Source organism: Sus scrofa, chromosome 16, assembly GCF_054392235.1.
Source record: "Sus scrofa isolate SSC_HxYL_T2T_F1_AM1 chromosome 16, Sscrofa_HxYL_maternal_Yorkshire_Landrace_v2.0, whole genome shotgun sequence".
NCBI classification, from domain to species: Eukaryota; Metazoa; Chordata; class Mammalia; order Artiodactyla; family Suidae; genus Sus; species Sus scrofa.
In genome coordinates, this window is record NC_139398.1 from 39,687,955 (window position 1) to 39,976,312 (window position 288,358).

At 42.2% G+C, this 288,358-nt stretch overlaps 7 protein-coding genes, 2 long non-coding RNA genes and 1 pseudogene across 49 annotated transcripts in view; 6 read left to right on the forward strand and 4 right to left on the reverse strand.

The window, feature by feature from the left end:
- The first annotated feature begins 807 nt into the window (after positions 1–807).
- On the forward strand, positions 808–1,368 carry LOC110257338 (annexin-2 receptor-like). The gene has a single exon (XM_021077106.2). It carries the CDS (start codon positions 808–810, stop codon positions 1,366–1,368), a length of 561 nt encoding a protein of 186 aa, XP_020932765.2.
- A 17,534-nt stretch (positions 1,369–18,902) lies between these two features.
- LOC110257240 (uncharacterized) lies at positions 18,903–25,141 on the forward strand. 5 transcript variants are annotated; one of them, XR_014831253.1, is made up of 4 exons: positions 18,903–19,913; positions 20,013–20,182; positions 20,793–21,033; positions 24,573–25,141. It is a non-coding gene; the product is annotated as an uncharacterized LOC110257240 (long non-coding RNA). The 5 variants fall into 5 exon arrangements; XR_014831254.1 differs by having other exon boundaries at positions 19,796–19,913; positions 20,013–20,208; XR_014831255.1 differs by having other exon boundaries at positions 19,796–19,913; positions 20,013–20,208; positions 20,917–21,033.
- A 2,987-nt stretch (positions 25,142–28,128) lies between these two features.
- Positions 28,129–41,185, reverse strand: LOC100523870 (annexin-2 receptor). 3 transcript variants are annotated; one of them, XR_014831246.1, is made up of 4 exons: positions 41,024–41,185; positions 40,654–40,785; positions 39,615–39,819; positions 28,129–29,703 (listed from the first exon to the last, which is right to left on the reverse strand). It is a non-coding gene; the product is annotated as an annexin-2 receptor (long non-coding RNA). The 3 variants fall into 3 exon arrangements; XR_014831247.1 differs by lacking the exon at positions 28,129–29,703 and adding an exon at positions 37,762–39,075 and having other exon boundaries at positions 39,243–39,819; XR_014831248.1 differs by lacking the exons at positions 28,129–29,703; positions 39,615–39,819 and adding an exon at positions 40,198–40,425.
- On the reverse strand, positions 33,025–35,740 carry LOC110257339 (annexin-2 receptor). The gene has a single exon (XM_085002215.1). The coding sequence runs from the start codon at positions 33,665–33,667 to the stop codon at positions 33,113–33,115; it is 555 nt and encodes a 184-aa protein (XP_084858341.1). The 5' UTR covers positions 33,668–35,740; the 3' UTR covers positions 33,025–33,112.
- Positions 41,186–61,189: 20,004 nt separating the features above from the next.
- On the forward strand, positions 61,190–86,353 carry LOC106508151 (uncharacterized). 6 transcript variants are annotated; one of them, XR_014831245.1, is made up of 4 exons: positions 61,190–61,618; positions 62,015–62,205; positions 66,015–66,101; positions 82,924–86,353. XR_014831245.1 is itself a non-coding variant. In XM_085002213.1 (3 exons), exons 1-3 carry the CDS (start codon positions 61,239–61,241, stop codon positions 83,003–83,005), a joined length of 549 nt encoding a protein of 182 aa, XP_084858339.1. In that variant the 5' UTR covers positions 61,190–61,238; the 3' UTR covers positions 83,006–86,353. The 6 variants fall into 6 exon arrangements, 2 of the variants coding, with proteins under 2 accessions (XP_084858339.1, XP_084858337.1); XR_014831242.1 differs by having other exon boundaries at positions 62,031–62,205; XR_014831244.1 differs by having other exon boundaries at positions 62,038–62,205.
- LOC146395526 (centrosomal protein of 57 kDa pseudogene) lies at positions 83,734–85,390 on the forward strand (annotated as a pseudogene).
- Positions 86,354–94,425: 8,072 nt separating the features above from the next.
- ZBTB35 (zinc finger and BTB domain containing 35) lies at positions 94,426–127,383 on the forward strand. 26 transcript variants are annotated; one of them, XR_014831217.1, is made up of 10 exons: positions 94,426–94,530; positions 94,857–95,008; positions 95,532–95,670; positions 96,836–96,937; positions 105,502–105,646; positions 116,138–116,495; positions 116,598–116,820; positions 117,691–117,767; positions 124,196–124,326; positions 125,518–127,383. XR_014831217.1 is itself a non-coding variant. In XM_021076677.2 (9 exons), exons 3-9 carry the CDS (start codon positions 95,547–95,549, stop codon positions 126,202–126,204), a joined length of 1,770 nt encoding a protein of 589 aa, XP_020932336.1. In that variant the 5' UTR covers positions 94,426–94,628; positions 94,857–95,048; positions 95,532–95,546; the 3' UTR covers positions 126,205–127,383. The 26 variants fall into 26 exon arrangements, 18 of the variants coding, with proteins under 18 accessions (XP_020932336.1, XP_084858306.1, XP_084858307.1 ...); XR_014831216.1 differs by having other exon boundaries at positions 94,426–94,628; positions 94,857–95,048; positions 125,518–126,606; XR_014831214.1 differs by lacking the exon at positions 94,857–95,008 and having other exon boundaries at positions 94,426–94,628.
- Positions 127,384–138,576: 11,193 nt separating this feature from the next.
- On the forward strand, positions 138,577–210,832 carry NIM1K (NIM1 serine/threonine protein kinase). Of its 4 annotated transcripts, none has more exons than XM_021077039.2 (5): positions 138,577–138,727; positions 157,594–157,719; positions 193,343–194,347; positions 207,735–208,003; positions 209,969–210,832. In XM_021077039.2, exons 3-5 carry the CDS (start codon positions 194,053–194,055, stop codon positions 210,716–210,718), a joined length of 1,314 nt encoding a protein of 437 aa, XP_020932698.1. In that variant the 5' UTR covers positions 138,577–138,727; positions 157,594–157,719; positions 193,343–194,052; the 3' UTR covers positions 210,719–210,832. The 4 variants fall into 4 exon arrangements, with proteins under 4 accessions (XP_020932698.1, XP_084858323.1, XP_084858322.1 ...); XM_085002197.1 differs by having other exon boundaries at positions 207,740–208,003; XM_085002196.1 differs by lacking the exon at positions 157,594–157,719.
- Positions 210,833–218,374: 7,542 nt separating this feature from the next.
- On the reverse strand, positions 218,375–237,696 carry HMGCS1 (3-hydroxy-3-methylglutaryl-CoA synthase 1). Of its 2 annotated transcripts, none has more exons than XM_005657612.4 (11): positions 237,553–237,696; positions 231,769–231,829; positions 227,150–227,607; positions 226,697–226,822; positions 225,842–226,006; positions 224,564–224,729; positions 223,295–223,465; positions 222,723–222,829; positions 221,701–221,826; positions 221,034–221,197; positions 218,375–220,131 (listed from the first exon to the last, which is right to left on the reverse strand). In XM_005657612.4, the coding sequence occupies exons 3-11, from the start codon at positions 227,595–227,597 to the stop codon at positions 220,042–220,044; spliced, it is 1,563 nt and encodes a 520-aa protein (XP_005657669.2). In that variant the 5' UTR covers positions 227,598–227,607; positions 231,769–231,829; positions 237,553–237,696; the 3' UTR covers positions 218,375–220,041.
- A 32,828-nt stretch (positions 237,697–270,524) lies between these two features.
- CCL28 (C-C motif chemokine ligand 28) overlaps positions 270,525–288,358 on the reverse strand; it is a 20,876-nt gene continuing 3,042 nt past the window's right edge. The window contains 2 exon segments of the mRNA NM_001024695.1: positions 270,525–271,217; positions 274,183–274,309. Coding sequence (NP_001019866.1) covers positions 271,025–271,217; positions 274,183–274,309 — 320 coding nt within the window. The 3' untranslated portion in view covers positions 270,525–271,024.

Below are 288,358 nucleotides of genomic sequence, written 5' to 3' on the forward strand. Positions count from 1 at the left end.
CACAAAGACACATGTAGTCGGATGTTCATTGCAGCACTATTTGCAATAGCCAAGACATGGAAACAACCTAAATGTCCATCAACAGATGAATGGATCAAGAAGATGTAGTACATATACACAATGGAATATTACTCAGCCATTAAAAGGAACAAAACAACGGCATTTTTAGCAACATGGATGGACCTAGAAATTATCATGCTGAGCAACATGGATGGACCTAGAAATTATCATGCTGAGCGAAGTCAGTCAGACAATGAGGCAGCAACATCAAATGCTATCACTTCCATGTGGAATCTGAAAAAAGGACACAATGAACTTCTTTGCAGAACAGATACTGACTCAGACTTTGAAAAATTTATGGTTTCCAAAGGAGACAGGTTGAGGGGTGGGGGAACGTGCTGGGGTGGAGTGAGATGGAAGTACTATAAAACTGGATTGTGATGATCATTGTACAGCTATAAATGTAATAAATTCGTTGAGTAATAAAAACAGCATTTCAGCTATTAGAAGATGGGGACATTTTTTAAAATTTTTTAAATAAAACAATCAAACAGGCAAACAACAACAACAACAACAATTAACCCTATCAAGTCGACAAAACTGATTCACCTTCAGCCAACTCCACCCAAGAAGATTGGATTTGCCCAGAACCTCCTCACGTCCCCGCTTCCTAAAGCTATTTGCAACCTGAGAAAATGGCACCGCCCACCCTCACACCCTCTGATTGGATCCCCAAGGGCCAGGCAAAGTATAAATTCGCCAGGAAGGGACCCCGGAAAACATTTCCTCCTCTCTCTGCGCAAAGCCATGGAGCAGACGGTTCCCCGCTGCGTGCGCGACGCCTGGGATTCGGCAGAGGACTCCCAGGAACCAGAGGCGCTGCAAATCTTGAGCTCCGGGGACCCCGGAGGCTGGCAGCTCCCTCTGTATCCCAGTCTGGGCCAGCTCTCCTGGGACGACCAGGACGTCAGTCGGGAACTCCTCTCGACCCCCTGCGGGCTGCTGCGCCCATTCTGCCCGAAGCACGGACCCCGAGCTCCGAGCGCCTGCAGGCCGAGCGCCGAGCCGCTGGCCCCGCACACGCCCACGACGCCCGGGACCCGCCGCCAGCCACAGGCGCCCCGGGGAGAAGCGGCCGCCGCCCGCCCCCAGCGCTTCCCTGGGCGAGTCTTCTGGCGCTCAGGGGCCAACAGCTGGGAGCCGAGACCTCTGACCTCGGGGACCCGATCGGAGCATCGCCCTCCTCTTGGCCTGGGAAGGCACCACCTGATGTCCCAACACTGGTGGCTGCAGATCTACCTGCAGTGGCTGGGAAGCCCCCGGGCTGCCAAGCCAGCAGCCTTTGGGCCCAGGAGCCATCATCGCTGAGACCCTTCATCAGATAAATCCCTGCGACTGCTGTTATTACAAAGACACTTCTCCATTTAGCAATCATGTAACATTTCATCTTCATAGACATTTGTGGATTTTTCTGTCACTTATCTAATAAATGGTACAAAATTCCAACATCTTTCTGGTGTGTTCTTGCTTTGACTTTGAGGAAGGACTAGGCGCAGGGACAGGTTGGCCTGTGCCAGCTGGGACCCTCTATTCCCTGGTTTGGTGGGTACAGGGAGATTGGAGGGGTCTCTGGGGCATGGCAGGCAGCCAGGGATCCAGAAAAGCCATGGTCAACCTGGCCCACACATACCGGGCTCCAAGAGACCCCTCAAAGAGAGGCCATGAGAACTCCACTTCGCTGGAGAACCACTCCTGCTCCCTGGCTCTGGCCCTTTCCCCTTCCAGTTGGACCTCCAGTCATCCTCACATGGCTCTGTGGCTCTATGGCCTCCAGTGCAACCATTGGCCTTCAGTAACACAGAGCTTCTGTGTCCCTCAGGCACTTTCTTGTATGAGTTCTTTTTCCCTCTGATTGGCCCGTAGACTTGATTTTCAGCTCACACCACTTCTGAGCTGACCTGGAGCCAGTGCACTGGGGCCGAGAGGGAAAGCCTTGGTGCCTTGGATAAGAGAAAACTAGGAATTGTGTTTTGTGGTGGGGTTTCTGCAGCCAGATTCTGGAGCAGGCAGGCTGGCTTCACATCCTAACTGTAACTTAGCGACTTTCCTAGGTGCCTAACATCTTATTACATACAGAGTTGATCTAGTGAATCCACCAAATCTGGAATTGAAACAGGGCACTTAGGGAACAAAGTCAGGGAAAGTATAAACGATTCATAAGTACTAATACAGTTATTTTGAAAATCTCTCAACTGCCGTGATTTCTCTAGGGGTAAAATCCTTCACTGGCATTAAGCTCACCACATGTGTGTGGAAGTGGAAACTTGCTCTCCAGGGAGCAGAACTATTTCCAGTAATCCCTTCACCTCACCTCTACTTTCTGGCATCCCACCCAACCCCACCTTTTCTCCCCTTCCCCATGCCAGGATTCCACGTGCCATCTTTGCAGACTGAATGCTGTGTCTCAACCAGTATGTAACACTAGCCTGTACCCAGGGAATTGCCAAAGTATTCTTTTCACCACTGTAGGACCACAAGGTAATATTTTAGTCTTTCAAACTCAAATGGATTTTTTTCCAGTGAGGCCTAAGCATGGGAAATACAACACATTAACCAGAGGATGTGAGCACATGGATGTGTGTTATAGACCCAGCTATGTCTTTATTAACTTACTTTAATTTCCTACTATGTCTTTTGTTAAAGAATGTATATGAAAAATGAAATCAGTAAGAACTGGAAATAAATAACTTTAAATTTTTATCCTCAGTTTTTCAGTAGTAATTTCAAATCCTGAATCTCTTAGCCAAATAAATGAAATAGTCCTTGGATCCATGGAAAGACTGACAGTTCTCTATAAATTCACTTGTCAGGAATCACTAGCAGGATTTGGAGTGCAGTTCTTCCAGCAAGACTAAAATCCAACATTTTGTGTAACCTACTCTTTTGTGTGTATAAGTTTCAGTACAAAACCCATTTGACAAAAAATATATATGTATGGCAGGTGTACTCCATCCAAAGTAGCATAAGTAGTCATAGAAGTGATTGATTATTGGGACTGTCCTAGACCATGCAGACAGGGTTACACTATCAGACAAACCCTTGCTCTGACTTTACAACTTCCTACATTTTGTCTTTTTTTTTTCCCCAACTTCCTACATTTTAAATCATAACATATGTTAGACACTAGTATTTTATTAAATGTTATAGAATAATTTTAATATAAGTAGTATATTTACCAATATGTAAAATTAAAAATTTAGGTTGTTTTTGTTATGAAACTGACTAGCAATGCTGAATACGGTAGAAATGTCCTTTGCTGGTGGAAAGCTGGGGTCCTTGCAATATGTGAGCATCTATTTCATTGTTAGAGAAAATTCCTTTCTGGTATAGTTGACTGCTGCCTTTACCTATAACTATTTCTAGTCATGGGCTCTGTGTACTCCATCTAAATTTTTATTTTTTTCTTTTCTTTCTTTTTTTTAACTGTCTTGAACCTGAATGGCACCCTTGCCTGGGCTCCTTGTCCTTCCACAACAGCCAAAGCACAAACCCATGTGATAAAGAAAGATGTTGGAATTTTTATACAATTTACTAGGCAAGCAAAAGGAATTTTCACGAATGTCTATGATGACAAAATTTCTTACATGATTGTGATTCATGTAATTCAGTGTCAGGAATATGAAACAGTAAGGTATTTACTAGGTAGCTATTTTCTCAAATCTAGAAATGGTATAATTTCAAGATGGGAACGGAATTAGGGAAAACAAAAATAATCTAGCAGGAAAGGACCTCAATAGACACGTGAAAGATGCTCAACATCACTAATTATTAAGGAAAGGCAAATCAAAACCACAATGAGATACCACCTCATACCTATTAGAATGGCTAGTCTCGGAGTTCCTGTCGTGGCGCAGTGTTTAATGAATCCGACTAGGAACCATGAGGTTGCGGGTTTGATCCCTGGCCTTGCTCAGTGGGTTGACAATCCCGCGTTGCCATGAGCTGTGGTGTAGGTTGCAGACGAGGCTCGGATCCCGCGTTGCTGTGGCTCTGGCGTAGGCTGGTGGCTACAGCTCCAATTAGACCCCTAGCCTGGGAACCTCCATATGCCGCGCAGGAGCGGCCCAAGAAAAGGCAAAAAGACCAAAAAAAAAAAAAAAAAAAAAAAAAAAGAATGGCTAGTCTCAAAAAGACAAAAAATAATGGGTGAGGATGTAAAGAAAAGGGTACTCTCATACACTGTTGGTGGGAAAACAGTACGGAGATTCTTCTAGAAATTAAGAATAGAACTACCAGACAATTCAGCTATTCCACTTCTGGGACTTATCTGAAGAATATAAGAACACTAATTTGAAAAGAAAAATGCACCTCAGTGTTCATAATGGCATTATTCACAATAGTCAAGACATGGAAGTAACTTAAGTGTCCATTGATGGATGAGTGTATAACAAAGATATAGCATATATACACAATGGAATACAATTCAACCACAAAAAGTATGAAATCTTGCCCTTGATAACAACATGTTTGGAACTTGAGGATATTATGCTAAGAGGAGTAATTCAGAAAGTAAAAGATTAAAAAAAAATGACTTCCCTCATATGTAGACTCTTTCAAAAAAAACAAAACAAAACAAAAAAAAAAAACAAACAAACAAACCCGAACAAACAAAACAAAACCAAAACTCATAGACACAGAGAACATACTGATGGTTACCAGAGGGGAAAGGAGTTGAGGGAAGTTGAAATGATAAAAAGAGTCAAGAATAAGGTGGTGGGTGGTAATTAGAATTTGGTGGATGATCACTTTGTAATGAACATAGAGGGTAAATTATAATGTTGTATACCTAAAATTTACATTCCAATTTTTTCCTCAATAAAGAAGGAAAGGGAGAAAGAATATTTTCTAGATTTCACAAATGAACATAGAAATTGATATGAGGTAAACATAGATGCATTTTAGAATGAAATAAGCTCAATTTCTTTATCCACTCATCCCATGTATAGAGAGATATCCAAATTTAGATAGCTAATGAGTGCCCACACAATCTTCTCCATTTACTTTTTCCTGTAAAGAATGATAAAAACCGTATACATTTCTTGTAAGATATGGAGAAAATAATGTGGCTTCAAAAGAATCCCCATCCAGGAGTTCCTGTCGTGACTCAGTGGTTAATGAATCTGACTAGCATCCAGGTTTGATCCCTGGCCTTGCTCAGTGGGTTGAGGATCTGGTGTTGCTGTGGCTGTGGTGTAGGCCAGCAGCTACTGTTCTGATTGAACCCCTAGCCTGGAACCTCCATATGCTGCAAGTGCGGCCCTAAAAGTTTTAGACCAAAAAAAAAAAAAAAAGAATCCCCATCCAGTGAAAAACCCAGAAAAATGAGCCTCCGCACTGCACTGCAGTATCCAATCTAGAGAACTGATAAGGAAAAGAAAAGAAAAGAAAAGAAAGAAAGAAAGAAAGAAACAAAGAAAGAAAGAAAGAAACAAAGAAAGAAAGAAAGAAACAAAGAAAGAAAGAAAGAAACAAAGAAAGAAAGAAAGAAACAAAGAAAGAAAGAAAGAAACAAAGAAAGAAAGAAAGAAAGAAAGAAAGAAAGAAAGAAAGAAAGAAAGAAAGAAAGAAAGAAAAAGAAGGAAGGAAGGAAGGAAAGAAAGAAAGAAGGAAAGAGAGAAAGAATGATCAGGGACATTATTAAGTTGGGTACACAAAAACCACAATAGCAGAAAAATACAAAATTCTTATTGACCCAGACACCAAATAAGTTCAACAAGGTGAATTGATTTATTAGGGCTTGTCAGTTAGCCAAGGATCCAATAACAAATATTTACACTGACGGTCATTCTACCTTTTATAAGTGGTTTCTTATTTTGGAATGCTATAAAACAGAAAGGATTATCACCACTTCTGGCCAGCCCGTAAAAAATGGACACTAGTCTCCAAAGCTATTAGATTCCATTCCATTGCCCGAACAGCTGACTGTTATTAAAATACCTGGATTTTAATAATACCTGGATACTCCAAATCTGATTCAATGGAGGCCACAGGGAATCAGTTGCCTTATGCTACACTAAACAAACGGCCATGAGCCTTCCAACTAAATTTGAGAATTCTCTCTGCTCCAACATGATTCTGCAATTTATTCTGCAAGTTCAACAACTGGCTTCAGAAAGTGAAAGGAAGGTACCAAAGGAAAAAGAAGAATATTTCATTCACCTCTCACAAAAATGTTTCAGACCAAATAAGAGGCCTGTAGCACCTATAAGTGCTCAATTCTACTACAACATGTGCATTCCTTGACATGACATTCCATCACTTTTCTTCCCACTGGGCACCTGAAAAAAAATGATGTTATGGTAAAGCATTATATCCGGAAACTTTCTCCCACTATGGCTCATAGGGTTTATGGCCAACGTTCTCTCTGCCATAAATATAATCCTAGCAAACCCCTACATGGTTCTCAAGGCCATTTTCCCCTCCCTAATGGGCCCTTTGAAGTTAGAATTTATCCAGGTGCCCCTCCCTTCAAGATTGCAAATACATCTTAGTAATGCATGTATTTTATTACACCAGATGGAGTGTGAAGAGCAATGGCAAATTACAGTCGGCAAATTACATTTGAAAGAATAATTTCAGTTTGTGGAATTCTTTCTGAGTTACATAGAGACTAAAGAACCCATTTTACTGAACAAATTATTAACTTCGTTTGTAAGATTTGACCTACAATGCAGAATTTTCACTGTACACATTACTCTTAATCCTCAGGATTGGTAGAAAGGACCAATAGTTCTATTAAAACACAGTTGTCTGGAGTTCCCGTTGTGGCACAACGGAAAGGAATCTGACGAGGGACCATGAGGTTGTGGGTTCGACCCCTGGCCTCAGTGGGTTAAAAGATCCAGTGTTGACGTGAGCTGTGGTGTAAGCTGCAAACTTGGCTCAGATTGGATCTGGCATGGCTGTGGTGTATGCCGGAGGCTACAGCTCCAATTAGACCCCTAGCCTGGGAACCTCCATATGCCACTGGTGCAGCCCTAAAAAGACAAAAAAAAAAAAAAAAAAAGACAAGAACCTTGGATTTTCTACTGGCCAAAAAGGAGGGATTGTGCTATTGTTTACACTATTAGTTGCTCTTATGTCAAACACCTCTGGAGAAATTGAGATGCACATAGAAAAAATTTTCCAAAAGGTAAAATGGTTGAAAGATGTAAGAAAGACTGACCCTCTAAATGATCTGTTTAGGTGGCTCCCTCAGGACTAGGGAATTTTTTCCACTCTGCTTCATAGGTGGTTATTATTTTCATAATAGGTATTACTATCCTTTTCCTAGCTATCAAGTTACTCACAGCATGTAGCACTGCTTGCTTTAAGTCTACTGCCAAAAGCACAAGGACAATGATTGTACAAGTTAAGATGATTGGTCAAATGTGTAATCTATGAAATGCTTCCCCAGCAACATATACTTCTATGCTTGCTTTCTATATTTGATTAATTTACTCAATTCTAAAGTTCTGTGGTGGGGAAAACAATGTAAAAATATCCACTGACTCACGTTTAAAACTGCTTTGCCAGGGGGAACTTATGCTATAATCCAAACTGAATGTTGCATTTTCATATGAGATGAGCCCTCTAAATACAGCTCATCTAATGACACATGAAAAATCAAATTTATATGTTGAAAGATCCCCTTCCTATTCTAAATGAAACCTTAGGTAACATTTTCAGCCCAGGATTCATAGTTTAAACTCTGCTTATGACTTTGTTCTAACTGTTGGCTATATTGATGATAATCCCTATCATTTATAGAGTAATAATGCCTTACGCCTTTTTTTTTTTTTTTTTTTGGTGTTTTTCAGGCCATACTCATTGCATATGAAGGTTCCCATATCAGAGCTACAGGTGCAAGCCTATGCCACAGCCACAGCAACGCAGGATCTGAGCAACGACTGTGACCTATACCACAGCTCACGACAACGCCAGATCCTTAACCCACGGCCAGAGGCCAGGGATCCAACCTGCGTCCTCATTGATCCTAATCAGATTCGTTTCCACTGAGCCACTACAGGAACTCCCCCTTATGCCTTTTAATGTATATTCAAAACTCCAATTAAAATAATAATGCTTAGGAATCCCTGCCAGTAAAACAGTATTGATAGCACTTCTGCAGCTCTAGAACACAGGTTTGACCCCCTAGGCAGCACAGTGGGTTAAAGAATCCTGTGTTGCCACAGCTACAGTGCAGAAACTGCGGCTCCAATCTGATCCCTGGCCCCAGAACTCCATATACCCACAGAGCAGCCAAAACAAAAAACAAAAAAGAATAATGCTTAAATGACTTTAAGATAAGATAATGGACATGTACAACACACATATAGGCTAAAATTGGCATAAGTCCATTAGACATCCTCAAATTAACTATTATCCTTACCAAGCATTCTACTAGTATAACCCTCAGAAAGGAAATATTTACTGGCTTGTTAAGACCTAGCATCAAGGGACATCATGATCTTGGGCAGGGAACCAACCACTGCGGCCTAGAGAGGCCACATGTTGGATCACCTAATGCTTCCTATCAAGGGAAACGTATGATCAAAGGGGGTGGGGGGATGATGCATAAGTCATACGTTTCCCCATGGCAGGGCCATCAGAATAAGTCAGAAACAAAACAGACATAACGTGTCCCCACCGGTCATGGCCCTTTCCCGAGGGGCCATGTGCCTCTGCACGATACATTAAGGAGACCTCCTCAAGGCAGGAGGAGGCAATCAGCCTTTAAGGAAGATGGCCCCTTTCTTCTGACACTAGCATTGTCCTTTTTAAGGTTAGTAGTTCTTTCTCATCCCCTACGGGAGGGGGGTGTCACCCTGACCTAAAGGCTCGCTCTGAACATGCACAGCCCAACCAAAACACCTCTGATGAACTTTATGTGTAAGGTGAACTTGTCAATATGATGCATGATTCTTTGTCCCCAAAATGTGTAAGACTACATCGCTAGCTCCTGACAGGTGGAACCGTCCTCAGAGCTTCTGAGAGTCTGCCTGTCTCCTGGGTTATAATCCTCAGTTGGACTCAACGAAAACAATCTCCTTTTTCTCCCTAGCTTGAGTATGACATGACTTTTCATCCGCAGAACCAAGAGGGAAATACATTTACCTTAGGAAATGTAGACCCTTATTTAGAAACCACAATGGGCACGCTCTGGAGACCAGAAATGTCAAGCCCCTCTGTAAGTGGGCTCTAAGTCTGTAGATGATGGATCCTGTGAGCAGGAACAGCTCGCTGGCAAGTGATGTGGGGGGCGCACTTCAGTGGTGGCCCCCAAGAGCTGGCTGCAGCACTGCTGTGCCAAGGAGCAGAGATAGGTCTGCGCAGGTGTGAACAAAGTGGACATCTGCCTTGTAAAGAGAAGAAGGTGCCCGCCTGGCTATAGTGTACAGAGAAGAGATGGGTCCCAGTGGGGAGCCCCATGCTCCAGGCAAAGACCTACTGATCAGCGCCCCAAATGACACGCCTGGCCCTCCAAACTGTGAAAATTGTGCCATTAGCTCCATTCACTTTCCCTAGGCAGAAGCTGCTAAAATGGGGGATGATGTATTTAGAGGATCTTCAATTTACACACTCCAAATTACAGTTGTTTTAAAATCAAAATGGGGGGGGCAGTGGCTGGGAGTAGGAATGATACGGACTCAGACTTTCTCTGTACCATGGGTAGTTTGGACTTTTCCCAGACTGGACTGCCTGGGAGTTGACCCTTGGGTTCCTGTCTGGTCCAACTTCAGCCTCAGGGAAGCCAAATACTACAGATCAGGTGGTTGCCTGGGACCCAGAAAACCTACAAACACCACCGTAGGGGGTCCTGGGGCATCCACATGGGCAAGGATCTTCAATTCTGCTTTAAGACTACCTCAGTGGTGGCTACCTCAGTGTTTTTCCCTCCCACTTGGTTGGAACCACCCCCTTGAATTCAAGCTCTGTTGCCACAGTCACCAAATATTTGGCCTCTGGGATGTCATTTCAAAATCAGGCCTTCTGCTTTATTTCTAGTGACATGTAGTTTGGGATTATGCAGATGTAACTATATATTTTTATCATTGAAAATGATAAGCCTGATGTTTCTTGCTGGCTGGCATCATCTGTTGTCACTTGCCGGGGAAGCCTGCTCCCTCCCAGTACTTTTACATTTCTTTTTAATTAACGATTTTTTTCCATTATAGGTGGTTTAGAGTGTTCTGTCGATTTCTACCCTACAGCAAAGTGACCCAGTCATACATATTTATACATTCTTTTTCTCATATTATCCTCCATCATGCTCCATCACAAGTGACTAAATACAGTTCCCTGTGCTATACAGCAGAATCTCATTATTTATCCACTCCAAATGCAATAGTTTGCATCTATTAACCCCAGAATCCCAGTCCGGCCCACTCCCTCCCCCTTGGCAAACACAAGTCTGTTCTCCAAGTCCATGAGTTTTTTTTTTCCTGTGGAAAGGTTCATTTGTGCCAGATATTAGATTCCAGGTATAAGTGATATCATATGGTATTTGTCTTTCTCTTTCTGACTTACTTTACTTGGTATGAGAGTTTCTAGTTCATCCATGTTGCTGCAAATGGCATTACTTTGTTCTTTTTTATGGCTGAATAGTATTCCATTGTGTTTATATACCACATCTTCTTAATCCATTCATCTGCGGATGGACATATGGGTTGTTTCCATGTCTTGGCTATTGTGAATAGTGCTGCAATAGACATACCAGTACATGTATCTTTTTCAATCTAAGTTTTGCCCCTACTTTTAAAGGTCCGTGGAGGCAGTTTTCAGGGTTGAGCCTCTGATTGGCGCACGGCCAGCCAAGGGCGGTCTTTCCATCCATAAGGACGTTTTTTCCACATGAACGCAGCAAACACTGTCCTAGTTCTGAGATGAGAGCTACTTGGCGCTTTCTCATCTACTTCATTGCTACACAAGCAGCTTTGGGGTTTCCTGGGCCATAGCTGCACCAAAACTGCCCATTTCTCTGCCCCGGTAGGAGGAGAGTGTGGGGCAGCAAAGGTCTCAGAAGTAGAACCCCCAAATACTCCCAGGACCTAACCGGGTTCTAGCACCGTTGCATCCAACCACCCCCATGCGGTCTTACAGCCGCGGTCCCAAAGCTTGCACCAAGCCTGTTCCCCTTGCACTTTCCCGGGCTGTGCTGAGCCTGAGGCATATCTGTCACAGAACACGTTTATATTGAGTTGTTTTCTCCGTGGCCACACCGTTTCTTTCTTCCAAACTAGCTCTTTCTCGGTACTCTTCCTAGGTGGGTGCACCGTTCTGTGCTCCGTTGTCGGCATTGCTTGTAGCTGGCACTATTTCAGGTGCTCCCAGTCGGCTTTCCTGAGTCTCAGCTTGGATAAAGCATTGGGTCAGAGTGATTTCTAAACTGAGCAAGTCCCGCTGGAGCCATTCCTTAGGGTACAAGTCGGGGTTTATTCCAGCCTACAATTTTTCAGTCATAGCAAATTCCAGTTTTGGAAGAGCAAGTCCCAGTGGCTCTGGAGTTGCAGCATTGGTCGTCGCTCCAAAGCTAAAGTATGCCTTTGGCGGGGCCCACCTCTCCCTGAGCCATGGCTTTCTGTGCCCTCACACAGCTAGTGTCTGCCTAACACTCTTTGACAGTGGTGGGACGATGAGATTAGCCCTGAGCCCCTGTACCCTTTTTCGATGCCCTTAGTAGTATTTGATGGGGCTTTTTCTGTCACAGCACATTTGCCCCAGGTCTACTGGGAAGCTCAAAGGCATGATGTTATGCGATTGCTCTAAAGCTGCAGAGATTGTTGTTAACCTTAGCAAAGATTGGTAGCTGTGGTTGGGAGTGTCCAGATGGCACGGTATTATAAAAAGGGGTAACCTTATACCATTTTTGTAAGATGACATTTCTTTTATGGAGTTCAGAGGCATGTATAAGAAATACACTAAGTTAAGGTATTTCTTGAAATAAGATGGACTTAGTTTTGCCTAGGGACTTAAATGCTGTAGCCTGGGGGACATTCAAGCATGGCCTATTTTGTCATATTTTATTTAAGATTTTTTAACTTTAAAATTTTATGTCCAACTTTATGATTATTAATTTTAATTTATTATTTTTATTTAAATTTATTTTTTGCTTTTTTTTCTTTACGGCCACACCAGAGGCAGCACATACAAGTTCCCAGGCTAGGGGCCCAATCAGAGCTACAGCTTCCAATGCTATAGACACAGCAATGCAGGATCCGAGCCATGTCTGTGACCTACACCACAGCTCACGGCAATGCCAGATCCTTAACCCATTGAGGGAGGCCAGGGATCAAGCCTGTGTCCTCACTGATACTCGTCAGATTCATTTCCGCTGAGCCACAATGAAATTTCCAAATTGCAAAGATTTCTACTTGATATAGATATTTCATTGAGCCAGAAACAAACTGTCCATAAACTGGGATATTTCAAAGCCAAGTCTAGTATGAAGCTCAAAGACACAATGTTACAATTACAGGCTGGCTTATAAAGTAAAAATAGGGAAGTTGTTTAACCTCTGCAACAATTGTTAATTACAGTGGGTGTTTCCAGACTGTATAGGATTGGTTAAAAGTGGTTTTCTTTTTTATTTTTTTTTTTTTTTGGTCTTTTGTCTTTTTGTTGTTGTTGTTGTTGTTGCTATTTCTTGGGCCGCTCCCGCGGCATATGGAGGTTCCCAGGCTAGGGGTCGAATCGGAGCTGTAGCCACCGGCCTACGCCAGAGCCACAGCAACGTGGGATCCGAGCCGTGTCTGCAACCTTCACCACAGCTCACGGCAACGCCGGATCCTTAACCCACTGAGCAAGGGCAGGGACCGAACCCGCAACCTCATGGTTCCTAGTCGGATTCGTTAACCAAAAGTGGTTTTCTTATACAAATTTAGAAGGATAGCTTAACTTTCTTTTATCATTTTTCAGAGGCATTTACAAGAATAACTACTACACATGAAAAGTTGCACTTATATTCATGAAACAAGCTCTGTTTAGTTTTGCTTACCTGGATTAAATGATTTTGTCTGTTTGGGGAATTCTCAAGCCTTGTCTCATTTTATTTTCTTTTAATTCCCCCCTCCATGTTTTGGTCACTCTCTTACCAAGCCAAGAGTGTGAAAATCAGTAGAGCTTTACTCTGTCTGGGATCTAGTCATTGGCACTCAGAGTCATGCAGTCTCCACTGTTTAAACATTTGAAATGGTAGTGGCAAAGTGCCTATTATCAATAGCTGCACACCCATCACCCAGTTCTGGGAGTTGTCCAGGTTCTGATGGATAGGACTTATTGTGTGAGTGACTGCCCAAAGGCAATTAAACCCTTGAGAGGATACTATAAACTAGAGAGATTAACATGGTGGTCATAAAAAAAATAATAGACAAAAGCTGAAAAACACTGAGAAGGAAAGATTCCAAGGAGCCAAGATTTAACCAAAAAAAAATCTGATTATATCAGATTCCAGTTTTACCTTTCTAAGTCAACCTGTAATTTTTGTCTGATAATGTGTAATTGGATTACAATTTTTTGCTGAATTATTTACATTGGTGCAACATAATGTATTATCAGTAAGATATACTCATGATTATTTCAGAGAGGATAGACATGAGGATGTTTTATTTCAGAAGGCAGTGTGGTAGGTGAGCTTTCATCTGAGTCGGCTTTCATTGGATGTGTGCAGTCAAGTATTTAATCAAAGGCATTTCTACGAAAACAAAACTTAATGCTTGGAGCAAATTATCAACTCAGTTTCTGAATCTGGACAGCAACCAGTTGAGAAGATTTGAGTTTCAAGCAGCCTCACATGGTGGAATGAGGATGACAGTTTTAACCAGATAGATTTTCCTGGTTTGCAGTTTGACTGACTGTGATGATGTTTCTGGGTGTTCGGATGAACTCTCTGAATGCCCCACATAGTAAAAGGCATGAAGGCTGTCCACACATGATTTGTTTTGGTAATTTCTATAAAGTTTACAGATAAACAACAAAACCTCAACGACAATGAAGAGAACTACAATCTGATAGTGGGTATATTTTGGTTTTCTATGAAAACATTCTACTCAGCCAATTTTCATCAAAGGTAATTACAATGAAATTAATATGTTTGTAAAATTAATCTAGTATCACTTCACTTGGCTTGGTTATTTACATAAATATATCAAGACTCATGATTCTATGCGTCTTCTCAAATAGGACATTTCAGTCAAAATGTTGGTAATAACCAAGGGGCTTTATTGACTCTATAAAGTCAACCTTGACTCTTCAAAATTGTCTGATATTAAGGCATCTCAGAACAGACCTTTAAAAGTCTCTATAGTCTAAGAAGTAAAGCTAAGGGCCTGTCCAGTAGTGTCCTGTTACAAGGAGTTCAGATTCCTGTCAAATTTATGTACTTACCTATATTGTCATGAAAAATAAGAATATTTAATAAGAGGTACTGAATTCTGGAGGGATTGGATAGGGATGGAAAAGATCAATGTTCCAACTTTTGTTCACAATAGTATATTTTACCAAATGTCTAGAGTTCTAGATAGCCATGTGAGAAAAAGAATGTTGGAGTTCCCATGGCTCAGTGGTTAACGAATCCGACTAGGAGCAATGAGGTTACGGGTTTGATCCCTGGCCTTGCTCAGTGGGTTAAGGATCCAGTGTTGCATGAGCTGTGGTGTAGGTCACACACTCAGCTTGGATCCTGAGTTGCTGTGGCTCTGGCATAGGCCAGAGGCTACAGCTCCAATTTGACCCCCAGCCTGGGAACCTCCATGTGCCACGGGTGTGGCCCTAGAAAAGACAAAAAAAAAAAAAAAAAAAAAAAAAAGGAACGTATATAAAGATCTAGATAGCCTTTTTAAAACAGAGAAAATACGTAGAGTCTAGAAAAACAAAACATTAAAGAACCAACAATTTTGCAAATAAAGTCATAAAAATTATAATCATCTTCCTCAGTTTATTCAGTCTCATTTAATTAATTTTTGTTTTGCTTGATCTTGGGGTACCAGTTTTAGCATTACAGTTTATCAGTATCATTCATTAGTTTGGGAAATTCTTACCCAGTTTGCTGTGATGATCTTCAAGTTATCATGAACTTAAATTCTAGAGTCTTTTCCATGAATTTCTTGAAGATGAAGCATTTCTGCATGCTGGTAATTGTAAATGATTTCTGAGAAGAATCAAGAATAAAGCAATAATTGGCACAAGACTGTAAATCAACTATACTTTAATTAAAAAAGAAAGCAATAACTATCCATGAATGACAAGAAACAAAAAATAGCCATAGTTAAATATCTAGTGACAGTTCACTAAGAAATGATGCAAATCACAAGTAAATTTGGTCATTCTTGTGATTTACAATATTTTAAGATAATAACTGACATTATGACTGATACCAATATTTAGGACATATAAGATTTCATATAATTTCTGATCTTATATTTATAATATAGACACATAAAATATAACCTATCACTTTTTCCTCAATAATGTTTCTTACGCAATTTAACATATCCCATGAGCCTAATCAGTTTAATATCTTGTCTTTTTATAGGAGGAGAGAACAAATCTTTTTGAGATTTTCCAGGGACTCTCTGGAAAATTCCAAAGTTAGTTCAAGTTCAAAAATAACTTCATTCAGGTTTGATTTTGGATAGTTTGTCAAAAATGCCAAAAGGTGTATAATACTTGACCAAATAGGACCACAGGTCACAGTAAAACAATATTTAGTTAACCATTCTAATAAACATAATTAGAAGATTTCAGAGACAAACACAGAAAGTTACAAAGTAGTAAAAAAAAAAAGGTGGCAAAAACAATCCTTAGTTCTTTTAATATTGAAAAATCTTTGTTATGTAAGTAATCAAAAACCTGATAAAGACTATAAAATAAAGCACAGGAAATATTTTGATAAAGCACAGAAGGTTTGTTTTTAAGATTACATAGAAAATATATCAAAACCTTTCTAATCTTATAAAGAGCAGGCAAATCATCTAAACTATTTTGTGGTTTTAACAGAAAATTAAAGAAAGAAAATTAAATTTTAGTTTTCTGTCAGTGCATTATTTATCTCATTTTTTAAAAAACCCTCATGGATAAATCTATTCATGCTAGCTTTAACACAACAAAATAATTACACCCACAAATTAATATATCCACTTAGATTTTTTCTTGCCTTTTTTTGAAATAATCATTTTATTTTAGAACAAAATTACTCTTTTTTTCTTTAACTAAAACATATAATATATGGCTCTCATGCTCTGTGTATTAAAACATGTCCCATTTTCCTCTCAAGTTATACAGTTTTTTCTCATCTGTCTTATTGTTTCTAGCAGTTTTACTTTCACATATTGATTATATAGTTAACCATTAGTAAGCTTTACTTTCCAGTGAAAACTAGGAAGCTGACATTTGTAAACTTTCATATATTAGCATGCTATGAATATTTATATAATACATATATTAGCAAACATGATATAAGTCGTAACAAGTTGTAATTCTTACAGAGATATGTCTTTCCCTACATAATTTTGATATAGGGGAAAATGTTTACTACTAGACCCAAATATCTTTCGTCTCCTTGTAAAAAATTAAGAAGGCAAAAGTAGATCAACTTCAACTTAGGTTTAGCAATTAATATTTCAATATATTAGCGTCTCTGGAAATGACTTAGATAGTCAATGAATATCCATCATTTAATTTTAACTTAATATAAACTTTTATCTGACTTATACCTATTTAAATGACTTGTGTTTTACAGTTTTTTGTTTTCATTAACATACGCAGCTAACCATCACCTTATTTTTCTTGTTGACAAATTTCAAAAGACAGAGATAACATGAATTTATTAGACTAGTAAACCCAGGTAGAAAAAGTTGTATCTTTGCATTATATACAACCTTGATAACTCTGAAGACATGTTTGTTTTAATGAAACCTGAAAACTTAAACTACCTTTTAATTAACCGAAGATTATTCCAGATCATGTGAACCTGAAAAACATGTGGGTTACTTTCTACATTTCTGAGAGTTCAAGACATAATTTATATAATTGCTTAGTTTTCTTTAAGCCAATTAAGTAGAAATCTTTTAAATACTACATACATATAACATACATACATATATTAGATGGATCTACATAAGCATACAGATATACATAAATAAATATACACACAGAGAAACGTTGCAGCTTTCATTTAAAATTCTTAGCCATGTGTCAGGTTTAATAACACAAAACTCAAAAGTTTAGCTACATCCAAACTGTGCTGCTAGGAGATGGAATAAGCTAAGGTTACCTGCTGATGCCTAAAGCTTTCTACTAAAGACTTATCTCCTGCTCTGTAAAAGTTCTTTTAGCGAAGCTATTTCTGGAGTCATTTTAGTACATTCTGCACCTTCTGCATACCAATTAAAGAATGTGTTGTATGGCTACCCATAGTTTTTAGGATCCTCTCTTTTTAAGAGCACCCCTAAGAAGAACTACCTTGTGTAAGCCAAAGATTCCTCAATGGCCACTATAATTCCAAATTATCCAAAGGTTCACCTATTTTCCTAAAAGGCTCAAGATCCTAATTTCAGTTTTGGACCAAGTGGAACCCATCTTTGACTTGAGATTCCCTAAAGCGTTTGTTTTGTTTTGTTTTTGTCTTTTCAGGGCCACACCTGGGTCATATGCAAGTTTCCCCAGACTAAGGTTGAATCAGAGCTGCAGCTGCCAGGCACAGCCACATAGCCACAAGGGATCCAAGCCACCTCTGCATGGATACTAGTCCAGTCTCCTAAGGCATCTTTAAAAAATCTGACGGCCTGGTTTTTCAACAGCTGTTCCAAAACAAGGAATCATTAAGTGCTCTTCTTTGAGCAAATTAAGGTGATTTACTACGAAGCTTCCACAAAGACCCTTCAACAAAACCTGAGATTTCAACACAAAGGGAGTGGAACTCTACTCTTACCTGAGATTTACCCTCAAACTCCCAGAGCCACCAGAAGGCAGTTAACACAGCAGGCTCCTTGGCTATCCGTACCTTATCTGCCTCTGGGTGCTTAAGGGGTATTCTTCCCATTCTACCTGACGACAACACGGTTAAAATTCAGAAAAGTTTTCTGGATAGAAATATTTTACTGAGGGAGAGACAAACTGTTCACAAACCGGTACATTTCAAACGGAAAACAAGTATAAAGCTCAGAGGATTGACCTTGCAGGACCGCTGACAAAGCAAACAGGAAGCTGTTTGACCTTCACAGTGATTGGTTATTACAATGGGGGTTTCCAGCGGGAAGGAGATTGGCTAACCGATGGTTATCGCATCCCGGTTTTGGACCGTTACTTGAGGGTTGTTTTTAAAAACAGTTTTCAAAGGCATGTGTAAGAAATAGCCTACATTAAATTTCCGTAAGTTTTGAAATAAACTCGATTTAGTTTTGCCTTAAACGGCTCACACTGTTTTGTCTGCTGGGGGCATTTTCAAGCTGGTCTGTATTTTATTTTGAAATTTTAATCCCACTCCATTCATTTTATCACCTGCAAGTCCGGTCTTTCTCCCTGTTAGCAGCACTCAATTCTCGGTGTCCGCAGTTTCTAGGTGGCAGCACCCTTAAAAGTGCCAAGACGGATGTTTTGGCCACAACACTGCCACTTGCATGGCGTCCGCCTGGCTGGTCGCGGTGCCGTTAGTTCCTTTGTCCGCGTTTTGTCCGTCGCGACCTCGGCAAGAGCACTGGCCCGGCGTTTTCTCGGAAGTATTTTCCACTGGAGCGGAGCTGGTGTTTCTCAGGGGTCGCAGCCCGGAGGCCTTGCCATTTCATTCCCTCCCCCCACCCCCCAGCCCCGGAGTGGGTGGTGGCCCCAGCCGCTGAGCATTTGCTTAGAGCCGGTTTCGATTTGGCAGATTCCGCGTCAGCTTGTCACGGATTCCCCAGGCATACAAGTCGGGGTGTGCCCGCGAATTCGATTTTCAGGCCAGCCACCCACCGCAGGGTCGCGGGGGGTGGGGGGGCAAGGGGGGGACGGGCTCCGGGTTTCAACCCCTGAGAAAGCACCAGCTCGGCCCTAGTGGGAACTACTCCTGAGAAAACGCCAACCCAGTGTTCTTGCCGAGGCCGCGACGCGCAAAACGCGGACAGAGCACCTAATGGCGTGGCGACCAGCAAGGCAGGCGGCAGTGCAGATGGCCATGTTGTGGCCAAAGTCAAAAATCCCTCTTGGAGTTCCCGTGGCGGCACAGTGGTTAACGAATCCGCTAGGAATCATGAGGTTGCCGGTTCGATCCCTGGCCTTGCTCAGTGGGTTAGGGATCCGGCGTTGCCGTGAGCTGTGGTGTACGTTGCAGAAGCGGCTCGGATCTTGTGTTGCTGTGGCTCTGGCGTAGGCGGGTGGCTACGGCTCCGACTGGACCCCTAGCCTGGAAATCTACACGTGCCTGGGGAGTGGCCCCAGAAAAGGCAAAAAGACAAAAAAAAAAATCCCTCTTGGCTCTTTTAAAGGTTCTGCTGCCTAGAAACTGCGGAGAGTGAGAATTGAGCTGTACCAACACCGAGAAAGATCTGAGTTGAAGGTGATAAAATGAAATGAATGGAGTGAGATTAAAATTTCATAATAAAATATAGACCAGGTTTGAAAAATCTCCCTAGCAGACAAAACAGAATGAGCCACCTAAGCAAAACTAAATCGAGATTATTTGAGAACTTACGGGAAATTTAGATTAGGCTATTTCTTGTAAATGACTTTGAAAACTATTAAAAAAAAAAAAAAGGTACAAAACCACATACTGTGGTGATCTGCTCCCCTGGAAACCCTTATCATAAAAAGCAATCACTGTAAAGGTCAAACAACTTCCTCCTGTTCCCTTTATAAGCTGTTCTGAAACATCAAACCTCTGAGCTTCATACTTGTTCTAGGTATGAAACCGTACTCTTTTCGAACAGTTTGTTTCTCCCTCAATAAAACATTGCTATCCAGTAAAGCCTTCTGAATTTTCTTGTAATCATTGTTGTCAGAAGTAGGAAGGAAAGAGCGATGAAGAACATCAACGCTGGTTGAGTAAGTGGTGCTTGCACTGGCGGATCCCATTCTGCTCAATGATTTCTGATGGATCTGGAATCCCAGCTCTGTTCCCTTTGTGTTCTGCTCTCCGATTTCATCAAGGGACCTTTATGGAAGCTTCTTGGTAAGTCACCCTACTCAACTCAAAAGGTAAGAAGCTTCTAAGTAGTTCCTTTTGTTTTGAAACTGCTGTGGGAAACTTGGCTGACAGAATTAAGATGTCTTAGGGAATTCAAAGGCAAATATGGGTGCCACACGGTCCAAAAGTGGAACCAGGATCTTGTGCCTTTTGGGGGAATGGGTTAACTGTTGGACTATTTGTGATGAAATAAAGTCTATATTTTCAACCAGCACAAGAAAATGTGAACTTAAAATTCTCTCTCTCCTTAGCACCCCCCATTCAGCCTCCTCCCTGCCTCCCTAATGTGCAGTATGCCTGTGCATCACATGTCAACCAGACCTCCTCAGAAATGGGAATCCCTGCTCTCTTGCAAAGATTATTTTTCTCCTTTACCTGCCCCAAAGCCAGCAATGTAACTTCTTCAAGATTGGCACTTTCCCAACTCGGAGGGGGGTGCGCGCGGGCGGGGGGGGGGGTCCACAGTGACATACAGCTTGCTTTGTGTGTGTTTACCTGGACATTGTATCTTTAGTGAACTTTATGTAACATGTCAGCATGTTATTTTGATGTAAGATCCTTTGGAAAATGTATATGACTGTGCCTTTGATTACAGGAGGAACAGTTCTCAGAGCTTCTAAGAATCATCTCCTGGATTACAATCTTCACTTTGGCTTGAATAAAATTCCCTTTTGCTTCTTAACTTGATCCATTAAATTTCCATCATTTGCTTGGCATAGTGGGCAGGATATCAGAGACACGCACCAGTGAACACCTGGAGTCTGCTCTGAACCTGTACTTGGTACCAGCTGGGCCCTTTGAGCCCCACCAGCTTCTTGGTATTCCTCCTTCCTTCGGTGAGTTCTCTTGATATCTTGGGACATCATTGCCTTAGATGACATCCTACATTTTACTCAAGCTGTTTTACTTGGGACTTGGAGTCCCAGGGGGCTATTGACATTTCCTAAGCAGGGACCTAGGGGGAATTTTGGAGTGAACTGGATTGACTGGCTTTTTAAATTTTTGACTTAAATTGGAAAGGTTGTGTATATATGATGTGAAGAAACTGTTTGCTAGTGAAATGAGAGAGGCTCAGCTCCTAAGAAAAGGGACACTTGTTCTTTCTGGCCACAAGGCTTTCTCAGGTGACTGAGAACCTAGGGGAAGTGTCAGAGATTCAATCCTTGTGACAGTGATGGCGCACATAGGACTTACAGGGGATCCCACTACTACCATGAAGTAAATTCTGCTCACAGAGAATCCATAATATAGGGGCTGATCACCTTGTGCTCTGAGCACCCAGGGCAATTTTAGAGTGTTGGAGGGAGAAACTGAGATGTGGAAGAGAGTTGAACCTGCTCAAGGGTGATTCCTTGGGGAGCTAGACTCAGAAGCAGCACACACTCGGTCCATCACACTGCCCTCAGAAATGTGTTCAGATCATATCTGAATGAGGCTTACCAAATAATAATGGGAAACCATGCCTCAAAGCCTGTGCAGCTCCCTGATGGACAGCCACCCACTGGAACTCCAGCTGGTCTCTTCACTGAAATGAAGCCAACACTTGCAACAAGTACATTTCTTCTCTTTTCTTTCTTTTCTTTTCTTTTTCTTTCTTTTTTTTCTTTTTTCTTTTTTTTTTTTTTTTTTTTTTTTTTTTGTCTTTTTAGAGCCTCACCCAAGACATATGGAAGCTCCCAGGCTAGGGGTCCAGTCAAAGCTGTGGCTGCCAGCCAATGCCACAGCCACACCAGATCCAAGCTATGTCTGTGAACTACACTGCAGCTCATGGTAATGCCAGATCCTTAACCCCTGCCTCCATCCACTGAGTCCTCAAGTATCCTAGTTGGGTTCCTTACTACTGAGCCGCAAGGGAATTCCACTTTTCTTAAGTCTTAAATTGGGCTCTTTTCACATTCCAAATCTGTTTTTTTCATAAGGGGTTAGAGAAAGTCATCTTCATAAAATGTGTTTTCAAAATTTCAGGTTCGATCCCTGGCCTCTTTCAGTGGGTTAAGGATCTGGTGTTGCCACAAGCTGTGGTGCAGGTCATAGATGCAGCTTGGATCCCACGTTGCTGTGGCTGGGTGGTGTAGGCCAGTGGCTGCAGGTCCTACTGGACCTCTAGACTGGGTACCTGCATATGCTGCAGGTGCAGCCCTAAATAGCAAAAAAAAAAAAAAAAGGAAAAAAAAGTATTTCTGGGAGAAAGTTTGAAGTTATAACTCTTCTCCATTAAACACAGTCCACATTGCCTGAGACTACAGTTTGACCCAATTAGTAGAGCTTAAAACTCAGAGGAAAAAGGGAAAAGAAGACTTTTTAAACTCAAGCTGGAAAACTATGAGATTTCTGCCTGTGTACTTCTGTATCTACATATGTCTGTGTGCATGTTATATATATTCTATGTCTCTACCTTTGGATGGTGTTATCAAAATTATAAAAGAGCTCTGTTTACTTGACTTAAAAATAAGCACTTACAAATCAATTATTTGTTAATATAACATAAACTAGCCCCAAAGTTTTAAAGTATCCTGGGCTGGGATGAATTTTAAATGAATAAAAACAAGATTAAGTTGATAGTTTAATTAATATGGACATATCTTTAGAGTCATTGACATTATAATACTTTTATTGCACCTCAGTTTAATGAAAGTCATAAGCTCATGTTATCTTTGTTATAAAATTTATCAACAAGAAAATTAACTTCGTATGACAATGTCCTCATAAGCAATGAAGCAGAGATAAATGAGATAAAAAGTATTGGGGTGAACTCTTTAAAAATAATTATGTTTTATGTTATGTCTGCCTAAAAACAGTTTCTCTAGATTTTTGGTTATTTGAAGCTGTAGAGTTCTGTTAAATTAAGTGATGGAAATCCATTGATTTTCTAGATTATTTTTAATAAGATAAAATACTGAAACATTAATTGCTGAAGTCTGTTTACCAACTTTTGACCTCTTATAACCAAGAGACAAAAAATGTTTCAGACTATTAGTATATGTATTTTCTGCTTGGTTGGAAGATTGTGTTATGAAGTGTCATATGTTTCTAGAAATTAATGTAAATCTAAAAAAGGGAACCCTGGAGTTCCCATCATGGCTCAGCGGTTAACGAATCTGACTAGCATCCATGAGGATGCAGGTTCAATCTCTGGTCTTGCTCAGTGGGTTAAGGGTCTGGGTTGCTGTGAACAGTGGTGCAGGTCGCAGATGAGGATCTGGCGTCACTGTGGCTGTGGTGTAGGCCAGCGGTAACAGCTCCAATTAGACCCCTAGCTGGAAACCTCCATATGCTGCAGGTGCAGCCCTAAAAAGCAAAAAAATTAAAAAAATAAATTAAAAAAAGGGAACCCTGAAAAAAAGTCTTATGCATACTTGGAACTAAGAATAGATTGAATTTAATCAAGGGAATAAATGTTAATCTTAAAGGTAAAGTCATTCAAAACTAGAATGTGTATTTTTCTCTAAGAGGATGGTGTTTCCTTATAATACTGATCTGCTTTTAATAAACAGATTATAAAGTCTCCTTACTAACTCTGAAATAATCTGATGTAACTCTGTGTTTGCCTTTGAAATCTATTCTGGTCACTTGGGTTAAATGACTTATTTCACAGTGACTTATGATCCTACTTAGCCAAATGTTTAAAACCTTTGATATCTTTGACAAACTTCCTCAAACCAAAATGTAAATGAAGTTCTTTTGCCCTCTAGCTAACTTTGGAATGCTTCAGAGGACCCCTGAACATCTCAGAGAGAGATATCAAACTAATTAGGCTTATCTGGTTTGTAAAATTACATGGGACATATTGTCAAATAAGTAATGATAAACCTTAGGTTATAAATGGTCTAGAAATGATATGAACTTCCTAAAATTTGAAATGTCCTGGTATGTTCTAAGTCACAATTCTAGTTATTGCCTTAAAATGTTGAATGTCACAGAAATAGCCATGTTTCCTTGACAGCTGCATTGTAATCATGCCTTTAGCTATCTTTTAAAGTGTTTTTAAAGTCTTTTGTCATTTATAGAATTATCATCTTACTCTGATGCTTTTACGAAAAAGTTTGTAGTTGACTTGCTTTTACACTTTAAAACTAAATTGGATGGAGTAGCAAATGGATTTCCAACTTGCATAGGGGCTATTTCAGCAAGGACAGCCTTATGTAAGGCTGCTGAAGAAATAGTAATGAGGGTTTCCTTTATTTATGTCCCAGACTCAGTTGAGTCTCTTCTGAACACTCACCACATGCAGCACTATTCTGTAAGTGGGCTAATTTCTTATGAAGTATTGTTGCTTTCTGCACCTAGCATTACTTTGTTTTGATGAAATAACCTTAACCCTGCAACTTCTGTTCCAGAACTGCCTTTTGTTAACAGATTATCTTCTTGTTCACAGGAATGACCAACAAGAAGCTCCTATTGACAAAGCTGATCTAATTTGATTTACTGATGGTTCCTACTTAAAGGATGAGCAGAGGCATTATAGAGCTGGGTATGAAATAACATCCACAGTGAACATAAATGAGAGTTCTTATTTACCAGAAACAAAGTCCACACAACAAGCCAAATCAATTGCCTTAACCTGAGCTTTTTAACTGGCTAAAGACCAGCTAGTGAATATTTATACTGACAGCTGCAATGTCTCACACAAAAAGAAATATTCTGCTCTAATGAAAATTTATAAATGGGAGGGAGAGGAATGGTGCAAATCAACATGTATCATTCTGATGAACAATTGTAAATGTGAAAAAAGCAGTGCAGATCAAAATGGAAATATACTGTTATGATGAGAAACTGTACTGGGAGGAAAACAAACTTTCAAAAAAAGAACCAAAAAAAATCATTCCAATGAAATATTGTAAATGATGGGAATGTGGTGCAAATCAGAATATATACCTCCGATGAAAAAAAAAGTACTGGAAAGAAAATACACCCCAAAAGAAAAAAAAAAGACACAAAAAACAAGTATATCGTTATAATGAAAATTTCTTAAGGAGGGGAACAATACAAATAGAAATATATGATTCGATCTCTTTTTAAAAATATATTGTTATGATGAAAAAATATAATGGGAGGAAAACAAACCAAAACCAGAAAAAAAAATTAACTGAGATAAATCATTCTAATGAAAAATTGTAAATGGAAAAAAGGTACAGGAAGTTAGGAAACGAATCTGACTACCGTCCTTGAGGACAAAGGTTCTATCCCCTGCTTAGATCAGCGCTTTAAGGATCCTCCGTTGCCATGAGCTGTGGTGTACATTGCAGATGCAGCACTGATCCCGAGTCGCTGTGACTGTAGTATAGGCCAGCAGCTACAGCACAGTTTCCACCCCTAGCCTAGGCACCTCCATATTCCATGGGTATGGCCCTATAAGACCGGTGTGTGTGCGTGTGTGTGTGTGTGTGTGTGCAAGCGCGCGCGCATATATAAACATATCCTTCTGATGAAAAACTATAATGGGGGGGAAAGAAACCCCAGAAAAAGGCACGACAAAGTGAAATACATCGATATGATGAAAACTTGTAAATGGGGTGTGTGGTGAGGGAATGATGAAATCGAAATACCGTGGTGGTGGAAAAAAACCGAGATACACCCGAGAAGAATCCTTGCAGTGAGATATTGTAAACAGCGGGGAAAAGCGGTGCAAATCAGAACAGAAATATATCGTTCTGATGATAAGCATTACTGGGGGGAAAAGAAACCCCAGAAAAGGGCACGACAAAGTGAAATACATCGATATGATGAAAACTTGTAAATGGGGTGTGTGGTGAGGGAATGATGAAATCGAAATACCGTGGTGGTGGAAAAAAACCGAGATACACCCGAGAAGAATCCTTGCAGTGAGATATTGTAAACAGCGGGGAAAAGCGGTGCAAATCAGAACAGAAATATATCGTTCTGATGATAAGCATTACTGGGGGGAAAAGAAACCCCAGAAAAGGGCACGACAAAGTGAAATACATCGATATGATGAAAACTTGTAAATGGGGTGTGTGGTGAGGGAATGATGAAATCGAAATACCGTGGTGGTGGAAAAAAACCGAGATACACCCGAGAAGAATCCTTGCAGTGAGATATTGTAAACAGCGGGGAAAAGCGGTGCAAATCAGAACAGAAATATATCGTTCTGATGATAAGCATTACTGGGGGGAAAAGAAACCCCAGAAAAGGGCACGACAAAGTGAAATACATCGATATGATGAAAACTTGTAAATGGGGTGTGTGGTGAGGGAATGATGAAATCGAAATACCGTGGTGGTGGAAAAAAACCGAGATACACCCGAGAAGAATCCTTGCAGTGAGATATTGTAAACAGCGGGGAAAAGCGGTGCAAATCAGAACAGAAATATATCGTTCTGATGATAAGCATTACTGGGGGGAAAAGAAACCCCAGAAAAGGGCACGACAAAGTGAAATACATCGATATGATGAAAACTTGTAAATGGGGTGTGTGGTGAGGGAATGATGAAATCGAAATACCGTGGTGGTGGAAAAAAACCGAGATACACCCGAGAAGAATCCTTGCAGTGAGATATTGTAAACAGCGGGGAAAAGCGGTGCAAATCAGAACAGAAATATATCGTTCTGATGATAAGCATTACTGGGGGGAAAAGAAACCCCAGAAAAGGGCACGACAAAGTGAAATACATCGATATGATGAAAACTTGTAAATGGGGTGTGTGGTGAGGGAATGATGAAATCGAAATACCGTGGTGGTGGAAAAAAACCGAGATACACCCGAGAAGAATCCTTGCAGTGAGATATTGTAAACAGCGGGGAAAAGCGGTGCAAATCAGAACAGAAATATATCGTTCTGATGATAAGCATTACTGGGGGGAAAAGAAACCCCAGAAAAGGGCACGACAAAGTGAAATACATCGATATGATGAAAACTTGTAAATGGGGTGTGTGGTGAGGGAATGATGAAATCGAAATACCGTGGTGGTGGAAAAAAACCGAGATACACCCGAGAAGAATCCTTGCAGTGAGATATTGTAAACAGCGGGGAAAAGCGGTGCAAATCAGAACAGAAATATATCGTTCTGATGATAAGCATTACTGGGGGGAAAAGAAACAAAAAAAGTCAACAAACCTAAGTAAATCGATCTATGAAGAATCATAACAGGAGGGAAATAATTTCCCCCCCCCCAAGTCACAAAGAACTAAAATAAACCATTCTAATGAAAATTTGTAAAAGGAGGGTAAGGGCCCAAATAGAAATAAGTCGTTTTGATGAAAAAACGTAATGGGGAAGACACTGAAAATAAATAGTTTTAATGAAAGATTGTAAAGGAGAGGAGGCGGTGCAAATGGAAATATATCGTTCTACTGGAACAACGTAGTTGTGGGGAAAGGCAGTGAACGGAGTTAAACCGTTTTAATAAAAATTGTAAGCCGGAGCTTTGGGAAGCACTGCAAATCGAAATATATCTTTCTGGCCATAAACCGTACTGGGAGGAGGAAAAAAAGACAATGAATCAAAATCAATTGTTCTAATGAAAATTTGTGAACGGGGGTGAGGGGGAAAGCGGTGCAAATCGAAATATATCCTTGTGATATAAAAGATACTGGAAAGAAACATCCCTCCCAAAAAGGACAAGATTTGAAGCACTCCTTCTGAAACACTTCCGGTTGGACAAGAAACAGTTCTTGGCCGTGCACCAATCAGAGGCTCAGCCAGGAAAACTGTGCTTCAAAGTACTGGGAGGGAGGAAGCGCTCCCGGAAGAGACCGCCACTGCTGCCGGCCAGCCAGAACGTCCGGCTCATCAAAGCCAGAGGCACTGCCACGGACAGTTGGGCCATGGACTGCTGGGCGAAAATAGCAGAAATAGTGGTTGCAGTTTTGTTCCCTGAGCTCACTGTGCAACAAGGAAGGTGCAAGTGCCAAGCGACCAGACTGCATCGAGAAGCTCAAGGGGAAAGAGACCACGCTTTGACAACCATCTCTGAACTGAGGTCTTAATGCGTTTTTATTCCATGTAAGGGGTAGGTTTTGTAGCCGAGGATCTTTGCCTGGGGCAAGAGCCCAACAGGCTCAGGCTGCAATCAAGGGCTCCTTGGCGCCAAAGACGGACCAGCAGCGGCCACAGCAGCTCAAGGCGCGCAGGGTGCGACCGATCCACTCGAAGCAGCCAGAGACGAGCCCGTCGCGGCTCCACCGAGAGGGGGCAGGAGGAGACCGGTCCTCTGAAGGGGGCCCGCTGTCAGGGGTCTCGACGTCCTGCTGTCTGTCGCGGGGCCCAGTCGGTCTGGCCAACGCCAGCTGCTGAAGCAGGCGCCCGTCGGGTTCCGGTGCCGGGTCCCTCTCTCCTCCCGGTGCCAGTTGGGCTGGGCTTGGTTCCAAGGTGCTCGGGGCTCTGGGACCGAGTCGGTCTCCCACGAAGGGAAAATGTAGGCGCCAGCAAGGACTGGAAAGCAATTTGCAACCGAAATCATCGTGGTCGCCTGAGAACTCATCCAGTACCGGGTAGAAAGGGAGCGGCCACGGCCCAGACTCTGCTAAGCACTCGCTGGGTGGAGGCTGGACCTCTGGCGCCACGTCTGCGGAGTTCCAGTCCTCCTTCACGCGGCCGAGAAAACGCTGCTCCATCGCAGGGGACCTCGGGCCAGCAGCAGGCTGAGGGAGCTTTTGGACTGATTGAGGAATCAGCCTGCTGCAGGGCCAGGGGCCTGGGTATTTATGCACTCCTCGGCTTGTGGGCGGAGGCAAGCCAGACCTCAGGAAAACCGGGTTGTAGGAAACTCAAAAATAACGACAACATACACAGAAAGGAATAGAAGTAAATCGTAAGGCGCATAGTAACCCGAGATAAATGGTTACGGTGAAAAATAGTAACTTAGGTTTTTCTAAAAAAGAAAGGAAACCAAGAAATCTATAGCAAACAGGACCGAATAAAATAATAACATCCTATAGCAAACCGAAATAAATCGTTCTCATAATAATAATAAGAAGAAACGTGATGGGGAAAACAAGACAGTGAACCAAAACATTCATCTGATTGAAAAATACAATGGGAGGGGAAAAACTGTAAATCGAAAGAAATCATTCTAATGAAAATTTAAAAACGGGTAGAAAATAAGAGTGCAAATCGGTTCAAATCGAAATACAGCATTCTGATGAAAAGTTGTAATGGGAGGAAAACAAAGACAGTGAACCAAAATAAGTGGTTCTGATGAAAAATTGTAAACTGAGCAGAAAAAGAAAAAAGACGAAAGCACGGCAAATTGGATTAAATCGTTCTAATGAAAAACTGTAAATGGAGAGGGGAAGCAGAGCAAATGGAAATAAATCGTTTTGATGAAAAGTCGTAATAAGGAGTTCCCGTCGTCGTAGCGCAGCGGAAAAGAATCTTGACTAGAAACCACGAGGTTTCAGTTCAATCCCTGGCCTCATTCAGTGGGTTAAGGATCTGGCATTGCCATGAGCTGTGGTGTAGGTCTCAGACGCGGCTGGGATCGCATAGGCCGGCAGCTCCGATTCGACCCCTAGCCTTGGAACCTCCATATGAGGACGGTGAGGCCCTAAAAAGCAAAAAACAAAAACAAAAACAAATTGTGAAAGTGGGAAAGCGGTGTAAATGGAACTATACATGGTTCTGATGATAAAAATTACTGGGAAAAAACAAACATTAGAAAAGACTGTGAACCAAAACAAAAAGTTCTATTGAAAAATTGTAAATAGGAAAAAGAGAAAATAGAAATAAATTGTACTGATGAAAAATCATAAAGACAGGGAAAGAAACAAAAAAGGGGCACACAGACATGAAATTAATCTTTCTAATGAGAAATGTTAACATGGGGGGAAACTGGCCCAAATTCAAATGTAGCCTTCTGGTGAAACAACATACTGGGAATGAAACAAACTAAAAAAAGGCACAAAAAACCTGAAATATATTGTTCTAATAAAAATTTGTTAATGGGGGAAATGGTGCAAATCAAAATATATCATTGTGATGAAAAAACATGAGAGAAAAACAGAACAAAAAATGTAAAAAGACTAAATTAAAAAATCATTCTAATGAAAAATTGTAAATGGGAAAAAAGCAGTACAATTCAAAATATATTGTTGTAATGAAAAAATGTAATGAGAGAAAAACAAACCAAAGAAATGAAAGTTAACCAAAACAAATCATTCTAATAAAAAAATTGTGCTAATGAAAAATTGTAAGGGGGGGCGAAGCAGACCAAGGTGGAAAAAAAAATCACTCTGTTGAAAATTCATAACCAGAAGACAACAAACCAAAGAAAAGGGAATTATAAGGAAACTGGGCTGAAAACTAGCCCTATAAATCATTGGGAACTGTTGCACCCCTGCTGAGACCCCACCCCCCACCCCTCAATCCCCTGGAAAGTAACTAAGCAGCCACTGGCCCTTTGGGCTCTGTGCTGCCAGCCACATGGACCATGAGAAACTCGGAAATGAGCAGTGATTGCAGGCAGCACAGTGGCTCCATAGCCAAATACAAAATATCTGTTTGGGAGCGACTCATGGTGCTGCCAGGAGAAAATGATGGCTTTCAGAAAGGGTCTGCAACAAAAACCATCTCCCTGAGGAGCAATAGCCCCTGATACCTTAGAGCAAAACACTGTCTTGGTGTGAAAATAATTTATTTTCTATTTTCGTTTTTTTATTTTCTAATTTAAAATTGTTAAATTTCATTATTTTTCCATTTTATTTATTGTACTCTTATATTTTACCTGCCTTGATACGCAATGAATTTGTCATTCAATACGCTTTCCTTATGTAACTTTAGGGGTTGAAATTTTAACTTTATTAAAATAATGAAAATCCCTTGGAATCACATTATCCAGCGTGTGGAGATCCCATCATGGCTCAGTGGAAATGAATCTGACAAGTATCCAGGAGGATGCAGGTTCGATCCCTGGCCTAGCTCAGTGGGTTAAAGGATCTGGCTGTGGTGTAGGTCACAGACCAGGCTCAGGTCCCACGTCGCTGTGGCTGTGGTGTAGGCCATTGGCTACAGCTGTGATTCGATCCCTAGTCTGGGAAGTTCCATATGCCATGGGTACAGCCCTAAAAAGACAAAACAAAAACAAAAACAAAAACCAGACTTACTGGAGTTCCCACTGTGGCACAGCGGAAACGAATCCAACTAGTAACCATGAGGTTTCAGGTTCAATCCCTTGCCAAACTCAGTGGGTTAAGGATCTGACGTTGCCGGGAGCTGTCGCCGCAGGGGTGGCTCAGATCCCCTCATTGCTGTGGCTGTGGTGTAGGCTGACAGCTGTAGTTCCTATTCGACCCCTAGCCTAGGAACCTCCATAAGCCGCGGGTGAGGCCCTAAAAAGCAAAAAATAAAAAACAAAAAACTCTCCAGTGTGCACACGCCCACGGTAATTACCAATTGTTTCTATGGTTAAAAACGTCCTTAATTTCACTTTAAACCCACTGTGTATCATGATGCTTCTAACTAGATTTGAGATTGACCAGTTTCAACAGAAAAAGCCCCCATCTAATGCTACTACCGGCGTTGCGAAGGGAAATAGAGGCTCAGAGATAATTTCATTGTCCTAATCTAAGGGTGTCAGGCACACACCATCTGAGCGAGAGATTCCAGAGAGCTACGGCTAAGGGGAGAGGTCGGGTCCGCCAAGGGATGACTGGCTCTGGAGCTTCGACCCGCGCCAAAACCCGCTTGGACTTGCTGTTCTGAAAACGGAATTGACTACGACTTAAAAATCGCAGGGTAGACTAAATCCCGTCTTGCCACCCTAAAATATCGCTCCAGCGGGCCTTGCTCTGACTAAGAAATCTCCCACTCCATAGGACTGAGAATCACCGAGAAACGGCCTGTTTGGGGAGACTGAAAAAGATGCGGCCGTCGAGAAAACCACTCCAAGCAAATGCAGTCTGAGACAAAAATACCTCGGCCTCAGCACAGCCAGAGAAAGTGCAAAAGCGAACAGGCTCCGTGCCAGCCCTGGGGCTGCGGCTAGAGATTATACGGGTGGAGGATGAGACGGTGCTGGGACCCAGGTAGACCCTGGGAGAATTTAGGGGTTCCACTGTGGAGAGCTTTGCCCCCCCGCCCCGCACTCCTATCCGACTGGGGCACAAGAAACCCGCAGTTTCGGTGCCACACCTCTGTTGCCCAGGAAAACACCCGCGCGGCAGCTCAAGTAGCAGCGCTGCTGGCCAGAAAACCCTAACTAAGCCACGTGCGGCGCAGAAACCGCTCAGGATTTGGCGGGCTCCGTCGGAAACAATTCTGGGTGAGCGGCGAAATCGCCCTCTCGGTGCACCAATCAGAGCACCGACCCAGGAGTTCCTTTTGTTTCCCCGCCCCCGCCAAAGAATCCGACTAGGAACCAAGAGGTTGCTGGTTCGACCCCTGACCTCGCTCGATGGGTTGAGGGTCCGGCATTGCCATGAGCTGTGGTGTACGTCACAGATGCAGCTCGAATCTGGCTGTGCTGTGGCTGGGGCGTAGGCAGGCAGCTGTAGCTTTGATTCGACCCCTAGCCTGGGAACCTCCATATGCCCCGGGTGCGGCCCTAAAAAGAAAAAGAAAAAAGAAAAGAAAAAAGAAAAAAAGCCAGACCCGCAAAACAGCGCCCCTAACGCTTAAAAGTACTGGGAGGGAGGAAGCGCTCCCGGAAGAGACCGCCACTGCTGCCGGCCAGCCAGAACGTCCGGCTCATCAAAGCCAGAGGCACTGCCACGGACAGTTGGGCCATGGACTGCTGGGCGAAAATAGCAGAAATAGTGGTTGCAGTTTTGTTCCCTGAGCTCACTGTGCAACAAGGAAGGTGCAAGTGCCAAGCGACCAGACTGCATCGAGAAGCTCAAGGGGAAAGAGACCACGCTTTGACAACCATCTCTGAACTGAGGTCTTAATGCGTTTTTATTCCATGTAAGGGGTAGGTTTTGTAGCCGAGGATCTTTGCCTGGGGCAAGAGCCCAACAGGCTCAGGCTGCAATCAAGGGCTCCTTGGCGCCAAAGACGGACCAGCAGCGGCCACAGCAGCTCAAGGCGCGCAGGGTGCGACCGATCCACTCGAAGCAGCCAGAGACGAGCCCGTCGCGGCTCCACCGAGAGGGGGCAGGAGGAGACCGGTCCTCTGAAGGGGGCCCGCTGTCAGGGGTCTCGACGTCCTGCTGTCTGTCGCGGGGCCCGGTCGGTCTGGCCAACGCCAGCTGCTGAAGCAGGCGCCCGTCGGGTTCCGGTGCCGGGTCCCTCTCTCCTCCCGGTGCCAGTTGGGCTGGGCTTGGTTCCAAGGTGCTCGGGGCTCTGGGACCGAGTCGGTCTCCCACGAAGGGAAAATGTAGGCGCCAGCAAGGACTGGAAAGCAATTTGCAACCGAAATCATCGTGGTCGCCTGAGAACTCATCCAGTACCGGGTAGAAAGGGAGCGGCCACGGCCCAGACTCTGCTAAGCACTCGCTGGGTGGAGGCTGGACCTCTGGCGCCACGTCTGCGGAGTTCCAGTCCTCCTTCACGCGGCCGAGAAAACGCTGCTCCATCGCAGGGGACCTCGGGCCAGCAGCAGGCTGAGGGAGCTTTTGGACTGATTGAGGAATCAGCCTGCTGCAGGGCCAGGGGCCTGGGTATTTATGCACTCCTCGGCTTGTGGGCGGAGGCAAGCCAGACCTCAGGAAAACCGGGTTGTAGGAAACTCAAAAATAACGACAACATACACAGAAAGGAATAGAAGTAAATCGTAAGGCGCATAGTAACCCAAGATAAATGGTTCTGGTGAGGACCATTCTGGGAGACAGATTCGGTCCCAGAGCCCTGAGCACAGACCCTATTTCAGAGATCCTTGTCAAAGCGTGGTCTTGAGCGGTCGCGGGTGTTTTCCTGGGCAACAGAGGTGTGGCACTGAAACTGCGGGTTTCTCGTGCTCCAGTCTGATCAGAGTGCGGGGGGGGGGGTGCAAAGCTCTCCCCAGTAGAACCCCTAAATTCTCCCAGGGCCTAACTGGGTCCTAGCACTGCTGTATCTCCCCAGCTCCCACCCCGGAGCTGTTCATCTTCGCAATGCCCATTGTAGCATTAGATGGAGGCTTTTTCCGTCAAAGCTGGTTAATCTCCAGTCTAGCTAGAAGGAAGACGATACCCGGTGGGTTTAAAGTGAAAACGGAAATAGTTTTTTGGCCAAAGAAACGATTGGTAATAATGGTGGGGTTGTCCAAACTGTAGAGCTTGATTCCATGGGATTAATGAGTGTCCATGAGGATTCAGGTTCCATTCTTGGCCTCGCTCAGTGGGTTAAGAATCCAGCTTTACCGCAAGCTGCGGGGAAGGTCGAAGATGAGGCTGGGATCTGGAGTTGCTGAGGCTGCGGCGTAGGCCGGCCTAGGCGTCGACCCCCAGCCTGGGAACTTCTATATACCTCAGGTGAGACCCTAAAAAGAACAGAACACAAAAACAAAACAAAAAAAAAATAGAAATTATCTTCACACCAAGACGGTGTTTTGCTCTAAGACAGCGCGGCTCATCGCTCCGTGTGGTATGGTTTTTGTCGCAGACCCCTCCATTCTGAAAGCAAGGTGCTTCTCTTGGGTAGCACAGTGGGTCCCTTCCAAAGGGCATTTTGTCTTTGGCCACAGAACCAATGTGCTGCCAGCCAGCGCCGCTAGTTTCCCGACTTGCTAGAGGACAACGTCGCTCGGCAGTGTAGAGCCTAGAGGCCTTCCGGAAGCCTGGCTCCTTTCTAGGAGTGCGACGGGTGTGTGGTCTCAGCAGGAGGGCTAACTGCTCCCAGGAACTGGCTGGCATAGTTTTCAGCCCTTTTTGCTGACCTTTGCGTTTCCTTTTGGTTAGTTTTCTCCTGCTTAAGATTTCTCATCAGAGCTATTTATTTCAAGTGGCTGTGCTTTTTTTTTTTTTTCCTCCTTCTGTTTATGATTTTCCATTAGAATGATGTATTTCCGTTCGCTGTTTTTCTTTTTTGGTTTGTTTTCCTCTCATTATGTTTTTCAATCAGAAGGATATGTTGCTATTCTCTGTCTCTTTTTGTTGTTCCAAGGACTTTTTTCATCAGAGCGATTATTTAGATTCGCATCGCTTCACCCCTTTACAATTTTTCATTAGAACGGTTTATTTGGGTTCCTCTCTTTTTTAAAACATTGGTTTTTCATCAGAATGATTTATTTCAGTTTACTTATTATTTGTTTATGATTTTTCACTGGAACGATTTATTTTGTTTTGTTGTCTTTGGTTTGTTTTCCCTCCATTACGTTTTTCAATCAGAAAGACGTATTTTTTTTTTTTTTTTTTTTTTTTTTTTTGCCATTTCTTGGGCCGCTTCCACGGCATATGGAGGTTCCCAGGCTAGGGGTCTCAGCAGAGCTGCAGCCGCCGGCCTACGCCAGAGTCACAGCAACATGGGATCGGAGCCGCGTCTGCAACCTACACCACAGCTAATGGAAATGCTGGATCCTTAACCCACTGAGCAAGGCCAGGGATCGAACCCGCAACCTCATGGTTCTTAGTCGGATTCGTTAACCGCTGAGCCACGACGGGAACTCCCAGAAAGATGTATTTCAGTTGTCTTTTATCTATTTATTTATTTATGGTTTGTTTTCTTCCCAGTGCGTTTTCTCATCAGGATGACATATTTCAATTTGCACCAATTTCCCCATTTACAATTTTTCATTAGAAGCATTTATTTCACTGCCTTTTATTTGTTGGTTTGTTTTCCTCCCATTACGTTTTTTCATCAGAACGTATTTGCTTTGCTTTGTTTTTGATTATTATAATTATTTATGATTTCTCATTTGAATGATTTATTTTGCTTTACTATCTGTTTGTTTGTTTGTTTTGGTTTGTTTTCCTTCCATTACTTTTTTCAATCAGAAAGATGAGTTTCAGATGACTGTTTATTTATTTATTTATTATTGGTTTGTATTCCTCCCATTGTTTTTCAACCAAAAGGATATATTTTATTTGTGTCTTTTATTTATTTATTTCTGGTTTGTTTTCTTCCCACTAGGTTTTTACATCAGAATGGTATATTCTAATTTGCACCAATTTTCCTCCCATTTACAGTTTTTCATTAGAACCATTTATTTTGGTTTGGTCTTTTTTGTTTGGTTGGTTGGTTGGTTTTCCTCTCATTATGTTTTTTCATCAGAATGATTTATTTGTTTGATTTTTATTATTATAATTACTTGTGTATGATTTTTCATTGGAATGACTTATTTTGGTTCACTGTCTTTTTTGTTGTTTTGTTTTCATCCCATTACATTTTTCAATCAGAAGGATATATTTTGATTCACTGTCTTTTGTTTGATTATGGTTTGTTTTCCTCTCATTATGTTTTTCAGCTGGAAGAATGTATTTTGGTTCAGTGCCTTTTTTTGTTTTCCTCCCAGTAAAAATTTTTTTTCAGAAAGATTTATTTTGCTTTGCAATTATTATTGTTTGCTTTTCTCACATTACAGTTTTTCATCAGAATGATTTATTTTGATTTGATCTCCTTTGGTCTTCCTCCCTTTTAAAATTTTTCATTAGAACGCTTTATTCCAATAGATTGTGTGGTTTTTTTTTTCTTTTCCTTTTACCCCTCTGTTTATGAATTTTCATTGGAATGATTTATTTCTGTTCACTGTCTTTTATTACTATTACTTTTGGGGTTTGTTTTCTTCCTACTATTTTATCGAAATGATATATTTCCATTTGCCCACTTTCCCCCATTTACACGTTTTCATTAGAATGATTTGTTTCTTTCTTTTTTTTTTTTGGGAGGGGTTTCTGTTCCTCCAGTACGTTTTTTCATTGGAATGGTATATTTCGATTTGTATGGCTTCCCCCACTTATGATTTTTGAACAGAACGATTTATTCCAGTTAAGACTTTCTTTCATTTTTCATATGCTTATGATTTTTCATTGCAATAATTTATTTCGGCTGTCTTTTATTATGATCATTACCTATTATTTATTACTTTTTTCCCTCCAGATATGTTTTTTCATCAGAACGACATTTTCGATTTGCACCATTTCTCCCATTACAATTTTTCTTTAGAATGATTTCTTTCTATTTGCTCTCTCTTCCTTTTTTGTTTTCTTCCCATTATGTTTCTCAATGAAAAGGATATGTTTTGGTCACTGCTTTATTTATCTTTGGTTTTCTTTCCGGTAAAGATTTTTATCAGAATGCTATATTTCCATTTGCACCAATTATTCCCCAATTACACTTTTTCATATGAACCATTTATTTCACTACGTTTTGTTTCTTCCAATTATGTTTTTTCTTAAGAACAACTTATTTCAGTTTTCTTTTTATTATAAAATTATTTATGATTTTTCATTGTAATGATTTATTTAGGCTTGCTATCTATTTTTGTTTCTGCTTTGTTTTCCTCCCATTGTGTTTTTCAATCACAATGATATATTTTTGTTCACTGTCTTTTACAGAGTTTTATTATTTTTCATTGCAACGATTTATTTCGGTTCTCGCTCTTTTACTATTACTTTTGGGGTTTCTTTTCCTCACAGTCCGTTTTGTTACTGTTTTCTGTTTGTTTTATCAGAATGATACATTTCAATATGCACACTTCTCTCCCCACCCCCACCCCCCGCTTACAATTTTTCATTAGAACGATTTCTTCCTATTTTCTCCCTTCTTTTTTTTTTTTTTTTTTTTTTTTTGTTTTCCTCCCACTATGTTTTTCAATCAAAAGGATACATTTTGGTGCACTTTAACTTAGTTTTGGTTTTCTTCCCAGTTTTTCATCAGAACAGTGTATTTCCACTTATTCCATTCCAATACAGTAAAACTGTTTCATGCCAGCATAGCTGACTTACAATGCTGTGTTAGCTTCCGGTGTACAGCAAAGCGAATCAGTCATACACATACATATATCCATTCTTTTTCAGATTCTCGTCCCACATAGGCCATCGCAGAGTATTGACTAGGTTTCTCCATGCTATACAGTAGGTCATTGTTCCTTATTAATATTGTATATAGTCATTTTCTTCCTTTGCTCATCAATCCTTAGGTAGACAGCATTAGGTGATCAAATATTTGACCGCTCCCCATGACAAGGTTGCTACTTACCTGCCCTCCATCCACCATATCTCTCCGTCTTCTCACCACCACCCCCAACAAACCAATCACAATTTACCTTAGAACTGCATTAGTACAGACTTCATAAAACAAAGTTTTATCCTAAACTTTTGTAACAGACCTTTTCTCCCCAGGTTCCAAGTTGATCTTAGCAGGCCCATCAGTGGCCCTCACAGTACTCACAAAGGATGTACAAATTGCATCATTTGGTTGCGTTATCAAGTCTGAACATGACAACCTTTCCATTCTCTATGCTTCAGAACAATTATTAAAACGCAACTGTTATATTCCCAGCCCATAACTGTTCAATTACATTTTTCTTCTAAAAATAACTTAGGGCAAGAGAATCGTTTACTTTATACATACGGAATCCCAAAACGCACCCATTCTCTTGGGTGTTACAGAGCCAAAGGAAACAAACCAACCAACCAACAAACAAAAAAAACCGGTCCAACCGAATGGATGTCACAAAAAGTGTTTCTTATGTTGGCATCTCTGTGTCAAGGACCAGAGAAAATCCTTTCTTGTTTTCAGCATAGCAACATCAATATCCCTTTCTTTTACATTCAAACAATGAGTATTTCAAAACTTTGCAGTTTCCTTCCTTCAGACACTGCTGAAAAATTGGTTACGTATAAGGATCACCGCTGTGTTGCCTCGAGCTGTGGTGTGGGTCGGAGACCCGGCTCAGATCCCGGGTTTCCATCAAAAAAGAATGAATTCCAATTCACACTGCTTTTTTCTCTTTCATTTTCGCCTCTGTTTATGATTTTTCATTGCAACGATTTATTTCGGTTCTCGCTCTTTTACTATTACTTTTGGGGTTTCTTTTCCTCACAGTCCGTTTTGTTACTGTTTTCTGTTTGTTTTATCAGAATGATACATTTCAATATGCACACTTCTCTCCCCACCCCCACCCCCCGCTTACAATTTTTCATTAGAACGATTTCTTCCTATTTTCTCCCTTCTTTTTTTTTTTTTTTTTTTTTGTTTTCCTCCCACTATGTTTTTCAATCAAAAGGATACATTTTGGTGCACTTTAACTTAGTTTTGGTTTTCTTCCCAGTTTTTCATCAGAACAGTGTATTTCCACTTATTCCATTCCAATACAGTAAAACTGTTTCATTCCAGCATAGCTGACTTACAATGCTGTGTTAGCTTCCGGTGTACAGCAAAGCGAATCAGTCATACACATACATATATCCATTCTTTTTCAGATTCTCGTCCCACATAGGCCATCGCAGAGTATTGACTAGGTTTCTCCATGCTATACAGTAGGTCATTGTTCCTTATTAATATTGTATATAGTCATTTTCTTCCTTTGCTCATCAATCCTTAGGTAGACAGCATTAGGTGATCAAATATTTGACCGCTCCCCATGACAAGGTTGCTACTTACCTGCCGTAGATCCATCATCCATCCGACTAGGAACCATGAGGTTTCAGGTTCGATCCTTGGTCTCTCTCAGTGGGTTAAGATCAAGCACTGCCATGAACTGTGATGTAATTTCACAGATCTGGTTCTGATCTGGCATTTCTTTGACTGCAGTACAGCTCTGAATAGATTCCCATTCTGGGAATCTCCATATGCCGTGGGTGAGGCCCTAAAAGTGACAAAAAATAAAATAAAATAAAATAAAAAGGCTTATTTCCCTTTTTTGCTCTGAGTTTTAAGTTCTACTAATGGGGTGATAACTGTAGGTTCAGAGCAGACTCCAGGTGTTCACTGGTGGGTGTCTGATATCCTACCAACTATGTGAAGCAAACGTTGTTGGAAATTCAATGGATCAAGTTACGAAGCAAAAGGTAATTTTGTAAAAGCCAAAGTGAAGATTATAACCCAGCTTAGAAGCTCTGAGAACTGTTCCTCCTGTTACCTGTTAAAGGCACAGTCATATACATTTTCCAGACAAAAGATCCTACATCAAAATAACACGATGACATATTACATAAAGTCCATTAAATATACAATGTCCAAGTAAACACACACAAATCAAGCTGTATGTCCCTGTGACACCCCCGCCATAGACTTGGGAAAGTGCAATTTTGAAGAAGTTACATTGCTGGCTTTGGTAAGGGGTGGGGAGGTAAAAAAGAATCATTGCAGTGGAGCAGGTATTCCCATTTCTGAGGAGGTATGGTTGATGTGTTATGCACAAGCAGGCTGCACATTAGGGAGGCAGGGAGGAAGATGAAAGGGGTGAGGAGTACTAGGGAGAGAGAGAGAAAGAATTTTATGTTTACATTTTCTTGTGCTGCCTGAAAATGTAAATTTTATTTCACCACAAATCATCTGATAGTTCACCCATTTCCCCAAAAGGCACAAGATCCTGGTTCCAATTTTGGACCAAGTGGAACCCGTACTTGCCTTTGAATTCCCTAAGGCATTTTAACACAGCCAGGTTTCCAACAGCACTTCCAAAACACGAGTTTCTTACCTTTTGAAGCTTCCATAAAGGTGCCTTAACGAAATCCGAGAGCAGAAGACAAAGGCAACAGAGCTGGGATACCAGATCGACCAGAAATCTCTGAGCGTAGGAGTTCCCGTGGCGCCGCAGCGGAAAGAAATCCTAGCGGTATCCGGAGGAAAAGCGTTAGAGCCCTGGCCTCGCTCCGTGGGACCAGGATCTGGCTTTGCAATGAGCTACGGCTGTAAGTCGCAGATGTGGCTAGGATCCCCGGTTGCTGTGGCACAGGCCGGTAGTTGGAGCTCCATTCTACCCCTAGCCTGAGTACCTCCATATGCCCATCCCCAAAAGAAATCACTGAGTGCAATGGATTCCCTGGGTACTAGCACCACTTACTCACCAGCTTTGGGGTTTTCTTCAGGGCTCTTCTTCCCATTCTACTTCTGACAACAACGGTTAAAAGAAAATTTAGAGAGCTTTACCGGATAGAAATGTTTTACTGAGGGAGAAACAAACTGTTCACAAACAGGAAGATTCCAAACCTAAAACTAGTATGAAGCTCAGAGGACTGAGCTTTCAGGGCAGTTTAAAAAGCAAACGGGGAGGAAGTCGTTTGACCTTTACGGTGATTGGTTATTACAATGGGTATTTCCAGAGGGCAGGGGATTGGCTAACGGGTGGTTAGTTTATTCCATTTTAGGAAGGTTACTTGAGGGTTTTTGTTCTTTTTTTTTTTTTTTTTTTAATAGTTTTCAAAGGCATTTACGAGAAAGAGCTTGAGTTAAATTTCCCGTAAGTTCTCAAATAAGCTCGACTTATTTTTGCTTACGTGGCTCATTCTGTTTGGTGTGCTAAAGGGATTTTTCAAGCCTGGTCTATGTTTTATTTTGAAATTTTCATCCCATTCCATTCATTTCATTTCATCGCATGCAACTCCGATCTTTCTCGGTGTCGGCACCGCTCACCTCTCGGTGTCCGCAGTTTCTAGGTGGCAGCACCCTTAAAGGCGCCAGGAGGCATTTTTGCCTTTGGCCACAGCACAGCCATCTGCACTTCGCCTGCCTTGCTGGTCGGGCACCCTCAGGCGCTCTATCCCCGGGTTGTCTGTTGCGGCCTCGGCAAGTGTACTGGGCCGGCGTTTTCTCAGAAATAGTTTCCACTAGAGCCCAGCCAGCGCTTTCTCTGGGATCGCAACCCGGAGGCCTTCGTTTCTCCCCCGGGATGGCTGACCGCAACCGCTAACCATTTGCTTAGAGCTGGTTTCGATTTGCCAGGTTCCTTGTCCCCCATGCTCCCCCTTCACTGGCGTACAAGTCAGGCTGTGCCTGGGAATGAGATTTTCCGCGCGGCCAACACCAATTTAGCGAGGCTAAATCCTTGCAAAGCTAAGGATCCCTGCACCTTGAAAGGATGTTTGCTGTTTGTTCTTTGTAGGATTAGGTTGCCTGAATGGTGAGCTTTTAAAAATTCTTTATCGGTGTGTTTTGCTCTGCTAGCGATGTGATTGGGTTGTTTCATTTTCACGGATATTTGCGTTTTAGGACTTATTACTCACTTATATCATTTTAACAGAAGTGCAGTTTCTCCCGATTTCGTGCGCGTGTCCGCGCTCAGCCGCAGCTCTCCGCGCCGCGCGTGTGCCCTGGAGAGGAGGCGCAAAGCCCGGTATCCGTCTCTCCGACCACATTGCAGCGGCGGGCGGGGTGCTAATCACCGCTCCTCTCGCTCAGCCTGCGGTTTCGCATCCGCACTTTCGCCTGCAAAGCCAAGCCCCCGCTTTCCCTGCTACCTCCACCTTGGCTCTCTGTGCCAAAGAGAGTTTTTCTTACTCGCCTGGAACTTAGGTGCTCTGTGAGTCAGTTCCAATTTCCCATATGAAGACCAAACCTAGGGAGCGTAAGGGATTCCTCCCAGAGGATCTCATTGCTCTCATTGATAGCTTCATCAGTTGGGAGTTTTGTTGGCACAGTATTAAACTATAGGTCACCTCTTTTACAGGCCTTCCAAAAGCCATCTGTATGATGTCTGATGTGGCGGAGTTGCTGGCACACATGACTTGCATCTTTCCCTTATTTGTTAATCCAGTAGGGGACACAACGAGGGGGTCCTAGGGTAAGGACCCAGGATAGGGTCCGCATGCCTGGTGTCTAAGGACCCAGGATCGTGTTAGACCAGAGATGGACCTAGTAATACATTGGAGAACTTGAACCTGAAATGGTGGGCCAGAAGGAGGTCCCTGTAACTAAGTGGGAACCTTAGGGATATCGGAAAAGTCAGTGATGGGAAGTACCAGGGGTCTAAATCAGCTTGGTGTTGACCTGGAACTTTGGTGATACACTCAACAATCAGTTAAATTGCCCCTGGTAGTAATTCTTTCTGATAACTTCCCTCAGGCGTTTCTTTCCATCTTGACCACTGGGCCAAAAGCATAGCTAGAAAGGAAGCAATGACTTTCACCTTTGATAGACAGACACCTGGTACATTAAGAGAGTTTGAGCTAGTACCATGCATCTTACAGGCCAGGTCCAGACTCTTGGGCTAGCTGTCTACCACTGTTCTCTTGTCTTCTTCTCAACCTCTGGTGCCTGTGTTAGTCAGTTGAAGCCAGGTGTCAGAAACTAGACTTGTGGTCCTTTTGAGAGAGGAGGCCTTTTTTGAGCTGAGAAATGTGACCCCAAGAGCTTACTGCCTGTTGGTAATACCTGATTTGATCTCTTCCAACGTGGCTGTGAAGAATGCTTTATTTGGTGTCTTTTCCAGTGGACAAAGCCTCAGGTTGTAACCCATGGTTCCGAAGGTCTTCCTCTGGGAGGAATCAGCTTTCTTTAAGTGCTTGGATGGGTCCCTGACAATAATGTAAACTACTTATTGCCTTTGAGAATCCCTGCTTCATACACAGCTTCGGCTACATGCATGGGCTGCCCAGGCATTATTTCAAAAGGGAGTTATTGATGTTTATCAAAAGTGATACCCCACCTAAGGTTGAGGAGTTCCAAGAGAAGAGCTTTTGGCCCCACAGAGGGACTGGAAGGGGAAAGGGCCAGTGCCAGGGAGCGGGAGCTTTTCTCCAGGGAAGTGGAATTCCCAGGGCTGCTTTTTGCTGAATTTCTAGCACCCAGCACATGTGACCCAGGTTGACCCTGGCTTTGCTAGATCCCCGGCCACCCCGCTGTGCCCAGGAGATCAAGGCACTGAGGGTCCCAACTGGCACTGGCCATCTGATCCCTGTCCCCAGATCCCTCCCCCAAATCCAAAGCAGGAACACAGGGAAAGAGAGAGTTGTTGGGATTTCGTGTCATTTATTAGGTGAGGGACAGAAAAATCCACAAAGGTCTAATGAAGACGAACTGTTACATGCTTGGGAAACCGGAGAGGTGTCTTTGTAATAACATCAGTCCTAGGAGATCTTCCGATGAAGGGATGAAGGGTCTCCAGGACCTAGAGGCAGTGGGCGAGGCAGCCCAGGGGGTTTGCCAGCCACTTCAGGGAGATCCGCCGCCACCAGCGTTGCGACGTCGGGTGGTGCCTTCCCAGGCCAGGAGGAGGGCGATGCTCTGGTCGGGTCCCCGCGGTCAGAGGTCTTGGCTTCCAGCTGCTGGGCCCTGGGCGCCAGAAGACTCGCCCAGGGAAGCGCTGGGGGCGGGCGGCGGCCGCTTCTCCCCGGGGCGCCTGTGGCTGGCGGCGGGTCCCGGGCGTCGTGGGCGTGTGCGGGGCGAGCGGCTCGGCGCTCGGCCTGCAGGCGCTCTGAGCTCGGGGTCCGTGCTTCGGGCAGAATGGGCGCAGCAGCCCGCAGGGGGTCGAGAGGAGTTCCCGACTGACGTCCTGGTCGTCCCAGGAGAGCTGGCCCAGACTAGGATACAGAGGGAGCCGCCAGCCTCCGGGGTCCCCCGAGCTCAAGATTTGCAGCGCCTCTGGTTCCTGGGAGTCCTCGGCGGAATCCCAGGGCTCGCGCACGCAGCGGGGAACCGTCTGCTCCATGGCTTTGCGCAGAGAGAGGAGGAAATGTTTAAGGGGTCCTTACCTGGCGAATTTATACTTTGCCTGGCCCTTGGGGATCCAATCAGAGGGTGTGAGGGTGGGCGGTGCCATTTTCTCAGGTTGCAAATAGCTTTAGGAAGCGGGGACGTGAGGAGGTTCTGGGCAAATCCAATCTTCTTGGGTGGAGTTGGCTGAAGGTGAATCAGTTTTGCCGCCTTGATAGGGTTAATTGTTGTTGTTGTTTGCCTGTTTGATTGATTTTTTAGGAGTTGATGAATTTTATTCCGTTTATAGGTGTACAGCAATCTTGCGTGTTTGTTTTAAAGAACGATAGGTACAGAGGCTCTGACAAGACAAGCTATTTGGAAAGTTACCCTTTTGTGAAAAGTTTCCTAAGTGCCTGACACTTTCTGTGTGTGTGTGTGTTTGTTTTTGCGTTGTCTTTTTAGGGCCGCACCCGCGGCGTATGGAGGTTCCCAGGCTAGGGGTCGAATCGGAGCTGTAGCCGCTGGCCCACATCACAGCCACAGCAACACCGGATCCGAGCTGCCTCAGACCTACTGCACCACAGTTCATGGCAACGCTGGATCCTTAACCCACGGAGGGAGGACAGGGATTGAACCTGCATCCTCATGGATACCAGTTGGATTCGTTTCTACTGCACCACAACGGGAACTCCCAAGCACATTTCTTTTCATTTTTCACTTTATTTTATTTATGTATTTATTGATTTTTGTCTTTTTAGGCCTGCACCCGTTGCACATGGAGCTTCCCAGGCTAGGGGGTCAAATCAGAACTGTAGCCTCTGGCCTATGCCACAGGCCTATGCCAACACCAGATCAGAGCCACATCTGTGACATACAGCACAGCTCACAGCAATGCTGGATCTTGACTCTGAGTGAAGCCATTAAGTGAACCAGCTTCCTCCTGGATGCTTGTCAGATTCATATCCACTGAGCCACACGTTTCTATTTAAACTGCCATTTCTGGCTTGTAGAAGTGGAATTCTGGGTCAAGAGAATTCACACTGAAACATTTCATGCATAGGGCCATATTATTGCCTTTCCAAAGATCCTTTCGAATTCATTCCCAAGCTGTGCTGGGGAGTTACTACTCTAGCAACATGAAAACAAACGAAGAGTTTAATACAGGTCACCAAGTTAGTCAAAGTTCTATCTCCTTGTTCCCCTTTGATTGCTTTGATGTTATGGAGCCCTGACCTGGGCCCCAGCTCCCCTTTCAGCCACAGAAGCCCACCTCCACACCCCCCCCCTCAAATACCGCTTGTAACCCTGACTCCACCCACCCAAATCAATTGCACAGGCAGAGAATAAGGCAACTGGTTTTAATCACATTGGAATTGACAGAGAAGCATGACAGTTCTGAATCCAGCTGCAAGAAAGTTCCTTAAGAGAGTATGGATTCCTGAAGAGAGATTTGCTCCTTGGAAAACCTGTCAGGAATCCAGGAGAGGAAGGACCTATGAGGCGTGTTCTGCACCCCAGAGACCTGGAGGCTCTTCCCCCAGCAAGGGAGCAAGGCGGGCCTAGGGGAGCAGTCCAGCCAGGCAAACGAGGGTCACCGCTGAGTTGACTTAGGCTCCAGCCCAGGACGTGGGTCGAAGGCGAAGTGTGGGCCGGGTGGCAGGCTGTGGTCCTTGCCTTGCCAAGTTCCCCTGGGTTTTCTGCAGCTTGGTTGGGGTGTGGGGTGGCTGTCGGCCTGGGTTCCTGGAGGCGATCTGGCTGCGTGTCTAATCTGCCTGGGCTGCTGCTGGCATCTCCTGGCTGTTCAGGCCCAGCAGTGCCTTGAGGTCTGTGGCTTCGGCCTCTTCTTGAGGGGACTGCTGCTCCATCCCGGATTAGGGGTAGCCACTGGCTCTCGGACGCGTGGGTCTCGGCAGCGTTTTGGGCAGACCTCCACTGGAGGATGGTCCGTGTGTCTGGCGCAAGCGTGTTGCAGCCTCCCACAGGCACAGTAGAGCGGGTCCTCGCAGAACTGGGGGCGCTGGCAGGAGGGGCGGCTCAGCGCAGGGAAGTTATCCAGAGCCCAGGCCCAGGCCTGTTCTCGGTTCAGGCCCGGGGGGCATGTGGGGCTCTGGATGTGCCCATCTCCAGGGAGGCTCTTCCAGGGTGGGTGCGTGGCCTTCCATGGCTTCAGCCTCCTCACCAGGCAGAGACCAGGAGCCTTTCTAAGCCAAGAGGTGAAAGATTCAGCCTGGTTCTGAGAGCGCCTTTTATACTGTCTGTCTGCTGTGGGGGTGGGAGAGCTGCTTGTGCTGGTAGGTGGGGACAGAGTCTCATTTGCCTTGCAAATTGCCTCGGAGGCTCATGGGATTGAGGAGAAAACTACCTCTTTCTGGGAGGAGCTCTGGACATTGGGACTGGTTTTGGTGATTGGGTTAAAGGAGGGGGATGGGAGGAGAGGAAGGTCCCTGGGGAGAGAAGCCCTGTGCTAGTCTGTCATTTCCATTGGCTGGGGCGCGGTGGGGGTGGGGGAAAGAAGGCCTCTTCTCACCTGGAAAGGCTGACAATTTACACTCCATAAGTCGAATAATTTAGCACACCAGAGAAGACTGCCTGGTTTTAGATAGGAGATTCCCCAGTGATAGATCCTTGCCAGAATATGAAGCTACCCTGGGCAGGAACTGGATTGAAATTCCAGGTCTTCATGCCAGCACATCAGGAAGGGAAACAAATAAAAGAGTGAATAGGTAGGGGTGGGGGAAAGGAGAGTCCCATGCCTACTTAGAATTGTAATATTTCTATTTTTTTCTACACTAGATGATCTGAATCAGAGAGAAACTTCACATATCCTATGCTTTTCCTACCTAATGGGCAAATGCATTGAGAGTGCCATATTTTCATTGGTTTTTTCCTTTTTTCTTTCTTTTCTTTTTGTTATTTGCAGAACTCATATCCTTTTCAATGTAATTACCTGCATTCTATTATTGGAATAGAATAATTCTTCTATTGCAATTCTTCCCATTAGAAACTATTTTATTTTTCATGTGTGTTTTGCATCAGCCAGGTTTATAATATTCTTCTGTGTCCATATGTCTTCAATTGCTGTAATGTTCTCAGGTTATATATCTAATTTAGCTTATTTTTAATTCATTTGTATGTTTCTAAGATTGTCAACAGTACATTTCATCTGTTGCTTCCAATGTTGGCATATTAACCTCTGGTGAGCCCCTGACACATTGCACCTGCCTACTATCCCACAGCAGACTCTCACATTGCCAGTTATCCACCTTCACCACATATAATACAACCCAGATTTAAAGGCTGACTTTGCTTGAGACCTCGCAATAGAGCTCCTTTGCCATTGGCCTTCTGGAAACACCTCACCCTGCACACTGCCCACCAGAGGGAGGGAAGGTTTTTCTCTAAGTCCATGCTAGTCTGACCTAAGGGTCACTAAGGAGGAAAAGATTTTCCTGCTCATTCTCCAGCCCAATTATTGGAAACAACTCATCAAACAGCAGGGCACATGCAGTAGTGTTCACGGAGGAAATGAAGATGTCACGTAGGCTATCAAATGTCCTGGAGTGTCACTTTCAAGAGGAGGTTTTAAGCACAATGACTGAGTCTGGCACTCCCTGTCTGGCTCTTTTCTCCTTCTTGCTTGGCCAAAGAAGGAAACTTTGCGGCCATTTGCCCCCTGCAGAGGCCCAGTTGGCAAGGAACACAGAGTAGCTCCTAGGCTACCTCAGTAAGGAACTTAAACTTCATCGGAAACAAGTAAAATTTACTTATACAATTTTGTTGAAAGCAAAATACCATTCATACTGCTTAAATTTCTTTTTTTAAAAAAAGTTTATTAAATGAGGTTGTTGCTCCTAAAAACTAAAAAATGCAGAAATGAAAACAAGGGCCTGTTTCTTTCATTTTTCTTTACAAATTCATTGGACATTGTGGGAGTTCCTGTCGTGGTACAGTGGTTAAGAAATCCAACTAGGAACCGTGAGGTTGCGGGTTCGATCCCTGGCCTTGCTCAGTGAGTTAAGGACCCGGCGTTGCCGTGAGCTGTGGTGTAGGTCACAGACGCGGCTTGGATCCCGCGTTGCTGTGGCTGTGGCTGAGGCCGGCAGCTACAGCTCCGATTCCACCCCTAGCCTGGGAACCTCCATATGCCATGGGAGTGGCCCTAGGAAAGGCAAAAAGACAAAAAGACAAAAAGACAAAAAAAAAAAAAAATTCATGCATATGGCCATATTGCCTTTCCAAAGATCCCTTCGAATTCATTCCCAAGCTGTGCTGGGGAGTTACTACTTTAGCAACATGAAAACAAATGAAGAGTTTAATACAGGTCACTAAGCTAGTCAAAGTTCTATCTCCTTGTTCCCCTTTGATTGCTTTGATGTTATGGAGCCCTGACCTGGGCCCCAGCTCCCCTTTCAGCCACAGAAGCCCACCTAGACCTCCCCCACCAATACTGCTTTGAATCCTGACTCCACCCACCCAAATCAATTGCACAGGCTGAGAATAAGGAAACTGGCTTTAATCACATTGGAATCAACAGAGAAGCAAGACGATTCTGAGTACACCTATTCAGTAAAGGATACTTGCTGGGATTTGGTTAGAGCCTGAGGGAGCTAGAACATCTGAGCCTGAGAAATACTGAACTTCTGGGTGAGTTGGGGGAGGGTGAGGAGAATGCCGCGGAGGCGGTGGCAGAGGTGGTGACAGAGTCGCGTGCAGATGCCAAGAGGGCCCCTCAGACGGACTTGGGGCCAAAAGGGGCCCTGTGACCCCCCCCCCCAGTGGGGTTTATGGCTGTGCTGGGTCCCAGGCAGCCACCTGATCTGCAGTATTCGGCTTCCCTGGGGCTGAAGTTGGAGTAGACAGGAACCTACAGGTCAATTCCCAGGCAGACCAGTCTGGGGAAAGTCCAAACACTCATGGCACAGAGAAAGCCTCTCAGTCTGTACATTTCCTACCCCCAACCACCACCAACCACACACACACACACACACACACACACACACACACACACACACAGAGTTGTCCCATCTTAGAGGACGGGAAGCATTCCCCTGGGCCTCTGCTCAGTCCCTGCAGAGCCCTGGGTCCAGACCCAGTCTCTCCACAGTACAAGGAGGGCAGCGACCAGGCTCCCTCCTCTTGCTTGCCAACAGGCAAACTTGCAGCAAGACAGGTGACTGTCCAAACTGTCACTCTCCTGCGTGGCGAAACAGGCGTCTGGGTGAGGAGAGAGAGGAGCATAAAGCAGTCCTCTGGTCCAGGACCTCTAGGGCCTCAGAAACAAGGTGCTGCAGGGAACCGTCAGTGCACGTTGCACGTTGCTTCAGAAAGCCAGGTCTGGGGAGAAGAAACACCTGCATATGCCCCTCTTGAATGACATCCAGTAAACCCAAGTGGAGTGTGGTCTTGGCCAGGTCTGATTGTTTGGGTTGTTGCTAGCATTAGATGGTTCCAGCAAGTTTAGTTGCATTTTAATGACGTCTGCCCTTTCTCTGTTCAGCCTGTGGCTGGAGCATATGTTCTGTGGCTTCACTCCTTCTCCACTCCACAGACTTACTAAGCACCAAAATTATGCTCAAGCACCAATATGTGTACATGGCCCTGGATCAACCAGCAGACATGGGTTCTGCCATAAAGTGCCTGACACTTTCGTGGGTGGAACAGACAATGAACACGTCAACTAATAAGTTTTATAAGGCTGTTTTTATTATCAGTACTCTCGAGAGAGGTTATAATTTTGGTGGTGGTGGTGGTGGCGGTGACATGGGGTGGTGGGCACATTCGAGAATACAGAAGTTTCCACACCAGGGATGGAATCCCATCTCAGCTGCGACTTACACCACAGCTGTGGCAATGCCAGATACTTCACCCGCTGTGCCACAGTGGGAACTCCAAAAATGATGCTATGTTAACTCGAAAGGAGGTAACTGGGACAGCGCCCCTCCTGTACTGAAGAGTCAAAATTCAATTGCCAGAGCTATGGGGCTGTCCTTTCAACTGAGAGCTGAATCGTGTGGTGGGAAATCATAACACTTTAGAGGAGGAGTCATCAGCAAGAGAGAACATCCAATTTAAGAGCTCATCCTAGAACAAGGTGAACGCAGTCATGGACAGAGAAGGCAAATGCTGGCTTTCTGTGGCCCAAGTATCTGGACCACAGCAATCTCCGAGTCCTGTGTTCAAGAGCACCTGCCGGCGTCAGACTACCCTTGACAGATAATTTGGATGAAAGACTGAAGTTTTGAGTTAGTTCTGATGGAATGGTTTGATTCCAGACTCTAGGATTGCTCAAATACAGGATACTGACCTAACAAATGATGAGCTTGACCAAATCCGTAGCCAAGGGAGCCACAGGAGATACCCAAGTGATTAATTTGAAAGTGTGTTTACATTTCTTCCTCACTCTGTCAGCCTCTCTGACCCCACACATCTGTGGAGTTATTTAGTTTTTAGGTTATGACACTATCTTTTTTCTCCCAAAACAGAGTGTAAGAGAAAAATACTATAAGTGATCTTTCCAGCTTTTCCAAGACACTAGAGACCCATGGAATTTTGATTTCAACACAACTGTAATTTGGAGGTCCTCTCCAAATTTAAAATGAATGTAAAAGAGCTGTAAACAGAAGATCCTCTAAAACATCATCTCCCATCTTAGTGGCTTCTGTCTACGGAAGTTGAGAGGAACAGATGCCACAATTTTCACAGTTTGGAGGGCCAGCCGTGTCATTTGGGGCGCTGATCAGTAGGTCTTTGCCTGGAGCATGGGGCTCCCCACTGGGACCCATCTCTCCTCTGTACACTATAGCCAGGCGGGCACCTTCTTCTCTTTACAAGGCAGATGTCCACTTTGTTCACACCTGCGCAGACCTATCTCTGCTCCTTGGCACAGCAGTGCTGCAGCCAGCTCTTGGGGGCCACCACTGAAGTGCGCCCCCCACATCACTTGCCAGCGAGCTGTTCCTGCTCACAGGATCCATCATCTACAGACTTAGAGCCCACTTACAGAGGGGCTTGACATTTCTGGTCTCCAGAGCGTGCCCATTGTGGTTTCTAAATAAGGGTCTACATTTCCTAAGGTAAATGTATTTCCCTCTTGGTTCTGCGGATGAAAAGTCATGTCATACTCAAGCTAGGGAGAAAAAGGAGATTGTTTTCGTTGAGTCCAACTGAGGATTATAACCCAGGAGACAGGCAGACTCTCAGAAGCTCTGAGGACGGTTCCACCTGTCAGGAGCTAGCGATGTAGTCTTACACATTTTGGGGACAAAGAATCATGCATCATATTGACAAGTTCACCTTACACATAAAGTTCATCAGAGGTGTTTTGGTTGGGCTGTGCATGTTCAGAGCGAGCCTTTAGGTCAGGGTGACACCCCCCTCCCGTAGGGGATGAGAAAGAACTACTAACCTTAAAAAGGACTATGCTAGTGTCAGAAGAAAGGGACCATCTTCCTTAAAGGCTGATTGCCTCCTCCTGCCTTGAGGAGGTCTCCTTAATGTATCGTGCAGAGGCACATGGCCCCTCGGGAAAGGCCCATGACCGGTGGGGACACGTTATGTCTGTTTTGTTTCTGACTTATTCTGATGGCCCTGCCATGGGGAAACGTATGACTTATGCATCATCCCCCCACCCCCTTTGATCATACGTTTCCCTTGATAGGAAGCATTAGGTGATCCAACATGTGGCCTCTCTAGGCCGCAGTGGTTGGTTCCCTGCCCAAGATCATGATGTCCCTTGATGCTAGGTCTTAACAAGCCAGTAAATATTTCCCTTCTGAGAGTTATGCTAGTAGAATGCTTGGCAAGGATGAGAGTCAATTCGAGGATGTCTAATAGGACTTTTGCCAATTTTAGCCTGTATGTGCACATTGTGCACGTCCATTGCCTTACGTGCAACTATAGCTATGGTCACTTTTCAAGTCGCTGAAACATGATTATTTAAATTGGAGTTTTGAATATACAGGATGAGAAAGGCACAGGGGATCATTACACTCTAAGTGATAGAAAACACAATCAATATGGCCAACAGCTATACCAAAGTTACAAGAAGAGATTAAACCAGGAATCCTTGAGCTGAACTTTCGACCTCAGATTTCATTTAGCTTAGGGAGGAGATCCTTCAACATAGACATCTGACTTTTCATGTGAGTCATTAGATGAGCCATAGTAGAGGGCTCATCTGATGTGAAAATGCAACACGTGGTTTGATTTATAGCATAAGATCCCCCTGGCAAAGCAGGTAAGGGTCATTGGATTGTTGTACATTGTCTCCCCCACCATAGAACTTGAGAATTGAGGAAACTAATCAAATATAGAAAACAAGCGTAGAAGTATCTGTTGATGGGAAAGATTTTTATAGAGTATTCATTTGACCAATCGCCTTGCCTTGAACGATCATTGTCCTTGTGCCTCTGGCAGTAGACTTAAAGCAAGCATCGCTGCATGCCACGAGTCATTTGATCGCCAGGAAAAGGAGAGTAATACGTGCGACGAAAATAATAACCGTCTAAAAAGCGGAGTGGGAGGAGTTGCCGCGTCCTGAGGGGAGCCAGCGGAACAGGTCGTTTAGAGGATCAGGCTTTCTTTACATCTTGCAACCACATTGCCTTTTGAAAATTATTTTCTGGGTGTAGCTCACCTTCTCCAAGGTGCTGACGCAAGTGCAACAAATGGTGTGAGCAATAGCACAAACACCTCCTTGTGTGGCCAGTAGAGAATCCAAGGTGATTGTACTCTCCAGTACTACCTGAGCTAAGGAATTTAGAGATGTCTGTCATGCTGCAATGTGTTTTGCAGTTTCTTCGGCCATTTGCCCGAGGTTGGCTGACGGATTTCCGAGCGTATCCCTGTTTATGTATACTCCTGCACCAGGAGCCAAGATCCCCAAAGATTTTGCCATCAGGTGTCTCGGTATCCTGCTGGATTGGACCTCTTTACTCTGTGATGGGGAGAGGAAGAAGGCCCGCCTGTCTCTTTGTAAATGGACAGTGGGGCCACATACCATCCCAACAAGCATAAAACTGCCAGGCATTAAGACATGTGCATGCCCACCTTTGGGAAGGTGAGTCCCTTCCAATTCCCCACATGAAGACCAAACCTAGGGAGCGTAAGGGATTCCTCCCAGAGGATCTCATTGCTCTCATTGATAGCTTCATCAGTTGGGAGTTTTGTTGGCACAGTATTAAACTATAGGTCACCTCTTTTACAGGCTTTCCAAAAGCCATCTGTATGATGTCTGATGTGGCGGAGTTGCTGGCACACATGACTTGCATCTTTCCCTTATTTGTTAATCCAGTAGGGGACACAACGAGGGGGTCCTAGGGTAAGGACCCAGGATAGGGTCCGCATGCCTGGTGTCTAAGGACCCAGAATCGTGTTAGACCAGAGATGGACCTAGTAATACATTGGAGAACTTGAACCTGAAATGGTGGGCCAGAAGGAGGTCCCTGTAACTAAGTGGGAACCTTAGGGATATCGGAAAAGTCAGTGATGGGAAGTACCAGGGGTCTAAATCAGCTTGGTGTTGACCTGGAACTTTGGTGATACACTCAACAATCAGTTAAATTGCCCCTGGTAGTAATTCTTTCTGATAACTTCCCTCAGGCGTTTCTTTCCATCTTGACCACTGGGCCAAAAGCATAGCTAGAAAGGAAGCAATGACTTTCACCTTTGATAGACAGACACCTGGTACATTAAGAGAGTTTGAGCTAGTACCATGCATCTTACAGGCCAGGTCCAGACTCTTGGGCTAGCTGTCTACCACTGTTCTCTTGTCTTCTTCTCAACCTCTGGTGCCTGTGTTAGTCAGTTGAAGCCAGGTGTCAGAAACTAGACTTGTGGTCCTTTTGAGAGAGGAGGCCTTTTTTGAGCTGAGAAATGTGACCCCAAGAGCTTACTGCCTGTTGGTAATACCTGATTTGATCTCTTCCAACGTGGCTGTGAAGAATGCTTTATTTGGTGTCTTTTCCAGTGGACAAAGCCTCAGGTTGTAACCCATGGTTCCGAAGGTCTTCCTCTGGGAGGAATCAGCTTTCTTTAAGTGCTTGGATGGGTCCCTGACAATAATGTAAACTACTTATTGCCTTTGAGAATCCCTGCTTCATACACAGCTTCGGCTACATGCATGGGCTGCCCAGGCATTATTTCAAAAGGGAGTTATTGATGTTTATCAAAAGTGATACCCCACCTAAGGTTGAGGAGTTCCAAGAGAAGAGCTTTTGGCCCCGCAGAGGGACTGGAAGGGGAAAGGGCCAGTGCCAGGGAGCGGGAGCTTTTCTCCAGGGAAGTGGAATTCCCAGGGCTGCTTTTTGCTGAATTTCTAGCACCCAGCACATGTGACCCAGGTTGACCCTGGCTTTGCTAGATCCCCGGCCACCCCGCTGTGCCCAGGAGATCAAGGCACTGAGGGTCCCAACTGGCACTGGCCATCTGATCCCTGTCCCCAGATCCCTCCCCCAAATCCAAAGCAGGAACACAGGGAAAGAGAGAGTTGTTGGGATTTCGTGTCATTTATTAGGTGAGGGACAGAAAAATCCACAAAGGTCTAATGAAGACGAACTGTTACATGCTTGGGAAACCGGAGAGGTGTCTTTGTAATAACATCAGTCCTAGGAGATCTTCCGATGAAGGGATGAAGGGTCTCCAGGACCTAGAGGCAGTGGGCGAGACAGCCCAGGGGGTTTGCCAGCCACTTCAGGGAGATCCGCCGCCACCAGCGTTGCGACGTCGGGTGGTGCCTTCCCAGGCCAGGAGGAGGGCGATGCTCTGGTCGGGTCCCCGCGGTCAGAGGTCTCGGCTTCCAGCTGCTGGGCCCTGGGCGCCAGAAGACTCGCCCAGGGAAGCGCTGGGGGCGGGCGGCGGCCGCTTCTCCCCGGGGCGCCTGTGGCTGGCGGCGGGTCCCGGGCGTCGTGGGCGTGTGCGGGGCGAGCGGCTCGGCGCTCGGCCTGCAGGCGCTCTGAGCTCGGGGTCCGTGCTTCGGGCAGAATGGGCGCAGCAGCCCGCAGGGGGTCGAGAGGAGTTCCCGACTGACGTCCTGGTCGTCCCAGGAGAGCTGGCCCAGACTAGGATACAGAGGGAGCCGCCAGCCTCCGGGGTCCCCCGAGCTCAAGATTTGCAGCGCCTCTGGTTCCTGGGAGTCCTCGGCGGAATCCCAGGGCTCGCGCACGCAGCGGGGAACCGTCTGCTCCATGGCTTTGCGCAGAGAGAGGAGGAAATGTTTAAGGGGTCCTTACCTGGCGAATTTATACTTTGCCTGGCCCTTGGGGATCCAATCAGAGGGTGTGAGGGTGGGCGGTGCCATTTTCTCAGGTTGCAAATAGCTTTAGGAAGCGGGGACGTGAGGAGGTTCTGGGCAAATCCAATCTTCTTGGGTGGAGTTGGCTGAAGGTGAATCAGTTTTGCCGCCTTGATAGGGTTAATTGTTGTTGTTGTTGTTTGCCTGTTTGATTGATTTTTTAGGAGTTGATGAATTTTATTCCGTTTATAGGTGTACAGCAATCTTGCGTGTTTGTTTTAAAGAACGATAGGTACAGAGGCTCTGACAAGACAAGCTATTTGGAAAGTTACCCTTTTGTGAAAAGTTTCCTAAGTGCCTGACACTTTCTGTGTGTGTGTGTGTTTGTTTTTGCGTTGTCTTTTTAGGGCCGCACCCGCGGCGTATGGAGGTTCCCAGGCTAGGGGTCGAATCGGAGCTGTAGCCGCTGGCCCACATCACAGCCACAGCAACACCGGATCCGAGCTGCCTCAGACCTACTGCACCACAGTTCATGGCAACGCTGGATCCTTAACCCACGGAGGGAGGACAGGGATTGAACCTGCATCCTCATGGATACCAGTTGGATTCGTTTCTACTGCACCACAACGGGAACTCCCAAGCACATTTCTTTTCATTTTTCACTTTATTTTATTTATGTATTTATTGATTTTTGTCTTTTTAGGCCTGCACCCGTTGCACATGGAGCTTCCCAGGCTAGGGGGTCAAATCAGAACTGTAGCCTCTGGCCTATGCCACAGGCCTATGCCAACACCAGATCAGAGCCACATCTGTGACATACAGCACAGCTCACAGCAATGCTGGATCTTGACTCTGAGTGAAGCCATTAAGTGAACCAGCTTCCTCCTGGATGCTTGTCAGATTCATATCCACTGAGCCACACGTTTCTATTTAAACTGCCATTTCTGGCTTGTAGAAGTGGAATTCTGGGTCAAGAGAATTCACACTGAAACATTTCATGCATAGGGCCATATTATTGCCTTTCCAAAGATCCTTTCGAATTCATTCCCAAGCTGTGCTGGGGAGTTACTACTCTAGCAACATGAAAACAAATGAAGAGTTTAATACAGGTCACCAAGTTAGTCAAAGTTCTATCTCCTTGTTCCCCTTTGATTGCTTTGATGTTATGGAGCCCTGACCTGGGCCCCAGCTCCCCTTTCAGCCACAGAAGCCCACCTCCACACCCCCCCCCCCAAATACCGCTTGTAACCCTGACTCCACCCACCCAAATCAATTGCACAGGCAGAGAATAAGGCAACTGGTTTTAATCACATTGGAATTGACAGAGAAGCATGACAGTTCTGAATCCAGCTGCAAGAAAGTTCCTTAAGAGAGTATGGATTCCTGAAGAGAGATTTGCTCCTTGGAAAACCTGTCAGGAATCCAGGAGAGGAAGGACCTATGAGGCGTGTTCTGCACCCCAGAGACCTGGAGGCTCTTCCCCCAGCAAGGGAGCAAGGCGGGCCTAGGGGAGCAGTCCAGCCAGGCAAACGAGGGTCACCGCTGAGTTGACTTAGGCTCCAGCCCAGGACGTGGGTCGAAGGCGAAGTGTGGGCCGGGTGGCAGGCTGTGGTCCTTGCCTTGCCAAGTTCCCCTGGGTTTTCTGCAGCTTGGTTGGGGTGTGGGGTGGCTGTCGGCCTGGGTTCCTGGAGGCGATCTGGCTGCGTGTCTAATCTGCCTGGGCTGCTGCTGGCATCTCCTGGCTGTTCAGGCCCAGCAGTGCCTTGAGGTCTGTGGCTTCGGCCTCTTCTTGAGGGGACTGCTGCTCCATCCCGGATTAGGGGTAGCCACTGGCTCTCGGACGCGTGGGTCTCGGCAGCGTTTTGGGCAGACCTCCACTGGAGGATGGTCCGTGTGTCTGGCGCAAGCGTGTTGCAGCCTCCCACAGGCACAGTAGAGCGGGTCCTCGCAGAACTGGGGGCGCTGGCAGGAGGGGCGGCTCAGCGCAGGGAAGTTATCCAGAGCCCAGGCCCAGGCCTGTTCTCGGTTCAGGCCCGGGGGCATGTGGGGCTCTGGATGTGCCCATCTCCAGGGAGGCTCTTCCAGGGTGGGTGCGTGGCCTTCCATGGCTTCAGCCTCCTCACCAGGCAGAGACCAGGAGCCTTTCTAAGCCAAGAGGTGAAAGATTCAGCCTGGTTCTGAGAGCGCCTTTTATACTGTCTGTCTGCTGTGGGGGTGGGAGAGCTGCTTGTGCTGGTAGGTGGGGACAGAGTCTCATTTGCCTTGCAAATTGCCTCGGAGGCTCATGGGATTGAGGAGAAAACTACCTCTTTCTGGGAGGAGCTCTGGACATTGGGACTGGTTTTGGTGATTGGGTTAAAGGAGGGGGATGGGAGGAGAGGAAGGTCCCTGGGGAGAGAAGCCCTGTGCTAGTCTGTCATTTCCATTGGCTGGGGCGCGGTGGGGGTGGGGGAAAGAAGGCCTCTTCTCACCTGGAAAGGCTGACAATTTACACTCCATAAGTCGAATAATTTAGCACACCAGAGAAGACTGCCTGGTTTTAGATAGGAGATTCCCCAGTGATAGATCCTTGCCAGAATATGAAGCTACCCTGGGCAGGAACTGGATTGAAATTCCAGGTCTTCATGCCAGCACATCAGGAAGGGAAACAAATAAAAGAGTGAATAGGTAGGGGTGGGGGAAAGGAGAGTCCCATGCCTACTTAGAATTGTAATATTTCTATTTTTTTCTACACTAGATGATCTGAATCAGAGAGAAACTTCACATATCCTATGCTTTTCCTACCTAATGGGCAAATGCATTGAGAGTGCCATATTTTCATTGGTTTTTTCCTTTTTTCTTTCTTTTCTTTTTGTTATTTGCAGAACTCATATCCTTTTCAATGTAATTACCTGCATTCTATTATTGGAATAGAATAATTCTTCTATTGCAATTCTTCCCATTAGAAACTATTTTATTTTTCATGTGTGTTTTGCATCAGCCAGGTTTATAATATTCTTCTGTGTCCATATGTCTTCAATTGCTGTAATGTTCTCAGGTTATATATCTAATTTAGCTTATTTTTAATTCATTTGTATGTTTCTAAGATTGTCAACAGTACATTTCATCTGTTGCTTCCAATGTTGGCATATTAACCTCTGGTGAGCCCCTGACACATTGCACCTGCCTACTATCCCACAGCAGACTCTCACATTGCCAGTTATCCACCTTCACCACATATAATACAACCCAGATTTAAAGGCTGACTTTGCTTGAGACCTCGCAATAGAGCTCCTTTGCCATTGGCCTTCTGGAAACACCTCACCCTGCACACTGCCCACCAGAGGGAGGGAAGGTTTTTCTCTAAGTCCATGCTAGTCTGACCTAAGGGTCACTAAGGAGGAAAAGATTTTCCTGCTCATTCTCCAGCCCAATTATTGGAAACAACTCATCAAACAGCAGGGCACATGCAGTAGTGTTCACAGAGGAAATGAAGATGTCACGTAGGCTATCAAATGTCCTGGAGTGTCACTTTCAAGAGAAGGGTTTTTTTTTGGTATTTTTTTTTTGTTTTTATCTTTTTGCCTTTTCTAGGGCCGCTCCCACAGCATGTGGAGGTTAACCAGGCTAGGGGTCTAATGCGATCTGTAGCCACCCGCTTATGCCAGAGCCACAGCAATGTGGGATCCGAGCCATGTCTGAGACCTACACAACAGCTCATGGCAATGCTGGATCCTTAACCCACTGAGCAAGGCCAGGGATCGAACCCTCAACCTCATGGTTCCTAGCTGGATTCATTAACCACTGTGCCACGATGGGAACTCCTCAAGAGGAGGTTTTAAGCACAATGACTGAGTCTTTCTGGCACTCTCTCTGTCTGGCTCTTTTCTCCTTCTTGCTTTGCCAAAGAAGGAAACTTTGTAGCTACTTGCCCCCTAGAGGCCCACTTGGCAAGGAACACAGGGTTAGCTCCCAGGCTCTGTCAGTAAGGAACTTAAACTTCATCTGAAACAAGTAAAATGTACTTACAGGATTTTATTGAAAGCAAAATACATTCATACTGCCTAAATTAAAAAAAAAGTTTATTAAATGAGGTTCATGTTCCTAAAAATTAAAAAATGCAGAAATGAAAACAAGGGCCTGTTTCTTTCATTTTTCTTTACAAATTCAAAAGATACTGTGCATTGATTTCACCAATGATCTTCACATTGCAGGGTAATACACAGTTCCTAAACTGCAAATGGGACTGTATTCAGTACATTGATACAGTAAAATAAAGACATAATTAAATTTATAACGCACATATTCTTAAAAAACAAAACTACAAATGACACACAGCACACACACACCAAGGACAAGTCCTCCACTCTCCCCTAAATATCCACCATTTCAGCATGCTTAAAACCAAAACTAAGAACTGGGAATAGTGTAGCGATAGAAAATTTGAAATAAAGAATTTAAAATTCCAACAGGAATGTATCCAGTGGCTAAATGACATTAAGACATTTCATTCTGTGGAATGAAAAAAGCTAGCTACATAAGGGTATGTTTGTTATTATTCCATTTCTGTGTTACTTGCATATAACTGGAAATTTGACAGGTTCACAGTAGCTTCTCAGAAACACTGGGAGTCAAAATGTACTGGGATTCATCTAGTTTGGGGGAATTCTAAAGTGCTTTCCCTTGGAGCTCCCATGCGGCACAAGGAAATGAATCCGACTAGGAACCATGAGGTTCCGGGTTTGATCCCTGGCCTCGCATGCACAGTGGGTTGAGGAGCCGCCATTACCGTGACTGTGCTGTAGTTTGCAGATGTGGCTCAGATCTGGAGTGGCTGTGGTGTAGACCAGAAGTTGTTGCTCTGATTGGACCCCTAGCCTGGGAACCTCCATATGCTAGAGGTGCGGCCCTAAAAAAGGCAAAAAAAAAAAAAAAAAATGTGCTTTCCATTACTGAGCCTGATACAGTGATTACCAGCTTGCAAGCCCCTGTCCTCAAGAGAGAGCTCGCTTTCACCCCCAGGAAGGGGTGAATACCCTGGTTCAAATCCCTTTCCAGTGGGAAGTCTGGCACCTTGGAAAAGACACTCAGCAGATGACAACTAGCACAACTCTCACACCCACTCTGTCATGCTCCCTCTGGGATCAGAGGGCTCTCAGTCAATCCACTCAGGGCAGGGTGGCTGGATTCCTGGGCCACTAGTTCAAGGTCATTATCCTTTTGGCTACCACTCCAGCCATCTCGCAGCAGGTCAGCTTGCCTGGTCGCTGGCAGGCATTGGCAAAGGAGTTACAGAGAATCCGAAGGGAAGGGAATCTTGCTGGGATCTGGTTAGAGCCTGAGGGAGCCAGAACAGCTGGGCCTGAGGAATCCGGAACTTCTGGGTGAGTTCGGGGAGGGTGAGGAGAACGCGGTGGAGGCTGCGGCAGAGCTGCGTGCAGATGCCAAGAGGGCCCCTCAGGTGGACTCGGGGCCAAAAAGGGCCAGAGCCCCAGAGCAGCGGCGCTTGCCCGGAGAGTGGCGTCCTCTGGGCTGCGGGCGGCCTGTCTGCTGTTCTTGGCGGCCCACTCGGAGTCTGGGAGTCGGAGGAGAGGCCGCGCTTGAACCCAAGCCCCACCCCCGTGTGCGCCGGAGACCAAAGCGTCCCTCCTGCGCCCAACAAAACCCAGAGACTGGGGGTCCCGCCGCCCGTACGCCTCGTCTTCCAACCCACGCCTCACGGAAGGAATGACGGACTGCGACATCTCGTTTCTCGTCATCTTTATCGAGTAGGCAAAGGAAAATTATCTGAGGACTCCGAAGACAAAGGATTTCAGTCGTGGTAAAGCAAACACAGAGCTGTTGCTGCGTTTCTCCGCGGAGCTGAGGGGCTCAGAGCAGATCTCTGGGCTCCTGGCAGCCCCGGGTCTTCAGGGCCACGGGGCTGCCACCAGCCTTGGGACGAGCGATGGCTCCGGGGGGGGGGGGGAGGTGGTGTCAGGCGACCCTCTGAGGGGTTCCCAAGGTCTGTGTTCTGGACTGCACTTGTCGGTTCCAGAAGTGGTGCCACCCGCCCAGGGAGGCTTCGGGAGGGGCGGGGCGGGGTGGGGTGGGGAGGCCCGCCCTGGGTCCCGTTGGGTGTTGGGTCGTCGGAGTCGGGTCTGGGGCAGGTGGCTCTGCGTCTCTGCGTCTCGCTGCGAGAGGCTCAGTCCTCTAGCAAAGTGTCCATTTCGCGAAGAGTCCCAACGCAAAAGCCCACAGGGACTGGAAAGCATTTCCCAGTTGAAGTCTGGGCGCCCCCAGGAGAGACCTACAGGACGGGGCAGAAAGGGAGCCGCTTGGGCGCAGAGCCCGCTGAGGTCAAGGCTGGTGGCTTCCGGAGACCCCCGCGCCTCGCATGGGGGATCCCATGCCCGAGCTCACAGCCAGGTAAGGGCTGCACCCATCCGTGGGTCTCATACCAGGAGATACAAGTACCTGTGATGGGTTTTTATGCTCTTCTGGTCTAGTGGCCGTCCTATCAGGTAGGAGGAGGTTGGATCGTAACATTAATCCTAGAAGATAATTGCATCAGAAGACCTGATACTGTTTGCACCAAAGTCAATAATCTTGGATAAAATACTCCAGGGTCAAATCTCTTCATAGATTTGGATAGATTGAATTAGGGGTGAAAACGAAAAGTGCTAGGACACCTGAAGGGAAAAAAAAAAAAAAGACTATTTGGGAGGACACTGGGTTGTAGAAAGCCCCAAATCACACTGCTAATGCTGGAACAGAGGCTGAAACCCAGGTTTCCAAGCATGGAATGCTTGTGTGGGGGAGCGGGGGCAGGGGAAGAATGCCAAAGATGTGTAATGTAAAGAAGGAACAAGGGGAGTTCCCATCGTGGCGCAGTGGTTAACGAATCTGACTAGGAACCATAAGGTTGCAGGTTCCATCCTTGGCGTTGCTCAGTGGGTTAAGGACCTGGCGTTGCCATGAACTGTGGTGTAGGTCGAAGACCCGGCTCGAATCCCCATGTTGCTGTGGCTTTGGCATAGGCCAGCGGCTAGAGCTCTGATTAGACCCCCAGCCTGGGAACCTCCATATGTCTTGAATCGGCCCTAGAAAAGACAAAAAAAAAAAAAAAAAAAAAAGAAAAAGGAGGACCGAGGCTGGTGACCTAATTCTCAAATTGGACTTTAAGAATTTCCCAGTTATGTCCTCTCCTGGTGAATTGTTCAATTCAATGAACTTCAGACTGTGTTTGCACCAGTGTCACAGCAAGAAGCTTCAGAAACTGAACTGCTTGGTTGCAGGGGGGTTCACCTCTCTCTGGATGAATGACCCACAGCAGATTATCTCCTCTCTCTAGGCCCCCTTTTCTCATCTCTGAAATGGAAGGCAAATTAAATCTCATTACAAGGCAGCTTTTGTGAATGTATTCAATAGTAAAAGTGATTATTTAGGATTATCTGAAAGAAAATTATTTGCTCAATTTTTATCATCTCCATCATTATCATCATCTTATTATTATCACCACTATCATCATGGATAGGACTATAATTTAATGAGAACTAATGTTAAAAACAGCCTTTTGAGGGGAGGTTTTTTTTCCCCCATAAATGGATTTTTTCCTTAGCATATCATATCCATAGTATATTGCATTATAATACACCTTCTTCATCTGTTTTAACCTGTTGACAAAAGCATCAGTGGCAACATTATTGATTTCTGTACCAGATATTTACCTTAGTGTGATAAATAACAGTCATTCCCAACACTCAGGAAGCATATTTTTATGTCCTTCCATGTTCCAGGTGCTGTAATGAAAATCTGGTTAAAACTTTCAGTCCTTACATCTTAGTGAGAGAGCAAATAAGCAGTCAAGAGACCTTTCAGAATACAGCCAACTCCATGAGTATTGCTGTAGCTGATTTGATAACCAGAAAAAAATGTTCTTAATGTGATGCCTCCCTTCAAAGCCAGATTTTTATTGTTCGCTTAACTCCAGGCTGGGTGTGGGGGGATGGGCGGAGAGCTTGGTAAAATAATAAATGCTAAATAACAAAATAGAAAAATCAAACAATGGACATTAGAGATGGTAGATGATTAAAAGCTCTATCTAGTTGAAAGGCTTATGGGGCAATTTAGCTGAGGTGAAAATTTAGCCAAAGATAGAATAGAAGAGCTTTGCCTGGGTGGTGGGAGGATGAGGCCATCTCAGAATTGTTTGAACAAAGACACAGCTGAAATCCAAGGAGTAGTGGCGGCACAGCAAGCTTGTGTTGTGGGAGCACCAGGAAGAAGTCATTACAGTGAGATCCAACAATGGGATTCATCTGCAGCATCAATCACCAACAAGGTGCAAAACACATGACAATACCAGGGCAAGAACAAAGAGGTATTTTGGCCCCCATAGTTGGGTGTTCAATATCTCCCTTTAGATTATCTAAAGCTCCAAAATTCAAAGAATCCTGATGCATAATAGTACCAGGACGTTCACATTAGAATTAGTCTACCCCTTTGCCTGGCAGAAATGGTCAGATCTGCATAAGCGATCTGATAGCTTCCGCGGCTTCTTTTTTCATTTCACAGGTACTACTCTTCAATAAACATTCACATGCTTGATTCCATCCCTGATCCTCTAGAACCTGACCAGAGAGAGTGTTTAAATTAATTGTACTTATTATTTTTATTTGATATTCAAGTTTTGTTTTCCTTGATCAAAGACAGCCCTTCAATCTCATACTTTTTTTTTTGTGGCATATGCTCCCAGAGTCTTTTACAGTTGCCTTGTTTTCTGGTTCAATAAACTGTCCTAGGTGCCTTTTTACTTTTCTTGCCCAGACCTGTAATCAGCCTTTTCTCCAAGGAAACTTGGTTCCTTTTACTGGGGAATGGTGTGTGAAAACCACTTTTTTTTTTTTTTTTTTTTTTTTTTAAATGGCTGTACCACAGCATATGGAAGTTTCTTGGCCAGGGATTGAATCCAAGCCACAGCTGCAACCTACATCACAGCTGTGACAAAGCTGGATCCTTTACCCCAGTGCACCAGGCTGGGGATTGAAGCCTGGCCTCCATAGTGACTTGAGTCACTGCAGTTGGATTCTTAACCTACAGAACCGCAGTTGGGAACTCCAAAACCACAAATTTTCGTTTGTTTGTTTTCTTTCTCCTTCTCTTTTTTTTTCTTTCCTTTTTTTGCTTTTTAGGACTGCATCTGTGGCATATGGAAGTTTCCAGTCTCAGGGTTGAAATGGAGCAGCAGCTGCTGGCCACAGCCATAGCCACAGTAACGTGGGATCTGAGCCTCTTCTGCAACCTACACCACAGTTCTTGGCAATGCAGAATCCTTAACCCACTGAGCGGGACCAGGAATCAAACTCTGATCCTCATGGATAGCAGTTGGGTTCGTAACCCAATAAGCCACAATGGGAACTCCTCCAAACCACAATTTTTAAATCCATGTGCACAATACTATTTTATTGATAATTGCATCTAGTCCTTTAAAGTAGACAAATTTAAGAGAGGCAAATTTTTAGAAAAATAAATCATGAATTTTTATTGGCCTTCAAGTTTAAAGCTACAGATTGTTTTGAGCATAGAGGAACTCAAGGGAAAGGCAATATAGAAATTACTAGAGATGCTTCTATGTAACAACCATGCTACAGTATAAGCTTCCATTTAAAAATTATGTAGAAAGTAGTTCCCTGGTGGCTCAGCAGGTGAAGAATCCAGCATTTTCACTGCTGTGGCTATAGTTTCTGCCTCAGTAACTCACATTCAGTCCCTGGTCTGAAAACTTCCACATTCCATGGGCATGGCCACACCCCCAAAAAAGAATCATGTAGAAAAATTAAACAATGGGAAGCAGTTGCCAAATTACATCATTGCTGTATACCCTGGAAATAATGACATAATACACTCTCAAAAATGGGATGAGGAAAATAGTATATAGAAAGAAGTATTTTTGTATCTTGAAGGACAAGTGGAGAAAACTAATAGAGGACAACTAGGAAAAGAAATTTATTATAGATAAATAAATATTAATTAAAACTATCAAACTGTCAAAAGGGCAAAAAGGTGGAGAATTCAAAGGGTTGATGAGGATTTAAGAACAGACCTCTCATCAGGACTGGTATTAATGGTGATTCTGAAAAGGAATATGGCAGTCTTGGTGGAAGTTATGTAGGCTTTTGTCCTTTGTCCCTGTGAACCACACTGCTGCTCCTGTCTCACAGAAAACATCCATTCAGGTCCACAGGGCATGTATGTAATGAAGTTCATCACGGCATTGCTTGTCATATAGGAGAGTTGGAAGCAACCATGGTATCCATCATTAGGTAAGTATTTGTATAAAATGTGGTCTTACTATAAGATCTAGTGCAACTGTTATATAAAACACATTGTACGTATAGAATTATTGACCTTAAAATCATAATGCTGAATGAATAATGAAAACAAAGAGATATAAACTTGAGTAGCATGTATATACATCAAAAACACATTCACACACCAAAGTTCTACAAATTATGATAAGTGTAGACATAATTTTTTTAATTATGAAAAATTAGAGTTGGGCAGGAGTAGAAGAGGTGATCAGAGATGAGAGAATAGAATGAAATAAAATAAATAAAACAGAAGCATGTTTTTACAAGGATGAATAATGATATTTACTAAGAACTCTATATCTTTAGTATGGACATTAAAAGGGGGGGGAGTCACTTATGAACTAGTTTCAAAAACATCATCTTGGAGTTCCCGTCGTGGTGCAGTGGTTAATGAATCCGACTAGGAACCCTGAGGTTGCAGGTTGGTCCCTGCCCTTGCTCAGTGGGTTAACAATCCAGCATTGCCGTGAGCTGTGGTGTAGGTTGCAGACGCTGCTCGGATTGGAGTGCTAGCCTGGGAACCTCCATATGCCGCGGGAGTGGCCCAAGAAATGGCAAAAAGACAAAAAACAGAAAAAACACATCATCTTGGAGTTCCCTTATGGAACAACAGGTTAAGGATCCAGCATTGTCACTGAAGTAGTTCAGGCCACTGACATGGCATGGGTTCAATCCCTGGCCCAGGAACTTCCATATGCCAAGGACGCAGCCCAAAAAAAATCTTATAATTATTCCTGGTGTGTTTACTCTTCCATATTTTCATTTCAATATTTCTTTCATAAATATTTTATTGACCTAAAATTTATGTATTTATTTATTTGCTTTTCAGGGTCACACTTGTGGCATATGGAGGTTCCCAGGTTAGGGGTCAAATCTGGGAGCTGAAGCTACAGGCCTATGCCACAGTCACAGCAATGCTGGATCCTTAACCCACTGAGCAAGACCAGGGATCAAACCTGCATCCCCATGGATACTAGCTGGGTTCGTTACCACTGAGCCACAACTGGGAATTCCACCTGAAATTTATTTTGGGTAGAGTAAGCTAGGGAGCCCCCTTTCTTTATACCTAGCAATAGATAGTTGAACTTTCCATGACTTTGACTAAATGATTTTTTCCCATTAATTTGAAAAGCTATCTCAGCATATACTAAATTCTAATATACACTTGAAATTATTTCAACAGATGCCACATTAAAATCATTAACAAAATTAGAAATATTAACAAAAAATTGCTGCAGTATGCCAAGTATTTGAAAATAAAACAGCAATACATATTTAAATATCTATGAGTTAAATAAGAACCTACCATAGAAATTATAAAATATTTTAATTGCATTATAATGAATATTCAACATAAAGCTTGGGGAATATACCTAAAATTATGCTTAGAAATATATATATTTTTTGTCTTTTTAGGGCTGCACCTGCTGCATATGGAAGTTTGCAGGCTAGGGGTCAAATTGGAGCTGTAGCTGCTGCCCTGCACCACAGCCACAGCAATGCCAGATCCAAGCCGCATCTGTGACCTATACCACAGTTCATGGTAATGCTGGACTCTTAACCCACTGAGCGAGGCCAGGGATTGAATCTGCATCCTCATGGACACTAGTCAGATTCCACTGAGCCACAATGGGAACTCCCTGCTTAGAAATATTTATCTTTGAATTAACTATTTTGAAAAAAATAATACCTTTAATATCTAATTAAGCATTTATTTCAAGAGATTAGAAAAATAAAGGAAACTAAGTCCAAAGAATATATAAGTAAAATTATAAGAATATTAATGAAGTAGAAATCAAACAGGTGTTAAAAATGATCAACATGGCCAAAATAGATAATTCCTAATAAGGCTGATCAAAAAAGTAATGGGAATTCCCTGAAAGCCTAGTAATTCAGGATTCAGTGTTGTCACTGCGGTACCTAAGGTTTGATCCTTGGTCTGGGAACTTCCATATGCCTCAGGTGTGGTCAGAAAAACAAAAGAAATGATGCAGAACAAATCAGCAATATCACAAGATCAGGAATAAAAAAGAGAACATCACTACAGATTCTATAGACAATACAGAGATCATCATATGATGGTATAAATAAGTTTATGTCAATACATTTGAAAATTTAAATAAAATAGAGGTATTCCTAGAAAAACATGATTTATCAAACAGCTGCTGATCTGGATTCTAAGAGATATTGTAAATTCTCCAGAAATTTAGGGCATGCCACTTTGATAAAGTTTTTAGGGTTCCAGCGGCCTAAGGCATGCCACAAAAGGGAAAATTATCATTTTCTTAATCTCATAGATACAAATAGGCAGAGCACTTGTGGCCCCTTTTGATTCTGAAGACAGCATAGGTCACTCTTGACAAGAGTGTGCTAAACCCTGTAGCCAGTGACTCAGAAGCCTCTGACTGTTGAACAGAAGAGAGAGCTCATGGGCAAAGGAGCTCAAGGCAGCAGGAAAAGCTAACATGCCACTTAGGCCTTTGGACCCAATATATCCAATCTGGGGCACCAAGTGACCATACAACTACAAATGCCTCTCCTAATTAGGCTTATCTTCCCACTAAGTCATAAAGTTGAGCAGCATCCATTACATGCTGCATTCAAAACTGACCTTCTACCACTTTAAATTCTGGCTGGCAGTTTACAGCACTAGATTAGTTCCCTGTGGCTTCTGTAATAAATTACCACTAACTGAGTCACTTAAAACTATAGACATTTATTCTGTCTTCATTCCGGAGGCCAGAAGTCTGAAATCGAGCTTTCAGCAGTGCTCACTCCCTCTGAAAGCTCTAGGGGAGAGACTGTTCTTTGTCTCTTGCACCTTCCGGGGCTGTCAGCATTCCTTGGCTTGTGGCTACATCACTCCAGTTTCTGACACCACGGTCTATTGCCTACTCTTTTGTCTGTGTCAAAATCTCTGCCTTTCTCCTCCGAGGGCTTTAGTCATTGGATTGGAGACACACCTGGATAGTCCAGGGCAATCTCCTCATCTCGAGACTCTTAATTTCATTATATTTGCAAAGGTTTTTATCCATATGAGGCTAATTTCACAGGTTCTGGGGATGAGGACCCAGGCTATCTTGTCTCTCTCTTTTTTTAAAATGGTCGTACCTGCAGCATATGGAAGTTCCCAGGCCAGGGACTAAATCCGAGCTGCAGCTGTGACCTACGCCACAGCTGTGGCAATGCCAGATCCTTTAACCCACTGCTCTGGGCTGGTGATTGAACACACACCTCCTCAGCAACCCGAGCCACTGCAGTCAAATTCTTTTTTTTTTTTTTTTTTCTTTTTTAGGGGCACACCTGCAGCATATGGAAGTTCCTGGGCTAAGGGTCGAATCACAACTATAGCTGCAGGTTTGCGCCATAGCCACAGCAACGGGGGATCTGAGCAGCATCTGCAACCTATGCTGCTCAAGTCAACACCAGGTCATTAACCCAGGGATCGAGGCCATGAATACTAATCAGATTCTTAACCCACTGTGCCAGAGCCAGAACTCCACGAATGTATCTTTTAGGAGGCCATCATCCAACCCACTACAGACACTATGTCATTGCTTTGTGTAAACAATTCCTTCTATGTATTTTCTTTAAAAGGAATATCAAATAACCTCAGGCAGGAAATTTTCTTTTTCTTTTTTTTCTTTTTTTGTATTTTGAGGGCCACACTCATGGCATGTAGAGATTCCCAGGCTAGGGGTCTAATTGGATCTGTTGCCTCCAGCCTATGCCAGAGCCGCAGCAACGCCTGATCCGAGCCGTGTCTGTGACCTGCATCACAGCTCATGGCAACACCAGGTCCTTAACTCACTGAGCAAGGCCAGGGATTGAACCTGCAACTTCATGGTTCCTAGTTGGATTCATTTCTGCTGCACCACGATGGGAACTCCTCAGGCAGAAAATTTTTTTTAAAGGTGACAAACACTTCTGTCTATTCCTCTAATATTCAGAATCCGGGTAGGTGACAGAAAGCACACCAGTTATTTAAATAGATAGAGTTTAAAATACTGAACTGGAAACTAGGTAGAAAGCACTCACTTACGTAATTGAAAGAGGAAATCTAACATCGCAGAGATAGCAACTGCAGGAGGAAGAGCTGGATTATTAGACTTTGAAGTGTAAAGCAGCAGGATCACTGAGCTGAAACCCAGACTGGGAAGGCAGGGGCAGTACCAGACTGGCACATTTTCTCTGAGCTCAGAGGGACTCTGGGGCTGGGACCCTGATCTTTGATGAGAGGGCAGACTGATGCTGATGTTTCGGGGGTGGGGTGGGGAGAGACAACCTAAAGCTGATTCTAAACATGTTAGGAAAAAAACCCCAGCAAACTGCATTCACCTGCTGCTATGAAAAGACTAGCTACCTCTCTAGAGGTAAAAATGCTGCTTCAGGGGAAACCAACAAGAGATCCTTAGGAAGCAGCCAGAAGAAGCCAAGTGCTTGGTCTCTCCTCCAGCCTGTCAGTCTCCCTCCAGCTTCTGCTAATGGAGAACCTACTTTGGTGCTAGTTGGCAAAGCAGAAGTGTGACTTGCAGAGACCCAGCCTCAACATCAAAATACAAGAGCACAGAAAAGTGGGTTTGGGAGTCCAGAGAAAAATATCCTAATAACAAACATATTTCCATACATCAATTTCAATAATTCCCCAGAAGGCTACTCCATATTTTCCCACAAATTGCTCTTGGCGGGAAAAAGTAGATGAGGAACTGTGCAAAAAGTAGATATCTTTATTTTACAACCTATAAACTTTTAAAACATCATTTTAATACAAATCTAGAAAATTCAAACTAATCTATATGGACAGAAAGCAGGTAGCCTGAGAGAGGGTGTACAGTGATTGTGGAGGGGGTACAAAATGGCATAAGAAAACTTGGTTGTTGATAATTGCACAAATTGTGCACCTTAAGTTATATGCTGTAAACTACACACTTTAAATGTGTGCATTAAGATATCAATCACACCCCCATGAAGCTTGGAAAAAAAATCCATGCAGTTTTCTACCTCATCTGGACTTCAAAAGCAGGAGTCAGGGCTTAAAGGGGCAGGGAGGGCAGTAGAGCTCCTAAAAACAGAAGGAGGAGGCAGAAAGGAGAATAGGAGATAGTGAGAGAAAGAAAATCAAAAAGTATCATCCAGGAGTTCCCATCATGGCTTAGTGGTAACGAACCCATCTAGTATCCATGATGATGCAGGTTCAATCCCTGGCCCCACTCAGTGGGTTAAGGATCTGGCATTGCTGTGGCTGTGGTGTAGGTCAGCAGCTGCAGCTCTGATTCGAACCCTAGCCTGGTAACTTTCATATGCCACTGGTGTGGCCCTGAAAAGACAAAAAAAAAAAAAAAAAAAGTATCATCCAGCTCCTAGAAACTTTAGATGCCTCAGATCATGGAATTTCCCCCAAAGGTGTTAAGCCAACCCTTCCCCCTTTCCACTCCCTCCACAAATATCCTCTGTCCTTCTGCACAGGGGCTTCTGCAGGCACTTCACATAAAACGACCACTCTGGAGCACAAACCCTTGAGCCTCAGTTCTTCGAAAGAGGCACCCTAACGTCCAGCTCAACAGGAACACAGAGAATCTAGAAATTCCAAGGAATCACTTTTCTATATCTGTAAGGATCACCCGGTCTAGCCCATAGGGGAGAGGAGATTACAGGACACCCAGGGACACCAAAACTAGGAGATGGGGGTCATTGGGAGCATTGTAAAGGTTAACTTCCCACTGGGTGAGGTTCTGAGCCCAGTCATTCTGAGATGAGCCTCCTGGGGAAAAATAGGCATTAAAGTCCAGGTGCTTGGGAGACAGTGAGAGTGCCAGAGAAGACTGGAGATTGGTTACACGCAGAGGGACTTTAAGGGTTCTTTTTAACATATGGAGAATAAGGGTCTGTCTCACAAATGGTAATGCTTATATTCTGTGAGATACAGAGGCTTCCATATTGTGCAAAGTTGTTTTAAGTCTCAGTACTTTGTTCCGTTTGTCTGTTAGTCTGTCCCTTCTAAGGCATTTTTATCACTGAATCTATCTTCTGTGACAGTGGACTTGAGTGTATCTGTGAGATGCAGAGACAAATGATGAGGAGAATAAGGGAGAACTGGGGCTCATTTTAAACCCATCTACCTTAATGCCATACCCCTCAAAGGCTGCAAGAGTCTTGATTTTAGGCTTGGAAAAGATGACAATGGTGCAGAGGCTCGGAGCTTTCAGGGCAGGGAATCCAGGGAGAAAAATTAGTTGGAAGAAAGAAAAAAGTGAGAGAGAAGGGTCCAAAAAATCTTGTAGAAGTACGAGGAGAACCAACTGTGATGGACATGTAAACTTGTTTGCTAGAGACATCCCCTCCAAAACGGACGGTCACCAAAATTGATTTGCAAAAGCAAAAAAGCAAAAACAAACAAAGAAAAAGCCCAGACAGTTTAGACCCGGGTCCCAGTCAGAAGATCCCCTCTGTCCACTCTCCGCAGTGTGTTCTTTACATTCCTGCAAGCAGAGGAATGGTTCTAACTAGGAAGGGACTCAGATCCTGCACCTCAGTTGCGCGACGACATCTCAGCCCCAGTGTTGGGCCTGCCTGACTCAAGTATTTGGGGAGGATTGAGAAAAGGAGAGGGACTATGACTGGTTTCAATAGGCCAACCAGTTTCAGTCTTGTTAACCTCCAGGCTGGAGGTTTAGGGCTCCATTAAGGCTGGGAAAAAAAGCGGGATAAGGAGGGGTGTCCTGCGCGGCGCCCTACCCACCACTAGGGGGCGGCAGCAGCCACGCTCTAGCGGTTTAGAGGCATTGCAGTTCAGAGGCAAACCTGGAACTTGCAGGGGCCTAAATCTATACATTTGGTCCTGAGGGGTTTGATAACGTTACCATTTTAAGTTCGGCCACCGGGAGGCGGTGCTGCTTTTCCCAAAGAAGGGAAAGTGATGGGATTCCCTCGTTGCCCAGTGGCTAAAGGACCAAGCTTTATCACTGTTGTAGTTGGGGTCACTGCTGTGGGTGGGGTCACTGCTTTGGCGGGGGTTTGATCCCGGGCGCAGGAACTTCCAAATGCCAAGGGCACCGGCAACCAAAAAAATTTTGGTTTTGTTGTGTCACCGCCCCTCCCAATCAAGATGTAATTGACATACAACATTGTGTAAGTTTACAGTGTACAATGTGTTGATTTAATACACATATATTGTGAAATGATTACCACAATAGCATTAACTAATACCTTCATCACCTCACATAATAACCGTTTGTTTGTTTGTTTTATGGGGAGAGCATTTAAGATCTGTAAGCTCTACTCTCTTCAGTTTTCAAGTTTACAATGCAATAGTGTTAACCGTAGTCACCATGCTGTACATTAGATTCCCCAGAATTTATTCATCTAACTGGAAGTTTGTGCCCTTTGATTTTTCTCCATTTCCTCCACACCCTCCCTGGCAACCTTAAATCCACTCTCTGTTTCTGAGTTCGGCTTTTTTATATCCCACATGTAAATGAGACCATATGGTATTTACCTTTTTCTGTATGACTTATTTCAGTTAGCCTAATGCCCTCAAGTTCCACCTATGTTGTTGCAAACGGCAAAGTTTCCTTCTTTCTCACGGCTGAGTGGTTTTCCATTGTCTCTGTTTGTGTGTGTGTATGTTTGTGTGTGTGTGTGTGTGTGTGTGTGCACCAAATCTTTATCTATTCATTAGTTGACTGACACTTAGATTGTCTCCATATCTTGGCTATAGGAAACAGTGCTTCAATGAATATTGGAATGCAAATATCTCGTCAAGATCCCAATTTCATTTCCTTTGGATATATATCCAGAAATGGGATCGGTGGGCCATAAGATTATTCCATTTTTAATTTTTAAGGACTCATTACATCACAATATTTTCCGTAGTGGCTGCACCAATTTACATTCCCATTAAAACTGCACATCCACATCCTCACCAACAGTTGTTATCTTTCTGATGATAACCATTTTAACAGCTGTGAAGTTATTTTGGTTTTGGTTTGCCTTTCCCTCATGATTAATGATGTTTGTACTCTTCATGTACCTGTTGGCCATTTGTATGTCTTCTTTAGGAAAACATATCTATTCAGTTCCTCTGACCGTTTTTTAATTAGATTGGGTTTGTTTTTGTTATTGTGTTATATGAGTTCTTTATGTATTTGGAAATTAATCCCTTATAAGATATATGATTTGCAAATATTTTCTTACATTTTATAGGTTACCCGTTCCTTTATTTTTATTTTTATTTTTTTTTAGGGCCACACCCTCAGCATATGGAAGTTCCCAGGCTAGGGGCTGAATTAGAGCTATAGCTGCCGGCCTAGGCCACAGCAACGCCACAGCAACACCAGATCCTAGACGCAACCTACACCACAGCTCATGGCAACGCCAGGTCCTTAACCCACTGAGCAAGGCCAGGGATCAAACCTGCATCCTCATGTATCTTAGTCAGGTTCATTACTGCTAAGCCACAATGGGAACCTCTTTGAGTTAATTTTTTTTTTTTTTTTTTTTTTGTCTTTTTTCATTACATGGGCCACTCCTGCAACACATGGAGGTTCCCAGGCTAGGGGTCGAATAGGAGCTGTAGCCGCTGGCCTACGCCAGAGCCACAGCAACTCGGGATCTGAGCCGCATCTGTGACTTACATCACAGCTCAGGGCAACGCCAGGTCCTTAACCCAATGAGCAAGGCCAGGGATCGAATCTGCAACCTCACAGTTCCTAGTCAGATTCGTTAACCACTGAGCCACGATGGGAACTCCTCGAGTTAATTTTTGAGAGTGTAAGACAAGGTCCAATTTCACTTCTCTGAATGTGGTTATCCAGTTTTCCCAACATCATTTATTGAAGAGACTATCCTTTCCTCACTGAGTATTTTTGGTTCCCTTGTCAAATATTAGTTGACCGTACATACTTGAGTTTCTTTCTGGGCTCTCAAGTCTCTTCCACTGGTCTATTTTTATGCCAGTACCATACTGTTTTGATTAGTATATCTTTGTAGTATAGTTTGAAATCAGAAAGTATTATGCCTCCAGCTTTGTTCTTCTTTCTCATGATTGCTTTGGCTATTTGAGCCTTTTATGATTTCATAAAAATTTTAGGATTTTTTTTTTGTTTCTTTGAAAAATGTCACTGAATTTGATAGGGATTGCGCTGAATCTATAGCAGGCTTTGGATAGTGTGGACACTTTAACTACATTAATTTTTCTGATCCCCATATACCAAATTTGTTGAGTTTTTCTATTCCAAAAAGATATTGTATTTTCTATTCCAAAAAGGTATTGTATTTGTATTACTTTTCTGAATCTATTGAATTACTTAATAATTTTTAATCTTTTATTCTATTAATGCAGTGTATCAAATTTTTGATTCATGTGTATTGAACTACCCTGTGTCCCAGGGATAAAACCTACTTGATCATGGTGTAAGATCATTTTAATGTGCTGTTGAATTCAGTTTGCTAGAATTTTGTTCAGAATTTTTTGCATTTGTATTCATCAGGAATACTGGCCAGTAATTTTCTTTTCTTGTAGTGTCTTCATCTGGCTTTGGTATCAGGATAATATTGACCTTGAAAAATGAGTTCAGGAATGTTCCCTTCTCTTCAATTTTTGGAAGAATTACAAAGGAGTTACATTAATTCTTTTTAAAATGCTTGGTAGAACTCTCTAGTGAAATCATTTGGTCCTGGGTTTTTCTTTGGGGGCAAGTTTTTGTTACTGATTTAATCTCCTTATTCATTAACAGACTGTCCAGATTCTATTTCTTCGTGATTCAGTTTTGAATGGATATATGTTTCTAGGAATTTTCCATTTCTTCTAGGTTATCCAGTTTGTTGGTGTTCATAGTAGATTCTCATGATCCTTTGTATTTCTGTGGTATCAGTTGCAATGTCTCTTCTTTCATTTCTGATTTTTAAAATTTGACTCTTCTCTCTTTTTTCTTAGTTTGGTTAAAAGTTTGTCAATTTTGTTTATTTATTTATTTATTTATTTAAAAAAGAACAGCTCCCAATTTCCTTGATCTTTTATATTGTTTTTCTGGTCTCTGCATTCTTTCTGCTCTGTTCTTTATTTCCTTTCTTTGCTAAATTTGGGCTTAGTTACTTCTTTTTCTAGTTCTTTAAGATGTAAAGTTGAGGATGAAGTTTCAATCCCTGGCCTCACTCGGTGGGTTAAGGATTCGGCATTGCCGTGAGCTGTGGTGTCAGTTGCAGACGTGGCTTGGATTCCGTGTTGCTGTGGCTGTGGCATAGGCCAGCAGCTACAGCTCTGATTTGACCCTTAGCCTGGGAACCTCCTTATACCACGGGCATGGCCCTAAAGACAAAAAGGAAGAAGAAGAAGAAGAGGAAGAAGAAGAGGAGGAAGAAGAAGAGGAGGAAGAAGAAGAGGAGGTGTTGGATAGAGTGTTCCATGTATATCCATTAGGTTTATTTGGTACAAAGTATAGCTCAAGTCTAATGTTTCCTCATGGATTTTTCTGTCTAGAGGATCTCTCCATGGTTGAAAGTGGAAAGGTGAAGTCCCCTACTATTACTGAATTGTAGTCTATTTCTCCCTTCACATCTGTTAGTATTTGAATTATATGTTTAGATATGTATATGTTGATTGTTTTCTCTTTCTCATGAATTGACCCCTTTATGATTATATAATAACCCTTGTTGTCTCTTGTTACCATTTTTGGCTTAATGTCTATTTTGTCTGATACAAGTATAGCTAACCTTGCTCTCTTGTTTTCCACTTGTGTGGAATATCTTTTCCCATCCTTCACTTTAACCTTCAGTATGTCCTTTAAGCTGAAGTGAGTCTCTTGTAGGCAGCCTATAGTTAGTTCTTGGTTTTGTTTTGTTTTTTAAATCCATCCAGCCACTCTATGCCTTTTAATTGAAGATTTTAATCTATTTACAAATAGAGAATTATTACTAGGTAATAGATTACTAACGCTTTTTTTTTTTTTGCTTTTTGGGGCTGCGAGTATGGTATATGAATGTTCCCTGGCTAGAGGTCAAATTAGAGCTACAGCTGCCAGAGGCATCAACATCAGATCTAAGCCAAGTCTGTGACCTACACCACAGCTCACAGCAGTGCCAGATCCTTAACCCACTGATCGAGGTGAGGGATCAAACCCAAGTCTTCATGGATACTAGTCGGGCTCATTATCATTGAGCCACAATGGGAACTTCTACTAATGCAATCTTACTGTTTTCTGGCTGTTTTGTAGTTCTCTTGTTCTTCTCTTGCTATTTTCCTTTGTGAATTGGTGATTTTCTGTAGTGGTATGCTTTGATTCACTTCTCCTTATCTTTTGTGAATCTACTGTATGTTTTTGCTTTGTGGTTACCAGGAGGCTTACATAAAACATCTTATAGATAAAACAGTATTTTTTGTGATAACCAAATAACTGATTGCATACGAAAACTAGTTTTACTACCTCTTTTAATGTTTTTGTTGTCAAAATTTACCTTTTTTTTGGGGGGGGGTCTTTTGCCTTTTCTAGGGCCACTCCTGCGGCATATGGAGGTTCCCAGGCTAGGGGTCGAATTGGAGCTGTAGCTGCCAGCCTATGCCAGAGCCACAGCAACGTGGGATCCGAGCCACGTCTGCAACCTACACCACAACTCATGGCAACGCTGGATCCTTAACCCACTGAGCAAGGCCAGGGATTAAACCCGCAACTTCATGGTTCCTAGTCAGATTCGTTAACCACTGAGCCACGATGGGAATTCCAAAATTTACCTCTTTTAATACTGTGTATTCATTAACAAACTACTGTAGCTGTAGTTTTTGTTTTGTTTTGTTTTTAATGGCCACACCCATGGCATATGGAAGTTCTTGGGCCAGGAACTGAATCCCATGCCAGCTAGGGCAACACTGAATCCTTTAATCCGCTGACCCAGGCTGGGGATGGAATCTGTGCCTCTGCAGCAACTGGAGCTGCTGCAGTCAGATTCTTAACCCACTGGGCCATGGCAAGAACTCCAAGCTATAGTTATTTTTAACATTCTTATCCTTTAACCTTTATGTTAGAGTTAAGTGATTTACACACCATCATATTACAGTATTAGAGCATTCTGGATTTGACTATATACTTACCTTTACATATGTTTTCGTGTTACTCCTTGATTTTTCACGTTTCTAGAAGTTTGGGGTCCTTGTCTTCTTTTGGGAGAGAAATGTCATGTCAGCCCTCCTAGAAATTCAAAGACCATCTCAGACTGGCTATGGACACATCTATTTCACTCTTCTTGCTCCCTCTTGTGGCGGAATTCTTAAGCTTCTCTGGATTCTGCAATAAACCTAGCCTAGGGCTGACTGATTCTCTTTTGTCTTCCCAAAGGTGGCACTCAAGATCAAGTTTGGGAGCTCGCTCTGGCTTGCAGATTGGGCAGGCATCTGCCAAAGTTTGCTCCTCTGGTCACTGCAAGACAGCGCCTCTTTGTCAGCATCTCACACAGCCTGGGAAATGATGTTCACTCACATGCTTCCACTCCCCCATCCCCCACCCCAAGAAAGATCGCAGACCAAGAGAAGATCTCTCTTGGCTTTACTGTATTGCATTGAGGGAGGGGCAATGCAGGTAAAGTCAAGCTGTTTCTTACCCCTTTGATGCATCTAGATTCATATATATATATATATATATAAGTTTAGATATATATATAATATATATATATACACGTATAGATACAGACATAGGATTAATTAATTTATTTTGCTCCAGCGCTGTGCTAGAACTTCTCTGTAAACCTGGACTTTCACAAAGGCTCTTGTCATCCAAGAGTGATTATCTAAGACAGTGTTTTCCAGGGGCTCCCAGACCACAGGCAGGAGGGGTTACAGCTGGACCATGGGCCACTGCAGGGTCCACAGCCAGGATCAAGATCCATATATATATATTACCTGATGCACAGGTGGGCAAAACTTCTCCTTGGTATATGATGCTGGATCCCACAGCTCCCATAAAGCTTTGTCTGTGAATAGATGCTGAACTAATATTGTTGACATGACAGACATACACAACAGATACCTTACTACACCATGACGCTGGTGTCACTTTTATGAAAACTCATTTTGTACCAGTCATCCTAGCAATGTCTGCTCGGAGAGATGAAACGAAAGAATAGACGGAAAAAATCTTGGTAAAGTTGAGCAGAAAAAAACAAGAGCCAGGAATGACTTCTGCAGGTATGGCCACTGCTGACCATTTTAGCTAAAGGTGACCTAAAGGAAGGGATGAAAATAATATTGAAATAAGACCTAATCAGAGTTCCCCTGTAGTGCAGCAGGTTAAGGATCTGGCATTGTCACTGCTGTGACTCAGGTTGCTGCTATGGCCCTGACCTAGGAACTTCCACATACTGCAGGTGTGGCCAAATAAATAAATTTAATGTAATCTAGGAAGAGCAAGAAATGAAATTTTAATACATTTATTCCTTGTATTATTTTTTACATTATAAAGATTCATTCATTCAAAAATATTTATTAATCATCTACTATATGCAAGACACTATTCTGGGCACTTCAAATACGTAAGTGAACAAAAAGTGTATCTGTCTTCATGGAGCTTATATTTAATGATAGCACATGCTTGGTGTAAAACATTTAGAAAACATTGAACCTTGTAAGGAGGAAAAGATAAACAACCTGTTACTTCACCATCAAAAAACAGTAAGTTTTAATATTGTGATGCCTTTTTTTTTTTTCCTGGCTTTTTTTAGGGCCACACCCACAGCATACAGAAGTTTCTGGGTTAGAGGTTGAAGCGGAGCTACAGCTACCAGCCTATGCCACAGCCATAGCAACACAGGATCCAAGCCAGGTCTGTGACCTACACCACAGCTCACACCAATGCCAGATCCTTAACCCACTGAGCGAGGCCAGGGATCGAACCTGTGTCCACATGGAGACTAGTCTGGTTCGTGACCACTGAGCCACAATGGGAACTCCTGACACATTCTTTAATTCATTTTTTTTGTTTTGCCTATACTCACACATTTACAAAGTTTTAAATTTGGGGATTTTATTGTACTCTTGATTTACATAATGCTATACAATTTTTGAAAGGATATGAAACTGTCAAGCCCCCTTCATGAAAGTTGCTAAATGGCTTTCCAGAAATTCTGTTAGCCATCAGTCTGAGAGTTAGTATAGGCTTAAAGTCAATAGGACTTCATAATACATTGATTAAATATATGTGTGTGAGAGAAAAGTGGGAGAAAAAAGAAAAGGAACACTTCTCAGATTTATGACTTTTTCTACTAATGAACAGATGTAGGTCTCAATAGTCAAGAATAAAATTTCTTTCTTTTTTTTTTTTTTTTTTTTGGTCTTTTGTCTTTTGTCTTTTTAGGGCCACATCTACAACATATGGAGGTTTCCAGGCTAGGGGTCTAATCAGAGCTGTAGCTGCCAGCCTATGCCAGAGCCATAGCAATGCCAGATCTGAGCCACATCTTCGACCTACACCACAGCTCACGGCAATGTCGGATCCTTAACCTACTGATGGAGGCCAGGGATCGAACCCACAACCTCATGGTTCCTAGTTGGATTTGTTTCCGCTGTGCCACAACGGGAGCTCCAAGAATAAAATTTCAAGAAAAGGAATACATTTGATGTACAGAAGATGTGGTTTTGAGACACTCTATGGGCATCCTAACAGAGCAGCCAGCCTAGAGCTGAACGGTGATGTTCTGATGTTTGAGCTAGAGATGTAGGTCTGGATTATATATTAAGCAAGGCCAAGGGTGAGCTCACCTAGCTGGGATGAGTGGAATAAGAAGATAGAAGTTGAGCTCCAGGGAACTTGTACCATCAAATGACTTGGCCTTGGACTTCCTAGTCTGGGGGAACCTGGGATGGTTGGGATGTTTCTGGGATAGTCTAGAGTTTTCATCTACTCTGTCATTCACTTAAGATGGCTCTAGAATTCCCTGATTGGGTTATCCCTTGGGTTCATCCATAATCAAATTGGTTTATGGTATCAGAAGTAAAGCATACATTTTCTGTTTACTTCTTCCCCCCTCCTCCTTCCCCACTCACTCATATATTCATTGAATTTAGCTTGGATTTTTTTCCATATAAGAATTTTGAATCATGCTAGGAAAGCATGAGGGAAAACTATGCCCTGGAAGTTTAGTAACAGCACTGCAAAGTCTCAAAATGATGTGTAAAATAAAACTTTAGGAGTCCTAGCTATGGAATAGAAAACTCATATTTTGGTATCCTGACTTTCAGAAGTCAAATGAGTCATTCTTTAAAAAGAGTTTAATTTAAAAACACATTTCAAGAAACATTTGTTGAATGTCTGCTGTGAACCAACCACTATGCTAGGCTCATGATGCAAAGATGAATAAGACCAAGACAAGAGCTGGAGCCAGAGGAGGCAGGAGGCCCATCTGAATTAAGACTTCATATACTTGGAGTTCCCACTGTGGCTCAGCAATAATGAACCCCATTAGTATCCATGAGGATGTGGGGTTCAATCCCTGTCCTTCATCAGTGGGTTAAGGATCTGTGTTGTAGTTGCAGATATGGCTTGGATCCTGCATTTCTGTGGCTGTGCTGTGGCTGTGCTGTGGCTGTGACTAGCAGCTACAGCTCCGATTCAACCTCTAGACTGGGATGCTGCACCTGTGGCCTGAAAAAGACCAAAAAAAACCAAAAAAAAACCTGCATATACTTGAAAGGCCTCAGACACAGAGCTACAGAGCTGCAGTGACAGGAATGAAAGATGGTAATTCTACAGCTTTAACTTTTTGTCCTTGTTTAGCACTATTTCTTTTTAAAAATTCTGTCATTTTTTTTTGAAAAGCATAACTATATTACATTATAATTTAATTTGTAAAAAGCAGAAATTTGTTAATTCAAAATTTTTAAATAGGCTACAATTTTTGGAAATTTATTTCAGGTTTTCTTGATGTTTTAATGTACCAAGAACCTCCAAAAATGAATGTGGCTGTGCCCTGTTGACCTCTGAGAGACCACAGATGAGACGTAGTTTCAGGCCTCAAGAAACTTCCAATCTAAGGGGAGAGAGAGAGACACATTAACAGGCTTTTGGAGTTCCCATTGTGGCGCAGCGGAAATGAATCTGACTAGTATCCATGGGGACGGAGGTTCCATCCCTGGCCTTGCTCAATGGGTTAAGTAAGGATCTGGCGTTGCCATGAGCTGTGGTGTAGGTCAAAGGCACGGCTCGAACCCCAAGTTGCTGTGTCTGTGGAGTAGGCCAGGAGCTGTAGCTCCGATTCGACCCCTAGCCTGGGAACTTCCATATGCCTCAGGTGCAGCCCTGAAAAAAAAAAAAAGGTTATTTTCAGTATTATGTGAACCTGAACCTCCATGCATGAATCTTTCAAGACTAACCAGTAGCAATAACAAACAACATCTGGCCAGAAACAGATACTAAATTGAAGTACTTAGTACTGAGGGGGGAAATGCCAAATTTTACCACTCCGTTTACTTTTCAATTTTCAATTAATCACATGTCCCTATCATTTTCTTTCAATAAAGTTCCAAAATCTGCTGAAAGTTATTTTGCCTCTTCTAACTAACGTCATCTTATGAAATGAGATCATGAGTTTTTTTTATATTTCAGGGAAAGACAAAATTATTTGGTTGGAAGTCTAACCAAATGAAGGGTCTGCACTAAGACCATCCCAGGTCTCCTCCCTGCTACAGGTTACAAATATACTGTTCACGTAACACAATCCTCAGTGTCTCTTTACACCTACTATAATGGTTTTGTTTGTTTGTTTTTCTATCTTTTTTTACTGACATCAACTTCAGGACTCATTTGCCTGATCTTCAGAGGAAAAAACAAGCAAACAGAGCAGTCTGCATCCTAGAAGAGCATGCTCACAGAATTTAACCATGCCGACCCCCAAGCTATAGAACTGTGAAAAATAATTATCTATTGTGCTTATTAAAAAAAAAAAAAGCAAGTAGGAGTTTAAAAGATTCCGAAGAACCCAGTGAACAAACAAGAAAATGCTATCTTTGTCAATAAAAAGAAGACTCTGTGCTCTAAAATTTACACAAAAGGGAGTACCTCTCGGTGATGCAAGACAGAGTTTCACACTAAACCCACCTGCCCTCACGCTAGCTCAGTGATTTTTCACTTAGACTTGAAAACTCTTATTTATCATTATCACAGTCACCCAGCCTGGGCATGGGCACTACTTCCTCTTTAACTCTGCCCGGCTCAAGTAAGGACAAAATAGTGATGGCCAACATAGACATCTGTGGAATACTTAAAGAATCTTCTGTGATAACACCTCAGAAATGAACGCGTGTAATCCAAACAGTATTACCAAAGAAGGGATCCCAATGTGGATTAAGAACTTAGAGCCTAGGATTAAAGGAGAACAGGAAGTAGATTTGTTCTCAAAGGGAAAGAAGTCAATCTTTGGATCATCTCTATTTCTGACATTGGATACAGTTACTCCGGTTACCAGCGTCCCTAGCTGCCTGCCAAAAGCAAAAGTCAGTCCTTTATGGAGGAAGATAAAATCATCCTAGGCTTCAAATTATTTCTAAAAAATGTTACACGTGAGCGCGGGCGTCCCAGTGGGGGTGTGTGGCAGGGGGTTCTGCGCCGGGCACCAGCACCCCAGCCCCTTCCATCAGGGGTTTGGCTTAGGGTCACCCCTGGCGGGCCATTCTGGAAGCTTGAAGAACAGCGCGCGCCCGGACCGCCCCGGGACTGCAGAGGTCCGCTAGGCAGGCACGAAGATGGCAGCAGCGTCGGTCTCCGAGACTTCGGCTTCTCAATTCTCGAACATCTTAGCAGAACCATCAAAGTCTAGCGGAAGTATGGTTCGCCATTCCTCATCTCCGTATGTAGTATATATCCACCGGATAAACCTTTCCTTAATAGTGATCTACGACGCTCCCCAAATAAGCCTACATTTGCCTATTCGGAAAGCAACAGCAGAGTATAAATGTTTGTATTTGGCAGCTATATTTTCGGCTTTGAAGAATATTCAAGATAAAATTCGATGTTTAGAACTTGAGAGGATTCAGGCAGAAGAAAGTGTGAAAACTTTGTCTAAAGAAACAATCGAATATAAGAAAGTACTGGATGAACAAATACAAGAAAGGGAGAATTCAAAGAATGAGGAATCGAAGCACAATCAAGAACTGACATCTCAGTTGTTAGCTGCAGAAAATAAATGTAATCTTTTAGAAAAACAATTGGAATACATGCGTAATATGGTAAAGCATGCAGAAATGGAGAGGACGTCTGTATTAGAGAAACAGGTTTCCCTAGAAAGAGAACGGCAACATGATCAAACACATGTTCAAAACCAGCTTGAAAAATTGGATCTTCTTGAACAGGAGTATAACAAGCTTACCACAATGCAAGCCCTTGCAGAAAAAAAAATGCAAGAGTTGGAAGCCAAACTCCATGAAGAAGAACAGGAAAAGAAACGTATGCAGGCTAAGGCAGCCCAGTTGCAGACTGGCCTAGAAACGAATGGACTTATCTTTGAAAATAAGGCAACTTCATGTGTCCCCAATGCAAAAAGAATTTTAAAAAAGTCAAAACCGCCAGAAAAGAAAGGTGCTAGGAACTGTTTTGCTGCACAACCACATTATAGATTATGCTTGGGTAATATGCCATTTGTAGCCGGGAAGTTCACCAGCCCCAGCCATGCTGTGGCAGCCAATGTTCAGCATGTCTTGCATCTAATGAAGCAACACAGTAAAGTCTTGTGCAATGATCGAGTAAACAACAGCGTTCCTTTGGCAAAGCAAGTGCCTTCAAGAGGTGGGAAAAGCAAGAAGTCAGCAATGCCTCCCTCCTCCAGCAGCATTAATGAAGAACTCTCAGAAGTCTTACAGACCTTACAAGATGAATTTGGGCAGATGAGCTTTGACCACCAGCAGCTTGCAAAACTTATCCAAGAATCACCAACTGTTGAACTGAAAGCAACCTAGAGTGCGAACTGGAGGCATTAGTGGGAAGGATGGAGGCAAAAGCCAATCAGATAACTAAAGTTCGCAAATCTCAAGTCCAGCTGGAGAAACAGAAGATAAAGAAGCAAAAGAGGGAGTTAAGAACCACCAAAAAGACTCTTGATGAAGAAGGAAATAGCAGCAGCCGTTCTTCTGCAACCACTGGGACCACAAATAAGAAGGACTTTGCCAACCGAGACCTGGAGAAAAAAGCAGGAAAAATCTTCAGTTATTGAAGGACGTGAAAACTATACAGAATTCATTACAAAACAGTAATTTGTGTTGGGATTACTGAGTGGTATCAGGTCATTTTTTATTCACATAATCTGTACCCCATCAATCAAATGCTGACAGTTTACTTTCCAGGTCTCATACCCTCTTTTGTCAGAATTAATTAATAGCAGTTGTTAAGGGGCCAATGCTTCATTACATGGGCTTCTTGTGTTAGGTATCACAATTAAATGTTAAACCATCTAGGAAACCAGGGGAGTTTTAAAGGCTGAGAAGCCACACATACTCTGTTTCTTTGAGATGAATTTGCTGTACTCAAATGTTGCACTTTGTAAACAAATTAGCAATTTTTTAATTTGCGGGTGCGATCTTTTTTAAATAGTTCTATATATCTAAGTAAAATTAGGTTTAAATTATCAAAACATGAGGCTGTCCCATAGGCAGTGTTTGAAAAGTCTCATTTCTAAATCTTCTGGCATGAATCGCCCATTTCCCCTTTTCAATACAACCATTAAAATACACCTTGCTTCAACTATTGATGGAAGTTTTCTATATTTAAATATTTATACATATTTAAGAGGATTGTTTTGTTTTGCTTTGTGAAATTTCAGACATTGATCAATATTAAATACACTTGTAATGATGTTAATCCTTTTTTTTTAAAAAGCAAAGAATTCATTTTAAGTCAGTTAACTGAAAAGACAGCATTTTTAAAGCTAAACAGATTGTTAATGAAATAAGTGAGGTTTTGGAATGAAAAGAATAGGGGTATTGTAAACATTTGTATTTTTAAATAATACCTGTGTAATCATGCTATTCGCTTCAAGGCATTATGGTTTTTAATCTTAAAACTTGGAAGAATTCCTTGGATATTTACTTTTATTGGTGTACAGTGTGAGTGCAGTATTAATTGTACACATGCAGTTGTCATTGTTAATAATGTAAATCATAATTTTGAATAGATCAAGACTTTAACTTTTATAAATCTACCGCTGAAATCAATAAAGCAGCTTTTTGAAGGAAAAAATGTTACATGTAATATCCAGTATTCTGTAAAAATAATTAAGAAATACAGAGATAAAACGACATGATGAAAATTCAAGAGAAGCAACAAAGAAACACAGAGTCTCAGATAAGGAGACAAAGGCTATAAAATCAGCACTCAAGAAGTTCCCATAGTGGCGTAGTGGTTAATGAATTCGGCTAGGAACCATGAGGTTGTGGGTTTGTTCCTTGGCCTTGCTCAGAGGGTTAAGGATCTGGTGTTGCCGTGAGCCGTGGTGTAGGTTGCAGATGCGGCTCGGATCCCACATTGCTGTGGCTCTGGCATAGGCTGGTGGCTACAGCTCCGATTGGACCCCTAGCCTGGGAACCTCCATATGCCGGGGGAGTGGCCCTAGAAAAGGCAAAAAGACAAAAAAAAAAAAAAAAAAAAAAAAAATCGGCACTCAATATGTACAAGAAAATTGAAGACAAGATTGAGAAACTCACTAGAGAATTTGAAATAACAAAAAGGTAAAAAGAACTAAAATATATAGTAGCCAAATTAAGAACTCAGTAAATAATTTAACAGAAGATTAGACAGAGCTGAAGAATCAGTGAACTGCAAGATTAGAAAATGCCCATATGAAAGCATGTAGAAAAGGCAAGATATGGAAAATATAGAAGAAATAAAAAAGACATAGAGAATTCAGCTAGACTTTGCCTGTGCTCCTGGGCACCTCTGAGTTGCTGGTTTCTCTGCCCACAAATCTGGGATATATAAGCCAAAATAAAACCCAAGGAACGTATCATTAAGTTGTTCCTCAGTTTCTGAGGTTCTTAGTCTTTCTTTCTTTCAGATTCTCTCTACATTTGTTTTTATTTATTGCATTTTTTTTTAAAGGGCTGTACCTGAGGAATATGGAGTTTCCCTGGATAGGGGCTGTATGTATGTGTCAGCATACAGCCACAGCCACAGCAACACAGGATCCAAGCAGCATCTGAAACCTACACCACAGTTCACGGCAACGCTGGATCCTTAACCTACTGAGCAACACCAGGGATCCTCATGGATGCTAGTCAGGGGCTTCATAACCCACTGAGCCATGAGGGGAACTCCCTATTTTTTTTTTAATACTGATTTTTATTTTTTCCATTGTAGCTGGTTTACAATGTTCTGTCAATTTTCTACTGTATAGCAAGGTGACCCAGTCACACATACATGTATACATTCTTGTTTCTCATATTATCATGCTCCGTCATAAGTGACTAGATATAGTTCCCAGTGCTACACAGCAGGATCTCATTGCTTATCCATTCCTAAAGCAACCTATGTTTTTTGTTTGTTTGTTTGTTTGTTTGTTTTTTGCTTTTTAGGGCCACGCCCACAGTATATGGTGGTTCCCAGGCTAGGGATCTGTTTGTTTATGGACCAAATTTAGTTGTGCTTAGCAAGAGAAATAGTGAAAAATATATCTACTGTATCTTTCTGGACATGGAAGTCTTGATTCATTCTAAAAACACTGTATAAGAATGTTACATATTTATTTGGAGTTGCTGCTGTGGCAGAATGGGATCGGCGATGGTATATATAGAGCACTGGGATGCAGGTTTGATGCCCTGCCCAGCATAGTGGGTTAAAGGGTCCAGCATTGCTGGGGCTGCAGTGTGGGCTACAGCTCTGGCTCACTTGGATCTGATCCCTGGCCCGAGAACTCCCCTCGCCCACCCAAAAAAACTATCTTGATTTCTGAATTTAAATCCAGTCTTACATCTGGCACCCCAGGTAAGTGCTTCTCTCACCTCACTCTAATGCTAGCTCTGTTTAGAAGTCATCTTAGAAGCTGGAATTACAGAAAAAAAAAAAAACCTATCCAAAATAAGATAATTAAAGTGTGAGAATGGTAAAACAAAGAGAAAACAAATGTTAACATAATAGAGTTAATCCCAAATACATTAGAATGACAATAAAAGTAATAGAGAGCAGTACTCCAGTATTAAGAAGCGAAGGAAAAGAGGAAGATTCACAGAGAGCCCAAGGAGGCTCCGATGAGTTTCATGTTTGTGATACAAATTTTAAAAAAAAGTTTTATTATAGTTGATTTACAACGTTCTGTCAATTTCTGCTGTACTGAAAAGTGACCCAAAGAATATATATATATACTTTTTCCTATATTATCTTCTATCACAAAATTTTAAAATTTAAATTTTTACATTCAAATTTAAAAATAAAAGCAGCAGCATATGGATCCTAAAGGACCCTTTAACAATAGCAACATTCAGGAGTTTCCCCCACCTCTACACCTGGATGTTCTTACATTTCATATCGTTGTTATGCCAAGATGGGACCAGAGCTGAAACAGAACACTCAAGACTTAGAAGCCAGAGTTCCTATTGCGGTGCAGTGGAAAGGAATTTGACTAGTAACCATGAGGTTGTGGGTGCGATTCCTGGCCTTCGCTCAGTGGGTTAAGGATCTGGTGTTGCCGTGCGCTGTGGTGTTGCAGACATGGCTCAGATCCTGCATTGCTGTGGCATAGGCTGGCAGGTGTAGCTCCGATTTGACCCTAGCCTGGGAACTTTCATATACCATGGCAAAAAAAAAAAAAAAAGACTTAGCAGCCACTTGAGATAACAAAGCTGAAAAGAAACATCTAGGTCTGGTGTGTCATTCATGCCCTGTTTAGCCTAGTGTCTTCTAGGGTTTTTGCTACCTGGCCATTGCCCTGCCTTCTTCTTCTCCTTTTTTTTTTTTTTTTAAGGGCTGCACCCAAGGCATATGGAGATTCCCAGGCTAGGGGTCTTAAACGGAGCTGTACCTGCCCGCCTACACCGCAGCTCACAGCAACGCAGGATCCGAGCTGCATCTGTGACCTACACCACAGCTCATGGCAACACAGGATGCTTAATCCACTGAGCAAGGTCAAGGATGGAACCTGCGTCCTCATGGATGCTAGTAAGATTCATTAACCCGCTGAGCCATGACAGGAACTCCTGCCCTGCCCTCTTTCTCAACTCCATGGGAACGGTTGAGAACTCTCCTAATTTGGAGTTTCCAAGCCAACATTAGAGTTTAACTACTATATGAATAAAGATCACCATCTACAAACTGGGAAGCAACTGAGTAACTGAGTAACTGCCTACATTCTAGGATTCTGAGTTCAACATGTTGCCTGAAGGAAGAACAAGAGGAAATAGCCCTAATAATTTTGTCAGTTTCTTATTTTTGGCATCTGTAAAATATTATGTGCCCCTCCAAAAGAATCTGGATTTGTCAAAATCCCTTTATCAGCTTGCTGTATCTGTGGGCACATTGGAGATATCCTGGATTTTTAGTTCTTTAGAGTTGAAAGTCCTCCGTTTTTTGATCCATAAATAGCTTTTTAAAAATTCTACCAGGCAGCAAATAGAATGTAAACCTTATACTGGGGCACAGCAAGAAGACTATTTAATTAAAACTTACTAAGTACCTTGTACCAATGTTAAGTGTTTTCTATTTTTATCTCATTTGCTTCCCACAATGACATGATTTTATTCTATTTTTAATATATTTTCATATACTTTTTGTTTTTCTTTTTTGGCCACCCTCTGGCATATGGAGTTCCTTGACCAGGGATCAGATCCAAGCCGTGCTTGTGACCTGGGTGGCAGCTGCAGCAATGCCAGACCCTTTAACCCACTGTGCCAGGCTGGAATTGAACCTGCGTCTCAGTGCTCCAGAGAGGCTGCTGATTCCATTGCCTCACAGTGGGAACTCTTATAGCACTATTTTTTATTTTAATTTTATTTTACATTTTGTTTGTTTGTTTGTTTAGGTCTACACCTGTGGCATACAGAAGTTCCCAGGCTAGGGGTCAAATTGGAGCTGCAGCTGCTGGCCTACACAACAACCACAGCAATGCATGATCCAAGCCGCATCTGCAACCTACACCACAGCTCACAGCAATGCCAGACCCTTAACCCCCTGAATAAGGCCAGGGATAGAACCCACATCCTCACGGATACTAGTCAGGTTCATTACCGCTGAACCACAATGGGAAGAACATTAGTTTAAAGATGAGGAAATGGAAGTTTAATGAAGTTAAACAATTTGCCCACAGTCACTCAGCTGTTAGGTTGAACCAAGATTTCAACTGAGACTATTTTTCAAACCAAACTTAAAAACAATACTTTCCCAATGTTGCCCTGAAACATACACAGGGATACAGTAGCTAGTACTACCCTTAGTTTGTCAATTCTCCTTAAGTTTGAAAACCCATTCTAACTCCAGTGAACATCTATAAACCTGGTTGTTATTAACTGACACAAAGCCTGCATCATGGAAAATTGCATTTTAACACTAATTTCATTCTTATGTCACCTATCCTCATAGTCCTTAATTACTAAATGCTTCTGGAGGAAATCAATGATGTCTAACAGACCATTATGATACAAAATTGTGGTCATCAACTTCTACCAAATTCTGTTGATGCTACTCTGATATCACTATGTCCAGGATCAATTTCAAATTTTTTCATTCTGCAGCAGGCAGCTTCTAAGATTGCTCCCAATAATCATGCCTTCTGGGATAGGCATGTCCTGTTTTACTGTGCTTTGATTTATTACACTCTGCAGATACTGTTTTGGTTTTGGTCTTTTTTTTTTTTTTTTTTTTTTTTTTTTTAGGCATATGGAGGTTCCCAGGCTAGGGGTTGAATTGGAGCTATAGCCACTGGATCCTTAACTCACTGAGCGAGGCCAGGGATCAAAACTGCATTCTCATGGATGCTAGTCAGATTCGAGTCCACTGAGGCATGATGGGAACTCCTCAGGTTCTTAACCTACTGAGCCCTAATGGGAACTCCTGGCTTCTGTCTTGCCTGCTCTCTCTTACTTTTGTTGATGGAATCTAGCTGTCAGCCTCTATGGTGAGCCTCAAATGGAGAGAGGTGGTGTAAAGAAAACTGAAGTCCTCAGGCTAATAACCCAGGGGATAGTGAATTCTATCAACAACCACTTAAGTGATCTTAGAATCAGTTCCTGCTCCAGCTGGGCCTTGAGATGACAGCAGCCCCGGCTGATGTCTTGATTCGAAACTTGTGAGAAACCCTGAAAACCTAGCTAAGGAACATTCACATTTCTGACCCAAAAAACTGAAATGACAAGACTGTTTTAAGCCACTACATTTTGGGGCAATTTGTTACACAGCCTTAAATAACGAATACATCTCCCAATCTCAAGTTTTTCCTCCCCAACACACACATACACACACACGCACCCTTCTTCTCCTAATCTTGTCTTTTAGTAGACAACCTAGCCATCTATTTCATGGAGAAAATAGTGGTTTTCAGTTAGATGGGAATTTTCTCAACCTCTTGAAAGCAAATCTACACTCCTAAGAGCGCCCTACCTATTAGTTATTTCATTTCAATGCTAATAGAAAGATGTCCTTCTTCTTTTTTTTCTCTTTTGGCCACACCCAAGGCATGTAGAAGTCTCCTGGGCCAAGAATTAAATCTGAGCTGCAGCTGCAATGATGCAGCAGCTACGGCAACACTGGCTCCTTAACACACTGTGCCATGCCAGAGATCAAACCTGAGCTGCTGCAGAGACATCCTAAACTTGCTGCACTACAGCAGGAATTCCAAGATGTCCTTCTTCTTATCTAAGGCTGATTTGTTCACCTATTCTCTCAACTTCATCTTCTCCAGTCTCTTCCCCTTTTGCACAATTAGCCCCTTTTCCTCCTGTATTTTTATCATCTTCCTCTGCTGGATTTTCCTCTATCAGCATTTAAGTTAGTTAGGTCTCTCCCATCTCAAAACACAAAAACTAAAACTGACTTGATCCATCACTCTCTACAGGTACTCCTTTCTCTATTCTCTCACTTTCTAATGAGTTCTATCATTAAGAATCATCTCAATTTCTTTTCTTAATTATTCCTTAACCTACTTGGATATGGGTTTCCCCCACCCCGACCCGGACCATTTCTAATCATTATTTAGCTTGAGCACTTGTAGTACTACTGATTATACCCCCTCTTTTGAAACACTGACCTCATTGATGTCATGCTCCTCCAGTTTTCCCTTTCTCCAGCTACCATACTGTCCTTCCAGAGTCTTTCTTTCCCACTAAGCCCACAAACTTGATACTTCTCAGGGATAAAGTACTATACCCTCTTTCATTATGACCCTATAGGCCAAGAGTCCAAATTCAAATGCTTTAGGAAAAAGACAAGTAAAAACTGAATGATATGCACTGGGTCGAAGACACTAGAAAGTGATTGGGGGCTGTGGTGAACTGGATAGTTCAAATCCTACACAGAGATGGTAGTCTCTATCTGGCTTAATCCTATTGTTGTTCTACAGGAAAGCAGCCCTATATACTGGAATTTCCCAAATGCCTATTTATAAGTGTGATTTCCTCAGCTATGAATAATGATGATGATGATATTAAAACACCAGCAGTCCAATTAGACCTATAAGCTACCAGTCTATCATCTCTGCAGATTCTCCTAAAACAATCTCATCCATTTTCGTGGCCTCAATATCCTCTTTATGCTAAAATTTTCCAAATCTCTAAGGTTAGCTCTCTTTTCTAAGCTCCATAGATTCTTATATGAATTACTTAGACGACATCGTCTCCATTTAGCTGTCTCCTTAAAATTATCCTTCCCTGCCTCATCTCTCCCCAGTCAGTTCCTCCAGTTGTACTCCCTATTTTGGTAAATGGTACCAACAACCTACCAGCTCAAGCCAAAAATCTTGAAGCCATCCTTGACTGTTCTCTCTTATATATATAGCCATGAGGTACTTTCCAGACAATGTTGATTCTGTCTCTAGATTCTATCTAGTTTTTTCTTTATATACATGTACTTTTTTCATATTCCATCTAGTTTTCTAATCCCATTTGCCACCATGGTTTCATCTAGATTACTAACACCTTCTCAATAAGTCTTTACTCTTTGTATTTTGTCCCATTTAATCTATTTTCCATATTAGAGCTATAATTCTCTTTTTTTTTTTTGCCCCCCTTGGGGCCACACCCGCAGCATATGGAGGTTCCCAGGCTAGGGGTTGAATCGGAGCTACAGCTGCCAGCCTACACCAGAGCCTCAGCAACACAGGAACCTTGCAGCGTCTGCGACCTACACCACAGCTCAGGACAACACCAGATCCTTAACCCACTGAAAAAGGCCAGGGATGGAACCGGCAACCTCATGGTTCCTAGTCATATTCATTTCCGCTGTGTTACAACGGGAACTCCCTATAATTCTCTTCTTAAACAGAGTTCCCTTGTGGTGCAGCAGATTAAGGATCCAGTGTGGTCACTGCAGCAGCCCTGACCTAGGAATTTCCACAATACATTGAGCCAGGACAAAAAAAAGTAAAATTTACCATGTCGCTTTCCTGCTCAACCTTCAAGACTTTCCATTGTGACTATAAGAAAATCTTAACATCTTCAGCACTTTTTACAAGGCCCCTGTGGGTCTGTCTAGTAACATTCTTTCAGCTCCTGGAATGCTGTAGCCTTGGTGCCTCTTGGCTAAGAACACTCAACTTCATATTGCTTCTTATAGGTCACCAGTTTTCCTTGACTCCCAGATTATCTTGTTCTTCACATCTCATAACACTCGGTAGTCAGCACTCATGCAATTAAATGTTCAAAATGTCTCCTCCATAAACTAAGATTGGGAAGGCAGAAACTACATATGAGTTATTCACTGTTGGATTTCCCAGTCCCTTAAACAGTGCCTTAGCACAACGCCGGCTCTCAATAAATGACTAATGAAATAGTTACATTTACCCTTAATCAATACTAAATTCTTCCCTAATCCCAATCTTCCTTTTGAGAGAAAAGACTAAGCCTTGATCATATCATCTTCAAAAAGTCATTTTTTCAGAGGAATGAATGAATGACTTCAGTTACGTGAGCTGATTATGGGTCAACGGCCTCTTCAAGCGCGCAGATTGGGAAACAGAGAGCTGCAGTAATAGTACTAGGTGTAAAAATCAGAGCAGATGCAGGTCCTGAGCCTAGCAAACATGTGCTACTCGCCGAGCACTGAGAGGGCGGGCACCCGGGAGGAAGATCCTAGGCGGCCGGAACGTGCTCGCGCCCGTGGCCGCCGCAGCCGGCGCGGCGGCCACCCGGGTCTCGGAGCGAGCGCACGTGCGCCGGCCGGACCCAAGCGGAGAGAGCTCCGACACTCGCAGGAAATGGCGGGCGAGGCGTCGTTTAGGGGTAGGGAAAAGCGTGGGGCGAGTCACACCCCAAGAGGGGAGAGCAGAGAAGGAAAGGCTTTCGGGGACGGAAAGGAGAGAGGGAGGATCGTGAGCTAGGTAAGGCGGCCGGACCTAGGCCTTGGGAGGGAAGGGGGCGGGGCGGGACTGGGGGCGGTTAAGCAAAAGCACACTGGGAACCGGTTGCGAGTTTATTCTGAGGTCCGGGTTGGAAGTGTTCACACCTGGAATCAGACGTGGGCGTGGGTGGAAGGTGGGGCTCCACTCAGGACAAAGCCAGGCCCTATACCGGCTCAACCCAACCACACCCGCACTTCCTCCTTCCAGAGCTGGCGCCCTCGGCTCCGCGAGCGCCAAATCCTCTCCGTTAGCTCCGCCCTGCCACTACAAGAGGGCGGGTGGGGGCGTAGCTCAGTGGGTCGGCGCTCAGTAGGCGTCCGCGTCAGCCGGAGCACGACGCGGTGACGCAGCACGTCGACGTAAGTGACGCGCAAGCCCGGGCCGCTCCTCCTTCCCTGAGTGAGTGCCGGCCCGGTCGGGGCGGGGGAGAAGAGGGAGGGCGGGGGAGGGAGAGGCGACCCGGGAGTCGTTGTGGGCCGCGGGCCGGACCGGGTCCCGGGGCGGTGGAAGCCAGGGCCGGGCCGAAGGGCTTGGCGGGCCGTTAGAGGGCCGCGGCGGCTGTCGGGTCCCCTCCCCTGCCGGACTTGCGCGCCCCAGCGCCCGGAGCCTCCGGCGCTGTGCCCACCCCGCTCCAGCTCGCGTCTCCCGACTCCAATTAGGTCAGGCTCGGAGTCCCGCGGCCGCGGCTCCGGCGCCCTACGCGCGGCGGCCGCCCGGCTCGCCTTTCTTTCTTCACTCGTTTTCCTCTCCTCTTGCCTCACCCTCCCCCCTTCTTTTCACGTTGCTGGGTTTTGTTTTTTTGTTGTTGTTGTTTTATGCTTTAGGGGTTTTGTTCCTCAGCCCGAGCTCATGAGTGTACATTATCATGCTCCTCTTTTGTAGAGCAACCCGACGGCCATGGAGGCCGAAGAGACGATGGAATGCCTTCAGGAGTTCCCTGAACATCATAAAATGATCCTGGACCGATTGAATGAACAGCGAGAGCAGGACCGGTTTACTGACATCACCTTGATTGTCGACGGTGGGTACGGTGGTGGGCTGAGGAGCGAATTGTGGCTTCAGTTCTCATCTCCCTTTCCTCCACCCGCCTTTTTTACCCACCTTCTAAGGACTCTGTATCTAAAGTCTGCGGGGGGTGTGCACTTAAATGTCCCCTCACGGTAGACCATGCTGCAGAAGGCTGGTCACGCTTTCAACATAAACATGGCATTTTAACAACTTGCAGCCTTTTGAAGTGTTTCCCATTGCACACATTAGTGCACCATGATGGTATTGGGATAGGGAGGATGTCTCCAAATGTTCGGTTAGTGGAGTTCTGATGATAAACTGCTTTGAGAAGTCTCACAGGAGTCATTTGGGGAGTGTTGATTCTAGTTTCCCACATAGTCTTAGAGGGAAAATGTGAGAGATGACTTTGTAACACTGGTACAACGTTTTTTAACCCCCCCAAATAAAATAGTTTTTTACCAGTCTTGGGAGTTGTTGTTATAATGGAGGAATACTTAGAGTATTTTTCCTATTTACTGAAAATAGACTAAGGCAAACTTTTTTATAATAGGTTTGCTGTAGATTGAGTTTCCAAATATTAGGCATATTAAAATGTTTTCCATAGTAAACACATCCAGCTTGGTGCTTATTCTGTGGCTTTTTCTTTTCTTTTCCAGTGATGTATATAACCTTTTGGGTTGTATTGATATTAGCAATTTCAATTGAATTGCTTGAGGCTTTGACTTAAGCAGTAGGAGGTTCCTTTATTTTCTGAAATATTGTGAGGTGGCCTATGAAAAACTGACTTAAGGCCTTTGAGGTAAAGATCTGGCTTCATGTCTAATTGAGATTAAAATTTGTCAAGATAGCTGCCAGAGTATAGTTTTATAATTACATTAAGAAAGATCTATTTTAGGAGTTCCCCCTGTGGCGCAGAGGGTCAAGGATCTGGTGGTGTCTCTGTGGCAGTGCCTGTTCAAATCCCCAGCCTGGCACAGTGGGTTAAGGATCCTGCATTGCCACAGCTGTGGCATGTGTCACAGCTGCTGCTCAGATTCAGTCCCTGGCCCAGGAACTTCCATATTCCGCGGGTACGGCTGATAAAGAAAGATCTGTTTTACTTTAATTTTATATTATGTTTTCTATTTGGTTTTTGTGACAATGGATGATTTTATTTTGTTTTTCTTTTTTTCCTCTAGGACACCATTTTAAGGCCCACAAGGCTGTTTTGGCTGCTTGCAGCAAGTTCTTCTACAAATTCTTTCAGGAGTTTACTCAGGAACCTTTGGTGGAGATAGAAGGTAGATGCTTATTTTATTTTAAATATAGTATTTAGCAAACATAATTTGATGTTTTATGCAGTTAATTTAGCAAGATACCTTGGGAAACAGCCATCAGTTGTTTCCATTAGGTGACTGGACAAATTGTTCTTTTGACACCTGAGAATTCTTACTTTTAGTAACATGCTTGGTAAAATAATTTCAGGAAAAAATTATTATGTTAAATGGTATTTGTTTTCTTAAAGGAGTCTTTTTTTTTTTTTTTTTAGGGCCGCACCCACAGCGTATGGAGGTTCCCAGGCGAAGGGTCGAATCAGAGTTTTAGCCACCAGCCTACACCAGAGCCACAGCTACACGGAATCCAGCCACATCTGCAACCTATACCACAGCTCATGGCAACACCAGATCCTTAACCCACTGCACGAGGCCAGGGATTCAACTTGAGTCCTCATGGATACTAGCCAGGTTCGTTAACCACTGAGCCACGATGGGAACTCCTTAAAGGAGTCTTTTTCATTGCTGAAAACCAGTAGCCATTGTCTTTTGAAAACATGTGTTAAACGTGAGTTTCCATCTTATTTCATGGGTTTGTTTCAGACTAGTGGAGATGCTGCTGCAGGCCTCTCCTTGCAACATTGCAGATGATATACACAGTGTGAAGTGGGCTGCCATAATATGGAAAAAGCTAGGAAAGATGACTTGAAGTAGCATTCAGAAGTTCTAGTGGATATAGGAGTTCCCGTCATGGCTCAGGGGATGATGTATCTGACTAGGGTCCATGAGGATGCAGGTTTGATCCCTGGCCTTGCTCAGTGGGTTAAGGGTCTGGCATTGCCGTGAGCTGTGGTATAGGTCGCAGATGCAGCTCGGATCCTGTGTTGCTGTGGCTGTGGCATAGGCCAGCAGCTACAGCTCCAATTTAACTCCTAGCCTAGGAATGTCCATATGCAGCCCTAAAAAGCAAAAAAAAAAAGTTCTAGTGGCTATAGAGGGTCTGGGATGGAAAGGGTCATCCACTAGATATTATCTTGAAATAGAAATTTTTATACCTCACTTTTTGTAATAATAGACCACCAAGTGTCAGGTGTCATACTATGTAGTTTGTGTGCATTTCCTGAGGTTCACAGCAGTCTTTTGAAGTAAGTGGTTTTATTTCCAATTTATACAACAGGGAACATGCTCCAAAAGGTTACTTGCCTAAGGTTGCCCAGCTAGCAAAGGATTCAGTTTGTGCTGTTAATTCCCATGCTTTAATTTACTGCTGCTACAGTAATTGGCCACCCCTCTCCCCCCAATCTAAAATTGTAGGAAATAAATGAGCTTTCCTACATAAATACAGAATTTTAGCTTCTTGGTCAGTGTTCTTGAGTTTTGGTTTTGTATCTCTTTCACTGTGTGTAAATTCTCTATTGAGTGAGTTGCTTAGAAACAATATTCCCTTGGAAAAATTTGGTGCCTAGGGGAGTAAAGAAAATGTAGAGTTAAGAATATTTCTCTTATTTTGATACTTCCAGCTTACCTAAATTCTAGCTGATATACCCGTAGATGGATTATCTTTTGATTGTGATGGACAGAGCACAGGCATAATGGAAATCCTCAAAGCTTACTATTAAAGTGCGAATCCAGCAGCCTAGATGGTGTTTGTTTTTATTATAAGGTAGAGTTTCATCTATTTGTTTACCTAAGGTACTAAGACCCCAGGCAAGTTATATTACCTCAATTATGTATTTTTGCCTCTTTATCTAAAAAGCAGGTTAACAGGTTTGTGCTAATGATAAATTGAAATAACATAGGCAAAGTACATCATAGTGTTTGGTGCATTGTCAAAGCCTAATAAATTGAGGCCATTTGTCAAATTTAATACTTATTATAATGTACTGTGCCAGACCCAGGAAGTGAGTTGGTGAATAAAACAGCCCTTAGAGAATTTGCAAAATTAATCATGGATAAGCAACAGGTAAAGAAAGGAGTACAAAAAGTGTTGCAGAGATTTTTATTGCAGAATGGTGTCACCAAGGAGGGAGAATGGGTAGTTTAATCTACTTTAGATAGAGGAAAGATTTCAAAGAGTCAGCTTTTGAGCAGAATCTTAGAAAGTCCAAAAAAAAAAAAGAGAGAGAAGTGGTCTGGGCTAGAATATGCCTCGCTGGTGGGGAGCGTAGAGTACTGACCTACCTGGAGAAGTAGGTACTTCTCTTCTGAAGACTGATCTATCTTGGGATTATCTCTTGTGCTTCTCCTATGCTGTGGCCATTATGGTACTGGACACACAACCTTCAGTCTTTAAAGAAAGTAAGAAAAAATGTGAAAATATTGTTTCTGTTTTTGTTATTTACCAGATTCAGGTTTAAGGAATCAGTTTGGCTCAATGTCCTCTTAGGCTCTTAACTTTTGGGTTGCTATACTCTCTGGCTAGGTTATCTGGCTGTAGAGAAAGTCCTGGGCATGGACTTGGAAAACCTGAGTTGTAGTGCCAGCTTTACTGTTTGTCAGTTGTTCAACACTGAACGTCTTAGCTTCCTTTTTTGTTTTAATATACAAAAAAGATGTCAGGTAATTTTGGACTATGTTATGGGCACTTTGAAAATCATGTTTTGACACTCTGGGTGTTAGAATCCTCTGGAGTGCTTGTTTTGCTTTTCTGTTTTTTTTGTTTGTTTGTTTTTTTGTTTTTAGCTGGCAGTCAACCTGGTTAGGTTCAGACTGCCTCGTGTGGGCTGTGCATCCAATTCTAATTTAGTTTTCAAAACCTTTGCTGTTTTGTTCAGGTCCCAGGTGTACCCACCTGGTGGTAGTCCATAAGACAGTGTGTTCCCAAAGCCTTAGCTCTGCTGCCTCAGGTCATTTCTGCATGTGTGCAGCTTATTGGTGAGCTCAAAACTACACACACAGATTTAAAGGATCTTTGGGAGTTCCGGTTGTGGCTCAGTAACAAACTCGACTAGGATCCATAAGGACTTGGGTTCGATGCCTGGCCTCGCTCAGTGGGTTGAGGATCTGGTGTTTCTGTGAGCTGCAGTGTAGGTCGCAGGTGGCTCGGATCCAGCGTTGCTGTGCTGTAGCGTACATAGGCAGGCAGCTATAGCTCCAATTCGACTCCTAGCCTGGGAACTTCCATATGCTGAAGATGTGGCCCTAAAAAGACAAAAGTCAGGGGGAAAAAAGGATTTAAACAACCCGCTCCCCCTCTTGATTTCCTCTGTATTTCACCTTCAAGGAGCTCCCTTTGCAGGTCCCCTGGCTGGAAATCTGGGGGTTTAGCCTCTCTGTGCTGTGGTATACTTCCTGCAAAGGGATCCTTTTCCTGGATAAAGTGGTGAGAGAAGAAAACAAGAATTGTCTCCATGCTCTTGAGATGAGGGTCTCTTTCCTAGTTCTAAGCCGAGGGACCTTTCTCTTAGAGTTTAGATGCCTGCTTGGTGGCAGTCAGCTACAGGTGTGCAGCATCAGAACTGGGGCTTGTTTTGATTCAGGGCTGAGAGAGTTCGGAATAAAAACCAGTCACTTTCCCTCATACATTTCTTTATCTCTTTTTCTGGTTCTGTAGCCTGAAAAGAGTTTTTCTTGGAGCTTTTTCTGTCTGCATCTGCTGCCCTGTTAGGGGAGTTGTGTTGTCTTCAATCTGGAATATGTGGAAGGAAAAATATAAAACCAGAAAACTCACTGCTGTCCTTTGAGTTTTGATTTCTCTCCAGTCTCTTTGTTGGCTACTATTTATTTTTCAGAGACCCTGTGTATTTGCTTTATGTATTCTGTCTAGGATTTTTAGATGGAGTGGAGTATGCTTTATCCATCCCAGCCAGAACTGGAACCCTTATCTCTAAAATAGCGATGGTTCTCATCCTTAACTGCACATTGGAAACATTAGGGGAGCTTTTGCAAGTACCAATAACCAGGCCTTTTCTCCAGATCAGTGAAATCAGTCTTTGAGGGTAAGATCCAAGCCTCTGTATTTAAAAGTTCTTTAGATCTTTATCATTCAGAGTGTGGTCTCAAGACCAATAATACGTAGGTATCACCAGGGAGCTTGTTAGAACTGTAGACTCTGTAGGCTCCACCGTAGACCTTCGGAGTTAGAACAAAATCCTCAGATGATTCTCAAATACAGCAGAGTTAGGGCAACACTGCCTTCAGACGTGTTGAGTGTACAGCCAGTGTTGAGAACCACTGCCTTTTAGGATTTTATAAAAGCAAATGTCTATGAAAGGAATTTAAATTGTAATATGCTATGTGAATATAAACTATCATTAGATGTGAGCTGACCAGCTTTCGCCCTGTTTTCTCAGTCCCTGGTGAAGTATGTTACCTTTGATTAGGATTACAGGTTCACCTTTGACTTAAGTCGGAATTGGCCTTGGAGTTCTCTTGTGCACAGGAGTTTAAGGATCTGGCATTGCGACTGCAGTGGCTTAGGTTGCTGCTGTGGTGAGGCTTGGATCCCTGGCACAGCAATTTCTGCAGGCTGCAGGTGTGGCCAAAAAAAAAAAAAAAAAAATTGTTGTCTTCAAAGCTAATTGCATCCCAGCTCAGCTTTGTGACTTGGATTCACACCACATAAAATCTTCAACCTTCATTCATTCCCTTGATCAGAACACAATAGCCTTCTCCTAACCTGAGCTTCCAGTTTTCTAAATCTATTCTTTACTCCTCCTGAAACCACAGATTCTTAAGTACCTAGTTTCTCTCAAACAGTAAGTCTACCATGAGTCCAAAATTTTAGCCCCTACAGCCAAGCACTTGTTCATACATCTTATTGAGTAGTTTTCCACCAATTGAGGAATTCCCTAAGACTAGAAAAATTCCAGAATGCTGCCCTCTTTTGCCTGTTCCTAAGTGGAAAAATGACTCGTTAAGGTGTTTAACAATATTCTTAGAAAAATGGTATTCTGCACATGTATATTATGAAATGAGTAAGGAATTGAGAAAATGGGTGGAAATTTGAAAGTTACCAAACCTAGTCTTCATTGAGTACAGATACATTTGCAGCTGTATGTTGTCTACCAACTCTTCCCTTACCTGGGCAGGTATTATCAGTTTGGTTCCTGTTAGCTAATTAGTCAGGTCAAGTGGTTTATTCCTAGAACCGTTGTTGGACTGGCCATGTTAAAAAGAGCCTAGGGTGCTTATAAAAAAAAACAGTTCCCTGTCGCAGTTTTGATTCTGGAGATCAGGGCTCCATGCTTCAGTCTATAGGTGATTCTGATTAACCAAGATTCGAAACTAGGTCCACAAATTCTTGGAGGCCAGGTGTTTCTTAAAGTTACAAATTTTTAGAAGTTTCTGAGGTAATGTGGTATGTTTATTACACAGTACTCCCAGTGGGATCTGGGACAATATTGTTATAACCAAATACGCCAACATGTTAATAATAAGCAACATAGCTTATTAATATATACTCTAAGTAGAATAAAGAGTATAAGTAATCTCATGTGAGTTAAGAATTTTGCTGCCATATTAATGGGAAAACTCCTGGTTTTAAGAGATTTGGGGGATTTGGGAAATATGTGTGAGAAATTGTAGTCCTGTCGTAAATGAGACCATGGGTATTCAAACTCCTCCAAGCAGAAATATTTTCTGTCATTGTCCTATTTGAAAATCTTTGTCGTGGACTTTGGAGTCAGGCCATCTAGGTTTGATCCTAGTTTTATCACTTAATAACTATGCGACTTTGGCAAGTTATTTGTCTCTGCCTTGATTTCCTCATCTGTAAAATAAGGATTACAGCAGTACCTCATAGGGTCGTTATTAAGATTAAGTGAATTTATATTTGTAAAGTGTTTAGAGTTGAGCCTGATATTGCAGGCATGTATATGTGTGTGATTAAAAAATCAAAGAATGGGAGTTCCCTGGTGGCCTAGCAGTTAAGGATTTGGCATGTCACTGCTGTGGCTCACATTTGAACCCTGATCTGGGAACTTCCCACACACCGCAGACTGAACCAAATTTTTTTTTAATTAAAAAAACCCTGCCCCCCCACCAAAAAAACCCAGGAGTTCCCATTGTGGCTCAGCCATAACCCAACTAGTATCAATGACGATGTGTGTTTGATCCCTGGCCCTGTTCGGTGGGTTAAGGATCTGGTGTTGCCCTGAGCTGTGGTGTAGGTCACAGATGAGGCTCGGATCTGGCATTGCTGTGGCTATGGCGCAGGCTGGCAGCTACAGCTCTGATTTGATCCCTAGCCAGGGAACCTCCGTATGCCTCAAGTGTGACCCTAAAAAGACAAAAAAAAAAAAAAAAAAAAAAAGGTAAAAACCTCATTCTGCTTCAGAAAAATTTAAACATTGTTTTTAGGAAAGTTTTTTGTTTTTTTTTTTTTGTCTTTTTGTCTTTTGTCTTTTGTTGTTGTTGTTGTTGTTGCTATTTCTTGGGCCGCTCCCGCGGCATATGGAGGCTCCCAGGCTAGGGGCTGAATCGGAGCCGTAGCCACCGAACCGGCCTACGCCAGAGCCACAGCAACGCGGGATCCGAGTCGTGTCTGCAACCTACACCACAGCTCACGGCAACGCCGGATCGTTAACCCACTGAGCAAGGGCAGGGACCAAACCCGCAACCTCATGGTTCGTAGTCGGATTCGTTAACCACTGCGCCACGACGGGAACTCCAGGAAAGATTTTTGTTGCACATTTATAGTCAAAACCCTTAAAAAAAAGAAAAAAAGAAAACCAGCAAAATCTAGTTGTCTATTCCTCTGGCTACTCTCATGTGATAAAGAAGAACCTGAAGAAAAATATTAGGGGACCCAAGTAAAATTAGCCTTCAGTAAATCTAGTTATTTTTAGTTTGCTTATTTGGTAGTATGTAACTTGGTCATGTTGCATTATATTTTATAGTGCTTCTCAGTATTCTAATTGTTTGCAGGCATTTTGAAGATGAGTCTTCTGAGGCTTCAGAGGTTCTGATTTTGCCCCAAATCACACAGGTCATGGAGAGCCTGGACTAAAACTTAAAAGTTCTGACTTCTTAAATACTATCTTTTTTTCACACAAATACAGGGTGGTGAATATTTCAACAGTATTCTTTATAGCATGTGGAAGTTCCCCAGGCCAAGGATTGAATCCAGGTGGCAGCTGCATCTACGCCACAGCTGCAGCAGTGCCAGGTCCTTTAACCCACTGCATCTGGAGATCAATCTGTGGCTCTGCAGCAACCCAAGCCATTGCAGTTGAATTCTTAACTGAGTGTGCCACAGTGGGAACTCCTCCGCCAGTATTCTTTCTATTGTTCTGATGGACACAGGTTTATAAAGTGCATGGGAAGAACATAAAAATGTTTGTGTTTGCAGTTGTGCATGTTGTGTGCAGTTTGGTCTTGGACATTTCTTAGCATAAGTCTATAAGAACTAGTTTTCTTTTTGTTCCTGTCAATAGCTTTTCATAACCTGTACTAACAGAATAAAACAATAATGTATAGCATTGAAGAGCTCAAAGAACTAGAAGGTAATTTTGGGCCAAAACTCAAAAACACAAAAAACTTGTAAAGCAAGATTGGGGAATTCCTGTCGTGGTGCAGGGGAAACAAATCTGGCTAGGAACCATGAGGTTGCCATTTTGATCCCTGGCCTTGCTCAGTGGGTTAAGGATCCAGTGTTGCTGTGAGCTGTGGTGTAGGTCACAGATGCAGCTTGAATCTGGTGTGGCTGTGGTGTAGGCCGGCAGCTGTAGCTCTGCCGATTCGACCCCTAGCCTGGGAACCTCCATATGCCACGGGTGCGGCCCTAAAAAGACAAAAGACAAAAAAATAATAATATATAATAATAATTGAAAAAGAAAGATTGGAATCATGGAAGCTTAATTTTGAAAGTGGTGTTAGCCTTTATTCATTTTTACCTACTTTGTCTGAATTTTAGGACACATTATGGTTAAATATTGTGAGGTGGGTATAGGGACAATCATTTCCCTCAAGTAGCTTACAGTCAAGAGTGTTCATGAATTTTAATTATCATACTATGTACAAAGTAAGCCTGAGGAACGTATTAAAGAAGGTTTCATGAAAGAGCATTAAAATTGTGCTTTCAAGGTGTAGGATTTGTCCAGAGATAGAGTGATTAAGCCTTCAGAAAGGAAGGTGTTAAGGAAGGCAGGGAAGTTCTTAGAAAGTGAAGGGTTTGTTTGAGGATCAGTATATGGTATGGGTTGATATAGTTTAAAATTTGGAAGGGAAAATAGTGGTGAGTGAAAAAATAATGTGAAGGACCTTGAAATAAAGGTAGAGTGGTACTCAACTTTATTTTCTAATAAGCTGTGGAAAGCTATTGATGCGTTTGGAGCTGAGTTGACAGAGCTGCCTGGGAAGGAAACACAGCATGTCTGATGTGTAGTTAGCCCATTCGAGTGATAGATTTTACTGTTTTCTATGAACCTTAGGAAGTCTTTGGGAAAAGTCTAAATGTGGTTTGCTAGTTAGTGCTGAAACTTGGCTACAATATTATTAGTATTGTAAATGAGAATTCTGCCAGGAAATTATCTTCTGAAATGATATGTTAATCAAGTTGCAAACACTGGGCCTTACATATGTATACAGATACTAAATGTTACAAGATCTGAATCAACATGAATATGTGCTAATACACATCTTTTTTACAGGTGTTAGTAAAATGGCCTTTCGTCATTTGATTGAATTCACATACACAGCAAAATTAATGATACAAGGAGAAGAAGAAGCCAATGATGTTTGGAAAGCAGCAGAGTTTCTACAAATGCTAGAAGCTATCAAAGCCCTTGAAGTCAGGTAAATTACTTACTTAATAAATGAGGCACAGATATAAAACTCTGTTCAGTCATGTTCACCTTGTTAGTCAAGAATTTATTGTCATGCCATAAAGAACTGATTGCCTTATTGAGGCACAGAGTTATATTCTGTCATGTTCACCTGTTAGTCAAGCATTTATTGTGTGTGTCATGCCATAAAGAACTGACATTTTGAAATTAAGAATATGTACTTAAGGATCTATAAAGTTCTTCTAATTACTCGTTGTTCTTAACCTCACACTTGATTTCTTATCCTTATGTAAAAACTGCTAATATTAACTGAAAGAGCATCTTTTGTGTCCAATGAAATAAGCAAGATTAGGTATCTTTTAAGGAGTTCTGGATTCAAGTTAATTATTTGTACCAAAACTTATTGTAAAAAGTGTTTGGCTTACAAAGATTAACATAGAACTGTTTAGGGAATTCCCACTGTGGCACAGTGGGTTAAGAATCTGACCGCAGCAGCTTGGGTCCCTGCAGAGGTGTGGTCAACCCTCAACCCAGGTTAAAGGATCTGGGTTAAAGGATCTGACGTTGCTACAGCTGCGGCATAGGTCAACAGCTGTGGCTTAGATTCAGTCCCTGGCCTGGGAACTGACATATGCCACAGGTGGGTGAGGCCATAAAATTAAATAAAGTAAATAAGGAAATCGGTGAAGATACAATAAATAGGCCAAGTGGAGGCAATAATCAATGAAGTTAGAAATATTTGGTCAAAATACATGCTATTTAAGCTTGTGTACCTGCTAGATGGGCTAAGTCTAACTCTTGAGTTCTGAAGCATCTGGTGCAAAGAGAAAGGGGGAAAAACCCTCAGTTACATTACTTGTGGTTATAAGATTAGGACAAATCAATTGCTTAGGAGCCATTCTTGGTATTAAAATACAGTTTCTCGTAGGAAGTTACTAGGAAATCATTACATGATATAATGAATAATGTCATCTTCCATAATAATAGCGGCATTGTAATACAGTGACAAAGAACAGGAGCTCTGGAGTGGGGCTACTTCTATAATATCCCAGCTCTGCCACTGTGAGGCCTTAATGAAGTTCCTCCACCTCCTGTCAGCTGCTCAGTTTCCTTATCTGTCAAATGAGGATAATAATAGTACTTTGTACAGAGGATTATTTGTGAGGATTAAATGAATTAATGCATGAAGAGCTTAGCATAGAATCTGGCACATAATACTCTAAATATGAATTGCTGTTGGTATCTCCTGGCTCTGTTTCTTATGACCCTCAAATATGGGCAGTTGGCATAACGCTAAAGTGCATTTTGGTAAAATCAGTTTCACCTGGGACAAGATGATTTTGTCTTAACTCATTGGCGTGGTTCAGTCAAAAGATACAATTTAGAATAACTCTAAGAAATAATTGAATTGTTATCCAAAAACATTATTTCACCTAATGAACTTTTAATTAGTTTGGTGATGGAGTTCAAGATAAAACTTTTCTGGAGTTCTCTGGTGGCTCAGCGGGTTAAGGATCTGGTGTTGTCTCTGCTGTGGGTCCGTTTATTGCTATGGTGCAGGTTCAGTCCCTGGCCTGGGAATTTCCACATGCCACAGGTGAGGCAAAAAAATAAAAGATTAAACTTTTCTAACAAGAGCTTGATGTGTATATATTCTCTGATGCTTGGTACCTGGCACATAGTAGGTGCAGTAAACATTTGTGAATGGATGGATGGGTGCATGCCAGTTAAAACCAGGCCAGTGTTCTCCTATAGAAAGAGCTGAGACATGGGTAACAATATAGAGGTATGTTGAAGATATGTACCTAATTAGGTCATTCCTTATCAAAATGAAGTAGACTAGGGGAATATGTGTGGATAGGGCCATACCAGATTTGTGGTTAAATCCTGCATGAGAACTTTCTGAAAACATGTTCTGTGTTGTCGCTTTCCTGCTTACAGTAGTGAGTAGTCTCTCACCCTAGGGGAAGTCCTAAGCAGCAGAACATACTCTATGACAATGGCCCAAGTTGGATTTGGGAGGCATTTAATTGAGATCATGTGTCTAGTCATTGGGTAACAACAACTGGGTACAGCTGTTTTCCCAGGCCTATTTAGAATGTTTTAAAAGATTTATTATTATAAGACTAAAATCCTTGTGGTAATTACAACCATCATTTCTTTTCAATATAAATGTATAGTAAAGTAGCATGTTGAACTGTTTCATAAACCAGTCAGGTGTGCAGTATACTCTGAGTTCTTTGGAAACAGGAAGATAGGAGTATTATATAGTGGCTGTTCATAATTGGCTGTGTATAATGTTATACATTTTAGGAATAAAGCCTACATAATGTATTTGTGGTTAAATCTATTGGTGAAGGCATCTGTATTGAGAAGATTATAACTGTTTTGCACATGCAGAAGGTGAATAAGGTGTTCTCACATTTGCAGTATTCAACAATTTGTAGAGTATTTTGTAAACTTTTTGAATGACACTGAAAAAAAACACTAGGACCTATTTTGTTGAAATTGCATCATTGTTTATTTAAAACTGTATGAGAAGACCCCTGTTACTTGTTAAAAAGCAACAATTGCCTTTTTTTCCTCCCCAGCCTTTTGAGGTGTAATTTGCATATAATATAGTTCGCCCTTTTTAATGTAGAGTTTAAATTTTAATTGTACACAATGGAGTAACTACCACCACAGTCAAGACACTGAAACATTCCTATCACCCTAAGTTTTCTTATGACTCTACATTAACCCTGATTCCCAGTCCCAGCAACCCCGATCTGATTTTTATCACTGTGGTTTATCTTATTTAGAATGTCATATAGGAGTTCCCGTTGTGGCGCAGTGGTTAACGAATCCGACTAGGAACCATGAGGTTGCGGGTTTGGTCCCTGCCCTTGCTCAGTGGGTTAACGATCTGGCGTTGCCGTGAGCTGTGGTGTAGGTTGTAGATGCGGCTCGGATCCCGCGTTGCTGTGGCTCTGGCGTAGGCCGGTGGCTGCAGCTCCGATTAGACCCCTAGCCTGGGAACCTCCATATGCCGCGGGAGCGGCCCAAAGAAATAGCAAAAAGCCAAAAAAAAAAAAAAAAAATGTCATATAAATGGATTCCTGTAGTGTGTGGTCTTTTATGTTTGACTTTTTTCATTTAACATTATCTTTAGAGGTTTGTCCATGTTGTTGTGGGTTCCTTTTTATTGCTGAGTATTATTCCATTATATGGATATGTCACCTTTTGATGGACATTCAGGTTGTTTCCATTTTTTGGCTGTTAACAAAGTGGCTGTGTATATTTGCGTGCAGGTCTTTGGACATATGCTTTTATTTCTCTCAGTAAATACCTAAAAGTGGAATAGCTAGGTTGTATGGTAGATGTGTTTAATTTCTTTTTAAAGAAATTGCCAAACTGTTTTCCAAAGTGACGTACCCTTTTATTTTTTGTAATGTACCATTTTACATTCCAACTTGTAGTGTATGAGAGTTGCAACTGCTCCACAGCCTTACTAATTCTTGGTATGATCAGGCTTTTTCACTTTAGCCAAGTTGGTAGGTATGTAGTGGTTTTAATTTGAATTTCCCTAGTGACTAATGATATTGAGCATTTTTTCATGTGCTTTTTTGCCATCCTTTTATCTTTGGTGAGGTATCTGTTCAAATCTCTGCCCATTTTTTAAATTGGGTTATTGTCAAGAACTGTGACGAGTGTGAGATTTTATCCTATTTCAAGATAATGAGTTGGCCTTCCACGGTTTTATGGGTGCTGGCAGAAGACGTGAAACTCCTGAGTCAGAAAGGACTTTATTTCTCTCACAGCATACTGGGCAGCATGAACTTTATGTTCATGTCAGTTTTTCTTGCCTCCTACCCCCTGTGTCCCATAGGGAATGATGCAGTGGCCTTGGGGTAAGCTATGCTCACAGTGGTTTACATCACAGTTGAGAATTTTGGGGGCTTTAGGAAACCCAAATCTTTTATAATGAACTGTAAGCAAACCTGCCCAGTCTGTGGCCCTAAGTGACCATTTTCTTTATTACTCTGGACATTAAACAAACCTGCCCTCTACTCTGGAGGAAGACAGGCTCAATTTTCTAAGGCCATTTGCTGTACAAACAACCTTGTTTATAAGCCATAGAGAAACAGGAATTCATGTGCAGATGTCTTTGACAATATGCATGTTTCTACACTATTTTAGCCTCCGGTGGGTTTTCCCTTAAGTACACTACTCTGATCACTCTTTTTTGTTGTTGTTTTTGTTTTTGGTCTTTTTGTCTTTTCTAGGGCTGTACCTGCGGCATATGGAGATTCCCAGGCTAGAGGTCTAAATTGGCGCTCTAGCCGCTGGCCTACGCCAGAGCCACAGCAACACGGGATCCGAGCTGCGTCTGCGACCTACACCACAGCTCACAGCAACGCCAGATCCTTAACCCACTGAGCGAGGCCAGGGATTGAACCTGCAACCTCATGGTTGGTTCCCAGTCAGATGCGTTAACCACTGAGCCACAATGGGAACCCCTGACCACTCTTGATTAATCTGACTAATAGGAACTGGGACCTAATCCATTCAATTTTTTTATATACTGGATTTAATTAATACAGCTATCAGCAGACCTCCAAATAGTAGGATGTGGCCACCCTGTGGTGCTAAGCTTGACTATGTACCCACTCCCCTAAGGTCCTACATATACTCAGCCAACTGAACAAATTCCTAGAAAGCCAGGTAGTTTTCTCCTCTAGTTTCTGTGTTGACTTTTCCACTTAGCCCTAAGCATTAATCTTAAGTATAGAAAAATGTTTTAGAAATTGCAGTCTCAGCATTGGTCCACATAGATGAAGTCTACAGTGAGTCTGGCCTCTGTTAAAACCCTGGCCAGTGATATGAGGCTAACATGAATACCTTGCAGAGCCCAAGAGGTGTCATTGATCACATCGTCTTGAGTAAGGCACACATTTTGTACCATCTTTGTATTTAGGTGACTCCCATTGTAGGGAAAACTGCCCATTGAACTTGGATAAATGAGTCACTGATTCCTCCAGGAAGCTCCCCCAAGCCTTATGTAGGAGAGATCTTCACAGCCATCTGAGAACTAAAGTGATGGTGTTTCCCTAAACATTGGATGCTCTTTTCATCCCACCTCAGAGTTGTAAGGCATATTTTTGGGAGAGAAGGACCTTAGTACTTGGCTTCCATACAAAAAGTATAGTCCCAGGAGCACATAGGTTCTTTCGGAAGAACATGCTGTTTATAATTGTTCGTGCCCCCTAAGTGAGACCTTCATCAGGCAGGGGCCCCTTTTCCAGCTCAGAATGATCAGGTCTAGTCCTTGTTTTTGGACGGAATGTCTGAGGGCAAGCAGTTCAATCTGTTCTGTTTATCATGAGCACCTGGATGCCAGCTGAGTGGCTGTCAGCCACCTGACGAACTGATTGCGGCTTTGGAAATGGTAGTGGGCAGACATCTGGTGTTTTGCATGGGACATGCAGGAGCAAGGCCATTCCTTGCTCTTTCCAAAATACTTCTTGGTAAAGTTAATGGAAATGATCAAGTTGTGGTTAGAGCCTTCTGGCACGGGATGACAGATCCAGCAGTCAATTTAAAGTTGCAGCATTTGGGGAGAGCTGCATGAGAGCCTTTTCCTACCTGAAGAAGGCTCTAGGAGCAGTTGTGAAGGACAGAGATTATTAATATCACTTCCTCCCCCATACCTTCTGGAGTCTGAGATGTTCTCTCTCCATGTTCTAGTGTGGTTGCTCTCCCTCCACCGCCACAAAATCAGTGTGTCCCATTCTAGTATCTATATTCACCTCTTTTCCAATCATCTCCCCCCTTACCCAGGCCTTTCATCTGAAATAGTCAGGGACAAAGGCATTTTACAAAACCTAAGAGACCCATTATGTCTCCCACATTGGTTCACAAGGGCCAGTATAAATGTTCTTAGCAAGCAGTATATTCAACCAAGTGCTCATTCTTAGTATCAAAGATGATATCCTTTCAGTAAGAGGATCCAGATGGCTGAACTAGAACTAAGTTTGAATTTGCTAGGCCCACTTTCTACCAAGCTGTCACCTAGAAGAGGCACCAACCAGGCTGTCCCAGGGTTGCCATTAGGTAGAAAGAAAAAGATCTTGTCTAAGAATGGTCAGGGCAGACCCTGATTTTCCACTTAGGTTTTTGTAACTTCCCCCCCAATCCATTTGGCTTGATCGTTACCCAGAAGGCACCCAAAAAGAGGTGATCCTTTTCTGAGGACAGCCAAGTTTGATGATCAAACTGCCTTACTAAAATTTTTTGGACGAAGAGAAAGTGAGGAAAGTAGAGTCAAAAATCTTTTGGAGCCAGTATTTGAGGAAGCTGCCGCAGTACTCTACACTGTCAGTATCTGTGGATAGTAGGGAGCTTAAAAAAGGTCTAACAATACCTTGACTAACAGCCAATTATTGAGTAGCTTTCGATGCATCATTATCAGATTGCAGATGGTCCAGAAAGCTAAACATGACACTGCTTAATCTCAAGAGCCACAGTGGTTTAGCCAGAGCCAACTGATCAGAATGGAACTGCAGCAGTATAACCTGAAAAAGTGCCAATAGTGACAAGGCATCACTGATAGCCCTGAGATGGGGTCAAAGGTCTAGTGTAGTCGGTCTGCCAGAGCAGTCAAAGACAGTGCTCTGTATGATGTGGCTTCCTTCGCTATGAGACAAACAGGGCAACTTTTTGGCATGTGTCACAAGTCTGGCATGAGTTGCAACTTCTACATCAAAAGCATAGGGTCTTTTACTTTCTGCTCAGTCTGTGATGGATATGTCAACGTGTTCAGAATAATGTTGGATGCAGGTGGCAGTGTTGAAAGTCTGGGCAGTGTAGATTGATAAGCAACTTGTTTCCAGTTAGTATCATTAGAAGACAGGCTTTTACCACGGGCATCTAAATCAGTGATTGAGATAGTCCAGTCAACACCTGCTGTTTGTTTCCACAATTGTGTCCCGCATGATGGGTGTCTTTTTTTTTTTTTTTTAAGGGCTGCACCCACAGCATATGGAAGTTCCCAGGCTAGAGGTCCAGTTGGAGCTACAGCTGCCAGCTGACTACGCCACAGTGGCACCTCATTTGCAACCTATACTGCATTTTACAGCAATGCTGGATCCTTAACCCACTGAGCAGGGCCAGGGATCAAACCTGGGTCCTTATGGATACTAGTTGGGTTTGTTACCGCTGAGCCACAACAGGTACGCCAATGTGTGTCCCTTTTTTTTGTTTGTTTTTAGGGTCGCACTCTCAGCATCTGGAAGTTCCCAGGCTAGGGGTCAAATCAGAGTTACAGCTGCCAGCCTATACCACAGCCACAGCAATGCAAAATCTGAGCTGTGACTGTGACCTATACCACATCTTATAGCAATGCTGGATCCTTAACCAACTGAGCGAGGCCAGGGATCAAATCTGCACTCTTCATGGATCCTAGTCTGGTTCGTTACCACTGACCATGACAGGAGCTCCTCCAATGGGTGTCTTTAATCTACCAAGATTTCCAGTTCTCCCAGTCGGCTTGGCTGTTGGAAACAGCCCAAGAATCAGTAAAAATATAACAAGGTTCATTGTGAAGAATGTGGTCCAGAGCAATGAAGACAGACCTGAGTTCTGCCTTCTGAGCAGAGAAAGTATTTTTGGTTTTACAAAGTTGATGCTAAGGCTGAGCATCTGCAGCAGCCCAGTGAATACCATCAGTCTTTAGTGTAGTCAAACCATCAGCAAGGGAGTTCCCATTGTGGCTCAGCATTAACAAACCCAACTAGTTAGTATGTATGAGGATGCAGGTTTAGTCCCTGGCCTTGCTCAGTGGCTTAAGTATCCGGCGTTGATGTGGTGTAGGTCGAAGACTCAGCTCTAATCCTGCATTGCCGTGGCCTAGGCTGGTGGCTACAGCTTTGATTCGACCCCTAGCCTGGGAACTTCCATATGCCGCATGTGCAGCCCTAAAAAAAAAAAAACCATCAGTGAATCAAAGATCCCATTGATCTCTAGTGCCTTTCTTTGGGCAACAGAGTAGGGGAGCAACCACTTTTTCATGTAAAGCCAAGAGACCAACTGCTTTCTTGAATATTACTATTTCTATATGACAGGTGAGGCTTGTTGGGCACATCTTTGCTAGCCGTGAAGTCTTGGTTACAACACTCCGAGATGGCAGTATCAGGCTAAAGAGCCTCAAAGCTTCCATGGATCAGGCATCTGTTTCAGCAAGACCTCATTACTCATTAGCAAGCTAATCCTTTCTTGTCAAAAGGAGTGTACCTTGTAGCCATGTCAAGGAATTCACAAGTCCAAAATCCAGGGAATACCTTTGGGTGGAAATGGAGTCCCTTTGCCAGAAGTTCTAATCTGTACAAGTTATCAGTCACTTGTAACTCAGAGGTTGTCTCTGAAGTAAGAGAATATGCCACAGCTTGGTGGCATATTGGTTCTAGTGCAGTCTGTTGGTTCAAACACCACTTAAAAGATCCTGCTTTACAGATTGGCTGATATGAAGAATTAGGAAATAGAATGCACAAGAGAGGCACATACTGTCTCTAGTACCTAAAAAGTCCAGTAAGATGATGGGCCCCATTTTGGTGGGAAGAGAGTGAAGAAGAATTAGTAGTCTTTCTTTTGCTCCTGGAGGAATTGAGTGTTGTGAATCTACTTATCTAGTCCCAAGAAACTACTTGGTGAGCAGGCCTCTGAATTTTGTTGGGATTTATCAGCAAACTGCTGGTAGTGGTGTCATAACACTGCAGTCAGGGCCTTTGAGCCTGAGACTTCAGGCGTACCAGTCAACAGGATATCAACAATATAGTGTCAATTTTAAATGTCAAAAGATAGAGGCACTTGATGGATTTCCCGAGGTGGTGCAGCAGGAACGAATCCGACTAGGAACCATGAGGTTGCCAGTTCCATCCCTGGCCTTGCTCAGTGGGTTAAGGATCTGGTGTTGCCATGAGCTGTGGTGTAGGTTGCAGACATGGCTTGCATCTGGCATTGCTGTGGTGTAGGTCAGCAGCTGTAGCTCTGATTGGACCCCTAGCCTGGGAGTCTCCATGTGCTGTGGGCGTGGCCCTAAAAGAGACAAAAAGCCAAAAAAAAAAAAAAAAAAAGTAGAGACACTTGTGCTAAATCCTGACCTGCATTAGCTACTGGTGGCTAATGTTAGGGGAGTTTATTCCAGTAGCTCTCTATTCCACATGTGGCTCTTCCCAATTGGGATGTATCATCTGTGGTACTTAGGGGATGGGGAAATATAAAAGCACACACTACACTAATCCCTGCTGTATATTCAGATGTTAAAGCAACAGCAATATGTAAGGTTAGCTCCACCAACAGATGAGGGCAGCCTCCCTTTCCTGCTGTAAACCTTGTCAGTTGGGTGCAAGTGTGCCTGCTGTCTCTGGAACCCGATGGAATGGTGAGTTGGACACCTGAAAAAAGAGTCCAGAACCAAAGCTGTCAATTCACAAAATACACAGAAATACAAGAGACTTACAGAGAATTGTCTCCCAATAGTTGTCCTAACAGATTGAGTTTATTGAATTCTAAGAATTCTTTTTATATTCTTTGACAAATATTTGCAAATATTTTCTCTTGGTCTGTGGCTTGCTTGCCTTTCTTCTGTTAACTGTATTTCAAAGGACAAAGTTTTAAATTTTGATGAAATCCATTTTATCAATTTTTTTTTTTTTTGTCTTTTTTTGTGATTTTCTTTGGGCCGCTCCTGCGGCATATGGAGGTTCCCAGGCTAGAAGTCGAATCGGAGCTGTAGCCACTGGCCTACGCCAGAGCCACAGCAACTCAGGATCTGAGCCGCATCTGCAATCTACACCACAGCCCACAGCAACGCCGGATCCTTAACCCATGAACAAGGCCAGGGATCAAACCCACAACCTCATGGTTCCTAGTTGGATTCGTTAACCACTGAGCCACGACGGGAGTTCCCATTTTATCAATTTTTGCTGTTAAAGTTTCTGCTTTCTCTTTGTTACTTAAGAAATCTTTCAGTGTTAGAGGGGTCAAGGATTTATTTTTCCTAAATAAGTGACAGTTGTTCCAACACCACTGTTTAATCTTTTCTCCATTAAATTACTTTGGAACCTTTTTTCAAAAGTCAGTTGTGCAGAGTTCCCTGGTGACCTAGCAGTTAAGGATTCGATGTTGTCACTGCTGTGGCTCAAGCTTGATCCCAGGCCCCAGTAACTTCCACATGCTGCACAGGTGTGGCTCCCTCCCCACTTCTTCCTTCCCAAAAGTCTCTTGAGTATATAAGTATGAATCTGTTTCTGGACTTTATTCTGCATCATTTATCTCCAAATCTATCCTTTCACCAATATAACATGGTCTTAATTTACTGTAGTTTTACAGTGAGTATAAGTCTTGAATCTTGTTTTCTGCCTTTCCATATAAATTTTATTATCAGCTTATCAGTTTCTTCTAGAAAGCCTGGTAGGATTTTGATTGATCTTACAGATTTTCTTTAATACATTGTGTATTTCAGGAACAAAGAAAACTCAGCTCCGCTAGAGGAAAATACCACAGGAAAAAGTGAAGCAAAAAAAAGAAAGATTGCAGAAACTTCAAATGTTATCACTGAGTCGTTGCCATCTGCAGAATCTGAACCTGTTGAAATTGAGGTGGAGATTGCTGAAGGCACAATCGAAGTGGAAGATGAAGGCATCGAGACATTAGAGGAAGTGGCTTCTGCCAAGCAGTCCATAAAGTACATTCAGAGCACAGGTTCCTCTGATGATTCTGCTCTGGCACTCTTGGCGGATATTACCAGCAAGTACCGTCAAGGTGATAGAAAAGGGCAGATTAAAGAAGATGGCTGTGCATCTGACCCCACAAGCAAACAGGTAGAAGGTATTGAAATTGTGGAACTTCAGCTGTCACATGTGAAGGACTTATTCCATTGTGAGAAATGTAACCGTTCATTTAAATTGTTTTACCATTTTAAGGAACACATGAAATCACACTCCACTGAGAGTTTCAAGTGTGAAATATGCAATAAAAGGTATCTTCGGGAGAGCGCATGGAAACAGCACCTCAATTGTTACCACCTTGAAGAAGGTGGAGTCAGTAAGAAGCAAAGAACTGGGAAGAAAATTCACATATGTCAGTACTGTGAGAAACAGTTTGACCACTTTGGACATTTTAAAGAGCATCTTCGAAAACATACAGGTAATTTAGTAAATGCTTTATGTTAAAATGTATTTTTTCCACATTCACTCCAAACTAAGTGTTTAAATCTTTTTTTTTTAAATTAGCATCACAGAACCCATTTCCTGTATTTCTTAATGTGCAGGCTGAGTACACAGTGTTTTTTATAACATGAGTTTGTTGAAATATTGATGCTTTAAGAGCAAAATCAGGAGTTCCCGTTGTGGCTCAGTGGCTAACAAATCCGACTAGAAACCATGAGGTTGTGGGTTCAATCCCTGGCCTTGCTCAGTGGGTTAAGGATCTGGCATTGCCGTGAGCTGTGGTGTAGGTTACAGATGCGGCTCAGATGTGGCGTTGCTGTGGCTGTGGCATAGGCTGGCAGCTGTAGCTTCTGATTAGACCCTTAGCCTGGGAACCTCCATATACCATGGGTGCGGGCCTCAAAAAAAAAAAAAAAAAGCAAAGTCAGTATTAACTTTGAAAGCAGTTGTCATTCTTTTTTTTGGTCTTTTGTCTTTCTAGGCCACACTCGTGGCATGTGGAGGTTCCCAGGCTAGGAGTCCAAATTGGAGCTGTTGCTGCCAGCCTATGCCAGATCCATAGCAACGCCAGATCTGAGCCACATCTGCAGGCTATACCACAGCCCACGGCAATGCTGGATCCTTAACCTACTGAGTGAGGCCAGGGATGGAACCCACAACCTCATCGTTCCTAGTTGGATTCATTTCCGCTGCACTAAGATGGGAACTCCACTGTTGTCATTCTTAAACCTTGCCAATTTTTATGTTTTATAAAAAAGTTCGTTTATTAAGAGTCATAAATTACAAAATTTTAATTATAATGAAACTATATTCTTTTTTATTTTTTCTGCCTCAACATATCACCTAGATGGGTTCATACAAACAGTCCTGAACATGTTTCTACCTTTGCATACATTTGGTCATCTGTTTTCACCTGGTAGATAGGTAAGCAGTATGTGTCCATCTTCCTTATCTCTCCAAGGGCAGAATGTCAGGACTGGTGGACAGCCAGGGTGATGAGAAGTCTAAGTACTCCGTACTCTCTGAGGAGCCATCCCAGATAGGAGGGACATGTCCCAGGGATTCTACCTTAGAGCATCTGGCCCTTCTAGTTCTCCATCTGTCCCCATACCTTTTTTTCTCCCTGTCAGATTCCCTGTCCATGCTTTCCCTAAGCTTTCTTTGTTAGGACTCCTATGCCATAGCCATGAGTTACCAATGACTTGGAATCTTAGGAAGTCCCTAAACCCACTATAACAAAAGTGTGGGAAAAGCAGTTGCTACAGACTGCTAAGTGTGAGACTTCTGGACACTTGTTCCCAAGATCTTATTATATGAGATGGTTATTGCTGTTTAGATTGTTAATATAGTAAATACAATAGTTATCCTACACTATTCAGAAACTCTTTCATCCTGGAGTTTAGGGAACTTTGGAGAAAATTTTTTATAGATCCTTTGCTGTCCACAGTTGCTTGCTCTACTTGAAACTGAGAAACTAGATAGATTCAAATAATGTGGTATTACTCACTGTTTAAACTCTTGGTACCAGTAATCAAGAACTGGATCAGTAATGAATAGCAAGGGAATCTCATAATTTACTTAAGCCTCAGCATGGGTTTAGAAGGCTTTAAGTTACTAGTTTGTGTAACTAATAGGTGTTTATGAAATCTTTGGGGGAAATGCTCTCTGGTTTTTAAATATTGTGTGTATAGTCAATTTGGAAACTGCCTATAGTTTTCAGTCCTTAAAAAGCAAGTAATCATCTATGTAATTGGTCTCTTGATGAAACCGTTTGTGGTAACTGTGAATTAGTTTTGCAAAAGCATTGATATAACCAGCAGCATATTGAATTACTAAATAAATGTTACTTGGTAACCAGCACACTTTGATAGGAGTATCTAGTATCCCAACAAATAATCACTTTTATATTATTTCTTAGCATTGCAAAAGTAGAAGCAATGTCTCTCTTACCCAGAATATTACCTAGTGACTTAACCTGTTTGAAAATGGGACAGCACACCATTTTGGAAGTTTTAAAATACGCTTTCCAAGTCCTACACATTGTATCTTAGATCGAACAACAAAGTATAGAGCTAAAGTGTAATGTGTTGTCTTTGGTCTTTGCTCTCAAAATGATATGAGATAACTTTAATTAAGTAGTTGTCACAAATTACAGAACCAGATGCCCTTTGGAGGAACAGTTTAGCACAGAAACTAAATTTTGTCTTTTTTTATCCTCAGCCAATTATTGTATGAGTAATTAGTGACAAGATGGTTACATATGTGATCAATGACTTAATTCATGAGGTGCCTAATAGCTTTTGTGTTTATGGTAATAAAGAGAAGATCATTTTTTGCTCCTAACTAAGTATAAAGGCAAACAGTCCTGTTCCTATTTTCTACTCTCAAAATAGACATAATACATGCCCCTCAGTTTCATATTTTGCATACTTCTATTTAGTGCTTTGGTTTCTGATGTTTTTAAAGCATGCCCTATAATGTATGGCTTGATTTGCAAGATATTGGCTGTTACTTGTCACTGAATTATTTTGTTTACACTTGGAAAATAGTGATGATAATGCTAGCCTGCATTGTCCTCATAGGTTGTGGAGATAAATTTTAGAGTCTGTGTGCCTTCAAGGAGCTCAAAGTTATGTTGAGGGAGATAGGTAGGCATAATGAAAGTGTGACAGGCTAAGTGCTGATAGAGGTAAGCACAGACTCTGATGGGAATGCCTGCTTGTGCTGTTCATGATGAAAGAGACAAGGATAGCTTCCCAGAGGGTTTATTTTACAGCTCCCAAAGGAAAAGGAGTTAGCCCTGCGATGAGCATTCTAGGTAAAAGAAACGAAACATTGACAGACATATTGGAGAGAGAAGTAGTAACTCATTTTAGGCACTTGCTAGAAGTTTATTATGACTGGAGGATTGGGTCCAAGTAGAGAGAGGAATGCCAGGAGATGCAGCTGAAGGCTTGGGAAGGGCTGACCACACATGTGTCATGCACTTAGGCATCATGGACAATCTACCAAGGGTTCAGGGACAAGAGAGAAAGTGATGGGAGATGAAGCTAAGTTAAGATTTATGCTTTTATACTTACTTTCATAAGTGCTTTAAATGAGTTGAGATTTTATCTTGAGAGACTCTGGGTCACTTTAAAGAAATTTAAGCCAGGGAGATTTCTGACTAGATTTATGTTTTAGATAGCTGGCAGGATAGATTAGAGTGGGGTAAAACCTACTGGGTCTAATTAGGAAGCTCAGAGTAATCTAAACAAGAATAAGGAGTTGAATAAAGGCAGTAATAGTGGAAAAGGGTGGGAGATGTAACAGTAGGCAGAATCAATAGGATTTGGGTAATTGGTGAGATGTAAGGATAAAAGAGAAGGTGACTCCCAGCTTTCTGATTTTGTTGCCTCTATGATTGGCAGTTACTATTTTAGGAAGAAAAATGTAGAAACGTAAGATTGGGTGAGGGGGAGATCAGATATATTGACAAATATACCTGTGGGACACCCAGTGTGAAAGAGAACCTAAAGGTGATATGTAACCATGTTTTCAAGTAATTGTTCCCTAGTTTCCCAGAGGAGTAGTGTGAAATTATAGGAAAAAATGTGGGTCCAGAAACCAAAATTAGTTTTAAGCTCCAGTTCTGACATTTATCAGCAAGGTGAACTTGACTGGTGTCTTTATCTTTGGCCCTCTTTCCTTATCTCCGTAAGTAATAATAATCACACCTATGTTACAGGGTTGTGACAAATAAGAGAAAATGATAAAAGCACTTTAATTATACTTTACATGATAGAAAGGAAAGACGTCAATCTTTTACTATTTCTAGATTTTATTGGGCTTATTAAACCAATTTTTAAAATAGTAGAAGCTCAGGAGTTCCATTGTGGCAGTGATAAACAAACCTAACTAGTATCCATGAGGATGTGGATTCCATCCCTGGCCTCACTCAGTGGGTTAAGGATCTGGTGTTGTGGTTATCTGTGGTGTAGGTTATGGCTTGGATCCTGTGTTGCAGTGGCATGAGCCGGCAGCTCCAGCTCTGATTTGACCCCCAGCCTAGGAACTTCCATATGCTGCAGGTACAGCCCTAAAAAGGAGCAAAAAAAGTAGAAGTTCAAATGACATACAGTGAAAAGTGAATCTCTTTTGAAGTTCGGTTGTGGTGCAGCAGAAACAAATCCGACTAGGGACCATGAGGTTGCAGTTTCAATCCCTGGCCTCTCTCAGTGGGTTAAGGATCTGGCATTGCCGTGAGTTGTGTAGGTCACAGATGTGGCTCAGATCTGGTGTTGCTGTGGCTGTGGTGTAGCCCGGCAGCGGTAGCTCCAATTGGACCCCTAGGCTGGGAACCTCCATATGCCTTGGGTGCAGCCCTAAAAAGCAAAAAACAAAAAACAAAAAACAAAAAAACTCATTGCAATTCTCCCTTAAATTTTAAAAATGAAAAAAAAAATAGATATAAAAAAGTTAATCTCTTTCCTACTAAAGTAGACCTCCATAGAAGCAACTACTACCATTGTTTTATTTATCCTTCCAGATATATTATTTGCATTTTCAAATACCATTAAACAACACACAACAGAACTTTTTTTTTTTTAAAGGAGCAGCAGCATACAGTACAATGTTACGCCATTTAATTTATCTTGAACTCTCTTTAATATGTGAAACTTAATGAATCTACTTGATTTTTTTCACTGTGGCTGCATGGTATTTCATTGTATAGGTATGCCAGAATTTATTTAACCACTCCCATTGTTATACTTTTAAGTTGTTACTAGTCTTGCTATTGCAAATTATACTACAGTAAACATACCTGTTCATAATCTTTGTGTACATATTCAGGTAACTTAATTTTTGACAGAATTGCCAAGTCAAAGAATATGTGCATTTGAAATCTTGGCAAATATTATCAAACTGCTGTTTAAAGAGGCTATTGCCGGGAGTTCCCATTGTGGCTTGGTGGGTTATGAACCCAACTAGCATCCATGAAAATATGGGTTTGATCCCTAGCCTCACTCAGTGGGTTAAGGATCCAGCATTGCTGTGAGCTGTGGTGTAGGTCGCAGACACCGCTTGGATCCTGCTTTGCCATGGCTGCGGCTCCTACTTGACCCCTAACCTGGGAACTTCCATATGTCGCAGGTGTGGCCCTAAAAAAGCAAAAAACAAAAATAAAAAATAAAGAGGCTATTGCCAGTTTCTATTTGTAGGTTTCGTTTATAGTGAAAGATCATACACTATTAAAACCATTCTAGTTAGCAGTATTTGGGGAGTTGTAAAGGAGTTTCTATACTGACAATAATTCTAAGTGATTAGGTGTTCTCTCTCAAATTAATTTTTTCATCTCATGAAAATTGTACAAAAAGTAAGCTATAGTTGTTTTGTCAGGGAAAAAGTACAGCTGAGCGTTACTTGACTGTTCCACATAAGTGTAAGGGTTAGTCCAGGACCTGATCATCACTGAGGCTCCCCCTCTGAAATCTTAGTCCTGTTCTCTGCAGACATCATCCTGTTTGTGGAATTTTCTCACTGCTTTTCTTACTCTGACTGTTGGACTCTAACCCATTTAGCCTTCCTGTCCTTCCATATCTCTTTCCACCTAGTTTATTGCTCCACTTCTGACTTTATCTTGTCCTTATTGTGTACAACTTGAGTCACTTACACTGTAACCACATTCCCTTGGCTTTTGAACCTACATCCTGGAATTACTGGAGTCATTTACTTCTGCTCCCTGCTGAGCACTACTGGAAAAAATTCTTAATTAGACCTTAAATTAAGCCTTTTGGTGTCTGATTTATATCTTTTCTTTCCTAATTGCTATTCTAGACCATCAGTGCAGCACTCAAGACCCCTGCTCACACCCCATCCCACCCCAGCAGGTGATGTATCTATGTGACTTCCTACCCCCAGCTTAGCTGTGGGGTAAACTTCCTACTTTGTCTCCTCCTCTTCTACTACAGAGAAAGATATTTCCCTTTTTTTCAAGGCCAGTCCTGAATCCCACCGCTTGATGTCTCTTCTAGGACCATGTTTCATTTGTCATTCCTGCTACTCTGTCCTTGTCCCACAGCAAATAAGTAATGACTCTCCTCTGCTTAAAGAACCTCTTATTGACCTGTCCCCCTCTAGTCAGCTCTTTATTTCCAGGCTTTCGTGAAAGAATTTCTGTCCTGATTGTCTTCATTGACTTGCCTCTTGCACACTCTCCCTCATCCCACTGTAGTCTGGCTTCTGATTCCACCACTACAGTTATTAGAATCCCCTGTTATGCTACCAGACATTTCTGTTCAGTCTGGCACTGTTTATGACCTCATCTTCCTGAAATTTCTTTAATTTTCCTCAGTGTTCTTTCCTTCTACTTCTGCTTATTCTCTGTTTTCTTTGCTCATCTCATCTACTGCAGTTTTAACTGGATAGTTCATTGGATTCTGACCTTGATTTTGTTATCGCATAACATAGAGTTTCATCCACATTAAAGATTTTATTACCACCTAAAGTATCTTTTATCTGTATTATCAGTCCACCTTCTCTTCAGGGTGTCCGTCTACTGGACTGTCTACCAGACTTTTCCATTATTCTGGTTGGTATTCTAAGCCAGAGATCTGGAGTCAGTATGATACCTCCCTCCTTACTCCTCACCTGCCATGCTGTTTTAATTTTACACTCTGTATCTCTGCTAGAATAAACGTTCTTTTTTGTCCTTCTTTCATTCCATTCCAGGCAGAATTAACCACTTCTTCTCTGTGCTGCTGCAGTCCCATTGCCCCCTCCTCTGTAACAGGCCTTCTGTGGGGCATTGCATTTGTTTGTGTTCATGTATTTCACCTTCTTGAAATAGTCTGGCCTCTGATAATAAAGTTTTTTAAAATAAGGATAGTTTATCTTCATCACCTAGCACATCATCTGGCAACACAGTAAGTGCTCAAAAAAAAAAAAAAAAAAATGTGCAGCAGGGAGAGTGATTCATGTTCCTGAAAAGGAAATTGATCTTGATTTTTATCTAAGGGAAAATGTTTAATTTTTTAAGAAATGCAAAAACATGGAACAGCAGTTAGATCCAAATTTTATTTCTTCACCAGGGCACAGATACAATTATAAGAATCATTTAAAACTTACTATTTCTACCTCTTAGAAGTCTTTTGGTTGTGGTGGAAACATCTGAGATAGAAATTCTAATCTTCCTTTCAAGAGATGCTATTTGAATTAACCAAAAAGAAAAAACTTTTGCACTCAAGAGGTGCTATTTGAAATAACCAAAAAGAAAAGACTTTTTGCATTGTTTTTCTTATTTGTGTGTGTGTGTGTGTGTGTGTAGATATATATATATATATATATTTTTTTTTTTTTTTGTATTCTAACAGGTGAAAAACCTTTTGAATGTCCAAATTGTCATGAACGATTTGCTAGAAATAGCACCCTCAAATGTCACCTGACTGCATGCCAAACTGGAGTGGGGGCAAAAAAGGGAAGAAAGAAGCTTTATGAATGTCAGGTATGTGTGGGTGTATTCTGTCCTTAGCAAAGGAGTCTGTGTTTGAAATCATTAAAAGTGAAGGTAACAAGGGACAAAGGCATAGAGCTGACAGGTTAGGAGGAAATAAGAGTAAAGAACATATATCATTGTCTTGCTTTTTATAAGGAGGATTAGAATTGGTTTTTGTTTGTTGTCTTTTTGTCTTTTCTAGGGTTGCACCCTCGGCATATGGAGGTTCCCAGGCTAGGGGTCGAATCCGAGCTGTAGCCACCGGCCTACACTGCAGCCACAGCAACTCAGGATCCGAGCCGCATCTGCGACCTACACCACAACTCATGGCAATGCCGGATCCTTAACCCACTGAGCAAGGGCAGGGATTGAACCCGCAACCTCATCGTTCCTAGTGGGATTCGTTAACCACTGAGCCACGACGGGAACTCCTCTTTGTTTGTTTTTTGTCTTTTTGCCATTTCTTGAGCCACTCCTGTGGCATACGGGAGGTTCCCAGGCTAGGGGTCTCATCAGAGCTGTAGCTACCGGCCTGCACCAGAGCCATAGCAACACAGGATCTGAGCTGCGTCTGTGACCTACACCACAGCTCATGGCAACGCCAGATCGTTAACCCACTGAGCAAGGGCAGGGATCGAACCCGCAACCTCATGGTTCCTAGTCGGATTAATTAACCATTGCGCCACGACGGGAACTCCCTCCTGTTTGTTTTTTAAACCCAACCCTGGATGATACCAGTGTCAATAAAATTATGTCCTAAATAACAAGTAGTTTGAAACTGGCTCTTCTTAACCAAGAGCAATCATTAGAATTCAGAGGTAAATCTAGATTTAGAAGGTAGACCAGCTGTGATTGTTGTTCTTCCTGATTAGTGTGTATTTATCCCAAATGGTTAAATAGTTCTAAATATTGATTATCATGGAAGAAGTTATAATAGCATTACTTTATATTCCTAGAATGTATGAAAATAAACAGTGAAGACAGTATTAAAATGTTTTCCAAAAACGACTTAAGTTGTTAGCTGCATCAGCTGAAAGACCAAATAAAAGAATTAGGAAACCCATTAGATTAGACCATATTATAAATGTCATGTTTACATTTTCAGGAAAATCTTGAATATTTTCCTTACAGAGAATAAGTGCATCCATATTTCCTTCAGTTTGAATATAAATGTTAACGCCAAATGTTTGGTTATTTCAGGTCTGTAACAGTGTGTTTAACAGCTGGGACCAGTTTAAAGATCACTTGGTAATACACACTGGAGATAAACCCAACCATTGTACTTTGTGTGACTTGTGGTTTATGCAAGGAAATGAATTAAGGAGACATCTCAGTGATATTCATAATATTTCAGAGCGTCTAGTAACCGAAGAATTTCTTTCAGTAGAAACACGTGTACAAACTGAACCTGTGACATCAATGACTATTATAGAACAAGTTGGGAAGGTGCATGTGTTACCTTTGCTTCAGGTTCAGGTGGATTCAGCACAAGTGACTGTGGAACAGGTTCATCCGGATCTGCTCCAGGACAGCCAAGTGCAGGATTCACATATGAGTGAGCTTCCAGAGCAGGTCCAAGTAAGTTATCTAGAAGTGGGTCGAATCCAGACTGAAGAAGGTACTGAAGTACATGTAGAGGAGCTGCATGTTGAACGGGTAAATCAGATGCCAATGGAAGTACAAACTGAGCTTCTAGAAGCAGACTTGGATCAAGTGACTCCTGAAATCATGAACCAGGAGGAGAGAGAGCCTACCCAAGCAGATGCTGCTGAGGCTGCCAGAGAAGATCACGAAGATGCTGAGGGTTTAGAGACCAAATCAACAGTGGATTCCCAAGCTGAAAAGGCAGGAAATGAGAACAGAACACCTATGCCGGTTTTAGAATGAAATAACGAATATATTTTTAAATATGTGTTGGGTTTTTGAACTGATGATGGGCAGTGTGACTGTCCTTAAGCTAACAGATGCGTGGACCAAAGTTAAACTCTCCTGTTGTGCTGACCTGTTTTTGTTGAAACAGACTGGTTTTCTTCTACTTAGTGCCACAGAGGAGGGATCTTTCCCATAAGTGAGTGGGAAGCTTTGAGAAGTATATTTCTGGAAAACTTAAATGGATTATATTCTTATTATATAGTTGGGTACGAATGTATCTATTTTCGTTGTGGTAAGGGTTCTCCCTTTTCTTTCCCAGGTCATGTCCTTCCTCAAGTTTTTTTTTTTTCATGTTGTAAAATCAAACAGTAAAATCATTAGGATACATAAACGTGTATTCTAATGCATGTTAGAAAATTTGAATATATAGGAAACAAGGCTGCATGAAGAAAAGTGCATTGTAACTGTGCAGTTAAAAATTTTGGCTTCTGGCTTTCTTTTGTTAGAACAACGTTCTTGTCTACCCTGATAGTCACAGATGTCATCGCTGCAACAGAAACAGAGTGGTGGCAAATTTCTAGAATGTTTAAAAAAAAAAAAAAAAAACCACACACACATGTGCCTTTTCAGAACCAACTAAACTTCTATAAAGCATTTCTGGTTCTTTCAAAGTTTGTGTTGTAAGGAGCAATGTAGTTGATGGCTATAGTACTTTATATTTTTGCTTATAATGACAACCAATTCTTTTTCACTTGTTAGGTTGAGAAGTTTCATTTAGTGGCAGCTGAAGGGCCATTTTCAATTGGGAAAATTCATTTATATCTGTGGTAAACTTTATTTTGATGAAAAGTTGCACTAGTATTTTACCACCAGATGAAAAAAAGATGAGCATCATTTAAAAATTAATGTATTTAAAGTACAGAGAAAAACATGTATATAATATATCAGGCTTTGTTTTGAATGACTCTTTTGTCCCCAATCCTTAATGTAAAGATCTTGTGCTATAACTTTTAAAGCCATACAAATAAGAGTGCTAAACTGTGGACTTAAAAGTAGGTGTGTAAATATTTTTAATCAGTATTACTTGGAAAATAAAATATAACAACCACATAAAATCAATATGCTATTTTCTTTACCTGTTAAATATTGGGATATATTTACATTTTTAAAGTAAACTTTAAAATTATGTGTTCATGACTCTTTTTTTTTTTTTTAACTTACCAGAATGGAAGTTGGTTAGTGGTCAAAGATGTCTTCTCATCTGTATTAACATAACTGATACATGAGTTGAGCTATAAAACTGTCCATATACACTTCCAGTCCTCAAAAATCAGTTCAAAAGAAAGGAAGGAAGAAGAGAGTGTCATTTGCAACTCTGCATGGTGGGACACAATAGCCAATGGAATTTTAGTAGAGCCTGTTTTAAAAATACTTTGTACATGTACTAGTGTGTTAAATTTAAAAGAGATCAATTCAGGAGTTCCCATTGTGGCGCAGTGGTTAATGAATCCGACTGAGAACCATGAGGTTGCAAGTTTGATCCCTGGCCTTGCTCAGTGGGTTAAGGATCTGGCGTTGCCATGAGCTGTGGTGTAGGTTGCAGACGTGGCTTGGATCCTGCGTTGCTGTGGCTCTGGCATAGGCCGGCAGCAACAGCTCCGAGTAGACCCCTAGCCTGGGAACCTCCATATGCCGCAGGTGCAGCACTAGAAAGGCAAAAATAAAAAAATATATAAAAAATAAATAAATGAAAATAAAAGATCAATTCACCTTTTGGTAATGCTGATGTTGTAGTATCACATTTATGACATGTACTTCCCACAGGTGGAGAAGTCACAGATTTAGCGATAACAGGAATTAGAAGGTTTTTATTTTGGGATCAGAGTATATGAACATTTCCAGGTCTGTTCTCTTAACAATTCGGTACCTACTGCAGAGCTTACATTTTTATATATGTATATTTTTTCCTTTGAAGTCAGAAAATACTGGTCATAGAATCATATTGAGTTTTCAGTTTGCCTTAAGATGTCCTTGCTCCTGAGTTAGTTGTAGTTTTAAAAAAGTTTAAATTTTTGACAGTAATAGTTTCAAGTGTGTAAGTTACTAGTTAGTATCTAGTGAATTTTGAATGCTGAAAATAGCTCATGCTCTGCCCTTAAGCCAAGGTATGAAACAAGGTTTATTTTTAAACATAATCTTTGAAGAGCTCGACCACAAGGTAGAGATCAGGGACAAAGGCATAGCAAAGCATTAAAATTATCATTTCAGTTTTCAGATTTAGTAAAGCCTTTCAAGCCAGGCTTGAGGGACGAGTATAGTTCATTTCACTTTTCCCAGAAGACACGGAGGCTTTGTCAGTGTGCTCCAAATGACAATAAATTTGATTGCAGAAGAGGAAAGCTACCCACTGGTGATAAACATTATGTTGCCTGGCACTTTGCAGTTCATAACGAAAACATTTAACATATAATAGCTATTAAAAACCAGGATGTATATTAAAGTGCCTAACTGGATATTTTGTTCCTCCCACTCTACTCCTCTTGGGGTTTTTATTTAGGTCTACAGTATGACAACTAGGCAATAGTGCCAGACATTGGTCATCAGAGGACTCCCAAGTGTACTGAGAATGATAGGAGAGCCTCTTCTCTCTCTCCTGCCCCGTGCCCCCCCCCACCCCCATTCCAACAGCAGTTCTTTGATTGTCCCAACATAAACTGGGTGTGTCTTTCAATTTTGGCAGTACCCAGAATTAACACAGACATGAAAAGTTAAGTGATCAAGTACTACAAGACTGCCCACACTTGTGCCTGGCCAACTACAAATTAGGGGTCCTCACTCCCTCCCAAATTCAGTAATACACTAAAATGACTCAGAACAGCACTATACTTCTGAGTGTAGTTTTATTATAAAATACAAACCAGGAACAGACAAGGAGAGGCATAGGGCAAAGTAAGGGGCTAGGCAGCGCTTCCTGTCCTGTCCTAACATTTCAGACATGATTAAGTCCTTGGCCATTGATCACTGAACTCTCTCTAGCCCCTCCTACCCTAGAGATCTTAGGGCAGTTTTAACCCTCTAATCCACATTACGATTCCCCTGGTGACCAGAGCCTACAGTCACTTCATTACATAAACTCAGTTGTGAGCTTATTAGGAATAGCAAAAGACATCAACTCAGGAAATTCCAAGGGTTTTAGGAGCTCAGTGTCAGGAACCAAGAACAAAGACTGAATACATACTTAATTATATCATACCTATCACCTGAGATTGAAAGGAAAACTAACAACCCTAATATCAATACATTTAAAACCAAGAAACCTTTTGGATGGATATGTACAAAAACAGAAGGGTCTTACAGTCTGACCATTTAAAAAGGCTGCCATTTTCATACACTATCAAAAGAAACATTTTCATGAAAATGTAAGTGCTTCTGCTCCCACTATATTCAATTTTGAAATAAGATTTCAAGATTAGGATGATTCATGGAAGTATTCTAGACTACCCATTTTTTACTTTGAATAAGCCAATGCTATTGACTGAGGCCCAAATGTAAAGTGTCCACCAGTAAACCAACTGGATTTTTTTCTTTTTTGGCCTCATCTGAGGCATGTGGAAATTCCCAGTCTGGGGATTGAACACTCACCACAGCAGCAACCTGGGCCACTATGGTAACAATGTCAGATTCTTAACCTACTGCACCACAAGGGAACTCAAAATTAAGTGTTGGTTTTTTTCAAGTGGATTTTAATGTACATCTTCAACATGGGTTGATTTTCTTTGAAAAAAATGATCGGACGGTCATTGAAGTGATCACATGGAAACAGTTTTGTAACTTACGCAAAATTAAAAGTAAATGACTGAAAGTTTAGCCTGATTTTGTTGGAGATAACATAATAGATTTGAAGTCATTAGGCTAACACTGACCTTTGTGTTTGTTATATCAGGAGAGGGAAACCAAAGCTAAGTACTGTTTATATCTGATGTGCTGAGCTGTGTTACGGCTCTTAAAGAATTTGTCGTAAAGGATTTAAATGAGAAGCAGCAGGAATTAAAACTTAGCACCTCCAATTAATGAGATCCATTATTGTTGGAGGCCTATACATGTATTGCTTTAAAACCATAAATGCAGAGGCTATTATCACAAATGTATCCTGAAGATACAAAACTACTCCATGTTCTATAAGCATTATTTCCTGTTGACATGGTACATAGGCAGCACGTGAATTTATAATTTTCTTCTCAACTTTCCCACAACCTAATATGACATAATTATACAACTGAAGAGATGCCCACTTGATATTTGTACCAAAATATAGCCTAGGAGAGAAAAATTGCTTTGCAATATAATGGCATCGTTTATGAATTGCTTATTATAAGCCAAGCACTTTACAAAACAATTTCAGTGACCTCATGGGTTCATTCTATTATTAGCTATCATTTTACAAATGGAGGAAACCTCTTAAGAGAAGGAGGAGATGAGAATAACAGGTGGTAGAAAGTGGAGCCAATATTTGAAACCAGAAAGCGTGACTCCAGACTACAGTCTTGATCACCAAAGTATGAGATCTCTTTGTGGCTGACAATATTGGATTGCACAGAGCACAGACAAAACACCGATTTTCCTTTTGGAATTTACATCAGCCCTTGATAGAGTCAGGGTGGAGGGAACAGGAGATTAGAAAAGATGGCAAGATACATGTAGTAAATTGCCTTTTGATAGCTCCTTACGTCTTCTTGCTTGAGACTACACCATCTAGGTAATGGCTGCCCTATAATGGCATGCATCAGCATTTTGTTAAAACACATAGTGCTGGACCCCACCCAGAGTTGCTGATTCAATTGGCCCAGGTTGGGACCCAAAAATCTGCATTCCAAACTTTCCAAAATAATACACTGTTAGTCCTGGAGCCACACTTGGAGAATAGTTGACATAAAATACTCAGAGGAAACACAGATGACCAGCCACTGGCATGAGCTTTTTTGAGGGTCTCTCTCTCTTTTTTTTTTTTTTTGTAGTGTAGTCAGGTGCTACTCTAAAAATATCTTGTTCATATTTACTCTTGAGGTTTAAACTTCTATGTATTCTCAGTATTGAATTGGTTTTTGTAATGTTCCTGAAATGAAAATGCCACAAAGACATGAAATGTTAGAGAACTATAAGAAATTTAAAAATCAGGTAGGTCCAATTGTGGTCAGCAGTAACCAACCCAACTAGTATCCATGAGGACTCAGGTTCAATCCCTGGCCTTGCTCACTGGGTTTGGGATCTGGCTTTGCCTCGAGTTGCAATGTAAGTCACAAACACAGCTTGGATCCAGTGTTGCTGAGGCTGTGATGTAGGTTGGCAGCTGTAGCTCCAATTTGACCCCTATCCTGGGAATCTCCATGTGCTTCAGGTGCAGCACTAAAAAGACAAAGAGAGGAAGAGAGGAAGGGAGAAAGGTAGGAAGGAAAGAAGAGAAAAAGGAAGTAATTTAAAAATAAGAGTAACTGAATACTTTTTGCTTCCACTGGGTAACTCAAATATACTTTAGAGACAAAATGATAGCTAATATCTGCTGAGAAGCAAATGTCAATGTATGACTTAACCTAAGAGAAATTCTAGCTGATCATTAACTGTGGTTGGGGGCCTGGTAGACCACCTACATTAGAGCAGTAACTGCATTCTGTGAAATAAGTTATCTATTAGATGGAGTTCCCGATGTGGCACAGTGGAAACGAATCCGACCAGAAACCATGAGGTTGTGGGTTCGATCCCAGGCCTCACTCAGTGGGTAAGGATCTGGCTTTGCCGTGAGCTGTGGTGTAGGTCACAGACCTGGCTCGGATCCTGTTTTGCTGTGGCTGTGGTGTAGGCTGGCAGCTGTAGCTCCAATTTGACCCCTAGACTGGGAAACTTCATATGCTGCAGGTAAGGCCCTAAAAAGAAAAAAAAAAAAATTATCTATTAGATATAACTGTGAAATGCTGTGGAGGGAATAATAGGGGTTCAGAACCTAGTCCAACTGAAATGGTGCTTGTTAAACACTAAAGGCAAAAATCAAACAAAAGTAACTTTGATTCTGATAACTTTTCATGAGATAAATTTGCTGAAGTGTCAATGGGCCCAGAGCCTTCATCTGTTCGTTGTCCAACTGTAAATAAGACCTGAGTGCTGATTATAAGAAAACATTGCACTTATTGCCATAGTTGGCTAAATATTCAAAAAAAATTTGGAAACTTTTTATAATGAAAATGTCTCTAGATCACAAATTCATTTCTCTCTCTTTTTTTTCTCTGTTGCACTTTACCTTTAGGAAGGAAATTCAATATTCGACATTAATAACTAAATGATGAGGCAGGAAAACCTATAGTGAATTAAATAAAGCACCTAGAATATCAATAGAATTTAAGGTGACTGGCAGAAGAAGTAGTGGCCCCTCACTCAGCCACTAAGAAAATTTACCTTTCCCCCCAACTTCGTTGTTACTTTTTATGCTGGCTTAAATAAGTCGCATATTTAGAAAAATAAAAACCACTCCAAGACCCCTTAATCAGAAATAACTACTGTTAACATTATGGGAATATCTCTCCATATACATACACATGAGAGAGAACTTTTAAAACAGAATTGTGGAGTTCCCGTCGTGGTACAGCAGAAATGAATCCGACTAGGAACCATGAGGTTGTGGGTTCGATCCCTGGCCTTGATCAGTGGGTTAAGGATCAGATGCTGTCCAGAGTTGTGGTGTATAGGTCACAGATGCGGCTCGGATCCCTAGTTGCTGTGGCTCTGGCTATAGCTCTGATTAGACCCCTAGCCTGGGAACCTCCATATGCCGAGGGCATGGCCCTAAAAGACAAAAAAGAAAACACCAGAATTGTCATGCTAGACTTAATTCTATTAGTTTAATTTTGCTTAAATTTAACAGAAATAAAAAGGAAAGCAGAATACTCTGGTTAACCTCAGATAAATGTTTCTTTACTACTAGTTCTTAAAAGCTTCCTATAAAGTTAAGGGAAAAAGGATTTTAATAAATAAAATTGTAAGTGATTCAATTTGATTTGTTCATTATATTTGCATTGTCAAGGCTTATAAAGTCAGCGTGCAGATTAAACACCTGATTAATTACAGCACAGGAGAGAATTTGTGAAATTAAAAAATAGATCTGAAGAAATTACCCAGAATGTGAAAGAAGGTAAAAAGAGGGTAAAAATCTGGAAAACATGAGAAAAGGTGTGAGACAGAATGAGAAGTTCTGACACATACAATATTCAATTGTAATTCCTAAAAGATAAACATGAGGCAGGGATCATATTCAAAGAGATATTGTCTGAGAATGTTCCTGAATTCTGAAAGAAACATGAAACTTCTGTAAGACATGAGGTCTCAGACTCAGGTAGCACACAGAACCTAAACTGCATAAATAAAACAAAATTTCCTGGAACAGAGCATGCCGAGATTCAACTTGATGGCAATATGTAGTCTTAGAAAACTTTTGCTCTGTGTCTTCTCCCAAGATTTGTAAAATATCCCTGCCAGGGGGGAGGAGGAAGGAGTGTGGAGATAGGAAAACCCCATGAATAGCCCAGGTTCACATTCGGTAGGGATGCCAGGTACGAGGAAACTTAATGGCCAGAAAATTAAAGTAGAATCTCCCTGTATGCCCAGAACAGCACTAAAGGTGGAGGAGCCCTCAAAACTTGCAATAATAATAATAGCTATTTTTTATTAGGCATTTATTAGAGAAAGGTCTGATCTTGGTCCTGAACTACTTAGAAACTGATGAAAGGAGTAGCTTAAATACATTGTTACTGGTCAATCTTCCTGACAACCACTTGAGTTAGTGGACTCCAGGTTAAGAAAAGAAAACCTAGTTTACTAGTGTACTGTTTTCCAGAAATTGTCTAATTCTGACAACTCCCAGATTACAGTTGAGGAAACAGGCTAGACAGTGCTTGAAACTAGAGTGTCATATAGATAGCTAAGTAACAGAGCTAGAAGTTGAGGTATGGCTTTATGACTCAAAAATCTAAACTTTTAGCCACTGTCAGTGCTTCTTAAAGTATAAAACAAGGACCTCCTGCATTAGAGTCAGTTGTTCTAATTAGTTATTACTAAGAATGTATTTGATTTCTTATCTGCTAAAACAAGGGAGCAGGGCTTAGCAAACTAATTTTTTTTTTTTTTTTTTTTTTGCCTTTTCTAGGGCTGCTGCTTTTTTAGGCTCCCAGGCTAGGGGTCTAATTGGAACTATAGCCATCAGCCTCCGCCAGAGCCACAGCAACGTGGGATCCAAGCCTTGTCTGCAACCTACACCACATCCAGCAATGCCGGATCCTTAACCCACTGAGCGAGGCCAGAGATTGAACCCACAACCTCATGGTTTCTAGTCGGATTCATTAGCCACTGAGCCATGACAAGAGCTCCACAAACTAAATTTTAATGAGCTCCTCAGTAATCATAAAACTACCTATACTCTCTTTATAGGTCTTACAGTTTCATCAATTCTTTTGGAAAATATTTTTCTGACATTAAAATTTTTTGTCTTTTTTTTTTTTTTTTTTTTTTTTTTAAAGGTCCATACCCGTGGCATATAGAGGTTCCCAGGCTAGGGGTTGAATCAGAGCTGCAGCTGAACATCTACACCACAGCTCACAGCAACGCCGGATCCTTAACCCACTAAGGGAATTCAGGGATCAAACCTGCGTCCTCATGGATTCTAGTCAGATTCATTTCTGCTAAGCCATGACAGGAACTCCCTGACATTAAAATTTTTTTTCTAACATATACACCAATTGTGGAAAATACCAACAATACTGGAAAGTATTAAGAAGATCATTTAAATCACCTGAAGATTCCACCAGAACAAAAACCATTCCTAATGTCTGGTGTATTTCCTTCTGATGTTATATATATCACAAATTTGTGTCATCCTGTTTTGTAACTTTTGCTTTCACTTAACATGTTAAAAATATTTCCCTATACTCTTTAATAAAAACAAGAGACTTTAACCTTTGTGTACTATTACATTGTAATCAATCTATTGTTGAATGGTTCTTTCTAGGAGAAAGTCAACATTTTTTCAAGTGAAGGGAATTGAATGTGAAGTCAGTTCTGTAATGACTGGGTATCCCAGGACCCAAGGGAAGGGAAGGAATGAAGGAAGTGTTCTGATTTGAAAGGCAGCAGGCCCTAGCTGCATGTCTGCAAGAGAAATGGGGGTATAGGGGCTTCTGGAATGGTGTCTGGCCAATGGACTTTAGGAGAAGTGGTTTCTGATGCTGAGTTTTAAGTTTTCCTTTTCTATGATAGCCTAAAGTCTTCAGTAACCTCTAGAGTCTCTAGAATCTAGCATCAGCTTTGCCCTGTGGTGCTCTATGGGAGCACAATGGGAGTAATAGGGAGAGAGTAGGCACAGGTGGCTGTAGAAGTCCCAATAGGGGATCATAGGTAAAGAGGGAAACCTGGGGGATGTGGGGAGATAAATTCAAGAAAACTATCAGAATAAGGCAGGCTTGCATAACTGGTGGAGGTGTGAGAATTGCCTCAGGACATTGGATGGTGGGTGGGATGAGGTCTGCATTTAGATTCAGACCAAGGGCAAGAGTTTAAAGAAAGCCCCTCAGCTGATTTGATTATACACCTTATGGGACACTAAGGAGGAGCTACTTACTCCTGGAAAGGAAGAGGCGGGCCTTTCCAACCTCCATGCCTCTTGGATAATAAAACGATGGCCCACCAGATCCTAGAGCAGAGCGCTTCCTTGCCTGCTCACTTGCATCTCTTACAAGCATTCTATCCTAATAAATCTGTTCCTTGACTATCGCCGAATTCCTTCCGCACGGAGGCATAAAGAACCTGAGCCTTGGTAAATCCAGATACAGGGTGAGTAACTCCAATTTAAAACCGTGGGTTCAAGTCCCAACTGGGTTTTGGCTGGGTTTAAGTCCTGGTATGTGGGTTCAAGTCCCAATCTGTGTTCTGGCTAGGTTCAGGCTGTTAGTGAGTGCTGTCAGTTTCAGGAGGGCCTATGACAGATTATATGTCAGAATGGGAGTTTGAGGCTTTTGGTTTCTAGGCAGTTACTTTATGCAACCCGGTTCTGTGTATTGTCAAGTTGCAGGATTCAAAGAGCGTTTTATTTATTTTTTTATAAGAATTTTTATTTTTTCCATTATAGCTGGTTTACAGTGTTCTGTTAATTTTCTACTGTACAGCAAGGTGACCCATTCACACATACATGTATACATTCTTTTTTCTCACATTATCATGCTCCATCATAAGTGACTAGATATAGTTCCCAGTGCTATACAGCAGGATCAAAGAGTATATTTTTAAATATGCAAAGGTTTATCTTGTACTTTATTGTTTTAGAGAGAAAGAATGATGGCATGTATTATTTTAAGACTACTCTTTTTTTTTTTTTTTTTTTTTGGTCTATTTTGGGTCACCCCCACCGCATATGGAAGTTCCCAGGCTAGGAGTCAATCGAGCTGTAGTTGCGGGTCTACACCACAGCCACGGCAACACCAGATTCAAGCTGTCACATCTGTGACATACATCACAGCTCACAGCAATGCCAGATTCTTAACCCACTGAGCGAGGCCAGGGATCAAACCCATGTCCTCATGGATACTAGTCATATTCGTTATGGCTGAGCCATGACGGGAACTCCTTAAAAGACTATTCTTTTTAAGAATAATCCTTTGGTCTTTTGAGGAGAAAGTCTCCCTTTAAAGACACACTTTTATCACAGAGAAACTTTATCCTACACAGGTAGATGACAACTCTCATAAAACAAGGAAGCAATTATTCCAGATTCTTGCTTTTCCTGTCAGTCTCAGTGGTCAAATTCGTGGATTCGTGGAGCTGTCCAAGGTTTTATTTCTTGCCGTTTTTGTTCTGGCTCCTTTAATCATCATTCAAAGAGGCAGCAGAGGGAAGTGAGGAAGTGCACCAGACTCCAGTCAGACTGCCGGGTTTGAATCCCAAAACCAGCACTGAACAAGTCATACTGCGACACTGAGCAAGTCAAATAACCTTTCTAGGTCTCATTCTCCTCATCTGTAAAAACAGGGATGCTAATAAGAGCACCTAACTTAAAAAGTTATCATGAGGATTTAATCAGTTACTCTTTGTGAAAGCATTTATAACAATGTCTGTAGGTAGCAAAAACAGGAATCTTTGGGTTCTCTAATTTCTACCATAAGAAGGTTTTTAGGAGTTTCTGTCTTGGCGCAGTGGAAAGGAAACCTACTAGGAACCATGATCTTTCAGGTTCGATCCCTGGCCTTGCTCAGTGGGTTCAACATCCAGTGTTGCCGTGAGCTTCCATGTAGGTCGGCTCGGATCTGGCATTGCTGTGGCTCTGGTGTAGGCCTGCAGATACAGCTCTGATTAGACCCCTAGCCTGGGAACTTCCATATGCTGCACCTGCAGCCCTAAAAAGACAAAAAAAAAAAAGGTTTTTAAACTTAGGTTACTTTTCTCCTCAGCTCTTTTGCTTTTGTAAATATGCCCTGGCAACTGTGAATCCAGGATAGAGCAACATGAGGAGGTGGAGAGTGCTCACTGAGCTGTGACCTAAGGTCCCTAGTCTTGGCTCTACCATTACGCAGCTGTGTGACCCTGACTAAGTTAACTGACTTCTCTGTCTTCAATTTCCTCCTCTGTAAAATGAAGGAGTAAATCACCTCAATGCTTTAGTATTCGGTGGGTCACATTCCCTCTTTGTTTGTAAACTGGAAGTTTGACATCTACCATTAGCCAGAGGGTCACAGCTGGGGGGCACACAGGAAAGTGGAGATCCACTGCCTAAGTGCCACCAAAGGAGCCAGGCCAAATGTTTGAGAGGAAATCAGGGCAGAGGGTGGCATTGGCACTTCTTTCTGCAGAGCCTAAACCCTGCCAGACTCACCCGAAGGAGCTCTCACGGTGGTTTGCTAGAAAACTCCCTTTAGTTGGGAAGATTACCGGGTCGAGACTCCCAAGGACACAGAAACCTTTTTGATCAAGAGTATGAAGCGGCTCAGTATGAGGCGTGACTTGATGGGAGCAGTGTCAACCTTCTTTCGGCTGTGTCGCAGTTTCCCGTCCGTGCTCTAGGAGGGGTTCTCTCTGTGGCAGGGCCAAAACCCCCTCCTCGGGAGTCTGCGATGGGTGCCCCTGCAAAGCCAGCTCCCCTTCCTACAGCCCCTCCCTCCTTGCTGCCATAGAAACCAGACTAGAGGTCCAGGCCCGCGCCCAGTTGCCCAACCGGCCTCCCGGTCCCAGCTCTCCCCTCCCCCTCCTCCTCCCCCAGGCCAGCCCCCCTCTCCGGATTGGTCCTTCGGGAAACGCTGTGGGGCCCCTCGGTCCCCTTGGCGGAGCTGAGCCGCGCCGGCGCGCCGGGTTTGCAGCGGCCGCGGTCAGTCAGGTCAACCGCCCCTGACAGCTCCGGGAGCCTCCCGCCCCGCCGCTGCGCCCGGGCACCCACGCAACCCCCGCGCCAGCGCCAACCACCCGGAGCGCCTGACCCTGCGCGGCACTGCCAGTCCGCGAGCTGGGTTCGCCCCAGGTAAGCGAGGGCCGCGGGGCTCGCAGCCAGAGCCCGACCTGGTCGCCTCTTCCTCCGAGTAGCTGCAGACCTGGGTGCTGAGGAGGGGCGCCTCCCCTCCCCACAACCTGAGGGGAAAGGGAGACACAACTCCGGGGAGGGGGGGGCAAACTGGGGTCAGGAGAAGGTTACGTGCTTTTGGGGGCGTCCCCTCCCAGGCCCTTCGCGCGCGAGAGGAGAGGGCGTAAGAGGCAGAGTCCAGGGTGGGCCGGCGGTGCGGCGGGTGCCTGGATGACGCGTGCGCCCAGAGGTGTGTGCGCTTGTGTCCCTGAGTCCCGGCTTGGGGTGGGCACCCTTGTCTGTGTGATCGCCCACACGTGAGGCGGGGAGGGCAGCCCAGCGTTTCGCCCCGTGCACACCAGCTGCGCGCCACCAGCCCCAGCCGGAGCGAACCCAAAACTCGAGAGTTTGTAACCAGGGCGGGGGAACCTGCGTGATCCTGACTTGGCGGTGGGCGGTGGAGACAACTGACAGAGAACGGCCGCGGCCCAGAGGAATGAACCCTCCGCCACACCCCACGCGGCTTTGTGCCCTGAAGATGCTTCTTTTGAAAGACTGGGCAAGTAGGGAAGAAGCTGTCTCCTCTAACCTGAGGTCCCTTCAGGAATATTGGGAGCTCGAGAATTCCGGGGTACCACCCGGAGAGGATCGCAACAGGGTCTTTAAAACGCCATTTCTCATCAGCTTTTGTGTGCCTGACAGTATCTGAGTGGATGAAGAGGTCAAGGCAACGGATAAAGGTGCTTTTAGTCCTAACACGGGCAGCGAAGGTTCAACCGGTGCACTTTTTTCGTCCCTTTCCTCTGTCCCTCCTCCTCAGTTCCTCTCAGCTTTTTTCCCCCTCTCCGCACCCCACCCTCGCCGTTTTCGTCCTCCGGAGTTTATTAGACAAGAGGGTTCTCTATTAGACCCACCCTCCCCCACCCCATTGCTCACCCATTTCAAACCGAGATTGAATGAACCACGTTCTAAGCTCTCACCCGTGCAATCCAGACAAGTTTGGAAATTAAATAAATCGTCTTTGCAGTCGAGGTTGCGGGAAGCCAAAAGGGAGACAAAACCAGACCGAAAAATCGATTCCGAGTTAAGTCAGGATTGGAAAGAGGAATCTAAAATGAGTATTTGTTTATGGCAATATGGTGGGTTTTTTTTTTTAATGTTTGAAAAATATGTGTCGCTCAAGCTTGCATCATCAGTATTCAATGTGATTCACAGAAGAGCTTCAAAAGATGGTTTCTGTTAGTGTTGCAAAAGCACTTCTAATTTCGGTTCCCATGGTAACTGAAGAAGTCTCCCTGCACTGTTGAGACGCTGCCTGACTGGAACCAGGAACTGTTCTTGAGGAGATCTCCCCACCTTCCCTCATGTTACCATGGTAATAATAATTGAGCCTATAAGATACTTGTTTCTTTAAAGTACTAAAAGCCCAGGACATGTTGTTGTTTAATTCTGTCTTTTCAGAGTTTGCAGTTTGTGAAACGGATCTTCCCTCTCAGACAGCTGAGAGTAAACACTGCCCTCCAGCCAATCAGTCCTGCTGGCCCAGATCTCTTCTCACAGCTTACTGCACTAAGGGAGGGAGAGGAGAGTGTTTGATGTTAAAGGAATCCTGGCCGGGGACCAGATAGCTCTCCCCATTTAGCAATAAATTTGGAATCCTAATTAGCTTTCTAATTAGGAGATGGGGGATGTAGGTGGGAGGCCCAGAAAGAGGCTAATAGGGAAAAAGCTAAGTCCAGCTCTCCATGGACTGGTGTTTTGTGTGGTGTTGAATTTGCCTAGTAAAGTCCTCATGTGTTTATTTTTGGCTTGACCACTGTTAAGTGGTAAGCCTGAGAAAATCTTTTGAGAGGCCTCCTTCTGTGCTAGGAAAAAAATGTGGATAGATATTTAGTTTGAGGTGTGTGCTTTTTTCCCCAATAACTATCTGTATTTAAAATAAAGGCCGTTTTGTGTGAAATCTAAATTTCCCAGTAATAACTACAGATAGGCCATCGAGTCTATTTTTATGCTCTTGGTTTAGCCTTAGGTTTTCAGTTAAGAAGGTTTAATTTGGGTGGAGAGATGGTCTCATTTAAATACTTTTATTAGTAAGTGTTGATGTCTTTAAAGGACTATATTTTTTACACATCCACAATTCCTGAGCATTAAATCCTATAAATTAAACTTATATGTTGATAGCACATAATTGGAAAATTTGAAAACCCCAGACTTAGAGCTTAAAAAAAGAACTTGTCATAGTAAATTAATGTTTTCAGCCAAATATCTTGTTCCATTTTGAGAAATGTGAAAAATAAAATATAATGTAAAATCCAACTGCATTCTTTAAATCTCATTACAGCATTTCTCTAGGAACTAAGGAACCTTAATTCATTGGCTGATTTTCTTTCAGTTGTTGAAGGGACAAACTGTTATAAATTTGTTTCATTCTATGGTTGTCATTCTATGGTTGTCATTTCCTATGGTTATTCTAGAAAAATTTCTCTAGAACTTAATTTATAAACCTCACTTGCTGTACAGTGGGAAAATAAAAAAATTTAAAAAAATAAATAAATAAATTTCAGGGGAAAAGGAAATATTCAATTTTTTCAAGAAGGCAGTAGTCTGGAGTTCCTTTGCGGTGAAGCCGGTTAAGGACCCAGCATTGTCTTTGCAGAGATCTTGGGTCGCTAATGTGGTGTGGATTCAATTCCTGGCTCGGGTGTGGCCAAAATAAGGAGAAGGAGAAGAAGGCAAAAATAGTCTACGATTTGAATGAATCAGGTCACAGTTCATAAATTACTTTCTCTCGAGAACTTCAAAGATAGCTCAGCCGTCATTATACATCCTAAGGCATATTAACCAGTTTTACAGATGGGCAAGTTGCATTCAAAAGACAAGTAATTTCTCAGATGGCCAAAAAACACGTGAAAAGATGTTCAACATCACTCATTATTAGAGAAATGCAAATCAAAACCACTATGAGGTACCACCTTACACCAGCCAGAATGGCCATCATCAAAAAGTCTAAAAACAATAAATGCTGAAGAGGGTGTGGAGAAAAGGGAACCCAATACACTGTTGGTGGGAATGTAAATTGGTGCAACCACTGTGGAAAATAGTACGGAGATTCCTTAGAAAACTAAAAATAGAATTACCATTTGATCCAGCAATCCCACTCCTGGGCATCTATCCAGAGAAAACCATGACTCAAAAAGACACATGTACTCCAATGTTCATTGCAGCACTATATGCAATTGCCAAGACATGGAAACAACCTAAATGTCCATCAACAGAGGAGTGGATCAAGAGGAAGCGGTACATATACACAATGGAATATTACTCAGCCATTAAAAGGAATGAAATAACGGCATTTTTAGCAACATGGATGGACCTAGACATTATCATGCTAAGTGAAGTCAGCGAGACAATGAGACAGCAACATCGAATGTTTTCACTGACATGTGGAATCTGAAAAAAGGACAGACTGAACTCTTTTGCAGAACAGATACTGACTCACAGACTTTGAAAAACTTATGGTTTCCAAATGAGATAGGTTTGGGGGTGGGGGGATGCACCTGGAGTTTGGGATGGAAATGCTATAAAACTGAGTTGTGATGATTGTTGTACAACTATAAATGTAATAAAATTCACTGAGTAATTTAAAAAAAAGACCAGTAATTTCAGCTAACTGCTTGGAAAATTAAGAGACAAAAACTAAAGTCACTTAGCATGTCTATGAACTTGAGAATCAGCTAGGACTTAGAGAAAATGTAGATGAGAAGAGAGACAACAAGGTGGAGTGGCAGAAATAATTTAAAATTAAGAGAAAAATAAAACTGTAGGGAAAAAAGGGTTTTAAGTGAGAAGAAAACTCACATATTAAAGGAAAGGGATTAAAAAGAAAAAAATATAAAGAAAGTTGCATAGGAAAACAAAAACAGAAAAAGCCTAAGTTGGAGAACAGAAAGTTAAAAAGAACTCTGCTCTTCATCTTCCATGGAGAACGGAGAACCTCATCCTTTCCCAGAGGGCCCCAGGTATCCTATTTAACAAAATCCTCCAGTTTAGAGGATCTCTAGAGGCTGTGTTGTGGACCAAAATTCACTCTGGCTCACTGCCTCCTCCCAGTGGTATGGGGTGAGGCAGCCTCCCCGTCTCCAGGTCTGCCAAAGTAGCTTATTCGCTAGACCTCCTTTCCAATCCTTAGGCCACCAAGAAAGCTTTCTTTATATATGTTGGGATCAGTTAGTTGGGATAATTTGTAGATACACTGGATTATGTAATTATGATTTTACTTTAAATTGCAAGTTTCACTTTTAAAAATTGCCAAAACTGTCATCAAAATTATGCATTCATCTAATTTTATGAATTAGGGCATGTGAAAAAATTCTAACCAAGCAACACTCCCTGTTCTTGTTTATAATCACTCTCTGCTCTTAGTTGTTTGATCACACCCCTCCCTGTTTCCAAATAATTGGCTGGCCTTTGACTTAATCCATTTTGGTCTGAGTCTATGTACTTTCTCTTTTGTAGGGGTGGAAACCCCTCTCTTATTCCACTCACTTCTTCTTCCTCCATTTTTGCAGCTAGTCAAAAGGAAGAAAATCAGCCCCACCACCATTAGCACAGCCCTTTATTTACAAATGCCAGGCAGCAGAGAGCTCCTAAGAGCCACTGGCTTGGGGAAGACAGGCTAAATTTTTTCTAGGAATTTAGCCAGAGCAGCCAAAGTTCAGCTAATTTCAGAAATAGTTGATTAAGGATCACTCTTAGAAAAGGGAGGCATTGATCTTTCAGATTAACAGCTGTTGCTTGAGTAATTTGGATGTTATATGGGGGATAGAGAGGCCGAGTTAGGGGCTAATGTCTTGGGCTAGGGTAGCGTGAAGGAAGAGCTTGTACACTTCTCTCTGGAAATCCTGCCCTAAGAGTGCTTCAAGTGACAAGCACAGTGTTAATTAAATCAACACTGTGTTTGCATTACGACTGTAATTATTCACTGCAGAGCCAAGTCGTGAATTATGGCTGTTTCTTTTTCTGCACAAGTTTTTTGGAGAAAATAGTTTTTCATTTGTTTAATTTTTAGGAACCTATCCATTTCTTCTAGTGACTCTTAATAACACCTCTCCTTGGTATTTTCTGCACCAACCCTCATTTTCTTCCAGGCCCCAGCCCAGGGCTCCGAAATAGAGCCCTCAGTTCTCCAGTCTGATCCAGTTCTCTTCTGGCCCAGACACACAGGAGCATTCCAAGATTTTGCCTCACTTCCCTTCTGTGCAGATTCCCTGGCTCCCCGGTTCACTTGTTTTCATCGTTCTTGGTTTATGCTTTCATTTTATGGATCATCTGTTTTGCTAGCTACTTAAGAAAGGGTATAGGAAATAAAATTGGGGGACCTTGTATGTGTGGACAAGTATTTCATTCTCAGGCTTAATTGATGATTGGCCTGAGAAGAGGATTCTAGGCTGGAAGCAGATTTCCAAAGGCATTGATTTATTGTTTTCCGGCTTCCAGTGTTTCTGAAAGTTCCATGTCATTCCAATGCTTGATTCTTGGCATGAAATCTATTTTTTCTCTCTGGAACATTGTAGGAGTCGCTCATTGTTTTATGAAATTTCACTGAGTATAGATTCATTTTCTGTGGATTATGTTCATTTACCTGGTGGAAGCAGGAAACTCATGTCCTGAACTTGTAGGGAATTAATGTTGTAGGCATAACTTGGAAAATTATTCCATTTTATTGGTTTCTTTCTTCCTTTCTTTCTTCCTTCCGGATCCTTAACCCACATGCCAGGCTGGGGATCAAACCCACACTCCCAGAGACACTGCTGGATGTTAAACCACTGTACCACAGTGTGAACTCCACTTATTGATTATTGTTCATTTTATCAATTCAGGACTTTTAGCTTTGAATAACTTGGTTGCTGGCTTTGGAATCATGCATACTGCCAGACCATTCTCTCTTTTCTCACTGCTTTTTGTCTTTTAAAAACTGATCTCTACTCTCATTGGTACAGGATCATACCCTTAGCTTTACTAATAGTTTTGATACTCCTTGACATTTGCTTTATGATACATATTGGTTTAAAAGTGTTAATATCAGTGCAAAGACAGCAAACTTGCTATAGATGTGAAGGTCAAGTCTAAAATGATGGTCCAGCTTTCATGACCTTTTATGTCAACTATTGGTAACCTGCTGAGTAACTCTCTCTCTAGAATATAGACTTGCTCACCTTTATATTTTACAGTGAAGGAAACCAATCCAGAGAAGGTAAGTCATTTCTTCTGACTCCTTTCTAAACCCTTATTCTTTTACCCAGTCTCTTCTCTCTCCTTAGCTACCTTGTCTTATGTTTCATTTTCTTTTCAATTCTTAACCTTCTCTTCTTTATTATAAAGAAATATTATGGTTCTTTACTATAAGACATATTACAAAGTATATATTCTAAAATAGTACATATTCCAGAGGCAGCAAGAACTGGTGGTTAAGTTTAATTATGAAACAGCTTGCTGGGTTTGAATTCTGGCTCTGTGACTCATCTATGGTGTGACCTTGGGCACATTATTTGACTTCTTTGAACCTCAATTTTAGGAGGCCTATAATAATGGTGCCTACCTTTTAGGATTGTTTTGAGAATTAGATGACTGATTCATGTAAAGCTCTTAGAATGGTACTTGGCACACAGTAAATATCAATATTGCAGGAGTTCCCATCGTGGCGCAGTGGTTAACGAATCCGACTAGGAACCATGAGGTTGCGGGTTCGGTCCCTGCCCTTGCTCAGTGGGTTAACGATCCAGCGTTGCCGTGAGCTGTGGTGTAGGTTGCAGACGTGGCTCGGATCCCGCGTTGCTGCGGCTCTGGTGTAGGCCAGTGGCTACAGCTCCGATTCGACCCCTAGCCTGGGAACCTCCATATGCCGCGGGAGCAGCCCAAAGAAATAGCAAAAAGACAAAAAAAAAAAAAAATATATATATATATATATATATATTGCTAGTACTATTGACAAAAGTACAGAAATAAATGTTAAAATGAAAAAATAATTATCTAGAATTCTATCTCTACTCCCATCTATAATCCCAACTAAAGAGATGACCATGGTTAACATTTCAGAGGGTTGTTTTTTTTTTTTAGAGTCACACCTGTGGCATATGGAAGTTCCAGGCTAGGGATTGAATTGGAGCTGCAGCTGCCCACCTATGCTGCAGCCACAGCAACCTGGGATCTGAGCTGCATCTGTGGCCTACACTACAGCTCATGGCAATGCTGGACACTTAACCCACTGAGTGAGGCCAGGGATCAAACTCGAATCTTCATGGATGCTAGTCAGGTTCATAACCCACTGAGCCATAACCCACAAGGGGAACTCCCCATAGGGTTGTTTTTATTATTTAAAAATGAAGCAAACAACCAAAAACAACCTGGAATATTGTACATACAGTTTCACTGTGGCATTTTCTGCTTGTCTTTATATTTTGAGCTTTTTTCCACACCATTGGCTATTCAGTATTCTTGTGTATGTATATTCTTTTCTGTACTGGTTCTAACACAGAGCTTTGCAAATTAGGTTCTTCATAAGTGCTGACTGACAGGGAAGCCAGCTCTTCCTTTTGAACCCTTTGAGTTTGGAACAGGTATAAAGAGAGATCCTCCATCATGTGTTTGAGAAAAACCTGTTACAACTAAGTCAGGTCTTCTCATTCTCTACACAAGGAAAGCATTCTGGAGATGGCACCTAAAAAGTGTGGATTACAAAAGAATGAGGGAATACTCATGTGAAAAGACTATGGAGGAGGGCTGGGTGAGAACCAGAATGGAAGGGGTGGGGTCTGACTCAGTGGGACCATCGAGCCTGGAGGTGTGGGATAGCACATGAATGTGGAGCTGATGTTTTGATTTTTCCTTTGGACCTCAGCAATTGAGGCTGGGAAGCCAGTGAAAAGACTCCTGAGTACCATCATATCCTGAAAGCTGAGGGCACTTTGATCTTCTGGGAGATCTGACCTATTTGGCCCTTTCCTAGTACATGACAGTCATTAGCCTGCTTCACTCACACAGGACATATGTAGCAGCCTACTTAGCGACATTTTCAGGTTGGGAGTGAAGCCTTGGGCAGTCTTAGTGAGGATTCATGCCTCGTGAGAGCCCTCCATGTAACACTGAGATAAATTTATGTTAGTTGGTTTATATTCTGTCATGTTGCACATGCTAGAGAATTACTCTCCCCAGGAAGCAGAGAAGCTCTTTGGATGAGTGTGGGCAGGGCGGCAGACTTTGAATGGAGAGATATAGAAGGTGAGGAGGGAAGCTTCTGCCTTGTCTAAACTCAGGTTTCCTCAAGAGTCAGTGTCTTTGTATACCACTCACATCCATGTGAGAACCAGTCTGTGTGGTTTGGTGACTGCTGTCTGCCAAGAAAAGTATAAAAAGTTTACCAAAACAATAAAACCAGTGATATGGTTAGTATCTATAGGACATAGAATGCAACATTTTTTAAAGGTTAGTATATAGCATTGCTAAGTAGGTAGACTCTTGGCCTAAACCTGTTTGTCTCATTGCCAGAATGTTCAGTGAGAATAGAAAATTGGTGACTTAAACCTTTTTGTTCAATGCTAGATTATTTGGTGAAAGTTGCCCATCAGAACAGAGACTAAGGGAATTCCCTTTGTGGCTCAGCAGTAATCAACCTGACTAGTATCCATGAGGTTGTGGGTTCACTCAGTGGATTAAGGATCCAATGTTGCCATGAGCTGTAGAGCAGGTCACAGACTCAGCTTGGATCCTGAGTTGTTGTGGCTGTGGTGTAGGCCAGCAGCTACAGCTCCAATTCTACCCATAGCCTGGGAACTTCTATATGCTGCAGGTACGGCCCTAAAAAGCAAAAAAAAAAAAAAAAAAAAGAAAGAAAGAAAAAGAAAAGAACAGAGACTAAGATTCAAATGAAGACTACTACTCTCATTCTTGGCTAATAAAATACACTGTGATCGTATTTAATAACGAAGTTTTTTTAAAAGCCTTTTAAGCTTTTCTAAATGTCTAGTTTATTTATTTATTTGGCTGTATCCAAAATACTGGGTTTTTTTTTTTTAATGTACCATTGAATTTGAGGCAATATAAAGGGTAGGAAAATCTGTACCTCATTGTCTGCCACAGTTGCTCAAGAACTAGTGCTTGTGATTATGTCCAAGGGTTATCTGTCCAAACTAGAAGTTCAGGAGGTCCCTGGTGGCCTAGTGGTTAAAGGATCTGGTGTTGTCACTGCTGTGGTGTGAGTTTGATCCCTGGCTGGGCATAGTGGGTCAAGGATCCAGCATTGCTGCAGAGGCCAAAAAAGAAAAACAAAAACCCAACATTTCACTTTTCTGACCTACATTTCCTTATCTTAGCACTTGCTTAATCACATGGGCAAATTCTTTCAAGCCTCATCTCCTTTGGTAAGTTTTCCCTGAACATTGATTGTACCCTATGTGCTCTCTGCCCACCCTTCCTGTGCATGTGTCTATCCTAGTGCTTTGAATGTCATTACATTATCCGTATGTATTTCTCGCTTACCCCACTAGCTGATGATTTAGTCAAAGCTCTGTGGCTCTTGAGGAGCACCTCATACCCTTGATATAAAGTAAGCAGGCACTGGGCATTTCATCCTGTTGTTGGAGGAGCATTCCACTGTGGAGTAAGAACGTGGCAACCTCACATTGCTTGGCATCGAAGTGAGAGCAAGAAAATGGGGAAGAATGATCTCTTTTCATCCTCATCCTTTCCTGCAGCATCTGTTCAGTGGGGACAGTCTGTGACATGCACATGCATAGTTACCAAGTCCTTTTGAAGTTTAGTTTCTTCATCTGAAAAATGAGGATGATTGCAGGCACCTTTCAGGGCTGTTGTAAGGATTGAAGGAAGTATGTACAGATGATTTCTGACTTAGGATTTTTTGACTTTACAATGCTGTGAAAGTGATACGCATTCAGTAGAAACCAGACTTGCAGTTCTGAATTTTGATCTTTTCATGGGCCAGCGATCCTCTTACCTGACGCTGAGCAGGGGCAGTGAGCTTCAGCTCCGTCTCAGCCACGCAGTCAGGTGGGTCAACAGTCAACACAGTTACAATCATTCTGTACCCAGACAACCATTCGGTTTTTCACTTTCAGTAACTGTAGTCAATAAATTCTATAAGGTAGTCAACATTTTATTGTAAGATAGGCTTTGTGTTTTGTGCCTCTCTTACAATAGATAGATTTTGCCAACTATAGGCTAATGTCAGTGTTGGGAGCGTTTTTTTTTTTTTTTTTTTTTTTTTTTTTTTGGTCTTTTTGCCTTTTCTAGGGCTGCTCCCAAGGCATATGGAGGTTCCCAGGCTAGGGGTCTAATCGGAGCTTTTACCGCCAGCCTACGCCAGAGACACAGCAACTCGGGATCCGAACTGCATCTGCGACCTACATCACAGCTCATGGCAATGCTGGATCCTTAACTCACTGGGCAAGGCCAGGGATCGAACCTGCAACCTCATGGTTCCTAGTCAGATTCATTAACCACTGTGCCACGACGGGAACTCCAGGAACTCCTAACATTTTTTATTAACAGTTATAGCAAAGGCTTTTTTTCTGCATGTGCTGAATTGTCCTTTTATTTTTCTCGTTTAATTGATTCATGTGTTAAATTTACACATCTTCATTTTTGTTCTTCTTCTCTCTCTCTCTCTTTTTTTTTTTTTTTTTGTCTTTTTAGGGCTGTACCCTGGCATATGGAAGTTCCCAGACCAGGGGTTGAATTGGAGGTGTAGCTGCTGGCCTACACCACAGCCACAGCAAGGTGGGATCTGAGCCAAGTCTGCAACCTACATCACAGCTCTTGGCAACACCAGATCCTTAACCCACTGAGAAATCCAGGGATTGAACCGCATCCTCATGAATGCTAGTTGGGTTTGTTACTGCTGAGCCATGTCAGGAACTCCCAAAATTACACATTTTCTATTGTTAAGCCATGCTTGCTTTTTTGAGAGAAATTTTACTTGGTCATGCTTTTATATATAAATTGACAGATTTGCTTTAGTACTATTTCATTTTACATCTTCGGTGTCTATATTAGGGACTGAAATTGGCTTATAATTTCACTTTTTTGTATCGTCTGCTAAACTTTCAACAGGTATTCTATTCCATGATGGCCCGAGTTGTGATTCTTATTTGGTGTGTACAAATACCGAAAATATTGCTCTGTATGCTTATTTATTTATAACTTCCATTAAAGCATTGGACTCATTTATCAGTAATAATAATCAGCATGAGCCATTTTGAACTTTCTCTTTATAGGCCATCATCCAGCAGCATAGGGTTTCATCAAGTCAGTTTGGATCCTTGCAGTGGAGAAGAAGACAAGTCTGTTACGTAGTTGGGAATAAAGGACACTTTAGTTTATTTACTGTCGCTGATATTCACCAGGCCCAATAGTTTATTCACAAACAAAGCACTTTGGATCCGGCACTGTCACTTTGGCAGCTTGTACCGATGCTCTGGTGCAGGTTCAATCCCTGGCCTGGGAACTTCTTTGTGCCATACCCAAGCTTGGACCTCAGGGCCGTAGCTGAATCCTTTGAGCATTGTGTTCCACTGTAGTGGACCCCAGATGGAGGCAGCGAGTGGAATCAGGAGGGCCTGGATCCCATCTTGGCCCTGATAGTCACAGGCTTTTTGAGTTTGGACAAATTCTTCAACCTCTCTAAATTTTAGTATCATCAGTGCAATGGGAATTTTACTATCTGTCTTACAGGGTTTGTTATAATGACTCTAAGAAACACAGTGTCTGGTGTATAGTAAATGCTTAATACAAGTAGTTCTTACTATGATTTCTCTGTCATATTGAATAAAATGCTAGAAAGTCTTTGTTAACATCAACTAAAAGTGTGGCTGCTTCCAAATGTCCTTCAAAAGTTGCTATAGTTCTTGGCTTATAGATTTATATCACCTTTTGTATATTATGTGTATGTGTGTATGTGTGTGTTTTGTCTTTTTGTCTTTTCTAGGGCCGCTCCTGCAGCACATGGAGGTTCCCAGGCTAGGGGTATAATCGGAGCTGTAGCCACCAGCCTACGCCAGAGCCACAGCAACACCAGATCTGAGCCGTGTCTGTGACCTATACCACAGCTCACAGCAACGCCGAATCCTTAACCCACTGAGCGAGGCCAGGGATTGAACCCTCAACCGGATGGTTCCTAGTCAGATTCTTTAACCACTGAGCCACGACGGGAACTCCTGTGTGTGTGTGTGTGTTTTAAACAAATTGGCACCTACCATAACCTAGCACAAGATGCTGGGGAATATTGAGGATACAGGATTAGCAAGCAGAAGAGGTCAGTCTAGAAAAGCTGTGCATAATTAGAATATGAGGTGATAGGAGTCAGAGATAAGATATCAAGACAGAATATCAGGGAGTTCCCATCATGGCTCAGCGGTTAGTGAATCCGACTAGCATCCATGAGGACATGGGTTTGATCCCTGGCCTGGCTCAGTGGGTTAAGGATCTGGCATTACCATGAGCTGTGGTGTAGGTCGCCGATGGGGTTTGGATCCCTCGTTGCTATGGCTGTGGTATAGGTTGGCAGCTGTAGCTCCGATTAGACCCCTAGCCTGGGCACCTCCATATGTCGAGGGTGTGACCCTAAAAAGACAAAAAGACCAAAAATAAAAATAAAAATAGCAATAGAATATCGGGATGAGCTATGAGAACATCAAGAAATGAATTTCAGTGGACGTAATGAGGATGGAACAACTACCTCTGGCGGGTCCAGTGCCCAGGAGATATTTCAACTTGGAGGCTGAGTAAGACAAGGAGCAAGTGTGTTCCAGTCAGGGCAAGCTGGGTATGTCAACTACCTGGCATGAAAGGATATTTCAGGATCGGGAAGGTAAAACTTTAGGAATAAATTGCGTAATTGATTCAGATCTCAGAATTTCCTTCATGGCTGGATATTTAACTGTGTGTCTTAGAGTTTGGGGAAAGGGACTAGCCATGCCTTGGAGTCCTGGGTAAACATTGGCCCTCTCCTTGTTGTCCTGAACTGTCAGTGGGATTTAATTCACTGCTAATTAGTGTTGGTTTTGGCTCCCCTGGGGAAGTGTAAACACAAAGCAGGCCAGGAGTAGGGAGAAGGGCAAAGGCAAGTGCCTGGGTGTGTATATTTGCAGAACTGTTTTGGAGGAATTGAGGAGTGCAGAGAAGGTCTTGAAAATAGAGCAGGGATTATTTCTCATGTTTTAAAATATAGCAAAGTCTGCTGGAGGCTACTGACATGTCACACCCTTAAAATGAATACAGGGAAATGGAACCTTCTTTACTTTTACTGGGATCATTTTAACCTCGGGAGCCTTCCAGAGGGAAGCCGTAAGCAGGTTGTTTTTATTGTCTGTGGGTTGGAGCAAATTCTGGTCTGTCAATATTTGATGCTTCCAACTCAAATAGCCTCCTTAGGAATGTCTGCCTGTGTTTGAGGTGTGCTTCACTGGGAACCTTAGAATGCTGTACAAAAGCAGTGGGGCATCTCATCAAACCCAAACCTTTTCAGAAATTTTCCAGCCAGAGAGGCTTGGGTTAGGGACACTTATAACAAAACTGCTTGTGTTTTAGAGACAACACTTGAGAGACTTTTGGTTTTTTGTTTGGTTGGGTTTGGGTTTTTTTTTTTTTTTTTTTTTTTTAGATTTTTGCCTTTTCTTCCTCATCATAGAAATCATAGAACAGTTGTTTGTAGTGGGGTTTTTTTTTTTTTTTAAGTGGGGGAGGTTTGGGGGAGGGTTTTTTTTTTTTTTGGCCAGGGAAGGAATTTTATGAGAGAAATATCTATTCCTCTGTCTTCCAGGATCCACACTGCATTTTAAAATACCTGTACAGGGAGTAACAAACCTGACTAGGATTCCTGAGGATGCAGGTTCGATCCCTGGCCTCACTCAGTTGGTTAAGGATCCAGTGTTGCCGTGAGCTGTGGTGTAGGTCACAGACATGGCTTGGATCCTGTGTTGCTGTGGCTCTGGCATAGGCTGGCAGCTGTAGCTCCAATTCAACCCCTATCCTGGGAACTTCCATATGCCTCCGGGGCGGTGCCCCCCACCCCAGCTCCAAAAGCAAAAAAAAAATAAAATGAAATATCTGTACTATTCAAGTCAATTCAGCCAGCATTTAATGGACTTCTCCCACCAACTGGGTGCCCAGAATCCTGAAATTAATAAGACTGAGGACCTGCCCCATAGAAACCCACATTCTGGTCAGCAGGACAAATATGTACTCAAGTAACTCAAACACCAGACAGTTTTAAAGATGTTGAAGGAAAATATTAAATTTCATGGGGGAAAACCAGAGGAGGAGCTAAATACTCTTGGTGTATCAGAAGAAGAGAAGAGAAGGGAAATGAAGGGAAGGGCAGAGAAGGAAAAGGAAGAGAATGGAATGTAGTCTAAATTTGAATATGTAGAATTTCAACCATTAGGTGATTGAAATAAGAAAAGGAATGAAATTAATCCCTTGTGAAACATTAATGGAAAATAATTTTCATGCTTACAAACAAAATAAACCTGTTTTAACTCATTTCTTCTTTGTCTGCTCCATAAACAAGCATTGAGTACCTGTGACTTGCCAGGCATTCTTTAGAGATGGGCTAGAACATCCTCCGAACCCTAGGTCTCTCGTTGTCTAAACAGGTAGACGGAGATGAGCACACAAACGGTGACACCATAGAGAGACATATACACCAATGGATGCACGAAATACTCCGAGAGCATGGGATGTGAGGGAGTCAAGGAAGACTTCCCTGAAGGATAGAGTTTGGGAGGTTTGATGGTGAATGGGTGGTAGAAGCAGTCCGCATAGAGGGCATGTCTTGTGCTAAGGCACAGAAGTATGAAGCAGCCTGAGGTGTTGATGGACTTCAGGTTTGTTTGTGGTTTGTTTTTTTGCCTTTTTAGGGCCACACCTTTGGCATATAGAGGTTCCCAGGCTGGGGTTGAATTGGAGCTGTAGCCTCTGGCCTCACCACAGCTCACAGCAACGCCAGATCTTTAATCCACTGAGCGAGGCCAGATATTGAACCTGCGTCCTCATGGATGCTAGTCGGATTCGTTTCTGCTGAGCCACAATGGGAACTCCCCTCAGGTATTTTGATATATCTCAAATATAGGACCATAGGGGAGGAAATTAAACTGAGTCTGGAAATTAAACTGACCAAGACAGAGTAACAGGAGAACAAGCATACACATTTATTTAATATACGTTTTATGTGACATGTTTGCCTTCAGAAGGAGATGAAGACACAAAGAAACAGACCTGAGTGTTTTGTGCCAGGTTGGATAAAGAATGGGCCGTCATGGAGGAGAGTGATAGGCTAAGGAGTATGAGTTGAGTCTAATCAATTGAGGGAAATGTGGTAGACCTGTTTGTTAGGATTCTTTTATCCCTTTGCCTACAGAGATAAGGCTGCTCCTTTCCTCCAGGTATAGGGAGGGCTTCTCTCACCTGAGGGTTGTATAACACGTTTCAGGGAAGAAGGGCAAGGAGGGAAGGAAGTCAAAAGCACCTTCCTGCTTAAAATAGTCAATATATTTTGGTGCCCTGTATGTGGTAGCATGTCCTGAACTCTGTCAGGGTATGTGGTGGGGGCGGGGGTGGGTTGTGAATGGGAGGGATCCAGGGAAATGAGAAATGAGGCTAGAAATAAAATCAAGAGGTAGATTTTTTTTAATATTCTTTTCCATTGTGGTTTATTATAGGATACTGAATATAGTTCCCTATGCTATACAGTAGGTCTTTGTTGTTTTCCATTCTGTATGTAATAGTTTGCATCTGCTAACCCCAAACTCTCAATCCATCTCTCTTCCACCTCCCTGCCCCCTTGGCAACCACAGTTCTGTGCTCTATGTCTGTGAGTCTGTTTCCTAGATAAGTTCATTTGTGTCACGTTCACATATCACATATATCACATATTATCATAAATTTTATCACATGTAAGTGATATATGACATTTATCCTTTTCTTTCTGACTTACTTCACTTGGTATGATAATCTCTAGGTCCATCCATGTTGCAAGTGGTATTATTTCATTCTTTTTAATGGCTGAGTAATATTCCATTGTATATATGTACCACAGCTTCTTTATCCATTCATCTGTGGATGGACATTTAGGTTGTTTATATGTCTTGAAGAGCCAGGTCTTAAAGAGCTTTCTAGACCATGCAATGGAGATTGAACTTTATCATATAGTCATTTTAATGAAGGATTTTAAATGGGAAGTAATATCTACATTTTAGAAAGATCCTGCAGATGGTTTCTTAGAAAATAAAGTTGAACTAGATAAGACAGGAAGTAGGAAAGCGTGTTCAAAGTCTGTTTCAGCCAACTAGGTACAGGGTAAGATTAAGACCTTTAAAGGCCATTACCTTCATCCTCCACGTGCAATTCAAAGTTAAGCAAAGCTAAACATAACTAAATCCAATAAAACCCAAGTTCTGATTTCTTTCTTATGATGATTGTTTAGATGCATTGAAAAATGATCAAATATCAAAATATTTTAAGACTTCTGCTGCTTCCTCTCTTTGGTGCCCTGGTCTGCTGGTACCTTAGAGCATGTTTTTGTGGGATCCACCCCTGCCCAGTAGAGGTGATGGTCAGGATAATGTGTAAAAGGACTGGGGTGGTTTGAAGGAAGAGGATCCGCAGGACTGGGTGAGGGGAAGAGAGAAGCCAGAGATGGTGCCAAGATTCTGACTGGTAGGGCAGTGGTCATGACTGCCCTTGGGTTTCTACTACTCATCATTCCTGACACTTGGCAGAGGTCCTTTCCAGGCAGGCATATTCCACCATCTGTCCCCTTCCTCCCCCATCCTTCGCACTTAGTTCAGGCTCCAATCAGGTATTTTTAAATGCCCTCATCTGCAGGCCTCAGATAAATCCCTCACAGACTAAAATCCTTAGGACCAGATTCAGCCTCTGACATAACCACAGTTTCAGCACAGCTTGGTCATAAGGCTCCTGACACCACCTTGGCTCAGACAGGAAGGTTCGCGGGACCCGCATGCCTTTCTTCCATCTCTGTCATCTCCTTGTTAGTGACTCCTCTGTGCAAAGGTAACCTGGTCTTCTTACTCTGGGACTACAGCTCAGTGAGAGAAGAAGATGCAGCCTGATGGAGACATGGCTCTATCCCAGTGTCATACATAATTAATCCACTTCCAGGCCCCAAATCTGTTTGGGAACAAGGCCCAAGCAGCAGTTAAATATATCTCTGGGACTGTTCCTGAATATTCTGAAATAGCAAAACTCAGTTCAGAAGAGAATTCCCCCCACGGTCTGGGGCCTACTGTCCCTTATGCTGTTCCTCTTCAGGATTCCCAAAGCCCTAACTTCAAGAGAAACAAACAAAAACAAATGTGGCATGTACACAGCTAATAGTCTCAATTAGGGAGTTCCCATCATGACACAGTGGTTAACGAATCCGACTAGGAACCATGAGGTTGTGGGTTGGATCCCTGGCCTTTCTCAGTGGGTTAAGGATCCAGCGTTGCCGTGAGCTGTAGTGTAGGTCGCAGACACGGCTCGGATCCCACCTTGCTGTGGCTCTGGCGAAGGCTGGTGGCTATAGCTCTGATAAGACCCCTAGCCTGGGAATCTCCATATCCCATGGGAGTGGCCCAAGAAATGGCAAACACACACACACACACACACACACACACACAGTCTCAATTAGAACTTTAACGCCTTCCCTCTCCGTGTCCCCCCAGCCCTGTGCAGGTATGTGCACTGTAGGCTGTGTTTTGTTTTCATCCCCAATGCTGGGGCATCCCCTTTTGCCTGGGGGTGTATTTTCTAGTCACTTGATAACTGTGTCACCCTTTCAACCACTTGAATGGTTGAATATGATGCCAGATTTCATTTCTTTCCAAGTCATCCTTCTTCTGAACTCAAAACTTGGGAAAATCTCCACTTTGGAATGCTGGTCTAGACTATACCATGTGGGTGGGCCAGTTGATTGTGTCCGGGATGAATTCCTTTTTCATACATGGTCATCATAGAGAGGCTATGCTCCCTAGAAACTGGAGATAAATGTGTGTTTTTAGTCCTTCAGCCAAGGAAATCTCTCTTGTAATCATAAATAGTCAAAACAGCAACCACTACGAAAAAACCACCCATGGACGTAAACAGGGTAAAATGTGAAAGGGTTTCTTGAATTCTCCACCTCCACCCCAATTTAATTTCCCTCCTCCCTGTTCACAGTTGGATACCACATATCCAGAACTTTGGCACTTTGCAGATATCTTTGCTTATATGTGCATAACAATTATCATGAAGCTCTCAGAGATGTGCCCATTTTCATGGACCTCATGGCTCTTCCCCTACACACCCCTTTTCTTTACGATGATAAATAATATAGAAAATTCAGATTAAAATAGTGCAGGGCAGGGAAGAGGGGGAATGTGGACTGAGAATCACAGCAGAAACCTTTTTGGTGCATAATTCATGATCTTTCCATGTTCGGTCAGTGATCTTTTTGCCATTTTATACATTTAAATAATACCTGGTCTCTAGAGCTCACACTCTGCTCCTGGGCTATCCCATGAGATAAGAGGTATTCATTATCTACTTTCACTCGCTTCCTTGGGGAAATTTTTTCAGCCAGAAATATCAGGTCAGTGGAACAGTGTGCAATTCTCAGAACTAGTTCCAAAAGCCTCCTCCCTTGCCCTCCCTGGTGGGCATCACTTAAACTGCCTCGACAGCACTGTGTAATCACTTCTTCAGTCAGCCCCAAATCTGTCCCCTGCTCTGGGAAAGAAAGCATCCCTAATTACATTTGCCTTTCTCTTCCTCAGTCTTGAAGGCCCTCTGTGCAGACGCGGGCTCCCAGCAGTTCTTGGAGCAGCAAAGGCTCAGCCAGACACGGGAAGGCGACCTTCCTCTCCTTTCAGAGAGCTGTTAATTTTGCTTTTCCAAGCCAGGTAGGACTCATTTTTTTTTTTTTCTTAATGGATTTGCATTATTATTTACTATGTGACTTCCTTCGCTTGGAAGACCAGTTTGGTTTTAATGTAGTTTCTCTTCATGTAAAATCCAGAATGACTGCTTGTACCTACATGATTTCTGAATTTCCTGCCTCCCTAGAGGATTTTCTGTTTCTCATCAAGATGAATAATTTATTTGGTTTCAAAAAGCAGCTTAATCTTTGATCCTGGTATATCTACAGGTATAAACTTATAAAGACATGTGAGTACTCTTTGTTACCATTTTCTTCCCTGAGAGCATTTTAAAATCTGGAGAGGCTATATTTTATATGGACTAAATTGCTCTTTACTGAAGACCTTATGAATGGTTTTCTGTGGAGTAAGTTGAAGGAATGCCCTTTATGGAAACCAGGCAGGGATCTTGTTTCTGTGTTTCTTCCCAGCTGGTCCAAAGGCCAGCCTCCTATGAATTTTGATTTGTTCAAGACAACAGAAAAAGAAAAAGCCGCAGTAGCTGGGACATCAGATATAGGAACCATGGAGAAAAAGTGGCTGCTTTTTTCCTCTCTGGGTTGCAAGATTTGAGTTTAAATGTGAATGACGTCTTGAGATGAATGCATTTGATACTGTTCAGTAGTGCAGTAAAGCTGCGGAGATTGGCTAGGAAGATAAGGAAATGTGCGCTTAATGAATGAAGGCTTTTTAGAGGAGGTGAGTGGAAGACAAAATATTTTGGAAACCTTGGAAACCATGGATAAGTCATGTAACCTCTCTGGGCTCTTGTCTCCTAAGCCCTAAAGTGAAGGGGTGAGAGGGGAGGAGCACTGAGGCTTCTTCCGCTAACATTACATGATTGTCTATTTCTTTGTTCCAGCCTTTTTGGACAGTGTGAGCAAAGATCAATAGGCAAGATCTAAGTGAAATTCTGAAAGGGAGGGTAGCTGTTAGGACTGTGAGCTGGAATGGAAGATGTGGGCAGAGACGTGAATGGCAGAAGGAAACAGGAATGGTCTGGAATTGGAAGGTTGTGTTTAGTCTAAAAATATGGTCAAGGTAGTAAGAAAAAGATTTGATGGCAGCTGGCTGTATAGTTTGCATTAAGGAATATTTTCTGGTGTAATATTTTAATTCCTTTAGTTATTTTAAATGTTTTCTAACAGCTTTATTTATTTTGCTTTTAAAGGCCGCACCTGTGGCATATGGAAGTTCCCAGGCTAGGGGTTGAATTGCAGCTGCCAGCCTACTCCACAGCCACAGCAATGAGGAATCCGAGCCACATCTTTGACCTATACCACAGCTCATGCAGGATCCTTGACCCACTGAACAAGGCCAGGGATCGAACCCACATCCTCATGGATACTAGTCAGACTCATTTCCGCTGCGCCACAATGGGAACTGCCAGCAGCTTTATTGAGATGTAATTCAAATACCATATAATTCACTCATTTAAAGTGTACAATTCAGGAGTTCCCATTGTGGTTCTGTGGGTTAGGAACCCAACTAGTATTCATGAGGATGTGGGTTTAATAATCCCTGGCTTTGCTCAGTGGGTTAAGGCATAGGCCACAGATGTGGCTCAGATGCTGCGTTGCTATGACTATGGCGTAGGCTGGCAGCTGCAGCTCCAATTTGACCCCTAGCCTGGGAACTTCCATGAGTCGCAGGTGCAGCCCTTAAAAAAAAAAAAAAAATACAATTCAGAGTCCCCTATGGCTCAGCAGGTTGGGGATCCATCATTGTCATTGCTGTGGCTTTGGTTGCTACAGTGATTTGGGTTTGATCCCTAGCCCTGGGGAACTTCCACATGCCTTGGGTGCAGAACCCTCCTCCCTCACAAAAAAAAAGTGTAAAATTCAGTGGATTTTAGTATATGCACAGACTTGTACATATTTGTATCACCACAATCAATTTTAGAATATTTTTATTACCCTAAAAAATGCTACTCTGCTTAACCAGCTTTCCCAACTCCTCCCCCTAAACCCTAGCCAACCACTAATCTACTTTGTTTCTATAGATTTGTCTATTCAGAATATTTCATGTAAATGGAATTACGCAATGTATGGTCCTTTGTGACTGTTTCACATAGCGAATGATTTCAAGGTTTGTCCTTATTGTAGCACGTATCAGTATTGCATTTCTTTTTATTGATGAATAATACTCCACTGTATAGACATACCACATTATCTTTATCCCTTCATCAGTTGATGGATATTTGGGTTGTCTCTACTTTTAGCTATTATGAGTTAAACTACTATGAACATTTGTGTATGTTTTTGTGTGGATGTGTTTTCATTTCTCTAAGGTATATACCTAGCACTATAAATGCTAGATTATAAGATAACTTTAACTGTTTTAAAAACTGACAGATTGTTTTTCAAGATGCTGCACCATTTTGCATTCCTACCAGCAGTGTATGAAGTTTCCAGTTTTTCCACATCCACTCTAACACCTGTTATTACCTATCGTTTTCATTCTAGCCATCCTAGCGCTTGTGAAGTTGTATCCCATTGTGGCTTTGCATTCCCTGATGGCTCATGATGTATATGTGCTTACTGGCCACTTGTATATCTTGTTTGGAGAAATGCCTATTCAGATCCTTTGTCCATTTTTAATTGGGTTATTTACCTTTTTATTACTGAATTGTTTTATTTATAGATTCTAGATACAAATCCCTTATCAGATACATACTTTGCAAGAAAAATTTTCCTCTTCTGTAGTTTGTCTTTCCACTTTCTTGATGATGTCCTTGAAGCATATAAGTTTTTAATTGGTGATATCCAGTCTATCTGTTTTTTCTTTTGTTACCTGTTCTTTTGGTGTCAGATATGAGAAATTGTTGCCTAACCCAAGGTTGTGAAGATTCAGGCCTGTATTTTCCTCTAAGAGCTTTACAATTTTAGCTCCTATATTTGGATCTTTGATGCATTTTGAGTTAACTTTTCGTTTATGGTGTGATGTAGGGGTCTAACGTCATTCTTCTGCATGTGAATAGCCTTTTAATTATTTTTATTATTATTTAACTCTATGTACAGGTTTTTATTTATTTATTTATTTTTGGCTGTACCTGTGGTATGCAGAAGTTCCTGGGCCAGGGATTGAACCTGAGCCACTACAGTGACGATGCTCGATCCTTAACCACTAGGCCACTAGGGAGCGCCAACTTTTAATTATTTTTTTGACTATATATTACTACTTATTTTTTGAGTGGTTGCTCTAGGGCTTAAAATGCACATTTTAATTTATCAGAACCTAGTTTAAATTTATATTAATTTAATTCCAGTGAGATTGAGAAAGTTTACTCCTTTATAGCTCTATTCACTCTTCTCCTTTGTTGTGCTATTATTGTTATAATTTTATATGTATCTGTGCTAAAAATAAAACACATTTTTATAATTATTAATTTGTATAATTTAATGTCATATAGTGTTGATATATAGTAGATGCTCAATAAATGTTAAATGAGTGAGTGAAGCATCCTATGGGTGGTGCAGATCTTGGAGAATGGATGAGGTAAGAGAATTTCAGTCTTAGAGTCCCTGTGTTCCCCAAGTGGACACATACTCTGCCTCTTCTCAGTGCCTGTGGCTCTAAACTGGTGCATCTTCTGGAATTCTCACTTTGCATTCCACATCCCAGCTGGACTGTCTGCTCCCTTTGTGCGTCCTAAGCAGGACATTCAATTACTGAAGCATAGAAGTACTAGTTTGTTGGTTAGCATTGAGCTGAGGGAACACAGGATAAGTTTATTATTAACCAAGTTTGAGGGTGAAGGGTGGGCAGTGAGAAAGGGAGGAAGAAAACTATTGGTGATAGACGGAGGCAACAGAGAGAAAACCTGTGACTGTCTACATTTGTTTACTCATTTATTCACCAGGACATTTATTGAAAGCTTTCTCTGTATGAAGCTACAGATGCATAGAACAAAGCAGTCAACTTTCCTTATGCCAAATCTTAAATTCTAGACATAAAAATTACTTTATTGTTGTAAAAACGCACTGAAAATAACTGTGTAGCCCACTGTAGTGGTTAAGATGTCTGAAATTGGAGCCTCCCTGCCTGGGCTTGAATCCCAGACGGGCAGAATTGCCTGGCTTCCCTATGCTGACTAAAATGCCCTTATCTATAAAACTGAGGTATTTGTACCTATCTCCTGGATTCATATAAGGAATACTACCTTCCTGCCTAGGTAAATTCTTAGTAGCACCACTTATGTATATATGTATTTATTTATTTTAAGCATGAGCTGTTAAGAAGCAACAACTCGCTTGTCTCATTTCGTTAAGTAATTACCATGGCAAAGAGCTGTTTACCTTTGAAAAACCGGCTCTGGAGTTCCTGTAGTGGCTCAGCGGGTTAAGAATCCTACATAGTGTCCATTAGGATGCAAGTTCAATCCCTGGCCTTGCTAAGTGGGTTAAGGATCTGGCCTTGCCACAGCTGTGGTGTAGGTCACAGATGTGGTTCAGATTCAGTATTGCTGTGGCTGTGGCGTAGGTCTGCATCTGTGGCTCTGATTTGACCCCTAGCCCGGTAACTTCCATATGGCACAGGTTGAGGCCATAAAAAAAACGGTAAAATAAAATAAAACCAAACAGAGAAGAGCCCCCTGGGTGGATAATTCAGAGGGCAGGAAAGTACTTGCTTTTCTTTCAAATTAGGTTCATAACAACGCATCCCTGCCTGAGGTTTGAAAGCTATGGCAGATCAATGGGATTAGTAATCCAAGGCCCCAAAGGTGATGTTTCTAATGTAAATATAGGACATCATTTAATGCGAGTTCCTGCTGTGGCACAATGGGACTTGTTCCTGCCATTCAAAACATCAATTAATGGGAGTTCCCGCTGTGGTGCAACCAGACTGGTGACATCTTGGGAGCACTGGGATGCAGGTTCAATCCCTGCCTGGTGCAGTGGGTTAAAGATCCGGCATTGCCACTGCTGCAGTTTAGGTTGCAATTGTGGCTTGGATTTGATCCCTGGCCTGGAGACTCCATATGCCTTGGGCAGCCAAAAACAAACAAACAAAAACCCAAAAACAAAACCCCAAAACCCCCACTAATTAATGATTGTTCCTAATTGATTTTATCGTGTAAAAGAGCAGCATCATAAAAGAATCTTTTAAGACCAAAAACAAACAAACAAAAAACCTTTAGATCAGAAAGGCACAGTAGAAAGATTGGATGTTTATTTCCATCGCTGAATGTAAGAACCACTCCTCCCTCCCTACTCCCCACCAGAGTGTTCCATAACCCACTTGCATTGCTTGGACCCCTGAAGTACCATTCACTCATACAATTAAGATTTGTCTTACGTAGAACTGCAAGGTCCCTTCCAGTCAATGTTCTCAGTAGAAACATAGAATGTACTTCAAACAGTGAACATTGGTACCCAATGTGCTTATCTCAGCAGCAGATGGCCTATTTTAAGTCATGCACACTCAGTAAGTGTCCAGGACATTAGATCCTCAGTAAACTCATCAAGCAAAGAAGCAGTTTTTGGCATATAATAGGTATTTAATACGTGCTCATTAAATGAAGAATGTTGGTAGGCTGAAAATAAATTTATCATAAGTAGGAGTCTCATCTTGATTTTTCACCCTGAATGATCCCAGAGAAGTCATTGACTGGATCATTCCATGCCTCTCTTTAAAAGAGTATTGGGGAGTTCCCGTCGTGGCTCATTGGTTAACGAATCCGACTAGGAACCAGGAGGTTGTGGGTTCGATCCTTGGCCTTGCTCAGTGGGGTTAAGGATCCAGTGTTGCTGTGAGCTGTGGTGTAGGTTGCAGACGCGGCTCGGATCCCATGTTGCTGTGGCTCTGGCGTAGGCCAGTGGCTGCAGCTCCGACTCGACCCCTAGCCTGGGAACCTCCATATGCCAAGGGAGCGGCCCCAGAAATGGCAAAAAGACAAAATAAATAAATAAATAATAAAAGAGAGTATTGATTAGCATATAATTGGTGGTTTTAAGAGTAAAATAGAACTATGTTGGAGTTCCCCGTTGTGGTGCAGTGGAAACGAATCCGACAAGGAACCATGAGGTTTTGAGTTTGGTCCCTGGCCTTGCTCAGTGGGTTAAGGATCTAGTGTTGCCATGAGCTGTGGTGTAGGTCGCAGATGTAGCTTCAATCTGGCTTTGCTGTGGCTCTGGCGCAGACTGGCAGCAACAGCTCCAATTCAGCCTCTAACGTGGGAGCCTCCATGTACTGCAAGTGCGGCCCTAAAAAGACAAAAAAAAAAAAAAAAAGAACTATGTTAATTCAAAATAATTATACCGAAGACTTCTATTGCCTAACTGACCTAGTTACAGCAGGAGCAGGGAAGCAATCTAAAATAACATGAAACAGCTGCCCAGTACAGTATGGGTATGGGTAACTGTAGCAAACCAGAATGGACAGTCAGCCCGGGTCTCTGCCATGCCCAGATGCAGTCCCAAGTCTGCAGGATTGGTTTTATCCTAATCCCCAAATTTCCCTTCCTGACCCCATCTTTTGTTTATGATAAAACTCTTCCCCAATCCTCTTAAGATCTGAGGTAAATCACTTGTAACTTCACCTTTATTTCCTAGTTATAGCGTCTCATTATAAAATCATTAGCATTACTGAGGCAACCAAGAATGAGGCATATGCCTTCTACTCCATTTGGTGAAATTCTTCCTGTGTTTTTAGCTAATTTACTTATGATTATTCTACTGGTATGCCTTATTTTGTCTGATTTTCTGTAGGTCCTAGTGACCTGTATGTGGTCTGCTGAATTTGCTGACAACACATTTTTATTTCTACTAGTGAATTTTGATACCTTTCCTTCCTCCAATACAATAGACTTCCCCTCTAGCACTGCCCACTCCACAATCACAGGGTAGTGACACCTCAACTGGCTGTACCCATTAGAATAGCCATGTGTTTTTGTAGAAAAGAGCCAAGTCTTTTATACATTTGCTCAACACATATTTAACTGAGCATTTATTGTAGGCCAGATACCGTTCAGAGTCCTGGATATATAGTCTAGTCTATGATTTTTCTGTTGGTTTTCTTTTTTTTTTAATGAATTTATAACATCTGTAGTTGTATAATGATCATTACAATCCAATTTCACAGGATTTCTATCCCACAACCCAAGCACATCTCCCCCACCCCCCAAACTGTCTTCTCTGGAGACCATAAGTTTTTCAATGTCTGTGAGTCAGCATCTGTTCTGCAGAGAAGTTCAGTCTGCCCTTTTTTCAGATTCCACTTGTAAGTGAAAGCACTTGATGTTGGTGTCTCATTATACGGCTGACTTCGCTTAGCATGATAATTTCTAGGTCCATCCATGCTGCTAAAAATGCTGGTATTTCATTCATTTTAATGGCTGAGTAATATTCCATTGTGTATATGTACCGCTTCCTCTTGATCCACTCCTCTGTTGATGGACATTTAGGTTGTTTCCATGTCTTGGCAATTGCATATAGTGCTGCAATGAACATTGGAGTACATGTGTCTTTTTGAGTCATGGTTTTCTCTGGATAGATGCCCAGAAGTGGGATTGCTGGATCAAATGGTAGTTCTATTTTTAGTTTTATGAGGCATCTCCATACTGTTTTCCACAGTGGTTGCACCAATTTACAATCCCATCCGTCTGTTGGTTTTCTTAATGGTATCTTTTGATATCCAGACATTTTAAATTCTGATGAAGTTGAATTTATCAATTTTTTCCCCTTTTATGGCTTGTAGTTTTTGTATCCAATCTAAAAAACTTGCCCTTTGGTGTTCCCTGGTGGCCTAGCAGTTAAAGGATCTGGTGTTGTCATTGCTATGGCTCAGGTCACTGCTGTGGTGTGTGATCAATCCCTGGCCTGGAAACTTCCACATTGCCATGGGCATGGCCAAAACACAAAAAACAAACGAACAAAAAACCAAAAAACTCACCCTACTTCAAGGTCCTGTTGTCTCCTCTGTACATTTTAGAAATTTTATGGTTGTAGGTTTTATGTTTAAGTCAATGATCCATCTCAGATTATTTTTTGTGTAGGGTGTGGGATAGAGGTCAAGATTCAACTTTCATTTACACAGACATACTATGGATCTAGTACTGTTTGTTAAAAGAGAGTTCATTTTCCCCACTGAATTGGCTTGGTGCTTTGGTGGAAAATCAACTGGCCAAATATGTATGTTAGTTCCTGGACTCTATTTTGATCTTTTGGTCTATCCTCACATACTAACTTGATTACTGTAGCTCTTATGAATATAGTCTAAATAAGTCAAGTATGATCACTACCCTGAAGGAAGTTATAATCTGATTTATGAGAGAGATAGCCCACATAGAAGTCATAATTGTACAAAGACGTAGAGAAAATCACAGTATTAGCCACAGATGTTGGAAGTACAAAATAAAACCTCACCTGAAGCTTCCTGAAAAAGGTGTCACCCAGAATGATCCTTAAGGGCTCAGTAGGCGTTTGCAGAAAGGAGGAGAGGGCCTGGTGCCCTCAGGTAAAAGCGAGGAGACCAGTGTAACTGGACTGGAATGAGATGGAGACTGGAAAAGCAACATCCAAAAGGAATAGGACCATACTGGACAGAGCCTTGAAGGCCATTTTAAGGCTCTTGGCTTTTACTCTGAGAAGTGAAGCCCTCCAAGGGTTTTGAATAGAGAGGTGACATGATCTGCCATCTTTTAGAGGGATCTTTCTGGATGCTCTGCTTGGAACAGACCATGTCTGAGCTGGTCTTAGAGCCTCTTTCTTACCTGACTGGTAGGGGCCAGGTAAACCAGAAGCTCTGAGACCAGCTAAAAAAACTATAACTATAATCCAGTCAAAACCTAATGGTGGCTTGGACTCAGTGGTAATAATGGGATGATCATGGATGATTGTGGTTTGGATAATAATGGAATAGCAGGGTGGTGTCCTGGATATATTTTGAAAGCAGAGCTTATAAAATCTGGTGACAGGTCGAACGTGAGATATAAGGTAAAAAGAGGAGTTGAAGGTTTCGGCTTCAGCTAGCAGGATGTGTTGCCGGTCAGCAAGATGTGAGAGGAGCAAGTCTGGAGAAGAAAATCAGAAGCTTGGTTTTCCTACTTTAGAGTACATATGAGAGATTACTACCAAACCACATGGACATGATGCCATGGACACTGCTCTCAAGGAGGCTTGATTCACACAAAGGAGATGTAAGAAATGTGAGGTCAAGGAACAGATTATGGGATACAGATCTCAGGTGCCACAGGATAGTAGCAGTGTGGTTAAGAGGAGATGGGAAGGGAGCCATCTTCACAGAATGGGGAGAACTTAAAGAGGAAAAGGGACAACATTGTGAGAATAAGCAGGAAGCATTCAGAGCTGACAGGTATTCTAGGCCTGGCTGGAAAAGGTGTCAAAAGGATTAAAAAAATTGGTTCCTGGCACTAGTAGGCGCTTGATAAAGGATAGTTAATAATAGTTATTCTATTGAAGAAATAACGGAGATAAAACTGTGTGTCAGACTCTCCTGAGTCCAGTCCCACCCCCATGTCAACACCTACTCCTTTAGTGTCCTTTACCCTTTCTCCTTTCCTGGGTTGTCTCTAATACTTCTATTAGAAAACCTTCAAACCTGGCTTTCTAACTTGTTTGTGAGAAGGAGAGGGATTTGAACTATCATATTTCAGCCACACAGGCTTTTGGGTTTTTCATCTCACTCATGTGAATACTACAAAAGTCCAGAAGGGGGCAATATGACACTTGAACTTTGGGAGCTTTTTTGTTTTGTTTTGTTTTGATTTTGTTTGTTTTGCTTTTCAAAAATGTTTTGGAATTCATCCTCTACTGCTTAAACTGAGAATCTCAGGTCAGGGTTGGAATGAACTCTAGATATCATAAGGTCCAACACTCTCACTTGCCAGTAAAGACACTGAAGCCCAGAAGGGGAGAAGGGACTTGCTTAAGGGCTGACAGACATTTAATGGGAAAGTCATGACACTGACCTCGCTCTCTGAGTCAGTGCTTATTCCAAGACCCCATTTGGTTCTTTGATTTGAGAGAATCACCCGCTAAAGCAGTTTCTCAAACTTGTCATGTAACGACTATGTTTAAAGAAATAAAATTCTCATAACTCCCTGGACTTAAATTATTTTAGTACAGATAAACATTCTACATTAAAATATAATTTAAAAAAATTAAAAATTTAAAAAGTAAAAAAATTAAAATTAAAAAAAATTTTTTTAAACGTAAAATGTAAAAATTCGGAGTTCCCTTCATGGCACAGCAGAGATGAATCTGACTATTATCCCTGAGGATGTGGGTTTGACCCCTGGCCTCGCTCAGTGTGTCGAGGATCCAGCATTGCTGAGAGCTGTGGCTTAGGTCTCAGATGCAGCTTGAGTCCCACAATACTGTGGCTGTGGTGTAGGCCAGCGGCTGTAGCTCTGATTGGACCCCTAGCCTGGGAACCTCCATATGCTGCAGGTGTTGCTCTAAAAACCAAATAAATAAATAAATAAATAAATATGCTACATTAAAGATACTGAAAAATGTACAAATGTAAAACTCCACTTAAATTACTTTTCCTATTCAGCAAGGTAGCTTCTTGATACAAGATATACACATAGAAATTGGTTGCATTTCTTTACACTAACAATGAAATATCAGAAAGTGAATGTAAAAAAAATTCCCTTCTAAAGTCACATTAAAAAAAATGCTTAGGAATAAATCTGACCAAGGAGGTGAAAGACTTATATGCTGAGAACTATAAAACTCTAGTAAAAGAATTTGTGGATGATTTTAAAAAATAGAAAGATATCCCATGCTCTTGGATTGGAAAAATTAATATTGTTAAAATGGCCATACTACGCAAAGCAATCTACAGATTTAATGCAATCCATGTCAAATTACCCATGATATTCTTCACAGAACTAGAACAAATGATTTTAAAATTTATATGGAACCATAAAAGACCCAGAATTGCCAAAGCAATCCTGAGGGGAAAAACCAAAGCAGAAGGTATAACTCTCCCAGAATTCAGACAATACTACAAAGTTACAATTATCAAAACAACATGATATTGGCACAGAAACAGAAAAATGAGTCAATGGAACAGAATAAAGAGCCCAGAAACAAACCCACACCCTGTGGTCAATTAATCTTTGACAAAATAGACAAGAATATACAACAGAGAAAAGATAGTCTCTTCAGCAAGTGGTGCAGGGAAAAATGGACAGATGCATGTAAATCAATGAGGTTAGTACACATCCTCACATCATACACAAAAATAAACCCAAAATGGCTTAAAGACTTAAATATAAGACATAATGCCATAAAACTCCTAAAGGAGAGCATAGGCAAAACATTCTCTGACATTAATTGGAATAGCGTTTTCTTAGATCAATCTCCCAAGGCAATAGAAATAAAAGCAAAAATAAACAAATGGGACCTAATCAAACTCATAAGCTTTTGTACGGCAAAGGAAATCATAAACAAAATGAAAAGACAACTGCTATGGACTGGGAGAAAACATTTGCAAACAATGCGACCAATGAGGGCTTAATTTCCAAAATATACAAACTGCTCTTACAACTCAACAATAAAAAACACTGAACAACCCAATCAAAATATGGGCAGAAAACCTAAATAGACATTTCTCCAAAGAAGATATACAGATGGCCAGCAGGCACCTGAAAAGACATTCAACATTACTGATTATTAGAGAAATGCAAATCAAAACTACAGTGAGATACCACCTCACACCAGTCAGAATGGCCATCATTAAAAGGTCTGCAAATAAAAAATGCTGGAGAGGTGTGGAGAAAAAGGAATACTCCTACACTGTTGGTGGGAATGTAAATTTTCCCCTAGGGAAAACAGTATGGAGGTTCCTTTAAAAACTAAAAATATAATTGCCATATGATCCAGCAATCCCACTCTTGGGCATATATCCAGACAAAACTATAATTCAAAAACATACATGCACCCCAATGTTCATAGCAGCACTATTCACAGTATCCAAGATGGAAACAACATAAGTGTCCATCAACAGATGAATGGATAAAGATGTGGTACACATACCCAATGGAATATTGCTCATAGAAAAATAATGAAATTTTTGCCATTTGTAACATCCTGGCTGGATCTAGAGATTATCTTACTAATTGAAGTAAATCAGAAAGAGAAAGACTAGTATCACATGAAATCACATATATGTGGACTCTAAAATATGACAAAAATGAACTTATCTATGAAACAAAAACAGGCTCACAGACATAGAGAACAGACTTGTGTTTGCCAACAGGGACAGGGATGGGTGGGGAAAGGATGGATTGGGAGTTTTGAGATTAGCAGGTATAAACTGTATATGATGTATACAATGGAACAACAAGGTCTTACTCTTCAGCACAGGGAACTGTATTCAGTATCCTGTGATAAAACATAATGGAAAAGAATATGAAAAAGGATGTATAAATATGTATAACTGAATCACTTTGCTATATAGCATAAATTAACACACCATTGTAAAACAACTGTGCTTCAATAAAATACATTAAAAAATTCCTTTTCCTTATAGCTTATATGTAACTATAAAGCAAAACAAATTTTACCAAATTAAATATAATAAAACTTCAAACCAATGAGATTTAGATAAACAATATTACTTGAAAAGTAAGAATGGAATTTCTTTGATGAAATTAGTTTGTGGAGTTCCCGTGGTGGTGCAGCAGTTAACGAATCCGACTAGGAACCATGAGGTTGTGGGTCCGGTCCCTGCCCTTGCTCAGTGGGTTAATGATCCGGTGTTGCCGTGAGCTGTGGTGTAGGTTGCAGAAGCGGCTCAGATCCCGAGTTGCTGTGGCTCTGGCATAGGCTGGTGGCTATGGCTCCAATTAGACCCCTAGCCTGGGAATCTCCATATGCCGTGGGAGTGGCCCAAGAAATCGCAAAAAGACAAAAAAAAAAAAGAAAAGAAAAGAAAAAAAAAGAAATTAGTTTGTTACTCATCAGTAAATTAAGTGAATATAGTTATTTAAATGACAATGACATTCTTATTAATATCACCTTCTTTTCTCTCATATGAAATATCCTCAATAAGTATTTGTGAATTTGTTTACATAATTTGAAATCTTTTGAGATGCCAGAAAACCAAAATCTGAAGTCTCAGAAATTATTTCTGTCCATGACCAGCATACTTTCTTTCTATTTATCTATCATCTATATGGAGTTCCCGTTATGGCTCAGTGGATACAAATCCGACTAGGAACCATGAGGTTCCAGGTTCGATCTCTGGCCTTGCTCAGTGGGTTAAGGATCCGGCGTTGCCATGAGTTGTATAGGTCACAGACTTGGCTCAGATCTGGCATTGCTGTGGCTCTGGTGTAAGCCAGTGGCTACAGCTCTGATTAGACCCCTAGCCTGGGAACCTCCATATGCCATGGGTGCACCCCTAAAAGAACAAAGACAAAAAAAATCTGTATCATCTACATAAATATGTATATGTTTCTAAATAATATATATATTAGAAATATACATTACTAATTATACATTTAGTAATTATTTAGTAGTATTATTATTACTATTATACAATTAGTAATTACATTACTTTTTTTATTCTAGGGCCACACCTGTGGCATATGGAAGTTCCCAGGCTAGGGGTCAAATTGGAGCTGCAGCTGCCAGCCAACATAACAGCCACAGAAACTCCAGATCCGAATTGCCTCTGCAACCTATACCACAGCCCATGGCAACGCCAGATCCTTAACCTACTGAGTGAGGCCAGAGGTCGAACCCGCATCCTCATGGATACCAGTCAGGATTGTTACCTCTGAACCACGACAGGAACTCCAGTAATTACAATTACTAATTATACATTTCTAATTTTAAAAGTAATTGTACATTTTATTTTATTTATTAATTTTTGTCCTTTCGAGAGCCGCTTCCGTGGCATATGGAGTTTCCCAGGCTAGGGGTCGAATCGGAGCTGTAGCCACCAGCCTATACCACAGCCACAGCCATGTGGGATCCGAGCCGCGTCTGCAACCTACACCACAGCTCATGGCAACGCCAGATCCTTAAGCCACTGAGCAAGGCCAGGGATTGAACCCGCAACCTCATGGGTCCTAGTCAGATTCATTAACCACTGAGCCACAATGGGAACTCCTGATTATACATTTTAAATAAGATCCAGGGAGTTCCCTGGTGGCTCAGCAGGTTAAGGAACTGGCATTGTCACTGCTGTGTCTGGGGTCACTGCTGTGGCATGGGTTTGATCCCTGGCCTGGGAATTTCAGTATGCCATGGGCATAGCCAAAAATTTTTTTATTTTTTTATTATTTTGTATTTTTACTCAATGAATTTATTGCATTTATAGCTGTACAATCCAATTTTAAAAGATTTCCATCCCACACCCCCAGTACATCCCCCATTCCCCAAACTGTCTCCTTTGGAAACCATAAGTTTTTCAAAGTCTGTGAGTCAGTATCTGTTCTGCAAAAAAGTTCAGTCTGTCCTTTTTTCAGATTCCACATGTCAGTGTTAGCATTTGATGTTGCTGTCTCATTGTCTCACTGACTTCACTTAGCATGATAATGTCTAGGTCCACCCATGTTGCTAAAAATGCCATTATTTCATTCCTTTTAATGGCTGAGTAATATTCCATTGTGTATATGTACCGCTTCCTCTTGATCCACTCCTCTGTTGATGGACATTTAGGTTGTTTCCATGTCTTGGCTATTGCAAGTAGTGCTGCAATGAACACTGGAGTACATGTGTCTTTGGGGGTCATGTTTTTCTCTGGATAGATGCTCAGGAGTGGGAGTGCTGGATCAAATGGCGGTTCTATTTTTAGTTTTCTGAGGCATCTCCATACTATATTCCACAGTGGCTGCACCAATTTACAATCCCACCAACAGTGTACTAGGGTTCCTTTTTCTCCATACCCTCTCCAGCACTTATTGTTTGTAGACCTTTTGATGATGGCCATTCTGGCTGGTGTAAGATAGTACCTCATAGTGGTTTTGATTTGCAATTCTCTAATAATGAGTGATGTTGAACATCTTTCCATATGTTTTTTGGACATCTCCAAAGATGGAGATGGCCTGTTTAGATCTTCTGCCCATTTTTTGAAGGGGTTGTTTTTTTGGTTTTTTTGTTTGTTTGTTTGTTTGGGTTTTTTTTGGTATTGAGTGGTAGGAAGCATTTATAAATTTTGGAGATTAATCCCTTGTCAGTCAATTCATTTGCAAAGATTTTCTCTCATTCTCTGTGTTGTCTTTTCGTTTTGTTTAGGGTTTCCTTTGCTGTGCAGAAACTTTTAAGTTTAATTATGTCCCATGTGTTTACTCTTGTAAGTCATTAGTCTAAGAGGTCCATCTAAGAAGATGTTGCTGTTGTTTATGTTGGAGAGTTTTTGGCCTATGTTTTCCTCTAAGAGTTTTATAATATCTGGTCTTATATCTAGGACTTTAATCCATTTTGAGTTTATTTTTGTGTGTGTTGTTAAGAGGGAGTGTTCTAATTTCATTCTTTTCCATGTGGCTCTCCAGTTTTCCCAGCACCATTTGTTGAACAGACTGTCTTTTCTCCATTGTATATTCTTGCCTCTTTTGTCATAGATTAGTTGGCTGTAGGTGCATGGGTTTAATTCTGGGCTTTCTATCCTGTTCCACTGATCTATATTTCTGTCTTTGTGCCAGTACCACATGGTTTTGATGAATGTTGCTTTGTAGTATAGTCTGAAGTCAGGGAGCCTGATTCCTCCAGCTCCATTTTTCTTGTTCAGGATATCTTTGGCTATTCTGGGTCTTTGTGCTTCCAAGCAAACTTTAAAATATTATGTTCAAGTTCTGTGAAACATGTCCTTGGTAATTTGATAGGGATTGCACTGAATCTGTAGATTGCCTTGGGTAGTATAGTCATTTTGATAATATCGGCTCTTCCAGTCCAAGAGCATGGTATGTCTTTCCATCTGTTTGTGTCATCTTTGATTTCTTTCATCAGTGTCTTCTAGTTTTCCAAGTACAGGTCTTTTGTCTCTTTAGGTAGGTTTACTCCTAGGTATTTGATTCTTTTGGATGCAATGGTAAATGGGACTGCTTCCCTAATTTCTCTTTCTGATCTTTCATTGTTAGTATATAGAAATGCCATCGATTTCTGTGTATTAATTTTGTATCTGGCGACTTTGCCAAATTCATGGATGAGCTCTAAAAGTTTTCTGGTAGAGTCTTTAGGATTCTCTAGGTATAGTATCATGTCACCTGCAAATAGAGATAGTTTTACGTCTTCCTTTCCAGTTTGGATTCCTTTTATCTCTTTGACTTCTCTGATTGCCATGGCTAGGACTTCCAAAACTATGTTGAAGAGTAGTGGTGAGAGCAGACATCCTTCTTTTGTTCCTGATCTCTTCGAGAATTCTTTCAGCTTTTCACCATTGGGAATGATGTTCGCTGAGGGTTTGTCATATATGGCCTTTATTATGTTGAGGTAGGTTCCCGCTGCGCCCACTTTTTGAAGGGTTTTTATCAGAAATGGGTGTTGGATTTTTGTCAAAGGCTTTTTCCACGTCTATTGAGAGGATCATATGGTTTTTTTTCTTCAGTTTGTTAATGTGGTGTATCACACTGATGGATTTGCGGATATTGAAGAACCCTTGCATCCCTGGGATAAATCCCACTTGATCATGATGTACAATCCTTTCAATGTATTGTTGGATGCAGTTTGCTAGTATTTTGTTGAGAATTTTTGTATGTATGTTCATCAGTGAAATTGGCCTGTAGTTTTCTTTTTTTGTGGTATCTTTGTCTGGTTTTGGTATCAGGGTGATGGTGGCCTCATAGAATGAGTTTGGGAGTGTCCCTTCCTCTGCGAGTTTTTGGAATAGTTTCATAAGGAGAGGTGTTAGCTCTTCTCTAAATGTTTGATAGAATTCGCCTGCGAAGCCATCTGGTCCTGGACTTTTGTTTGTTGGAAGTTTTTAAATCACAGTTTCAGTTTCAGTACTTGTGATTGGTCCATTCATCTTTTCTATTTCATCTTGGTTTGGTCTTGGAAGATTGTACCTTTCTAAGAATTTGTCCATTTCTTCTAGGTTTTCCATTTTATTGGCGTAGAGTTGCATGTAGTAGTTTCTTATGATCCTTTGTGTTTCTGTGATGTCTGTTGTTAGTTCTCCTTTTTCATTTCTAATTTTATGGATTTGACTCTTCTCTCTTTTTTTCTTGATAAGTCTGGCTAAGGCTTTATCAGTTTTGTTGATCTTTTCAATGAACCAACTTTTCAATTCATTGATGTTTTCTATGGTTTTCTTCATTTTTTTTTTTATTTTTAATGTCTTTTTGCCTTTTCTAGGGCCACTCCCATGGCATATGGAGGTTCCCAGGCTTGGGGTCTAATCAGAGCTGTTGCTGCTGGCCTACGCCAGAGCCTCAGCAACATGGGAACTGAGCTGCATCTGTGACCTACACCACAGCTCATGGCAATGCCGGATCCTTAACCCACTGAGCAAGGCCAGGGATTGAACCTGCAACCTCATGGTTTTCTATGGTGTTCTTCATTTCTATTTCATTGATTTCTTCTCTGATCTATATGATTTCTTTCCTTCTACTAAATTTAGGTCTCGTCTGTTCTTCTCTCTCTAGCTGCTTTAGATGTAAAGTTAGCTTGTTTATTTGAGCTTTTTCTTGTTTCCTGAGGTGGGCTTGTCTTGCTATAAACTTTCCTCTTAGAATGGCTTTTGATGCATCCCATAGGTTTCGGAGTGTTGTATCTTTGTTGTCATTTGCTTCTAGGTATTTTTAATTTCCTCTTTGATTTCTTCAGTGATCCATTGATTGTTTAGTAGCATGTTGTTTAGTCTCCACGTGTTTGTTTTTTGCAGTTTTTTTCTTGTTGTTGATTTCCAATCATATGGCATTTGGTCAGAAAAGATGCTTGATATTATTCAATTTTCCTAAAGTTACTGAGGTTGGATTTGTAGTCCAGGATGCGATCAGTCTTAGAGAATGTTCCATGTGCACTTGAGAAGAATGTGTATTCTGTTGCTTTTGGATGGAATGTCCTATAAATACCTAAAGTCCGTCTGGTTTAATGCTTCATTCAGGGCCTGTGTTTCCTTATTGATTTTCTGTCTGGATGATCTATCCATTGCTGTCAGTGGGGTGTTAAAGTCCCCCATTATGATTGTGTTATTGTCGATTTGTCCTTTTCAGGTTCTTAGCAGTTGCCTTATGTATTGTGGTGAACCTAGGTTGGGTGCGTAGATATGTAAAATTGTTGTATCTTCTTCTTGGGTTGATCCTTGGATCATTATGTAGTGACCCTCCTTGTCCCTGAAAATATTTTTCATTTTAAAGTCTATTTTGTCTGTTATGAGTATTGCCACTCTAGCTTTCTTTTGAGTTCCCGTTTGCATGGAATATTTTCTTCCATCCTCTCACTTTCAAGTTGTATGTGTCCCTAGAAGTGAAGTGGGTCTCTTGAAGACAGCATATACATGGGTCCTGTTTTTGTATCGATTCAGCCAGTCTATGTCTTTTGGTTGGGGCGTTTCGTCCATTAACATTTAAGGTAATTATTGATATGTATGTTCTTATTGCCATTTTATTAACTGCTTTGGGTTTGTTTTTGCTGCTCTTTTTTCTTCCCTTCTTCTCTTGTTCTCTCCTTTAGTGGTTTGATGACTCTCTTTAGTGTTGTATTTGAGTTGATGTTTCTTATTTGTGTATCAATTGTAGATTTTTGGTTTGCAGTTATTCTGAAGTTTTGATAGAAGAGTCTATATATATAAGAGATTGTTTTAAGTTGTTGGTCTCTTAATTGCAAGTGCATCTCCAGTGCCCTGCGTTTGTACCCTCCTCTTCTCACGATTTCTGATTTTGGCGGCATAATTGTGCATGGATGATTTCCTATCTTTACTGTATATATACCTTTACTGGTGAGCCTTGTCATTTGTGGTATTTTTGTTTCCTGTTGCTGTCTTGTCTTTTCTGCCTAGAGAAGTTCCTTTAGTATTTGTTGTAAAGTTGGTTTAGTGTTGCTGAGTTCTCTTAGCTTTTGCTTATCTGTGAAGCTTTTGATTTCTCCTTCAAATCTGAATGAGAGCCTTGCTGGGTAAAGTGATCTTGGTTGGAGGTTTTTTCCTTTCATCACGTTAAGTGTATCATGCCACTCCCTTCTGGCCTGCAGAGTTTCTGCTGAAAAATCTGCTGATAACTTTATCGGTGTCCCCTTGTATGTTATTTGTTTCTTTTCCCTAGCTTCTTTCAAGATTTTCTCTTTGTCTTTAATTTTGGTCAGTTTGATTAATATGTGTCTCAGTGTATTCCTCCTTGGGTTTATTTCATATGGTACTCATTGCACTTCCTGGATTTGAGTGAGTGGTTCCTTTCCTGTGTTAGGGACGTTTTTGGCTATTATTTCTTGGAATATTTTTTCTGTCCCTATCTCTCTCACTTCTCCTTCTGGCACCGCTATAATATGGATGTTGGTGTGTTTAACATTGTCCCAGAGTTCTCTGAGACTCTCTTCATTTGTCTTCAATCTTTTTTCTCTTTTCTGTTCCGCATCCGTAAATTCCACTAGTCTGTCCTCCACCTCACCTATTCATTCTTCTGCCTCCCGTATTCTGCTGTTGGCTGCTTCTAATGAATTTTTTATTTCAGTTATTGTATTTTGCATCACTTCTTGTTTAAGTTTTATATCTTTTATCTCTTTGCTCAGTGTTTCCTGCAAATTATCCATCTTTGCCTCCAGTTTATTTCCATTGTCTTGCATCAAAAAAAATTTTTTTAAGAAAAATGAAAGATTCAGGAGTTCCCGTCATGGCACAGTGGTTAATGAATCTGACTAGGAACCATGAGGTTGCGGGTTCAATCCCTGCCCTTGCTCAGTGGGTTAAGGATCCAGCATTGCCGTGTGCTGTGGTGTAGGTCAGAGATGCGGCTTGGATCATGCGTTGCTGTGGCTCTGGCGTAGGCTGGCAGCTACAGCTCTGATTAGACCCCTAGCCTGGGAACCTCCATATGCAGCAGGAGAGGTCCAAGAAATGGCAAAAAGACAATAAATAAATAATTAAATAAATAAAAGAAATAAAATAATTCAAACAATGCAGAAACATATGAAGTAAGAAATGAAACAGACATTTCCATTGTGGCTCAGCAAGTTAAGAGCCTGACCAGTATCCATAAGGATGCGGGTTTGGTCCCTGGCTTACTTGCTCAGTGAGTTAATGATCCAGCCTTGCCACAGGCTGCAGCATAGGTCGAGGCTGTGGCTCAGGATCTGGTGTTGCTGTGATGTAGGCTGAATGCTACAGCTCTGATTTGACCCTTACTCTGGGACCTTCCATATGCCATTGGTCAGGCCCTAAAAAGACAAAAGAAATAAAAATTAAAAAAAAATAAAATGGTATAAAATTGGGTCGTGATAATCATTGTACAACTATAAATGTAATAAATTCATTGAGTAATATATAAAATAAAATAAGATAAAGAAAAAAGAAAAAGAAGAAAGAAAAGAAACGAAACAAGTTCATTGTGTAAACATTATAGACATTGTATAAATTAGGTTGTGTAAATATTAGGCTGCTGTAACAAACGCCAGAAGAAAACAACAGTGCCTTAAGGAAGGCTGAATCTTACTCCTCTCACATGATTTAAAGGTAAGCAGTCTAGGGCTGATATTCCAGCCATGTGGTGATGGGGGCCAGGCTCCTTCTCTCTTGTGGCTCTGCCATTCTCGGTCCATGGCTGTCATCTTGGTCTAAGATGGCTATTTACATTTGCATTACCATATTCCATATTCTAGCCAGCAAGAAGGGAAGAAAGAAGAGGAAGTCATGCTTCTTTAAGAGCACACCTGAGAAGTTGCATTTATAACCCTTTGGCTCACAGCCCATGACCAGAACTTAGACATATAGTCAAACCTAACTAGAAGGGAGACTGATAAATACATCAGATATCCACATAAAACTTTTATGTTACAGAATAGTGATTTCAAATCAGCTACACATCAGAATGACTTGGGAAACAAAAACAGATAGAAAAGCGTGGCTTCTAAGATTGATTAAACCAGAACTTTGGAGGCAGGGCCTAGGTTTCTGCTTTGTTTTGTTTTGTTTTGATTTTTGGATGGTCCTGCAGCATGCAGAAGTTCAGAGGCCAAGGATCAAACCTGTGCCATAGCAGTGACTTGAGCCACAGTAGTAACAACACTAGATCCTTAACCTGCTGAGCCACCAGGGAACTCCTGGGCTTCTGCATTTTTAAAAAACTCCATGGGGAGTTCCTGTTATGGCTCAGTGGTTAACGAATCTGACTAGGACCCATGAGGTTGCAGGTTCAATCCCTGGCCTTGTTCAGTGGGTTAAGGATCTGGCATTGCCATGAGCTGTGGTGTAGGTCACGGACATGGCTTGGATCTGGCATTGCTGTGGCTCTGGCAAAGGCCGGCAGCAACAGCTCCAATTAGACCCCTAGCCTGAGAACCTCCATATGCCAAGGGTGCAGCCCTAGAAAAGAGAAAAAAAAAAAAACAATAAAAATAAATAATAAAAAAATAATAGAAAGCTTCATGGTGATTTTGATGCAGGTCAAGGCTGAAGGCCACTGCAATAGAAGAAAGGAAGAACAGATAGAGAGGGGATAACTAACAGCTGTCCCAGTACCCCCCTTTCAGAACTGCTCCCAATTTTGTACCACCCACTTTCCTGTCCCCCTCCACCCTGTCCTCAAGTTTCATCCACTAGTTCAAAGTATATTCTATGTATATTCATAGAAAAAGACCTTTTCTGTGAATATACAAATGTACATGTGTATGTGGTCTGTCCCCACACTTAATGACTCTGATATTTCTATATGGGTGGGCCTTGGGATAGTAATATTGCTGGAAAAGAGGTAGCCTCTGTGTTTGCATGGCCCTTTACATTTATTTAAGAAAATATGAATAATCTATCTCAAAGAATGGGGGGAACCTGATGGAGAATTTGAGCGGTGGGAGAGCTAAAATCTATGCAAGTCACCTCTTGGTTCTGTCCTTGCAAGCATCGTATATTGAATCGTTTATCTTTTGCCAATGGTTTGAAATGCCATCTCTATTACATATTTAATTTCCACATCTATAAAGATTTTTAAAAATTCTCTGTTCTGTTAGTTCAAATCACTATGGCATGCTGACACTTGTCCCCCCAGCCCTGCCCTTTTTTTTTTTTTTTTTTTTTGGCTCTGCCTGAGTCATGTGGAAGATCCCGGACCAGGGATCAAACACATACCATAGCAGCAATCCACAGTGGTGCAGTGACAGCAATGGATCCTTAACCCACTGTGCCAAAAGAGAACTCCCCACTTGCCCACTTTTTTATATTTGATAACTTCTCTCCTGTCGCCTGCTACCACCACCCTTCACTTACCTCCATTGCTGGGTAAAGATTTTTAAATTCTTGGGTATGTTGCTTATACCATGTGAAGGGAGCCCTTATGAGGGATGGGAGGATCTTATTAAAGTAATAGCTTTTATTCTGAAGCAGTGTTCTCCTCCATGACCACAGCCCTCAGCCCTCCTGCCACATAGACTTTCTTGAGTTCTGCTCAAATAGAAAAAAAAAAAACATTTTTTTCAAACATCGCCCAAGGCTATCACTCAAAGGTTTCTGCTTAGTGAACACACTACTTTCCAATTGAAGGGTTACAAGGCAGCAAAAGAGCAGTTTCTGCTTTGACTTGCAAATATTTTTAATCCCCTAAAAATAAACCCTGAGCTGCAAATAGGCGTGAATGTTCCCACACTGTGTTTCCTAAATTAGTTATTTCTGAGGAGGTGGAAGAATACATTTTGTTTTTCTGCTCAGGACCACCTGCTTGTGATTCAACCCATGATTTCCTTCTGTATCTTAATGCCATTCCTTGTTTGTTTGGAAGCAGGCATGTTCCCTGAGGGAAGGTGGGAAGATTTGTGTCTTGCAAATGAATTACAACTGAGATTCAGATCTTTATGGGGAAGGGCCTGAGTTTCTGCCCTGTGGCTATTAGAACAGGACTACATTCTCTTTCTCATGTGTTTCAAGTTCCTGTTTCACATGCTGTAAAGGTTAATTTTAATATACAGTCTCCACACTCATGGAGCTAACAGTCAAGACCTCAAGAGCAACTTTCGTAATTTCAGTCAACCTTAGTTTTGTTTTTTTGTTTTAGTCCGTAAAAAGAGAATGATAGTGCTCACAGTGCTGTCACAGGGCTGTCACATCATTCATCCATTCATCAGCCACTGTTGCTTGTTGTAAAATACCTAGCATTTTAACATTATAAATATTATATTTATTGACCATTTTTTTAAACTGCACTACAGAAAAATTTAATACATACACAAAGATGATGCAAAGTGTGTTCTAAACTTCCATGTGCTCACCACCCAGCTTCAAAAATGAAGGGCCATGGAGTTCCCATCTTGGCACAGTGACTAGTGAATCCGACTAGGAGCCATGAGGTTGCAGGTTCGCTCCCTGGCCTCTCTCAGTGGGTTAAGGATCCAGCGTTGCTGTGAGCTGTGGTGTGGGTCACGGGTGCGGCTCGGATCCCGAGTTGCTGTTGTTCTGGCAAAGGCTGGCGGCTACAGCTCAGATTGGACCCCTAGCCTGGGAACCTCCATATGCCTTGGGAGTGGGCCTAGAAAAGGCAAAAAGACAAAAAAAAAAAAAAAAAAAAAAAAAAAGAAAGGCCAATCTTGTTTCATTTAAATTCCCATCATTTTCTCCATTCCTCATTATTCTGAAATAAATTCCAGACCTATTAGTTTATCTCACAGTCATTTTTTTTAATGGAAGTGTAGTTAATTTACAGTGTTGTATTGTTTCAAGTGTATAATAACGTAATTCAGCTACACAGGCACACACACACACACACACACACACACGGATAGGCCTATTTATTTTCATATTCTTTTGCACTTAGGTTATTATAAGATCGAGTATAGTTCCCTGCGTGTTACAGTAGGCCATTATTGTTTACCTACTTTATATACAGTAGTATGTATTTGTTAATCCCAAACTCTTAATTTATCTCCCCCAGCCACCCTCCACTATCCTCTTTGGTAATTACAAGTTTGTTTTCTATGTCTGTGAGTCTTTTTTTGTTTTGTAAATAAATTCATTTGTATCATTTTTCTAGAGTTCATGTAAAAGTAAGGTGATATTTGTCTTTCTACTTCACTTAGTATAATAATCTCTAGACCCGTCCTTATTGCTGCAAATATACACACATACACATATCACAGCTTTTTTATTCATTTCTCTGTCAATGGACATTTAGGTTGCCTGCATGTCTTGGCCATTGTAAATAGTGCTGCTATGAACGTTTGAATTAGAGTTTTTGTCTTTTCTGGATATATGCCCAGGAGTGGGATTGCTGGATCATTAGGTAACTCTATTTTTAGTTTTTTAAGGAGCCTCCATACTGTTCTCCATAGTGAACAATTTACAGTTGAAACAATTGGCTCCACCAATTTACATTCCCACCAACAATGTTCCCTTTTCTTCCACACTCTCTGGCATTTATTATTTGTAGGTTTTTGGGGGAGATCACACCAGGGCATGTGGAAGTTCCCAGGTGAGGGATTGAACCTGCACCATAGCAGTAGCCTGAGCCACAGCAGTGACAACACCAAGTCCTTAACCACTAGGCCAATAGAGAATTCCTATACAGTTTGTTTTTTGTTTGCTTCTTTCTTTCTTTATGGCTGAACCTGAAGCAAATGAAAGTTCTCAGGTTAGGAGTTGAATAGGAGCTACAGCTGCTGGCCTATGCCGAAGCCCCAGTAACACCAGATCCAAGCTGCATCTGTAAGCTCATGGCAACACTGGATCCTTAACCCACTGAGTGAGGTCAGGGATAGAACCTGAATCCTCATGGATATTAGTTGGGTTTGTTTCCAGTGAGCCACAACAGAAACTCCTGTGCAGGCTTTTTTTTTTTTTTTTCGGTCTTTTTAGGGCCGCACCCATAGCATATGGAGGTTCCCAGGCTAGGGGTCAAATCGGAGCTACAGCCACTGGCCTATGCCACAGCACAACAACTTGGGATCCGAGCCGCATCTGCGACCTACACCGCAGCTCACAGCACCGCCAGATCCACTGAGCAAGGCCAGGTATTGAACCTGAGTCCTCATGGATCCTAGTCAGGTTTGTTACCCGTGAGCCATGATGAAAACTCCCTATGCAGACTTTTTAATGATGGCCATTCTGACTGCTGTGAGGAGATACTTCATTGTATTTCGATTTGCATTTCTCTAATCTACCAATAATTTTTAAAGATTAATATTTATCTTTAAATCGTATTCATATCTTTTAAGGCATTTTAAACTGCCTTTATAATTTAATTTATTCCATTTTCTTTTCTTTCCTTCTTTCTTTTTTTTTTTCTTTTTAGGGCCACACCGGAGGCATATGGAGTTTCCCAACCTAGGGGTCAAATCGGAGCTACAGCTGCCAGCCTACACCACAGGCGCAGCAACACAGAATCCGAGCCACCTCTGTGATCTATACCTCAGCTCACGGCAATGCCGGATCCTGAGTGAGGCCAGGAATCAAACCCACAACCTCATGGATACAAGTCGGATTTGTTTCCACTGCACCACTATGCAACTCTTCCATTTTCTTTTAAAGTACTTTATTCAATTAACAAAAAAAATTTCCAAAATATGAATAATTACAAATATAATGATAAACATACAAACAGGGTAAACTCTAAGTTCCAATTTTAAGTATGTTCCAATGCTATTTATAAGCAATAAAATTTCAGCTTAAAACCACCAGCCTAGGAGTTGCCATCCTGGTGCAGTGGAAACGTATCTGACTAGGAACCATGAGGTTGCAGTTTCAATCCCTGGCCTCGCTCAGTGGGTTAAGGATCCGGCATTGCCATGAGCTGTGGTGTAGGTTGCAGACGTGGCTTGGATCCTGTGTTGCTGTGGCTGTGATGTAGGCCGGTGGCTACAGCTCCGGCTGGACCCCTAGCCTGGGAACCTCCATATGCTGCGGGTGCAGCCCTAAAAAAAGCAAAAGAAAGAAAGAAAGAGGAGTTCCCGTCTGGCGCAGTGGTTAACGAATCCGACTAGGAACCATGAGGTTGCGGGTTCGAACCCTGCCCTTGCTCAGTGGGTTAACGATCCGGCGTTGCCGTGAGCTGTGGTGTAGGTTGCAGACACGGCTCGGATCCCGCATTGCTGTGGCTCTGGCGTAGGCCGGTGGCTACAGCTCCGATTCAACCCCTAGCCTGGGAACCTCCATATGCCGCGGGAGCGGCCCAAGAAATAGCAACAACAACAACAAAAAGACAAAAAGAAAAAAAAAAAAAAAAAAAAAAAGAGAGATAGAGAGGGAGAAAGAAAGGAAGGAAGGAAAGAAACCACCATTCTAAATCTATTAGTCAATTCTTCATTTTAAACTAGAATCACAAAACTATTCTGTTACTTAATTATGCAAATTTTCTTCACATGACAAGTATATAAAACACCAACTTCATAAGGTTCCTTCCTCAAAACAAAAATACTAATACTAGGGGATTTGAGTCTCTTAAACATTTCCTTTTTTTTCTGCTAAATCTTCCCAAGTTTAAAAGATACTTAATCATTAAGAAGCTATGTCACCTTAGGGAGTTCCCGTCGTGGCGCATCGGTTAATGACTCCGACTAGGAACCATGAGGTTGCGGGTTCGGTCCCTGCCCTTGCTTAGTGGGTTAATGATCCGGAGTTGCCGTAAGCTGTGGTGTGGGTCGCAGACACGGCTTGGATCCTGCATTGCTGTAGCTGTGGCGTAGGCCGGTGGCTGCAGCTCCGATTCGACCCCTAGCCTGGGAATCTCCATATGCCGCGGGAGCGGCCCAAGAAATAGCAAAAAGACAAAAAAAAAAAAAAGGCAAAAAAAGAAACTATGTCACCTTAGATTTCATGATGTGGGATCCTCCCATTCAGCTACTTTTGTGGAGTAAACTCAGCTAACCTCTTTTCTGTTTCATTGTACACTGAATTGTTTTCATGATCTTCCTCTTGGGACCCAAATTTGTATGGATATTTAATTGACAGTTAATTGAGTATTTTGTAGTTTTGTTTAACTATGAAGTCAGAGTTGTAAGAAAATGCCAATGAGAAAAAGATACTCCGTAAGAATGAATTAGATAGTCAAATAAACTTGAAGAATACTGAATTAAACAGACAAAAATCAGATTTTACTTGTGTGTGTTTAAAATACCACAAGATCATGAGGTAGTAATGTAAATAGCTAGAAGGGTGTAATATGCACCATTTCCAGATGTATCTGAGTGTGGACCTATGGACTGCCCTCCCCTTTTTTTCTGATGATATTCTTAGAAAACCTAGGAAAAAATCTGCAAATGAGCAACCTGACAGCCAAATTTGGCCTGAAGGTCCAGTTTCACTTGACCACACAGTGAAATTAAAATATTTAATTCACCATGGAAAAATGGAGAGGGTTGACAAAAAAAATGTATTCATTTCCAGTTGCTTTTAAAGAATTAGAAGGCTTGGGAAAAGCAAGCTTGCATTCCAGCGTGGCTGCTCTGGCTGTTGCTGAGCCTGGACTATCCATCCTGTGGGGCATGGGGAGGGGCACGAAGCCCTGTTGAACACCCGCATGGCCCTCCTGGGCATCTGAGTCTGTACCTTGATGGTCGGGAGAACCTCAATTTCAGTAAACCTCAGTGTGTAAAGAGCTGAAGTGAGTGCATTAACCTGGGTGGACTGGCCCTGGATGTGAGTATAAGTGAAGTGATGGAGACCTGGACCTCGTGGCTGGGAAAGTAGCCGGTAAGATCACACAGGGTAAAAGTAGTATCAAGGAGCCCCAGGGCTGTTCATCACTAGAGCAGAACCAGTTTACGCTAATTTTCCTTTTGCTTCAAAGTGTCCCAACTGCCACCATCCCCACTCCCTCCCATGGTGATCTCGACAAGTGTGTCGAGGAATAAAATTTGGCTAAGGCCAAAAGCTAATATGGTGCAAGTAATTTTTCAGAGGTAAAATAGATTTTCAAATGAAGCATGTTTGCTAATGATTTCTCCCGAGGGTGCACCATGTCTGAGGAGGATTACCTGCGCTTTGGCTGTCCTTGCATCTAGTTGCCACACAAAGAAAAAACCCAGTTTTTAAATTTTTCTTTTAAGCAAATCAATGCCTGGCCCTGCCAACTGAGGAAGAGGTTGAGAGCCTTGCTCAAAAGTTAATTTAAACTCAGACAAAGAGAACAAAGATGCAATGGTTTTCTTTGATATTATTTTCTCAGTGGGTTGCAAGTCAAGGAAATAACTTACCAAGTAATCTCCATTTTCTTTAATCTTATTTAATGCATTTCTATGCAGCCCCAGTAAGCTAGTAATTAAGAACCATTCCGCCTCCTCCAGGGGCTTTGATCTACAGTGATGCAGCTCTATATTTTTGGCTGGTTGGATTTCTAAGCTCTCATTAATGTCCATAAAAATTGGTCAAAATCAAAAGGGCAGAGAGTAGAACGACAACAGGCCATGCTTGTGTCTAAGAAAAGGGAGAATTTTGTCTGCAATTAGGTATATCATAACTTCCATTATTTGTTTATTTTCAACATGATATAGCTTGATATTTTAGGACATTACTTAGCAGTCCAAATATAAACTATTTATAGCAATCCCACAACCTGTAGTCAGGATTTCCGTTTCTCGACATCTAAGAAAAGTCTTTAGGAAAAAAAAAAAATCCTGCAAAATAAAAATGAATATTCACTCCCAAACAGGACTGATCTTTCCAGTTAGATTTTTTTTTCTACTTTTTAATTCTATTGAAATATCTGAGAATCCAGAGTCCCCCCACCCCCGTTCATTACTAATTTTTAAATTTCTGAGATTTGTTGGCAATTCACATACAATAGAAACTGTATGTCTTACTTCAGGGGGAGCACAGTAGTATGACTCTGGGAATTCTTTTTTTTTTTTGTCTTTTTGCCATTTCTTGGGCTGCTCCTGCAGCATATGGAGGTTCCCAGGCTAGGGGTTGAATCGGAGCTGTAGCTGCCAGCCTACACCAGAGCCACAGCAACGCAGGATCCGAGCCGTGTCTGCGACCTACACCACAGCTCACGGCAACGCTGGAACCTTGACCCACTGAGCAAGGGCAGGGATCGAACCCTCAACCTCATGGTTCCTAGTCGGATTCGTTAACCACTGTGCCACGACGGGAACTCCACTCTGGGAATTCTAATAATTAGACATAGGACTTCCTGAATTGATTAGCTGCTTTTCCTGTTTTCTTTTCCTCTATTGTTTACCTCTTCTTGGGTTTTTTTTAACAACTCTTCAATTGAATTCCTAATTTCAATTACCAAGAGAGCTCTTTCTTGCTCTCTGAGGGTTTTTGTTTTGCTTGGTTTTAGCATGTTGTTCTGGTTTTATGGATGCAATATTTTATCTTTTATCTTCTGCTTCCTGCATTGCTTTCTGTTTCCTTCAAGTTCCTTTCTGTTATCGTTTTGGTTGGTTATCGTTTCTTTCTTTCATTTTGAAGCTTTTCCTCAAGTGTCCTGTGCTTCTCAACTGGACATTAATTCTAAGCAGAAGGCACTAAAATCTGACTGGAAGCTCCTTGCCTGCAAGTGAAACTGGCACCTGGAGGATTGCACAGTAGCTGGTCAAGTAGGTTTTGTGTTGGAGAACCTCCAAATATAGGTTTCAGAAGGTCTTTTTAGCTAAAAGAGGAATCTCCTGGATGGAAGATTATATACTTCTTTTCCTTCATTTCAGAAACCCAGAGTGCAAGGGTGGAGGGAGAAGGGAATGGGGAATCTCATAACCAAGTCAGACTATCCTGTCCCTTGTGCTCCTGAGCTGGGCTGGGAGAGGGCAGAGAGAACAACCTGGCTTTGAGAAAAGACTTGGGCTCTCATTGTTTCACATTCAAACAAGCCCCATGTTTTGATCTGTTTCAATCCTCCAAACTTTGAGAAAATTGGTCTCCTATAGTTTGAAGTTTTTTGAGATTTAGAAAGGTGTATCTCACTGATGTGTCCTCATGTGGGAACTTAGGTTGCATTTTTCTCTACTGTCTTTGACATGTCAATCACCACTCCTCAATATGCTTTCCATCGCACCAAAATTTGTTGACCTCTTGTCTCTGCTGCTAATTCCTCTTATTCTGTTTGTCCTTGTGGGTTTATGCCTTGTTCTCCCCCAATTGTGGGAATTTGGAAGGAAATAGAGATAAATAAAAGCATCACATTCTGTATTTAACCAGAGGTCCTGCTGTTTTATTTTGTTTTGTTTGCTTTTTAGGGCCACACTTGCAGCATATGGAGGTTCCCAGGCAAGGAGTTCATTTGGAGCTACAGCTGCCAGCCTATACCACAGCCACAGCAACTCAGTATCCCAGCCGTCTCTGTGACCTACACCACAGCTCATGGCAATGCCAGATCCTTAACCCACTGAGTGAGGCCAGGTATCTAAGCTGCGTCCTCATGGACCCTGGTCAGGTTTGTTACCCATGAGCCACAATGGGAACTTCTTATGTAGACTTTTTAATGAAGGCCCTTCTGACTGGTGTATTTTGATTTGCATTTCTCTAATATACCAACAATTTTTAAAGATTAATGTTTATCTTTAAATCATATTCAGATCTTTTAAGGAATTTTAAACTGCCTTTATAATTTAATGTATTACATTTTCTTTTCTTTCTGTCTTTCTTTTCTTTCTTTTTTTTTTTTTTTTTTTTCCTTTTACGGCCGCATCCGAGGCACATGGAGATTCCCAGCCTAGGGGTCAAATCAGAGCTACAGCTGCCAGCCTACACCACAGGCACAGCAACACAGAATCCAAGCCATGTCTGTGACCTATACCACAGCTCACAGCAATTCTGGATCTGTAACCCACTGATCGAGGCCAAGGATTGAACCCGTATCCTCATGGATACTAGTCAGATTCGCTTCTGCTGAGCCACAACAGGAACTCCTATTTATCCATCTTTATATTAGAAATATGGGAGTTCTCCTTGGAGCTCAGTGGATTAAGGACCCAGTGCTGTGTCTGTGAGGATGCAGGTTCAATCCTGGCCTCACTCAGTAGGTTAAGGATCCTGAGTTCCTGCCAGTTACAGTGTAGGTTGAAGATATGGCTTGGATCTAGTGTTGCCATGGCTGTAGTGTAGGCAACAAAAGATGTATATTTTTCTTTTTTTTTTTCTTTTTTTCTTTTAATGGATGTACCTGTGCCTATGAAAGTTCCTAGCCCATGAACTTGGATCCATTGTTGCCATGGCTGTAGTGTAGGCAACAAAAAGATGTATATTTTTCTTTTTTTCTTTTAATGGCTGTACCTGTGCCTATGAAAGTCTAGCCCAGGTACAGCCATTAAAAGAAAAAAAGAAAAATATACATCTTTTTGAATGTGTGCCTAGGATAAATTCTAGAAGTAGAATTGCTGAGGTATAGGATATGTACACTTGAAAGGCATTGGTGGTTCAGTGGTAGAATTCTCACATCCCAAAGGATATGTACACTTGTACTCTAATAGCTATAGCCAAATTGCCCTCCAAGCAGCTGTACCAATTTATACCCTCAATAACAGTGAATGAGAGTTCCTGTTTTTCTCACTAACCAGTGCATTATCAATTTTTTTGTAGTTTCTAAAAATTAATTTGTAAAAAATCTAGTTTCAGTGTAGTTTGTATGTGTATTTCTTTGTGAGATTGGGCAGCTCTTTGTATGTTTCAAGCCATTTGTATTTTCTGTGAAATATCTGCTCATGTTCTTTATCATTTTTCTTTTGGAATATCATTATTTTTCTTAATTTGTAAAAATTCTTTTTTCATTTAGAAAATTAGCCTTTTGTCTCTCATATGTGTTGGAATGTTTTTCTCTACTAGTTTATCATTCAATTTGCTGAGTTCGTTTATGATACCTTTTTGGCAAACAAAAATTTATAATGTTATATAGTCAGATTTAATATTTTATCTTACGGCCTTCTCTGAGATCATTAAAAAATTTCTGTTCTTTTTCTAGTATTTTATGGTTTCATTTACTTGACATTTACCTAGGTGATCTATTTGGAATTTATTTTAGAGTAGGAGTGAGATAGGCATTCAGTTTTTTTTTTTTTTTTTTTCCAAATTGGCTTGCTAGCTCTTCCAACAAGTTGCAACTCATTCCCAATACAATTCCACAGCACCATTTGCAAAATTGCAGAAATTTTACCATCAGTCTAAACAGAAAATTAAGCAGCCTTGCTGGCTGTTTAGGCAAGTCAGTTGTTTCAAGACCACTACATTAGAAATTTAATTTGCAAGCATAGGGCATGTAATCCAGGATAGAGCCTGACCACACTTGGCATACCTGTGTTTCTGATCCCTCCATGGTGAATTGGGAGGGGAAAAGGGAGGGCTTCCTGGAGCACCTGAAGTTCCTTAAGATAGCAAGTCGAAAACTCCATTGTAGGAGTTCTGTGATGGCTTGGGAGAGCTTGCTAAGGGTCGAGTCACAGAGGCTCTGGTATGCTGGGAATGGTTAGGGAACTTCAACTTCATCGTGAAGACAAGAAGAAGCCACCAAAGAGTTCTGAACAATAACGTGGCCATATTTGTATTCAGATCAGTGTTTTTTCCAATTCTGGAATCAGTTTAGTGGATAGCAAACAACATCTTTTAAAAACAAAATAGAAAAGGAGTTCCCTTCATGGCTCAGATGTTAATGAACCCAACTAGGATCCACAAGGACAGCGGTTCCATCGCCTACCTCACTCAGTGGGTTCAGGATCCAGCGCTGCCATGAGCTGTGGTATAGGTCACAGATGCAGCTCGGATCCCGTGTTGCTGTGGCTGTGGCATAGGCTGGCAGCTGTAGCTCTGTTTCAACCCCTAGCCTGGGAATTTCCATATGCCAAGAGTGCAGCCAAAAAAGCAAAGCAAAACAAAACGAAACAAAAAATGAAATAGAAAAGAATAAAGGAGTTCCCATTGTGGCTCAGTGGGTTAAGAACCCGACTAGTATCCATGAGGATGTGAGTTTGATCCCTGGCCTTGCTCAGTGAGTTAAGGGTCCAGCATTGCCAGAAGCTGTGGTGTAGGTCACAGATGTGGCTTGGATCCCAAGTTGCTGTGGCTGTGATGTAGGCCAGGAGCTGCAGCTCTGATTCAACCCCTAGCCTAGGAACTCTCATAAGCTGCAGGTGCAGCCATAAAATATAAATAATTAATTAAAACTCCATTGTACATCAGTGAAATTCAAGATATAGATCCCAAATTGGGTGATCAGGGGAGCCAGGAAGGCAGAGAAGTCCTGACCAAGCAGTGCCCCAGGCAGTCAGAGAGTTGTTCCAGGAGACATGAGATCTGGGTGCTCAGGGAGACTTGACCCTCTGAATGGGGCAAGCTTGGAGGAAACTTCGGATTTCTAAGCAGTCCTGTAGCAATTCTTAGATGGGTGGTGGAATTCAGACTATGCTTTTACCTACACAGGAGGGTGGGGCCAGTAATCCTAATAGCCTGTGGAAGGCAGCCTAGGCCTTGGAAATGTGGACTGAAGTAAGCTTTCTGAGATAATTCGAGTAATGTTGGAAGAGTCTTATTTGTTTATAAATGAAAATATTTACCTCTACTAAATCATACCTAAGGGTAATGATCCATCAGCTGGTAAGTGAGTTCAGTGCTTCATCACACAGTTAATCAAACAAGTGCCAGGCACTGTGCTAGGCTCTGGGAGCCGGAAGGATAAGGTAGCAGTTCTTGCCCTCCAGGTGCTTATCTGGTTGGGTATAAGTAGGTCAGCGACAATGACAGCACCATGGTACAGCACTCGGAGAGAGGCTAGCTGGAGGCCTCTGTAAACGGTCCAGGAAGAATACAAAACCAAGAAGTGCCAGAACACGGTGGAACATGAGGTGATCAAGCACTGCTTTTTGCTGAGAGGCCTTACTCTCTGCACAGGTTAAGCTAAAGTTTCTTTCAGAATTATGATTAGTGTTACCCCGCTTCTGGCTGTGGTCTCTTCCTGCCAGAGGTCTGAGGAGATCTTTGCAGAGACTTTTAAGTACAGGGATGGCTCCCAGAGGGTCTGCAAACCCCTTAAAATTAAATGCAGATTATGTGTGGGTGCTTTTTCCTAAGGATAGGGTCACAGACTTCATTAGAATCTCAAAGGAACGTGACTCAGGAAAGTTTAAGAACCAGTGACTTAGATTTTCCTCAAGCTACTTGAGACTCTTTTATCTTACTTGTGCCTTCTACAAGTTCTCATTGTGGCTCAGTGGTAATGAATCCGACTAGTATCCAAGAAGATGAGGGTTTGATCCCTGGCCTTACTCAGTGGGTTAAGGATCTGGAGTTACTGTGAGCTATGGTGTAGGTTGCAGGTGAGGCTCGGATCCCGCATTGCTGTAGCTGTGGTGTAAGCTGGCAGCTGCAGCTCCATTTCGACCCCTAGCCTAGGAACCTCCTTATAAAAAAAAAAAGTCTTCTGAAACATCCTAATCAGACCCCAGCCTAGAGATGTGTGTGGTTACTAATACCTGGCCCCTTTTAAGCCTCTGTCCCTATCCTTCGTCCAGCTTCCCCTCCTTCTATGCAGAAATAGACCCAGTGCTAGGCAGCGGTCTCCTCTTTCCGAGCCTCCTTCTCCTTATTTAGCAGCCTCATCCCGAACTACAGTAGCAATGTAAGCAATGCTGTACCTAATTGTAAGCACGTGGTTTCATCAAACAGAACTGGGAATTCCCATTCCAAAGCAGTCTCTCATCTTTTCACTCAGGTTTTTGGTTCAGAATGTTCAAGACCAAAATCAAGTTCAACACCCATTTATCGAACACTTTCTTTGTGTAGGACGTCATGCCCCATGCTGAGGGAGAGAGGAGCGGAGCAGGACATACAGATGAATTAAACCTAGTTCCCACCTTCACGGAGAGGATTCATGTTGGAAATTGTATGAAGTAATGTGGGGCTCCAGAGAAGAAGTGATTATATCTTATTGGAGGCTGCATGAAAAAAGTCACGAAGATATTCTAGCTGGGCAGTATTTTATATCACTGAGGATGCCATAGACCTTTGCCCTCCAGTAACATTACCCTGTTTCTGAACCTTCAGTATGAGCTGCTGGGCCTGGAGGCTGACACCTGGTCAGAAGTATCTAGAAAATAAACCCAGGAGAAAAATTAGCCTGTGTCATAGAATGAATGACATGGATGGAAAGAGTGGGAGCAACCTGAACAGGAACAGTTGTATGAGAACATACAGTGTAAAGGAAATATAATGCACGGTTATTTGAATCAATGTAAGAACTTTGGAAACTGATATTAATAGGAAATCTTTATCATCATGACTATGGTATTATTATTTTAAAAGTCTAGCTTTAAAGCATACCAAGGTAACATGCATATTTTCCTAAACATCAAGAAATAGAAAAATTGCTTTGCTTAGAAATAGAAATAGAAAATTTATTTTGCTGGAAATATTTACAGGCTGTGAAGGTTTTTTTGAAATGTAGGTCGAGGAGTATGTATGTACATTTTCTTCTTACTAAATCACATGTAATCAAGCATTTACTACTGTTATGAGTCATAACTGAAATTTGTAGAGTGCTTTTAGGTTGATGCTTACAAAGCAGTTTCGCGTTCATTATAAATCCCATATAGTACATTATGGGCTAATACATTTTCTTATTCTCTGTTCTTAGGATGAATCAGCACCCACCAAATTTTTGAGACAGCTCTCGGCTTAGAGGAAGGCTCATCTAAATAAAGGCCGGCTAAAGTGGCATTGCAGGGATTTAATCCTGCTCCAGCTGCCCGTGTGACCAGAAGGCTGATTTGCAAGTTTCTTCTTTCCTGGGGTCCGGATTATCAGGTCTCCGGGGCCCTGCAACTTGACAGCAAGACGTGCAAAATGAAGATCAGAGATAAGTGCCAGCAGCAGGGACCTGGGGGCCTCCAACGGGCTTTTACACACCAGAGCGAAAGATTCTCTGGCCATCAAAGGAAATAGCAAATTGGAGCCTTTGTCCTGAACACAGCCACTGACCACAGAGCATCAGCGCGGCCAGCCAGAAAGTTCCTGGAGTCTGATCAGGGAGGCGGCTATGGTACCTGGGTGTGTGCCTGATGGTGCAGTTAGAGCTGGGAAGTTCAATGTGAATGAAGGTGTGAACCATCTGGAGTGAGGTGGGTGGCTTTGGGCCTCACTGGGTAGTCTGTGCTGGTGTTGGCCCTCCCCTGACTGAAGCCAAGAAGGGAGTTGTGCATCCAAGAGTCTTTGCCTGGCTCTCAAGGACACAGGGCTCTGGCAGTCCTTGCTTCCCACCTCCCAGCCCTCGGGCCCCTTCCCTTCCTCCCCATCCTGCCCCTGATCGGTGCCTCTTTGCTGAGATGGAGACGTGAGCCTGGATGGATGATGACGGCCGTGTATGTGAATGGAGGCAGCCTGGTGAACTCCCACTATGCCAGGTGGGACCGGCGGGAGAGCGTGGAGAGTGGCTGTCAGACGGAGTGCAACAAGGAGGACGAGGAGGGGCAACCTCGCCAGCTGACACCCTTCGAGAAGCTGATGCAGGACATGTCCCAAGATGAGAAGGTGGTGCGGGAGATCACTTTGGGGAAACGGATTGGCTTCTACCGCATCCGAGGGGAAATTGGAAGTGGAAACTTTTCCCAGGTGAAGCTCGGGATTCACTCCCTCACCAAAGGTAGGATCCGTCCTCCAAGGTGAGGCCCATGGTGTTGGGACCTAGCTCAGGGGCGGGTTGGGAGTCTGGGGCCAAGGAAGCAGGTAAGGCTGTATCACTGAGCCCCTGCTAAGTGCAAGCCCTGCACCTGCCACTGTCCGCTGCTATCTCAGTTCATTTTCACAGTGATGGTGTGAGGGCAATATTTTATTTTCACTTTAGAAGTAAGGAAACGAAGATCCAAAGAAGTCAAATGTGACTTTAGCAGTTTAATCTTAGATGATTTTGACTCCAAAAACTCTCCCACTTTACCATGGAGATGAGCTCACTCAAGCACTGCGGGCAATCTGCCCCCTCCAGCTACACCTGGGAGAAGTGGAGTGGAGTGTGGCCTGTTTCCAAGGCCACTCATATTCCGATTTCTTATTTATAACTTCTCTTTGTGTTGTGTGTCACTACCAGTGGCACAGAGGACCTCCTGGATGGCCACCGTCAGCAGATAGTGGGGTCCAGGCCCCCTCTTTACCCGAGGCTGCTTCTGTTATGTGTGGGGAAAAGGACTTGCCCTCAGACCTCCTGTGTTCATTCTGCTGTGTCCTAGTTCCCACTGTTGATTGGCTCTTTGCTCTCCATCAAGGACCCATGCTTGCTTGCTTGCCAGTTACTCTGGATTCTAGGTGAGAAGTGTCCACAGCTCTGGCCTTAGAGAGGCTATGTGGAGAGCCCAGCAGCCCTTTGCTGCCCCAACCCACGTGGGCACTTCTCCAAGCTACGCTTAGCTAAGCCTGGAGATTATCATAAGGGAGTAAAAGCCAGAAAAAGAACATTTGCAACTTGATGTAATCTACCTATTTTCTAAAGCCCTGGGCTCTACCCTGTCCTTGAGAGTCCCATTTTTTCTCCTTGGACCCAGGGTGCCAACTGCTCTTTATTATGTTAGAGTTTTCTTTTCTTTTCTTCTCCAACCCCTGATCCCATGCCCCTCTCATCCCTATGTTTAGCCCCTAACAAGAAAGCACCCCCTACAACACACACACCTGTGCATGCCCACACCACTTTTCTTTTCTTCTCCAACCCCTGATCCCATGCCCCTCTCATCCCTATGTTTAGCCCCTAACGAGAAAGCACCCCCTACAACACACACACCTGTGCATGCCCACACCACCAAGTCACTGAAGTTCCAAGTACCCTTCTCTCTTGCTTTGAGCCAGAGTGTCTGGGTTCACGGTTTCACATCTTGGCTACTCACCTTACCTACCTGGGTGCATTATAGCACTTCCCTGATCCTCGGATTCCTCACTGACAAAATGCAGCCAGAAGCACTGATTACTTTACTCAGAGAAGTAGATCTAGTGCTGTGATTCAAATCTAATTGGAACAGATGTTGCTTTTCGGTGGTCTAGAGCAAGAGTGAAAGTCAAAAATAAAACACGGGGAGACGAGGGACCAGAAATTGAGACAGAAGAGATGATCAGGAAGGCAAGAGGAGTTGGATAAAGGCAAACCTGGAGAGGAATTCAGAAAGGGAAGAGTATCTAATGAGGGTAAAAGTCTGAGCAATGCCTGTTGAACATGGCCAGCTTGGTACGATTTCCTGAATGTAGAGTCCAGTGGAGAAGAAGCAGTGTGGAACAGTGGAAAGAACAGGGGCTACAGAACCAGACAAATCTGTTTCAAATCTATGTTCAGTCACTTGTGCACATCTGACTTTGTGCATATTACTTAACCTTTTTGGTCCCCAGTTGCCTCAGCTGTCAAATAGAGATAATGATTCTTATCTTAGAATTGTTGGGAAAATTTGGGATAACATAGGGGCCACTCCTTAAATGGTAGTTATCATTGTGCAAATTGATTTTTTACTTAAACTTATTTCAGAGGAAATTTGATATCAAAGTAATGAAAAACTATGTATAGAAAGTAGTGGTTAGAGTTCCCGTTGTGACTCAGCCAGTTAAGAACCCAACTAGTATCCATGAGGGGGTGGGGTTCAATCCCTGGCCTTGCCCAGTGGGTTAAGGATCTAGCATTGCCACGAGCTGTGGTATAGGTCACAGGTGTGGCTCGGATGCAGTGTTGCTGTGGCTGTGTCATATAGCCAGCAGCTGTAGCTCTGATTAGACCCCTAGCCTGGGAACTTCCATATGCCACAGGTGCAGCTGTAAAAACAAACAAAAAAATTGCCATGTGCCTAGACAGAGCACGTAGCAAGTATTCATTAAATGCTGTTATTCATCTGGTTTCAAAAAAGTCTAGGTCCTTTAGGCCTCTGTGAGTCACACATCATTTGTTTCATGGAGCAGAAGTCTACTTGGATTAACTCACACTGAAAGGGTGACTCCTATGCCATGGCCCCACAGCAGGGCAGCAGAGCCAGGTTTCTTTCAAGATGTTACCCTCTTCATCTCCCCTCTCTCTGAGGCTGTGTGGTGTCGCATTTCTACTTCCCTTGATGAAAGTGTCCCATCCTCATACTTTTTTCTGCAGAGTGGCTTTCTCTGCTTAATTATCCAAAAGCATGTAGTCAAGAATGATTATTTCCAGTCCTATATCTACATCATCTCAGCTTTATTGCCCCCTCCATCCCACTAGTTCCATTCTATCTGAGCTCAGATTTTAAAAAGACAGAATATAAGTGCTCACTGGCTAGCCAGCGATGGGCCACCACTGAGTCAAGGGCCTGCTTGCCTCGAGTCAGCTATGATCCTTAGGGTCACGTGGCCTACCGCACTGTCCACAGAGCCCAAGGTGCAAAGCAGCATCTCTGAGAAGGGAAAAAAAGAGAGCACACCTGCAGAATATGGATGTTCCCAGCTCGGGGTCAAATCAGAGCTGCAGGTACCAGCCTACACCCCAGCCACAGAAACACCAGATATGAGGCACATCTGTGACCTATGCTGCAGCTTGCAGCAATGCTGGATCCTTAACCCATTGAGTAAAGCCAGGGATCAAACCTGAATCCTCACAGAGCCAGCACTGGGTCCTTAACTTACTGAGCTACAATGGAAACTCTGAGCAGAGCAAATTGATGGCTATATAACCAAGTAGGGAACTTCACAAGGCAGGAGCAGGAGAGCATTTTAGCCCTATAGACAGGCTATAATGTGAGTAGGACATAAGAAAGAGGAGTAACAACAATTGATTTTATTTATTTATTTATTTACTGGCTGCACCCTTGGCATATGGCAATTCCTGGGCCAGGGATTGAATCTGAGCTACAGCTGCTACCTGTGCCACAGCTGCAGCAATGCTGGATCCTTAACCCACTGTACTGCAGCAGGAACTCCAACTGTTGGTGTTTATGTAGTGACTTTCTTCTTCTTGAATGCTAAAGGCTTCTTGCCTATTGTGTTTTATTTATTTATTTATTTATTTATTTATCTTTTCTAGGGCCGCACCCATGGCATATGGAGGTCTAATTGGAGCTGTAGCCTCTGGCCTATGCCACAGCCACAGCAACGCCAGATCCGAGCCTCTTCTGTGGGCTATACCACAGCTCTCGGAGGATCCTTAACCTACTGATCAAGGCCAGGGATCAAACCTGCAACCTCATGGTTCCTAGTTGGATTCGTTAACCACTGACCCATGATGGGAACTCCCATGCCTATTGTGTTTTAGAATTAATTCTAGTCCCTTGAGTGTCAGAGATGTGGCATTTTCCTGCCGTGCAGGTGGGAACCTCAGTGGCCTCACTGAATGCTCGCCTCACTCCTAACCCACCACAAAGTAGACCTATTGTCAGAGGTACAGTCGCCCTCTGTTTATGGGACGGTATGGGTGCAAAAGAAGGCAGGAAGCACAGGCAGAGGAAAAATCAGTTGAACACGTACATTTAAATAAGCCAGAAAACGTCAGGGCAGGTCACTGAGCACATCAGGCTGATTCAACAGGAAAAAGAAGCCCAGACTTCGCCTCCCGACCTGTGGACTTGCCCCGTGATGGCCTCATCCTCGTGCTGTGGTCATCTCTCTTCTGGGTTCCTCCCTTCAGTGAGCCTCTAATCAAGGAAAGAATAGAAAAATGATGAAAGAAAGGAACTGAGAGTGTGAAGGAGGGGAGACGCAGACAGGATGAAGACAGTGTAGGTATCAGGAAGCCAGATCTTGTGGAGGACCCAAAGGCTGTGACTTGAAAAAGGAGGCTCACTGGAGCTGACTGGGCATGGAAAGAAAGGAGGACATTTCTCTGAAATCTTTATCTGTAAAATGGAAGGAAATTTATCAGGGAGTGGTTTGGCCTTGGTGGGAATTACACATACCCTGTCCCATTACCAGGTTGTGTCAGCTGATGTAGTTTGGAGAGTGGTTTGTGTAAATATGCTTCCTATCTATACAAAGCCTGCTTGCTCACAATCATCACCAGGTTTTCCAGGAAATATGGACAGTCTGGATGAGATAATGGAGGAAATTCCCAGGGAAGTGAAGGGTTTCAGTGCCAGAGGCAGCTCCCAGAACAGTAGTTTAAAAAAAGGCACCAGCTGCTCTGGGACTCTAGAGAGAAGGCTCCAGTATAGGACTCTGCTGGCTGGAGTTTATTTTTATAGTTAACAGCTCCGATTCCCTTGGGGCCTGCAAGCTGATAGGGCAGCTGAAGCCATCATGAGTCCCCTTTTAGGCTGATTAGAAACTTCTCAAAAGAGATGACGCACTCAGCTTCTGAATATTTTATGTCGCATCTGTTGTCATAGACAAGTGAAAGAGGCCACGGGGGCCTGTCCCTTTCTCTATTGCTGCCCTTCCTGGCCCCTTCTTCCCCAGTCTTCTTATTACTCTAGTCTCATGTTTCTAGAACCCTTTCTTCCTCTCAATTTATTTATTCATCGGTTTATTGTCCTCTCCTGTGCCCATACTTTGTTCTGGGCCTTACAGAGGTGAATGATGCTGTGCCTGTCTGTTAGGAACTTTCAGTAGGTAATGGAGACAGACAGGAAACAATTGTGCTGTCATAGAGTGAGGCACAAAGCGTGTGCCCAGCTGTCCCCGAGGTCAGGACAGGGTCAGTTGTTCAGGAAAGGTTTTTTGTGTTTTTTAAAATGTTTGTTAATTTTTACATTTTAAAATTATAGTCGATTTACAGTGTCATGCCAGTTTCTGCTTTCTAGCAAAGTGATCCAGTCATACCTGTATATACATTTTTTTTTTCTTTTTTGGCCACCCCATGGCATATGGAGTTCCCAGGCCAGGGATCGGATCCAAGTCACAGTTGCGACCTGAGCTGCACCTGCGGCAATGCCAAATCCTTAACCCACTGTGCCGGGGATGGAACCTGTGTCCCAGTGCTTCCACGATGCCGCTTATCCCTTAGCACTACAGCAGGAACTCCACATATACATACATTATTTTTCTTATATTTTCTTCCATCATGATCTATCTAAGAGATTGGACATAATTCTTCAGGAAAGGTTTGCATTAGGTCTCAAGGTTTGCAGACAAATGATACAGGACACAGGGGAAAGGGAGTCCCAGGCAGAGAAGGAGGATGTGAATATAAAGTGAATGGAGGTAGGAGCCAGGGTGCAGAGTATTCGGAGATTTAAAAGTAATTCAATGAGGCTGGGGCATGGGACGCACCCAGAGAGCAGTGGGAGACACCTTGCGGGATGTTGGCAGGGACTAGGTCATGAAGAATCTTCTGTATTTGGATTTTGTCATTTAGGCATTGTGGAGCCACTGGAGAGCTTTAAGCAAGCAATTAATGAAAGTGATTACCTGTTAACTATTTCAGTGAGGAAAGTGAATTGAAGTTGGGGCATGACGAGAATCAGGGATGTCCAAATAAGATATTAGTCTAACCGTCCAGATAATGATGATGTTCATCCCAACTAGGGGAGAGACAGTGAGGATGGAGAGAAGGGGATGCATTTGAAAAATATTTTAGAATATTGAAAAATATGTGGTCAGCTGCATGGGGGAGAACAGGAAGGGACAGGAGAGGAAGAATGGAAGATGACCCCCCAGGTTGCAGCCTTAATGATGTAGCAGTGAATAGCGAATACAGGAGAAGTGGACTTGATGCAGATTTGGAAGCACTGACTTGGAGGTAGTGCTTGTGGTGGTGTCTCATGATGGAGGTCATGAAGTACAGGAGCCTAAACACCACCTTGGAGCCCAAGAGAAAGGTATGAAGAAGAAGTAAGGATTTGGGCCTAACACACCCAGGGTATGGCGAAAGTTTTGTGTATCCTGGTCACAGGACTTTGCCTCATTTTGATCTTCAGACTTTTCCCACATGTGCTATAGATGATAAACATTCAACAAATTCTTGGTGAATTGAGTTAGTATAAAACTTCCCCTGAAAACCCAGTAGTAGTGGGAAGAGATACGGGAGGGAGCACGCATGGCAGTACTTTCTATTAGGTTCTTTATGCTATAATATCCCAGGAGGACAGGACTGGGGGACTCACACAGGCTCTAGTAAAGCTTAACCCAAAGGCCTACCATTTGTTTTGTTATTAATTTGATTTATTGGAGTATGGTTGATTTACAATGTTGTACTAGTTTCAGGTGTACGTTAAAGTGAATCAGTCATACATATAAATATATCCATTCTTTTTTTCCCAAATAGGTTATTTCAAATTTTTTTTTCTTTTTTTACTTATTTTACCTTTTATTTTTTTTCCCTACTGTACAGCATGGTGACCCAGTTACACATACATGTATACATTATTTTTTCTCACATTACATGCTCCATCATAAGTGACTAGATAGAGTTCCCAGTGCTACACAGCAGGATCTCATTGCTAATCCATTCCAAAGGCAATAGTCTGCATCTATTAACTCCAAGCTCCCAGTCCATCCCACTTCCTCCCCTTACCCCTTGGCAACCACAAGCCTATTCTCCGAATCCATGATTTTCTTTTCTATGAAAAGGGTTAGGGTTAGGGTGCCGTATATTAGATTCCAGATATAAGTGATATCATGTGGTATTTGTCTTTCTCTTTCTGACTTAATTCACTCAGTATGAGAGTGAGGGGCAAAATCGAGTTACACTGAAATGGTGATACTCTTGTGAGTATTAAATGATTTAGATCATTCATTCAGCAGATATTTGTGGAGCACCTCCCATATAACAGGCACTGTTCTAGGGACTGGAGATAGAACAGTGAACAAAATCGACAACAGTCTCTGTCCTGTGGAGCTTATATTCTAGTGGCGAGAGAGACCAAAGTAGGACAGTAAAATATTCATTATGTTCTATAGTGGTAAGTGACAGGAAGGAAGAAAGAGCAGGAGGGAGGATGGGGAGCCCTGGGGGGCTGCAGTTTTAGATAAGATGGCCAGGAACAGCCTCCCTGAGGAGGTGATCACTGAACTGAAAGAAATAAGGGACTGGCCATGCAGTCCACAGGGAAACGTGGTCAGGCAGAGGGGACAGCCAGCAGAAGAGCACCAAGGTGGGAGTATGCAGATGACAGCAGAGTAGCAGGGACCAGATTACTTGGGGTTAATATGCAATGTGATATGGGAAGGTCTTTGGCTTTTCCTGTGAGGGAAACTGGAGCTCTTTGAGAGAGCAGAGAAGTGACACTGCTTGGTTTACACTTAATAGGGTCACCCTGGCTGCTCTGTTGAAAATGGGCTGTGAGGGGTCAAAGGTGGGAATGGAGAGGTCAGCTAGGAGCCTTCTGGAATAATCCAGGCAAGAGAGAATGGTGAGGAGTTCCTGTTGTGGCTCAGCGGTAACAAACCCGACCAGTGTCCATGAGGATGAGGATTCATTCCCTGGCTTCATTCTGTGGATTAAGGCATTTCTGTGAGCTGTGGTGTAGGAGAGTAGCTGAAGCTCCAATTTGACCCCTAGCCTGGGAACTTCCATATGTTGCAGGTGCAGCCCTAAAAAAGAGAGAGAGAATGGTGGCTTGGACCAGGAAGGGAGCAGGGAACAGCTGAGAAGTGGCTGGATTCTGGTATATTGAAAAGTAGAGATAACAGGATTTGCTGGCAGACTGAAAGTGGAGTATAAAAGAGAAGTGTCAAATACTCAAGGTTTTTGTTTTGGATGACTGCAAGAATAGAAGTTTCCATTTATTGAAATGGGGAAGATTGGGGGAAAAGGTTTGGAGTGGGGAGATCAGGAGCTCAGTATTAAACATATTATGTTGGATGTGCCTATTCTCTGTGTATAGATGCATAGATGCAGAGGCTGTTGGTGCCCCGCCCATGTCTCCTTGGGCCTTCCCATTTCAGTGCATGCAGGCCAGACCTTCAAATCCCAGTCTCTCCATCTCTGCTCTGAGCTTTCTCTCGCTGCTGGAGCTGCTCTTCCTGCATGCATGGGAGGCCGGAAATACAGGGAAATCAATATCCGCCAGGAGCAGCCCATGACCAGTAACTGATAATAGTTGGTGTACCATTACCCCAGTTCTCTCACTCTTCTCATGGTTAAACTTTAGTGATAACTCACAGCAAGATTGTTGGAGGATGGAGGGAACAAAAAGTGCCCACTGAATTAAGTTATCTTGAGACTGAAAAATGAGGCAGGCAGCTCCATGTACTCAGTGGATCATTTTGTTACAGGGTAACTTAACTCACATGGTAGATCAGGTGGACAGTGAACTGGAAGCATTGCAGCTGCGCCCCACACCTCTGACAGGACATTAGGACAATTTTAGTTAACACAGGCTATCGGGGAGTGGGTTGGGATATGTGCTGGGAAACAGAAAGTGCCTTCCTAAGTCAAAATGACTGAATGCGTAACTAGTCTCATAGGTGCGGGGATATGTCAGCGAAAGTTTTCATCATTGTTTGGGGACTAAGAGCATAGAGGCCACCTGGACCTAATGATCATTAAACAATATCTATTGACTACAAAGCCCTTGACGACAGAAAAGTGACTTGCTACATGGTGCAGTCCTGGATAGGGTCGGTGGAAGGACAGGAGGAGCTGTATGGGCCCAAGATGGTGCCAGTTACGCTCACAGCCGAATAGAGATTAACTGATAACTTGCTTGGTAATGCATCCTTAATCAGCTGCCTTTCCTTTCCTATCTCACTTTCTCATTCTTCTACTCCATTTCCTGCGGTTACCTCCCTCATTGACTACTTGCACTTGAATCACTGCCTCAGGATCTGCTTCTGGCGGAACCCAGACTGAGACAACTAGTAGAGAGGTCTTGTAGGCAGGTGTATTTATGCACCTCTACAATAAAGTGCTTGTAGAGACATCCAAGGACTAAGCTTTCCCGTGTCCATACTGAGAGGCTAGGAGATGAAAAGAACACAGCAAAGGGGCCTTAGAAGAAGTGGCAAGAGGTTGGAGGACGATCAGGAGCATGTATTGTCCTAGAAACGGAGAGACAAAGATGTTTCAAGGAGGAAGGATGAAGTCTAGTATTTAACATACAGGAATTCCCACCACGGCTCAGCGGAAACAAATCTGACTAGCATCCATGAGGATATAGGTTCAATCCCTGGTCCCACTCAGAGGGTTAAGGATCTGGCGCTGCCATGAGCTGTGGTGTAGGTCTTGGATGTAGCTTCGATCCCACATTGCTGTGGCTGTGGTGTAGGCCAGTGGCTGCAGCTCTGATTCAACCCCTAGCCTGGGAATCTCCATATACTGTGAGTGCGGCCCTAAGAAGACAAAAATAAATACATAAATAAAAATAAAATAACATACATAAATACAAAAAAGAAGTGTAAAAATCACAAATATACAGCTAATGGAATTTTCCAAACTAAAAAGATCCAGATAACCACCACCAAGTTCAAGAAAGACAATATTTCCATTCTATTTATTCCCCCCTTCTATTTATTACAGTATAACCACTGTCCTGACTTCTAACATCACAGACTGCGTTTGTCTGTTTTAAACCTTATATAACTAGAACCATACAACATGTTTTCTTTTGTCTTATTTCATTTGCTCAATATTACATTTGTGAAAACCATCCATATTATTTTATGCAGTTTAGATGCTTCATTCTCTTGCCATATAGCAGCCCATTGTATGAATATACCACAACTTGTTTATCCATTCTATTGTTGATGAACATGAGGATAGTTTCCAGTTTGGGGCTATTATGAATAATGTTAGCATGAACATTCTAGCGTAAGTCTTTTGCTAACATGTTTGCATTTTTGTTGGGAAGTTTTTTTTTTTTTTTTATTTGGGTAAATAGGATGAATGTATGATGATGGAAAAATCCAGTAGAAAGGTTAAAATTGATGATGGAGAAGAGAAGGAAGAAATTCTACAAGAGGGTAAATGGAATCCATTCAACATGTAGAGGGGTCTTTCCCAGGCCTTAGATAGGAGCAGGGACCATCTATCCAGAGGAATAGGAAGGAAGACAGAGTTTATGGGCACAGATTCAGGTAGGTTGGAAGACGGGGTTGAAAAAAACTTGAGGAAATTCTCTTCTATTGCTTTTTTACTCAGTAAAATAGAAATCAAAGTCATCAGCTATGAGTGAGGAGAGAGAGAAGGTATTAGAGATTTGATGGGAGAAGAATCATCAAAAAGTGTGAGAGCACTGTTGGACCAGGGAAATATAGTGTGTCTGCCAGGAGGAGGAGAGAATCACTCAAGTATAAAATTTTAAAAAGAAAAGTGAGTTCCTGTTGTGGCTTAGCAGGTTAAGAACCCAACATAATATCCGTGAGGATGTAGGTTTGATCCCTGGCCTTGCTCAGTGGGTAAAGAATCCAGCAGTTTCTGCAAACTGCAGTGTAGGTTGCAGATGCAGTTTTGGATTGGGGTGTTGCCATAGCCATGGTGTAGACCACAGCTACAGCTTCCATTCAGCCCCTAGCCCCAGAATTTCCATGTTCCCTTAAAAAGAAAATAAATAAATAGAATTGAAAAAACAAAGTAAGATTATGCTAAAGGGACATAGCCTGAATGACACCATGACTGAATTTTTGGATGATTGCAATGCAGAGAACCTGGTGCAGCTGTCTCAGCAGGGGGAGTAGCAGAGAGGGACCCACGCACCAACAGCGCTGAGGGAGGGCCAGGATGAGCGAGGCATATTCTGCAGGCAAGCTGCCAGACTGAAGGATGGAATCAGTACTCCAACCCCTAAAAGAACAGCTCACCTAACCAGACTACACAAAACTAGAGTTTCTGTTTCAGGTAAACAGCTACATGGACTCTTAATCCTAAAAAGGCAGCCAGGAAGGAAGAATGCCCTGGGGACTGGCAGTAGCAGATTTCCCACCCAAGTCATGGGAGCCCTGAGGGTTCTGCTCGCTATAGCTTGCCACCTTCTTCCCCAGTATTGCCGCCACCAGAGCAAGCGTGGCCACACCAGGCACCAGCGAACCCTGCCTCTTTCCCTTCCAGAAACCATAATGGTCCTACTTTAATAAACCGATAACACTCCTATTTTAAATAACTAGAAGTTTCTATAACCACTGTGACAAAGTTCTTAAAGCAGTTGTTTTGCAAGTACGTCAAAAAGGCACCCTGCCATCCTGTGCTCCACATTTGCTTGCCTGGAAAATTCTTTCTTACCTAATAGAAAGTCTGGTGTAGTTTGAATCAAAAATGAATTGTTACTTTAGAATAGAGACTAATTTTCAAACATTAACCATTTTTATTACACAGTCATTCTATGTTAATTGTATAATTAGTTGTAGGAAAATTAGAAAACACATATAAGTAAAAAAAATTAAAGGAAAACCATCCATGGTCCCCATTAATACAATAACTATTCCAAAGATTTTGGTGTATATATTACCAATATTTTTTTCTATTCAAATGCATATTTGTGTTTTTCCTCACTTGTTCTATATCAAGCATCTTTCCATGTCAGTAAATAAAGATCAGAATCATTATTTCAATAGTTGCATGGTGTAGCATTATAGAGATAGATGAATCACACTTTATTTTAACCATCTCCCTTGTCTCAGTATCACAGGATTCTTCTCACATATGCAATCTTGTACATGTGTCAGATGATTTCTTTTCTTTCTTTCTTCTTTTTTTGTCTTTTTAGGACTTAGCCCACGACGTATAGAGGTTCCCAGGCTAGGGGTCGAAACAGAGCTGTAGCTGCTGGCCTATGTCATAGCCATAGCAATGCCAGATCCGAGCTGCATATGCAACCTACACCACACCTCACAGCAACACTGGATCCTTAACCCACTGGGCAATGCAGGGATCAAACCTGCATCCTCATGTATGCTAGTCAGATTTGTTTCTGCTGAGCCACAATGGGAACTCCTGGGTCGGATGATTTCTTTAAAATTAATTGCCAAAAGTGAAAAGTCTGTCAAAGGGTGAGATCATGTTTAAGGCTCTCAAGACATAACACCAAACTACAGTCCAGAACCATCCTACCAATTAGTCCTCCCACCAGCAGCACCGTGCAGTGCTCGTCTCCTCTTGGCTCTCCATCATTCCACACACACTGAACACTGGTGTTTCCTGTACTGGTACATGGTGTGCCAGGCACTGACAAAGTCAGAGTCGGATCGAACATAGCCCATGCTGGAAGGGGCTAGGAGGACGAGACAGACAAGTGATCAATATTTATAGGTCAATGTCCTGAGATTATAGTACAGAGAGTACAGAAAAAACAGATGTAATCATCTTTCTGGGACAGGTGTCATAGAAGGCTTCCTGGAAGAGGTTGGTTCTGAGGCTAGCCTTGAAGGATCATCTGGCTTTAACTGAGTAAAAAGCACAGGGACGGAATGATGAGCCAGACCCAGGAAATAATCCAGGAAGATCCAGGTAGAGGAAAGGTCCCAGGCATGAATGTCCAGTAGCTTTTCAGTGAACAACATAAAGTTCTATAATGGTTGGATTAAAGGGGGCACGGGGAGGTGGGGACCATGGACAGGAGTGGTGGATGATGAGGCTGAAGAGGTGGTTTGGATCTGATCAAGAAGGGCTCTATTAGCTAAGTAAAGGAGCTTTAACTTTATCCAGAAAACTGGATAAAACTCAGCAAACTGAAAACTTGGGAGGCAGGAATTGGCATCAAAACCTGTACATGGTAGAGGGACACTGATCCAAGGGACCAGTGCTGATGTTGCATTCAAAAATTGCTATCATGGGAGTTCCCATCATGGCACAGCGGAAACAAGTCCAACAAGGAACCATGAAGTTCCAGGTTCGATCCCTGACCTCGCTCAGTGGGTCAAGGATCCAGTACTGCTGTGGTATAGGTCACAGATGTGGCTCGGATCTGGTGTGGCTGTGGCTGTGGTGTAGGCCAGCAGCTACAGATCTAATTAGACCCCTAGCCTGGGAACCTCCATATGCCGTGGGTGCAGCACTAAAAAGAAAAAAAAAAAAAAGGTGAGACGAAAATTGCTGTCATTATCACTGATGAGCTCTCTGAGCTGGAAATAGCCACTTAACCTGTGTCTAGTAAAATAAAGGGGCTGAACTAGGTCCCTCTGGTTCTAAATATGTATGAACTCGGGTACATCCTTTGACTTTTTTTTTTTTTTTCCAGAAAAGGTGGCCATTAAGATCCTGGACAAGACCAAGTTAGATCAGAAAACCCAAAGGCTACTATCCCGTGAAATCTCCAGCATGGAAAAACTGCACCATCCCAACATCATCCGCCTTTATGAAGTCGTGGAGACCCTATCCAAGCTCCACTTGGTGATGGAGTATGCAGGGGGTGGGGAGCTCTTTGGGAAGATCAGCACCGAGGGGAAGTTCTCAGAATCAGAAAGCAAGCTCATCTTCTCCCAGATTGTGTCTGCCGTGAAGCACATGGTGAGCAGGGGTGGGGGGCGGGTGGCCGGGGCGGGGGTTGGGGGGCAGTGAGTCTTGCTCCCATTCCATTCACAGTGGAGCATGGGGCTGTAGTTTACCATCTAAGCATCCCAAAGGGCTTCTGCAGAAGTTGCCAGGAGTCACTCTGAGCAGCCAGATGACCCACTCCCTGGCGAAACCCATTTCTCCAACCCATCATCCATTAACTGGAGAGCCTGCTTCTCGCTGCTTCTTGGCTTTGCCTTCCTAACTCTTTGCTTGGATGCCCTCCCTGCTCTTATCATATGTCACATTCCAAATCCCATCCCCACATCATGACCCAGCTCAATTCTCTCTCTCTCTGTGAAACTTTCCTCAGTTTCGGGTCAGCTTGCACTGATCTTTCATGCCTTTGGTGAAGGCCTCTTGCTGCCTCTGTCCTCAGGAGATCAACACTTAATTGTGTCATTGTCTTTTAGTTCTCTGATTGCTTATTTCTTTAGATAAATCTGGACTCCTTGAGTACACCCCCCAGTTCCTCCTCCAACTGGTGCTTCCCCTCTTTGTGTTGACTGTGTTTCGAGGCACACAGGAGGAATCTGACTTGTGGACATGATGACCACTTGGAGTGCAAAATTTTTGGCCCCCCTCTTTACCTGGCTCTCAGTCCAGTTGGCAGGAAGCGACATTTGTCTGGGTCTCTATGAATTGAGAGGCTCTATTTAGTTTGCTCCTCTTCTTGGATGTCCTGAGGCAAGAACTGGGATTAGTGAGCTCCTAGCTGACTTATTAGCATTAGCGGGTTATTAGTGACCTAGGGGGCCCAAGATAGGAGTCAGGATGGAGGGGAAGGAAAATGAAGTGAGCAAGGGAGACCCTGAGTGTGATGGTGGTGGGTGTTTCCCATCTGTGGTCCCACCAGTTGTCGTTTAAGTGGCCCTGTGCTGGGGCGAACTCTCCCCAGGCCAGGGAATAAGACAGACCAAGCCATAGAGAAGATGAGCAGAGTCTTCCACATTCTACTTGGAAAAGAGATCTGGTGGGAGAGCAGAAGAGGACTCAGCAGTAGAAGATGCAGGCCGGGTCCTCTGAAGTTCTACACCTTGGCCTTTCTCCCAGCTCTCTGGCCTCTGAAAGGAAGGCCAGATAGGAATGATAGGCATAGATCTGAATTTCTTCCTGTTCGTTGCTATGTGCTGGGACCATCTGCACTGTAATACCGCATCACGTATAGTTCTCATAACAGCCTTCCGAGGTGGTTCTCAGTATCCCGTTTTACAAAGAAGGAAGCAGACACTCACATACCTAGAATTGAACCAAGAATTAACCAGGATGGCAGGCACCAACGCCTGGATTCTTTCTCCAGGCTGTCCATCTGGAAAAGTAACATTAAGCCATTTCCCAAGAGGTCTCAGCATTGAACTGGTCAAGGGTCTTCAAGATTGTCTGGACCCGGAATGCAGGGGTAGGGGTGGGACCTGCTGCCAGAACCTTGTCAAATACATCATCCTCCCTCTACTGAGTCCTATAGAGGTAAAGGAGCCCCACCCACACTGAGAAGCAGGGGTGGAGAGATGGGGGAGGGCACCACACCTTCTTCGGGTTGGCTCTTAGTCAGGAGATAGCTCAGCCAGAAAAAATCCGTATATATGGGCTCAAAAACAAGATTACTGTGTTTCTCAAGATCTGGATCTTACTTCTGGCATTGAATCTTGGGTCCACATGTGTGGGACAGACTCAATCCCTCACCACATGGAATAGAACCTTGGGTCTGTTTGGAGGGTGTGAGTCTTACATTTGGCTAAAGGTTATGACAGGGCAGCTCTCAAGGTTTGAAGTCTGACACGACATAAGTTGTTCTCCACTGAATTTCTATTGTCGCTCCATCATCACTTCATCCTTTCAGGGCAACTGATGCATTTTTAACATTGGTATTTTACCTTTAAAATGACTTGGCTTTTCCTCCCCCTATGTCTTCTTCCTCAGCATGAAAACCAAATTATTCACAGAGATCTGAAAGCAGAAAATGTGTTCTATACCAGTAATACTTGTGTGAAGGTGGGCGATTTTGGATTCAGCACAGTCAGTAAAAAAGGTGAAATGCTGAACACTTTCTGTGGGTCTCCTCCCTACGCTGCCCCCGAACTTTTTCGAGATGAGCACTACGTCGGCATTTATGTGGATATCTGGGCCTTGGGGGTGCTTCTGTACTTCATGGTGACGGGCACCATGCCATTTCGGGCAGAGACGGTGGCCAAGCTGAAGAAGAGCATCCTGGAGGGCACGTACAGTGTGCCTCCACACGTGTCAGAGCCCTGCCTCCGCCTCATCCGGGGGGTCCTCCAACCCGTACCCACAGAGAGGTACGGGATCGACTCCATCATGAATAATGAATGGATGCAAGGGGTGCCGTACCCCACCCCATTGGAGCCCTTCCAACTGGATCCCAAACACTTGTCAGAAACCAGCACCCTCAAAGAAGAAGAAAATGAGGTCAAAAGCACTTTAGAACATTTGGGCATCACAGAGGAACATATTCGAAATAACCAAGGGAGAGATGCCCGAAGCTCCATCACAGGCGTCTATCGAATCATTTTGCATAGAGTGCAAAAGAAAAAGGCTTTGGAAAGTGTCCCAATAATGATACTACCAGACCCTAAAGAAAGGGACCTAAAGAAAGGGTCCCGGGTCTACAGAGGCATAAGACACACATCCAAATTTTGTTCAATTTTATAAATTGCATTAGACTGCTGGTAATTAACCAAGATCTTTGTTGCTGCTTTTAAATTTTTTCACCAATTTGAGCAGAGACATTTTTGTAATTTTTAAATAAATTTAAATTTAAGATAAGCATTTTCCCCCTTAAAAATTCATCTATTAGCTTAGATTCTGGCTTGGTTTGCAATCTTGTCTCGTTTTCAAATGCTAGCATTCATTCATTTAATGAAGAAATACTTGTTCAGTACCTACTATGTGCCAGGTACGGTTTAAGGTGCTGCAAAGTAAAAAATATGCCAGGCCCTTCCTCTCCTGTGCAGGATATTCTAGTGCTGAACGAACGCACTAACAACAACAAATTTTTTCAAATATCAGTAGTGATAGATGCTAGGCAGATAGTTCATATATAGTGATCTGATACTAGAGGCTTGCCACTTTGGATTGGATCTTAGGGAAGGCCGGCTAGTGTGAGTAGCTGACAATCTGAAATCTGAACAAGAAAGAGGAGTGACTCTTGAAAAGCCAGCTGTGAGTATTCTAAGCATCGAGGGGTTTTAGATGGGGTTCCTCCACAACAGAGCCTAAAAAAAGGCTCCTTGTGCAGTAATTTATCTGAGGAGTGATCCCAGAGAGCAGTGGGGAGGAGCAGGGGAGAAACCTGGAGAGCCACTGCAACTTGGCCCAAGCTCCAGGTGACTGTCACCTAGTCCTGCAGGGTGCTCTGAGGAGCCTTATGAAACACATCTCAGGAGTGTGCCCAGGGTACTAAAAGGGAAAGCACTTATTCAGCAGCTCCTGTTCACCATTGGTCAAGGATGGCACCTCGATGTCTCCTGTCTTGCACTTCCAGATTTGCTGAGTGAGTGCCATGGGGTTCCCTGTGCTTCCTGACCTTAGTGTCAGAGCAGCCCTGGGGCAGAAAGTAAGAGGTATGTACCATTGACGCTGGGACAAGAATCTGGTCAAGTAAGACCTGCGTGAAGCTGTCCAGACCTGCATGGAAATGGTCACTGCATCAGTGGCTGGAGAAGCAAGCGGGGCTGAGAGGATCTGAAGTGGTGCCAGCCTCTGACACAGCCCACCCCTGGCTCTCCTCAGATTCTCCCTCCGCCAAGCCCAGTCCTTTGCTATCAGTCTCCCTCATGGGGTGAGAACTGGAAGGACTTAATGCAGTGGGAATAGTCGAACAAGCCCCAGCAGTGGTTTTCAAGTTCCAGGGCCTCAGAATCACCCAGAAGTCATGTTAAAACAGAGTTTTTGAGTCAGTACCTCTGCAGTGGGGCCCAGGAACTTGCATTTCTAAGGTCCCCGGGTGATGCCAATGCTCCTGATCCCGGACCACACATTGAGAACCACTGAGATGCACTCCCTGAGGCTATCTATGTAGTTGGACCCACACCTCCCTCCTCCATCAGCCATTCTAAATTTCCCTCACCTTTGGCCAGCATTTCAGCTTGTCTAGATTGGGTGGTAAGATCCAGACCTTTATCACCAAAGGGTCTGAGCCCTTTGATGCCTTGCCTTTGCTGGGCCATGGTTGCTACAAGTGCCTCTTCACCATTGTTATAAGGTCCCAAAGTAACACCCTTGTGTTCCAGGCATATTCCTCTTTAGCTCCTTATGAAAATCGCAGTCAGTAATTCCCAGCACTATAATTAGCTCCTCTCTTTGTCAGTTGGTATGGGGAATCCCAAAGTGACCACGTGATAATCACAGATTCCCATTCACTGGACCCCTATGGGGTTTCCTAGTGAAAGCATTCCCCTTCCCCAGGAACCAGAACCTCCAGTCTAGCCAAGCCTTAGGCGGTAGGGAAGAGAAGTACAAATTCAAGTGGTCACCGATTGTCAGATAGTAAGAAAAGTCAGTCCTACTTCTACTCATTGGTTTCCAGACTTGTGTATTTTAACAACAGGGGATACATGTCTACAAGCCCTGTCTTTTGTTTGTTTGTTTTTTCCTTTTATGGCCATACCTGCAGCATATGAAAGTTCCCAGGCTATGGGTGGAATCGGGGGTTACAGCGGCAGGTATTGCTGGATCCGAACCACATCTGCAACTTACTCCACAGCTTGCAGCACTGCCTGATCCTTGACCCATGGAGGGAGGCCAGGGATGGAACCCACATCCTCACGGACACTACATCAGGTTCCAACCTGCTAATCCACAACAGGAACTCCCTATGAGCCATTGTTAAATCATGTATACATTCATTCTGTATATGAATGAATCATTCTGTACATGAATCCTGGAGAGAGCACCCCAGCCCTGCCTTAGCTGAGCCCCTCCCTTGCTGTATATGCTGGCTGCTTCTTGTTTATGGTGCTAGAGAGAAGTCCATCCTATGATCTTGCTATTGCTCCACTGATTTTTACCAAAACTGTGGTTCTTGAGGCAATGTTATATGCTATGTATGATATGACATGCAATGGGTCAGATATTCTCTTAAGTGCTAGCATGATTGTGTTGGAGGATTCACCGAAGGCAGGAAAGGCGAACCCATATCCTGAGATGTCAGTTCCTTAAAGATGAATCACTGCTGTGTCTGTGAATTTATGACTCTGTGGCTCTGATATCAGCTCATAAGGGGACAGTTCCATTTGCTTGGTCCCTCAGTGTCCCGTAATCAGATTCTCAGTCTCCCCAAGGGCCCAGAAACACACCAAGAGCCTGAGAAGTTCTCTGTTGCAGAAAATATGGCCTCACTCCAGGCCCCTTAAAGGGCTGTGCTGTAATTTTCTACAGGGGTTGCCAGAGACACCTCTCAGTCTTCTAAAGTGCTAAGTATACAGTCAGAGTAGCAATGTAGTTTGCGCATTGAAACCTGAAACTGCTGTAGATCTTTTTTCTTTGGCAGCCATTTGAAACCAGCAGCCCTGATAAATGGGTTGGAGTACTATGCCACGTACAATATATGTACTATGCCACGTACAATATATGTGCTTCTAAAACCCAGAGGCCACCCACCCTCTGGCACACATAGGTCTTAGTAGGGCATCTAGTGTGCCACTTTTCTGATGCCAAGTCCACCTAGCATGCTGTCACGATATGGTGGACCAGCATAATATTCTGCAGGATGTCAAGATGATGAAGTTCCTTTTAGACTATCTTGTGACATAGAACCGAAGATTTAACATCATCCAGGGGCATATTATATATACTTGTGGCAGCAGGCTCTTTCTTCAAGTCCTGGCTTCCCTCTCACTGTGCACTGGATCTGTAAATTAAATCTGGAACTATATATATTTTCTCATTGTGACAGCGTCCACCAACCTGCTCACCAGTTTCCCTCTTTTCTTTTCTTTTTTTTTGGTTATATAAGTTCAACTGTCACTCAGAACTCTGTAATCTCTTGGCCATGGTCACAAAGTCCTCCAAATCAAGGCTCTCTGATCCCCACTCCAGGCTTACTGTCCATTATATTATGTGCACCTCACCTCTGACATTTTAAGTAATGATGCATGGTCCCTGTCATTCTGGAATCCCATTATCTCCTCTAGTAACAGCATGCCCAGTTCCATGACAGCATTTCCCTCTGTCAGCCCCTGCCTGCAGTGGGCAGCCATCCCTGGGCTTGTCATAGATGCTGATGCCCCCACCCTCACCCCAGTGCATTCTTTTGTAGCTGCCATCCAATATCACAGTCACAGCAATGCTGGATCCTTAACCCGCTGAGTGAGGCCAGGGATCGAACCTGCATCCTCATGGATACTGTGCCGCTAAGCCACAACAGGAACTCCCACAGTGCATTCTTTATTGCCTTAGTGAAATCGGTGTCCTGGGTACTTAGGTGGTTCCTCAGCCTCACAAAATGAATCCAAACATTCACACCTCCTAGAACTTTCTAACCCTTTCCTTAATCCTTTGGCACAGAAGTTCTACCACCTCCACCTTATTTGTATGCCATACTCATTTCCAAACCTCAGTAGCCATCCTGGCAGTAATATTAGGAGCAGTTTCAGGTGTCCTCAGTCCAAGTCATGGATAAATGCTCCCATGACAATAAGCTGTTATCGTACCATATATTCTTTCCTTCACCTCCATCCCTGGCTTAATACCCTCAGGTTCCACTGGCACATGTTTCCCCTGGTTCCTGACAGTAGCCAGGTTCTGCAACTCCTTCGGTGTCTAAATATTTCCTCCCTCACAGAGGTTGTATTTCTCTACTCAGGCTGTGTTGAAGCATGACTGGTTCTTGGAGAATCGTTAAGAGGATCTCAAGGAGGTCAAGCATCCTCCTCAGCACCTGGCTCACCAGAGGCCTTGGCAGTCTCTTCAGGAAAGGAAGTGCCAAGTTGCTCCTGCCAGCCCCATACTAGGGGAATCCAGGTAGTCAACATCTGCAGGCTCACCCACCCTATTAGGCTGCAGTGTCCCACTCTCTTGCTATGGAGGCTGACTTTGATAAAGGAAAGCTGTCAAGACTGAATATTTTGGAGTTCCCTTGTGGCAAGGTAGGTTAAGGATCTGGGATTGTCACTGCAGTGGCTCAGTCACTGCTGTGGTGTGGGTTCAATCCCTGGCCTAGAAATTTCCACATGCCTCAGATATATACACACACATGCACAACTGAGTATATTTTGTCTCTTTTGCAGCTCAACTTGCTTTACCGAGCCTATTTTAGGTAGTTTTTTCTCAGCTACAGGAGATAAGCCCTTCTCAGCCCTTGCCTCAGGGCCCTCGGGCTTTCAGTGTGCCTTGAGTTATTAAACATATATTTCCACCCCCCCACCTCCCCTGCTGCCAGGCTTCCAGAGCAGTTAATAAAAGCTAGCTAAAGAGTTCCTAGGTGGCCCAGTCAGTTAAAGATCTAGTGTTGTCACTTCTGTGATTGGGGCTGCTGTTGTGGGGTGGGTTCAGTCCCTGGCCCTGGGACTTCTGCATGCTGTGGGTGCCGCCAAAAAATAAAAATAAAAGCTAGCCAAATCCATTGGTTCATCATTGCCCTACCATTCAAGTGCCAGGTACCACATGATCCAATATTTCATCTTCCATGTTTACCGACAGATGACAGTCTTGGTAGCAACTATGCTGCTCCTGCAAGCCAGGGGTTGGTAGCACCCTGCTTACCAATAGCACATGAGTGTTGTATTGATGTCTTAACAAATTGCCACTAATGTAGTGGCTTGAAATAACACAAATTTACTATCTGACAGTTCAGTGAGACAAAAGTCCATTGTGGGTTTCACTGGGCTAAAATTAAAGTGGCATCAGAGCTGGGTTCCTTTCTGGAGACTCTAGGAGCGAACCCATTTCCTTGCTTTTACCTGCTTCTAGAGGTGGCTGACGTTCCTCAGCTCATGGTCCCCTTCCTCCATCTTCAGAGCCAGCATTGGTCCATCTCTTTGATCATCTGTCTAGAGTCAACATCTTCCTCTGACCACAGCCCAGAAAGATTCACTGCTTTTAAGGGCCCCTGTGGTGGCCCCATGAGAACTCTGCACTTCTGGGCTGTCTAATTATGAGTGTTGAATGACTTCCACAGGCACCTCGCCTCACAGAGAGACTGAAATGAGGGGTAAGTAATAGGATTCCAGAGGAATGTGCTATCATTTCTTGAGATCCTGGTCAAAGACTGCATGGAAGCAGTTGCCACCAATGTGACTGGAGTAGAAAGCAGGGCAGAGAAGGCCTGAAGTGGGGCGCAAGGTTTCTGATTGCACGCAGATCAAAGGTTCTGAGGCTGGAAAAACTTGGCACGTTTGAGGAATAGAGAAGGTGGGGTGGGCGAAAATGTAGTAGGCCTTAATGGCTGTAGTGCTGAGTTGAAGTAGGCGGGGCCAGATCCCTTTGCAAGCTTGAATAAGGAATTTGATACAGAGGGTGAAAAGTGCCTACTACTAAGGTAGTCCACGCAGCCTTCAGGGAGGAAGCAAATCCTGAACTAAGACCCTAAAGATGAACAAGATTTTGCTAAGATGGGCTGCAGGTGCTAGTTTAATAGCATGTAAAAAAGATCCGGAGGCAAACAGAAGCTTTTGCAAAGTTAGTTAAAAACTTTCATTTTTTTATTATAGATGCCTGCACAATGATGAAATAAGAAAAAAGTTACTTTCTTGTTTTTTACTTCCAAGCATTGCAAATGGAGAGGCATTTTTAAATTATTATAAGCTAGAGAGCCCTAATGATATATAAACTTCCTGGGGATTGGTATTCATAATCTTCAGCACCACAGTACCACCTTTGTAATAATAAATTGGGGGGAGGAGGGGTGGAATCACAGGTCAACTATTTCCTTCCACCACCAGTTAGGAAAAAAACAGGAATGCATGATTTAAGTGAGTAGTTACTAGAAATTTTAGAGAAAGTGTTCACTTCTATATTAAGATTATATAGCTTGACATTGTTTAAAGATCCTGCAACATGTCTTGCTCTCTCCGCTTCCACTTCAGTGTTTCAGGACATTTCAAATATAAGATAAGAAATGAAGTTTTTCAATTAAGTCATAGGAGGATCAAAAGTAGCTGTCTGCATATGTCTTGATTTCTGGTAGTATTGATCTCAAATGTACTCATCACTGTTATGAAATAAACAGAACCCAGAAGCTGGGGGGAAAAAGTTAATTGCACAAATTCCAAAAAGGAGAAAGGGAAGTATAGAACTCTTAAAGCCATATTAATTAGGATCCTAGAATTTGCAGAATTAGGATCTAGAATTCCTGAAATTGCAGGATTAGAGAATATTGGCCTTATCTTTTAAATAACTCAGAGAAATTGGAGATTGGCCCAGGAAACAAAAGAAAGTATTATTAAGTACTGAATCTAGACATGACAGCATGATAAAATAGCTAATCAGTACTAGAAAATAATCTGGTTGAATTCCTAATTCATACAATCCTAGAAATTGATAGGGAATGAGATTATCTAGTCCAACATTACTGCCACTGCAGATTCTCTCTATAAAACCTCTGGGAGCACTAACAACTTGTGACCCTTAGGCTGGAACCTCTAGCTGGTAGTAGGCAGTTAGTTCTATATTGGCTATAAATTTGTTTTTAGTGCTTAATCGTGAACCTTAATCTTAAGTTGTTTTTAGGAAAATGCAATAACTCTCTTCATAAATATTTATGGAAAAATTTATACATGCTTACCAGCCAATGTGGGAGTTGATTTCTTTGTTTGAAGTATAAGAATAATAAATTATCAGTATAAATTTCTTCATACTAGGCAAATAGCTCCTTGAAGACAAGACCATATATTTTGTAAATCTTTATTTCTGACTTGAGCAGAGTTCTCCGCTTATATCAGCTTTTCAAATTTTTGTTGAAGAATGAATGAATGAATGAATGAGTTAGTGCATTAATGAACTGGAATGAAACAAATACCTATATTTTATTTATTTATTTTTTTGTCTTCGCTAGGGCCACACCCGCAGCATATGGAGGTTCCCAGGCTAGGGGTCTAATCGGAGCTGTTGCTGCCAGCCTACACCAGAGCCACAGCAACTCAGGATCCGAGCCGTGTCTGTGACCTACACCACAGCTCACAGCAACGCCGGATACTTAACCCACTGAGCAAGGCCAGGGATCGAACCCAAAACCTCATGGTTCCTAGTTGGATTCGTTAACCACTGAGACACAGTGGGAACTCCAAATACCTATATTTTAAAATAGCACATTAGCTGATTCTTTGTCTAAACTGTTTAGTTCAAAGGGAAGAAGAATACTCAAATATCTGAAATATTCTCTAAAACTTTATTCAAAGTTATTCACCTCACTGTTAATAAGGTGTAGAGTTAAATGCTCTGTGCCAGTACTACTAGGCTTGCCCATTGCCGGCAATGGGCTTTGAGAAAACCCATTTCCTGACATTCAAAAGTTAAATTACTCTCTTCAAAACATACCGAACTCCCAATACTTGCAAAAGTATTACATGCACCATTTCCCCATCAATCTTTAAATCTGAATTTATATTATTAATCTATATCAGGGGATGTTAAAATGAAGTCATTTTAACAAATTATAACTGTACAAATTGAAATACCACTAGTAATATTAGACAAAGAGTATTTTACAAACACTACATTACATATTACCTTGCAGTCTGAAACATTACATTTCATATGTGTGTAAGTTTATTTTAAGTTAACTGAAACTTCACAGAATTTAATGGCAAATGTTTTAAAAATTTAGTTCTGTACATTAGTTCCAGCTATCTCTAGTTTACAATCTGTAAGGCTCATGTCATAGGTCAGCACCAAAAAGAACTACAAGACTGTCTAACCAGTCTTCCTACTCACCCCATGTGATAGTTTTTATTTATTTATTTTTTTAAGGTGGAAATCTACTTCCAGGCCTTGAGAAATGGAATACTTTTTGGCTGCTCATACTATGTAAAAACTTGGGTTGTACCTTTTAATTGTCATTGAACAATACAAAAACAAAAACGGAAAAGAATACTTAGGACATGAATTTAGGTTGTCAGTCTTTAAGTTGCATTTATAACACCGAAGCATCAGAAGTAACCTAATAATGCCTGGCCCCTATCCTTCCTTTTTGTTTTAAATTTTTAAAAGACAGCCAGAAAAAAAGAGTTGTATTTATTCTTCAAAATAAGGTGCAAAGGATTGCAACCACAAACTTTCTCATACACAGCTCCAATAATATCTCAATGTTGTTCAGCAAAATTTACCTTGAACTGAGTCAGGAGCAGACCTGGGGCTACATCCATAGCTGTACCAGACATCTGCTTGATGCTAGCATCTCTCTGTTCACAGAGATCATTACAATAACTCATCACTGCTGGCCTGGATTTACAGCAACAGTTTCTAGAACCAGTGTTACCGTTCCAATTCTTCTCCTTCTTCAGGAATTATAAATTCTAGAAAAAGAGTATGTTTGTCTTGCCATTTTCAAACAGAGTTTGTACATATCACATTAAGACCACAATCCCTAAACTAGAAACTTGTTTCAAAAACCATAGGAACTTGCAGTAATCTTGTTTGTTCAAAGTACAAAATTCTTACATGTTTAAAAAAATTAAAATTGGAGACTAGTACCTCTGCTTTCTTCACCAGAAGCACACGATTCATCACACACCACATTTAAAAACTAAGCTTCATGCATACAAATGGCCAGAGAGGTATAAAGTTTTACAGAGCCCTTAACATCATTTCGAGTACATTAAGCATTGGCTAGACCACAACAGGAAGCATGTTAGCAAACTGAGCAAAGAAGAGTCTCCCAAGAACACGATAGTTTTCTAGGCTCCATGTCAGTCACATAAAAATTTAGCAACATGTAATTCTTTAAAATTGTCCCCAGACATCACATTCCCCCAACCGTTCCCATTCATACCCACCATCCCACCCCACACTGAAGTCTTCCATCTCATAGAAGTATCTTAATGCTCCCCATTACTGATGACAGCTACTTCAGGTTCTGCAGCTGTTGCAGGGAGTCTTGGCACTTTCTTAGCAGGACTTGGAATATGCTAAAATCAAAAGAAAAAAGTTGTTGCCTCTTTTTTTTTTTTTTAAAGTGCTAATTAAAGTTCTAATAGAAAAACTGATATGGCGAACTCTGGAGAGGTTTATGCTAAATATTATCCATATAACTTTTCATGGAGGGAATTAAATATCCATTCTTTACCTTTATTATACAATTATCCAAGTAGCAAGAGAGAGGAAGGCCACAGAGATCCTCCATACCCAGTATTTGACTTGTTACATCCTACATTTACAACTCGGACACTTGTGGTATGTTTTATGACTCACTACCTAAAGGAACAAGACTGTGCATTCAGTAAATTTGTGATGAGTAGATAAATAACTTAAAGGTTTTAAAGTCCTCAGTTTGAAGCCTGGGTATGATCTTGGCCAAGTCATTAACTTCTTTCAGCCTCATCTCTGAAATGGGCACAGTGTCATTTACCTCAAGGTGGTTTTTCTAAGGATTAAATTAGAAAATATAAAAAGTTTCTAGCACATAAGATTTTAAATCATAGCTATTACTGTTCCTTCTTGACAATCTGGAGACAGATTGGACAATGGCCTGAGATGAGATGTGATGGGCTCAACACCCTGCCTTACTTCTTCTCTCACCAAGACATACAGATGAGCCTTCTAGAAAAATCAGTCTTCCTTTAAATTTTGGTATTGTTAATAAAACTAAGTATTTACAATGCACTTTAAAAACACTAATAATTTAAGTGCCAATGCACTTTATACAAGTGGAAAATGGCATAGCCCAATTCAGTCCCAGAGCCCTGCTTTACTGACATTCCCTTGAGTTGCTAAATCTCAGTTAGGTGCCCTAAACCCTGAGGTCTGGGGATGGAAACCTCTTACACTGTCAAAGACCAAGACCAAGACCAAGACAATGAGCTTTATTTACCTCGGTGGCTGTGCTTGAATGGACAAGTTCTACTCCTTCATCCAAAGTGCTCTCATTTCGGGAGGGGCGCCGAGCATAAGTTCTTCTGTGCTTTTCATCCACTCGAACTAGGTACCATGTTCCTTCAAAAAGTGAATCTATTGAACTCTGGGGAATGTAATTGACTAAAGGAAAGGCAGAGAATGTGAAAAATTAATTAGAACATACAACTCATCTGGTAATGAATCTAAAGATAAGAAGCTGCACATTTCCCTCCAACTGTTACCAACATCAAATATGTACTGAACATAGCCTAGGTATCTGCACGTCCTATCTTTTATTTTTTATCCTTTTTTTTTTTTTATCTTTTTAGGACTGCACCTGTAGGAGGTTCCCAGGCTAGGGGTCGAATCAGGAGCTGTAGCCATCGCCCTACACCACAGCCACGGCAAAACCAGATCTGAGCCGCATCTGTGTCCTACACCACAACTCTCAGCAATGCCAAATCCTTTAACCCACTAAGGGAGGCCAGAGATCGAACCTGCATCTCATGGATGCTAGTCAGATTTGTTTTCACTGAGCCACGACGGGAACTCCAAGACATCCTTATCTTATACATAACATGTTTAATGTTATTAGAGCTCTCCAATAGGCATTCGCAGGTATAGTAATAATTTAATATTTTTACCCAAGTGATGAGTGTCTTCTCGGAGCTTCATGTTTTCAGTAAAGACATCTGGTGCAACACAAGTTCTTGAGTCAAGCCTTGATTTTAGATCACATAAACTTGCTATTATTTTATCAAGAGCAGATCCTAAAAGAGCAAATAATTCCAACATTAAAAGACTAAAACTAGCATGCCCCAAAGCCTGAACAAAATGTTGCCAAGCAGAAAAAAAAATTTTTTTTTCATTTCTTTTAGAACTACTGGCTATTGTTTAGCTAAAAGATAGTGTTATCTATTTGGCACAGTTTCTCATGATCTCTGCCTAGACATTTGTTCATTATCAGCCAGTAGAGAAGTCAGGAGATAGGTAGGATTTGGAACTGTAAATAACTTGTCTGTAATCAACCCATTATACAATTTTAGAGTAATGCCACATCTTCTGTCAGTTTTTCTCCATATTTTTGCTCCTTTCTGCTCAGGGAAGGCACATAAGTGTCCTTAAATACATACAGCTAAGACCATATTCCTATAAACATTTGATAACTTAGAAAACCACCAAACCAACAAGAAATGACTTGGGTTTGTTTTTTTTTTTTTTTTCCTTTTTTGGCCACCTTGTTCCTGGGCCAAGGACTTGGTATTATTCATTCATATGATCAGAATTAGTCATTAGTGTGAAGATCAAAAGGCTGCCTACACTAAATAAACTTCCCTTTCCTTTCCTACATCCTCTGGCTACATATGCTTAAAAAATGAGATAAAAGATAAAATAAAATTACTTGCCAAAGAAGGAAAAGTCAAACACTATATCATTAATTAAAAAAAAAAAGTTTAAAAGTAAGGAGAGAAGATATCCTGACTCAGACATAATCCTGCCCTTTACTTAGTTAAGGCATATTTTTAGAGAGTATGTTGAAAGAAGTAGTGAAGATTAATGTCATAATGATCTATAGGACAGATTTGAGCACTTACTTGAAAAGCCTGCTAAATCAAAACCTTCCCACAGTAGGTCCTCAATTCTTGTTGAAGGACTCAGCACTTACCTGGTGTGGCATCTTGTGTAACTTTGAGGGAGTACAGAGTGGCAGCCAAACCAGAACCATAAGAGAACATGCCAATTCTCTTTCCTGCCAGCTCCTGAGGTGAGTACCTGTATAGGAGGGGGAAAAGCTATTAAAAAGTTTACCTGATCCAACTACAATGTATGGAACACCACAAGTTAGAATAAAATTCATCCTAGGCCTAAGAAGCTAACCTGAAGCTTTCCCATTTCAGTAAGTAGACTGAAAGAGTCTGCACCTCTTTGGGAATGATGGGGTTTTTGAAAGTTACTATGCCCTAAAATGAGTTACTCTGTCAACTGGTGGTTCAGCTATAGGTCAAGAATAATTAGACCATGAGAACAGTAGCTGGGAAAGCTGGTGTGAAATTATAAACTCTGGAATGATGTGTGTAGCCTCATCCCATATCTTCTTCACATCGATGGACAATGTGCTGGAGAGCCTGGAAATAAAACATCATTCTGCAACCTACCACCAACATGCCCAACACCAGAATCGGTCCTAGAAATCTAACAACCCCAAAGGGGAGTGAGACAGCTGAAATGTATACTTACTGTGCAAGAACAGATGCAAGGCAGCCGTACAATGAAGATGTGTACATGTTTCCATTTTGATTTGACACAAGCAAAGATGCCTTTGTTTTCTGATTAAAGAGTTCTGAACTAGCCTTCATAAATGCCTTTTCCACGTCTCTATCAAAGTAGGTATCTTCTAATTTAACATCCCTGAAAGATTTAGAACAAAGGTAATCTTACAGTGTTCAAAGATGACATTTTTTATACTACTACTTAGTGGACCTAACTCATATTCTAATCATAAGGATGTATGACTATTTTCCCATTTATTAAAAGCCAAGGAGCAGCATGCTAATCGCTAGGGAAGATAAAACAGCTGTATACATATGGGCCTTTTTCTTAAAGTTTTTTTTTATAATCAAGTTAAGACAACTTGATTTTAATGGGCTAAAAACCTTCTAAAGATTTGTCATCTCCAAACTGAATATACTATTTCAGGTCCACAATATTGTCTATTTAGTTAGAAAAGCCGTGGTATTACAGGAGCCAAGTCTTAAAAAAGTGACTAGAATTTTATCGGATGGAGAAGGGACACAAGAGAGGAGAAACAGTACGAGCTGAACAGACAGAGATGCTAGGAAGCCCTAAAAGTGGGGGAAATGTGGACAGGGTGTGAAAGCAGACTTCAGTGGTGTCCATGTGTGCAGGATGGATATGGGCACAGGAGATCTGGAGAGGCAGAAAGAAGAGTCAAGAGGCTGTGGTATAACTGTAGATACCTGTGGGGCTATATTTTCATGGTGACAACAGGAAAGATCAAAAAGGAGGAAATCAGAAAAGCTGAGTAGAAATGATGAAATTCATGTAGGTAAGAGGACCTACCACCTCTCTGGGACTCAGCTTCTTCACTGATGACATAAATAGGTTAGACAAGATGACTTCTTTTGATTCTTAAAAATTTTCCTCTCTTGGAGTTCCTGTAGCGGCTCAGTGGTTAACAAACCCGACTAGCATCCATGAGGACTCAGGTTCAATCGGTGGCATCACTCAGTGGGTTAGGATCCAGTGCTGCTGTGAGCTGTGGTGTAGATTGCAGACCTGCCTCAGATCCTGTGTTGCTGTGGCTGAGGTGTAGGCCAGCAGCTACAGCTCCGAATGGACCCCTAGCCTGGGAACCTCCATATGCTGCAGGTGCAGCCCTGAAAAGATGAGAAGACAAAAAAAAAGTTTCCTCTCTGTACAAATAGTGATTTAACAGATATAAAAAATACTCTCACATAGAAGGAAAAAAATCATAACTCCTCTTACCCAAAGGCCTCCAGGCCACTATAAATACTATTTTTATCTCTGTTCTGGTCATTAAGGAAGTCATTCAGCAACATCCGAGCTAGAGATTTCTGAACCAGTTTACAATAGGGTGAGTGGAAAACCATGAAACCAAAATCATTCAAGGTGAAATCTTTATCATTTCCCTCTGAAAAAGAAATCCAAAGAAATGATGAAATTCATTCACAGCCCTAACTTCAGAAGTTTGATTTTACAACAGTGCTGGGATGTTTTTATACCCTTAAGCAGCAACCATAAATTCACTGCATAATGAAATATTCTCTGTGGTTTAAAATGCTTATCAAAAAGACATCCAGACATAGAATATACACTACTACATTACTGGTTTTCAAACTTAAGTGTCTCAACCCATTGGTGGGTTGGGTTGTGTCAATTTAGTAGGTCAGGGTCAGTATTTTTTTTTAATCTTAATAAATTAAAAGGACTTTTTAAAATGAAACAGAATAAAATAGAAAAATAGCATAATCCACAGCATGGGCAGGAAATTTCATGACATTTTAGTTTCAGTTTAACTGCACATACAACATAAAGTATTCTTCTTACTGTTGGTCCTAATAAAAAGTTAGAAAATCACTGTACTGTTAAATGCTGTTAAACAGTGTGATGTTTTACATACACAGGCATGCTTCTTATCCAGACCAGTATGTTTCCTAATACCTGTTAATGAATGTTATTTTTAACCCTCTCTCGCCATCTCCACAAAGTTGGCATATAGAAAAAGCACACTTTATATGATACTGTGTGTTTTAATAGCATTAAATCCTGTCCTTTTTGGTACCTCAAGAACTTTCTCAGGGTTAAGAATAGAGATTGATGATGACACCAAAAAAGCAAGTATGAATTCACAAGGTCAAGTGCAATAAGACCATGTAGGGAGGGGGATCACTTTGGTAATTCTTTTCATTAGAGTTTTCCCTGGATCACAGCTGCAAACTAAAACTTTGTGAAAATACCTCTCTCAGAATATGAACAAAATCCAAGTTACTTTCTTTTACCCTGTTTTTGATTTTCTTACTGGAGGCAAGTCACCCCAAGTGTTTTTACAGATATACTTCATTTGCAAAGCTTACTCGTTCTCTTAAATTTCCACACATTCCCAGAAACTGTGGGAAAACTATGCTATTTGGTGTGTGAGGAAGAAATGGTTAAAGCCCACTAATGAAAGATGCCCACGAAGCAGTGTGCACATTACACTGCCCTCAACAGTTACCAAAACCAAGGAAAATAGATAAAGCCCACCTTTTTGCCACCGGGCATGGATCTTCTTGCGGTAGACAGAATAGCAGCGATCTAATGCACTGAGATAGCATTCTATGGACAGTTTTCCATCTACTATGGGATATTCAGAAAGCATATCAGGCTTGTAAAAGTCATAGGCATGCTGCATATGTGTCCCACGAAGTCCTATTAGAACAAAAAGGAAGGTATCCATGTATTTCTGCTGCTTTTTTTTTTTCTTTCTTGGCCCCCAAGGCATATGGAGTTCCCAGACCAGGGATCAGATCCGAATCCCAGCTGCAACCCACGCCATAGCTGTGGCAACCCTGGATCCGTATCCTACTCTGCCGGGCCAGGGATCAAACCCACAACCCAGCACTCCAGAAACACTGCTGATCCCGTTGCACCACAGAGGAAACTCCCATGTATTTCTGCTTCTTAATGTATGTTAGTAAGTGTATTGCATTATCTGGAACTTCCTTTAAATCTAGTCAACTCACCACTTGCAGAATAAAAATCACAAGGTGAAACCAACATATAATTGAAACAAAATAATATCCATATATAGGTCTAAGGCTCACTTGACATACAACTTTTATGCAACTTTCATATACCTAACTGGGAGACTGTATAACTATGAACAAATTACTTCTCTCGTGATTACTTAAACCCTACTTAAACCCATTTTACTCCTCTGTTAAAATGGCGGTGACATCCCTTACCTTCTACAATTGCTATGAAGAGTGAATATGTTAACACCTAAAGCACTTAGCAGGTAATGCCTGCATTTAATCAATACCAAGCACTATCTTTTGTTTTATTTTAAAATTCCTCAGTATATTGTGCAAATAAAAAAACACTTTCCCAAACACTCACCTCGTTCAAAAATTAAAGGAGCATTTGGCCCAATTAGCAGAGCAATGGCTCCAACTCCACCTGTAGGTCTAGCATTTCCAGCGGCATATACAGCAATATCCCCTGCAACTACCAGGGCATACCGTCCTGAAAAATAGTTTTTGTTACTATACAAGAAGGTGATCAGCACTCTAAATATCGAACATATAAACTGCATCTGTTCTATTTTTCCAGAATATCCTTTCCCAATCTTTGGTGAAAAAAAAAATATTCGACTAAATTTTAATAGATGATTTTGTCTTACATGATAAAGATAACCAATTCATAATTCAGACAAGTTGAAAGTCATAGCTATCTTTCTAAACATGTTCAAACAAGCACAACTGGTAAAAGTTTGCATATAGCATTAATTAAAAGGTCATTTGGGCCTATTCGTCCTCAAGGAGAGTTTCATTGGAATAACATGTAACATACCATCCCAAGAACTGGACTCAATCCAGTTAACAGCATTGAAGACAGCAGCTGTGCCTCCATAGCATGCATTAATTGTGTCTATTCCTTCTATATCTGTATTCCCAGACTCCTCAAAGAGCTGCATCAGATTAGTCTTCACTGACTTTGATTTGTCGATGATTGTCTCTGTTCCAACTTCTAGCCGCCCAATGCAATCATAAGAAAGGCTATTTCTCTCCATAAGATTCTGGACCACAGTCATGCAAAGAGAGTTGATATCTTCTCTGTCTGTGCAGAAGCCCATCTTGGCCTGGCCCAAGCCAATAGTATACCTTCCAGCAGCTACACCGTCGTATTTTTCTAACTCTGCTTGATCAACATATTGAGAAGGAAAATAGATCTCAAGGGCAACAATTCCCACATCTTTTGGCCAGCAGGCTTCTGCGTTCAAAGGAAGTGACCCAGGCATGGTGAAAAAACTTTAGAAAGAAAAACAGAATAAAACACTGTTTTAGATTATAGGTTGCAGACTGTCAAATTCAAACTTGAGAAACAACATCGAGAGTTTATTATTACCTAAAATATAAATTTAATTTCCAAGTTTAGCATATTTTACTTAGGGTAGTCAATTTTAATATGTGAAAGTAGCAATTATAGTATGAATGGAGTATTATTTTAAGTTGTCTTTTAGAAAGGCTTGCACTTTTAAATAAAACTATGTAGGTTTAGATTTGAAATATTATTAGAGATTAAAAAAAAATCGAGTCTTCTGTGTTGTGAAGAATTATAAAATACCTTGACAATTTAATAATATGATCCACAAATCAGAATTCAAATACCTGATCGATTCCTGGCCACTCAAAAAGTTTAAATAAGTCATTCATTCATTTATCATAGGTATATTTATTATTCACAGCTACTGACTTTGTGGGACTGTTAGATCAAACAATATTGCATTCTTTATTGATCTAAACAATCCTAGTAAGTAGAAAAGCCATGCTTTTTTAAGTCCACAAAGGCAATCTATACAAGACACAATCCCAGCCATCCAATGAACCCCTCACTCAGTACCCAAATGGTTGAAATTTTAAGCAAAGACAAGCTCCTAGACCCATAACAGGGTCAAACACCAATATTTTCTGTACTTTCTACAGCTAGTGTATAGGCAATAAATGATCACAAAGCCACAAGATATCACTTAGATTCTAAATCAGAAAAAAAAAAAAAAAAATTAAAAAAACTGGTAGTCCACATGTTATATGTGTGGCATCTTAGCCAACACATCTTAAAACCACCCCTTCTTTTTTAAAAGGGGCACTAAAAAAGTTGGACTGCTGCCACACTATAAGCTTTCAGTATTATCTACATTAATTTACCATCAACAACAAAAAAATGTGTTAGCCACTCAAGACTTGCTCTGTGCCTATGGGCAAGTCACATAATCTATCAGAGCTCAATTTCTTTAGAGGCTGTATCAATCAGAAAAAGAGAAATTATTTTAGATATTTCTAAGAGGGGAGAATTTAATACAGGGATATGGCTACAAACTTGTTGGCCTGGCTAGAGGAACAAAAGGGGGGACCCCCATTGAGGCTCCTGGAGCTCCCAGTCCCAGTACCTATGCTGCTGAGCCAGAGCCAGAGCCTCACTCCCACTGCTGCTGCCAACAAAAGGGAAATCCTGTACTTAGGTCATTTGTCCTCTCCCGCTCTGCACACTAAGGTGTCATATTAGGGATAATGAAATTATAGACTATTGCCATAGTAAATTGTTGATCATTGAAATCCTGAGAAAATACCTTAGGCAGAGAAGCTGTCCTTAAATCATGGAATCTACCTTTAGCCCACAAGTTATCAAGATATAAGTATATTAAAATCTGAAAAATAAACACCTAGAAATATAATCACAAAACCTAAGTTAGGAGTTCCCATCTTTGCTCAGTGGTTAATGAATCTGATTAGTATCAATGAGGACACGGATTGGATCCCTGGCCTTGCTCAGTGGGTTAAAGATCAGGATGCCGTGAGTGGTGGTACAGGTCGCAGACATGGCTCAGATGATGGCATTGCTGTGGTTGTGGCATAGGCCAGCAGTTGTAGCTCCAATTGGACACCTAGCCTGGGAACCTTCATACGCCACAGGTATGGCCCTAAAAAGACAAAAAGAAAAAAAAAGAAAAAAAACCCTAAGTTAAAGATTTTAAGGGGTACCAGTTAAATCTTCCTTCTAAATACAAGAATCTTTTTCATTCATCCAAACAATGACAATGTGTCACATGCCAAAACATCTGGGATGTGTTTAATAGGAGATAATCCTTGCCCTTTCAAATATTCACTATCTTGTGGGAGAGTAAGCTACAAAAAATAATAAACAAGAGAGAAACAACAGAGATGGTCACATTCTGTTATGGAGAACGACATAACCCAGCCAGGGGAAAGAGTGCGAAGAGAACTGGTTACTGGTGCCTGACTTGATTCTTAGGAATGAGTAGGAGTAATCAGTAAAGCTCTGCAGAAGCAGGTGGTGGTAGAAGATGTCACAGGATGGACGGTATGAACAAAGGGCTACCACAAGGAACTACGAAAAGTTACACTCATTTACTGAAGTGAAATGTGAGCCCAATGAGTATATCAGGCAAGTAGTAGGTTAGGAGAACTAGTTAAGGGTCAAGTCAGAGAGGCTCTGGTATGCTAATGTTAGGAAGCTTCAACTTCATCATGAAGACAAGAAGAAGCCACCAAAGAGTTCTGAACGATAACAGGGTCATATTCGTATTCAGATCAGTGTTCTTCCAATTCTGGAATCAATTTGGTGGATGGCAAACAACACCTTTTAAAAACAAAATAGAAAAGAATAGAGGAGTTCCCATTGTGGCTCAGTGGCTTAAGAACCCAACTAGTATCCATGAGGATGCAAGTTTGATCCCTGGCCCACTCAGTGGGTTAAGGACCCAGCATTGATACAAGCTGCAGTGTAGGTCAAAGATCCAGCTCAGATCTGGTGTTGCTGTGGCTGTGGTATAGGCCAGTGGCTGTGGCTCCCACTAGACCTCCTAGCCTGGGAATTTCCATATAGCATGGGTGTGGCCCTTAAAAAAAAAGAAAAGAAAAGAAAGGAAAAGAATAGAAAATATCAGATTGCATGACACATGGTTAATATAAGAATTTTTTCATGAAAATTTTGTATCAATTATTCGCACATATCCTGATTTGCAATATAAAGTGGATTCCTTACTGAGGGTCTAAGCAGGATAATGGAGATGCAGTATTTCCAAAAAAAAAAGATTTCATCTTTAAAAAGGAGAAGCGTTCTTATGTGGTACAGAGGGATAAGGATCCAGTGTTGCCACCACAGTGGCTTGGGAGGTCACTGCTATGGTGCAGGTTCGATCCCTGGCCCAGAAACTTCCACATGCTGTGGGGAAAGCCAAAAAAAAAAGGAGAAAGTACATTTTTACTACAGAACTCTGGAAACCTTCCAAAGCTATCTTCCAGCAAGTACCAACAGAAGACTCCAGTCTACTCTTCTAAAGTGAATGCTTACCACCTCTGGTGGACAAAAGGAGTTCCAGGTCCTATTTCCAGAGTTGGCAAAGCAAGATAATATGGAAACCTCATTAACAATTTCTGAATGCTTCCTGCCTAGGACACAAAAGGGACCAATATGATCCCCTGTGAATTTTTTAAATCTGTGAAAGACAACTGAAAAAGAAAAGGAGAAAAAAAGCAAAGAAATCAGCCAAGGATGCTGATGCGAGGGCAGCCCTGACCTAGCTCCTCCTGGCTGTGTCAGCAAGGGATTTTGGCATCAGTCCCTAGGATTGGGATGCCAGCCTCCTAAGCTCTCTGCCTCCATCTCTCCTCTGTCCTAGGCTAACCTTTCTAAAATACACATATGACCTTTGGTAAGAGGCTAGTTAAAACTATTCCAAGTTTCTTCTCTATTATTTAAAGTCAGCCTCCCTGCACTAGACAAGGAGCTTCTGAAAGCAAGAACTGTTCTTTGTTCATCTGGGTGTCCTTAGTACGCAGTCCAGTGCTTGGCACATGGTAGAAGCTGAATCCTGAATAAATGAAATCCTACTAGCTCTCTAATCTAAAATCAGTAAAAACCACAAAGAATCATAAAACTGAAGCATAAAAAAAGCAGAATCATAAGAGAGGAGCTCCATGTTAATAGAAGAAAGCAATATCTACAAATAATTAGATTACTGGTTCAAACACATGTAACTATTGTCCAGTCACACATAATTGTGAACACTGATCCATAGACCAGATGGGTATTTTTTGAGGCTGTAATTCAAAAAGCACTATTGGCACTCATGCTTACCTGTGATTGTTTCTGATTAAGCACTTTATATGGTTACATTTTATTATCTAGACTTTTTTTCTCCTATGAGTACACAATAATTTTAAAAATTAGCTTCTAGATTTTTAAACATTAGTCTAACAATACAAAATTAGATAATCTCCTGAAGCATTATGGCATTAACTAATATTTAAAGATGAGGTATAACCCTGTAATGGGTTTTAAGAATGTGTGGCACACACAAATGGTTATTTGCCCCAGGATAAAAATTAAATTTCCCCCTTCCAATAGAGAGGGACTCTTTCCTTTAGCAGCATGACAAGATGACATACCTGTGTGAGGGATAAAGAACTGCAGTCTCCAGGTCTGTCACTCTGTTTCCTCCTCCAGGCACTAGGAATTACAAATAAGAACCTTTTAAAAAGGCATAAATCACCACACAATTTCAAATCATGACTCCAATTCAAAGTGAGTTAAAATAAACATTTCCTTGTCCAATTACATTATGTAGAACAGAATTTGACTTTGCTTAGAAAAAAATGGTACCTAAAGTTGATAAAGCTTTTTTCCCCTTATTTTATTAGCTTTTACAGTCTTGTTCAGTCTTGGTAATGAACTGCCCTAAGTAGTTCATATCAGTGATTTATGTTTTAAACTGAGTTTGATGCTAGGATAGTTGTAATCTTCTTTACTAAATTAAGGTTTTCAATAATTGAGGAAAGGAATATAAATAAGCTGTATTAGGCTAACAAATTTCTGGAGTAGAGACATACATTCAGAGCTTGCTCTGCACTTAGGAACTTGTGGCTTTAACAACAATTTGTGCCCCTTTGAATTTTAATTTCCTCATCTGTAAAATGGAGCTAATACCTGCCCTCCCTGTTCATTGTGAAGGATAGCTGAGAAGATAAAATATGTGAATAATGCTTTGTAATATAAGGCACCAAGACACTGACTATCCTAATATTTAGAAATTTTCAAACAAAATGCGTATTTTTCTAGCAAGACCTGATTATCTTCATGTGTTTAATCTTATGTCCTAGTTTTTAACATGGTCATTTTCACCCACATCAACCTTTTAGAAAGTGATTCTCCTCTTAGTTCCTGTGTTTAAAAAAATAGGTATTTTGGAGTTCCTGTCATGGCACAGTGGAAACAAATCCGACTAGGAACCATGAGGTTGTGGGTTCGATCCCTGGCCCTGCTCAGTGGGTTCAGGATCCGGCATTGCTGTGAGCTGTGGTGTAGGTTGCAGACGTGGCTCAGATCTGGTGTTGCTGTGGCTCTGGCGTAGGCTGGTGGCTACAGCTCCGATTAGACCCCTAGCCTGGGAACCTCCATCTGCCACAGGTGCGGCCCTAAAAAGTCCAACAGACAAAAAAAAAAAAAAAGGTATTAGATATTAAGACCAAGGAGCCTTATGCTTTATCATCTTTTATATTATGTAGAGACAAAATGGAAGGGGACTTTGGAGCATTTTCCTCAGTCTATCTGTTCTGAAAGACTGTTACTTGAGACAACAGTGCCTGTTTAACTCAAGCACAATTACTTTTGCTCTCTATTTAATTGTTGGCAAATACAGCATCTGCCCTTGCCTGATTAACTAGAGACTACTCTTAGATGCTACTTGGTAAAGCTTTACTTCTTTTTCACAATTAGATCATTTAAGAGCTTATAGATTTAATTCCTTTTACTTCATTAGGTTTACTCCCCTGCCATAAATCAATCCTGAGTTTTATGGAAAAAGATAAGACTACTATATTCAAAAATCTCTTTGATTACAGGATGATGTATATATGCTGAGAAAATAACTTTTTTTGTGGTTGATTATCTCAAATTATGCTTTTGTAAGCTACAAATTAAACATTCTGTGAGGGCCAGTTCTCACTGGTGGGAAAAACTTGATTCCTTCTTCTCTTAAATGTTGAGACTATTTGAATAACTTAGTAATATTTCTTCCTGAAACCATGTATGTATATGTATTTGGCACTATTTTCATCAAGGAAATTTCTCATGAACTGCCAAAATTCCCTCTTTCAATTTTGATTATCTAAAATTGGGGAGGGAGGTTAGGTGGGAAGGCACAGAGAAAGGGGGAGCAGGGAGGAGGGGTGGAAAGAGAGGGAGAGAACTCCAGTGCACAAAAGAAAGCGAAGCAAAAAAAAGAAGATTCACAGAGAACTTCCACGCTACTTAAGGTCTCAGGAAAAACGCCTAGAGTTCAGGAAAGGAAATGGAGGCAATACGTGCCACTTTGGGGCAGAATCAATCAGAAAAGGATTAGGCTTTCCATTCTCTTCTGTAATTGCTTGAAGAGTTCGCTATCCTGACCAAGTCTCAGGCAGGTCATTAGCTTATTTCTAACAGACGGGGGTCTTTTCAGAGCAAGTGAGAATCACAAACAGCTGGGCTGGGCAGGTTACCATAAAGCACATTTGGAGATTCCTGAGCTGAAAAACCGAATGTTGAGACTGCCTAGCCCAACCAACTTTCTCCTGGAGTTCGTTCAGTGTTCTGAATTCCTCCTCTCTCCTCAGCCTTGATTCAATAAATAGTGGGAGAAATTCATCCAGTACACATTCTAGTACATGATAAACCTTAAGCAGTTACTGCTGATCTTTTTCACTATTACAGGAGAGAAATCCGAGAAACCTTTTTAATTGAAAATGAGCTGGAAACGTTTCCTCCTAAGGAGCAAGCAAGCAAAACTCTAAGAAAAGCCTTGCCCAACTCTAGCCTCGTTCTCTTAAGGAAAAAACACGGACATTCCTGCCTCCCCTCAGAGTTACTGGTCTGCTTATCAGAGATTCTACTCATATTTCAAGGTTCTGTTCTAAGCTCCCTCTTCCAGAAAGGCTTCCTAGGGTTTTCTGATCAGAGTCCTGCACTCCTACAGGTATGTCATTCACACTGACACCAATGACTTCATATGCTATTCTCAATGGAAAACAATCTTCGTAACCATATTGGATTCTTAGACTCCTTATGGGAGAAGGGCTGTATTTTGATTCTTTTGAACTCCCTTGTTCTTTTCATTCTCACTTTTAAGACAAACTGCAGCACCAGAGTTCCCTTTGTGGCTCAGAGGTAACGAACCCGACTAGTATCGATGAGGGGCTGGGTTTGATCCGGGCCTTGCTCAGTGGGTTAAAGATCCAGCGTTAACCTGAGCTGTGGTGTGTGCATCGCAGAGGCGGCTGGGAACCCGCGTTGCTGTGGTTGGGGCCATGGGCAGGCAGCTGCAGCTCAGATTCAACCCCTAGCGTGAGAACTTCCATATGCCATGGGTGGGGCCCTAAAAAAAAAAAAAAAAAAAAAAAAGAGCTGCAGCACCAAATCGTATCCAAAAGTTTAAGAAAACTGGCTTTCTACTGCTGCTTTTCACAGCAAATGTCTAAGTTTCAACTGTTCCCTGAAAAATATAAGTTCAAATGGAACCTGAAGAGAACATCTGTGTAAAATCATTCCCACACACACACACATCCCCAACCACAGACTCTGCAAAGATGAAGGCTGTCAGCTTTGAAAGCTTAGCTTCTCTTCTACTGCTCTTACTATACCCAGTTAACAGACAGTAAGTGGGTATCACCACAAGCCAAGCATTTGGTTGAATGGATTATTTAGGAATTGAGCCCATCTATAAAGTTTTCACGACTCCACAATTTAAAAAAAAATTGAGTCCTATACCCACCCACTAGATTGGGCAACATGTTTTTAATCTATACCACCTTCTTTTTTTTTTTTTTTTTTTTCTTTTTTGTCTTTTTGCTTTTTCTAGGGTGGCTCCTACTGCATATGGAGGTTCCCAGGCTAGGGGTCGAATCAGAGCTGTAGCCGCTGGCCTATGCCAGAGCCACAGCAACTCGGGATCCAAGCTGCATCTGCAACCTACACCACAGCTCACAGCAACTCCAGATCATTAACCCACTGAGCAAGGGCAGGGATCAAACCCGCAACCTCATGGTTCCTAGTCGGATTCGTTAACTACTGTGCCATGACGGGAACTCCCTATACGACCTTCTTGAGAAACAAAAATACCATACCCGTCTGTGATATTTGGTTTGATAACCCAACATAAAATTATAAGATGCTATATTTGTTTCCAAATGAATCTAAATAGCAATTATGATATATAACCCACTGAGTGTCCCATCCACAACCCCAACGAATCTCCTGGCATTCAGTCCACTGGATTCCTGTTTTAACTAATGCTAAGGTACCCAGGAAACACACATCACATCAATATCAGGGTTCTGCATTTCCTGTGAGAAAAGTTATCTAAAATCTCAAGGAGGTCCTGTCATGTCTCAGCAGTTAATGAACCCCTAGTACCCATGAGGATGGGGGTTTGATAACTGGCCTCTCTCAGTGGGTTAAGGATCCTGCGTTGCTGTGGCTGTGGCGTAGGCCAGTGGCTATAGCTCCGATTAGACCCCTAGCCTGGAAACCTCCTTATACCGAGAGTGTGCCCCCCGCCAAAAAAAAAATCTCAAAATCAATCCCACAGTTAAGAGAAACAAGATGTAAAAGCATCTTAGAGGAATATTTAAGAAAAATAAAAATATAAAAATAAAAAATGAGGCCCAGAATTAGCCCAATAGATGACGTGGCCTTCTATGGTCCCAAACACAATATCCATTTAACTCTCCCCACTGGAAATACTTTTTGAGAACTGGCATTACTAACTAAACCAAACTAAACTGAAACCGATTAAAGGGCAGATTTACAAACTTAGACCAACAAAGTTTAGACACAGAAAAGAAAGTCTTTCTCCTTTCCCATAAGATACACCATTATCCCTGCTCTCCTTATCCACACAAAAATAACTGAACTTTTAAAAATAAAGAACACAAACTGCCTAGACGTCTCAAGCTACAAAGAACCATTTGGCACCGATACAGGCTAAGGACTTTCAATTTGCCTTCTAATAGAAATCTATGCAATAAAAGTCCAAACTCCACCTCAGAAGGAAAAATCTGCTAACTATACAAGCACTTCCATTTGTCTTAATTTTGTCATTTATTTTTCCATTGTTTTTCATGATTCATCCCTGGAATAGAGCGAATGCTACTTAGCAGCAGGCAGAACACATCATCCTGCAGCCCGTTGGCAAGAGCACGGGGAGTGGGGAGTGGGGAGCGGAGAGCTTCAGTTGAGGTGAGCAAAGAAGCCTGTGATGCGCTAAAACCAAGGTCCTAGGGCAAACACGACCAGCTGGGACAGCCCCACTTTACCTGTTGTCCACATCTTTCCTCCAGGCTGGGTCAGAGTAATCCTTTCTCTACCACCAGTCAGGGCAGGACACACATTTTTCAAAGACTCCATATACTGAGCTTTGAAATGTCCTTGGTTTAAGTCAAAACCTATTGTGCGTGAACACTCTGTAGGTGCCTCCCCCTTACTTCTTATCAAGTCAGGCTAGTCCTGAAGTCATTAGCAGGAGGGAGACAAGAAACATCAAGGAAACCTATTTGTTTTTAATGGGCATTAAAAATACGTAGGCGAGAACGTGGCAGACGGCAATCTGCTATATTTGAAGCAGGCACAGGCCGAAGCAGTCAAAAGCCCAAAGTGCTCAGCCAGGTAAAATCACTGTTGTGATGCCCTGTCGCACCTGAGCTAGAGAAGGAGTAATGCTACCCAGCTCACTTCCTCCCGGTAAATATGCCAGGAGGACACACCCCCTGCCAACCTACAAGCCTCCAAGTGTGATCTTCCCCATGCTTCTGTGTCCACCCTAAGCCAAGTCTCCAGGACCACCCCCCCCACCACTGCCTCGCCGCAACCCATCTCCTTTCTCGTCCCCCTCATGTGCCCCCCTCCCATCCTCTCAAGGCGGTCACAGCCACTTCTCTGGCACCTCCAGCTCCTGAATGACTGTCATCAGAACCCTAGCCCTCAACGCCCTCTACCCTCTGCGACTCGCCTGCCCACATCAGTGGGCCCCGGTCCCTCCTAGGACCTGCCGCGGTGGGCCTCCGCAACTTGGCACGGCTCCCCATCCTCCGCTCACGGCTCCCCATCCTCCCGGGCCGGGTCTAGCCTCAGCCCTGACCCGGACGGAGCCAGAGCTCCTTCGGGCCTAGTCAAGGACACCGACTCCGCGGAGCCCTCACCGTGCCCACGGGGCCTCAGCAGCCCAAGTCTCCTTCTCCGCGCGGGACACTCACCCAAATGTGACCCGGCGGTGGCCGTGGAAAAATAACGACCAACGGATGGGGAGTACGCGGCGCTTCCCCTCTGCCACCAGCTTTATAGTGGCCGACCCACCCGACTCCGGCACCGCCGGGAGTCTCTGGGAGGTGGGACAGTGGCTCCAGCAGCCAATCGCGGAGGGCAGAGTAGCCTGGCAGCGCCCGTCCCCCAACCCAGCTTCAACCAATCCAAAGGAAACTAGAGGCGGGATTTTCCCTCGTGGCTTCAAGGGCGGGGGAAGGGGCGGGGACAAAGCCAGAGGGCAAGGAAGTGGGGTGAGAGAGTGACGTGTGGTGGCCCGAGAGCCGGCCTACCAATGACAGAGCGGCGAGACACGGCGAGAACCAACAGGAGCGGAGTGAGAGGTTCTCCACCCAATTGGAGCCGTGTGAGTAGAGATGCGGGCCAATGAAACCTTCGCGTCCCACCACTGGGGCGAGATGGTCAAGTGAGGGAGGCAAGTCTTCCTTGTCGACGAGTCTGTCAGGTTGCCTAGCAACCAGAGCTAGGATTCGCCTATAAGATTTCTGAAATACTTGATTTTAGTTCAATCTTAACGTTTTCTAGTTTCCCAGAGCAGCCAAGTGCTCCAGCATTACAAGTTGGAGCAGAATATGTCACTAAAATTTGTAAATTGGCAAATATTTACATAACAGGTTCTAAATACCAGATTTGCAGATACTCAGTAGTGTCACGTCTATACAAAACTCCCTTAACTGTATTATTGGGACAGTTCTTCCTAATTAAAACTAAAATGTGATGGTTTGGGGTTAGACACCAGTGAAGAGGGTAAGGGGCCTTGCCTAAGCAGGGAGTAGGTCCTTATTCTGGGATTTTTGCTAGCCCATACACTCTGAGGGAATGGGCTCCATCTGGCCCATTTCTCACTATCTTCTGAGTTTATGTGGTACTTGACTAATAAAAGGTTGTTGAAAGAAGGAAAAGGGCCCCAAAATTCTCAGTAAGTCCACAGGGTATTGACTACCTAGTTTCCTCAGAAAATATAGAGGAGCATGTCAAGCTGGAGGAAATCACTCAAGCACTGGGAGAATCCAAAGGAGGACAATTATGGCCTTAAATTAGACTCTGCCTCATCTCAGATAGAGAAATGGTAGTACTTAGTCTTGATGGGAGACCATGAGAGGTTCAGAGTTGTTTCTGTCTCTCTCTCCTCCTCAGTTTCATTATGACCCAGAAAAGCAGTTGATAAGAGGACTTTGATGATTCTATGCAGCACACAACTTCTATTATGTGAAATTCATTATCCGCTATAGATACTAACCTAGTAAGAGACATTCTTAGGAAAGTGGCAAAATATATTGGTAATGGAGCCACTATGAAGTAGTGGCATAAATTATTTGGGAGAGAGGACCACTTGATAATGGTAATACTCCACAGCGTTGCCCATGACATTCTATTCCAGAATCAATATCATTAATACCTTCGTAAAGTAGGTGATAAAAAGAGAGAAACACTGCTTGACTGTGACCAACACCAGTTCTGAGGGCAGATTTAAACATTCTTAGCATGTTAAAATGCATTGAAAGGTATTAAGGACAACCACTAGAAAGAAGATAAGGCTTTGTCCTTAGAAAGGGATAACAGTTCCAACCCCAGGAGTACAAAATACGAAATGATTAGCCAGATAGTCTTATTATCATCTTGCACAACAGGAAATTCCCACAGGTTCAGATTGTCTTTTTGATCAAATTAATCTCCAGTGAAACAAGGTGAGCATGGTTTTTGGTTATTGGGAAGTCAAGCAACAGACAACAAAATGGATTAGTAATTAAATATAGAACATCTCAAGTGAACTTTTAAAAATAAGCCTTTTCTATTCTGTGGAATATAGAATTATACCAGATTATGGATTATACCAGTCTACACAAATATTAGCTAGGGTCCATGCAACTGAGGACAAAATATACCTATATTTATTTTGGCAGGGGCTGCAAGTTTTTTGGAGCTACACTTTAACATAAGCATGTCATACTTGAATGTGCACTTTTAAGATATGTTAATATGTATGTTTCATTATATTGTTTCTAGATTTAATGCCACGTAGTACTAGTAAAGCACTGTGGCTGCCATACATCAAAGAGAAAGTATAATTTATTATTCTGCCCTACTCTGAAAGGAACAAAAGTTTCTCAAGATGTAATGATAACATTTAGCGTTATAAATTCACCCATTGAACGCACATTTACTTTTTACTCTGTGACAGATTGTGCTAACCTGTGCTATCCGATAAGGCAACTACTAGCTACATATTATTCCTGAACACTTAAAGGGTGGCTATTCCAAAGTGAGCTATACTGTAAGTGGAAACTACACACCAAATTTTAAAGACTTAATTACCAAAAAAGGGAACTATCTCTAATAATTTTTACATTAATTACTCCTTGTAACAGTATTTTAGTTACATTGGGTTAAGTAAAATACAATATTAAAATTAACTTTATCTGTTTTTTAAGTTTTTAGTGTGGCTGCTAAAAAATGTAAACCCACATATGCAGCTCCCATTTGTGGCTCCCATTCAAGCTAGACAGTAGGAAGACGCAACTGAAAGACAGATGCAGTTTATAGTCTAAAGATGGAGGAGAGAATAATAAACACAGCAAAGAGTTGACTTTCCAGCCTCTATCTTACTTGATAAATGGTAGGAAAAGATGGGACAAGAGGAATCTTCAAATGTGTCAGTTAAAGCTATCTCTCTTCAGGTTTAAACAGCTTTATTTTGCCTAACTATTCTGTCAGTTCAAAGTTTAGTTCCCTATCAGGGCTTTTTTTTTTTTTTTTTAATTGGCTGTGCCTATGGCATGTGGAAGTTCCTGGGCTAGGGATTGAACCTGTGCCACAGCAAGTTGCTGCAGTAACAATGCTGGATCCTTAATTCGCTGCACCACAAGAGAACTCCTGGACTATTTCTCCTGAGGCCCTTTTATTTGGCAAAAGTTGAATGGGTTATTGTTATATCAGAAGAGGGAGCTCAGCCCTAGTTGTGGTTCTTGTACTGGCTTCCCTTTGCTGACTGGGACTTGGCCTTGGCTTTGAGGCTGTCTCGTACTGCAGAATTCCAAAGCTCACTATGGCTTTCATTTGATGCTCTACCCAGTAGTCTGCACCCAGAAGCCCAACAGCAGCCCACTATTAGGTTCACTCAGCCCCTTCTGCAGCAAACCCCCTCAACAGTGCCAGCCAAAGTTTCAGCTGTCTTCTTTGCTCTGCATGATATGAGGAACTCCTATGATCCTACACAATTCAGAAGCCGAGGGAGTCTCAGGGTTCAGTCCCTACCTGACTGCAGATTGACACTAGTACAAGTCTACTGTTGCACTCCAGAGTGGGTCTGTGGTTACCACTGAGAAATTCTTCTCTCTCCAGAACTTCCTTATCACCCCACCTCTGAGAGTTCTTAATGAGAACTTGATCAAAAACCCTACTGATTTAGCACTCCCACCCAGCACTACTCCCCTCTAGGGTTTTACCTCCTGCCCTTCTCACCCCAGAAAGGGTTACTACCATTCAAGAACATTGAGAGGTGTATGGGGTGCTTGTTTGTTTGTTTGTTTGTCTTTTTAGGGCCACACCCATATGGAGGTTCCCAGGCTAGGGGTCGAACTGGAGCTGTAGCCGCTGGCCTGTGCTACAGCCACAGCAGCAAAGGTCCGAGCTTTGTCTTCAACCTATACCACAGTTCACAGCAATGCTGGATCCTTAACCCACTGATCGAGGCCAGGGAAAGAACCTGCGTCCTCATGGATGCTACTCAGATTCATTTCTGCTGAGCCACACGGGAACTCCAAGAGGTATTTTTTAAGTAGGACAATTATCAATTATAATACAGGAGTTCTGGCTGTGGCACAGTGCATTAATGATCGGGCTTCTCTCTGTGGAGGCCCCAATTGGATCCCCAGCACAGCCCAGTGGGTTAAGGATCCAGCGTTGCAGCCAAGGCGCAGGTTGCAGTTCTGACTCAGATTTGATCCCTGGCCCAGGAACTTCCATGTGCTGTGGATGCAGTCATTAAAAAAAAAAAAAAAGCAGAATGATAAAGTAGGTTGAAATTATGGTTAATAACAATGAAACCTCCCTTGTGCTGCTATGTTTTTCAGGGCAAAGGAGTGTTAATAGAGTAGAGTGCAAAATTTTCTCTGTACTGTTGGGAGGAAAAGGAGTGACTTCAGTGGAATGCCCTTCCCACTCTGAGATCCTGAGAGTAATCTACTGCTCACTCATCAACATCCATAAAGAGAGTTTACTGGGCATCTACTATTTTCAGAAATTCTAATAAGTGTCTTATTCTACATTATCCCTCCAGTTAACCCCAATGAATAAACCTCAATTTACAAATTTGGAAACCAAGGCGCTGACCTTGGGTAACATGTTCCAAGTTAATTACAAGGTAGCAAAGCTAGGATTTAAATCTAGGCCTACTGATGTCAAAACCCAAGTCCCTCCCACTATTACATATAAAAATCACAATCGTGCTCAAAGATAGGGTGGACCAGGGCAGGGTGGTAGATGTCAAAGAAGGGAAGGTAGGTAATTTCTCCCAAGAAGCCTCAGCAGACAGCATTTATTCCCTCTGGGGAACCTTACCATAGATCTGGTTTGGTGCTTGCCTCGTGGGCTCACCAAATTCCTTTTATCACCTTGCTGAGGTGTACACAACATTTACCAAGTTTATGAAACATACAATCAGAATGCCAGCCTACTATCTATAGTATGAAAGGGACGACAGCCCTCAAAGTCTACATGACTCACCCTCTAGCTTAATTACCCAGGAAGTCAAGTCATGCTCAGGACACTGATCATAAACATGGAGTTGGGAAGAAGTCAGAAGGAAGGGGGCTGTCCCTGAGACAAAGGTACTCAGAAGCTGCTGGATAGGATAGTAAGATGTATCAATGTTGGTTCATTCATAGTGATTTACTCTCCTCCAATGCAATCTGTACTTTCCTACATTTCTGACTTGACTTGTGCTCTTCTTCTGCCTAGAATGTCTCTCCCCAGTCCCATGTCTATCCAACAGAATCCCCATCCATCCTCCAAAGTCCACCACGAATGATAGCCCCATCCATGAATTCTTTCTTGATATCCCTAACTGGAAGATGTGCCTCCCTCTTCACTACCTTATACCTCATATGGCTCATTTATACTCTTTCTTAATTACAGTTATTCCACATGTTGCTGTTATTTTCCACACATCCCTAGGTTGGTCCTCCTTGAGAACAAATACTGTTGTATTTGTTTCTTTTGCCTTTTTTTTTTTTTTTTTTTTTTTTGTCTTTTTTTTAGCTATTTCTTGGGCCGCTCCCTCGGCATATGGAGGTTCCCAGGCTAGGGGTTGAATCAGAGCTGTAGCCACTGGCCTACGCTAGAGCCACAGCAACATGGGATCCGAGCTGCGTCTGCAACCTACACCACAGCTCACGGCAACGCCGGATCGTTAACCCACTGAGCAAGGGCAGGAACCGAACCCACAACTTCATGGTTCCTAGTCGGATTCGTTAACCACTGCGCCATGACGGGAACTCCCCTTTTTCCCATTTTTTTTAAAGTTTTATTGAAGTATAGTTGATTTACAATGCTGTGATAATTTCTGCTGTACAACGAAGTGATTCAGTTATACCAGGACCCAGATCCATTCTCTTTCAGATTCTTTCCCCCACATTCTTAACCTTTAAAATGAGAGGTTTGAGCCACACGATTTTTAGAGTTCCTACCATATTCTTAAATTCCAAGATTTTTTAAATGCCTAAAATGAGAGTGATGGCTTGTTTTCACAGTTCCTCAGAGAAATAATCTTTGCTCTGAGAAGAAAGTTATGCTATTTAAGGTGACAATTTTGAGTTGTTGACATGATAGTAAATCCCCAGTCCCGACCTGCCCTGTCTTGTCCAGCCTTTGGCAGCAGCCTACCTGCACCCACCAGTCAGGGAATGGGAAAACTGGTCTGATATCCTAGGGTGACATGGGAGCAAATGAAGGGCAAGAAGAGAAATTGAAGGCACTATCTCAAAGACAGGTGGGTGAACTAGAATTTTCAGTCCTTGACACAAAGAAGGAAGAGATACGATTGAGTGAAACCAAAGCTAAAGAGACTTTTGGGAAAAGTGAGAATTTGGCTAAGAAAATCTATTCTTCTAATTTTTATTAAAAAAAGAATTTATGGTTTTTTATTTTTGGCTATACTTGCGGCATGTGGAAGTTCCTGGACCTGGGGTCGAACCCATACCACAGCAGCAACCTGAGCTGCTGTAGTGACAACACCGGATCCTTAAACCACTGAGCCACAAGAGAACTCCCCTACTCTCTCAATTTTTAAAACACACTTTTACTTTCGGTTAATTTTACATTTGCAGGAAAGTTGCAAATATTGTGTAAAAGAGCTCCCAATACTCCACACCCAGATTCCCTTATTGTTAATATCCTACATATGGCTCATTTGTCACTATGAATGAACCAATATTGATACATCTTACTATCCTATCCAGCAGCTTCTGAGTACCTTTGTCTCAAGGACAGCCCCCAGTGCTTGCCAGTAACCAGGCATCACTGGCCCATGGCGCTTTCCCTTCTGTGGTGAAGGAAACAAGGCTCTGGTCCTGGTTTGGTCTGGTCTGAGACCTGTCTCTGGGAAGTGGCAGAACCTCACATGGGACAATACCAGGGTATTCTTCCCTACTGGATTGCCTTGATGAAATATTCCTTTTTAGCCTGGCTACTGGTTTTGAGCAGAGTGCTACTTTAATTGGATTTTCCCTCTGGGTCTAGGAGTCCCTTGGCCACCTAGCACTGCCTGAGTTGGGAAGTGGGAAGAAACTCCCTGTTAGACCCAGGCTCATCTGCACCCCCATCTGGAATGGCATGTAGGAAACCTTCTTCCATTCTCATGCTAGGCAATTGCAACCTTGAGAGGCCACCAGATACTGATCTTCTTATTTGTTTCCAGTAACACTGGCCATGTGAATGAATAATGGGCAGTCAGAGCTCTATTCCATCTTGCAGTGCTCAACGGTGTATTTTGTAAAACTGGGAGATTTTCAGCTATGCTCCTGTAAAAGGAAAAATGATATTTTACTGTAACATTGCTTGGCCTCAGTACTGCTTGGGATCCAGAGAACAGTGGCCCCTAATGGCTCTCTAAATTCGGCCTCTGTCTGCGGGTGCCAAATTGAAACACAGAGACAAGAGTTTTGGGAAAAGGAGAAAAAATAGCTTTATTGCTTTGCCAGGGTCACAGCATGCTAATACCCTAAAGACTGTGCCCCTCCATTAGAAAGAATTGAGAGGAGTTTTATAGTAAAAAGGAGAAAAACAGGTTTTCAGATAGGAATCAGGATTGGGACAAACATGCATTCTTCTTTCTTTGGGGAAATCTTAGTCATCAAACTGGAGTCAGGAGATCTCAGTATGGTGGTCTTCTGAGTTATTGCCTAGAATAACAGTACTTGCAAAAAGGGCATATTGATCAGAGATTAGAACAACTAGGAAAGTTCCTGAAAAATGTCACAGGTTAAAGATTATTAACTCAGGGTGTCTAATCTTTAGCTTATGGGTGATTGTGTTTAGGGTGCAGTTAAGCCAGGGAGGAGGACAAGGAAGGACTCTAAGCTGTCCTTGACTGTTCCTCCCTTGTCTTTGCATCCTCTCCCTTTCCTGGTCAGCAGCTATCTGAACCTGTCCCTAGGAACTCAGGGAAGGTCTTGGCGGCTGAATGCGGCCCATTTCCTAAGAATAAGAAATGGAGGACAGAAGGGCTTTTGTACCCACGAGCCCAGCCTGGCTTTGTTTGGTTTCAGTTAGAGTGTCCTCATATTTAGATGTTGATTCGAGTTCATCTGGAAGTGATGTGTGTGAATGTGAGTCATTGATATGTATTCTTGTGTATTAACGTATTTGTTTAAACTGAATTGTCTATTTGGGAACTGAAGGAAATCTCACCCTGAAAGTGGCCAAGATTGGGGCTCTTTTGACACTTCAGTATTGTTTTTTGCATTTGCAGTTAGTGGTAGTTGGCTTTCTAGGAGGAACTTGCATTTCTCCCCCTGTGCCTTTGAGATGTAAATGTCCTACCTGGGCTCTCAGAAACTCCTGTATTTTCCAGACTATCTCCAATTTCTGTGATTATCAAAAAAAAAAAGGAAAAAGGGGCTTTTTTAAACTCAAGCAAGAAAACTGTGAGATCTCTGTGTCTTTATAAATGTATGTTTTCCTATGCATATGTATTTACTTCTGGATAGTATTATCAAAATGAATTTATAAATGAGCTCTATTTAATTGGTTTAAAGGAAATTAAGGGCTTATATAAATTCTCAAAAATATAAAGGAAGAATGCATTTCAGGTTCACGCGATCTGGGAAATATTCAGCATGAAATTAACATCTCATACTGAAGTTAGTTTGGGTTTACTGGCGTAATTGGTACAGACATGTCTTTAGCATCATCAGTATTAAGCATAAGTGGTACAGTGCACCACTCTGCCCTTGTGAGAACACTGCTCTCCTCTTAGTTATTCTTTCTGAAGCACAAGATAGGTCTTTCCCTAATTCTCCATTGCATGGCTGAGGCCAGATTATGATGTCTAATAGGTGTCAAGTGCTAGTAATCGGAAAGTGAAAGTGGAGTTGGAGAGAATACCTTCACTTTTGAAAGTTTGTCCCACATCAGAATGCAGTCTTCCTCTGCCAAAAGAACTCATAGTAACTAAGCACCTCTTAGGTAGCCAGCACTGTGCTTTACATTAAACCTCCATAACAATTTTTTTTAAATGACTTAGCAGAAATTTATTATCTTAAAGTTCTGGAGGTCTCAAGTCTGAAATCAGTTTCACTGTGCAAAAATTAAGTTGTCTGCTGGGCCGCATTCCTTCTGGAGGCTGTGGAGGGACATCTGATTTCTTCCTTACCCTTCCAGCTTCTAGAGGCTACCCACATTCATGGACTTGTGCTCTTTCTCCATCTTCTAAGCCAGCACGGTGGCTTGGAGTTTCTCACACACACACTTCTTCTCAGAGAGATCATTCTTCTGCTGTCACTTCTTCTCTGACTTCACAACAACAAACCTTTGAGACTAGTTTTATTATCTCCAAACAAACCAACATTCTATGTAAGGATTCCAATCAAGGCCTCTCTGACCAAAATGAGCCAGTGCTTTTTCTACCACATAATGCTACACAAACCAAAAAATCAAATATCAACATTAGCTTTAAAAATTTTTGTTTTATCTAATCTTTTGGAGAAGTTTCTTTAGGTCCTACTTCATTTAAAATTGAATTCAACTTATAAAAATAAACTGAATAATGACCTGGTTTGGGGGAATGTTTGATTTATAAAAAACAGATTCATATAGCAGAGATTGGCACAATATTATAAATCAACTATACTTTAACAGAAAAAAACATTTACATACAGTTTCTAAGCTTTGTGTATATTTTAAATAGTAATTGCTAGCACCACAAAATTCATGCAAAATTATTAAAACTAATATTTTATTTGAATTATAATTATATATAGTTATAAGTAGATTAGCTCCAAATAATGCATAATATCTGCTCCATCTTCACTGCCTCTGATTTCTCAGTCTGAAATATGGGAAAATTGGCCTGATTTTGAGATTCAGTTGGGGAACTAGAAATGTCCTTTGGAAGGTAACTGGAGCCCATTTTGGATGAAGGAACTATATATGACACAAAAATTGATGCAGTCATATTAAGGGTTACACCAGTTGAAATAACCCTTGTTTGGGCTTGTCCATTCAGGAAATCAAGACCTTGCTAATTACTCATGATCTCCAAAGTTCAGGTAGTTGAGATAATATCTTTTTTATAATTTTTTTATTACTTAATGAATTTATTACATTTATAGTTGTACAACAATCATCATAACTCAGTTTTATAGCATTTCCATCCCTCAAACCCAGTACATCCCCCCAACCCCTGAACTATCTCCTTTGGAAACCATAAGTTTTTCAAAGTCTGTTGAGTCAGCATCTGTTCTGCAAAGAAGTTCAGTCTGTCCTTTTTTCAGATTCCACACGTCGGTGAAAGCATTTGATGTTGGTGTCTCATTGTATGGCTGACTTCACTTAGCATGATAATTTCTAGGTCCTCCCATGTTGCTAAAAATGCCGGTATTTCTTTCCTTTTAATGGTTGAGTAATATTCCTTTGTGTATATGTACCACTTCTTCTAGATCCACTCCTCTGTCAATAGACATTTAGGTTGTTTCCATGTCTCAGCTATTGCAAATAGTGCTGCAATGAACATTGGAGTACATGTGTCTTTGCGAGTCATGGTTTTCTCTGGATAGATGCCCAGGAATGGGATTGCGGGATCAGATGGTAGTTCTATGTTTAGTTTTCTGAGGCATCTCCATACTGTTTGCCACAGTGGTTACACCAATTTACAATCCCACCAACAGTGTACTAGGGTTCCTTTTTCCCCCACACCCTCTCCAGCACTTGTTGTTTGTAGACTTTTTGATGATGACCATTCTAGCTGGTGTAAGGTAGTACCTCAGAGTGGTTTTGATTTGCATTTCTCTAATAATGAGTGATGTTGAACATCTTTTCATGTGTTTCTCAGCCATCTGTATGTCTTCTTTGGAGAACTGTCTGTTTAGATCTTCGGCCCATTTTTTAATGGGGTTGTTTGTTTGGTATGGAGCTGCTCATTTTGGAGATGAATCCCTTGTCAGTTGCTTCATTTGCAAAGATTTTCTCCCATTCTGTGGGTCGTCTTTTCATTTTGTTTAAGGTTTCCTTTGCTGTGCAGAAACTTTTAAGTTTAATTAAGTCCTTGGAGTTCCCGTCGTGGCGCAGTGGTTAACGAATCCGACTAGGAACCTTGAGGTTGCGGGTTCGGTCCCTGCCCTTGCTCAGTGGGTTAACGATCCGGCGTTGCCGTGAGCTGTGGTGTAGGTTGCAGACGCGGCTCGGATCCCGCGTTGCTGTGGCTCTGGCGTAGGCCAGTGGCTGTGGCTCCGATTCGACCCCTAGCCTGGGAACCTCCATATGCCACGGGAGCGGCCCAAAGAAATAGCAAAAAGACAAAAAAAAAAAAAAAAAAAAGAAAAAAAAAAGTTTAATTAAGTCCCATTTGTTTATTTTTGTTTTTACTGTCATTAGTCTAAGAGGTCCATCTAAGAAGATGTTGCTGTTGTTTATGTTGGAGAGTTTTTGGCCTATGTTTTCCTCTAAGAGTTTTATAATATCTGGTCTTATATCTAGGACTTTAATCCATTTTGAGTTTATTTTTGTGTGTGTTGTTAAGAGGGAGTGTTCTAATTTCATTCTTTTCCATGTGGCTCTCCAGTTTCCCCAGCACCATTTGTTGAACAGACTGTCTTTTCTCCATTGTATATTCTTGCCTCTTTTGTCATAGATTAGTTGGCTGTAGGTGCATGGGTTTAATTCTGGGCTTTCTATCCTGTTCCACTGATCTATATTTCTGTCTTTGTGCCAGTACCATATGGTTTTGATGAATGTTGCTTTGTAGTATAGTCTGAAGTCTGGGAGCCTGATTCCTCCAGCTCCATTTTTCTTGTTCAGGATATCTTTGGCTATTCTGGGTCTTTGTGCTTCCAAGCAAACTTTAAAATATTATGTTCAAGTTCTGTGAAACATGTCCTTGGTAATTTGATAGGGATTGCACTGAATCTGTAGATTGCCTTGGGTAGTATAGTCATTTTGAAAATATCGGCTCTTCCAGTCCAAGAGCATGGTATGTCTTTCCATCTGTTTGTGTCATCTTTGATTTCTTTCATCAGTGTCTTCTAGTTTTCCAAGTACAGGTCTTTTGTCTCTTTAGGTAGGTTTACTCCTAGGTATTTGATTCTTTTGGATGCGATGGTAAATGGGACTGCTTCCCTAATTTCTCTTTCTGATCTTTCATTGTTAGTATATAGAAATGCCATCGATTTCTGTGTATTAATTTTGTATCTGGCGACTTTGCCAAATTCATGGACGAGCTCTAACAGTTTTCTGGTAGAGTCTTTAGGATTCTCTAGGTATAGTATCATGTCACCTGCAAATAGAGATAGTTTTACGTCTTCCTTTCCAGTTTGGATTCCTTTTATCTCTTTGACTTCTCTGATTGCCATGGCTAGGACTTCCAAAACTATGTTGAAGAGTAGTGGTGAGAGCAGACATCCTTCTTTTGTTCCTGATCTCTTCGAGAATTCTTTCAGCTTTTCACCATTGGGAATGATGTTCGCTGAGGGTTTGTCATATATGGCCTTTATTATGTTGAGGTAGGTTCCCGCTGCGCCCACTTTTTGAAGGGTTTTTATCAGAAATGGGTGTTGGATTTTTGTCAAAGGCTTTTTCCACGTCTATTGAGAGGATCATATGGTTTTTTTTCTTCAGTTTGTTAATGTGGTGTATCACACTGATGGATTTGCGGATATTGAAGAACCCTTGCATCCCTGGGATAAATCCCACTTGATCATGATGTACAATCCTTTCAATGTATTGTTGGATGCAGTTTGCTAGTATTTTGTTGAGGATTTTTGTTTGTATGTTCATCAGTGAAATTGGCCTGTAGTTTTCTTTTTTTGTGGTATCTTTGTCTGGTTTTGGTATCAGGGTGATGGTGGCCTCATAGAATGAGTTTGGGAGTGTCCCTTCCTCTGCGATTTTTTGGAATAGTTTCATAAGGAGAGGTGTTAGCTCTTCTCTAAATGTTTGATAGAATTCGCCTGCGAAGCCATCTGGTCCTGGACTTTTGTTTGTTGGAAGTTTTTAAATCACAGTTTCAGTTTCAGTACTTGTGATTGGTCCATTCATCTTTTCTATTTCATCTTGGTTTGGTCTTGGAAGATTGTACCTTTCTAAGAATTTGTCCATTTCTTCTAGGTTTTCCATTTTATTGGTGTAGAGTTGCATGTAGTAGTCTCTTATGATCCTTTGTGTTTCTGTGATGTCTGTTGTTAGTTCTCCTTTTTCATTTCTAATTTTATGGATTTGACTCTTCTCTCTTTTTTTCTTGATAAGTCTGGCTAAGGCTTTATCAGTTTTGTTGATCTTTTCAATGAACCAACTTTTCATTTCATTGATGTTTTCTATGGTTTTCTTTATTGTCTTTTATTTTTAATGTCTTTTTGCCTTTTCTAGGGCCACTCCCATGGCATATGGAGGTTCCCAGGCTAGGGGTCTAATCAGAGCTGTTGCTGCTGGCCTATGCCAGAGCCTCAGCAACATGGGAACTGAGCTGCATCTGTGACCTACACCACAGCTCATGGCAATGCCGGATCCTTAACCCACTGAGCAAGGCCAGGGATTGAACCTGCAACCTCAGGGTTTTCTATGGTGTTCTTCATTTCTATTTCATTGATTTCTTCTCTGATCTATATGATTTCTTTCCTTCTACTAAATTTAGGTCTTGTCTGTTCTTCTCTCTCTAGCTGCTTTAGATGTAAAGTTAGCTTGTTTATTTGAGCTTTTTCTTGTTTCCTGAGGTGGGCTTGTCTTGCTATAAACTTTCCTCTTAGAATGGCTTTTGATGCATCCCATAGGTTTCGGAGTGTTGTATCTTTGTTGTCATTTGCTTCTAGGTATTTTTAATTTCCTCTTTGATTTCTTCAGGGATCCATTGATTGTTTAGTAGCATGTTGTTTAGTCTCCACGTGTTTGTTTTTTGCAGTTTTTTTCTTGTTGTTGATTTCCAATCATATGGCATTTGGTCAGAAAAGATGCTTGATATTATTCAATTTTCCTAAAGTTACTGAGGTTGGATTTGTAGCCCAGGATGCGATCAGTCTTAGAGAATGTTCCATGTGCAGTTGAGAAGAATGTGTATTCTGTTGCTTTTGGATGGAATGTCCTATAAATACCTAAAGTCCGTCTGGTTTAATGCTTCATTCAGGGCCTGTGTTTCCTTATTGATTTTCTGTCTGGATGATCTATCCATTGCTGTCAGTGGGGTGTTAAAGTCCCCCATTATGATTGTGTTATTGTCGATTTGTCCTTTTCAGGTTCTTAGCAGTTGCCTTATGTATTGTGGTGAACCTAAGTTGGGTGTGTAGATATTTAAAATTGTTATATCTTCTTCTTGGATTGATCCTTGGATCATTATGTAGTGACCCTCCTTGTCCCTGAAAATATTTTTCATTTTAAAGTCTATTTTGTCTGTTATGAGTATTGCTACTCTAGCTTTCTTTTGAGTTCCCGTTTGCATGGAATATTTTCTTCCATCCTCTCACTTTCAAGTTGTATGTGTCCCTAGAAGTGAAGTGGGTCTCTTGAAGACAGCATATACATGGGTCCTGTTTTTGTATCGATTCAGCCAGTCTATGTCTTTTGGTTGGGGCGTTTCGTCCATTAACATTTAAGGTAATTATTGATATGTATGTTCTTATTGCCATTTTATTAACTGCTTTGGGTTTGTTTTTGCTGCTCTTTTTTCTTCCCTTCTTCTCTTGTTCTCTCCTTTAGTGGTTTGATGACTCTCTTTAGTGTTGTATTTGAGTTGATGTTTCTTATTTGTGTATCAATTGTAGATTTTTGGTTTGCAGTTATTCTGAAGTTTTGATAGAAGAGTCTATATATATAAGAGATTGTTTTAAGTTGTTTGTCTCTTAATTGCAAGTGCATCTCCAGTGCCCTGCGTTTGTACCCTCCTCTTCTCGGGATTTCTGATTTTGGCGGCATAATTGTGCATGGATGATTTCCTATCTTTACTGTATATATACCTTTACTGGTGAGCCTTGTCATTTGTGGTATTTTTGTTTCCTGTTGCTGTCTTGTCTTTTCTGCCTAGAGAAGTTCCTTTAGTATTTGTTGTAAAGTTGGTTTAGTGTTGCTGAGTTCTCTTAGCTTTTGCTTATCTGTGAAGCTTTTGATTTCTCCTTCAAATCTGAATGAGAGCCTTGCTGGGTAAAGTGATCTTGGTTGGAGGTTTTTTCTTTCATCACGTTAAGTGTATCGTGCCACTCCCTTCTGGCCTGCAGAGTTTCTGCTGAAAAATCTGCTGATAACTTTATCGGTGTCCCCTTGTATGTTATTTGTTTCTTTTCCCTAGCTTCTTTCAAGATTTTCTCTTTGTCTTTAATTTTGGTCAGTTTGATTAATATGTGTCTCAGTGTATTCCTCCTTGGGTTTATTTCATATGGTACTCATTGCACTTCCTGGATTTGAGTGAGTGGTTCCTTTCCTGTGTTAGGGACGTTTTTGGCTATTATTTCTTGGAATATTTTTTCTGTCCCTATCTCTCTCACTTCTCCTTCTGGCACCGCTATAATATGGATGTTGGTGTGTTTAACATTGTCCCAGAGTTCTCTGAGACTCTCTTCATTTGTCTTCAATCTTTTTTCTCTTTTCTGTTCCGCATCCGTAAATTCCACTAGTCTGTCCTCCACCTCACCTATTCATTCTTCTGCCTCCCGTATTCTGCTGTTGGCTGCTTCTAATGAATTTTTTATTTCAGTTATTGTATTTTGCATCACTTCTTGTTTAAGTTTTATATCTTTTATCTCTTTGCTCAGTATTTCCTGTAAGTTATCCATCTTTTTTTTTTTTTTTTTTTTTTTTTGTCTTTTTGCCATTTCTTAGGCCGCTCCCATGGCATATGGAATCTCCCAGGCTAGGGGTTGAATCGGAGCTGTAGCCACTGACCTACGCCACAGCCACAGCAATGCAGAAGCCGAGCTGCGTCTGCAGCCTACACCACAGCTCATGGCAACACCAGATCCTTAACCCACTGAGCAAGTCCAGGGATCGAACCCGCAACCTCATGGTTCTTGGTCGGATTCTTTAACCACTGAGCCACAACAGGAATTCATAAGTTATCCATCTTTGTCTCCAGTTTATTTCCAATGTCTTGCATCATCTTCAGCATCAGCAGTCTAAAGTCTTTTTTCTGGAGGCTTAGAATCTCCTGATCACTTAGCTGATTTTCTGGGGGGTTTTCTTTCTCCTTCATCTGAATTATAGTTCTCTGTCCATTTTTATAGGTTTTTGGTGTGGTGACCCTTTTACAGATAATAGAGTTGTAGCCTCTCTTACTTCTGGTGTCTCTCCCCCTTGTGGCTGAGGTTGGTATGGGGGCTTGCTGTAGGCTTCCTGATTGGAGGGACTGATGCCTGCCCACTGGCAGGTGGAGCTGATTCCTATCCATCTGGTGGGTGGGGCTTTGTCTCTGGATGGGATTAGAGGTGGCTGTGTGCCTGGGGGTCTTTAGGCAGCCAGTTTGCTGAGGGGCGGGGCTGTGATCCACCTGGATTGTTGTTTGCCCTGGGGCTTCTCAGCGCTGATGGGTGGGGCCAGATTTTCCCAAAATGGCCATCTCCAGAGAAAGGCAAGCTGCTGAATATTCCCAAGAGCTTTACTTCCAGTGTGCTTCCCCCACAACAAGCCAAATTGACCCCTTGTTTTCCCAGGAGGTCCTCTAAGAACTGCAGTCAGGTTTGACACAGATTCCTATGGAGACTTAGCTTTCCCCTGGAAGCCAGTGCACATTAAAGTCTGTGTGTGCCTTTTAACAATGGGATCTCTGTTTTCCCCAGTGCCTTGGAGCTTCTGCACACAAGCCCCACTGGCCTTCAATGCCAGATGCTCTGGAGGCTCTTTCTCCCAGTGCCATATCCCCACACATGTGAGTTTGATGTGGGGCTCAGAACTCTCACTCCTGTAAGTGAGTCTCTGTGAACTAGTTACTTTCCAGTCTGTGGGGCTTCCCACCCAGGAGGTATGGGGTTGCTTATATCATGTAATCACCCCTCCTACCTCTTGATGTGGCCTCCTCTTTGTCTTCTGGAGTAGGATATCTTTTTGAAGGTTTGCGGTCCATTTGGTTGAAGATTGCTCAGCATTTGTTGTAAACTTTGTTGTTTTTAGGAGAGAGGTTGAGCTCTAGTCCTTCTATTCCACCATCTCTCTAGCTGAGATAATATCTTAAGCAACCACTAAGACTTGCTCCACACTTGAGGTATAAACACAATCACATTTCTTTTATTCCTATAATCAATTGATTGTGAATCAATTTACCTTTATTCACAAGAACTAGAGTATTTTCTTTTCAAGGCCTCTCTATCTCCTCCACCTGAATAGTCTTAAGAATTCAGTCCAAGGCAAGGCATGCCTGCTTTCCAAGTACCAGGTAGATTGGAATCTACCAGCACAGTGGCTACAGCTGCAACCATAGGATGTTGCTACTGAATTCTGGATCCTTTATTAAGCATATTTTATGTTCAAATATTCACTGAGTATCTTCAATGTACCAGTTGTCACAATGGGCTGATGGACACACTAGACGTAGGGATACACTAGACATGGCTTCTGCCCTCATGTGACTTTCCTAGTACTGTGGTCCAGGGGATGATGCCCTTACTGGACCAGACACACAGACCAGCTTGAGGAGATGCTCCATTTGCTTGGGTTTCACCGGTGGCAGCTCTCCTGGGTCACACAGTCTCAGACTATACCCTAAATGGCGGGGACCTGAGAGCTTTGGCTGTCAATCACACACTGAAGTAGAAAGAATCTACCTCTATTCCCAAACTCCAAGGCCCTGGTGTCAAGCCTGAGTCATCAGCAGAGAAGAATCTGGCTCTTTAGATGAGGTTCTCTTAGTGGCAAATTGTGCCTTGCTTGCCAGCAGACCTTGGGAGAGTATCCTGATATTAACTCCCGTTTTGGTGGTTAAGGTTAGGGTAGTGGTCTCTTTTCTCAGGTTCTCTGGTCTCCTTGTGCAAATTGTATACTAGTTCCCCAGAATTATGCATAGATAAGTGCGAAGCCATAAAAGGGGAGAGGGAGGCCTAATTGTGACCTTTGCCTCTGCCCATTGACCTTACATTTGTGTAGCAAATAAAAGTCTCTCAAGAAACCCTTCACAGAATAAATGAGACTAGCAAATCCCCATCTCAAGGTGACTTTCTGTCTGCCTAGAATGTGGCCTAGATCATTAACACAATAACAGCACTGCTTTACCTGTCTTTTTCTTTGGGGAAAGGGAAAAGGATGAAAGTTCCTCTGCTCAACTCCAGAGAATTATAATTTATAGACTTTATTTTCTAATAAACGTTGTGATTTTTTTTTTTTTACTGATATGTCATCAACATAAAACGTTGATTCATGTTAGGTGTACAAGATGATGGTCATGATTATGATGATTTATGTGTGTATTACAAAATAATCACAACACTTTTTTGTTTGTTGTTTTTTAGGGCCACACCCATGGCATATGGAAGTTCCCAGGTCAGGGGTCAAATCAGAGCTGCAGCTACTGGCCTACACCACAGCCACAGCAATGCCAGATCCACCCACTGAACAGGGCCAGGGATCGAACCCACCTCCTCATGGATACTAGTCAGGTTCATTTGCGCTAAGCCATGACAGAAACGCCACAATACATTTAATTAACATCCATCATCATCGCACGTAGTTAACAATTTTTTTCCTTATGATGAGAACTTTCAGGATATACTTTCTCAGCAACTTTCAAATGTACAATAAAGTATTGTTCATTAGTTGCCATGCTATGCACAATCCTTAGGACTTATTTATCTTATAATTGAAAACTTGAATCTTTTTTTTTTTTTTTTGGTCTTTTTGTCTTTTTAGGGCCACACCCGGGCATATGGAGGTTCCCAGGCTAGGGGTCTAATCAGAGCTACAGCTGCTGCCCTACACCACAACCACAGCAACGCCCCCAAGCTTATGGAGGATCCTTAACCCACTGAGCAAGGCTAGGGATCAAACCCGAAACCTCACGGTTCCTAGTTGGATTCATTTCCCCTGTGCTGTGACGGGAACTCCGAAAACTTGTACCTTTTGATTACCTTCACCCATTTTGCTCCATCCCCACCCCTGCCTCTGGCAACCATCAATCTGTTCTCTGTGTCTATGAATTCAGGTTTTTTAATTTTAGATTCCACATACAAGAGACCATATTTTATTTTTCTTTTTTTTAAACCAGAGCAAGACAGAACAAAATGACACCTTGGGGGTGGAGGTAGGGAGGCAAGAAAGAAAAATAGTAATTTTTCACAAAAGCAAACTGTGTGTGTGTGTGTGTGTGTGTGCGCGCACATGTGTGCACCCATGTGTATATGTGCACTATGTAGCATAGTATAAAAATATTTTAAATATTTATGCCATTGTGGGTTTTATATATGAAATTTGGTTGCCTATCATTTTGCTAACCCATGAAGTCTAGAAATGGGCATTCCTAATGTCTCTCATACAAACCTTCAAGCTACCAACCAGAACTGAGAGTAAAGTAAGCAGTCACCAGGAAGGAAGGCATTTCGAGAGCTGTGTGCCAGTGTACAGGATAAGATGGGTGTGGTGAAATGCCCCAGGCAAAATCTGCTGTTGGGTTCCATGCTCCAGTATTTGATAGTTTCAGTTTGGGGCAAGTTATTTAATTTCTCTGAGCCTGGCTTTTCTTCTTTGCAATATGTGGGAACAAAATATCAACTTTTCAGAGTTACTATGAGGACTAAATATAACTGTACTGGTATGGTAGGTAATATTCAAAATAAAAGAGTCATTACCAGTGCAGTTTGGAGGAAGAAGTTAGCTCTCTGCTTCCTAAGATTTTTGTAAACTGTAATAAAGCTGCTGGTTGCCTTGATATCCATTCTCCCATTCTGCCTCTAATAATCAAACACAGTTTTAGCTGGGCTTGTGACCACCCAGCTAGGAACTGTATTTCCTTTCTCTCTCTCTCTTTTTTTTTTTTTTTTTTTTTTTTTTGGTCTTTTTAGGGCCACACCCGAGGCATATGGAAGTTCCCAGGCTAGGGGTTGATCAGAGCTATAGTCTCTGGCCCACAGCACAGGCACAGCAAGGTGGGATCCCAGCCGCATCTGTGACCTACACCACAGCTCATGGCAATGCTGGATCCTTAACCCACTGAGACCAGGGATCAGACCTGAGTCCTCATGGATACTAGTCAAGTTCATTACTGCTGAGCCATGGTGGGAATTCCTCCGTCTTTTCTCTTGAAGTTAGGTGGTCATGTGGCTAGCCACAGACAGATGGATGTGAGAGAGAGTAATATGTAACCTCTGGGTCATGCATTTAAAAGAAAACAGCCTTTCCTCCCTCATTCCCACCTCTTCCTCCCTCTTACAAGCTGAATTATGCTCCCCCTTCCCAGTTCTTATGTTGAAGTCCTAGGATGTAACCTTATTTAGAAATAGGGTTATTGTAGATGAGATTAGTTAAGGTGAGGTCATTAGGGTAGGCCCTAAGGCAATATGACTGGTGTCCTTATAGAAAGGGGAAATTTGAAAAAAAAAAAAAAAAAGATGGAGTTCCTTAGTGGCCTGGTGAAGTGAGTTAGGGATCTGGCCTTGTCACTGTTGTGGCTCAGATCACTGCGGTGGTACAGGTTCGATCCCTGGCTTGGGAACTTCCACATGCCCCCCCAGAAGGAGTTGGGGGGGCATTTGGACACAGAAGTAGGCACATCTTGCAGTACTGCTGCAGCTCAGCAGGTTAAAGACCTAAGACGTTGTCTTGTGACACTGTGGATTTGATCTCTGGCCTTGCTCGGTGGGATAAGGATCTGGTGTTGCCATGACTATGGCATAGGCCACAGCTGCAGCTCCATTTTGACCCCTGGCCCTGGGAACTTCTACATGCTGCAGGTGTGACCATAAAAAGAAGAAAAAAAAAATAGGCACATGTAGACAAAAGATGACGTGAAGAGACATAGAAGAACATGACCATCTATAAACCAAGGAGATTTCCTGGAGCAACTCCTTCCCTCACAGACTTCGGAAAGATCCAAGACCACTGACACTTTGATCTCAGACTTCTAGCCTCCAAAACAGTGAGAAAATAAATTCCTTCTATTTAAGGCATCCTGTTTATAGTACTTTGCTATGACAGCCCTAGTAAACTAAGATGCTCTTACTGCAGCTGGGGGTGTGGCAAGCTGTATTTGAGCATGTGGACAAGGGGACGGCAGAGAAACAAGTCACATAGTACCACAGAGCCACTATTTCAGCACTGGACTGTTGACACTCAGAGTGCTATATGAGGAGAGAGAAATAAACTTCTGTCTGGCTTGAACTGCTATTTGTTTAGGATCTGGACCAGAGTCCTAATGAAAACAAACAATGATTAGTAAACAGCCTGTTTATTAGGGGAGGCTGCCTGAGGCAGCATTTAATGTAACTCTTAGCTAAGTTCTATTTTGAATGGAAGATATTTATAATTTGGGGTTGGAGGTAGGGAGAAAATGGGCACACTCACTCCTGTGAACTAAATACACCATTCCAGAGTTCCTGTCGTGGCTCAGTGGTTGGCGATCCTGACTAGCATCCATGAGGACACGTGTTCAATCCCTGGCCTTGCTCAGTGGGTTAAGGATCTGGCGTTGCCGTGAGCTGTGGTGTAGGTCACAGACACAGCTCAGATCCCGCATTGCTGTGGCTGTGGTGTAGGCCAGTGGCGGCAGCTCTGATTCGACCCATAGCCTGGGAACCTCCATGTGCCGCTCGTGTGCCCCGAAAAGACAAAAAAAACAAAACAAAACAAAAACCTGAAAAACAATAAATACAACCATTCCAAGTCAGAAAGTCAAAATTCAGTGGACTGTTCTCAGGGCACTATGTGTTTGAACAAGATGATCTTGTCTCAGAGTTTTCTTCTAATAACTGGTTCTCCTGCTACTCAAATTAGTTTCTCTACTAATTACTATTATTGCATCTCTAATTATTATCCTCCTCCCCATTAGAACATTTACTTCCTGGTATGTGTATATGTATATATTTTTTAATATTTCACTCTCTGGTTTAGACTTTGTCCTTCCTAGGGAACTGCAATGAATAAAGCTTCGCTAATAGACAGAGTTTAGGTTGTGTCTGACTGAAAAAAAGTAGGTAATTATAGGGAGTTCCCATCGTGGCTCAGTGGCTAACAAACCCTACTGGGAACCATGAGAATGCAGGTTCGATCCCTGGCCTCACTCCGTGGGTTAAGGATCCGGTGTTGCCGCGAACTGTGATGTAGGTCGAAGATGCAGCTCGGATCCCACGTTGCTGTGGCTATGGCGTAGGCCAGCAGCTGCAGCTCCGATTCGACCCTAGCCTGGGAACTCCCACCTAATTATCTGGGTTTTTATATTCAGATGCATGACACCATGTCAATGACAGTGAAAAATATTTGATTCAAGTATTTAGTTTTACAAATATAGTCAGAAATGGGGTCTTCTCAAATTATTAAATAAGAAACAATTCCTATTAATCTTTGGTGTTTTTTCTGATAACTCAATATAATATCTGTCTTTCAAACCCAACATTCCTCTAATTCTTACTCCGCTTGTCTTCAGATATCCTGTCAGTCGGGTTTCTGCCAGCCTTAGAATATCTGTGTTTGAAGTTAAGCTCTTCCTTTTCCCTCAGCTTCTCTTTGCCCTTTATATCTGTAGATCTCAATGTTGACCATATTTTTCATTAATATATTCAAAAGAAGCTACCTCATCTGATTCCTAATCTTTACTGTGTGTGCTCTTTAATCAAAGGATTTGTTGCCATTTTTGCTTTTCTTTAATTACACTATTTCTTTATAGTCATTGTCTGTTGTTACATAATCAATTGTGTCAAACCGTATTGCTTAAAACAACACCTTTTATCTTGCAGTATCTGTGGGTGAGTAATCCAGGTACAGTTTAGCTCAGTCCTGTGCCTCAGTCTTTCCCAAAAGGCTCAATCAAGATGTCAGCCCAGGGTCTCTCACAAGCTGCCATCAAGGTATTGGTTAGGACTGTAGTCATCTTAAGCCTCAGACAGGGAAGAATCCACTTCCAAGCTCACCCACATAGCCATTAGCTGGATTCAGTTCTTCATGGGCCGGTAGACTCAGACACTCAACAGCTATTGGCCAGAGGTCACCCTCAGTCCCTTGCCCTATGGGCCTTTCCTACCTGGCAGCTTGCTTCATTAAAGGCAAGTGTTCAGAGTTTCATCAGTGTCTTAGGAGTGCAGGGACAAAGGTTCAATCCCCAGCTGGTGGCTTACACAGTAGAAATGTGTTGTCTCACAGTCCTGGAGGCAAGAAGTCAAGGTGCTGGCAGGGTTGGCTCCTTCTGAGGGCTGTGAGAAAGAATGTTTCATGACTCTCCCATAGAGTCATGGATTAAGGATCTGGTGTTGCTGCAGTAGCAGTTTAAGTTTGTTTGTTTGTTTGTTTGTTCTATGGCCGCACCTACAGCATATGGAGGTTCCCAGGCTAGGGGTCCAATCGAAGCTACAGCTGCCAGCCTACACCACAGCCACAGCAACATCAGATCCGAGCTGCATTTGCAGCCTATACCACAGCTCACGGCAACGCTGGATCCTTAACCCACTGAGCAAGGCTGGGGAGCAAACCCACAACCTCGTGGTTCATAGTTGGATTTGTTTCCACTGCACCATGACAAGAACTCCAGGAGCAGTTTAGTTTTGCCTGCAGCTCTGATCTGATCCCTGGCCAGGGAACACCATATGCCTCAGGGCAGCCACACACACACAAAAAAAGAATGTCCATGTGGAGATCTCTATATTTCTCTTAGTTCTTGCTCTTTTTTTTGGCAAGACAGGTGCTCCAGCTCCAGGTATAATGCTTGTATTCAGGTAGAGGTCAAGAGGTGGTTGAATCCATCTCCTTTTAAAATATTTTTTTTCCTGAAGGGCTCACTTAACTTCCGCTTACATAACCAGTGGCCAGAACTTAGTCACATGGCTATACTATCTCAAGGGAGTCTGGGGCATGTAGGTTTAACCCCAGCCCTTTGCCATCCTCAAAAAAGTCAAGGATAGGAGTTCCTTTAGTGGCTCAGTGGAAATGAATCTGACTAGGAACCATGAGATTGTGGGTTCGATCCCTGGCCTCGCTCAGTGGGTTAAGGGTCTGGCATTGCTGTGAGCTGTGGCATTGGCATTGCTATGAGTGGCTCTGATCTGGCGTGGCGTTGCTGTGGCTGTGGCAAAGGCCTGCGGCTACAGGTCCGATTGGACCCCTAGCCTGGGAACTTCCGTATGCAGCAGATGCAGCCCTAAAAAGCAAAAAAGAAAAGAAAAAAGAAAAAATTCAAGGATAGGCAAGAAGATGGAGGGCAAATGGATAATGCGTAGGCAACAAAGTTGTAACGACACCTATATCAAGAAATAGGATTAACAAGAACCCACTGTATAGCACAGGAAAATCTACTCAATAGTTTGTAATAATCTCTACAGGAAAAAAGAATGAATATACTTATATGTATGACTGATTTCCTTTGCTGCACACCTGAACCTAATACATTATAGATCAACTTTACTCCAATAAAATTAAATTTGAAAGTTAAGAAATTTTTAAAAAAGAAACAGGACATTGTTGGCACCTCCAAAGCCCCCCTCTTCCCTCCTTCCAGTCACTGTCCTTTCCCCATAGTCATTGTTCCTGACTACCAACAACAACATAGACTACTTTTTTTTGCCTGTTTTTGTACTTTACATATATGGGATCATAGAGAATGGATATTCCAGCCTCCAAAATGATCCCCAGTGATCCTTGCCTTTCTGGTATTTGTGCCATTGTGTAGCCCCTTCCAATTTGGATCAGGATTGGTCCATGTGACCTACAGAATAGAGCCTAAATGATGGCACTGTCGCTCCCAAATCATTCCTGAGACTAGGTCATAAAAACACTGAAGCTTCCTCCTCGTCCTCTCTCTTGGATCACTTTACCTTGAGGAAGCCAGATACCATGTCATGCAGACGCTCAGGCAGTTCATGGAGAGACTAAGGTGGCAGGGAACTGAGGACTCCCACCAACAGCCAAGTGAGTGAGCCACCTTAGAAGAGGGTCCTCCTGTCCCAGTCAGTCAGATGCCTGCAGCCCCTGCCAACTTCCTTATGGCAACCCAGAGCTCTGACCCTGAGCCAGAATCATCCAGCAAACCCACTTCCAGATTCCTCTCCCAGAAACTTTGAGAAAATAAATGTTGATTATTTTAAGTGCTGTTTTGGAGTAACTTGTTATGCATTAATAGATACATAATACTGACTCCAATGTATCTAATTAATATAATTATGAAATACATCCATGTTGATGCATGGGTTGTAAATTGTCATTTCTCACTGATGGATGATATTTCACTTTATGAATATAACTTATTTTTTATTGAATTATTATTGATTTACAATGTTGTGTTGGTTTCTAGTGTACAACAAAGTGATTCAGTTTTATTTATACATATGTGATCATATATGCGTAATACATATGCATATATATTCTTTTTCATATTCTTTTCCACTATAGTTTATTACAAGATATTGAATACAGTTCCCTGCTCTATACAGTAGGACCTTGTTGTTTATCTACTTTATATATAGTGGTTTGTATCTGCTAATCCCAAACTCCTAATTTATCTCCCCCACTTCCCCTTTGGTAACCACAAATTTGTTTTCTATGCCTGTAAGTCTGTTTCTATTTTGTAAATAAATTAATTTGTATCATTTTTCTAGATTCTACATAAAAGTGATATCATATGATATTTATCTTTCTCTGTCTGACTCACTTTACTTAGTATGATAATCTCTAGGTCTATCCTTGTTGCTGCAAATGGCATGATTTCACTCTTTTTATGGCTGAGTAGTATTCCATTGTGTATATGTACCACATCTTCTTTATCCATTCATCTGTTAATGGACATTTAGATTGTTTCCATGTCTTGGCTATTATAAATAGTGCTGCTATGAACATTGGGGTGCATGTATCTTTTCTTTTTTTAAATTGCAAAATGATTATTTACTTGAAAAAAAATTATTGTAGTTGATTAACATTGTCCTGTCAGTTTCTGCTGTACAGCAAAGTGACCCAACCCAGTCATCCATATACATACATTCTTTTTTCATATTATCTTTTGTCCTGTTCTATCACAAGTGATTGGATATAGTTCCCTGTGCTGTATATAGCAGGACTCATGTATCTTTTCAAATTAGAGTTTTCTCCAGATATATGCCCAGGAGTGGGATTGCTGGGTCACATGACATCTTTATTTTTAGTGTTTTAGGGAACATCTATATTGTTTTCCCAAGCGACTTCACCAATTTACATTCTCTCCAACAGTGTAGGAGGATCCCCTTTTCTCACACCCTCTCCATTTTAATTATATCTATTCTACTGCTAATAGGTACTTAGGTAGTTCCCATTTTGGGGATGCTATGAATATTCTTTTACATGTATTTTGGTGAACATATTTACTTAACTGGATATTGCTTAAGTATGGCATTTCTGGGTCATAGTATCTGGCTTTAACAGACACCGCTAGACAGTTTTCAAAAGTGATTTTTAGGAGTTCCCGTCGTGGCGCAGTGGTTAACAAATCCGACTAGGAACCATGAGGTTGCGGGTTCGGTCCCTGCCCTTGCTCAGTGGGTTAACGATCCAGCGTTGCCGTGAGCTGTGGTGTAGGTTGCAGACGCGGCTCGGATCCCAAGTTGCTGTGGTTCTGGCATAGGCCAGTGGCTACAGCTCCAATTCGACCCCTAGCCTGGGAACCTCCATATGCCACAGGAGTGGCCCAAAGAAATAGCAAAAAAAAAAAGACAAAAAAAAAAAAGTGATTTTTATTCATTTACAGCCTACCAGCATGCATAAGAGTCTCAATTGCTCCATATCCTCACCAGCATTTGATCTCTTCATCTTTTTAATTTTATCCATTTTGGTGGCTCCAGAGTAACTCTGAAAGTTGAGAATCAAACAAGGAGTCCCCTCTTTTCTTCACCCTTTATATCCCCAAGACCCCTATGACCCCAGTTCTTCCTAAACCTAGGTTTTCTCACAGGTTGTCCAATTTCCCTTCACCGTGGTCTGGGTTTAGCAAAGCCAGTCTGTCAATAGCTGTTACTTTTGCCCTACTTCCTCTGCAAAGAAGGTTTTGTCAGTCCCATAAAGGTCATTATGCTCCAGGAGAAAGATAAACAAATGGAGAGAAAGTCTCTTTACCATCAGGCTGCTGTCAAAGCTCTGGGAAAGAAGTCAAAGACAGATTAAGAAACTTTTGAGGGAGTTCCCATCGTGGCGCAGTGGTTAACCGAATCCGACTAGGAACCATGAGGTTGCAGGTTCAGTCCCTGCCCTTGCTCAGCGGGTTGACGATCCGGCGTTGCCGTGAGCTGTGGTATAGGTTGCCGTGAGCTGTGGTATAGGTTGCTGTGAGCTGTGGTATAGGTTGCAGTGAGCTGTGGTGTAGGTTGCAGACGCGGCTCGGATCCCGCATTGCTGTGGCTCTGGCGTAGGCCAGTGGCTACAGCTCCGATTCGACCCCTAGCCTGGGAACCTCCATATGCCGCAGGAGCGGCCCAAGAAATAGCAGCAACCAAAAGACAAAAAAAAAAAAAAAAAAAAAAAAAAACTTTTGAGAACAGTGGAACCCAGTCACACCAGTTTAGTTAAGTACTCTTTCTGACCAAGTCCAGGCAGAATTTAACCCTTAGTATTCCAGTCACTCTTCAGTAGAGGCTGGTCATTACAGGAGTGCAGGGTTCCTCCATGGTGTCTTATTTTCATTGTAATTGGCCAAGAAGAAGTCCGTTGCCTACATACATTTTATCAGCAAATATTTCTTGAGTGCCTACTATGTGCTAAGCCCTGGACGAAGGAAGGAGATGTTCCAGTAATTTCTGCAGTTGTAGAATGGCAACAAGATGGAGAGACTAAAATATGCCAGTTGATCAAATTATCTGCCAGTGAATTATAAGGAAGAGCATAATCACAGCATTTAGGGTGGGATGAACTTGGAGTTCTCTTGAATTAACCACAGGGAAAGCATGAAAAAAAGAACAAGAAAATTGCTGCAATTGTCAAATCATTTGCATAAATTATGAAAACATGTCATAATTATCTGGGTCACTTTGCTGTACAGCAGATATTGACAAAACATTGTAAATCAACTATAATAAAAAAATTTAATGAATAAATAAAGCCTCGGGGAGGAGGGAAATATAGTTATATTTGTTCATGGATAATATGAAAATCTAGGCCTCACAGGGAGGCCTGGCTACACTTGAGAAAGAAGTAAAATATCTAAACCACACAAAAAATGTAGAAAATAACTGTGTTTTATTGTCTTAAGTTGTCTAAATAGTGAGTTACACATGGTTCATTGTTAGAGAAGGATATTAAACTCTAGCACATTATTTGGCCCGGCAGAGAACAATACTTCCATAGCCAGGATGGTCCAAGCACTGTTATTGGTTATGTTAATTTCCTATTGCTGCATAACAAAGTACCATGCACCTAATCACTTAAAATATCACCCATTTATTAGCCCACAGCCTATAAGTCAGGAGTCCAGGCCTGGTGTGACTTCTGCTTGGGGTCTCAGAAGTCTGAAATCAAGATGTTGGCTGGACTGCACTCCCTCTGGAGGCTCTGCCGGAGAATCTGCTGCAAGCTCATTCTTGTTCCTGGCTGAATGCAGTTCCTTGTGGTTGTGGGACTGAGGTCCCTGTTTGTAGGACCGGGGTCCCTGTTTCCTTGCTATCCATCAGTTGGGGTCCTCTCTCAGCAATTTCAGGCCACCCGCATTTCTTGAGACTTGGCCCCTCTGTCTTCAAAACCAGCCATGGCATGCTGAAGTCTTCTCATGTTTTGAATCTCTCTGACTACTCTGTCTCTGACTTCTAGACCCAGACTCACAGGGCTCCTATGATTAAGTCATTTCCACTCAGATGATCAACTGATTTGTGACCTTAATTACACCAGTAAAAACTTCCACTGCAAACTTAGATTAGTGTTTTGGAGAAAGTGTGTGAATAGCAGGGCAGGAAATTTGGAGGGTCATTTTAGAAAACTTCTAGCTACACGAGTTTTCAATTTTTGAATCTACCTTAGATTCTGAACTAGTGATTCTCAGCTGGGGTTGGGAGTAATTTTGCTCCCATTACCAGGAGATATTTGGCAGTATCTAGAGACATTTTTCAATGTCACATAGTGGGTAGAGGCCAGAGATACTGCTAATCCACCTACAATGTATAGGAGAGTCCCCACAATAAAGAATTATCCAGCCCAAGATATCAGCAGTGCCAGAGTTGAGAGATCCTGCTTTAAACAAAGCATAAAAGGTGATTATTATTATAGTACATAATTATAGTTACATAATTGTAACTAGTTACATAAATGTAAAAATACACCTGATATAACATATGACAGAAGATGGGTGGATGGAGGAAAAGAAAAGGAGAATAGGGTATCATCTACATCTTACATAAAGAGGAGACTGAAATTCTAAGGAATGGAAGGTGAGTATATTATTCAGAGTTACAAAGATAAGGAAAAATAATAGTGATAAAACTATCAATATGAGGAGGGAGTTCCTATTGTGGAGCAGCAGAAATGAATCCAACTGGGAACCATGAGGTTGCGGGTTCAATTCCTGGCTTCGCTTAGTGGGTTAGGGATCTGGTGTTGCCTTGAACTATGGTGTAGGTTGCAGATGTGACTCAGATCTGGCATTGCTATGGCTGTGGTATAGGCTGGTAGCTGCAGTTCCAATTGGACCCCTAGCCTGAGAACTTCCATATGCTGTGGTATAGCCCTAAAAAAAAAAAAAAAGATGAGGAGGGACAAGGGAAGGGAAATAAGGAGTAATGAGGAGACAATAAATAGTGCCTAGAATTGATAAACAAATAAATAATAGTTTAAGCATTTCACATGAAATTATGGAGGTAACAACTGAAAGGGTTCAGTATATACTACCATAAAATATGGCACCTTGAATATTGACTATTTTAAGCTGAAGGAGTTGGAAAAAACAACAGAAGCAGAAAGGTCACTCTGACTTCCCCCCACCCTTCTTCCGTGAAATAGGTCATAAAACCCTCAGGGGACAGGTATTCTCCCTATACCTGGAGGAAAGCAACAGCCTTATATCTGAAGACAAAGGGACACAGAGAAGAATCCTAACAAACAGGGCTTGCCAAGTTTCTCCCAGTTGACTGCACTGCCTTCATATATATATATTTTTTTAGGGCCCCACCTGCAGCATTTGGAAGCTCCCAGGCCAGGGGTCCAATGGAAGCTGCAGCTGCAGGCCTACACCACAGCTCTAGGCAACGCCAGATCCTCAACCCACTGAGCAGGGCCAGGGATCAAATCTGCATCCTCATGCATGCTAGTCATGTTCTTTTCCCCTGAGCCACAGTAGGAACTCCTGCCTTCATATTTTTTGACCTGTCATATTCTGTCCACACGCCATAATCTTGGCATAAAAATAACTCAAGTCTGTTTCTTTGGGTCTTCCTTTCCTTATGAAGTCTCCTATGTCACATAAAACCTATGTTAAATAAATGTGGGAGTTCCTGTTGTGGCTCAGCAGGTTAAGAACCTGACACAGTATCTGTGAGGATGCAGGTTCCATCCCAGGCCTCATTCAGTGGGTTAAGGATCCAGTGTTGCCACAAGCTATGGCATAGATCACAGAAGCGGCTCGGATCCCGTGTTGCTAGAGCTGTGGGATAGGCTGGCAGCTGCGGTTTCCAATTCAACCCCTAGCCTAGGAACTTCCAAACACCGCAGGTGTGGCCGTAAAAAGAAAAAAGGGGAAAAAAAGAATATTTAGTGCTATGGTCTGAATGTTTGTGTCCACCACATAAAACTCGTATGTGGAAATCCTAACCCCCAAAGGTGATGGTATTAGCAGATGAGGCCTTTGGGAGGTGCTTTTGTAGGGAAGGTGGAGTGCTCATGAGTGGCATGTGTGCTATAAAAGAGGTTCCAGAGGACTCCACAGTCCTTCCCGCCATGTGAGGACACAGGGAGAAGTCAGCAGTCTCCAACCCAAAAGACAGCCACGCCACTGAATCTGCCAACACCTGATCCTGGACTTCCCAGCCTCCAGAACTGTGGGAAATGAATGTCTGCTGCTTTTAAGTCACCCATTATGTAGTGTTTTGTTATAGCAGCTGTCACAGACTAGGACATTTAGGAATCGTTTTCCTCAGGTTTATCTGTTTTATCACACTATCCTTTAAAAAGCATGATGGGGTTGAGTGGAAGAATGCTGTATTTTTTGACAAAACCTGCCTTTATGTTGAAAAGAACTTGGTGAGGGAGATTTTGCAAAACAAAGACTATAAATAGTGTGCAGTTTCCTCCACTGCCTAAGAGCACAAAACTCAATACAATCAGGTTGGAGCCTCTTTTAATCTAGGAAAGTGGTTGTTGCCACTATCAGTGCACCAATGCCAGTTGCAACATTTTAATTCTAGACCCAACTGTCAGCAGGCTTCCCCTGGCCCTTTGTGGAGCACCAGATGCACAGATCTTTACCTGAATTCCTCCTCTTCTGCCCCACCTCCAGGTCCACACCTTCTAGGGCCCACTGCTGAGCTGATGGAAGAACAAGAAGAGTCTGGATACCTGGGTACCAGCCTGCCCGTAGGCAAGTCATTTTACCCCATAAGTCTCTGGTTTCCTCATCCATAAAGTGAAACATCAATACAAAGCTCACAGAATTGCTGGTAAGAATAAATAAATCACATACTAAATTAGTGTCAACGAGGAGTATTAGACAAACCCCATTTGGTGCTAGATTAGCCTACATCAGGCTCAGCTCCTTTGTGTTCTCCAAATCACCTCCAAATCATCCTGGCAACATCACTTCTGGGGACTGGCAGGCAGGGAGACTCAGGACACCTGACACCTCTGGCACAGTGGACGCTGTGCTCCTGCCATCTGGTGGCTGTTTATGAAAACTACCTCTTACTCTACATCTGGAAGCCTCTGTGAAGAGGGAGGGCAAGAGAGCAGAGCAGTGGGGATGACCCACAAGGTATGGGAAAGGTGAGTTAGGAGTAAAGGGATCCAGGTTCCATGTTTAGGAGAGTGTAAAATCATCCCACACAGAACCCAGCTCTGGACCCCTTCCTAGTCTGCTCCAAGAACTGACTATGGGAGGCTGATGGCTCCCAAAACAAAGCAGGAATTTTCTTTTCGGTATCAGAGTTTGTCCATTTAAACAACAGCAGTTACTCAAAGTACACCTTTTAAGGTGATATTCAGCTAAAAATTTTCTTTCCTTTTTTTTCTTTTCTTTTCTTTTTAGAGCCACACCTGTGGCATATGGAAGTTCCTGGGCTAAGTGATGAATCAGAGCTGCAGTTGAAACCTATGCCACAGCCACAGCCATGCCAGATCTGAGCTGCATCTGTGGCCTATGCCACAGCTTTTGGCAATGCTGGATCCTTAACCCACTGAGTGAAGCCAGGGATCAAACCTGACCTTCACGGACACTATGTCGGGTTCTTAATCCCCTGAGCCACAACAGGAACTCTGTAAAAGTTTTCTGTGTAGAAAATGAATTCCACTGTTCACAAACTCTAAGTAATATAATAAGAAATATACAAATTCACATAGGAATGGATAAGCAATGAGATCCTGCTGTGTAGCACTGGGAACTATGTCTAGTCACTTATGATGGAGCATGATAATATGAGAAAAAGAATCTATACATGTATGTGTAACTGGATCACCATGCTGTACAGTAGGAAATTGGCAGAACACTGTAAACCAGCTATAATGAAAAAAATAAAAATCATTATTTAAAAAAATTCACATAGGAAGCATTCTTACCAAAAAATGTGACATCTGAAAGTGATTCTGAGGGAAGAGATAAACCCAGAATGTGGCACAGGTTCTGGCCTAGTCTCTTTTTTTCAAAAGTTCATGCCATGGGAGGAAAGAAAAGAAAAGAAAAAGCAGAGAGACTTTTCTTAGATACTAAATTGCAATTAATAGTTATATGAATATTAATTGAAATTCACTGGTTGAAAAAAATCTATGTAAAGTGCTCTGAAAATAGTTGGGGAAATTTAAAGGTGGAATATGAATATATATATATATATATATATATATATTCCATGATGGAATTGTTACTTTTTTAGGTATAAACTGATAGTGCAATTATATAGAAAATGTTTTTATTTTTCAGGGATGCCAAGTTGTAACACTAAAAAAAAATCTAGGAGTGAAATATCATATTTGTAACTTATTTTCAAATAGCTTAACAAAAAATTCTATATTCTATACATATAATGTTTTATATACACACATACAAAAGAAGAAGAGAGAAAAATGTGGCAGAATATTAATAAGGCTTAATCTAGGTAAAGGCATACAAGTGTTTATGGTACCCTTTTTCAACTTCTCTGTAGGTTTGGAAAACATCATGATAAAAAGTTGAAGAAATTAGATCTGTATGCTTTGCTCTTAAATGTTATATGAAGCTAAGTATTTTCATTTTCAGTTGAGTATATTATTGGCTATATTTGCATATGCATAATTGTTCCCTTAAAAACATACTTTGTTTTTCTCTGTTGGCACAAAGGAACATTCACCTGATACATTTATAATCAACCATGGCCAAGTTCAGCCAGGACTCTCTGTGTAGCTTCATCTGTACCCTCTCTAATAAGGAGTTTTATGGCCATGTGTTTCATGCTTCTCCTGATGTGCCCCTTTACTGTCCCTCTTGCTGTGATGTTTCTTCTTATGGCAAATGTTGCCTTTAGCATCTTTCTTGGCTGCTTGTTCTTTCATCCACTGCTTAATAAGATGATTGTGAGGGCTGACACAGATTCTTCTGCGCTTGACATGAAGGCTGCCAAGAGAAGAAAACAAAATTACCAAAAGTACAAGTAAATAAAAACTCGATGAACTTATAGGCAGTTCCCACTTGGGGACACAGCGTATCTTAGAGACTGAATCCTAAAGTTGAGGACCACAAGGATGAATCTTGACTACACAGCTTCCTGTGGTTTCTCAGACGTCTGCAAAAAGTACTAAAAGGAGGAGAAGGAATTGGAGGAAGAGGAAGAGGGGGGAAATTATGTGAAAACAATTCTCTTTCCTGATTCTGAAGCATCCAACCAAACCAGTTCCTTCTTCACTGCCCACCTCAAGCACATCCCCCTCCACAAGGGTTTTCTAAAACTTCTCAGGCGAAATGCCCTCTTTCTTTGAATCTCCATGGTGGTTGGTTACCTTTCTTCTGGCACTTAGTTCTACCTGAGTACTTTTCTCAGATTCCCTCCTTTCTCTGTGGTGTTATGCTCCTTGAAGTAGGAATAGTCTGGAAGTGTCTGGAAAAGGCCTTGTTCAAAGCAGGAATTCGGTAAGTTGCAGATACAAAGTGGAAATTGTTCAAAATAAAGGCAGTCTGGTTTTGTTTTAACAAAACAATCAATGAAAATGTTCCAGACATTTGTTAGCATTTTAACAGAGTATAGATCTACCATAATATCTCAGAATTAATTTTTGTTTTGATTTTTCTACATGAAATTTTGACATTGGATAGGAGAATCCCAGAGCACCATTCGCAATTTCTGGTAACTGGAAGAATTTCTAGTTACAAAAGATTGTGACTTTCAATTCCCCACCAGATGCCACCCAGCTCTTATTAAATGTTGCAGATCTTGCAAGCTCTACCTATGCAGTATTTCTCTATCTGGATAAATTGAAATCCTTGACCCTTTTCTTTGGGGAAAAAAGCAGGCAGATAGAGAATAGGCTGCCATTTCTCCAGATGACCCAAGAAGAACCATCAGCTAATGTGGGGACTCTTAAAATGGTAGGAAAAGTTGGGAAAGGCTTGAATGCACTTGACCATAATAAAGCCAGAATGTGGGATTACTAATTTTTTTTTTTTTGGTCTTTTGTCTTTTTAGGGCCGCACCTGAGGCATATGGAGGTTCCCAGGCTAGGGGTCGAATCGGAGCTGTAGCAGCCAGCCTATGCCACAACCATAATAACATGGGATCCGAGCCACATCTGTGACCTACACCACGGCTCATGGCAACACCGGCTCCTTAACCCACTGAGTGAGGCCAGGGATCGAACCTGCAACCTCATGGTTACTAGTTGGGTTCCTTAACCAATGAGCCATGATGGGAACTCCTGGGATTATTAATTTGAAAAAAAGTGAGAATAGGAGGGCAACGCACATTCCCTAAGTGTATTAGAAAGGTCTTCAAAAGAAAATCTACCTCACTGTGGTCAGTGAAGTTTGCCTTAAGCTGTTATTGGAGAAAACTTGGCTATAGCACTCATACAGAGGGGAAAAAAAACAACAAAGAGCTGGAGTTCCCTGGTGGCTCAGTGGGATAAGGATCCCGCACTGTTACTGCTGTGACTTGAGTCGCTGTTGTGGCACAGATTTAATCCCTGGCCCAGACTTCCACATGCCACACATCTAACCCCAAGTGTGATGTTTAAATTTTGTTGGATATAAGGTCCTTTTGAGGAGCTTAAAAAATCTATGGCCCTTCTTCCCAGGAAAATGTCACATGTTCATACCCACAAATTTCAGGGAGTCTATAACCCTTGAACTGAAGAAAGTCTATCAGTGGACATCTTACAAACTCTTCCTCTGAGCTTCTGAGAACCTTGTCTTGGAATAGTGTTTCTCAAAGATAATGGATGGATTCCTTTGAAAGGAGGAAAAATGTATACTATATCTTAGAGAATGGTCTGCAGGACCCAGCTGGATAGAGTCTCCTGGAGACTCCAGTAGGACAGAGTCTATTTTGTTACTGCTGCATCGCATAGGATGGTGCTTGGTATATACTCAAAAGTCCGCCGGTATTTTTTGAATTCACTGAATTAATAAAGAGGTTCCCTGGTGACTCAGGAACTCAGACGTCAGCAATTTGTTGCCCAAAGGGCTCATTAGTGTCACTTGGAGCCATAAGTGGTATTAAAACCAACACTCCTGGGAGATGCCTAATATACCTTTATTTTTATTTGAAGGTACCAGATGCTTTGGAGTTTGGGGAGAGCATTTTATGGGTAGTCCCACCATTGCTTTTGAGAGACCTTGGACGTATATACCGTTCTGAGCGAAGAGACCTGGGTTCACATCCCACTCTGGCCATTCGCTAGCTGTCTGTCACCAGGTGAACTATATAATCTTCCTGTGTGACATGAAGATAATCTATGCCTTCCTCACAGCATTATTGTCAGAACTCAGATTTGCTAATTATCAATGCATTGCCGATTTTAGTCTCTGTGGAGGTGTTAAGTATATGTAAGTTCAGAGTTTTGAAAAGCTAAGCCATGGGTGGGGGTAGGAGGGCTGAGCGGGTTCACCATAAGCAAAAGCAAAGGTGGGCACTTGAACTTGATTGCATGCAGCACTCGTGACCAGTACGGATATCTCTGCACTTCCGTTTGCATCTTACATTCACTCCTGATGAATTCAGAGTAAAAATAACAGCAACCCATTACTTGCCTGGAAAAAACTTATAGTTAAATCCATGAAATAGAACAGAGTCACCTCTGTTCTATTTTTACTTACTTGTTCACTCGGAATGTCCCTGTTCTGCTTAGGAAAGTCATGCGCATTGTCTGGTGACAAGGCATTTAGGTCTCACCCCAGCACTGTGGGAGGGCTGCTGTGGGGCTCTGGACAGTCTGAGACAGAGGGAGTGTGCATTCATTCCACCCTCCCCTCCATTGTTTAAGAGATTATTTGTATCAGGTAAAGTCTCCCCAACCTATTGTTTGTTCACTGGCAGAGACATGATCACCCTGCAGGTTTAGACCTTCCTGCTGCGAAGAGCACTCACATGACAGCAGCCAAGTCACAATCCCCATCCGCTCTCTGAAGGCGACATGTATTCACTCTTTCTAGAAGCCTTCTGGAAATATGATGTGAAACCTCAGTGCAGCAGCTGGAGGCAATGGGAAGTATAGCTGAAAGAAGAAAAGCAAGAAACGTTCAGTCTGACAGTTCACAGAACACTGGCCCTCATCTCGAAGCCTCCAGAGAAACAGGTTGTTCATTCACTTGAACAAGAGGCAAACACTTACAGGGGACTTTGGGTATGCAGACCCCAAGGGCCAGACATGTCTCTACTTTCTAGAACTTACACTCTATTTGGGGGAGATAAAACTAAGCACAGGCAAAGGCACAAGACAAGGGAAAAGATGAGAAATAGCTCTAGGCAATGATGTTAGTGGGTTGCAGCCAGACTTGATTAAAGAAGTGAGGTGGAGAGAGTGGCTTGCTGGCTGAAAAGAGAGTGGCCACGTGGGCCCCCAGAACAGGTTTGAAATTTACACACACCCCCTCCCCACTCCCAGGTAAGGACTTAAGAGAATCTTTAAGGATTTGGATGAGTTGGGAGAAATGGAGAAGAGTTGTCCAGGCTAAAAGAAGCACGTAGTCAAGAGTTCTGCGATAGGGAGTTCCCACTGTGGCTCAGCTGTAACGAATCTGATTAGTATCCATGAGGATGTGGGTTCAATCCCTGGCCTCACTCAGTGAGTTAAGGATCTGGTGTTGCCGTGAGCTGTAGTTGCAGATGCTGCTCAGACCCTGTGTTGCTATGGCTGTGGTATAGGCCAGCAGCTGCAGCTCTTACTCGACCCCTAGCCTGGGAACTTCCATATGCCGAGGGTGTGGCCCTGAAAAGAACCCCCCACCCCAAAAAAACCAAAAAGTTCTGAGATAGGAAAGCCCAGGGCCACTTTGAGAAAAAGAGAACTGAGTGGCTAGGAAGCTGGGTGATGGGGGACATGGTTCAAAATATAGACTGAGGTCACACCATTGAGGCCTTGAATGTCAGGCTAAGGAGGTTTACCTTCTATGAAACAGAGTCCAGAAACAGAGAAAGGAGAAGAGTTTTAGGAAGAATTTGTCTTGCAGTGATAAGTAAGTGGGGATAAGTGGCAAGTGACTGGGGCAGAGTCAAGTTAGGAGAAACTTATGTTATCCAGATATAAGAAGGGGGCTGCACAAATATGAAAGGAAACTTAATCCCCTACTAAAAGGTATACTTGCACATTCCTACCTGCCACATGCATGCTGTGTTCTATGCTCCCATTCCTCCAAGTGGGTAATAAAAAAAGTTGAGGGGGGCACGCTTGCAGCATGTGGAAATTCCAGGGCCAGGGATAAGAACCCACACCATAGAAACAACCTGAGCCGCTGCAGTGACAACACGGGATTCTTAAGGATCCGGCGTTGCCGTGAACTCATGTAGGTCGCAGACACGGCTTGCATCCCGCGTTGCTGTGGCTCTGGTGTAGGCCGGCAGCTACAGCTCTGATTAGACCCCTGCCTGGGAATCTCCGTATGCCAAGGGAGCGGCCCTAGAAAAGGAAAAAAAAAACACCAAAAACAAAAACAAAAACAAAACAAAAAGGCACATATTGTAATGAGTCCATCTATATGAAATACCCAGCATAGGCAAATCCATAAAGATAGAAAGTAGATTAGCAGCTGCCAAGGGTGGGGGTAGGAGAGAATAGGGTTTGACTGCTAACAGGTACACATTCTTTTTGGGGGGTGATGCAACGCTGAAATTAGATAATGGTAATGGTTGTACAGTTCTGTGAACATACTAAAAATGACTGAATTGTATATTTTTAAATGTACAATTATATTTTAATTTTGAAAAAAGTATGACAGGAGAACAGCACACTGGTTGTCCTTACATTTATTAATGCATTCATTTCCTAACACTAATTGTTTCTTTCTTTAGCTATGCTGTGTTGCCTATTCTCCAAGTCAAACTGTTTTAATATCCCAAGCAAAGTTTTGGGTTTATTCATGTAACCAACCATTCATTCACCCATCTGGATATACAGGAATTATTATGTGAATCATATAAATGAAGTACTATCTATATCTGTCTATGAGATCTTTTATAGTGAATCACTATGCTAGACCCTGGGGGTAGAAAGATGAAGAGTTACTACTACACAGACCACTGCTATTAGTTGTGATCCAGGCAACTATAAAATATGAAACATAGGCATTCCCTGGTGGCCTAGCATGTTAAGGATCTGCTGTTGTCTCTGCTGTGGCTCAGGTTCCATCCCTGGCCCAGGAACTTCTATATGCTACAGACAAGGCAAAAAAGAAAAAAGAAAAGAAAACGAAACAGACTTTCAGAAGCATTGCTGGGATTAAGAATCATAGGCAAATCTATGCGTTTAGGAATTTGAGTTATCTGAGTGCTGCCATCACTTGAAGGCACAGTTTTAAGCGAGGAAAGCACCCAGGACCCATTACGTACTTAGTATACCGGATTAAAATTCTCAGCTGTAAAGGTAGGATGGGCTCACCTGGAGATCACTTAACCTACTTCAGATTAACTATCAAAAGGCAAGAGAAGGGCCAGCATTTATAATGTGTTGGTAGATGTGACTGGTGTCCTAGTAAGGCAGTAAGAAATATAAAAGGCCAAGAAAGATTGAATCTTTTGAAGAGTGCACAAGGAGTTAAACAATGAAGACTCTTAAGAGGGTGGTGTGGATTAGGCAAAACTAAGATTATTTTAGATAACATTGCCCCCTAGAGGTTTTCTCATGTAGCCTCCTATCAGAATTTTTTTTTTTTCCCCCTCTTTTTAGGGCTCCACCAGGGGCATATGGAAGTTCCCAGGCTAGGGGTCAGCTACAGCCACAACAGATCTGAGCTGCATCTATGACCTATGCCGCAGCTTGTGGCAATGCTGGATCCTTAACCCACTGAGCAAGGCTGGGATGGAACCTGCAACCTCGTGGATACCAGTCAGATCTTAATCTGCTGAGCCACAATAGAAACTCCCAGAAATATTTTCATTTTTAAAGAACCATCTGGGGAGTTCCCATCGTGGCTCAGTGGTTAACAAATCTGTCTAGGAACCATGAGGTTGCAGGTTCGATCCCTGGCCTTGCTCAGTGGGTTAAGGATCCAGCGTTGCCGTGAGCTGTGGTGTATGCCACAGACGCGGCTCGGATCCCACGTTGCTGTTGCTGTGGCTCTGGCATAGGCCAGCAGCTACAGCTCCGATTCAACCCCTAGCCTGGGAACCTCCATATGCCTCGGGAGCGGCTCAAGGAATGGCAAAAAGACAAAAAACAAACAAACAAAGAAACATCTGGAACTTCCTCTGATTTCAGTGATGACTATAAATGTAAAAACATTTATTTTTGCATTTCTTATATTTTTGAATTTATGCTCATAAACAAGATTAGTCCATACTTTTATCCCCAGACATCATCCTTGAATGTTTTGGCTATTAAGGTTATATTAATCTCAACAATGAATTCGCTTTCTCTGTTTTTCTATTTTTTTTAATGAGTTTGGTTTTTTTAATTTATTTATTTTTAAATTTTAATTTTTTGGGGGGGGCTTTTTAGGGTCTCACCCGAGGCACATGGAAGTTCTCAAGCTCGTATCAGAGCTGCAGCTGCCGGCCTACGCCACAGCCACATCAACACCAAATCTGAGCCGCATCTGCAAACTGCACCGAAGCTCAGGGCATCGCCAGATCCTAAACCCACTGAGCAAGGCCAGGGATCAAACACATGTCCTCATGGATACTAGTCGGGTTCATTACTGCTAAGCTATGCCAGGAACTTCTGTTTTTCTATTATTTGAAAAAGTTTGTGTAAGACAAAATTGTCTACTCCTCCAATGTTTGGTAAAACCTCTAAAACCATCTAGGCCAAGTGTCTGTCTAAAGAAAAGATGTTCAACTCTGATTTAATTTTCTTAAGGAAATTAAATTAAATTAGTTACATGTTCATTTAGATTTTCTGTAACTTCTTGAGTCAATTTTGATATCTTGGCTAAGAAATTGTCCATTTCATTCACAATTTCTAACGTTTGTCCCTGAAAGAGTTCAGAATATACCACCCCAAAATATACCTCTCTGGCATACTGATCATTTTAAGTTAAAGCCACTGAAAAAAAAAAAAAAAAAACAGCATATGTAGAAAGGGCACTCTGACTGTCCTAAAAGCAAGAGAGAAAACTTCCAAGCAAAAAGTACTCTCACTACACCAAGGGAAGAAAGAAATCTTTAGCAGCTGAGAGTTGTACCACCCCACTGTTCTGGGTGAAGTAAAATAGTGTCTCCAGAGTTCCCGTCCCGGCCTAGCAGATATGAATCCGACTAGGAACCATGAGGTTACGGGTTCGATCCCTGGCCTTGCTCAGTGGGTTAAGGATCTAGCGTGGCTGTGGCACAGGCTGGTGGCTATAGCTCCGATTAGACCCCTAGCCTGGGGGTGGCCCTAAAAAGACCAAAAAAAAAGTGTCTCCACCCCACAGGAATTTGAAGCCAAGAAAGATCTGTACAAAGATTGTTAAACTAACACGTCTCTTCCTAGTCACTTTTCCCTGTTTTTAAGTGTCCCAGCCCAAGTTCTTTTGTATTCTTATGTTTTCACAATTATCACTTTGTCCAATTTATAAGCCATAACTCAACTGCAACTTTGGGTCTTCCTTTCCTTGTTAAGTCTCCCATTAAATAAATGTGTATGTTTTTCTCTTGTTAATCTGTCTTTTGTTACAGGTGCCCTAGTAAAGAACCTGGAAGGGTAGAAGGAAAGTTTTTTCCTCCGCTACATCACAGCATTACCTTACAGTGTTTGAAGAGGCAGTTCCTCTGCAAAGGAACCGTTCAAAAATGTGGATCTAAATAATAAAGAAAATGTTTATAAATTTACATATATAATTTGCTTAGAAACTAAAAAAAATGCATGCAACTCAGGTTAAAGATGAAATCATAAAATATTTATTCTGGAAAATAATGGAGATACTACTTATAACAGGTGGGATATAGCTAAATTTAGCCTAAGTGCATTTATTGAAAATGCAAACATGGTAAAATAATTGAGTTGAATTAACGACTCTAGGAAAGGAAAATCGGAGGAAACTAAAACAAAGACGGGAAAAAGACACGAGCACGACGCTGCTGCACTTTCCGGCTGTCGCGCTGCTCGTATGTGTAGGCAAGGCGGCCTTGGAACTCGAGGCGACGTGCGGGAACTCAAGCCACAGCCCATGGAAAGGGAGGAGGCGGGGTGCGGGGCGACAGCCACGAGCAGTGGGTGGTTCTTGCTGTCATTTGCACTTCGTTCCGCCGCTTTTTCGGCCTCTGCGCCTGCGCAACCTGCAAGGCGCCACAGGCAAGATGGGGCGGTGTTTGTCCCACCGGGTGTTCGGTGCCTGCCGCGCAGGGAGCGCCCGGGAGCGGACTTGTGGTTAAGTGTAACGAGGACTGCGCCTCGGGGAGAGTGGAGTCCCGGGAACCATGGCGTGGCGGTGGCGTTGTTCCCACGCCCAGGATGCCAGCCTGCGCCAGCCTTCCCCGCCCGAACCGCAGGCTGGTGCGCGCTCGGCACGGACAGCCCCAGGCGGAGCGCGAGCCCCACCTCCACGCCGCGGCTTCCGTGGCGCTGGCTGCCTGGCCGGCGTGCAGAGCCAGTCCTGACTAACCTCGGGCTGTCCTTCCTAGAACTGTAGGAGAAAATTGGTTGTGTTGTGCGTGTCTTTCCTACCACGCTAGTTTTTGTTTCATCTGTTAGTTTCTGATGCGTGTAGTTAAAAAAAAAAACAAACTGTCGTTGAGTTTATGTCAGATTATTATTATTTTTGGCTGTGGGGTGCAATGCCTTCATGTGGGATCTTATTCCCAGACCAGAGATTGAACCGCAGCTGCCAGTGAAAGCGTGAATTCTACTAACCAGCAGAGCACCGGGAAACTCCCAGTTATGTCTTACTCTTTTTTGCGGGTCTCTTTGTTTGTTTTTGCATTTTAGGACCGCACCCGGGGCACATGGGGGTTCCCAGGCCAGGGGTCTAATTGGAGCTACATACAGCAGCCCGGCCTACACCACAGCCACAGTAATGTGGTATCTGAGCCGGGTCTGCTACCTACACCAGAGCTCAGAGAAACGAGGGGTCCTTAACCCAGTGAGCGAGGCCAGGGATGGAACCTGCAACTTCGTGGTTCCTAGACGGATTCGTTTCTGCTGCGCCAGGATGGGAACTCCTTGTGGATCTTTTTACCTTTACTTGGAATTATCACTTGGGGTTTTATTTTCAAACACATGCAAGTACTCGTGGTCTGCAGCTAGGATTGGAGTAGAAACACTAGCTTCAGGTGCCAAATTTAAAGGGGTGCCAAAAACCCTCCTCAGCAATCAGGAAAAATTATATTTTAATGCAATATGTTAAAAAATAAGAATTAAGAAGTTCCCTGGTGGCCTAGCAGTTAAGGACTCCACACTGTCACTGCTGTGGCTTGGGTTGGATTCCTGGCCCAGGAACTTACTCATGCCTCGGGTGCAGCCAAAAAAGGGGGGGGGGGGGGACTAATACAAAAACTCTGATGAATAAAATACTACAATTTTAAATAAAATTAAAATCTGACCCAGCACTTGCACGACTCACCTTGGTGGCATCACTTGCCTCACCCTATTCTCAGTACTCAGTGGACCTTCTTGGTGAATTATCCTATTTATCCTTCTGTAAGATTTCTCTAGTGCTATTATAGATTTTTGCTTAAATTCTATTTTTCTGATGTTCATAACGTGATGCTAAAATTTGGGTTAGATTTATCTGCTTTATTTTGTGTCCCTTTTATCATCTTTTTTTTTTTTTTTTTTTCCTTTTTGGCTGTTCTGGTGCCATGGCAGTAACAACACTAGGTCCTTAACCTGTGGAGCCACCAGGAAACTCCTATCATCTTTCTTCTTTTTTTTCCCCCCTTTCCTTTGGTTGGGTTGATAAGTTTTCTACATTTTATTTTATCTTATTTTATTTTTACTGAAAGTTTGGGCTTGGTTAGGTCAAGAAAAATCTTCCTGGAGAAAACAGCAAAGCTGTCTCATACAAATGTTTTTGAGTTTTTGAATCATTTGAGTAAATGCATTATTTTACTAATGTCAGTGAAATGTGTAAGCATTTACTGAGTGCCTGCTTTGTGTCAGTCATTGTTCCAGGTACTGAGTATACAAAAATTAGTGAGTTATAATACCTGCCCTTGGGGTCCCTACCATAGCAGATAACGTATGAGACTGTGAGATGCTGTTACCCTTTCCTTCCTAGGAGTTTTCCATATCCCTGGTTTATAAGACACCAAATTCCTAATTCTCTTAATTCAGTCATCTCTTTGTATCCAACTGAAGACATTATCTCCTGCCGCTTTAAATTTTCTCCTTTTCCTTTTCTCATTTCATTCAGCCACCATTTATGGTTACTCAAGCTGTTAGTCCATCCTGCACTTGCAGCCAGGCATAAACACTTGTAAATTTTACTCTCTGAATGTTTCTCAGATTTGTCTCCCCGTTTTCATTTCTGTTCCATTGCCCAAGTTCCAGGCCTCATCAGTTTGTTCCTGGCCTGCTGAGCTTCCTAGTTGCCTCCTTTCTTCCAGTCTTGCCCTTTCCCTGTGGATCTGTGGTCCATGGCACCCCGTGCTTCCCTGTCTTTACCGTATATAAAATTAGGGATTAGATGAGTATGTCTTTTGACTGTGAACTCCCTCAGGATATCTTTATACCCATATCACATAGCACACTGCCTGGCATTAGTGCTAAATAAATGTCTCCTGAGCTGATCTAAGCTCTGTTGTGGTATTATATCTTGTTTCATCTTAACTTGTTTTAAGTCTTTAAAATATTTAAATGTTTTTCTTAAAAAAATAAGATTATCAGTTTTTGGTCAAGGCTTATGTCCCAAATGTCCTAAAGCTGCACAGTGCTTTTCAGAAACATCATCCCCCTACCCTCAAGTAAATAGGGATCTTCAATATGATAAGTCATTTGTCTATTATATTTTAATTTTTAATTTATTTTTATTTATTTATTTATTTATTTTTGTCTTTTCTAGGGCCGCACCCATGGCATATGGAGATTCCCAGGCTAGAGGAGTAATCAGAGCTGTAGTCGCCAGCCTATGCCATAGCCACAGAACACAGGTTCCGAGCTGTGTCTGCAACCCACACCGCAGCTCACAGCAACGCTGGATTCTTAACCCACTGAGCGAGGCCAGGGATCGAACCTGTAACTTCATGGTTACTAGTTGGGTTCATTAACCACTGAGCCATGACAGGAACTCCATATTTTATTTTTTTTAATATGATATCATTATCTCATTAAAAGTGTTATCATCTGTTTTAGTAATTGTAGTGTTATCACCACTGATTCTGTTGGTTTTGAGTTGTCATCATTGTTCCCAGTATTAAGTATGGTTGGGATGGATGGTTAATTTCCCACAAATGACTTGATTTTATGTCTATGTTCCAATTTTGGTTACTAACCAGAAGATTTTAAATATTTCCTTATTCAACACTAGAACACTGCACATCAAACAGGAGTTTCCGTCGTGGTGCAGTGGAAACCAACCCGACTAGTAACCATGTGGTTTCAGGTTTGATCCCTGGCCTCGATCAGTGGGTTAAGGATCTGGTGTTGCAGTGAACTGTGGTGTAGGTCGCAGACACAGCTCAGGTCCTGCATTGCTGCGGCTGTGGTGTAGGCCAGCGGCAAGAGCTCTGATTCATCCCCTAGCGTGGGAACCTTCATATGCCATGGGTGTGGCCCTAAAAAGCAAAGATAAAATATGTGATATTAAAATTATATTCTGAGTTTTAAGGAGAGGTTCCTTTTGATGTAGAGAGGTGAACCAGCTTCCTCTCTTACTCAGATGTATTGCTACTCAAAGTGTGGCTCCCAGAGCTGCGGTACGGTATACCTTGGGGGCTTATTGGAAACGCAGTTTGAAAAGCACCCACATGAAGAACACTTTACAGAACAGAGCAAAGTTACATGTCATTGATGGAGAAAATTCCCAGGATAAAGAATAAGAAAGATTCACTTGGCTGCTCTCAGTATCTCAAAGCTATGAGTGCAACTTAAGAAAGGTGGTAGGTATATAAAAATAATGTTCCTAATATGGTTGGTTTGGGACACACTTCCACTTCCAGCGAACTTCACACCTTAACAGAGCCACATCACGCTATGGGTGCCTACAACCAAAGGTGTCCACTGCTGTCCCCACATAGGCAAGAAGGACTCACCAAGCCATGATGCATGAAACTGCTGTGCCCAAATAAAATATTCCCAGCTGCTTTTGAGAACCCTGAGATACCGTTTGGGCAATGGAGAATGAGTTTTTCCATAGTAAATCTGAAGACATTTGGTCACCCGTCATTCTTACATCATGGACATTCAAGTGGTCGGGGTAGTCTTGAAAGGTGTTGGATAATTTTGTGCCCTAGAGACCTGCTCACAGGCATTACTGCACAGTCATTAGGCATGTGGTTCAAGTCCTGGCTCTGCCGCTTACTAGCTCATGTTGGCGAGTTACTTCTCTGTACCTCAGTTTCTTTATCTGCAATATGGAGATGGTAATATCACTTACTTCATAGGGTAATTGTAAGCATTATAAGAGTTTAAGTGCTAGAGCAGGAGTGACAAGTAGTAAACAATAAATGGAAACAGAAAAGACATCATCTGGAGGTCAGTATACAGCTCAGTGCCAGCTCCATGCTACGTATCCAGGTGTCTAAATGTTTGTGGAATGTGTTCATTGTCAATTTATTGCCCCATAGGTTCAAATTCATCCTCAATTGCCTGTTTTATGAAATTAAGAAGGGCACTTGTAATATAAGTGACAATCACCATTGTTTTTGTTTGTTTTAGGGCCACACCCACAGCATATGAAAGTTCCCAGGCTCAGGTCTAATAGGAGCTGCAGCTGCTGGCCACAGCCACAACACCAGATCACCATATCGAATCTGTGACCTACACTGCAGCTCACTGCAATGCCAGATCTTTAGGATCCTTAACCCACTAAGTAAGGTCAGAGATTGAACCCACATCCTCATGAATACTAGTTGGGTTTGCTACCTGCTGCTGAGCTACAACCAGAACTTCTGACTATTACCATTTTAAATTGCAACATTAAGCTTTTGATTGCCAAGGCATCCATTTCAAAGGCATTCACAGAATAAACATTGCCAGCTGCACAACTAGATAGAGAGCTAGCCTGCCCCATTCTTAAAGTTCTCCTTTAGAAACAAACTCCTCTGCCTCCTTCCCTGCTAAGAACTTTCCCCTGCAAACTGGAGGGCAGATTGAGTGATTTATTTTTTATTTTTTTGCCGTTTGGTAGGTAATAGCAGTGTCCTCTCCAGTGAAGTCTGGATCTCAGCTGGGCAGGGAAGGGGTGCAGGTCTCTTCCTTGACCACTCTATTTTGTCCCAGGAATGTCTGCTCTTCCTATATTCTTTAGTGTCCTCTTCTTTCTAGCCTATCTCTTACTATAGTTGATAATTCGTTTTATTAAACTTTCCCTGTTCAAATTATTGTCTGGTTTCTGTCTCTTAATAGGACTTTGATAATGAATGAAACTTTAATGTTTGAAATTGTTCCAGAAAGTTGTCTGTTAAGATGAACAATGCAAACTTTTAAAAAATGACTATATGTGTTGAACAGATATGCTGCCATCTATAATCAAGTGGAAAAAATATAAGTAAAACAATACGTAGGAGTTCCCACTGTGGCTTACTGGGATCATCTTGGGCGCGCTGGGATGCAGGTTCCATCCCCAGCCAGGCACAGTGGGTTGGGGATCTGGTGTTGCCTCAGCTGTGGCTTAGGTCACAACTACAGCTCAGATCTGATCCATGACTTGGGAACTCCATGTACGTCGGGGCAGCAGGAAAAAAAAAAAAAAAAACCAGCAATATGTAGATTGTGATCTGTGGTTTTTGTGATTTATAGGAGATGTACATTTGGACATTCTGGTGTCTGAAATATAGGTCATTCAGATGTCCAAAATATACTCCTAAATAGATTTGATCTTCAACTATATGTGAGTTTCTGGCTTACAGCTCTCCAAACCCTTGTAATTTCCTTGGTAATAAGAACAATGGGAGAATCTTTTAAAATATTTGGTTTCTTGTCCACAGTGCCTGAAAATACTTCAAAGCTGTAGAGGCAAGATGTTTGTCATTATTCATAACAATGCCTGGCCACCACAACTGGGTTTATGTTCGTGAATGTAACTTTTGCAAAGCACCTAAAGATTGGTTGCCATGGGCAACCAAATCACAAATAGAGGTTGGAACTTTCAGTCCTATCCCCTGATGTCTGAGGAGGAAAGAGAGGCTAGAGGTTCAATCAGTCCACTGAGTCAATCAATCACCCCTATGTGATGAAGCTTCCATAAAAGCAAAAAAGAAAAAGGAGGGGGTTCAGAGAGCTTCCAGGTTGGGGAACTAGAGTGCTTCCACATGCCATCAATCTGGGCCCCACGCTCTATGAAGACAGAGGCTCTTTTGTTTAGGACCTCACCCTGTGTGTCTCTCATCTAGCTATTGATTCGTGTCCTTTGATATCCTTTGTGATAAATCAGTAATCTAGTAAGTAAACAGATTTTCCTAAGTTCTGTGAGCCGTTCTAACAAATTAATCAAACCCAAGGAGGGGGAATTGTTGGAACCTCCCCATTGTTGCTGGGTGGGTCAGAAGTACTGGTAATAGGAGTTCCTATCATGGTTCGGTAGTTAATGAATCCGACTCGGAACCATGAGGTTGCAGGTTCGGTCCCTGGCCTTGCTCAGTGGGTTAAGGATCTGGCATTGCCATGAGCTGTGGTGTAGGTCGCAGACGTGGCTCAGATCCCACATTGCTGTGGCTATGGCATAGGCTGGCGGCTGCAGCTCTTATTAGACCCCTAGCCTGGGAACCTCCATATGCCGAGGGAGCGACCCTAGAAAAGACAAAGAAAAAAAAAAAAAAAAGAAGTACTGGTAACAATTTGTGCTTCCAACTAACATCCGAGGTGGAGGGCTTTCTGGTGGGGCTGAGCCTGCGAAATCTGATTCTGTCTCTAGATAGTGTCGGAATTGAGAGGAGTTCAGTTTTGTTGATGTAGAGAACCCCCCCCACCACCACCCACATACACATGTTGGAAGTGGGACCAGGAACCCTTCATGGTCCTAATTATGTTTAAAAAATATATGTGGCTATATATGGTTAAGAAGTTCCTCTAGTTCATATAGTTAGAATTCTAACCTAGCCTTTTGGAGTCCAGAACCCAGACTCCTCCCAGTATGCCAGCATTTCTTAAACTGGGTTTTGTAGATCTCTGGGAGGGGGCCCTTGGATGGGCTCTCGGGGTCCATGAACTCTCCAGACAATGCCTATGTTTAATATGTCATCTCAGTCCTTAATCAGACATATTCTGGACCTTCTGGAAGAAGCACTTGCAGGACATTTGAATTTAACTTTAAGTTCATGCTAGTGTTTTTATGAAGTCAGATACTGCCTTAATTGTCCCAGGCCAATCAGAAGAGAATAGAATGGAATTTCAAAACGGGTTCATGCTGATAAGGGAGGGGAAAATTATACCATCATGGTTCAAACAGAAGAAGTTGGTGGGGAGAAAACACTTCTCATTCTAAATAGCATAGTTTATGCACATAAAACTCAAAACCTACACCTCAAGAATCAGTGCTATATTCATGTTTGGAATGGTGATTTTAGTTTAGGCCAAACATAACTATTATATTAAACTAATATTGTTACATTTAAATCTTCTTGGCTTTGTAGTTCTGTTTTTATTTAAAATTTAAATTTACTTTTGTTTGATAGTTGGTTTCAGGGAGCCGAGGAGATGCAGGGACTTGAGAAAGGGACCTTGCCTGATGGCAGAAAAACCCGAAGGCAGGTTTCTAACCAAGGAAGGGAGCTCACCTGAATGGTACAAGCCGAAGGTGGGCTTCTGGTCAGGATAAAAGCCTGCCTGAATGGTGCATGCTGAAGGTGGGCTTCTGGTCAGGATAAAGGCTTGCCTGTATGGTGCAAAACCAAGGGCAGGCTGAAGCCTGCCTGTACGGTACAAGCCAGTACAAGCCGAGGGCAGGCCTGAGGTTACACGGCTCTCATTTTGATGTTGATGGGGAAGAATTGCGGCTTTCCTGGGAAAACAATTTCCATGTTTGCGCTGGAGAACATGGATTGTTTCTCGGGTGACTTAGTCTTTCCTGTTGTTTTATTTGTTATTCAGTTTTTTCCTCAGTCTTTCCTGATTATTTGCTTATTATTCTTATTTTCCATTCTTATTTTCCTGTGGTGATTTGTGATTTAACAAAATTACAACAATAATATAATAAGAATTTCATCCTGAAGGACTTTCCCCTATTCAAATCCAACTTAATTAAAACATAGTGTTTATCTACTAACTAGTTACACAGTAAACTTTAGAGTTAGGATTTTAATGAAGTTTATAGAAGTTAGACACATATTATTCATGAAACCTAGCTGTGAGTTTTGTCCTTGATTTTAAAAGCTTTTAAGTCATAGCTAGTTAAGTTGGTTTATATTTTCTTACACTGTCTCCCTGCCATAACGCTTTAAAGATAAGCACTAGTCTAAAAACAAGATTTGTGAATGCCAAATTCTTGTGTCTGTGACCTCTTCAACTTGCGGAGATTGACTGGCTATGGGATGATTTGTACTGAGTCTCCTCCTTTCCACATGATGTATTGTACCTAATTGCCCTTAAATTGTACTCACTAAATTTAGTTAAAACAACGATCTTAAAACATGATGTATAGCTGCTGTACCATGTAAAATTTAATCAATGTACTTTTAACACTGATGTAATCTGTAGTTAGAAACTCTCTATATAATCAACCACTTATGCCAATAAAATTTGAGCAGTCCAGCGCCCTGAAAGAAGGGACAAAGAGGCTGTCTCCATGTGCAGCCACCGACGCTGTCCCTCTCTTTCAGGGAAAGTGCACTCCCTGGCAGCCAGAGCTGGCCTCCGGCAGTTGGTGAAGATATATATATATATATATACACACACACACACATATACGTACACACACATACATATATGCATACAGATATATATATATATGTACACATATATAGATATATATAAAGGGTTTATACCTTGTTTTATGTTTATACATCAAGTGATACAGGGAAATAATTTAAAATT

What these genes read in the sequence shown, in the direction of transcription:
- LOC110257338 (XM_021077106.2), top strand. Translation starts at nt 808, where the DNA reads ATGGAGCAGACGGTTCCCCGCTGCGTGCGCGACGCCTGGGATTCGGCA.
- LOC110257339 (XM_085002215.1), bottom strand. Translation starts at nt 33,667, where the DNA reads ATGGAGCAGCGTTTTCTCGGCCGCGTGAAGGAGGACTGGAACTCCGCA.
- LOC106508151 (XM_085002211.1), top strand. Translation starts at nt 61,239, where the DNA reads ATGCCAAGAGGGCCCCTCAGGTGGACTCGGGGCCAAAAAGGGCCAGAG. An exon ending in GACAAAGGATTTCAGTCGTG is followed by an intron (nt 61,619 to 62,030) that starts GTAAAGCAAACA and finishes CCAACGCAAAAG; the next exon opens with CCCACAGGGACTGGAAAGCA. An exon ending in ATGCCCGAGCTCACAGCCAG is followed by an intron (nt 62,206 to 66,014) that starts GTAAGGGCTGCA and finishes ACATCCATTCAG; the next exon opens with GTCCACAGGGCATGTATGTA.
- ZBTB35 (XM_021076672.2), top strand. Translation starts at nt 95,547, where the DNA reads ATGGAGGCCGAAGAGACGATGGAATGCCTTCAGGAGTTCCCTGAACAT. An exon ending in ACCTTTGGTGGAGATAGAAG is followed by an intron (nt 96,938 to 105,501) that starts GTAGATGCTTAT and finishes TCTTTTTTACAG; the next exon opens with GTGTTAGTAAAATGGCCTTT. An exon ending in GCATCTTCGAAAACATACAG is followed by an intron (nt 116,821 to 124,195) that starts GTAATTTAGTAA and finishes GTATTCTAACAG; the next exon opens with GTGAAAAACCTTTTGAATGT.
- NIM1K (XM_021077039.2), top strand. Translation starts at nt 194,053, where the DNA reads ATGATGACGGCCGTGTATGTGAATGGAGGCAGCCTGGTGAACTCCCAC. An exon ending in GATTCACTCCCTCACCAAAG is followed by an intron (nt 194,348 to 207,734) that starts GTAGGATCCGTC and finishes TTTTTTTTCCAG; the next exon opens with AAAAGGTGGCCATTAAGATC. An exon ending in TGTCTGCCGTGAAGCACATG is followed by an intron (nt 208,004 to 209,968) that starts GTGAGCAGGGGT and finishes CTTCTTCCTCAG; the next exon opens with CATGAAAACCAAATTATTCA.
- HMGCS1 (XM_005657612.4), bottom strand. Translation starts at nt 227,597, where the DNA reads ATGCCTGGGTCACTTCCTTTGAACGCAGAAGCCTGCTGGCCAAAAGAT. An exon ending in CCATGCCCGGTGGCAAAAAG is followed by an intron (nt 224,730 to 225,841) that starts GTGGGCTTTATC and finishes TTTCTTTTTCAG; the next exon opens with AGGGAAATGATAAAGATTTC. An exon ending in ATTCAAGCACAGCCACCGAG is followed by an intron (nt 220,132 to 221,033) that starts GTAAATAAAGCT and finishes TTTTGATTTTAG; the next exon opens with CATATTCCAAGTCCTGCTAA.